The 288,358-nt window shown below is 39.2% G+C and overlaps 2 protein-coding genes and 1 non-coding gene across 14 annotated transcripts; 2 read left to right on the top strand and 1 right to left on the bottom strand.

Moving 5' to 3' along the window:
- The first annotated feature begins 33,217 nt into the window (after nucleotides 1-33,217).
- LOC123457963 lies at nucleotides 33,218-33,353 on the top strand. The gene has a single exon (XR_006635309.1). It is a non-coding gene; the product is annotated as a small nucleolar RNA U109 (small nucleolar RNA).
- Nucleotides 33,354-45,345: 11,992 nt separating this feature from the next.
- On the top strand, nucleotides 45,346-95,533 carry Asah1 (N-acylsphingosine amidohydrolase 1). 2 transcript variants are annotated; one of them, XM_045138827.1, is made up of 14 exons: nucleotides 45,346-45,470; nucleotides 74,837-74,883; nucleotides 80,496-80,586; nucleotides 81,304-81,390; nucleotides 84,512-84,590; nucleotides 85,834-85,908; nucleotides 86,935-86,980; nucleotides 88,361-88,505; nucleotides 89,376-89,430; nucleotides 89,525-89,606; nucleotides 92,448-92,579; nucleotides 92,685-92,808; nucleotides 93,214-93,270; nucleotides 94,464-95,533. In XM_045138827.1, exons 1-14 carry the CDS (start codon nucleotides 45,393-45,395, stop codon nucleotides 94,551-94,553), a joined length of 1,188 nt encoding a protein of 395 aa, XP_044994762.1. In that variant the 5' UTR covers nucleotides 45,346-45,392; the 3' UTR covers nucleotides 94,554-95,533. The 2 variants fall into 2 exon arrangements, with proteins under 2 accessions (XP_044994762.1, XP_044994767.1); XM_045138832.1 differs by lacking the exon at nucleotides 45,346-45,470 and adding an exon at nucleotides 57,753-57,769.
- A 30,005-nt stretch (nucleotides 95,534-125,538) lies between these two features.
- On the bottom strand, nucleotides 125,539-255,963 carry Pcm1 (pericentriolar material 1). 11 transcript variants are annotated; one of them, XM_045141604.1, is made up of 42 exons: nucleotides 255,765-255,963; nucleotides 254,508-254,579; nucleotides 236,571-236,683; nucleotides 232,074-232,319; nucleotides 230,769-231,038; nucleotides 224,896-225,066; nucleotides 224,592-224,708; nucleotides 222,731-222,919; nucleotides 218,029-218,206; nucleotides 207,954-208,063; nucleotides 204,047-204,263; nucleotides 200,094-200,295; nucleotides 199,247-199,420; nucleotides 198,439-198,593; nucleotides 198,090-198,325; nucleotides 194,532-194,683; nucleotides 194,276-194,405; nucleotides 193,015-193,155; nucleotides 192,287-192,477; nucleotides 188,767-188,964; nucleotides 187,157-187,376; nucleotides 186,905-187,050; nucleotides 185,930-186,120; nucleotides 183,303-183,474; nucleotides 178,108-178,466; nucleotides 172,796-172,960; nucleotides 170,285-170,341; nucleotides 167,012-167,184; nucleotides 166,160-166,291; nucleotides 161,126-161,246; nucleotides 160,069-160,227; nucleotides 159,575-159,711; nucleotides 153,326-153,460; nucleotides 149,723-149,920; nucleotides 148,300-148,362; nucleotides 147,694-147,829; nucleotides 147,092-147,252; nucleotides 133,382-133,448; nucleotides 132,443-132,690; nucleotides 128,960-129,052; nucleotides 128,768-128,882; nucleotides 125,539-127,499 (listed from the first exon to the last, which is right to left on the bottom strand). In XM_045141604.1, the coding sequence occupies exons 3-42, from the start codon at nucleotides 236,664-236,666 to the stop codon at nucleotides 127,474-127,476; spliced, it is 6,447 nt and encodes a 2,148-aa protein (XP_044997539.1). In that variant the 5' UTR covers nucleotides 236,667-236,683; nucleotides 254,508-254,579; nucleotides 255,765-255,963; the 3' UTR covers nucleotides 125,539-127,473. The 11 variants fall into 11 exon arrangements, with proteins under 11 accessions (XP_044997539.1, XP_044997541.1, XP_044997540.1 ...); XM_045141606.1 differs by having other exon boundaries at nucleotides 125,539-127,496; XM_045141605.1 differs by having other exon boundaries at nucleotides 198,090-198,322.
- Between the last annotated feature and the right edge of the window lie 32,395 nt (nucleotides 255,964-288,358).

Genomic DNA, 288,358 nt, shown 5'->3' with positions numbered 1-288,358 from the left:
ATTTTCTTCCATTCAATATGAGGTTTTGTTGTTTTGGCAATTTTGTTTTGGGCAAGGTTTCACAACCTTTCATAAAAATCCATGTCTAAGCCGGGCATGGTGGTGCACACCTTTAATCCCAGCACTCGGGAGGCAGAGGTAGGAGGATTGCCATGAGTTTGAGGCCACCCTGAGACTCCATAGTGAATTCCATGTCAGCCTGGGCTAGAGTGAGACCCTACCTTGAAGAAAAAAAATCCATGTCTACTAATCCCCAAATCAGGGGGCTCACTCAGCAGCCTGTCTTCATTGGTTGCTTTTCATTTTTTAACAAGTTTCTTCATGTGTCTGATATTGTATCCTGAATTGTAGAAACTGGATTTTTGTTATTCCTTTGATTGTTTGATCTAAACAATACAATTAGCTTGGTTGTCCTCAACCTCCAAATTCAGTGTCATTTCTGGTGGGTGAAATCTCTCTTTTTTGTTCTTGTGGTTTATCTGTGCACTCAGATTGTCCCAGATGCACTGAGCTAAGGGATTAGTGTAAGAGAGAACTGGATAGTGTGGCTCTCCTTGTCTCCTCAGCTCCTAGATTCTTCAGTCCCTCTGAATTTTGTCCTGATTCCTCAGCTAATTCAGTTTCTTGGTGAGTGTTCATGAGTTTAATGGAACTGTCTGGGGCTACCCTGAAATATTAAAGATGCCAATCTGCTTTGGAAGTGTTGACCATCAAAGTAAAGTGATGCACATTCTGGGCAAGTGCTCTACCACTGAACTATATGCCCAACCCTACAATTCCCTTCTTTTTTTAAATTTTTTTAAGTTTCTTTATTTTTATTATTATTTTTTTGTTTACTTGAGAGCGACAGAGAAAGAACGAGGCAGAGAGAGAGAGAGAGAGGAGAGTGGGCGCACCAGGGCCTCCAGCCTCTGCAAACAAACTCCAGATGCATGCGCCCCCTTGTGCATCTGGCTAACGTGGGTCCTGCGGAATCGAGCCTCAAACCTTAGGCTTCACAGGCAAGCGCTTAACCACTAAGCCATCTCTCCAGACCCTACAATTCCCTTCTTAATTAGGCTCACTCTCCTCTACTTTGAGCCTATTTTAAAATACTTTGTTCAAAGTTGAGGGTTTGTTTTTTTTTTAAGGTGATTGCTCTAAGAAAAGTTGATCCACCATGATCTTGAGCTCTTACTGATTCTTCACCTCTTCCTCTCTAAGAAAAGACACAAAAGTCTGCCATCCTAAACAAGAAAGCACATGTTTTAAAAAAAAAAAAAATCAAATACAAAGCTGGGAATAGTGGTGCATGCCTTACTCCAAGCACTAGGGAGGCAGAGGTAGGAGGATTGTTGTGAGTTCAAGGCCACCCTGAGGAGACTAAAAAATGAATTCCAGGTAAGCCTGGGCTAGACTGAGACCCTGGAAAAACCTGGGGAAAAAATAAAATCAAATATAATCATACATCTAAAAATATCCCTGAATTTATAAATGGACTAATTGAAGAGGATGACCCATCATTCTCCCAAATGCACTATTGAGTAGGTTCAGATGGGCTAAGCATGAGAATCAATTTTCAGAGTGTCCTTGGAGCAGGGGGAACTGAGGTCATGGGACTTCAGCAATCTGAAGTCAACAAGAAGCATACTTCTTGGCCACAAGACTGAATGTTTTGCCTATGCTCAGGCCTCTTGAGAATGGTTTCTGCTTAGATAAAGGTGTTTTGCATGCTTGAGGTACTTTGAAGTTTAATTGGGGACATAAACCATCACTACTTTGTGCAATATTATTAAGAAAGAAGTTACACTATCTCTCCAATTATTGTGTGCACTAGAAAACTGTTTTAAAAAACAACACCTGGTGTGTATGAAGTGACTTTCTTTTATGATTACTTTCTGTACAAAAACAAACAGTGCTAGAAATAAAGTATGCAGTTGCAGTTGCATTTGATTCAGCTTCTCTGCATCCCCTGTGTCCTGATTTCGTCGAAACCCTTACCCAGGGACCCCAACACACTAGACGTTGACACACTGGATTTCCTGTGTTAGCTCTCAAGTGGACTTGCAGCAGTCTGGAGGTAAGTGCCTTAACTGCTAAGCCATCCTTCCAGCCTCAATTTTTATACTTCTTTGTTTTAGCAAGAATACTGCTAAGTTGCTAAGTCAAGTTTGGAGAAAACAACTCTACACCTGATACCTGACCACCTCAGTACTTAATCAGGCTCATCATCCTGGTGATAGCTAAACACCCTGTCCTGATTTCCATCAAGAATCCTACTATATCATCAAATGCTCCACACCACTTTTTTTTTTTTTGTTTTTTTTTTTGGTTTTTCGAGGTAGGATCTCGCTCTGGTCCAGGCTGACCTGGAGTTAACTCTGTAGTCTCAGGGTGGCCTTGAACTCATGGTGATCCTCCTACCTCTGTCTCCCAAGTGCTGGGATTAAAGGTGTGCACCACCATGCCCAGCTTCCACACCACTCTTATTTCCTCTTAATAAGCTTCCTATTTGCTGATCTCCACCATTTCCCCATTGTAATTCTACTTGCCCAAGCCTGGCTCAGCTGTAAATCCAATTCTATCTTCCCCACTGCAAAACACTATTGCCATGGTCCTTGAATCTATCAGGATGGTCTTAAATAAAATATTCCACATTGGGGGGTGGGGATGGATTTTCCTTGTTAACATTTTCTGTGTGTGTAAGAGAAGGAAATCTCTGGCACTGTTGGCTATGTTTCTGTTTAATTTCATGCCACTGGGATATCAAAATGTACTGAGATTTATTTTCTGCGATGGTGAAAATAATGCATTCCAAAACTACTACACATTTCATTAAACTTTTTTTTTTCAATGAAAAAAATTTTCAGTCAGGTGTGGTGCCACATGTCCTTAATCCCAGCATTCGGGAGGCTGAGGTAGGAGAATCACCTTGAGTTCAAGGCCACCCTGAGACTACATAGTAAATTCCAGGTTAGCCTGAGCTAGAGTGATACCCTACCTAAAAAAGAAATAGTTTTGATGAGTTGATGCAATTTTACAAGTTAAAATTTGCCTGTAGTTCTATACCTGACAGTGTTTTGCAAGGCTAGTGAGGTTTTGCAATCTTCTGCTCAAGCTGCTGCCAGACATGAGGGATGTAGCAGTTCCTGTCTGTGATTTTTCTTCCATTGTGCAACATCCAAAATATCCTTGGAAGTAAGTAGAATTGCAAGGATAAGAACCAAGCAAACAAAGCACACCTCTTATTTATTTAAAAGGAAAAAAACTTTTTTTTTTTCGAGGTAGGGTCTCACTGTAGCCCAGGCTGACCTGGAATTCACTATGGAGTCTCAGGGTGGCCTCGAACTCACGGCAATCCTCCCACTTCTGCCTCCCGAGTGCTGGGATTAAAGGCGTGAGACACCACACCCAGCTAAAAGGAAAAAAAGTTAAATGTAAGTACTTTCAAGTAAATAGTCAGTTCTTTACTTTCTACTTTGATTCCCTAATTGCCACCTAATAGTTATCTGTTTTGACTGCAGAACTGGCTGTGACCATAGCTGCTGTAGAGATTTGGGAATTAATGCCTCCTGGAGACTGAGTATTGTTGGGTGTGGGCTTATGGATATTATAGCCAGTGTCCCCTTGCCAGTGTCTGACACACTCTCCTGTTGCTATTGTCCACCTTACGTTGGGCAGGGGGTGATGTCCAACCTCTCCTATGCCATCATTTTCTCCTGCCATCATGGAGCTTCCCCTCACATCTGTAAGTCAAAATAAACCACTTTTCCCACAAGCTGCTCTTGGTTGGGTGATTTCTGCCAGCAATATGAACCTGACTGCAACAGTAAAGTTAGTACTGAGTTAGTCAGGTGCTAGACACCTGACTGTGGCTTTGTCCTTTTGGAGCTGATTGTCAAAAGGAATGTGGGAGGATTTGAAACCTTGGCATAAAAGACACCCTCCAGTGCTGCAAGTACAGCTTGATGGACTAGTATGGTCAGAGTTAAAAGACCTGAATGCAGAAGAACTATGGTCTGTGAGGTTTGGTTTATGAGGGTGAGAAAGAGCTTTTCCTGGACTGGGTAGAAGCAGTTTGTGTGATAGCCTTGCTGTTATGTCCATGTCTTGAGAACTTGTGCAGAGTTGCATTACATAGAAATGGACTGGTGTAGGAATAGATGGTAAGAACCTATTGCTGAAGACTCCACATACTTGGGCTGCAAGGCCACTGAGAAAGCCTGCTGGAACTGAGCTGATAATCTCCTCCATGTAGACAAGTGTGCAGAAAGCTGAAAGAAGCCATTCTACATGTAGTTCAATGGGAGAAGGAGATACCACCAGTGAAGATATTCAACAGTGGACATTGAAAGCCTTATAATTGCTCAGATAGGCCAAATGAGCCAACAGGTACAATAGTGGCACACCTGTCATGGTGGAAACCAACTGCCCTCCAATTGGACTGGAGGCCTGCTCCATGGGAGGGAATACATCCCTGACACTGAAAACTTAAAACAGTGGCAGTCATGAGCCCTAAGGGTGTAACATCTGCTGATGTCTGGATAAATGTATATACTATGCTTATCAAACTGCCCAGTAAGCACTTCTCTTAATATTTATACCCTTATATTAACACTACTCTCACTTTGGGTACAGAATCCTCTCTTTTCAGATGGCAGTGACCTTGAGATGACTCAGAAAGTATCATAGTCCAGGAAAGAAGTGACTGAAGTACTGAATAACATCTCGATCACAACTTCCAAGGCTCAGGGTCTAATGCAGAAGAGGTAGCAGAAAGAATGTAAGAGCCAAAGGAAGGGTTGGACTCCTTACAACGTGCTCCCTTCAGACAGAAAATGGCCTGGATATCCATGACCTCATAGTGCCTGACACTACGTACACAAGACCATCATAAGAGGAGGAAAAGATCATGACATCAAAATAAAAGAGAGACTGACTGAGATAGGGAGGGGATATGAAGGAGAATGGAATTTTGAAGGGGAAAGTGGGGGGAGGGAGGATATTACTATGGGATATTTTTTATAATCATGGAAAATGTTAATAAAAATTGAAGAGAAAAAAAAAAAGAAATGGACTGGTGTGGCAAAGAGAAAAAAAATGAAATCTTTAGGTGAAACTTCTGCCCGTTCAGCTGCAATTAAGAGATTACAACCATTGAGATTCAGCCAGCTGACCTGCATTGGAACAACAGAAAGAATGTAGACTATTTTGAAGGAGCCTGAATGCTCAAGGAGTGTCCAAAGTCTGCTTTATTGCCCTCAGAGTAACAAATTGATACTCTATGTGGTATTATGAAATATAAGAAATACAGAAAAGAGAGGGTCATTGAATTTGAAACACGGCTTTGTGTTTGAAAATGGCCATGTGCGGTATGAAGCAGGTTTGCTGGATGCCTGCATGGAGACCTGAGGGAGCCAGAAGGATGGGCCATGGGTTGCAATGGAGACCCAGTGGTGATGCTGGGGCCACAAGATGGCTGCTTAAGGAGAGTTGTGGGCCCTGGATGAAGTTTTCCAGGACTATGAACAGCCTAGCTGGAGGGGCAGAACTGGAACTCCAGAGACTTGTTGCTACTTAGGATTATCAGACTTAGAAAATTTTAATTGACTAAAATTGTTGGACTTAGTACTTCTGGTTAAGATGGCAGTGTAGGTACCACAGCAAAGCAGCCTAGCGGGGAGAAAGACCAAAAAACTCAGCAAAATACACACTTTTATTAAAAAATGAGGTGTATAGGAAATTGAAGCGACAGCGGAGAAGTAGAAAAGATCCAGAGCATCCAGAGCCCGCACAGGCCAGCAAAAGCGGCCCCGGCAGCTCCGCCAACTGCGGCGCTGGCAGCGCAACAGAAAGCAGCCAGGCTCAGCTTGAGCCACAGGAAAAGCCAGGTGTGGGAGCTTCCACTCACATCAGAGCTCTCTGCATCTCAGGAAACATGAAGGGAGAGCGGCAGTGAGCAACACAGGAGCAGACCACGAGGTAGAAGAACACGTGGAACAGCAAGAGAACCAGAGCGGCTGAGGCTCCCTCCACTCCCCCACCGCGTGAGCCCAGCTCCAGCGAACAGAGCAGCGGTCCCGGGACCTGGCCACGCCAACTTGAGCCAACAGCGGGACCCAGGCAGGAGCAGAGTCTGGTAGCAACATCAGTGGCTCTGGCACCAGTAACAGCGGCCCCAGCAGCAGCAGATCCAGTAGCAGCAGCAGCGCAGACCCAGCAGCAGCAGACCCAGGAGTGGCAGCAGCGGCAGATCCCGCAACAGCAGCTTAAGTGGTAGCAGCGGCAGTGGAACCAGCAGCAACAGCTTCCATAGCAGTGGTGACTCCAGCAGTGGCAGCTACAGAGCAGCAGCAGAGTCAGCAGCAGCAGTGGACCCAGCAGCAGCTTCAGCAGCTACAGACCCAGCAACGGCAGCTTTAGCAGCAGCAGTTCCAGCAGCAGGGGTGCTGATCTGCAGGGCCACACTTGCCAGGCTAGGTTTGCCCCGCAGGAAAAGCCAGTGCCCAGCTCCAGAAATCAGAACAGCAGCCCGACAACCCACGCAGCAACTTGACTGAGACCAAAATCATCCAAGCCTGCTGGAATACTCCCATAGCAGGGAAACTCAACCCCTAGGAACACCTTTGTAGATACTCTGAGAGTCTTAAGAGCCACACCTAACACCTTAAGCTCCTACCCTGAAAATACATAAAATCAAATCAATTGATACAGCTAAGAATACCCAGCAAGCTAGAAAATCCAAGCTTTAACTTAATCCAAGATGAAAAAAAATACATACATTATAACACAAGAATCACTAAAAAGCAAGACTATATAAATCCACCTAAAAGTATTAATGCATCAGAACTGTCCTCCAGTGAGAACGAGTTAGAGGAAAAGCCTGAGAAAGAGTTCAAAAGAATGATTATAAATATGTTCAAAGAGATCAAAGAACAAATCAAAGGAGTCAAAGAGAAACTCAAAGGGGAAATCAAAGGAATCAAAGAAGACACAGGACACCAATTTCATGAAATAAAGAAGGCAATACAAGACATAAATAAGGAAATAGAAATAATAAAGAAAAACCAGTCAGAATTACTAGCAATGAAGAACACAGTTAATGAAATAAAAAACTCGGTAGAAAATCTCACCAGTAGGATGGATGAGGGAGAGGACAGAATATCTAAGCTAGAAGACCAGCTGGCAGATCTAATACAGTCCAACAAAGAGAAAGACAAACTTACAGAAAAGTATGAGTGGGAATTTCAAGATATTCAAAACACTATGAAAAGATTTTTTAAAAAAAAGATAAAATAAAATAATATAAATAAAATAAAATAAAAGATAAAAAAAAAAAAGATATATAAGAATTCAGGGCGTAGTAGAAGGAGAAGAATTCCACTCCAAAGGAATAGTAGGCATCTTCAACAAAATCATAGAAGAAAATTTCCCCCAAAATGGGAAGCGGTGCCAATGCAGATACAGGAAGCCTTTAGAACCCCAGCCAGACAAAACCTGGAAAGAACCTCTCCTCGCCATATTATAACCAAACTTCCAAACACACACACCAAAGAAAAAATATTGAGAGCAGTTAAGAGAGAAAAATCAAGTTACCTACAAAGGCAAGCCCATCAGGATTACAGTAGATTATTCAACACAAACTTTAAAAGCCAGAAGGGCTTGGAGTGATATATTCCAAGTTCTGAAAGATAACAACTGTCAACAAAGGTTGCTTTATCCTGCAAAGCTATCCATTCAAATAGATGGAGAAATAAAGACATTCCATGACAAAAGCAGGTTAAAGGAGTATTTGAAGACAAAACCAGCTCTACAGAAAATATCTGATAGAATCCTCCATGCTGAAGAAAAGGAAAAGCACACATATAAAGAACCTAGAAAAAACAAGCAATACTCAAATACTAGTTAACACAAGAGAGCACAGGTAGAACCGGAACCACAAAAAAAAAAAAAAAAAAAGGCAAACATAAATACACACCTTTCAATAATATCTCTTAAACAACGGCCTCAATGCCCCAAAGAAAAGACATAGGTTTGCAGACTGGGTTAAAAAGCAGGATCCTACAATTTGTTGTCTCCAAGAAACTCACGTTTCTACAAAGGATAGACATTATCTTAGGGTAAAAAATGGAAAATGGTGTTTCAAGCAAATGGGCCTAGAAAACAAGCAGGTGTTGCTATCTGACAAGGTAGACTTCAGTCCATTAGTCAAGAAAGATAAGGAAGGTCACTTTATATTGATTAAGGGCACACTCCAACAGGAGGACATTACAAACCTAAACATATATGCACCTAACATGGGGGCTCCCAAATTCATCAAACAAACGCTATTAGAACTAAGGTCACAGATAACACCAAACACAGTGGTAGTGGGTGACTTTAACACCCCACTCTCATGAATTGACAGGTCATCCTGGGAAAAAATAAACAGAGAGGCATCTGGACTAAATGAGGTCATAGAAGGAATGGACTTAACAGATATATACAGGACATTTCATCCAAAGGCTGCAGAATATACATTCTTTTCAGCAGCACATGGAACATTCTCTAAAATAAACCATATATGAGGACACAAAGCAAGTCTTAACAAATTCAGGAAAATTGAAATAATTCCTTGCATTCTATCTGACCACAATGGAATTCAACTACAAATCAGTAGCAAGAAAGGCTATAGAGCATACACAAAATCATGGAAACTAAACAATACACTAGTAAGTGATGAATGGGTCAATGAAGAAATCAAGAAGGACATCAAAACATTGATAGAGTCAAATGATAATAAGAACACAACATATCAAAATCTCTGGGACACAATGAAGGCAGTTCTAAGAGGTAAATTTATAGCCTTAAGTGCCTATATTAAGAAATTAGAAAAGCGTAAGTAAATGACCTAATGCTTCACCTTAAAGCCTTGGAAAAAGAAGAACAAGGCAAACCAAAAATCAGTAGACAGGAAGAAATAATAAAGATTAGGGCAGAAATTAGTGAAATAGAAACAAAAAAAAAAATCCAAACAATCAATGAAACAAAGAGTTGGTTCTTTGAAAGGATAAACAAGATTGATAAACCCTTAGCAAATCTGACCAAAAGAAAGAGAGAAGAGACACAAATTAATAAAATCAGAGATGAAAAAGGTAACATCACAACAGATTCCAGAGAAATTCAAAAAATCATAGGGACATACTATAAAAGCATGTAGTCCACAAAGTATGAAAATCTGAAAGAAATGGATGATTTCCTTGATGTATATGACCTACCTAAATTAAATCAAAATGAGATTAATCACTTAAATAGACCTATAACAAATATGGAGATCTAAACAGTTATCAATAATCTCCCAACTAAAAAAAAGCCCAGGCCCAGATGGATTCACTGCTGAATTTTACCAGACTTTTAAGGAAGAGCTAACACCATTGCTTCTTAAGCTTTTCCAGGATATAGAAACAGAAGGAAGTTTACCAAACTCCTTCTATGAGGCCAGCATCATCCTGATACCAAAACCAGGCAAAGATAGAACAAAAAAAGAAAATTACAGACCAATCTCCCTCATGAACATAGATACAAAAATTCTCAACAAAATATTGGCAAACAGAATACAAGAGCATATCAAAAAGATCATTCACCCTGACCAAGTAGACTTTATCCCAGAGATGCAGGGATGATTCAAAATCTATAAATGTAATACATTATATAAATGGATTGAAGGACAAAAACCACATGATCATCTCATTGGATGCAGAGAAAGCATTTGACAAAATCCAACATCCCTTCATGATAAAAGTCCTACAGAGATTGGGAATACAAGGAACATATCTGAATATAATAAAGGCTATTTATGACAAGCCTACAGCCAACATATTACTAAATTGGGAAAACCTGGAAGCTTTTCCACTAAAATCAGGAACAAGACAAGGGTGTCCACTGTCTCCACTTTTATATATTATAGTTTTGGAAGTCTTAGCCATAGCAATAAGGCAAGAGACACACAGAAAAGGAATACAAATTGGAAAGGAAGAGATCAAGTTATCCTTATTTGCAGATGACATGATTCTATACATAAAGGACCCTAAAGACTCTACTAGCAAACTGTTAGAGATGATCAAAACGTATAGCCATGTAGTAGGATACAAAGTAAATACACAGAAGTCAGTAGCCTTCATATATGCTAACAACAAACACACAGAAGATGAAATCAGTGAATCACTCCCATTCACAATTGCGTCAAAAAAAAATTAAGTACCTTGGAATGAACCTAACCAAGGAAGTAAAGAATCTCTACAATGAGAACTTTAAAACACTCAAGCGAGAAATTGCAGAAGACACTAGAAAGTGGAGAAACATCCCATGTTCCTGGATTGGAATAATCAATATTGTGAAAATGGCATTCTTACCTAAAGCAATCTACACATTTAATGCAATCCCTATCAAAATTCCAAAGGCATTCTTCATGGAAATAGAAAAACAATCCAAAAATTCATTTGGCATCACAAAAAAACCTCAAATATCTAAAATAATACTGATCAACAAAAATAAGGCTGGTGGTATCACCATACCTGATTTTAACCTATACTACAAAGCCATAGTAACAAAAACAGTGTGGTACTGACACAAAAACAGACATGTAGATCAGTGGAACAGAATAGAGGACCCAAATGTAAGCCCAAGTAGCTATAGTCAGCTAATATTTGATAAAAATGCCAAAAATACTCATTGGAGAAAAGACAGCCTCTTCAAATGGTGTTGGGAAAACTGGATATATATCTGCAGAAGGATGAAAATAGATTCTTCTCTCTCGCCATGCACAAGAATTAAGTCCAAATGGATTAGAGACTTTAACATCAGACCTGAAACTCTGAAACTGCTAGAGGAAAAAGTAGGGGAAACCCTTCAACATATTGGTCTTGGCAAAGACTTTCTGAATACAACCCCAATTGCTCACTGGGACCTCATGAAATTACAAAGGACACAGTGAAAAAAGCAAAGAGGCAACCTACAGAACGGGAAAAAATCTTCACCAGCTATATATCTGATAGAGGAGTAATATCTAGGATATACAAAGAACTCAAAAAGTTAAATAATAAGGAATCAAACAAGCCAATCAAAAAATGGGCTATGGAGCTAAATAGAGCATTCTCAAAGGAAGAAATACGAATGGCATATAAGCATCTTAAAAAATGTTCCACGTCACTAGTCATCAGGGAAATGCAGATTAAAACTACATTGAGATTCCATCTCACTCCTGTCAGATTGGCCACCATCATGAAAACAAATGATCATAAATGTTGACAGGGATGTGGAAAAAGAGGAACCCTTCTACACTGCTGGTGGGAATGCAATCTGGTACAGCCATTGTGGAAATCAGTGTGGAGGTTCCTAAAATAGCTAAAGATTGATCTACCATATGACCCAGCTATAGCACTCCTAGGCGTATATCCAAAGGACTCATCTCATTTCCTTAGAAGTATGTGCTCAACCATGTTTATTGCTGCTCAATTTATAATAGCTGGGAAATGGAACCAGCCTAGATGTCCCTCAACTGATGAATGGATAAAGAAGATGTGGCACATTTATACAATGGAGTTCTACTCAGCGGTAAAAAAAAAAAAATGAAGTTATGAAATTTGCAGATGAATGGATGGACCTGGAAAGGATTATACTAAGTGAGGTAACCCAGGCCCAGAAAGCCAAGCGCCACATGTTCTCTCTCATATGTGGATCCCAGCTACAGATGATTGGGCTTCTGCATGAGAAGGAAAATACTTAGTAGCGGAAGCCAGTAAGTTAAAAAAGAGACATAATGGGAAGAGAAAGGAAGGGAGGAAGGTACTTAATAGGTTGATATTGTATATATGTAAGTACAATGATTGAGATGGGGAGGTAATATGATGGAGAATGGAATTTCAAAGGGGAAAGTGTTAGGGGGGGAATTACCATGGGATTTTTTTTATAATTATGTAAAATGTTAATAAATATTTAAAAATTAAAAAAAAATTGTTGGACTTAGAACTATAGAGTTTGATGTCTTCCCTGATTAAATCTTGTATTGGTTGCATATTTCTTTGCTATGCCCAGTGCCATCCTTTGCAATATGAGTGTTTATTCTGTGCCATTATGGATTTGGGGGGCACTTTTTGGTATTATGGCTCAATTAAAAGACCTTGGATTATGGGGATGTTTGAACATCATTAGGATTGATAAACATATGCGTACTTTTAAAGTTGGACTGAATGAATTGCATTTTACATCATGGATGATTGTCAGTTTATGAGGGCTAGGGCCAGAATGTGGCAGTTTGATTCAAGTGTCCCCCACACACTTAGGAGTTCTGAATGGTAGGTTTCCAGCTTATAGAGATTTGGGAATTAATGTCTCCTGGAGGCAGAGTATTGTTGGGAGTGGGCTTATGGGTATTATAGCCAGCTCCCCCTTTCCAGTGTTTGGTACACTCTCCTGTTGCTAATGTCCACCTTATGTTGGCCAGGGGTGATGTCCACCCTCTTCTAATGCCATAGTTTTCCCCTGCCATCACGGAATTTCCCCTCAAATCTATAAGCCAAAATAAACCTTTTCCCCACAAGCTGTTCCTAGTTGGATGATTTCTACCAGCAATGCAAACCTGACTGCAACAGCTACAAATCACATGGCAAAGGACTCAATGGTTTGAACTGTGGTCTATTTTTTTTTTTTTATGGGTTTTCTGAGGGTCCCTGGAGACATTCAGGCAACTTGCAGAGCAGGGTCTTGAGCAGCCATGAGTGCAATGGGAAGAGGCACTTGGGAGACAGCTTCAGAGAACAGCTCATTTATTTGTCAGGGGACTGAGTTTTTATATACAGTAGACAGAAAGAGAGAGCAGGAAGAAAGTCCAAAGGGAATTTATGGGTTCAAAGGTTGCTTGCCAATGCCAAGTATTGCAGTCCAGTTTGCATTGCTGGTAGAAATCACCCCAAAAGAGGTTTATTTTGGCTTATAGCCTCTAGGGGAATGCTCCATGATGGCAGGGAAAATCACAGCATGAGCAGAGGGTGGACATCATCCCCTGGCCAACATAAGGTAGACAACAGCAACAGGAGAGTGTGCCAAACACTGGCATGGGAAAACTGACTATAACACCCATAAGCCCACCCCCAACAATAAACTCCCTCCAGGAGGCATTAATTCCCAAATCTCCATCAGCTGGGAACCTCGCATTCAGAACACTTAAGTTTATAGGGGCACCTGAATCAAACAACCACATTCTGCCCATGGTCCCCATAAACTGATAACCATACATGATGTAAAATGCAATGCATTCATCTAACTTTAAATACCCATAGTTTTTATCAATTCCAATGATGTTCATATTGAAGGACTCAGGAACCAGATGGACGCCATGACAGGCTTCAGAGTCCTCAGTAGGCCTAAGTTTCTGTTTCCTGGAAAGACCTAAGTTTTTATCTTCTGGTAAGGGTGGGTTTAACAGTTACTGGACACTGATTATGCCATACATTCCTGAAGTCATAAAGTTCAATTCCCCTAGCTCCAGCCTGCCGACCTTGCCGTAAGAGTAGGCTTAACAGTTGAGCCGATCATGCCATACATTATGCCATACATTCCTGAAGTCATGAGACATTCCCATAGTCATAGATGAGCTCAATTCCCTTAGCTCCAGCCCGCCAACTTTGCCCGCCAATATCCTAAGCCAACCAGAAGAGTATACTGTTTAAATCAACCAGTCATGTACCCATCCCCTTCTTCTATGTTCAAATCCCTATAAAAACCCTACCCTCCCACTACTCGGGCTCTTGTACGGACCCACTGCATTGGTGAAGTCAAGAGACTGAGCTTCAATAAAATATGTGATAGAGGAGGACACCTGACATTCTCCCCTAGTCTCTGCATACGTGCATGGGACACGTAAATCTGAATATACATGTGATGATGTCACACACTCATCACACATCATACCACATATACCCTACACCCCCCCACACACACGTGTGTGTGCACGCATGTGCCAAATAAAAATAACTACAAAAGAGAAATACCAACCGAAAAAAAAAAAAAGAGAGAGAGAGAGAGACCGAGCTTAAGCCCCAAAATAAAGCTCCTTGCCCTTGTATACGTGTTTGATTCTCCTTGGTGGTCACTGGGGGTGCCAAGAACTGGGCATAACACATATATCCCCATAGTCCAAGATCTTTTAACTGAGCCATAATACCAAAAAATAACCTCAAAAAACCCATAATGGCATAGAATAAACATTCACACTGCAAAAGATGGCATTGGGCATAGCAAAGAAACATTCAGCCAATACAAGATTTAAAACAACCAGGGCAATCATCAAACTGTAACTCCAAGTCCAACAGCTCTAGCCAGTGACAAACCTCCCATTCTGATAATTCTAACCAGCAACAAGTCTCTAGCATTCCAATTCCTCCCAGCCAGCTAGGCTACTCACTATCCTGGAAAACTTCATCGAGGCCAGCAGCTTTCCTTAGCAGCCATCTCATCATCCTGGCGTCTCCACTGTAATCCATGGTTCATCCCCATGGCTACATTGGGTCTCCATGCAGGCAATCCTGCTTCACACTGCCCATGGTCATTTCCAAAACACAAGAGCATGTTGCAAACTCAGTGACCCCCTCTTTCCTGCATTTCTTATACTCCACACTACCAGGTAGGGTACCAATTTGTTAATACAGGGGGGAATAAAACAGACTTTGAAGAACATGACACTCCTTGAGCATTCAGGCCCCTTTAAAAGAGTCTACATTCTTCTTGTTGCCCCAGTGCATGTCAGCTGGCCCAATCTCAAAGGCTGTAATCTCTCAATTGCAGCTGAACGGGCATCAGGTCACCCAAAGATTTCATTTTTTCTGTGCCATATCCCTCTGCACACACTAGTTCATTTCTACACAAAGCAACCCTGCACAACTTCTCAGGACATGGGCATAACAGCAGGCTTCCCACACAAACTGCTAGCTCAGTCCAAGCAAAGCTCTTTCTCACCCTCATAAGCTAAACCTCACAGTCCATAGTTCTTACTGCATTCAGGTTTTCCAACTCTGACCAGAACAGTCCATCAAGCTGTACTTACATCACTGCAATGCATCTCTTTAGGCCAAGGCTTCAAATCCTTCCACATTCCTCTTGAAAATCATCTCCAAAAGGCCAAAGCCACACAGTCAGGTGTCTAGCAGCAATCCCACTCCTCAGTACCACTTTACTGTTGCAGTCAGGTTCACATTGCTGGTAGAAATCACCCAACCAAGAGCAGCTTGTGGGAAAAAGAGGTTTATTTTGGCTCAAGGGAGAAGCTCCACAATGGCAGGGGAAAACGATGGCATGAACAGAGGGTGGACATCACCCCATGGCTGACATAAGGTGGACAATAGCAACAGGAGAGTGTGCCAAACACTGGCATGAGGAAACTGACTATAACACCCATAAGCCTGCTCCAAGAATACACTCCCTCCTGGAGGCATTAATTCCCAAATCTCCATCATCTGGGATCCTAGCATTCACAACACCTAAGTTTATAGGGGACACCTGACTCAAACCACCACACCTAGGAATGTTCATTGCAGCATATAGGGTGAGAGTCAGGTGATCTACATAGTGGTGGGAAGATGATCACAGGGGGATAAGCTGTGTGAAGGCTGCTGCCTGATACAAGGATATAAGGAGCTTCCTAGGCAACTGGCCAAAGGTCACAGGACTATGAGCAAAGCCTAAGTTTCAGGACATCCAGGTGTTCTGGACTGGAGAGGAAGTGTCCTCATGTAGCTCAGGGCCCTTACCTGTGTCTGGCAGCTCAGGCCTGTTTTTTTTTTTTTTTAATATTTTATTTCTTATTTGTTTATGAGAGGGGAAGGGGCAATGTGAGTGTGAGAGAGAGACAGAGAGAGAGAATAGGCATGCCAGGGCTTCCAGCCACTGCAAACAAACTCCAGATGCATGTGCCACCTTGTGCATCTGGCTTACGTGGGTCCTGGGGAATCAAACCAAGGTCCTTTGGTTTTGCAGGCAAGCACCTTAACTGCTAAGCCATTTCTCCAGCCCACTTGGGCTTGTTTTAATCCTCAGTGGCCCATGGCCCTAACCTGTGCCCCACAGTTTTGGTTCTCCCTAAGTCTCTGTATATTCTTGGATTTTTCTTGGTATTAGTGAAACACAAAAATCTAAAAATAGACCTATTAAACATATTTTCAGGTAATCTGTCCTCATTTAATGGCAAATTGGTTTAAGTCAAACAACCAAAAACTAATGATATAGCAGACCACCAGCACTCATTCAGTTTGAGGATATCAGTTTTTACTGCTACCAAAAGTGTGGTGACTTGCTTCGGAACAGCTAGTTGGCCTTAAACTGACTGAGACTGCTCTGTAACTCTGCAGCCATGAGTCCTATTATCAGCCTTAGTGTAAAGCCACAAGAAATTTTTGAATACATTCCTGATACTGTTCTGTAGGAAAGCTAGTACCTGAGTCTTCAGTTTCTTTGTTCTTTCTTTTTGGCCCCAGGATCCTCTAAAGGGATTACCATATATTCCACTGCTGCCTCAACCTCTTCCACCTCTCCCTCTCTCTTCCTCCACTGTCATTCTACTGGAACAGGTGGATTCCATTCCAGCAAAAATGGGCATCTAGCAGAAGGGTAAACAAAACTTTGTGATAAAGTCAGGTATAGTGTGGAAGACTGAGGCAGGAGGATCCCTTTAAAGCCCTAGTGTAGGGAACAATAGGAAACTGGCTTTTGACCAATAAGCACAAAGTCCTAAGACAGAAGAGGAGTATTTTCCATGAGCTGAGAGAAAATAATTGTCAATCTAAAATACTGTACTCTGTGAAAATGTCATCCCATAAAAAGACAGAAAGAGCTAAGGCAAAATAAAGACACTTCATGCAAATAAAAATTGAATTCTTCACCAATATGTCATCGGTTAAGATAAATTATGGGCCAGACAAGGTAGTTTATCCTGAAATCTCAACACTGGGGGTGAAGAGGAACATGGTGAGTTGAAGCCCAGTCTGAGCACATAGTGAGTTTTAGGCCATCCTGGGCTACATAGCAAAACCCTGTCCTGAAACACCAAACACAGAGAGAAAAAAAAAAGAATGAAAAATAAGTAAATAAACAAACAAATGTATGTTTTGGCAGAAGGAAAATTGTTCCAGAAAAAAGGTCAGAGCAAAAGGAAATGACAAGGTATCTGAACTAATCAAAGATGTTTTCAAACACAGGTGCTGAGACTTTATACTGTCTTACTTGTCCTTTTCTGACAATTTCTAGGTTAAATTACTTAGTTTGTAAATTAATTGTTATTATTTTCAAGATTGATAACAGGTTCTGCTTGTATTTAGCTATTAGATATTTAAAGTGTAAAATGTGCCTACTTTCTATGCCTCTATACATGGCTTATGTTGCCACAGGACAACAAAATTTTAAAAGGCTGGACAAAATGATTTGTAAAGCTCTTGTGCCATTCTTTAACCATATTTATTTCAGTAATCAAATGTGCTCTATATGTACATACATCCAGGCTGGTATAGCTTCCTTTCTAAGTGGGTTAATCACCTATGTAGAAGCCAAGGCCAATTGAAATTATCAGAGCAAAAAGCACCAATATTTTGGCCTGTGCTCCCAGGTCATGAGGCCACTGGAGATGATGGGACACTTCTACACTGGCCCCCTGGTAAGTCACCTGTCTTCCTAAGCAAAGAGGATACAGAGACCGAAACAAAACTGGTGTATAGTTACAGGTGAGTCACAACTGAGGAGCAATCAGTCCTCCTGGCTTCCCAAAGAAGGGAAAACTACTTGGCTAGCATAGCCCTGACTCATCCTAACAGACTGAAAATACCAGTAAACTATAGGGCTACTCCTGGGTCCCAAAATCTCTTTGGAGAGCCATTAGTGACCTCCAAAATTAATCCTTAATTAAATTTTGGCTATCTGCATGGCCTTAAACACTCAGAGAAAAAAAATTATAACCAACGATAAAAGTACCTCAAATATATAAATGGCCTATTAAGTAATACAAGAAGAGCTTTCCAAGAGGGGAAACAAACAAGACCTTAAGACATTTTTTCCCATAGTTCTAATCCTATAAGTTAAAAAAAAACAAAACAACTATAGATGTCAGATGGGTTGTTTTCAAATCTAAGAGTATATAAGTAAGTTCTGAGACCAAAATATATATTTCCATAACTAGAACTACTTGTGTCAAGACACACACTTTCCTATGGTGTGAAGGGCTAACCACCCCATGTATACATATTTCCTCTCCCCCTTATTGTTCCCCAGTCTTGATTGTTTCTCTATGAGAAAAAAAGCAGCCTAGAAACTCAGCCTGTGCCAACTGAAAAGGATTTTCATCCCTCTGCTGGTAGGCCTCAGCATGACGCTATCTCTGGGTGCCTCTGGTGACCAACAGCCTCAAATCTCTCCAGAGACAATTAAACTCTCTCACAGGTGTGGTACTTCAAAATCGTCTAGCCTTAGACTTCATTACTGCTGAACTTGGGGGAATATATGTGGTCTTGGGACAAGAATGTTGTTTTCATTGTTAATGAATCAAATGTTATTGAACAAGATGTTGAAACTCTCAAAATAATTCCACAAGGAGCTGCTTGACTGCTACAAGCCTGAGGACCCCATTACCTGGTTTTCTAACCCTTTAGTCACTTGGCTTCTCCCCCTCTTTAGCCCCCTCCTTGCTGTAGGAAGCCTATTACTTGTAGCCCCCTGCCTCATCAAACTTCTCAGGCAACAAATATTGCTAAGGTTGCTACTAATCAGGTTCTCATGCACCATCTAGCCCTATCTGAGCCTGTGATAGACGATAAGGATTTCACTCAATATGATGATACCTCCCCATTATAAAAACAAAGGGGGAGCTGTCAGACATAGGCAGGGCCCTGGGTTAAAGCAAATGTAAGTGCAAACCTAAGCTGTTTGACATGAAGGCCCCAGGCTATGGAGATGTCACAGCAGCCTGACCTGCTGGTCATATCTCAGGGACCAGACTGGCATGTGAGCTCCTCCCCCCATTCTCCAGGGTTGCAGTGAGCCAGGACCCCCCAACAAAATCTCAGACCCCAAGATCGGCAGGAAGCAAGGCCACTCCCTCTTCAAGCATGGGATACCTGAACATTCAGATAAGGCTTTGCCCATAACCCTGTGGCCTTTGGCCTGTTGCCTAGGAAACTCCTTATATGGTATCAGCCAGCACCTTCGCACAGCCCCCTCCCCCTGCCATTGTCTATATGCTGGAATCAATGTCCCCATATGCTAATTAGGCATCAGCAAGCAACCTTGTACATCCAATCCCGTTAGGACCCTCAATTGCTTATAAACCCATTTCCCTGACAATAAACTGAGAGTTGTTCACTGAAACTGTCTCCTGAGAAAGATTCTCATGAGCTCACCACCATGTTTGCCTGTGATGCCTTGGGGGACAGTGGCTGGTCCAAGGATCCAGGAACCCACAAACAGGTACAATAGTGGCATGTCTGCTCTGGGGGAAACCAACTGATCTCTAACTGGACTGGAGGCCCACTCTATGGGAGGGAATACATGCCTAGTACTGAAAACCTAATCAAAAGCCTATGTGAGGGCCGGGTGTGGTGGCGCATGCCTTTAATCCCAGCACTCGGGAGGCAGAGGTAGGAGGATCGCCGTGAGTTCAAGGCCACCCTGAGACTCCATAGTGAATTCCAGGTCAACCTGGGCTAGAGTGAGACCCTACTTCAAAAAACCAAAAAAAGAAAAAGAAAAAGCCTATGTGAAGGGGAGGTCATGAGCCTTGGTATAAAGCCTGTTCTTGTCTGGATAAATGCATATATTATTCTCACCAAACTACTCTGAAAGCACTACACTTAATGTTCATATTCATATATTATTGCTACTCTCACTTTTGGTTAGAGAAGCTTCTCTTTTCAGATGGCGATGACCACTGGGATGACCTAAAAGACAACATAGTGCTGAAAAGTGACAGAGGGATGTCCAGCACTGGAACATCTCTATCGCACCCTCCAAGGCTCAGGTTCCATTGCCGAAGAGGTGGCAGAAAGAATGTGAAAGTCAAGGGAAGGTTACCACTCCTTACAATGCAACTGTCCAGACAGAAATTGGCCCTGATATCTATGACCTTGCAATGCCTAGCAATACTTTCACAAGGCCCTCATAATAGGAGAGAAAGACAATGACATCAAAATAAAAAAGAAACTAATGAAGAGAGTGAGGGGTTATGATGAAGCATGAAGTTGTAAAGGGGAAAGTGGGGGAGGGGAGGGAATTATCATGGTTTATTGTCTGTTAGTATAGAAGTTGTCAATAAAAAAAAGAAAAAATAGTAATTATAAGTAAAACTGAGCATGTTTAAAAGAATGCTTAATTTGTAGGGGATTAGTGAATACTAAAATGTAAAAAAACATAACCCTGGGGGCAATAATACAGATTATTAAGAGTAAACTTTCACAAGGTCTTTTGTTTATTTGTTTGTTTGTTTTTTCCAAGGTAGGGTTTCACTCTAGCCCAAGCTGACCTGGAACTTACTCTCTAGTCCCAGCCTGGCATCAGCTTTGATCCTAGTATCTCTGCCTCCTGAGTGCTGGGATTAAAAGTATTTGTCACCATGCCAGACTTCACAAAGTGTTAAGAATGCATACTATAAATAAATTAATAAATATTGGGTTTTTTTTTAAGTTTTTTATTTATTTATTTGAGAGCGACAGACACAGAGAGAAAGACAGATAGAGGGAGAGAGAGAGAATGGGCGCGCCAGGGCTTCCAGCCTCTGCAAACGAACTCCAGATGCGTGCGCCCCCTTGTGCATCTGGCTAACGTGGGACCTGGGGAACCGAGCCTCGAACCGGGGTCCTTAGGCTTCACAGGCAAGCGCTTAACCGCTAAGGCATCTCTCCAGCCCAATAAATATTGGTTTTTGAGGTAGCACCTCACTGTAGCTTAGGCAGACCTGGAATTCACTCTGTAGTCTCAGGGTGGCCTTGTACTCATGGCGATCCTCCTACCTCTGCCTCCTGAGTGCTGGGACTAAAGGCATGCACCACCATGCCCCGCTAACAAATAATTTTTTAAAGCAGGGCTAAAGACATGGCTTAGTGGTTAAGGAACTTTCCTGAAAAGCTGAAGAACCCAGGTTAAATTCTCCAGGACCCACATAAGCCAGATGCACAAGATGGTACATGTGTGTGGAGTTTGTTTGCAGTGGCTGAAAGCCCTGGAACACCTTATCTCTCTCTCTCTCTGTACCTCTTTCTCTCTCGCTCGCTCTCTCAAGTAAATAAGTCAATAAGAATGCATACTAGTCCTTAAACTCTTACAAAGAAGCACTACCAAATTATTTTTAATTAAGCAGCACCTCTCTGATACCAAAGCCAAAGAGTCAAAAAAATTTCAAACTAATATCCCTAATGGGTGCAAAAATCAACCAAATATCATCAAGTCAACAGCAAGTTAAAAGGATTACACATCATGGCCTAAGGAGGGTTTTCACTTGAGATGCAATAGTGCTTCAATACGCAAATCAAGTAATGTGATACCTCCAAACTAAAAAGAATAAAAATCATTGTATTATCTAATATGTAGAAAAGGCATTTGATAAAAACTTCTTTTATTTTATTTTATTTTATTTATTTATTTATTTGAGAGCAACAGACACAGAGAGAAAGACAGATAGAGGAAGAGAGAGAGAATGGGCATGCCAGGGCCTCCAGCCACTGCAAACGAACTCCAGACTCGTGCGCCCCCTTGTGCATCTGGCTAACGTGGGACCTGGGGAACCGAGCCTCAAACCGGGGTCCTTAGGCTTCACAGGCAAGTGCTTAACCGCTAAGCCATCTCTCCAGCCCTAAAAACTTCTTCATAGTGAAAATGTTCAACAAATTAAGATCAGAAAGAACTTTACTCAATGAATGACCATATACAAAAGTCCCATAGCTAACATTATGCTCAATGGAAAACTAAAGGTGAGCTGGGGAAATGGCTCAACAGGTAAGGCACTTGCCTGCAATGCCTAATAACTTGAGTTCTATTCCCCAGGACCCATGTAAAGCTAGATGCACAAAGTGGTTTATGCTCTGGTGTCCATTGGCAGTGACTAGAGGCCCTGGCATGGCCTACACTCCAGAGGCTGAGGTAGGAGGATCACTGTGAGTTTGAGGCCACCCTGAGACTATATAGTGAATTCCAGGAGAGCCTGGGACCCTACCTCAGAAAAAATAAAGGGCTGGAAAGATTGCTTAGTGGTTAAAGCATTTACGTGTGAAGCCTAAGGACACAGATTCAATTCCCTAATACTCATGTAAGCCAGATGTACAAGGGGCACATGCATCTGGAGTTTGTAGTGGTTAGTGGCTCTAGCATGCCTATTCTCTCCATCTGCCTCTTTCTCACCCCCCTGACTCAAAATAAATAAATAATTTTTTAAAGAACAATATGTTAAAAAGAAAATTTAAAGGTTTTTCTTTAAGATCCAGAAGAAAGCTGGGTGTGGTGGTGCACATTTCTAATCTCAGGATGCTGAGGTAGGGGATCACTGTGAGTTCAAGACCATCCTGGGGTTAGAGTGAGACTCTGCCTTGAAAAAACAAAATCAAAAGATCCAGAAAAAGATGCTCACTCTCACCACATTTATTCTACACAGTATTCGAAGAACTAGCCAGAGCAATTAGGCAAGAAAATGAACTAAAAGCCACCCAGATCAGAAAGAAGTAAGCAGAGCAGGGGAGGTGCCACTGCCATGGCTGGTCAAGCTCACATTGCTACAGCTGAGGGTGCTCATCATCTTCCCTTTCCCCTCATTGAAGAGGAGGGTCCCAACCACCAGAGAGAGACCCTTGAGGAGAAAGAGCTGAGGCCTTAACTTTGGAGTTGAGGCTAAGTAGTCCTTGATGAGCCCACACCAAGACTGTTACAGCCACCAGAGTTTATAGTTGAGAGAGTGGCTGAGTCTCACAAGAGACTCTGCGCTTATAGTTTTGAATAGTGTTGGGGACATTAAAGATTATGAGTACTCTAGACGTTATACAGAACCCATTTTAGTGACCACAAGCTAGTGGAGAGAAGGGATGGAAGGTAATTGCTTAAAAGTGTTATGTTTGGGTTGGAGAGATGGCTTAGCAATTAAGGTACTTGCCTACAAAGCCTAAAGACCCAGGTTCAATTACCCAGTACCCACTTAAGCTAGATGCACAAGGTGGCACATGCTTCTGGAGTTCGTTTGCAGTGACTAGAGGCCTTGGTGTGCTAGTGTTTCTCTCTATATATATATACCTCTTTCTCTCTCTCTCTTTCTCTCGAATAAATAAATATTTTTAAAGTGTTATGTTTGAGGGTGACATTGACAATGGGTAGATTTGTAATGGTAAATCTCTGGTTGTCAATTTGACAGGATTTAGAATCACCATGGAAACAAATCTCTGGGAAGGTCTATTCTAGATTGGGTTAGTTAAAGTGTGAAGACCCACCCCAACATCATTCCAAGAGATGGGGCTCTGCTTCCTCACTTCTCTGTCATAATGGACCTTGAACTGTAAACTGAAATAAACCCTTCCTCCTTGAAATTATTTCTCAGGTGTTTTTTTTCCCAGCAACAAGAAAGGTAACTAATATACTAAGCATTCATCTGCTTCCAGTAGACACCTGTGACCAGGCGCTTCACACTCTCATCATGGTGGTCTGTGGCCTCAAACCATGACCCAAGACATTAAATTGCTTCTTGTCGGGATGGAGAGATGGCTTAGTGGTTAAGCGCTTGCCTGTGAAGCCTAAGGACCCCGGTTCGAGGCTCGGTTCCCCAGGTCCCACGTTAGCCAGATGCACAAGGGGGCTCACACGTCTGGAGTTCGTTTGCAGAGGCTGGAAGCCCTGGCGCACCCGTTCTCTCTCTCTCCCTCTGTCTTTCTCTCTGTGTCTGTCGCTCTCAAATAAAATATAATAAAAATAAAAAATTGCTTCTTGTCAGGTGCATGACTTTACTCATTGCTGTAACTAAATACCTGAGAAGAGCTTTAAAAAGGGAAGGGTTTGTTCTGTCTTACAGTTTGAAAGGAATACATTGCATCATTGTAAAGAAGGCATTGCAGTAGGAGCAGGAGACCAGGTAGTTATATTGAAATCACAGTTGGAAGCAGAAAGCAATGAATGCTGGTATTTAACTAGCTTTCTTCTTATAAAGCCCGGGAAGCCAGCCTATGGAAAGGTACCACCCATAGTTTTGGTGGATCCTCTTACCTCAATTAACCTAATCTACAAAATCCTTACAGACATTTCTGGAGATTTACTTTCAGGATTTCTAAATCTTGTCAAGTTAACAACCATCATATCAGGTATGTGGTGACAGCAATGAGCCTTGAACTGGGGTCCTTCGGTTTCCCAAACAAGTGTGTAACCACTAAGCAATCTCTCCAGCCCTGCTCTCACTTTTGGCTAGAGAAGCTTCTCTTTTCAGATGGCAGTGACCACTGGGATGACCCAACATGCACCATAGTGCTGAGAAGACGTGACAGAGGACTTAAATATCTCTATCATATCTTCCATGGTTCAGGGTCCATCGTGGAAGAGGTGACAGAGTGAAAGTGCCAAAGGAAGGGTGGGACTGCTTCCAATGCAATCATTTAGATAGAAATTGGCCTTGATATCCATGACCTCACAGTGCTTAGCACTACATTCACAAAACCCTTATAATAGGAGGAAAAGATGATGACATAAAAATAAAAGAGAGACTAATGGAGAGAGGGAGGGGTTATGCTGGAGAGTGGATTTGTGAAGGTAAAGTGGGGGAGAGGAGGGAATTATCATGGTTTATTGTCTGTAATTATGGAAGTTGTCAATAAAAAATGTTATAGAAAAAGAGAGAGGTCTGAGAGAAGCAGGTCTGCGTCTCTTCACCCCCTGGCAGTAAGTGCAACTACCCTGTTGCTATAGTCTTTTGTTGACATCAGAACCCAGCTTCTTTAGCCTTCCAACGTGGAGTGAATGCCAGAGGCTTTCCAGGAGTCCTCCAGACCTTCAACATCAGATTGAAACAACTGAGTCATCCAACCTTGTAGACTGAGCAGCTACGAGGTTCTCAGCCTTTCCAGGATGCAGCCAGCCAGTGCTGGACTACTCACCCAAAACCATGTAAATTAACTTAAGAAATTTCAATATATATTCATTCTTTGGTTCATTTCCCCCAGAGAAACTGACTAATATACCTATGTATATTCAACTGGTGTTTGACTACACAACTGTGGGGGAAGGTTAGTTTATTTGTACTGTTAGGAAAATAGGACATCCACAGACAGAAGAATGTTATTGGACCTATATCTCAGACATACACAAAAGCCAATACAAAGACTGAACATCAGACCTGAAAATATAAAAATCCTAGAAGAAAATATTGACTTCGACAATAATTTTCTTAGAAATGACAGCACAGGCACAGTCAGCACAAGAAAAGGACTGATGAGAGTGGCATCACATCCAACTAAAAATGCTTCTTCACAGCAAAGAGAACAATCAAGATAGTGGAGATGGATGGAGAGGTAGATTGGTGGTTAAAAGGTACGTGTTTGCAAAGCCTGATGACCCATGTTTGATTCCCCAGTAACCACATAAAACCAGATGCATAATGAGGCTCATTGCATCTGGAGTTCAATTACAGTAGCAGGACAACCTGGAGTGCACATTTTCTCTCTCTTGTTCTTTCTCTGTCTCTCTCTCTCTGAGTGGACAACCTATAAATTAGATAAAATGAGTCAACTCATATGACTCTATCTAAAATACACAAAACTTCTGTGATTTAATGGAAAAAAAGCCCAATAAGTCCATCAAAAGGAACAAAAGAATGAGCAAGGGAACTAGTAGACATTTCCCAAAGACTTGACAAAGTGCTCAACTCATAAGGTAAATGACAGCTAAATTATGAGATGGCACTTCACACTATTACACTGGCTTTTACCTTAACTGTTTCCTGGCCAAAAAGTAAGAAATGTTTGGAATGAGGAGCTTCTGGGTTAGATGACAGCATACTAGCCACACAAAGCAGCCTAGGGAGGAAAATAAGCAGAATCACAGCAAAATACACTCTTCTACCAAAGAGTGAAGATATATAAGTTATTATCAACCACAACAAAGAAGCAGGAGAGACCAAGATCTTCCAGAAGGAGGAAACTAGCCAGAATCCCACTGAGGCACCTGCAGCCCTGATCTGCACACCACCTAGCTGGTGTAGAGCTGTAGGAGCAGAAACAAGATGAAGGGATTTTCCACTCACATCAGCCTCCCTGCAAAGTCAAGAAACCTGAAGGAGAAGACAGCAAGGGCCAGCTGAGCATCTGCTGAAAGAGAATCCATATGGGACCAGCTGAGCAGCTCTGGTACAACTCCAGGCACCCTGCATAGCTTCCCATCCCCCAACCATCAGAGCTGTGAACCTCCAGAGAATTCATTCATCCTGGCTTCCCAGTAGTGAGAGAGATCAAGGTGGGCACTCATCATTGGTTACACTGGAAGCATCCCAAAAGGTAAAAGGGCCTACTTACACAAAGCCAGATACACAGGCCTGCATTGGAAGTGCTAACCTCTCTTTCCATGTCAGGAAAGGTTATGTATTACATTTGAATGATATATTATTGGTTTACCATTCTCAAATAAGCTATATTTTGGTGTTGACTATTTTTACCTTTAATATTTCTTTATTTTAAGGACCTTTGTCTTTTTCTTCTGTCAATATTGGGGGCAGGGTCTGACTGGCCCTAGGTTGACCTGTAACCCACTTCAGACCAGAAATCTCAACCTCCTACTTGACAGGATTAAGGGTGTGGGGCAACACATGCCCTTAGGGACTTTGGCTTTATGAGATTATCTGTTTATTTTAATCCCCACACTTGTATAAATACTCTGTACTGGTTTTGATTGAATATATATATATTGCTCAGTTGAATTTTAGAATTTGCCAGTAATTTTCTCTACCCAGTCTACTGCAATACTTGAATAGCAGGCAAACTCAACACCTAGGGTCACTTCTGCTATTTCTCTTGGAGTATCAGAGCTACAGGTGACACCTTAAACTCCTACACTGAAGAAATGTTGGGAATGAAATTGAAGAAAGGAAGCCCAAGTGTTCTGTCGGTGGGAACATAAATTGATATAGTCACTGTGAAAACAATATGGAGAGTTCTCAAAATATAAAAGTAGAATTAAATACAATTCATTAACCTCATTTGTGGAGGTATACATTTAATAGAATTGACATGAGAATCTCACCTGTATCTTTCTGCTTTCTCATGTATTTGTAGCATTGTTCCTAGTAGTCACCACATGGAAGCAAGTGAAATGTCCACTGATATATAGAGAAAATGTGGTATAAATATATTAATTAGTCATAATACCAGCCTGAATATATTTATCAGCCTTAAAAAAATGAAATCCTAGATGAGCATGGTGAAACTAGCCTATAATCCCAACTACCTGAGAGGTGGAGGTGGGAGGATCATGAGTTCAAGGCCAGCTTGGGCAAAATAGCAAAACTATATCCTCAAAATAATTACAGAAATAATAATAGTGATATTCTGCATATTTGTTATAACATGGCTGAGCTGGTAGGACATTATGTTAAGTAATACATGGGAAAATGATACACACCAGTCACAGGATAAATGTGTGTCAAACTCACAGAAGCACCATTCAGTAGTGGTTGCCAAAGGCTGGGAGAAAAAAAATTTATTAAAGGTTGGGTGAGAGTGTTCATTGAAGAGAACAAAGTTTCATTTATTTAAAATAAGTAAGTTATCTCTATCATAAAATATGATGTCCATAATTAATAATACTGTATCATATACTTTTGCTAGAAAGGTAAAAATTGTGTTAATCATTGTTACAATGAAAAATAAATGTCAGGAAGAAACTTGGAGGTGAGGAATAGGTTAATGACAGAGGATAGCGATTTTTTTTAAGTATGTATTTATCTTTGAACTCGAGTTATATGCATCAATTACATATACAGATTATGGTATGTATATTCAAAAAAAGGATTTTTTCTTAAAGAAAAGCAAAATGAGGAAGTGAAAATACAATGTGCATTCTGAGAAAACATATTTGTAGTGCATTTGTAGTAGCCACTTTTCTGCAACACCTGATGTTGGGTACTTTGCATGGTGTAGATTTTGCTTCCTGCTCTGGAAGGTCTAACAGTGCTTAGCACAGATGAAGTCCTCCTGACATCACTATGGTGATGATGTATGAAAGAGGGAGAGAGTTGCATGGTGAAACAGGAAGCCAGAGAGAGGCTAGAAGTCCGATGACAACTAGGTTCTGAGAGCATGCTCTCAATGACCTAACAACCTCCCACCAGGCCCCCATCTCTTTAATGTCCCATCATCTCTAAACATCTTCTCACACACACTGTCAACACTAACTCCAAGGGGCACACTCAGACCATAACTAAACCATAGCAACATTTAAGTGGGTAAGGAATAATATTCACCTATTACATACACAGAGCAACTAAGAATGCATTTTTTTCCAAGGTAGGATTTTACTCTAATCTAGGCTGACCTGGGCTTCACTGTTTAATCTCAGGGTGGCCTAGAAATCACAGCAATCCTCCTCCCTCTGCCTCCCGAGTGCTGGGACTAAAGGCGTTTGCCACCAACCCCAGCAATGAATGAATTTTTTTAAAGGTCAAATTTTAGTAAACAAGCAAAAGACAAAAACAGGTATTGTAAAGTAAGAAAAAATAGGGCTGGAGAAATGGCTTAGCAGTTAAGGTGCTTGCCTGCCAAGCCAAAGGACCCAGATTTGATTCCCCAGGACCCCTATAAGCCAGAAGCACAAGGTGGCACATGTGTCTGGAGTTTGTTTGCAGCAGCTGAAGGCCCTGGTGTGCATATTCTCTATCTGTCTCTTTCTCTCTAATAAAATAATATTTAAAAGACACAGAGAGAAAATGTTAAAGCCCATAAACATGAGAAACATCCTGTCTTAGCAACAGTGGTGGAATGGTTATGTTTAACAAATGACTCTCCATGGTTGAAAAGCACTGACTTGCAGTGTTTGCTGACATCTCTAGGGTAAATATCATGGACTCTTCAAGCTACCAGTGCAATACCACTGAACTCAACTAGCCCTTAGGAACCCATGAGAGCAGATCTTAACCTTTAATTATGGAACTGCAAAATAAAACAATTAGATACTATTTTTAGCCATCATAATAGCAAAAATTGAAAACCTAGTTAACATCAGAGTTGGTAAAATGTGATATATTAGGATCTCTTCTCCATGCTCTAAGGATGGGACATATTTCACAATTCAATGATTCCTCTTTCAGATCTTTGTGTTTAAGATATGTATTCAGTATTCATGTCTGAGTGAATTTCATCTTTTCTGACATGATTTTGATAAAATGACATGCTTCTGGATGGTTTGGTCATGATTTATATGGCTTTACTAGAAACACAAAATCTACAATTTTACTTTGAAATGTACAGGATATAAAGAAAACTTAGATATGTTCATAAACAAAAGCTAGATCCTCAAGTTGTTCACCCCTTAGTCCTTACCTAGTCCTTCCATAACCACACTTCTCCCATTGTCCAACACAAATTAAAGATTTTCTACATATAGAATGACTAATGTCATTATCATTTCTATGTATATAGAGATCAAGAAAAACTTATGGTTGAAGAATGAAAGGGCATGCTTACAGAATCCAAATTAAACTTCAATGCATTTTTACACAAAGCATTGTTATTTAGAGTTTGTTTTCCTCAGCTTTGAAAGCAGTCATCAATTAATTGGGTATGATACATTCATAATGCATTCACACTATGTCAGGCATTATGATAGATGGTACAGGTGTGGTGACAAACATGACCCCTATCTTGATACATCAAAGTTTGCAGACAGGCAGCATCAAATAAATAATTTGGAAATGATTTGTCAAATAATTATAAGTGTGCAAAGTACTAGTGAGGAAAAACACAGAATATCTGAGAACTGATTAATAGGGTTAACAAACTTGATGTAGGTCAGCGAAGGCTTCCATAAGGAGGACATATGTCAAACTGCACTCCAAAGGATGAGTAAGAGTTACATGTGGAAAGACTGGCATGAGAGAAAATATTCCATGCATAGGAAACTCATGAGTGAGAACACTGGGATGGAAGGAGAAGAGTATTTTAGATGAATTGTTTTTTGGCTGGAAGAGAATGAGTGAGGGATAGCAGCAAGAGGAAGCCACAGGCAATGGTGCTTCTGAGCTGAGCTTTCAAAGTTGTGCTAAGAATTCTGGACTATACTAAATAAAACATGGTCAGTTAATTGACTACTACTAGGAAATCATTGAAAGTGAGGAAACAATGTCAGATTTGTATTTCTATTTTTTAATTTTTGGGGTGTGTGTAGTATGTGTGCTTTGAGTGTACGCTCTGGTGTTTAAATGTGTGCACCCTGTATTTACATATGTGGAAGCCACAGAAAGATGTCAGGTGTCCTCCTCTATCACTCTTCTACCTCATTTCACTGAGACACTGCACCTGAAGCTCCCTATTTTTAAGCTATACTGGCTGGCCAATGAGCTCTGTGATCCTCCTGTCTCTCACTCTCTCAGCAATGAAGTTAGAGGTATGTGTGGCCATGCCCAGCTTTTCTTTTCTCTTCATTTCTTTTCTTTTTCTTTCTTTCTATTTTTTTTTTCTTGAGGTAGGGTCTCATTCTAGCTCAGGCTGACCTTGATCTCACTCTGTAGTCTGAAGTTAGCCTTGAACTCACTACAATCCTCCTCCCTCTGCCTCCTGAATGCTGGGATTAAAGACATGTTCACTAGGCATAGCCCATGTCCAGCTTTTTATGTGGGTACTTAAGATTGAATTCAGCTGCTCATGCTTCTGCAGCAAATGCTGTTACCCAGTTAGTCATCTAAAACAGATGCACAAAGTGGCAAATGTGTCTGGAGTTCATTTGAAGTGGCTAGAGGCCCTGGCATGCCCATTCTCTCTCTCTCTTAAATAAATAAGTAAAATAAAAAAGATAATTCTGAATTTACTATAAGATGGTATTCTGCAAAAAAGAAAAAAATAAATAAAAAAGAAAAATAACAAATGAAAAAAATAGAAAAAAAAAACAAAAAAATTTTAAAAAAAGATAATTTAAAAAAAGATTTAAAAAAGAGGGTATTCTGGGGAAGAGAGAGAAAATTACAAGTTCAGGAAGGAATTCATTACTATGGTAGAGACCTGGACTAAAGTGTCATCAGTGAGACTGGAGAGGTAACAAAATTGTTTGAGAAATAATTATCTTAATCATTAAGATGAAATGTAGAAGACACAGGAGTCAGGGTCAATCCTAAATCCCCAGCAATCTCTAGCATAAGCATTTGAGTAAGTGGGGCTGCCACTTACTAAGATAGAAGAGAAAAATTGGAGGAAGAAAAACTGATATACTTAGTTTCTGACTTTTCATGAGGTATTTATGAAATACCATTCAGAGAGAACAGTTATAGAATCTAGACATAGAAGGATTGGGAGGAACATAAGATCATAGTGGGAAATAACATACAGTAAGACAATTAGATAACTTATACAGGATACAACTTTATGTGGGATATGGTACAAAGCTGGAAAAAGACTAAAAATTAAGTCAAGGAAACCATTAGAATGTTGTATAACAGGAGCTCTGTTAGACTAGGAGAGCTTCTTAAGAAAGATGGAATGGTTGATCTCACCTAATGTATTGGAAGACCTCCTAAAATGAGTTGCCTTTTGTATTACAGAGCCCATGGAGTATCTCAGTAAAAGTATTTTTGCAAGAGTAGTTGGTTTGTGATCTAGATGAAGTGTTGATGGGTGGGTAAGAGATGGGGGAGGAAATATAACAGTTAGTTCCACAGTTTTGAAATTACAGGGAAAACAAATACAAAAGGTTTTTGTATTATCTTGAAGGGGCTAACAACTTTTTATTTTGCCAAGTGGAAATATTTTTAATTCTACTGACTAATATTACCATTAAGAACATTAAGAAAAACCAATAAGGACATAGCAGAATAAAGGACAATCCTTGGGAGAAGGCAGATGATAGTCATCTGACATATTATTCTGTAGCACACTAGATGGTACACAAGGACAACATTAGCTTATTTCTCTTTTATAATGAACACATATCCTGATGATGGTCTGGTACTAGCCCATGGATCAGTGTTTGGTAACTTCTAGCATAGATATGTTGATACATTGGCTATACAGGTGTGAAGTGAGTAACAGGAAGTAGTAGAGTTTTTTTTTTTTTTCTTTCTTAACATAGGAGATGTGGTAGCCTGTGTGTATTATAGCCAGCTTCTGCTTGCAGTTTGGCATGTTCTGTTCCTGTTGTCTACTTGATGTTGGCCAGAAAGTGATGTTCAGCCTCTGCTCATGCCATGTTTTCCCCTGCCATCATGGAGCTTCCACTTGAGTCTATAAGCCAAAATGAAATTTTTCCTTCTATATGTTGCTTTTGATCCAGTGCTTTCTGGCAGCATTGTGATACTAACCACAACAGTAGAGAATTGTGTATGTTTAAATACTAAGGTTGTGAAGACTGAAAAGAGACAACATAATTTATAGCATGGAATTCCTGAAAAGACAGTACAGGAAGGAACCTAGAAGACAAATGGAGAGACTAGATAGATGCATATACATATAGTTGGTGGCTAAGAATTGAGATAATTCCTCTCTGAAATTTGTATTTCCCACATGAAGAAGACAAGGTATTCTAAGAGCAATGAAAGAAATAGATGACCAAAGTTTTTTTAAAAAAATATTTTTTATTTAGTTGAGAGAGAGAGAGAGAGAGAGAGAGAGAGGCAGAGGAAGAAGGAGAGAGAGAGGAAAGAGAGTAGGCATTGCAAATGAACACCAGATGCATGTACCACCTGGTGCCTCCAGACTTACATAGGTACTGGGGAATCAAACCTGGGTCCTTTGGCTTTGCTGGCAAGTACCTTAACCATTAAGCAATCTCTCCAGACCTTGAAAAATTTTGAAAGGGATATTAAAGATAATTGCAGGAGATTCACAATTTTGCCACCTATTAGCAAAAGCACAAAATGTCATTTGTTGTGAATTTTTACATACATATTTTATTATGAAATTTTGATAGTATTGAATCTACTAAATAGAGCTCAGCTTCCTGGATGCAAGTATGTAGAAGACATAGCTGTGTTTATATAGGATCAGGGCTGTACAGCATGGGCAATAAAAAGACAAGAAACTTGCATGTGGAAAGATCTGCCTCTCATTTCTTTGAGGGCAGGAGTGTATCCATAGCATGCTACATTAATCAAAGGAGTTCTCAGGGCTGCCAACCTTACAGTAGAGGTTGAGTAGTAGTATATTTCTCCTACATTAAAAAAAAAGACAAGAAACAAGAATGTTTAATAAATTGGCAAGTAAGGAAGTGGTGGATCCTGGAGTCTAAGCTGGAATAGAGAGGAAACAAAGAAAGGAAATAGTTGGTGAGAGCAGAAAGACTCTTCAAAGAGCAGGTGTAGTTAGCTAAACAATCAAGAAAACTATGAAGTCCATCTAATCTATAGATACAGCTGCTTGTGTATAAGCTGGATGTCTTCCATGTTGTTCTTCCTTTTCATAGATGACTTTATTTGAGAATTGTAACTTATATAAGGTTTCATGATATGGCCTGGAAATTCAATGCAATGATTATCCCTCAGCATTAGGAAAACTAGGCATAATTGTTCAGCACATGTCTGAGATTTCTCACCAAAAGATAGGGAGTACAGCACTCCATATTTGTATGGAGTGTGTGTGTATCAATAATTTCCAAACAGCCAACTTAAAACCTTTGGAATACAATTCAGTTGTAATTTTGTGATTCTTTATATAATTGTAGATGGCATTTGTCATATAATGCTAATGCAGTCATTTTATTTTTTTGTTTTTATTGACAACTTCTATATTTACAGACAATAAACCATGATATTTCCCTCCCCTCCTCCATTTCCCCCTTCATAACTCTGCTTTCCATCATATCCCCTCCCTCTCTCTGTTAGTCTTTTATTTTGATGTCATCATCTTTTTCTCCTATTATGAGGGTCTTGAGAAGGTATTGATAGACACTAATGCAGTTATTTTAGTTAATTGACTAACTGTTCATAAGCTATATCAAATATTGAGCTAAAATATGAAAATATGTCAATCAACAACAAAATCTCTGACCTCATGAAGCTTACATTCTAGCTAGGAGGTGGGAGCTTCTGAGAAAATAAAAAGGAAAACACATATTATATCAGACATGATAATATTCATAGTCAGGTCCAGTTGGTAATGTATTTTTCTTAAAAATTTGTCCTTCCATTTCTGGAGGCTGGGAAATCCAAGGTCAGGGCTCCAGCCTCTGATGAGGGCCTCACTACAGCATCCTCACATGGAAGAAGGCAAAAGGGCATAAGCTAGGAGAAAAAGCCTCTTTTACAAAGGCATCAGTTCTGTGTGTGAGGTGGCAGAGCCCATGAAGTTATTACCATGATTGCACTTAAAGACCCTACCTCTCTTTGGGAACACCTGAATTTTGAAGAGGTCACATTTAAAACATAACAGTCATCAACATTTTTCCATAATACTGGCTGAGGTCACATAAAAGTTGATGAACAAAGAAAAAAAATCTGAAGACCAAGCCCTGGCTCTTTCCACATATAAAGTTTCACTTAGGAGAAATCAACAGATACTCAATTGTAGGCAATAAGTCGGAGAAAAACCAAAGAATGAAACAAATGCTCCCATGTCTAAGATACCACCATGGGCCACTCAGAGGTGGAGTGGCATATCCATGGCCCTGGAATCAGACTGCAGCGCCACAAAAGGAAGAGAAGAAGAAGGAGACGACTACAGAACTGGGTATTTGGTGTCAAAAGGAAGCCAAGAATATTCTCAGAATTGGGGTTAAAAAAAACAACAACCAGGAGTAGGAGCCAGGCATGGTGGTGCATGCTCTTAATCCCAGCACTTGGGAGGCAGAGGTAGGAGGATCACCATGAGTTGGAGGCCACCCTGAGACTACAGAGTGAATTCCAGGTCAGCCTGAGCTAGAGTGAAACCCTACCTCGAAAAAAAAAAAAAAAATACAGGAGCAGGGCATGATGTGACATGTTTGTAATCCCAACAATGGGAGGTAGGGGCAGGAAGATTAGGAGTTCAAGGTCATCCTTGACTACACAGTTAAAGGCTAGTGTGAGCTATGTGAAAGCATGTCTTAAGAAAGAAAAGAAGAAAAGGGAATGGGAGAAAGAGGAGGAGGAGAGAGAAATGAGCACACTGGAATATGGGAAGGACTATCTTTATGGATACATTAGAGTAACAGTGAGCCAGACTGAAAACCTTCAATGAGAGGAAAAGGCAGACACCACTCTAACCACAGTCTACAGATGCTAACTACAGTGCAATGCCACAAGCTTCCAGGTCTAATCAAGGGCAGGCCCTGACTTAGGATGTTCCACTTGTTTTAACTTTTTCACTTTACAATGTTACAAAAGTGGTAAGTGTTCTTTAGAAACATACTTTGAATTTGGAATTTTAGACTTTTCCTGGACAAGCATCTTCCATGACAGGCTGGACAGTGGAAGTAAGCCATAGCTCCCAGCTAGTCACATGATCCTACAGTAAACAACTAACAGAGAAAACTATGCTACAAAGGGATGAGATAGTCTATGCATTTTCAAATTCTATTTTCTTTTTAAAGATTCCTTCCTACATATTTTATTTATTTGTAAGCACAGAGAAAGAGAGAGGGGTGGAGAGAGAGAGAACAGGTGTGCCAGGCCTCTTGCCACTGCAAATGAACTCAAGATGTATGAGCCACCTGGTGTGTTTGGTACTGGAAAATCAAACACAGATGAGGAGGCATTGCGAGCATGTCTTTTAACCGCTGAGCCATCTCCCTAGCCCTTCAATTTATGTTTTCTATTTAGAATGGGTTCATCATGATATAACTCTATTACAAGTCAAGGAGCATCTATACTCAACAATGTTTTGAATCATGGTAACATTGGTTAGCCATAATAAAATGATGCTCATATCCTTTTTACCTCTAAAATTTTAATTTCATGTTTAATCTAATGTAACTGAATAGGTATAAAATATTTGAATTGGAGCTATGTGTTATTTTCTTTTTTGTCGTGTGTGTGTGTGTGTGTGTGTGTGTGTGTGTGTGTGTGTATGTTTGTATAGGAGGGTGGGTCCACATTTGACATCAAGTGTCCTCAGTCATTCTCCATCTTATTTTTTTAATGTTGTATTGTTTTTATTTATTAGAAAGAGAGAGAGAGAGAGAGAAAGAGAGAATGGGCACTCCAGGGTCTCTAGCAAACAAACTCCAGATGCATGTGCCACCATGTTCATGGCTTTCTGGGGATTTAAACCTAGGTCCTTAGGCTTCACAGGGAAGTGCCTTAACAGTTAAGCCATCTCTCCAGCCTACCACCTTACTTTTTTTGGGACAGGCTTCTCTTTAAACCTAGAGTTCAGTACTTTGGCCAGATTAGCTAGTCAGTGAGCCATAGAGATATGCCTATCTCTACCTCTCCAGTTCTGGAATTAAAAGCACATGCCACAACACCTGGCATTTTACATGGGTGCTGGGGATTCAAATTTAGATCCTCAGGCTGAAAAGATAGCTCAGCAGTTAATGGCACTTGTTTTCAAAGCCTGATAATCCAGATTCAATTCCCTACTATCGATGAAAAGCCAGATGCACAAAATAGTGAATGTATCTGGAGTTCATTTAGAGTGGCAGGGAGTCTGGACATACTCACTCTATCTATCCATCATCTATCTATCTATTTATCTATCTATCATTATCTATCTATCTATCTATCTATCTATCTATCTATCTATCTATCTATCTACCTACCTACCTACCTGCCCGTTTGTCTATCATCTATCTATCTTTCTATCTTTCAAATTAATAAAATATTTTTTAAAGAAATCAAATTCAGGTCCTCATGCTTGGAAGGCAATTGCTTTTCCAACAGAGTAATCTCAACTTCTTATTTCCTTTCAGCTGCAAAGTCCCTGAGACCATGTTCTACTGCATGTGTACCTTTTTAAATTTTATTTATTTATTTACTTACTTAAGAGAGAGAGAGGGAGAGAGAATGAGAATGGGCGCACCAGGGCCTCTAGCCACTGCAAACTTCAGATGCATGTGCCACCATGAGCATCTGTCTTACATGGGTTCTGGGGAATTCAACCTGGGTCCTTAGACTTCACAGACAAGCACCTTATCTTCATATGTATAGCACCTAGTGATTTGCTTTGTACAGAATGGTCATTTAGTACTTATAGAAATGTGAAGTCTATATAGTTGCTATTGCTGGCTTCTGTAGTCATTTCAGAGTGACCTTTTTTTTTTAATTAACTCTGTAGTCTCAGGGTGGCCTCGAACTCATGGCGATCCTCCTACCTCTGCCTCCCCAGTGCTGGGATTAAAGGCATGCGCCACCATGCCCGGCTTCAGAGTGACCATATTTCTGTTCCTCTGATATTTCTGAGAAATACCAGTGTTGTGGCTGATTATTCTGAAGCAGATAGAACAGCTTAGACCTGATACCACCCTCTCTTCCTCAGAGTAAATCTGTGTATCAGCCACTTGACAGACACAAACTGCTCCCCCAGGAACACAGCCAAGCTCCTAAAAAAGAGGGTGTGAAGAGGACATATGGGTGAGGCTGGAGGGCAAGATAGGACCTGCACCTGGTGGCCTGAGGTGGCTCTAGTACTTGACTATCATCCCTACATGTTCCCTAAAACTCCCCTTTCAGGGTTCACAGCCTTCATGCTTGCCCTGTGTTTTTATAATCTCTTGTAGATCTGCCAATTTGGAAAGATAAGGTCAAAGGCAGCAATTATTTTGGCTTCCATTCTTGTCATCCAGGGATGTATGCAGTGACCTTATTAATGTGGAATCCAGGTTTGAATAAGAGAGCCAGAGAGAGACCAGGTCACACATATGCTGTGACCCTTTCAGCTATTTTCCAATTAGATAAGCCGTTCCTCCCTTGGAGAGACATGAATGAAAGAAATCAGAGAGAAAGGTAGTTTCTCCCCCAAAAATCTGACATTAGGTCCAACCAAGTTTTGTGTGGACAAAAGCTTACCCAATTTGGACGGATCTCTTTAAGGAATTTCTAGTGGGCAGGGTGGTTCAAATACTGTAAAGAAGCATCATTTACGACTTGGATAACCTAATTAGAAATTAGAATCATAAAGTTTGGTAGAAAGTCAGGCATAGTGGCTCACACCTTTAATCCCAGCACTCAAGCAGCTAAGGTAAGAGGATTGTCATGAGTTCCAAGCCAACCTGGGCTACATACAGAGTGAATTTCAGGTCAGCCTGGGCTATCATAAGACCCTCCCTCAGAATAAATTTGTAGATTTCCAAGCCTTCTAAGCAAATAAAGGTACTGAGACTTAAACCTCATAGCTTTATAGTACATCCTCTTCTGCTGCTGAGAAAGAAGAAATACCTATCCTTCCTATCAGTTAAGATACTTTCTAGTATATCCACTGGACTTGCAAGCAAAGCAGCCTGAGCTGCCTTCAACAACAGAGTAGTGGCTCTTGGAAATGAAGAGTCCAGTTATTGGCAAGGCTCTGGGGTTGGTTGATCTAATATCTCAACTATGTCATGACCCAGTTTCTTTTAATCTTTCCACTGTGCTGTCCATGGTATCTATTTCATCTTAGGCGGCTCCCTTCAAGTTTGTGGCACGAATGACAGCAGCACTGGCTACTACCAACTTCCTCTTTCCTATCAGAAGACAGAAGGTAATTGCTTCAAACCACAGTGTGTTTTGTTCAAGTATTTGAGTGACCAAGACCTAAGCTAAGCGCTGTGGCAACAAGGGTAGCATAACTTTACTCAGTGCCCAACCCCAGAGATAAGGCTAAGGCTATGTTTCATTCTGATAATGAATGGGAAACATTCACAAGGAAGCCAGAGAGTAGAGGTGGCCTAGTGGACTAAATGTACTGTATGTTTCAAAATACTCATTTGATTTACAAGTACCACGAGCTAACCAATTGCACTACTGGAGCTCCATCATTTGATTTCTATTTTGCCTTCCATTGTCACTTTTCTGTTATGAGACTTAAAGCCTCCAGAGGGCAAGAATCGTTTGTTCACTATTTTATCAGCACCTTCATTAATTATTCAATCTTATGAACTTACCACAAACCTGCTAGAAACAATTTGTTGAAGCATTAGATGATTACGATCATTTGTGTAATAGGACACAAATAGGATTCTGTATAAAATTAGAACAGTTTAGAGATTGTAGGACTTCAGTTAAATTTATAATAATATCCTAGGCTTGGGGATATATATCAATGATAAATAAGGGCTGGGCATGGTGGCGCACGCCTTTAATCCCAGCACTCGGGAGGCAGAGGTAGGAGGATCACCGTGAGTTCAAGGCCACCCTGAGACTACAGAGTTAATTCCAGGTCAGCCTGGACCAGAGTGAGACCCTACCTCGAAAAACCAAAAAAAAAAAAAAAAAAAAGTTTCCTCCTCAATGATAAATAAGGCCTATGGTTAGCATGCACAAAACCTTAGCACTTCCAAAAAATAACTGAAAATATTCTGGTCAGAAGTATATCTCATCAAAGACCGTAAGTAAGACAAAAGGCCAGCTTGGAAATGTAGAATGAGTTCTAGGTCAGCCTGGGCTATAGTGAGACCCTACCTCAAAACACACACACACACACACACACACACACACACACACAACCTGCTTAGATTATCACTATTCATTAAGACTTCAAAATAAAAATAAGTATAAACTAAAGGATAACAGTAACTTTTTACAAAAATATTTATTTGCAAAGAGAGAGAGAATGAATAAATGGGTGCACTAGGGCCTCTTGCTACTGCAAACAAACTCCAGATGCATGCACCACTTTATGAACCTGGCTTTATGTGGGAAGTGGGGAATTGAACTCAGGCTGCCAGGATTTGCAAGCAAGCGCTTTTGATCACTGAGCCTTCTCTTCAACTCATGATATCGTAACTTTTACTTTGACATTAATAGGGGGACAATTAGAGTAAAATATGAACACTAAATTTTTATGTTTTTTATTTAAGAGAAAAAGGCAGAGAGAGAGAGAGAGAGAAGAGGGAAGGGGACTGTGCAGGCCAGGGCCTCTAGTACTGTAAATTAACTCTAGATGCATGCACTACCTTGTGCATCTAGCTTATGTGGGTACTGAAGAATCGAACCTGGGTTCTTAGGCTTTGCAGGCAGGTGCCTTAACCTCTAAGCCATCTCTCCAGCCCATGAACACTAAATCTTTAGTTTTTAAATTATTTTTATTTTTTTTGCAAGGAGGGAGAGAGAAAATGAGAAAGAGGGAGAATGGGCACACCAAAGCTTCTTGCCATGGAAAACAAACTCCAGATGCTTGCGCCACTTTATGTATCTAGCTTTACTTTATACTAGGGAACTGAACTCAGATTGTCAAGACTTTACAAGCAAGCACCTTTAACCGTTGATCCATCTTTCCAGCCCAATTTTTAATTTTTTTTTAACAGAATACAGTATCATCATGTCTCAAACAGATATAATGATATATTTTCTATCTGAAATTATGGTAAAAAAGCAATCTTTGTGTTGTAAAAATACTAGACAAAAAAAGGCTAATAATTTTATATGACCTCAGATTTTCCCTTTTTGTGTCTTTTATCTAGATCTCTTTCTAAAGAGATGGGCAAAAATTTCTTGAAACACATAAGACATTTTAAATATACTAAGCCTTCCAAAATTAAATTTAATCAGTTTATTTGGTTTTATGACATGGGGGTCTCACTATATACCCAAGGTTTGCCACAAACTCACAATTCTGACTCAGACTCCCAAATTCTAGGATTACAGGTGTGTACCACATGCTCAGTCTATGCTTGTTATAAAAAATTATTTTAATTTAGTAAATACTTCTGTTAAAATGCTTAGTTTTCAAACTTAAACATTATCTCCAAATTTCTTTTTTTTTTTTTTTAATGAGAGAGAGAATGAGAATTGGCACACCAGGGCCTGCAGCCACTGTAAACAAACTACAGACATGTGTACCATGTTGTGTGACTGTGAGACCTTGCTTGCTTGCATCACCTTGTGAATCTGGCTTACATGGGATCTGAAGAGTCAAACAAGGGTCCTTAGGCTTTCCAGGCAAGTGCTTTAAACACTAAGCCATCTTTCCAGCCCTGTATCCATATTTCTTGCCCTACTAGTACAGTTTGTTGTATATTCAATACTTAACTTGTACTTTTCAAGGTAATGTGGCATTACATGTTGTATATTTCATTTAGGGTGGGGTGAATAGGATACAATGATTTTTAATCAAAGCTCCACATCAGGAACCCAGGCATGTTAGTAGGAGATTAGGAAGTCTATGGCTTGTCAAGAACTTCAGCTATTTCCATAACAATTTGATTACTTATGCTGACTCTTGCACACTAAACAGGTTTTCCAAGTCTCCAACTTGATGCTTCTTTGCAGTATTTGAACCACCCTTCCCCCAAACATAATCATGTACATTTAAATACAATTTTCTATGAATAAGTCAGTATACTTAGATCACTGTGTTTCCTTGTAGCTACACACCTGACTTTGACTTTCTGTACATTTCCAGGATTGAGGAATCAAATAGATTTTCTCTAAAAAGAAGAAGGAGGAGGAGAAGGAGAAGAACAACAACAACAACAGCTGGGTATGGTAGGACCTTTAGTCCTAGCACTATGAAGCCATGAGTTCAAGGCCACTCTAAGACTACATAGTGAATCCCGGTCAGCCTGAGCTAGAGTGAGACCCTACCTCAAAAAAAAAAAAAAAAAAAAAAAGAAAGAAAGAAAGAGAAAAAGAGAAAAAGAAAAAGAAGAAGAAAGAAAAAGCCAGGCTCAGTGGCCCAGTGATTCAAAAGGGTAAAACAGGGAGATAATCAAGTTCAAGGTGAACCCAGGCAATTTAGTGAGAACTTGCCTCAAAATGAAATATGTAAATAAGAGGGCTCAATGATATAAGCCATTGCCTAGCATGCATGGATTCCTAGGTTCAGTCCCCTCAACCCCTCAAAGGATATGTATGTTAGAGAAAGGAAAAGACATGCATGGAATGGTATAGTTTTAGTGAAATAGATTTTTAAATTTTTCTATGAAACAGACTCGAGCCCAGACTGACTTAGAATTCACTTTGTAGCCCAGACTGGCCTCAAACTCATGGCAATCCCCCTACCTCCATCTCCTGAGTACTCAGTATAAAGACATGTACCACTATACCTGACTTTAGGTTCAAATTTCAAATTGTCTGAAAAGAAAATACAAACACATTTTCACTTATAAAAGTTAAATTTTTTTTAAAATAAAATTTAGGCTGGAGAGATTGCTCAGTGTTTTAAGGTGCTTGCTTGTAAAGCCTGACAGCCTGGATTTGATTCCCCAGTACCCACACAGAGCCAAATGCACAAAGTGGCACATGTGTCTCCCTGAGTTCATGGCAGTTGCAAGAGACCCTGGCATGCTCATTCTTACTCTCACTCTCCTTTCTCCTCTTTTCAAATAAATAAATAAAAATTTAAAATTAACTAAGTCCGTAACTTTAGATTTCTTTCTTTTTTCCTAATGTCCTTTTGGTACTATAAAATGCTTTTATTTTCAAAGCACATTTACATGAATATACATTATTTCCTTGGTTTTGGTTAAGATAAAGAGACAAGCTTGAAAAAAAATGAGTTTGATGTTGGCCGTTTAGAGACCAATGAGGTCCCTAAAACAATGTAGGCCAATTCTAAAACAATTACTGACTACAGCTAAAAGACACCACAGGCTGTGTTTACAGGACATCAGGATACCATGCTGGATCTGAAAGGAAAACCAGCTCCCTCCTCATAGTTCTGGAAAACACTATTGGAACTGCTGGTGGCGTGGGTGGGCAATCAATGGTTACTAACAGTGTGAACCTTGAAGTCAGTCAGACAGGCAAGAATGGGGCCAAGGAGACAAAAGAGTATTTAAAAATGAGCTTAAAAGTCCTAAACTTGCTGAACTTCCTAATACAATTTTCAAAAACAACTTGTGTGTTTTATGTATATAATTTATTCAAAACTTTAAAGTTGGCTGTAAAGTTGCCTACAAAGCCTAAGAACTCATGTTTAAATCTCCAGGACCTACATAAGCACATGTTGCACATGTGCACAAGGGGGGCAGTGCATGCGTCTGGAGTTCATTTGCAGTGGCTAAAGGCCCTGGCACACCCATAATTGTATGTAATTCCCTCTCTTCCAGTCTCCACATTCTGAACGTACCTTGCACTGACCTGCACCCCAGTACTTATTGCCTCCTACAATAAGGGAATTTTCTTATGGATGTTTATTGTTCATTTCTTATCTAATAAGCTTTGGGGGTGACTTTTTTTCTTTCCAAATATTTTTCTTTCTTTTCAAATTTTTATTAACATCTTCCATGATTATAAAAAAATATCTCATGGACTGGAGGCCCGCTCCAAGGGAGGGAATACATCCCTGATACTAAAAACTTAAAACAGGAGTAGTCATGATCTCTAGGGGTGTAATATCTTCTGATATCTGGGTAAGCATATATACTATGCTTATCAAACTGCCCAGTAAGCACTTCTCTTAATATTCATACACTTATATTAATGCTACTCTCACTTTGGGTAGAGAATCTTCTCTTTTCAGATGGCAGTGACCTTGGGATGACTCAGAAGGTATCATGGTGCTGGAAAGAAGTGACTAGAGTACCGAGTCACATCTTCCAAGGCTCAGAGTCTAATGTGGAAGAGGTGGCAGGAAGAATGTAAGAGCCAAAGGAAGGGTTGGACTCCTTACAATGTGCTCCCTCCCGAGATAAAATGGCTTCAATATCCATGACCTCATAATGCCTGACACTACCTACACAAGACCATCATTACAAGGAATAAAGAGGAAAGACCAAGACATCAAAATAAAAGAGAGACCTATTGAGATGGGGAGGGGATATGATGGAGAATGGAATTTCAAAGGGGAAAGTGGGGGGGGGGAATATTACCGTGGGATTTTTTTTCTCAACTTTTAAAAACATTTTCCATGATTATAAAAAATATCCCATGGTAATACCCTCCCATTCCATCCTCCACCATATTCCCTCCCCAGGGGGGTGTCTTTTTGTTTCTTCTTCTTCTTCTTCTTTTTTTTTGGCTTTTTGAGGTAGGGTCTCACTTTAGCCAAGGCCCACCTGGAACTCACTATGTAGTCTCAGAGTGGCTTCGAACTCATGGCAATCCGCCTACCTCTACCTCCCGAGTGCTGGGACTAAGGTGTGCGCCACCGTGCCCAGCAATTCCAGCTTTAAAAAAAATATTGCATTATTTGCAAGCATATAGATATAGAGAAAGAGGGAGAGAGAGAGAGAGGGAGGGAGGGAGGAAGGAGAGAGAGAATGGGTGCACCAGGGCCTTCAGCCACTGAAAACGAACTCCAGATGCGTGCGCCCCCTTGTGCACCTGGCTTACTTGGGTCCTGGGGAATCAAACCTAGGTCCTTTGACTTGGCAGGCAAGAGTCTTAACCGCTAAGCCATATCTCCATCACAGTGTTCTGGGTTTTACCGGCGCTTTACAAAAACATTTCTTCCATCATTAGCCCAACCAGAAAAAGTAACTCAGAAAGCAAGAATTCCTGCTGGATTTTAAATACAGACACCTAAAAGGGATACACCCCACCAAGACGACCCTGGTCCGTCTACAGGTGGCCTGAAAGCTCAGCAGATACATGTCCTAGGTGTAGCCCAAGGAAGACGAAAACACAGCTGCAAGACAGCTGAACAAATACATCAATAAAAAGAGGGTTCGCCGGTTCCACCTGGTCATTCCACCTAGGTCTAGGGCTGCGTGCGGTAACAGCCCGAGGGGAAACCCCAGTGGATTCAGTGACCAGCCCTACCCGCCCTGACACCTGCGTCGGTCAGTCTCAGTGGCCCCACGGGCGGGAGGACTCGCTTTCCTCCAAGTGGGGTCCGACGTAGTTACGGTGCGTTTGCAACCTCGGTGACCGTTCCCTAGGCCCGAGGGGCTGGGTCCGACCTCGCCTGGTTCCCCGGGGCCGGGCGGACGGCTTCAAGGAGACCGGCCGCGGCGCCGCACCGCGCCGCGCTCAGGCTCCAGCCGGGGAACCCTGGAGTTCCGAGGCCCCGCCCCCGGGGGCGTGGCCGAGCGCGGGCCCAACCACTGTGGGCACGGCCCGGGTGCGCCCGCTCGGCCCCCGCCGGCGTGGTTCGGTCCGGAGTCGCGGGTCACGTGGCGGCGGGGGCGCGGCCTGCTCGCGGCCGAGGTGGTGTTGCCGCGGCGGCGGGAGTCCCTCGGAGCGGCGTGGGCTCGCTGCAAAGATGCTGGGCCCGAGTCCCCTCGCCGTCGTCCTCCTGGCCGGGGTTGCGACCTGCGCCGGAGCGCAGCACGTGCCGCCGGTAGGTGGGCTGCGGAGGGCGCGCGCGCAGGTGCAGGTCGGGGGTGGGGACACCGGGACACCCGGTGGCATCTTGAGTGCAGGCGCCGTGAACTCTCTGCCGCCTGAAACCCGCGCTCCTTCCGGGCAAGTCCTTGTCGCCTCGAAGTCTGGGTGTGACGCGCCGTCTATCTCGGGCTCACGTCTCTGAACCTCCATTCACACTCCGCATCCAGAGCTCGGTAGAGGAAAAGCGCAGGCTGATGACACCCTCTGCCTGGGGACGCGAGGAGAAGGTCCCCACTGGAAGCTGGCCGCCGCAGGCCCTCGGCCCGAGCCCGCCCCCGCCCCCGCCCCGCGCGCCGCGCCCTCCCGCCTGGTCATGGGACCCTGACCACGAGCAAGTCACAGGGCCACCGAGCTCAAACCGCGAGGGACCGTGAGGGATGCGCGGACGCACAAGAGGAAGCAGTCTTAGTGAACGTCTAGCCAGAGGTCACACTACTGTTCAGAGAAGCATTCCTAAACTCTCCTCTCTCGGCGTTCAGTCTGGCGCGTGTTTCATAATTCGTCTCTTTAAAAGCAGAGAAACTGTCGGTGGTTGGGTTTTGGCCAGCCGATTAGATAACTACCTGAGTGCATCTTATCTGACCTGAGACTGGATGATGACGATATTGACTTCCTTAGGAAGGATTGAAAGTGACAGAAAATTGTACAAACTTTTTTTAAAAAGTGAAGAAATAGTTTAAGAATCAAAAAGGGATAAATATTAGCCATTAAAAGTAAATTTAGGAGGTCAAAGTAGAACACAAGAGTGTATACAACGATTTCAGGATTCCAAAAATATACACGAAGTTATAGGCAAGGAATGAAAGATAAATCCAAGTTAGTTTGCTGTGCTTAAGGGACTACTTTGCTGAGAGGGGATTGTGGCGTCTTTTAAAGGATTTAATATTTTGATTCTGTTGATGTCGTTTATCAAAATACCATGAGGAACACACAAGAAGTTGGACAAATTCAGTTTATTATTTGAAGTGAGACGAAATGCATGCCTGGGCCTCCATGGGTTAGAAATCACCTGTTACAGAATTTGGACCTTGGTTGTGTATTTGAGGTTAAGTCTAAGGGATCTAGGTTTTGTTCTAGATTGAATATCTCTAGAAAACGGGGCAATTCTTGGGTAAAACAATAGCATTTATTCATTTAGCAAAAGTATTTTGTTTAGTATCTTGGGAGTTGTACAGTATTCTCCTTATTTCATTATGTCTCAGAATTGATTTATCTGAAGTTGTGTCCAAGAGCAGAACAGAACAACATGGCTGTGTCATGCCAACTTGTAATAATGTCTAGCTATTTATTTCAAGGTACTTTAAGATATTAGTGTTGGTTTATTTGTTGTTTGTTCCTTTCTTAATACTTTTTAGGCAGAAATTTTATTATTTATTTACTTATTTATTTTTACACTGCTAGAGCTCAAGCCCAAGGCCTTGAACAAGCTAGGCAAGTACTTAACACACTGAACTACCGCCCTCCCCCCCCCCCAGCCAAAGCAAAAGTATTTTGTAAGCTGTTTGCAATACAAGAAGAATGAATAGCCTGTCAATTAATTTACTAGTTCGTACTTTGAGTTGCCAAAATCTACTCAAACCATTGGTGTTAATTTGGAATGCTGTTTTCACAGGTCTTCAGTGAAATGACAAAAACATAAGGATTGAAACTGAAATTCTTGATCTAGAATTTTAGCTTTTATTTTGACTTTATGACCTCTTGTTAAAATGTTCTTTCTTGTCACAGAGATAGGAGAGACACTTGTTATGTACAGAAGGTTTTTTTTTGTTTTAAAAATTTCACTTAACACAATAAAAATTGAGGCCCTTTTTTTACTGATGTAGAAAATCCTGGAACCTATTTGTCAAAAATATCCTTAGAACTGCATAGAAGTGTAGTAACTTCATTCTCTGACCAAAAAAAAATTTTTTTTTTAACCTGAACCATCATGTGATAAACTCTCCATCACTTTGTGGTGACAAAACATACTTCAAAATGGCTTGATAAATATGAGGGCCAGCTTTAAGTGACAAGCAAGTGATTTGGAACGTCTGTTGCATTTTTGAGGCTTTTTACAATATACATGCTTTAAGTCTTTTGAGTTATCCTTCATTATTAAATTTGTGCAGAGTCAGTTGAGAGATGGTGGTGATGGAAGGAAGCAAACAACACATCATCTAGGGCTCTACAGAGCCGCTTAAGAAGTTTTTAATGTATCCTAACAACAATAGAAAGCCAGTGGGCAAGTTTAAACAAGATAAAACTTTAGTGGCAAAATGACATTTTAAAAAGATCAGTTTGGATTGGAGGAGAATGTGATTGGTATGGTTGAATATGAAGATACCAGACCAGAGGAGAAAAATGGGCATTAAAGAAGAGTAACAGGGCTGGAGAGATGGCTTAGTTGTTATGGCTGTTGCCAGCGAGCCCTAAGGACTCATGTTCAACTCTGCAGGTCCAACATAAGGCAGATGCACAGTGACAAGTGCACAAGGCTGCACGTGCGCACAAAGGGGTGCACACATCTGGAGTTCAGTTGTAATGGTGGGAGGCCCTGGCGCAGCAATTCATTCTCTCTCTGTCATTAAAAAAAAAAAAAAAAAAAAAAAAAGGCCATTCAGGGGCTGGAGAGATGGCTTAGCGGTTAAGCACTTGCCTGTGAAGCCTAAGGACCCCGGTACAAGGCTCAATTCCCCAGGCCCCACATAAGTCAGATACACAAGGTGGCACATGCATCTGGAGTTTGTTTGCAGTGGCTGCAGGCCCTGGCGTGCCTTTTCTCTCTCTCTGTCTCTCCCTCTCCCTCTCCCTATCCCTCTCTCTCTCTCTTTCTCTGTCTCTCACTCTCAAATAAATAAAAATAAAAAAAATTTAAAGGCCAGTCTGTTGGGCTTGCCTCAAAAGTTAAAAAAGAAATAAGTAAAAGAAGGGTAACAGCTATTGCAAGGGAAAGAGATGTAGGTGTTTCCAGTCAAGAGGCAGAATGAGCAGAAGGATGGATTGCACGAGGGTGAGGAAGTGGGGTGTCAGATGACCTAAACAGTTTTACAGTGCTCAGCTGGATGAGCCATAACATCATTGCCAGGAAACACAGAGTGGAAAAGGTTGGGGGGCTAAAAATATGAGAATGATTTTGTTTTGGTTCTGTTGACTTTCAGATGGCAGAGAGGGTTATACAGTAGGCTATTGGGGATGGAGATAGAATTCTGGATAATGGGAGTCTAGGCATACTGAATTTGGTTGAAGTCATTGGAATAGTCAAAGTCTTCTAAGGGATATAAAAAAAAGAAGATGAAAATCAGGCAAAAACTAAGTGACTTGCATGTGTATGTGTCAAGTAAAGAAATAGACAAAGTTAATATTAACAGCTCAAATGGGAGAGTTAAATGGGCAACAGAGGAAGGCAAGTCACTTCTAAATATGATTAAGAAGTGAAATATCAGTTTAATCCCAGCACTTGGGAGGCAGAGGTAGGAGGATCACCATGACTTCGAGGCCACCCTGAGACTACATAGTTAATTCCAGGTCAGCCTGAGCAAGAGTGAGACCCTACCTCAGAAAAAACAAAAAAAGGAAGAGAAATATCAGGCAGAAGAGATGGCTTAGCTGCTAAAAGGACCCAGGTTCATTTCCCCAGGACCCACATTAGACAGATGTGCACGTCTGGAGTATGTTTGCAGTGGCTGGAGGCCCTGGTGCACCCATTCATTCTCTCTCTCTCTGTCAAATAAATAAATTTTTTTAAAAAAGTGAAAGAAGGGCTTGAAAGATGGCTTGGCATTTGCCTACAGAGCCCAGGTGTCCCCCATAAACTTAGGTGTTCTGAATGCTAGGTTCCCAGCTGATGGATATTTGGGAATTAATGCCTCCTGGAGGGAGTGTATTGTTGGGGGCAGGCTTATGGGCCTTATAGCCAGTTTCCCCATGCCAGTGTTTGGCACACCCTTCTGTTGCTGTGGTCCACGTTCTGTTGGCCAGGGGGTGATGTCCACCTCTGCTCATGTCATCGTTTTCCCCTGCCATCGTGAAGGTTCCCCCTGAGCCTATAAGCCAAAATAAATCTCTTTTTCCCAGAAGCTGCTCTTGGTTGGGTGATTTCTAACAGCAATGCGAACCGGACTGCAACAGTAAAGTGGTACCGAGGAGTGGGATTGCTACTAGACCCCTGACTATGTGGCTTCAGCCTTTTGGAGCTGATTTTCAAGAGGAATGTGGAAGGATTTGAAACCTTGGCCTAAGAGATGCTTTGCAGTGCTGTAAGTACAGCTTGATGGTCTATCCTGGTCAGAGCTGAAAGACCTGAAGGCAGTAAGAACTATGGACTGTGAGGTTTGGCTTATGAGGGTGAGAAAGAGCTTTGCCTGGACTGGGCTAGCAGTTTGTGTGAGAAGCTTGCTCCTATGCCCATGCCCTGAGAAGTTGTGCAGGGTTGCTTTGCATAGAAATGAATTGGTGTGTGCAGAGGGATATGGCACAGAAAGAAAAATCTTTGGGTGAACTGTTGCCTTTCAGCTGCAACTGAGAGATTACAACCTTTGAGACTGGGCTAGCTGACCTGTGCTGGGGTAACAAGAAGAATGTAGACTTTAGAAGGAGCCTGAGTGCTCAAAGAGTGTCCTGTTCTTCAAAGTCTGCTTTATTCCCCCCTGGATTAACAAATTGGCACCCTACCTGTTATTGTGGAGTATAAGAAATGCTGGAAAGAGGGTCATTGAGTTTGCAACACGGTCTTGTGTTTTGGAAATGGCCATGGGCAGTGTGAAGCGGGTTTGCTGGTTGCCTGCATAGAGAACCCATGGGGCCATGAGGATGAACCGTGGATTGCAGTGGAGACCCAGTGGAGATGCTGGGACCATGAGATGGCTGCCGAGGAGCTGCCGGCCCCGATGAAGTTTCCCAGGACTGTGAGTAGCCTAGCTGGAGGGGCGGAATTGGAATGCCAGAGACTCGTTGCTGATTAGAATTATTGTACTTGAATTTGTCACTGGCTAGAGTTGTTGGACTTGAAGCTACAGAGTTTGATGTTTGCCCTGGTTGTTTAAATCTTGTATTGGTTGAATGTTTCTTTGCTATGCCCAATGCCATGTTTTGCAGTGTGAATATTTATTCTGTGCCGTTATGGGTTTTTTGAGTTATGTTTTGGTATTATGGCTCAGTTAAAAGATCTTGGACTATAGGGATGTATGAACATCATTGGAATTGATGAAAACTATGGGGATTTTTAAGGTCAGACTGAAAGCATTGTGTTTTACATCATGTATGGATATCAGTTTATGGGGGCCAGGGGCGGAATGTGGTGGTTTGATTCAGGTGTCCCCCATAAACTTAGTTGTTCTGAATGCTAGGTTCCCAGCTGATGGATATTTGGGAATTAATGCCTCCGGGAGGGAGTGTATTGTTGGGGGCGGGCTTATGGGCCTTATAGCCAGTTTCCCCATGCCAGTGTTTGGCAAACCCTCCTGTTGCTGTGGTCCACCTTCTGTTTGGCCAGGGGGTGATGTCCACCTCTGCTCATGCCATCGTTTTCCCCTGCCATCATGAAGCTTCCCCTCGAGCTTGTAAGCCAAAATAAATCTCTTTTTTCCAGAAGCTGCTCTTGGTTGGGTGATTTCTAACAGCAATGTGAACCGGACTGCAACACCATGTAAGCCAGATGCCCATAGTGGCACATGTATCTGGGGTTAATTTGCTGTGGCTCGAGGCCCTGGCCTGGCCATATTCATTCATATTTTCTCTCTCTCAAATGAATAAATAATTTTTTTTAAAAGAAGTAAATATCAATACTGTTTGGCAACTACATGTCATTCATTGATCTCTTGGTCTTCTTGGTCTGAGCAATGATGAGGGCAGAAAATAGATTATAGTCAAATGAGGCTATGGAATTCATGCCAGTTCTCAGTAATATGTTTGAGAAGATCCACATGATGTGTGACAGTGAAACATAATGATTCAGAAGTAAATTGCTGAAGTGAACTGATTTTCATACATCACCTTCACATATGAACAGTCACACTAGGCATTAGGTATGGAATCAGTGGCTTTCACTGTTTCCCATAATCCAAACCCCATGTGGTTTTGCCAATGTTACCATACTTCAGAAAGGAAAAACACAGGGAAAGTCTGTTTACTTAATCACTGAGTACTTTGCCATTCTAAATAAGACGTCCATTGAATTAGTCAAAAAGATAAACTAATTAATGTCTTCTTAAAATTCACATTCTTTTTGCCTAAATACCAGCAGTTTGATAGGGTGCCTTCCTATTAAAACCTAGAAGACATGAAAACACTTCTTTATTTTAATTATGTATGCAAGAAGCATGCCCTTTTACTCAGTGAAATGTAAAATTATTGCTAGTATAATTCTGCTTCTTTTCTGATAGGTATGAAAACTGGCATGAGCTGTATAATTTTAAATAATTTTTTTAGTATATGAATGAAACAGGACATACGAGCTTTAAAAAGTTTAAGAAGCCTCTTTATGCAACCCAGGCTGGCCTCCAACCTGAGGTCCTTCTACCTTCACCTCCCTTGTGGCAGATTTATAGATTTGTATCATCATATCTGGGTCAAAAAGAATTTTTTTTTTTTTTTCCAAAGTCGGGTCACACACTAGCCCAGGCTGACCTGAAACTCACTTTGTAGTCCCAGACTAGCCTCAGACTCACAGCTATCCTCATACCTCTCTGCCTCCTGAGTTATGGCATTAAATGTATGTGCTATCATGCCCAGGTGAAATTTTTAAATACTTTGTTAGAATTGTAGATTTCATTGCAGTTCTCACTAGTTCTGCAGGACATACACATTTTAAGGACATTGTGTTTTTTTTCTAAGAGGCGGAATATTCGTTGGATCCTTAATGAAATACTTTTCACTTTTTATGCGATTTTCCTAAGTGTGTTATGGTTAGTACTCTATAATTAGTTTTTCATAATGAGAAGGGAGGACATAAAGACTAATTTCAAGGGCTGGAGAGATGGCTTAGCAGTTAAGTGCTTGCCTGTGCAGCATAAGGACCCCCGTTCAAGGCTCAATTCCCTAGGACCCATGTTAGCCAGATGCACAAGGGGCCATCTGGAGTTATTTGCAGTGGCTAGAAGCCCTGGCGTGCCCACTGTCCATTCCCTCCCGCCCCCCTCTCTCTTTCTCTGCCTCTTTCTTTTTCTGTCACTCTCAAATAAATAAATAGAAATAAACAAAAAAAAATTTAAAAAGACTTAATTTCAAGTGGATTTAAGATCAAATATGCAGAAATCTTTAAAATATTTTCCACGCTGAGTATGACAGCCCTTAGTTGTACTTCCAGCATCCAGGAGGCTGAGGTTAACGTGGACCTGTATTGAGTTCCTGCCTCAAAAATGTATTTTGCCCCCAGAATTTCCAGTAGATTGAAACATTATTTTTCTTTGTCCTGAGAAAACAACATAAAAGTGAGGGAGATGCTGGAGAAGGCAGTCATTATTGGGATTCTAAATTTGATTTTCTTTCTTTCTTTTTTTTTTTTTTTTTGTTTTTCAAGGTAGGGTCTCTAGCGCAGGCTGACCTGGAAGTCATTATGTAATCTCAGGGTGGTCTTAAAACTCATGATGATCCACATCCACCTACCTCTGCCTCCCAAATGCTGGGATTAAAGGCATGCACCACCACACCCAGCTGATTTTCTTTTCTTGTAGTAAAATACTATGATATACCAAACAGACTACATACTATCTCCACCTGTCACCTATTCACAATACTTAACTATCAATCTACTTACATTTTTACCTACCTCAATAAGGTTATCTATTATTAAAACCATGTGTAGTTAAATTTAGGGGTAGTCAGTGACTTTAAGTAGCCAACAGCATCATTATAATTCTGAGGACTGTTCCTACATCTTGAAGCTGTGAAGCAGTTCTTTCTTGAATGTAAGAATTTAGCTGTCTTTCCACTCTGCACTCAAAACTAGCCTTTTCTGTAAAAGACCTCAGTATTGGTGCTTTTTGAGCACTTGTAGTACCAAGGTTTCATGGCTATTGCCTTCCCCATTTTTACCCATATGTACTTTTTAGTTTTGCAACCATACTTAGGTTTCTCTTCAGTTCATGTATTTCCTTTTATGCATACAGTGATCCTAAGCCAATTTCATGTCTGATTACTGCCACCAGGATTATCATAATTACCGACCTGGACTCCCACATGTAGCTCTTACCTCTGGACATGTTGACTTCTTTCCTAAAACTTGGCAGACAACTTTCAACTTCCTTCACAGTTGTCCAGTGAGAAATGCACCTGTCTGAATTTTATATTGGCTATGGCACCTATGGCATGCAAATATAATTATTAGGAAGGAAAAGCAGTCATTATATTGTACTTGTTTGCTCTGATTGAGTCTAGTTATCATCCAAAGCACTGAACCAAGTGCAGATTTCTTCTGTTGGGAATCTAAATGAAGTGGTGATTTTATCGTTATGCTGTGTAAAGTAGAATAGAGCAGATGAAACCCTGGGCTCTGATTCTGTTACCAGCCTTGTGACCTTATACATAACACTGATGGTGCTGAGCTTGGTGTTCATAGCACGGCCGTAAAATTTTCTATAGCTTTAAATAGAGGAAAAGGAAATAAATTGGGGCTGGAGAGATGGCTTAGTGGTTAAGGCACTTACCTGCAAAGCCTAAGAACTCATGTTCAGATCTCCAGGTCCCATGTAGCCAGATGCACAGTGACTCGAGTATGCAATGCCACACATGCGCACAAGGGGCACATGCGTCTGGAGTTTATTTGCAGTGGCTGGAGGCTCAGGCTGTCCAATCTCCCCCCCACCCCACCTCTTTCTTTCTCTCTCCCAAATAAATTAATAAAAATCAAAGAAATTCTTTTGGTTTTCTGAGGTAGGGTCTCACTCTAGTCCAGGCTCATCTAGAACTCACCCTGTAGTCCCAGTCAGGGCTTAAACTAACAATGGTTCTCCTACCTCTGCCTCCTGAGTGCTGGGATTAAAGGTGTATGCCACCATGCCTAGCTTTAAAATTATACACACACACACTCACACACACACACGATTTAAAAGATGTGGGTGAGGAGAGAGAATGGATATGCCAAGACTTCTGCTGCTACAAATGAACTCCAGACATATGTACCACTGTGAGTGTCTGGCTTTATATGGATACTGGGAATTGAACCTAGACCATTAGGCTTTGCAAGCAAGTGCCTCTAGAACTCCTAAGCCATCCCTCCAGCCCTCAAATCATATTTTATTTTTACTTTTAAAAATAATTTTATTGATTTATTTGAGAGAAAGAGGCATAGAGAGGAAAAGAGAATGGGTGCATGCCAGGGCCTCCAGCCACTGCAAACGAACTCCAGATGCATGTGCCACCTTGTGCATCTGGCTTTACATGGGTTCTAGGTTATTGAACCAAGGTCCTTTGGGTTTGCAGGCAATCACCTTAACTGCAAAGCCATCCAGCCCTATTTTAACTTTTTTTTTTTCAAGGTAGGGTCTTACTCTAGTCCAGGCTGACCTGGAATTCACTATGTAGTCTCATAGTGGCCTTGAACTCATTCATGGTGATCCAACTACCTCTGCCTCCCTAGTGCTGGGATTAAAGATGTGTACTACCATGCCTGGCTTGTTGTTTTTTTGAGGTAGGGTTTCACTCTAGTCCAGGCTGAGCTGGAATTCACTATGTACTGTCAGGGTGGCCTCAAACTCACAGTAATCCTCCTACCTCTGCCTCCTGAGTGCTGAGATTAAAGGTATGCACCACTACGCCTGGCCCTATTTTTACTTTTTAAGGTTTAGAGAGACCTTATTAGATTAAGAGAAGGCAAGAGAAGAATGTACAAAGAGCTCCTGTCCATGAGAAGGAGAGCCCACCTAGACACCCAAAAGAGTCATTTACAGGTTCTTAGTGGGGGCTGAGCTAACCAGTCCTGATGTCAAGTTTTGGGGCTGAGCTAACCAGTCCTGATGTCAAGTTTTAGGGCTGAGCTAACCAACCACAGTGCCAGGTTCCAATTTAATTCTTCAAGGAATTTTAATTCTGGAAAGGGGAACTCTTTCCTGGGGAGGGGCTCAGGTTATTTATAGAAAAACAGATCTAGGGAACTCTTTGAGGAAAGAGAAAGGGAGAAGCCAGATGCTTTTCTGACCTCAGGCAAGGTCAGGCTCAAGGACATGCCCTGTTTTTACTTTTTTACTATAAACTGCTTCATTTTCCCCTCTGCAGTAAAACCCCTAATGGCTGTTAGGGAACTGAGTGATGATCAATATGCTTCTTCGACCTGAGTGGGATCATTGGGTGTGGCAGTTGAGGAAACTTCTGTGAGTCTAAGGGTCCTCGAAAGTGCATTGGTAGAGTGTGGGTAGACAGTCCTGGAAGAAAATGCTAGGGAGAAAGAACAAAAGCAAGGCATTGGAAGTGGCCATAGATTAAATTGGAGTTCTGCAGGGTGTCTGTTCTTGTAATCCATTTCTAAAGCTGTTCATTAGATGGCATGGTGGTGTCTGACATGGTTTCTACCTCCTATTGTAGATCTTGTAAAGCAGAAGAGACATTATCAGAATTGTCAATAATGCATAATAACCTTGATAATAGCACCATGTCACTCGGAATAAGTGTTGGCTTCCTGGCTGTACCTTTTGTTGTGAGTGCTGAAGACTAAATAGGTAGCCAAATTTTAACACACTCTCTCTCTCTCTCTGTAGTAGATATTTTTAAGGTCAACTGTAGCACTTTAGGAGAAACTTTTAGGGATCAAGGAGAAGTTCTGTGTCTCAGTATCTTTGTCATCTGGCTAGGATGAGTCAGGGTCATGGTGACCATGTGGCTTCCGTTGGAAGCATTCCTCTGTTGTGACATTTCCTCTTACAGCTTGTATACTGCTCAAATCATGTTTAAAAAAAAAAAAAACACTTTGGATATTTAGAAAAATGCTATGTTGAGCCAGATGTGGTGGTGCACACCTTTAATCCCAGCACTTGGAAGGCAGAGGCAGGAGGATTGCCATGAGTTCGAGACCACCCTGAGACTGCAGAGTGATTTCCAGGTTGGCCTGAGCTAAGGTGAGACCCTACCTCGATAAAGAAAAAAAAAAACAAAAACTATGTTGTATAAGTTAATATAAAGTAAAAATTGCATTTCTGAGCAAATCTCTCTGGCTTTTGGTTTGAAGGTTTTGGGGTACATGCCCAGTAATGGTATAACTGGGTCTGTTGGTATTTCTATAGTCAGCTTTTTCAGGAGTCTCCATATTGCTTTCCAAAGTGGTTGTACCATCCTGCATTCCCACCAACAGTGAATGAGTGTCCCTGCTTCTCCACATCCTCGCCAGCATTTATTTTCATTTGACCTTTTGATGTTGGCTATCCTTATTGGGGTAAGGTGGAATCTCATAGTTGTTTTAATTTGCATTTCTCTGATGATTAGGGATGATGAACATTTTCTTAGGTGTGTGTTTGCCATTTGTATCTCTTCCTCTGTGAATTGCCTGTTTAACTCTGTGCCCCATTTTGTGAGTGGGGTATTTGTCTTCTTATTGTTTAGACTTTTGAGTTCTTTGTAAATTCTAGAGATAAGGCCTCTATCAGTTGGATAACCTGCAAATATTTTCTCCCACTCTGTGGGTATTCTATTGGCTTTGTTTATTATATGCTTATCTGTAAAGAAACTCTTCAGCTTTATATGATCCCAATGGTTGAGTGACTGTTTAAGAACTTGAGCCACTGGGGTTTTATTCAGGAAGTCTTTTTCCATTCCTATATCATGGAAAGTACTTCCTAAATTTTCTTCCAGTAGTTTTCGAGTTTCTGGCCTAATTACCTTTCTTGCTAAATGATGTTTGGAAAATTTTTTTAATTTTTATTAGCATTTTCCATGATTATAAAAACATATCCCATGGTCGTTCCCTCCCTCCCCGCCCCACTTTCCCCTTTGAAATTCCATTGTCCATCATATTACCTTCCCATCTCAATCATTGTACTTACATATATACAATATCAACCTGGAAAATTCTTATTTGAAATTAAAGATCTCCTTCTTTTTTTTGTAATCATTCAGATTCTCAAATTTACTAGATGATGACTGGTAGTGAATTCAGAGTAGTTTACCTTTTCTTTTCTTTTCCTTTTGGTTATTGTTTGCGAGAGCCCAGGCTGATTTTGCACTCACTGTGTACTTGATGACCTACTTGAATTACTGAAATTGCTGCCTTAACCTCTCCCAGGTGCTGAAACTACAGGAGTATATCACCATGACTGGACTGCAGCAACTCTTATTTGCAAATAATTTCAGGTAGTAATAACGTCAAATGTTTAAAAAAAATCACAAAATAAATCTCTGAAAATCCTCCATATAATATAAATAAAATCCAACAATTTTTAAAATCAGTATTTGAAAATATTTATTAAGTATACATGGTTAAAAAAGAGCAAGTACAGACAGTTTTATGAAAGGAAATAGTCTCCTCCCCCATTTCTTCCCCAAAGCAACCAATTTTTATTGTTTCTGGACTTAGTTGGCTGGATTTTCCACTCAAATTCATCTGCTCACCCAGAGTCCAATGTTTTTTGCCATAGTAGTTGTTTACAGCCCACATTCTTTGATTGGTGCCCTCTCATAGTTGGTACTAAAAATCACTGATGATCTTTATCCATACTGATATTGATAATACATTTGAGCTGTATTTTTCAGCTACTTAGCTTTAGGTATTATCTATCTCATATGCAATGATGCATAAGCAACTAATTTTAAATATCCTTCTCGCTATATTTTTATGAATAGCTTTATTGAGAAAATTCACATACTAAGCATTTTGTTATTCAAGTAAGCCTAGTACTGGTGGCACACACCTTTAATCCCAGCACTCGGGGGCAAAGGTAGGAGGATTGCTGAGAGTTCGAGGCCACCTTGAGACTGCGTAGTGAATTCCAGGTCGGCCTGGCTTAGAGCAAGACCTCATCTTGTGGAAAACAACAACAACAACAACAACAAGTAGATTCAGTATAGTAAGATTTATGTAACCATCACTGCAGTCAATTTTATGATATTTTAGGCACCTCGCAAAAGGGGCCTTTCCTCACCCTCACTTCTACTTTCCACACTTTAAGCAGCTACTACCATTTCTCTCTGTATTATACATATTTTCTTTCCTGTATATCTTAAAGGGGATTGCATAGTCCTTTGTGACTGGCATTTTTTACATAGTATGGGTGTTTTATGGTTTATCTTTCTTACAGTACATTCAGTACTTCATTTCTAATTGCCAGATTATATTCCATTATATGAATCTATCATGTCAGTTCATGGGAATTTGGGTCATCTCCACTTTTGGTTATCATGAGTAATGAAGCTGTAAATATTTGCATATGAGTTCTTTGTGAGGGTATTTTTTTTTTCTTGGGGCTATATAGGATCAATATTGCTAGGTCATACAATAACTCTGTGTACCTGATTGAAGAACTGCCAGATGGTTTTGTCAAGCACCTGTGCCTCTCTGCATATCTGCAGCACATGAGTGATCCAGTTTGTTTTCATATTCTCACTAGCACTCACTGTTACTTAGTTACTTCCATGGTACATGGACAAAGCACCTGACCAAAAGTGGTTCATTGGAGGAAAGGATCACTTTTGGCTTACAGTCTCGAGGAAGCTTCAAATCCTTTCACATTCCTCCCACAAATTAATTCCAAAAGATCAAAAGCCACACAGGTTTTGAGCAGTAATGACCCTACTCTGGGTACCAATTTTCTGTTGTAGTTATCTTTGCATTGCTGAGAAAAACACCTGACTAAAGCAGCTGATGGGAGGAATGTTTTTATATTGGCTTACAGTCTCAAAGGGAAGCTCCATGATGGCAGGAGAAAGCATGGCATGAACAAAGGCTGGGCATTATTTCTGCCACGATAGGTGGAGGACAGTAGCAAGGGATTGAGCCAAGTTCCAGAAAGGGGAAGCTGGTTATAACCTATCCAAGCCCACCCCCAGAAGCACACCTCTTCCAAAAAGGCTCCATTTTTTGAACTTTTCATGAGCTGAGGGCCAAGCATTGAGAATACATGACAACACATTCCACCTCACACCTTGCACTAAGACACCAGACCCTTTGTTCTGCTGTAAGTAGAGCTTGATGAACCATCCTGTTGAGAGTTGTGAGGCTTGGCTTATAAGGAGAAGAAAGAGCTTGATCCTAACCTGGCTAGAGGTAGTTTATCTGAGAGGCTCGCTGCATTCTGCCGGTGTCCATAGAACATAAGGGTTTACTTAGAAGAAATGGGCTGATGTGAGCAGATAGATATGGCACAGAAAGAAATGAAGGTTTGGGGCAGGAGAAAGCAGCCTGCTTCAGCTGCAGTTGTTTGAGAGATTGCCACCATTGCAGTTGGGCCAGCTATTCTTCATTGGAACAGCTGGAGGAATACTCACTCTTTGGACAGTATAGTGGCTTGAAGGAAGAATGCTCAAGGACTTTTTTTCCGGCTTTTTAGGTTTTTTTTTTGTTTGTTTGTTTTGATATTGACAGCTTCCATAATTATAGACAATAAACCATGATAATTCCCCCCCAACTCACTTTCCCCTTGAAACTCCACTCTCCATCCTATGTCCTCCTTCTCTCAATTAGTCTCTCTCTTATTTTGATGTCATCATCTTCTCCTCCTATTATGAGGGTCTTGCGTAAGTAGTGCCAGTGCTGCGAGTTCCTGGGTATCTAGGCCATTTGGTATCTGGAAGAGTGCATTGTAAGGAGTCCTACTCTTCCTTTCCCTTTTACTTTCTTTCTGCCATCTCTTCACAATGGACCCTGAGCCTTGAAAGCTGTGATAGAGAGGTTTCAGTGATGAGCATTCCTCTTATCACTTCTTCTCAGCATTATGGTGCATGTTGAGTCATCCCAGAAATCACTGCCATCTCAAGAGAAGCTTTTCTAACCAAAAGTCAGAGTAGCATTCATATATGGGTATGAACATGAAGAAAAGGGCTTACCAAGCAGTTTGGTGAGCATAATATATGCATTTAGCCAGACATTGGCAGGCATTACACCCCTAGGTCTCATGAATTCCCCCTTCATAAGTTTCAGTGTCAGGCATGCATTTCTGCCCGTGGAGTAGGCCTGCAGACCAAATTAGAGACCAGTTGGTTTCCCCATAACAGACATGCCAATATTGCACCCATTGTCTCATTTGGCCTGGCTGGCTAGGCTTAAGGCTTAAGTGTCCACTGTTGTTTATCTCCACTGATAGCTTCTATCTCTCATATAGAGATACATGTAGCATAGCTTTTTCAAGCTGTCTGTCAGCTAGTCTACAGGGAGGAGGTTTTCAGCTCAGCTCCACCTTAATTTCTCAGTAACCTTGAAGCCCAAGCCCAAGGCTTCTTCAGGAAGAGCCTTGGCAATGGCCTGCAAGGTTTTCTAGGCATGAGGGACCTCCCTGGCCAACAACTTATTGAAAGGTTTCCCATCCCTGGCACTGAAATTTTTCTAGTAACAATCTATGATTTCTGCATGCACTATTGTCTAAAACAGTAGGTTACCATATGGCTTATTCATATACTCTTAGATTTTGTTTAACCCTCCCCCACCCTTCCTTTGCTCAATCTCTTCCCCTGACTTCATTTAGCCCACTCTACCCCCAGTAATCTATTTACATATATACAATACCATCCCCTTAAGTCCTCCCCTCTCCTCCCTCCCTCATAGCCCCTTTCTAGCTTCTGGCCTCTGCTACTGAGTTTTATTGCAACTCACGTACAAGTCCAAAAATTTGTAGCTAGATCCACATGAGAGAGAACATGCAGCACTTGACATTCTGGGCTTGGGTTACCTTACTAAGTATAAAACTTTCCAGATTCATCCATTTCGCTGCAAATTTCATAACCTCATTTCTCATTACCATTGAATACAACTCTTTTGCATAAATGTACCACATCTTCATTATCCACTCGTCAGTTGAGGGACATCTAGGCTGGTTCCATTTCCTTGCTATTGTGAATAGAGTGGCAGTAAACATGGATGTGTAAGTATCTCTGAGATAGTGAGAGTCCTTAGGATATATGCCTAGGAGTGGTATAGCTGTGTCCTACGGTAAATCTATTTTTAGCTGTCTCAGGAATCTCCACACTGATTTCCATTTTTAGTTTTTCAAGGTAGAGTTTCACTCTAGCCCAGGTTGACCTGAAATTGACTATGTAATCTCAGGGTGGCCTCAAACTCACAGCAATCCTCCTACCTCTGCCTCCAGAATGCTAGGATTAAAGGTGTTTATCACCACGCTTGACTGTCATTTGTTTTCTTGATAATAGCCATCCTGACAGGAATGATATGGAATCTTAAAGTAGTTTTAATTTACATTTCCTTGATGGTTAAGGACGTAAAACATTTTTAAAAGATGTTTATAGGCCATCTGTATTTCTTCTTTTGAGAACTATTTAGTTCCATAGCCTTTTCTTTTTTTTTTTTTTTTTTTTTTGAGGTAGGGTCTCACCTTAGCCCAGGCTGACCTGGAATTCACTATGCAGTCTCAGGGTGGCCTCTAAGTCACAGTAATCCTCCTACCTTTGCCTCCCGAGTACTGGGACTAAAGGTGTGCGCTACCACACCCGGCTCATAGCCCATTTTTTTTAACCTTTGTTTTTTTTTTTAATTAACTTGTTTTTTTATTAACAACTTCTATGATTGTAAACAATATCCCATGGTAATGTACCCCCCCACTTTCCCCTTTGAAACTCCAGCCTCCATTATATCCCCAGCTCCATCTCAATCAGTCTCTTTTATTTTGATGTCATGATCTTTTTCCTCCTATTATGATGGTCTTGTGTAGGTAGTGTCAGACACTGTGAGGTCATGGATATCCAGGCCATTTTGTGCCTGGAGGAAAACATTGTAAGGAGTCCTACCCTTCCTTTGGCTCTTACATTCTTTCTGCCACCTTTTCCACAATGGACCCTGAGCCATTGGAGGGTGTGATAGAGATATTGCAGTTCAAAGCCCATTTTTAAATTGGGTTGTTTGATTTGTTATTTAGCTTTTTGTATTCTTTGTATATACTGTATATTAATCCTCTGTCAGATATATAGCTGGAAAAAATTTTCTCCCATTCTGTAGGTTGCCTCTTTGCTCTATTCACGGTGTCCTTTGTTATACAAAACCGATGTAATTTCATGAGGTCCAGTGGTTGATTAGTGGTTTTATTCCTGAGCAACTGGGATTATATTCAGAAAGCCATTACCTATACCAATATGTTAAAAGGGTTTCCCCTACTTTTTCCTCTAGTAGTTTCAGAGTTTCAGGTCTCGTATTAAGATCTCTTTTTTAAAATATTTTTATTTATTTATTTAACAGAGAAAGGGTGGGGGGTGGAGAATGGGCACGCCAGGGCCTCCAGCCACTGCAAACAAACTGCAGACATGTGTGCCCCCTTGTGCATCTGGCTAATGTGGGTCTTGGGGAATTGAACCTGGGTCCTTTGGCTTTGCAGGCAAATGCCTTAGCCTCTAAGCCATTTCTCTTGTCCTCATATTAAGATCCTTGATCCATTTGGACTTAACTCTTGTGCATGGAGACACATAAGGATGTATTTTCATCCTTCTATGTATAGATGTCCAGTTTTCTTGACACCATTTGTTGAAGAGACTGTCTTTTCCCCAGTGGATATTTTTAACATTTTTGTCAAAGGTCAGGTGGCTGTAGCTGCCTGGACTTACATTTGGATCCTCTATTCTGTTCCATTGATCTACTTGGCTGTTTTTATGCCAGTACCTTCTGTTTCTACTACTCTGGCTCTGTAATATAGCTTAAAATCAGGCATAGTGATTGTAGCAGACAGCTTTCAGTTTCACTGAGGTGAACTTCCAGACCAGGCACAGTTATGGAGGAAGGGATATTTATTGAAGCCTACAGATCCAGGGGAAGTTCCACAAATGGCAGAAGAAGCTGGCCTGCCTTCACAGGCCCAAGCCAAAAGCCACACAGCACAGCACACTGCAGGAACTCCAGCTAGGCACATTTTGCATATCTTTAGATTGAAATCTGAAACCCACCACTACACCTTAAGATCCACCCAGTGACATTGCTTCCAGCCAGGTGGCTACAGATGCAAACTACAAACAATAACTGAATATTTGGGGACCATCTATTCAAACCACCACAGTGATACTGCCAACCTTAGTTTTATTGCTCAAAATTGTTTTTGGTATTCAAGGGTTTCTGTGTCCCAAATGAATTTTAGGATTGTTTTTTCTATTTCCATGAAGAATGTCATTTGAATTTTCATGGTGATTACATTAAATGTGTAGATTGTTTTTAGTAAGATGGGCATTTTCACAGTATTGTTTCTTCCAATCCAAGAACATGGGATGTCTATATTATTTAGTGTTTTCTGCAGTTTCACTCTTGAGTGTTTTAAAGTTTTCATTGTAGAAATCTTTCACTTCTCTAGTTAGATTTATCCTAGCTTACTTTTTTTCTGGAGGCAAAGAGAGTATTTCTCTAATTTCATCCTCTGTTTGTTGTTAGTATATAGGAAGGCCATTTATTTCTGTGTGTTGGTTTTGTAAATTGCTACATTGCTGAAAGTGTTTATCAGCTCTGAATGTTTCCTGGTAGAGTCTTTAGGGTCCTTTATGTATAGAACCATAACATATGCAAATAAATGATAATTTGATCTCTTCCTTTCCAATTTGTATCCCTTTTATATGTATCTCTTGCATTATAGCTGTAGCTAAGACTTCCAGTACTATATTAAATAAAAGCGGGGACAGTGGACACTCTTATCTTGTTCCTGACTTTAATGGAAAAGCTTCACATTTTACCCATTTAATATTATGTTGGCTATAGGTTTGACATAAGTAGCCTAGATTATGTTGAGATATGTTTCTTCCATTTCTAGTTTCTGGACTTATCCCATGAAGGGATGTTGGATTTTTCACTGCCTTTTCTTCATCTATTGAGATGATCATGTGATTTTTGTCCTCCAGTCCATTTATATAGTCCATTTATCAATTTGTGTATGTTGAACCATCCCTGCATCTCTGGGATAGAGCGTACTGGGACACTGTGAATGATCTTTTAGATATATTCTTGTATTTTTTGCAGTAATTTGTTGAGAATTTTTGCATCTACGTTCATGAGGGAGATTGGTCTGTAATTTTCTTTCTTTTTTTTTCTTTTTTTTTTTTTTTTCTTTTTGTTCTGTCTTTGTGTCAGAGTAATGCTGGCTTCATAGAAGGAGTTTGGTAGGATTTCTTCCGTTTCCAGATTATGGAAAAGTTTGAGAAGCATTGATGTTAGTTCTTCTGTGAAGGTCTGGTAAAATTCACCAGTGAATCCATCTGAGCCTGGACATTTTTTAGTTGGGAGATCTTTTTAAATTTAAGTGCTTGGATCTCTGTACTTGTTATAGGTCTATTTAAATGGTTTATTTCACCTTGGATTTAATTTTGGTAGATCATGTAAATTTGGAAATTATCCATTTCTTTCAGATTTTCAAACTTAGTGGAGTATATATTCTAAAGTATATCTTTATGATTTTCTGAATTTATTTGGTATCTGTTGTAATAGTACCTTTTTCAGCTGTAATTTTAATGATTTTTGTCTCTTCTCTGTTTTAGTTAGATTTGCTAAAGGTTTATCAATCTTGTTTATCCCTTCAAAAAACCAAGTCTTTGTTTCATTAATTCTTTGTGTATTATTTGTTTCTATTTCATTAACTTGTGCCCTACTCTTTATTATTTCTTCCCACCTACGGATTTTTGGTTTGCCTTGATATTCTTTTTCCAAAGCTTTAAGGTGAAACATTAAGTTGTTTACTTGTGAACTTTCTAATTTCTTCATATAGGCACTTAAGGTTGTAAGTTTTCCTCTTAGGACTGCCTCCATTGTGTATCAAAGATTTTGATATGCCCTATAAGCACTTTTCTTAATATCATACCCATACATTAATGCTACTTTTGGTTAGAAAAGCTTCTCTTTTCAGCTGGCAGTGACACATTGGAATAACTCAGAAGGCACCATAGTGCTAAGAAGTGGCAGAGGAGTGTCTGGCACTGAAACATCTCTATCATACCCTCAGGGTCCATTGTGGAAGAGGTGATGGAAAGAATGTAAGAGCCAAAGGAAGGTACTACTCCTTATAATGAAACTGTCCAGACAGAAATTGGCCTCAATGTCTATGACCTTGCAGTGCCTTGCAATATCTACACAAGACCCTCATAATAGGAGAAAAAGATGGTGACATCAAATTAAGAGAGACTAATGGAGAGAGGGTGGGTGTCTGATGGAGAGCAGAGTTGTAAAGGGGAAAGTGGGGAAGGGAAGGGAAATATCATGGTTTATTGTCTGTTAAGTACAGAAGTTGCCAATAAAAAATAAAAATTATTTTAAAAATAAATTTAAAAAGAGTTATTATTGAAAGGTGTTCATTTTTTCTTGCCATTCTTGTTTTATAATTCTTCTGTTTTTTTCCTTTACTCTCTGGTATTAACTGTTATTTGAGTACTTTTTACTTTTTCCTGTTTCCTTATTGTGTGTGCTTTTCTTTCTCTTCAGTATGGAGGATCCTTTTAAGCATTTTCTGTAGAGCTGCTTTAGTGTTCATGTATCCCTTTATCCTGTTTTTGTTCTAGAATGTCCTTATTTCTCCATCAGTTTGTATAAAGTAACTTTGGTTGACAGTTGTTATCTTTCAGAACTTGGAATACATCCTCCCAAGCCCTTCTGGCTTGTAAAGTTTGTGTTCAGTAACCTGTTGTTATCCTGATGGGCTCACCTTATAAGTGACTTGATGTTTCTCTCTAAGTGCTTTCAATATATTTTCTCTCATTTATGTGTTTTATAGTTTAATTATAATATGGTGGGAAGAGGTTCTTTCCTGATTTTGCCTGTTTTGCAATTTAAAGTCTTCCTGTATATGTCTTGGCATCACTTGCCCTATTTGAGTGAAATTTTCTCCAATGATTTTGTTGAAAATACTTACTATGCCTTTGGAGTAGAATTCTTTTACTATGCTTATGTTTGTCTTCTTCATAGTGCCCCAAATGTCATGAAGTTCCCATTCATACCTTCCTATTAGTTTGCTCTTTTCTTTGTTGGACTGTGTAAGATCTGCCAGCTGGTCTTCAGAAATTCTGTCCTCTCCTTGAGCCATTCATTCTCAGGAGAGATTTTCTACAGAGTTTTCTATTTGACATACTCTGCTTTTCATTTCTAGTATTTCTGATTGGTATTTTTTCATTATTTCTATTTCCTTACTTATGTCTTTTATTGGCCTCCTTATTTCAGTAAGTAGGTTTCCTGTGTTCTCTTGGGATGCCTTCAGGAGTTTGTTTTGTTCTTTTAAATATTATTTATTAGAGAGAGAGAAAAAAAAAACATAGCAAAGAGAGTAAAAATGATTCTCCAGGGCCTTCAGCCACTGTAAACAACCTCCAGATGTGTGCACCCTCTTGTGCACATGTGTAACAGTGCATGCTTACATCACTGCATCTGGCTGACATGGGAGCTGGAGATTCGAACTTGAGTTCTTAGGCTTTGCTGGCAAGCTCCTTAACAGCTGAGCCATCTCTCCAGCCCTGTTTTCTTCTTTGATTTCTTTAAGTATAGATATAATTTTAAAAAAAATCTTTGTTAGGTATTTCATTTAAAACAGTCTCACTGTTGGCCATTTCTTATGGAGTTATTGTTTTTGTTGGAATTGTATTATCTTGATTTTTGTGTTTCTTGTATTGTAATGTTGAGATTTTTGCATCTTGAGTTAATTTGATGCTTGGGTTTTCTAATTATCTGCTGTGTAAATCCAAGTTTATATATCTTTAGGATAGGAGTTTAAGGTGCCAGGTGTAGCTCTCATACTCAAGAGTAACAGCAATCCGGGCGTGGTGGCTCACACCTTTAATCCCAGCACTCGAGAGGCAGAGGTAGGAGGATCTCTTTGAGTTCAAGGCCACCCTGAGACTCCATAGTGAATTCCAGGTCAGCCTGGGCTAGAGTGAGACCCTGGCTCGAAAAAATAAAAAGAGTAATAGCAGAAGTGACTGTAGGTGTTCTGTCTGCCTGCTATTCAAATATTCTAGTAGGCTGGGTAGAGCAAATTACTGGCAAATTCTAAAATTCAACTGAGCAGCATACACATTCAGTCAAAACCAGCACAGAGTATTATGCAAGAGTGGGGATTAAAGTAAACAAATAATCTAATAACACCAAAGTACCTAAGGGTATGTGTTGCCCTACTCCCTTAATCCTGTCAACTGGGAGGCTTAGATTTCTGTTCTGAAATGGGTTCCAGGTCAGCCTGAGGGCAAGTCAGACTGCCTCAAAAAATGGCAGAAAGCAAAAGACAAAGGCCATATAAATCAGGGAACATCAAAGGAAATAATATTCACCACCAAAATACAGTTGATTTGAGAATGGTGAAGCTGACCAAGATTATATCATTCAATTCTAACATATAACCTGCTGTGATATGGAAGGTGAGGTTAGCACTATATTGCAGGCCTGTGTACCTGGCTTTGTGTAAGTAGGCCCTGTTATCTTTTGGGATGGCTTCCAATTTCACCAATGCTGAGTGCTCACCTCAATCCCATTCTCTTGTGCTGTGGACTTGTGGACTCGGTTAGGCTGCTTGAATCACTGGATCTGGTGTTCTGATCACCTGTGTTGGATGCTGTGCAGCTGGGGGATGGATGAGTTCTCCAGTGGTTCCTGCCATTGGTGTTTGGGGTATGGGAGGCTGTGCAGGATACTTGGAATTGTTCCAGAGCTGCTCAGCTGGTCCCATTTGTGATCTCCTTGAGCAACTACTCAGCTCATCCCTGCTTTCTTCTCCTTCAGGTTTCTTGGCTTTTGAGGAATCTGGTGTGAGAGGAAAATCTTACCTGGTTTCTGTTCCTTCAGCTTTGTGCTGGCCTGGTGAGGGTACATCTTGGGGCCACTGATGTTTCACTGGGATTCTGGCCAGTAGCCTGCTTGCTGGAAAGTCTGAGTCTCTTGCTTCTCTGCTGTGGTATTTAATTCCTTATACACCTTAACTTTTAGAAGAGTGTATTTTGCTGTTTTCTGCTTATTTCCCTCCCTAGGTTGCTTTGGCATGACTACTCTGCTATCATCTTACCCAGAAGTCTTCAAAGTTTCTTTTGGGAGTATTGCCCATTAGCATATGATCTGATTGCAAAGTCAGCTTTCTTCCTCACTGGATTACAAATTTGGTAGCCCACCTAATACTGGTTTTCGAAGTATAACCAGTACAGGAAAGAGATGGTCATTTTGATTTGCAATCCAATTCTTTTGGAGATGGCCACCAGGCAGTGTGAGGCAGGGTTGTTGGAGCCCCTGTGTGGAAACCTGATGGAGATGTCAGGGTTTTGGAGATATCAGGACTGTGGTATAGCTGCCAGGGGGACTGTCTGGTTTAGGATGAAGTTTTCCTAGGGCTGTGGGCAGGCCATATGGAGAGGTTTAATTGGAACTCCAGAGATTTTTTTCACTGGTCACAGTTGCCAAAGAACTGCAGGACTTGATTATTTGCCCTGCTTATTTTAGATATTGTACTGGTTTTCTTTGTAGCTGGAATGTTAGTCTGTGGCATTAAGTGTATGGGAGCCCTAAATGCAGAGAGACCTTTAGTCTGTGGTGGCTCAGTTTATGAGAGCAAAATAAACCTTGTTGGGGTGGGCCAAAAGTGGTTTGTGTGGAAGCCTGGCAGTGTGGCTAATTGCCATGTCTATCAATGTAAACTTAACTTTAATATTTTTTTTTTCAAGGTAAGGTTTCACTCTAGCCCAGGCTGACCTGGAGTTTACTATGTAGTCTCAGGGTGGCATCAAACTCTTGGTGATCCACCTACCTCTGCTTTCCAAGTGCTGGGATTAAAGGCATGCGCCAGCATACCCAACTCTAAATTTTTTTTTCACCATTTATTTATTTTATTTATTTATTTATGAGAGAGAAATAGAGAAAGGCAGAGAGAGAGAGAGAGAGAGAGAGAGAGAGAGAAAGAGCATGCTCATGCATACACCACAGCCTCCAGCCACTGCAAATGAACTCCAGATACATGCGCCACCTTGGGCGTCTAGCTTTATGTAGCTACTAAGGAATCAAACTTGGGTCTTTTGGCTTTGCTGGCAGGTGCCTTAAAAACTAAGTCATTTCTCCAACCCTGAAACAACTTTTATTTACAATCTCCATATATATATATATATATACACACACACACATATACCATGATCATAATCCCCTCCCAGTACCCTCCTTTGTTCCTTTTCCTCTGTCACCCCCTGCACTAAATTCCTCCTCCTTTAAAAAAAATTTTTTTTTGTTTATTTTTATTTATTTGAGAGCAACAGACAGAGAGAAAGAGGCAGATATATATAGAGAGAATGGGTGCGCCAGGGCCTCCAGCCACTGCAAATGAACTCCAGACGCTTGCGCCACTTTGTGCATCTGGCTAACATGAGTCCTGGGAAATTGAGCCTCGAACCGGGGTCCTTAGGCTTTACCGGCAAGCACTTAACCACTAAGCCATCTCTCCAGCCCAAATTCCTCCTCCTTTCCAACTAGTCTCTTCTATCTTGGTATCATTTTTTTCTTCCTTCTATTATGCAGGTCTTCTGTTGGTAGCATCAGCCATGGTGAGGTCATGAATGTCATGCCACTTTGTGTCTGGAAGATAGTTTTGCAAAGCATTCCTTCCCTCTCTTTGGTTCTTAGATTTTTAAAGGTCTGTGAACTTTGGAGGGTGTGATAGAGAAAAAAGAAGCTTCTCCAAGTAAAAATGAGAGTAGTTATGACCTCCCTAGCCAGGCTTTCCTGTACCAGGCATAAATTCCCTTCTATGGAGTGCATCTCAAATCCAATCAGACAGCAGTTGGTTGCCCCATAGTAGTATACTGTTGCACCAGTTGGTACATTTGGCCTGGCTAGCTAGCCATAAAGTTTGCAGAGTCTAAAGTTGGTTAAAACTGTTGATGACTTTTCTTTCCTAACAGGCCAAGCAGCTCATTTCTTAAGGAAAGCATGGAAATGAAAAATTAATTAAATTGTATTTGGTCATAGCAGCATAATAAATGAATCCACAGAAGATTGTTTCACGAGTCTTTTTTTTCTTTCATTTTTTTCTTTGAGAGATAATTGGCGTGCCAGGGCCTCAGCCACTGTAATAGAACTCCAGACACTTGCGCCACCTAGTGGGCGTGTGCGACCTTGCACTTGGCTCACATGGTATCTGGAGAGTTGAACATGGGTCCTCAGGCTTCACAGGCATGCACCTTAGCCGCTAAGCCATCGCTCCAGCCCTGTTTCACAAGTCTGTAACTAATAGTTATCTAGAACTTTGGGAACAACATAAATTACCTGAAACCATATCACTTGAAAGAGTGAGACAGGTGAATTGCAAGCTCTAGGTTGCATGAGCAGTCTAGTAAGACCTCTATCTCTTAAGATATAGTAAAAAGTAAAATTAATAATAAAGAACTGGGGATGTTTTCTCAGTGGTAGAATGCTAGCCTAGCTTATAGGAGAACCTGGATTCAATTCCCAGCACTTCCCCCAACCCCCAAAAATCAACCAGGCAAACAAATTTCAGAGCTTTTCTTGACTCTTAATGTTACATTTAAACTGACCAGTTGCTGATATTTATTAAAATTTCAGTGCCAGTGGTTTGAGATGGCTGAAGAATTAGCTTAAGTCATATTTTTTGAAAAGTAAGTTTTCAAAGAAGTTGAAAAAATGATTCAAGACAACTTAAAGTTATAATCTGCATATATATATATATATAACAGCCAACAGTGGTAAAAATTATTTGTAAACAGAAAAGGTTGAGCTGAACAAACTTGCAAAGCAAAAAATGTAACATGCTTAAAGGTTATGGTTATTTACTTTTATTTTCCACTGTTAGAATAAAGCTTTGTGAAAAACATTTGATTCTAACATCTAGTTGAATCAATAGTGTGAACTCTGAATTTCATTTGTTCTTTTAGACTTAACCAGCATTGTTTCTGCAAAATCTTGTTAGGAACAGAAGCAAAATTTCTGACTTTTCAGTGTGGCAGAGGACTTAGATGTCTTGGTAATAGAATTTTGTACAATATTTGAGCTTAAGGCTGAAACTGAAGTACTCAATAAAAAGAACCTCCCTTGACCATTATTGAGCATGCATGGGTGGCTTTTCCCCTCTTTATAAGTTGATTATTTCTTTTTTTTTTTTAATTTTTCTAGAACTTACTCTGGAATTTACTCTGTAATCCTAGGCTGGCCTGGAACTCAAAGCATTCCTCCTACCTCAGCCTCCCAAGTGCTGGGATTAAAGGTGTGCTCTGTTCCACCCAGTTTTGTTTTGTTTTTTAACTTTTTGTTGACAGTTTCCATACATATAGACTATATACCATGATCATAGCCCCCTACCACCACTCTCTCTTTTTCTCTTCCCCAATATTCCCTCTGCTGAATCCCTTCTTTCCAACTAGTCTCTCTTATAATATGGTATCATCATCATTTTTCCTCATTATGTGGGTTTTGTGTAGATAGCATGAGTCACTGTGAGGTCATGAATGTCAAGTCCACTTTGTGTCTTGAAGACAGTGTGGTAAGCAGGTCCTCTCCTCCCTTTGCCTCTTACATTCTTTCTGCTCTGTCTTCCAAAATGAACCCTGAGCCATGGAGGGCATGATAGAGATGTCTTAGTGCTAAATATTCCACTGTCACTTCTCCCCAGTACTATAATGAGTTTTGAGTTATACATATATATATATTTCTAACCAAAAGTGAATGTAGCAATAATATATGGGCATAAACATAAGTGTTTAGAGGATAGTTTTGTGGGCATGATATATGCAATTACCCAGATAACAGTAGGGCTTATAACCTCCCTAGCCATAGGCTTTTGACCAGGATTTTCAGAACCAAGCATGAATTCCCTCCAGTGGAACGGGCCTCAAATCCAATCAGAGCAGTTGGTTTTGTTTTCCCCTATAATAGACGTACCACTATTGCAACAGTTAGTACATTTGGGCTGGCTGGCCAGCTGTAAAGCTTACATGATCCACTGCCTGTTAAGACCATTGTGGTGATGTCATTTTGCCCTCCTATTTTGTAAGCCTTGAGTAGGTAGTGTCAGCCACTCTGAGGCCACGAATACCATGGTCAGTCTGTGTCTAGAATATGGTTTGTTTGGTTGGTTGGTTTTTCAAGATGGGGTCTCATTCTAGCCCAGGCTGACCTGGAATTCACTGTGTAGTCTCAGGATGGCCTCAAACTCACAAAGATCCTCTCAAGCTCTGGGATTAAAGGCATGTGCCACCATTGCCTGGCTTGGAATACAGTATTGTAAGCACTCCTCCTCTTCTTTTGGTTCTTAAATTCTTTCCACCACCTCTTCTGCAATGGTCCAGAGCCTTGGAGGATGTGATAGAGATGTCATAAATGACTTTTGCTACAAACTTAGAGTTCAAACCCAAATTACAAGTCAAATCTATACTGTAGTAAGGTTGTTTTGACAATAGTTGATGTTTTAGTCACAGGTAATATGAAATTACTTTATATATAACTATGCTATCAAAAGGTAAAAGATTTACATTCCTTTCTGATACATTTCCTGAACTCAATCTACAATTCTGATAGTTTCCTTCCCTATTCTTCCTCCTCTTCGTGTACATTTATATTTTCAAAACAACTGGGTCTTTAGAGAAGATATAAATGTAACTTCCATCTGGAAAAAATAATAAAAGAATCAGAAGGCCAGGCATGATGGCACACGCCTTTAATCCCAGCACTCAGGAGGCAGAGAGGTAGGAGGATCGCCATGAGTTCTAGGCCACCCTGAGACTACACAGTGAATTCCAGGTCAGCCTGAGCTAGAGTGAAACCCTACCTTGAAACCCGACACCCCCCCCTCCAAAAAAATGATTCAGGGCTGGAGAGATAGCTTATCAAGTAAGGCACTTGTCTACAAAGCCTAAAGACCCAAGTTTGATTCCCCAGTACCCACATAAAGCCAGATGCACAAGGTAGTATATGTGTCTGGACTTTGTTTGCAGTGGTTAGAGGCCCTGGCACGCCCATTCTGTCCCTCTCCCACTCCCTTTCTCTCTTTGCCCCCCCTTTCTCATTTTCTCAAATTAAATAAATAAAATATTTGACAAAAAGAATCATAACGGATAATTTTATGTTAGATAAAATTCTATTTTGCTACTAGATGTGACCAGATATCCCAGAAGCAGTCTCTGGCAATCTCTTCATTGTCTCTAGCAGTGACCTCAATATTGGAGCTGCCCTCACTTCAGGGAGCACGGACTGGCATTGAGGAGATGCAAGCTATTATAATGCAATGGCATATTATGGTAATGGAGATATGTACAAAAGCTGTGGAGACACCAAGGAGGGGATGACCATGTTCATATAGGAGATAGACAAGGACTTCATAAGGTATCTGAACTGGAGTTTAGAAGGTAGAACCAAGTTCTGCAGAAGACGGAGGAGGCATCCCCCAAAGAGGACACAGCAAGCACATGGGTGGGCATGGAAGGGTGAGAGGTTTAGGAAGTGCTTGCACATGACCATACTATTAGGAATGTCAGGACTGAGACGATGATGGAAGGTTATGGGCAGATTGTGGAGGGCCTTGTACAGTATTGGCTCAGAAATTCAGGTGATGTCATCCTATCATAAAGAAATATTTTGGGGCAGGAGAAATGGCTTAGCAGTTGAGGCACTGCCTGCAAAGCCTAAGGACCTAGATTCTACTCCCCACAACCCATGTAAGCCAGATGCACATGGTGGTATATGCATCTGGAGTTCATTTGCAGTGGCTTGAGGCCTTGGCATGCCCATTCTCTGTCTTTCTCTCTCTCAAATAAATAAATAAATTTAACTAATTAATTAAAAACATTTTAAACCATGTCCTTTTCTATATTTCTTTCTGTGATATATTGGTTTTAGAACTGCCACATTATAATACCTAGCTGTTAGGTAAACTGAGTGGAGACCTTAGTGAGTTGGGAATTTTAGAACTCTTCTGGGGAAGAAACACTATTATCTTGAAAAAGGTATTGAACTCAGGAACACGTGTGATCCTAGCATTCAGAAGGATCAGGCAGAAAGATTGAGTTCAAGGCCAATCTGGTCTAGCTATGTAATAATAAGTTTGAAGCCAACTATACTACATAATATCCTATCTCAAGCACAGAAAAGGGGGAGTTATCATGGTTTATTGTCTATAAACATGGAAATTATCAATAAAAATAAAAACAAAAAAGGATAATCAAATGGTCTAAAAGGAGGTTTCATTTTCACAGATTAATTATATTTTAAGGATTGTATATTCAGTTAGCAAACATTTGTACCTTTCTGAACTGCTTGATTTTCTTTGTTTTCTTTAGTGGACTGAAGATTGCAGAAAATCAACTTACCCTCCTTCTGGACCAACGTGAGTAAACATCATATGATAAAAACTCACTTTATCTGCACAGAGACTTTCTCTATGTAATAGTCATGTAAAAATAGTACTAGTGAATAAAAACAGAAGCCGTGTCTTCTACCTTGAAAGATTGGTTTCCTTGTGGTCTTAGACAAGTATGAATATATGATTAAAATACGCATTTCTGGCCTATCAAAGTCAGAGGAGAGAAAAGGATTTCTCCCATCCATGTACTAACCAAGCCTGACCCCACTTAGTTTCTAAGTCCAGACAAGATCAGGTGCATTCTGGGTGGTATGGCCATAGACAAGAAAAGGATTTTTGTTTACACTAAATACCATTAAGCAAGTTTTTTCTCGATGTAAAGTCTCACTCTAGCCCAGGGTAACCTGGCACTCACTGCTCACTGTAGTCCCAGGCTGGCCTCAAATTCACAGGGGTTCTCCTGCTTTTGCCTCCCAAGTGCTGGGATTAAAGGCATGCACACCAAGCCTGGCACCATTAAGCAGTTTAATCATCTATGACAAATGCTAAGTAAGGCCTGTGTATACACTGAACTGTGATTCTATGTAGTGCTGGATACAAGTACTCAAATTATATTGGAACACAAAAGCACAGGATCCCATATGTGAAGTGTTTGTAAAGAAATAAACCTTGGCTTGATAAAGCTATGGGAAAGCTATAGTGAAAAGCATAAGAGAAGGACCAAATAATCTTGCTTAAATCTGTCTAACATTATTTTAGCTGAATTTTTGGTTTTTCAAAGTCTTTAGTGATGAAATAAGCCTATAAGAAATACATTTCGGGGGCAGGAGAAATGGCTTAACAGTTAAGGCACTTGTCTGCAAAGTTTAAGGACCCAGGTTCGATTCCCCAGGACCCATGTAAGCCAGATGCACAAGGAGGCACATGCATCTGGAGTTTGTTTGTGGTGGTTAGAGGCCCTGGTGCTCTCTAATAAATAAATAAAAATAAAATATTTTTTAAAAAAGAGGTCTGGAGAGATGGCTTAGCAGGTAAGGCACTTGCCTGCAAAGCCAAAGGACTCAGGTCCAATTTCCCAGGACCCACATAAGCCAGATGCAAACAGCTCACAGGCCCAGAAGAAACAGAATGTAGAAAGGAAGGAAAGGTATAGGGAATGACCATCTTTTTCTTTATTTTTCTCTCCTGCTAAATGTAGACTGGTAGAGTAGGGGAAAGCAAAATACAACTTTAACCAGATATATTCAGATTTTAAGTTTTTGTAATATTACACACACAAATATACATATGCATATGTGTATATGTGTGTGTTATATGTGCAATATTGCTGTTTTCTTAATTATGCATTCTAAATAGCTTCTGTTCTGATACCCTTGAAGTACTGGAGTATCCCTTAGTATCCACCTAAATCCCATTAAGCATTTCTTTTGTGCACTTAATCCTCCACTTGTTGGTACATGTGTGTTGTGTGACCTGGATTAGTCTGCAAGCCTCCCGCAGATCAATATGGGTTCAGGCAATATGACTGATAGGATGGTGTAAGCATAGCAAATGGTAAGTCTCAAAATGATGCAGTGATGTTTAGTGTTTGTAATTAAGTAGGAAATTTTACTATTATACAATAATTACTATTGGTTACTAATTACTATTGATTGATTGGAACTGTGTAATTTAATTTGCTTCATTTTACTCCCTTTTTATGTGAACATTTGAGGTAACCAGTGTTAGTGTTACTCTCAAGCCAGTACCTGTACTTAGTGACCTGCTTTCAGAAAGCCTTCCTTTCTGTCATCACTGGTACTCTCCTAGATGTAATTTCTTTATTGATTGGTGTCTCTTGGCTAGTCTCACTTCTCCAGGTAACATTTAATGCATTCTTTTTATATTGAAGGCCTTTTGTTTTGTACTTCCTTCTATGTGTACTTTTCATGTGAAGTTGTCACCATGCAACTGTAAGCCTTCCCTAGTTGGGCACTTAACAGTTGCCCTGTACACTTCTCTTTCTCTTTCTCTCTCTCTCTGTCTGTGTGTATGTGTACTCATATGTAAACCTAATACTTGTACATCTACACATAAACACCATGTGTATGTATGCTTCTCTGCTTGCTTGCCAAATTCTACATCCAAATTCTCAGCTATACACTTACCTTTCTCTTCTCTGAACTGCATGGAAATGGATCTTGAGATCGGGGTGATAAAGGGGGCATTCCTTTAAGTGACAACAGTTTCTAGTCTTGAAAGGTCATCCTTGTGGTTGGATGCCTAGATTTTGATGGTATATACAGGCAACTGAGAGGGAGGAAAGAGACACTTACTCATCTAGCCTGATGACACATCAGTGCAGAGATCTAGGAACAGATAACTACATCACCTGGTGTCTATCTGAATCTCATTAAGCATTTCTTTTTTGCTGCTTACTGGTACTTAGCATCTGCTGTCTTGTTTGCACTTGTATGTATTGTGTCACCTGGACTAGTTTGCAAGTAACCTGGACAGCCAAGTCTGTTCAGGCAGTATGATTGATGTTAAGTATATGTAGAAACACTAAGTCTCAAAAATGACAAAATGAAGTCAGAGGTAGGAGGATCACCATGAGTTCAAGGCCACCCTGAGACTACATAGTGAATTCCAGGTCAGCCTGAGCTAGAGTGAGACCTTACCTCAAAAAACAAAAAACAAAACAAAACAAAAAGACAAAACAATATTTATTATCTGTAGTAAAATAGGAAAATATACTATGGTGGTTACCACTCATTGATCATCAATGTATATATCATGTAATCCTCTCTGCTCTTATAAGATAGATATTCTTCTTGTCTACAGGAAATAGGGGTGAATATGTTAAATACTGAGATCTTAGGAAAACTACTTCAATTAATAAACCATGAGATTATGTTAAGCTTTATTAAAGTAATTTGTTAATCAAATTAGTTCTCAGAAAAATTTGATTAGACGACATTCTGTTATAAAGGTTTCTGAGGTCTCACTATTCCTACAGATATTTAATATTGTCCTTCAGTGAGCTCCTTTTCTCTCTGGAGTTCTTGAATTTATCCAAGACTGTGGAATGAAGAACAATCAGGACTTAATGGCAGATGTAAGGACATGATGGTGTTATGAAGGGAGGAGCAGTTGATTGGAGTTCATAGGAAAAACAATACCAGCCACCAACATGTACAGCTCCAGGAGGCATTGCACACCTTGAAGGAAGTGGCATCTGCCCTTAATAGTGGTAGCAGATTTCCTTTCTTTCTTTCGTTGGTTGGTTGGTTGGTTGGTTTGTTTTTTGAGGTAGGGTCTCACTCTGGTCCAGGCTGACCTGGAATTAACTATGTAGTCTCAGGGTGGCCTCGAACTCATGGCAATCCTCCTACCTCTGCCTCCCTAGTGCTGGGTTTTATTTATTTTTATTTAATATATAGAGAGAATATGAATGGCTATGCCAGGGCTTCTAGCCATTGCAAACAAAGTCCAGATGCATGTGCCACATATGCATATGGCTTACATGGGATCTGGGGAATCAAACCTGGGGTCCTTAGATTTTTTTAGGCAAGCACCTTAACTGCTAACCCTTCTCTCCAGCCCAGACTTCTGTTTTTCAGATGTTTTTATTTATTTGAGAGAGAGAGAAACAGAGAGAGAGAGGGAGAGAGAGGGAGAGAATATGAGAATGGTCATACCAGGGCCTCTTGCTGATGCACAAGAACTGTAGATGCATCCACCCCTTTGTATATCTGGCTTTACATGGGTACTGAGAAATTAAACCTGGGCCTTCACGCTTTGCAAGCAAGGGCATTGTTATAATTGTTTTTGTCTAAGATTTAAGTTATATAATACTCACATAGATATCAACTTCTAAGTAACTGAGGAACTTGAAAATTACTTGAGAAGTACAAATTTACTCATTATGATTTTGTTTAAATATTGTCTGAAATTGAATTTTTTTTTTTCTATCTAACTCTTGACATGAATGGATGCTGGGTAACAGTATAATAGAGCCTTATGGGTACACCAAGTTCCCAAGCTCAGCAACCTAGTTTAGAGAACCATATATTCATGGTAGAAGTTTGCATAGATACCCAGTAAGTGACTTTTAGGGAATAACCTGTCTCTTACTAAATAGCTGTGTCTAGGTAACATTCATTTAAGCCTGGTACCACTGCAGCACACACCAGTGTGCACTCTTCTCTTTAACAGAACAATGAATAGATTAGGTGAGCTGATAAGTCACTTAATGACACACCCTTGAAAGTTCTTTTGATTTGGTAAAAAGTGCCAGAAAACAGCTGGGTGTGGAGGTGCAAGCCTGTAATCCCTGGACTTCAGAGGAGGCAGCTGATAGTTCAAGACCAGCCTGAGCTACATGAGATCCTGTATCAAAAAGACATTATTAAAAAAAAAAGTACCAGAAAATGATATTTCTGTGGCAGCAGAAGTAATCATTGTTTTCCATCAGAAATATGGTACCATAGTGGAAATTCTATGTATGTTAAAAGGTAGGAAGTTGGAGGTTGTGATAAAATAGTGCTTAGGTCTGAACTTACTACAGGTCAATGAGAAGAGCGGAAGCATATACTGGAAAGATAAGTTTGCCTTGGAGAAGACTGAGGTTCTTTGAAGAGCCAACCTGACTCTATTTTAACAGCCAGAGCCATTTTGATATAACGACTAAGTTAAGCTTCTGTTTGTGTAAGTTTCTATGTCTGAGCTGGGACCATAAATTGTTCTCTGGTTACTGTTCCCAGGATTGTGTATTCATAATGTTCCAGGAAGTATTAACTGTAATGGCGGGTCTGCTTCTGTCACCATGCTTGCTTGCCTCAGAAAATCCCCTACCCGGTGATTTCTGTGCTTTCATCCTATAAACAGAGCCTGAGAAGCTGACTTGAGACTGCTTTCTGTACCCCTGCCTTAGCTAGGCAGCCACTGGACTGGCTCTATTGTACACAATTAAAAACTTGCTTCAGCTGGGCATGGTGATGCACCCCTTTAACCCTAGCACTTGGGAGGCAGAGGTAGGAGGATCGCCATTAGTTCGAGGCCAGGTCAACCTGGACTAGAGTGACACCCTACCTTGGAAAAATTGGTCGTAATTTATAGTTGATGGTCTTTATTCTCATGAATTCTGAGTTAACATTTGAAGCCTGTATTTGTTGCCACTGTGGGGCTCACTGAAACTATCACAAGAGACACTGGGTCTGGCACTGTTGTTTGATTAACAGAGAATTCTGAGACTGGAAAACCAAGTTGGAGATATTTGGGAAGAAGGCAAAGTATATTCTATCAATAGTATTTAGGAGATAGCTCTTAGCTATAGTTGATTTTTTTTTTCTGATATCAGCAAGTCATTAACCTTTCAGATCCAGAATGTATATGTTTTTATTTATATGTTTGTTTTTGAGCCAGGGTCTTGACATGTAACCATACTCCTATGTACTGGAATGAAGTGCACATGCCACTATGTCAGGCTCAGAAGCACCGGTGCAACCTCTACTTTCTTAACAAACTTGGATTTGAGTAACCAACTTTTATACAGTTATTAAGTATATATGTCTAACATATGCTTTTAGTTGTAGCTATCTACCCCTTCAGGAAATCACTTTCAACATTTCAAGATGGTATGCCTCTCATTACAGCTACAGAGGACCAATTCCATGGTATACCATAAACCTTGATTTACCACCCTACAAAAGATGGCATGAATTAATGACTCACAAAGCACCAATGGTAGGTTTTAAATATTTTCCTTTTTTTAACTTTATGGAATATAATTATGTTTTTAAAAGAACATAAGCCAGGTATGGTGGCTTATCCCTATAATCCCAGAATTCAGAAGGCTGAGATCAGAGGAATACCGTAAGTTTGAAGATAGTGTGAGTCTACATAGTAGCCACAGAGTGAGACCCTGCTGAAAAAAGTTACCACCTAAAGTGCTATTGGTATTTTTCTGCCATGGACAGTAATGAACAGTGAAGAAAGTGTCATCTTCTGTAGCTTTTTTGAGGTTTTGGTTTTTTTTCCCTGTGTGTCATCCCCCTTCATCTGAGTAACTAAAATGCAAATATCCATTTAAACATAAACTTGTGTTTACATGTTAATTTAAAATGCTTTCTACCTCACAGTGCCTGACCACACAAGTTCATCATAATAGGAGGAAAAAATGATATCATCAATAATAAAAGAGAGACTGGTTGAGAGGAGGATGGAGAGTGGAGTTACAAAGGGAAATGTGGGGTGGGAAGATAATTACCATGATGTACTGCCTATAATTATAGAAGTTGTCAATAAAAATATAAAATTAAAAAAATATATATATTCCAGTGCCTCTCTATTTGACTTACCTATTTTCAGTAAGTCAAAATTTCTACATTAGTTTTTATTACACTAGTATTAACCTTAAATCTCAGTACTTCTTTAGGTCTTTGAACTGTTTTATTTTTTCAGCTAAAGATCATAGTTAATTCCATGAAGAATTTAGTAAACGCATTTGTGCCAAGTGGAAAAGTTATGCAGATGGTGGATCAAAAGTTGGTAAGCAGTACATAAATATGTGCATACAGAGTGTTAAAATATGCTTGAGATGTTTTTGAAGGAATCGGCCCTTTTTTAAAAATGTTGAGAATATTTGCATTTCTTCTAGATTGCTGTCAAAACTTCAGAAGACCTTAAATTCTGGGGATTGTGGTAATATTAGAGTAACAGAACAAAGATGGCAGATTTTGGTGGATAAGTGAATTTTGATATGTGGACTGTTTTATAGAGTCATGGATAAATATGTACCTATTTCATCCAGGTATATGGAACTTCTTGCCTAATTAGGTTTGTAGGTACAATATTGAAAAATATTTTTTTGCTGTTAGTGGAGTTCAGTTGGTAGGCCACCATGGTTAGCTCATGGAGGGCCTTAGGTTTGATCCCTAGCTTCAGGGGGAAAAAAAATGTGTGTGTGTGTGTGTGTGTGTGTGCGTATCCATCTATCCATCCATATATCTTAAAAATATTTTTGCCTGAGTAACTTGGGAAACTCAAAGATTTCTGTAGATATGACACAATGACCTGTTGGCATAGTAACCATGATCCTTGAAATACAATTGGATTGAATGTTTTTTTTATAGCTGTGCCATAACCAAACCATTTCATTGTGCATGCAGAAAGACTGTATTTCTGAGTTTCTATTTAATGTAGGTGGGACTGGTTCCTAGGACTTCTTTCATTCTTCATTGTTGGGTGCAGAGATCATGGGGAGACTTCTGTAGCCATTACCTTCTCGTTGCTGGGACAAAATACCTGAACAGAAGCAGCATATGGAAGGAAATGGTTTAATTTCTGCTGACAGTTTTAAGGGGAGGTTTCATCATTGTAGGAAAAACATGGCAGGAGCAGACACCTGAGTGTTGCATGGTGGAAGCAGCAACAGTGAACTAGCTATGAGTACCCAACGGGGCTAGACTAGTAAACTTAAAGGTCCACTAAGAATACACCTCCTCCAATAAGGCTCCACTTCCCAGAGATTCCACCAGCTGGGAATTACGTATGAAGTTTTATAAACACATGGGGATATGGGGAACACCTTACATTCAAATCACCATAGTTACCAAGGCTCTGGGACAAATTTGGGGTACTTCAAAATTTAGAGTAAAATATTATTTTATTGTGGGGCTGTTCTTAGTGTTTTAGGATGTTTAGCTGTACTCCTGGCTTATACCCACCCACTGAATGCTGGTAATATTCCCCTTGGTTTGTTTGCTTACTTATTTATATATTTATGTATTTATTTATTTGAGAGAGAGACAATGGGTATGCCAGCTCCTCCAGCCATTGCAAACAAATTCCAGATGCGTGTACCCCTTTGTGCATCCGGCTTGTGTGGGTCCTGGAGAGGTGAACCAGGATCCTTTGGCTTTGCAAGCAAATGCCTTAACCACTAAGCCATCTCTCCAGCCCCCCACCCTCATTTTTTTTTTTTTTTTTTGAGAGCGACAGACACAGAGAGAAAGACAGATAGAGGGAGAGGGAGAGAATGGGCGCGCCAGGGCTTCCAGCCTCTGCAAATGAACTCCAGACGCGTGCCCCCCCTTGTGCATCCGGCTAACGTGGGACCTGGGGAACCGAGCCTTGAACCGGGGTCCTTAGGCTTCACAGGCAAGCGCTTAACTGCTAAGCCATCTCTCCAGCCCCCACCCTCAGTATTTTTTAAAGTATTTTTCTTTTATAAAAGATAGAGAGAGACAGAAATGGCACAGCAGGGCTTCGCTACAGTCAAACTCCAGACGTGCACCACTTTGTGTGCATGTGTAACCTTGTGCATATTCATGATCTTGTGCGTCTGGCTTACATGGGTTTTGGGGAGTCAGACCTGGGTCCTTAGGCTTCACAGGCAAGCGCCTTAATCTCTAAGCCATCTCTCCAGCTCTTCTCAGTTTTGACAACCAAAAACATCACAAGACATTGCCAGAAATCTACAAAACAGAAATGCCTATGAGGATGTAGCTCAGTGGTAGGGTACTTGTCATACATAAACAAGGCCATAAGTTTAATTTCCAGTAGTGTCAATAACTAACCAACTAAAACAAACAAACAAATGCCCTAGTAATTGTCCTAGAGATTAAATGGTCCAGGCATTTCCTCCCTCAGACACTTGCACCTTCCAGCCAGCAAACCTATTGGATAATGCTTCTCTGCTCAGCTTTTTACTAAAGTTCTCTTGTATGCCTGACTTACCAGAGTTCCCAAAATAAAAGTTGCAGGAGTGAAAGAGGGCTAGGCCTGCACATACTCCTTGTGCTGTAATGACCCCTCTAGACTGAACATCAGTAGAGAGGTCAGCATTACAGGTTTTGGTCCTATTATTTTAAATCTAACATCATTGGGTTTTAAGGTCATATCAGTCATGTACCTACAGAACTTCAGTTTTCTCATTGGGGCGAACAATAATAATAGATATTTCATATGTTAGTTGTTAGGTTTAAATGGCATATTATCTGTAAAGGATCATGTTTGGTATAATGTGTTTAACAATGTTAAGTCATATTTTTTAAATTGACTGGAACATTTCATGTGTGTAAAAACAAATATGCTTAGTTAAGATCACCATATCCAGAACTTTAAGCATATTATCACAGCAAGAGAATGTGAAATAAAATTATGATCTCATTATTAGTGAGTAGGTATAGTTAAGAACAAAATTTATGTCCATCATTGAATTTGGCTCATCAAATTGTTGTTTGCTGACAGAATACAATCAGTGCATCTTAGGTCAAGATCCAGTAGAATAGTAGGATTTGGGTTTGGTTTGGTTTTTGGCTGTTCTTGTGACATATACCAGTAACAAAAGGTAAATTTGACCAGAGATTGGTTCATGATGACCTGGGCTGTGGGTCATAATTAGTTCATCCTGATGAATGACTCTAGCCCCTGCTCTCTGTGGAAACTGGATAAAAGACCTGACCAAAAAAAAAAAAAAATCTAAGAATTATAAGACTTTGTGGCACCCTATATACTCCGCTATATAGAAGCTTTTAGAAATGCATGATTTCTTTTTTTAAAAAAAGTATTACTTATTATAATAATAGTATCTGGAAGAAGTCACTTAAAGAACTAGATTTTGAAGCATGCTTCTAGGTTAAATGGTCATCAATGTATTTGTTTTCAGCCTGGTCTACTTGGCAACATTCCTGGCCCGTATGAAGAGGAAATGAAGGGAATTGCAGATGTCACTGGGGTACCTTTAGGTAACGGTTACTTTACAGTGTTTAAAACAGTCAGTAAAGTACTTGAACACACAGGTGTTGAAGCATGATGAACTGCATACATCAGAGTACACAGCTCTTAGGTGTTCTGCTCTGAAGTTAAGGTATATCTTTGTTGGCTCTCATAGGACTCATTAAGATGAAGAAAATTTCAACACTCCAGACTATTTCATCTTGTCCCGTCACAGATAATACTGCCTCCTCAGAGAAACACTGTTCTGCCCTCACTGTAGACTAGTCCACCTCTTTCTGAACTTATTTAAAATAGAACTGCACATCTGAATTGCTGAATGTGGTTTCTTAAATATTTGGGTTGTTTTCAGATTTTGAATTTTAAGAATGAGGCTAATAGCTGATGTTCTTATACATGTCTATCAGGGGAATACACACTCATTTCTATTGGATATTTACCTGGGATGTGGACTGTTGATACTTAGGGTAGCTGTATACTTATTCTTTGTAATTCTGAAAAATTAAATGTATTGATTGACAATCAGCATAGAATGAGAATTTCAGTTTTCTCTACTTGATACTGAATTTCCCTTACCACTAGAGATTATTGACCTTTTCCAACTTGACTACTTTTTCTGTTTCTTTACTTTGGAAAAGGGCAAAGTGCTTATTGAGGTCTTTTGCCCCTTTGTTTGTTTGAATAAATGGATTTTCTGTATACTCTAGATATAAGTCCTTTTTCAGATACACGATTTCAAATATTTGCTTCTAGTCTATAGCTTTCATTTCCATTCTCTTATTGATACCCTTTGATGAGCAGAAATTCATAATTTTAAAATAGAATCTATCACTTGTAGCGCTTTTATGTGTATGAAATCTTTGCCTACTCTAAGGCCATTATAATATTCGTGTATGCTTTCTTCTGGTTACTTTACATTTACATTTAAGCATGTATCTTGTGATTGTGTGTGTGTGTGTGTCTCCCTGTGTAGCCTAGGCTGCCTTCAAATTATCTATCCTTCCTCCTCAGCCTCCTGAGTGCTGCACTTACACACACAAATTGACCTGTGACACTGACATCTAGCGTGTGTGCCAATGCTCACGCATGCACAGTAAAGATAGTCAGATTTTCTTAGATGGCTGTTTTAGATCTGGAGCATAAGTAATTCATGAGGCCTTGAGTTCAGTCCCTAGAATCAACAAAAACAAAACAATTTTCCTATACTGTCATGATTCTGTATATTAACAAAAAATGTGCCTGTTTTTCTCATAGGAGAAATTATTTCATTCAACATATTTTATGAATTGTTTACTATGTGTACCTCAATAATAACTGAAGACACACAAGGTAACCTTTGCCCAGAGGAACGGGTGGGCAATACAGAGTACAACAAAATGAAAGTCTTTTTAAAAAAATAAAAAAGTAGAATTAGAACCTTTAAAACCAAGGCTTGCTATTTAAATTTTGTGTACATTACATATAGTTTAATATGTCTTGTTAAATTTTTATAAGTGCATTGAAGATCTTTTTCTTTTGCCAAGGTAGGGTCTTGCTGTAGCTCAGGCCAACCTGGAATTCACTACGTAGTCTTAGGGTGGTCTTGAATTAACAGTGATCCTCCTACCTCTGCCTCCCAAGTGCTGGCATTAAAGGCATGCACCACCATGCCCAGCTTACAGACCTTATTTTAAGCCATATTTTAAGACCACCATAATGGTTACTAAACTTTAATTCAAGCATGCAGAAAACTTTCAAGTGTTTGAGGACTGGAAACATTCTTTCCTATTAGTCTGCCTGTACATATAACTTGGTAGAAGTCCTCACAGGGGCACATCATTATCTTCACACAATGATGTGTTTTTCTGGAGGCGTAGAACAATTGTCCTCCTATTTCCCAGCGTGGAGCCCTATGTGGAATAGTATCACTTTCCCATACTTTCCTGGCTGGTTCACAAGATACAGTCCACATAGCCATTTGCCCTTGATTAACTGTTACTTTTGACCCATTTTCTGGGTGGGAAGCCAGCCTACACCTCACTCCTGAGATGTCTGTCTGTAGGTGGCAATTCCTGAAGGGAAGCATTGGGTAAGTCACGTTAGTGGAGGCTAAGATATCTAATGTTCTAATAGAACTGTCATAGTTACCATTGGTCCTGCCCCCATTTTCTGATCTCTCCTGGAGCCATGTGCTCTCTGAGGTTATGGAGCCAGTATGACAGTAATGCCACTTTGATCTTGTTAAGGCTTGTGCTATCACATTTCTTCCTATTTATCATTGCTAGATGAAACAGTTGTGAGTATGAACAAATACTTAAGTGTCCATATATGTACTTTAACTGAGGCCACTTGTCTTTGATGTTTACTTCCAAACAGGTCATCTACTACATGGAAGAAACATGGATTTTGGAATATTTCTTGGGTAAGGAACCTAAAATGTTGTTATTCATAAAGTATAGATTGTATTCCCTTGGTGAAAGCAAGTCCTACCCTGTCCCCTAATATGTAAGATGACTAGTGTTGAGAAAAATAGGTATACTTGGCATACTTTCTCAGTTATTTGGGACTTTGTATGTCAGAAGTTGGACCTAGTGAACAGAAATTTGGATCATACTTGAAGGACACAAATCCTTCTTTCATTTTAGTCTGGCATCTTGATCTTTATGAAAATGATAATGGCTTTGTAACTAGAGGCCTATATTGGAATCTGGGCTCACTATATAATCTGGAGTGTAGACTTCCTCAGCTTCTGTGAGTCTCAGTTTCATCCTCTGGAACATGGGATAAAAATGCCCTATTTGGATGGACAAAAAGGCTTATTTTGGCTCACAGTTCAGAGTTTTCATTCCATGATCAGCTGACTTTAGTCCTTTTAGGAGTAGTAAGGAAGGGCTGGAGGAATGGCTTAGTGATTAAGGCATTTTCCTACAAAGCCAAAGGATCCAGGTTCAATTCTCCAGGACCCATATTATCCAGACGCATAAGAGGCCGCACGTGACTGGAGTTCATTTTTTCTCTCTCTCTCTCTCTCTTTCTCCCTCTTTCTCTGTCAAATAAATAAAATAAAATAAAAAGAGTAGTAAGGAAGAGCCAGGTGTGGTGGCACACACCTTTAATCCCAGCATTCCGGAGCAGAGGTAAGAGGATTTCTGTGAGTTCGAGGCCTCCCTGAAACTACATAGTGAATTCCAGGTCAGCCTGAGCTATGGTGGCAGGAGTAGGCATTGGAGAAGACTGCTCATTTCAAGGCAGCCAGGAATCAAACAAAACAAGGAAGATGCTGATGACAGAATACAACCCTAAGAGCACACCTTTGTGGTCCTGCTTCCTATGTGTAGGTCCCACTTGCTAATTCTGCATCCTTTCCCAACAACCCATCAGATTATGAACCCATCAATAGATTAATCCACTAATGAAATTAGAGCTCACACAATCCAACCATTTCCCAAAAACCTCACTTCTAAACATTGGTGCACTGGGGACAAGGGCCTTAGCGCACGTGCCTTTGGAGGACATTTCAGATCCGAATCGTAACTTGCTCATGTTGTAAAGGATTTGTTAGAGTTGCTCATGAGTTTGGGTAAAAGTGCATATGTCAGATACAGTGGTGAACAGGCCTGTAATCACTGCATTCAGGAGGCTGAGGAAGTAGAAACACAAATTTAATGCCTGCCCAGATTAAATATCAAGAACCTGTCACAAGTTTGTTTTTTTTTTAAAGCACCCAGGGAATAGCTGGTTGTCATCTTCATCATTAATATTGTCATCATTCCTAAATGTCACCAAAATTTTTCTTTTGTAGGTGGAACATAAATAATAATACCTGGGTCATAACTGAGGAACTAAAGACTCTTACAGTAAATTTGGACTTCCAAAGAAATAATAACACTGTTTTCAAGGCTACAAGCTTTGCTGGATATGTAGGAATGTTAACAGGATTCAAACCAGTAAGAAGTCTATTTTATTTAACTTTACAAGTAGTTTTGTTCAAGGTTTTAACTAACTATGAAGGTTAGAATATAAGAAAAAACCTAAAATGAATATGAAGGCTGAGGAGATGGCTCAGCAGTTAAAGGCACTTGCTTACAATGCCTCGAGCCTTGGTTCAATTCCCCAATACCCACATAAAGCCAGATACAGAAAGTGGCATATGCATTCGGAGTTTGCTTACAGGGGCAGGAGGCTGTGGCTTGTTCATATACATGCACACATGCAAATAAATAACATGTTTTAAAATGAGACTATGAAGCCTCATTTTAGCTCCTTGCACTTGTGTTACTTTCATCTATATGAGATCCTGTGGCACAAGAGTAGAAGGGAAATGGACTCTGAGCCTGTGTTAATATAAAGAGCATGTGTCTGGTTGCCACAGTTTAAAAGTAAAAATTTGGGATCTGGTCTTGATCTTGTTACTCACTTAGGCAAGGCATGATGGGTTCAGTAATAATTTATCTCACATAGTACATGTGCAAAAGCTTTGAAATTCAAAAATGTTTTGTTGGGGCTGAGAAGCAGGCTCAATGGTTAACATGAAAAGCCTTACAACTTGGGTTTGATTCCCCAGTACTCACATAAAGCTAGATGCACAAAGCTATGCATGCATCTGAAGTTTGCTTGTGGTGGCAAGAGACCCTGGTACTGTCTCTCAAATATTTTTTTTAAATGTTTTGTAAATACATGATAGCATCATGGTTTTGATGTCTCTTTTTACTTCCCACTACCCAATCCAGGCCTTTCTATATCATGGTAAGATCCAGAGATGGACCTTTAAGAAGTTGGTTGACATTTCTGACCACATTATTTTGTCTTTTTCTCAGGGACTGTTTAGCCTTTCACTAAATGAACGTTTCAGTATGAATGGTGGTTATCTGGGTGAGTAGTGTTTGAAAGTGAAAGATGAGAAATGACTAGTAGTTGTCTAAGCTTCTCTAGGCCCTATAACTCTGTGTATACTCTTCTCTTCCAGGTGTCTTAGAATGGATTCTGGGAAAGAAAGATGCCACATGGGTAGGATTTATTACTAGATCAGTTCTGGAAAACAGCACAAGGTGAAGTTATCAGATATTTAATTTAATTAACTCATACTGTATTACTGAAATATTTTCCAGTTGCTAGCTTCACATCTCTAGAGGAACTGGTGAAGAATTCCTTAGGGGAACCTGTGACACTCACATAGAATTATTCACGTTCTCTTTGTGCATGTTCTGTTTGTGCTCTCATAGCAAGGGAATGAATTATTTAAAATATTAAGCATATTGACACTATAAAAACCTAGTGTATTTTTATACTAAAAATATTCATACTCACATGCAAAAGAAATACTGTACAATAAAAATCCTCATTTAAATTGTAATACATTTGGGTTCTTGTCACAGGGGAAAACAGTAATAGATATTAACCTAAAAATTACCATCAGCTATGGTGCTGAAATAGTAGCAAAGCTGCCTTTCCCTTAGCATACACTACATCTGAAGGACAGACTACATGGATATCAGTCCTATTTAATGTTTTCCAAGAAGTAAGAATAGTCTTTTTTCATAACTCCAATTTTTAATTCTCATAACTTTTAAAAAATATTTTATTCATTTATTAGAGAGAGAGTGTGTGTGTGTGTGTGTGCATGTTTATGGACAGGTCAGGGCCTCTTGCCACTGTAAACATACTCTACATGCATGCATTATTTTGTGTATCTGGTCTTAAGTGGGTAGTGGGGAATCAAAACCAGGCCATCAGGCTTTGTACACAAAGGCTTTTAATCACGGCCATTGTCCCAGCCCAGTAGTCCTAACTTTTAAGTTACTTTCTGTTCCCCATGCCTTGATATACTATAATTATATTTTCATTATTTTGTATGTGTGTATTGTGTTTGTATGTATGTGGGTACATGTGTGTGGAAACTAAAGGTTGACATCAGGTGTCTTCCTCTATCATTCTCCATTTTTTAAAAGATGTATTTATTTGCAAGGGGGAGAGAGAGAAGGAACATACCATGACCTCTTGCTGCTATAAACAAACTCCAGGTGCATGCTCCATTTCATGCGTCTGGCTTTACATGGGTACTGTGGATTGGAACCTGGGTCATAAGGCTTTGCAAGCAATTTAATTGCCTTAATTTCTGAGCCATCTTCCAGCCCTCTCTATTTTATTTTTTGAGACAGTCTTTTTCAGAACCTAGAGTTCACCAGTTTGCATAGAAAAGCTAGCTAGCAAGTCCCAAGGACCCTCCTGTCTCTGCTTCCCAGCACTGGTATTATAGGTATGCATCACCACACCTGGGGATCTGAATTCAAATCCTCATGTTGGCTCAGTGAGAACTTTCTATCTTTTTGGGTTTTTTAATTGAATTTATATTTATATTTATTTATTAAAGAGAGAGCAAATAGGCACACAAGGGCCTCTAGTCAATGCAAATGAACTCTAGATGCATGTGCCATCATGTGCATCTGGCTTATGTGGGTTCTGGGGAATTGAACCTGGGTCTTTAGACTTCGTAGGCAAGTGCCTTAACCACTAAGCAATCTCTCCTGCCCTTTTTTTGTTGTTTGTTTGTTTTGTTTTGTTTTTGAGGTAAGGTCTGTCTCTAGCCCAGGCTGACAGAATTCACTATGTAGTCTTAGGGTGGCCTTGAACTCACAATGATCCTCCTACCTTGGCCTCCCAAATGCTGGGATTAAAGGCATGAGCCACCATGCCTGGTTGCTCTTGTCTATTTTAATGTGAAGAATTCTTATCTAAATTGTTATTGCAGTTGGTAGAGTATCTTCAGTATTTTTCAGAATTTATTGATATTTTAATTTTGTAATTAATACTGAGAACAAAACTTTGCATAAGTAGGAAATGAAAAATGGCAAAAGTATATTTACAGATATTACAGAAATTGTTAGAAATTCTGTCCTGAACCCATGCCACAATTCATCTCAAAATTTTCTACATAATATTTTTTATTATTTATTTGCAAGGAGAGAGAAAGAAAGGAATGAAAGCATGCACCAAGGCCTCTTGCTTGTTGCAAGCAAACTCCAGATCCATGTCCTATTTAGAGTATCTGGCTTTACGTGGATACTGGGGAATTCAACCTGGGCCATCGGGGTTTGCAAGCAAGCACCTTTAACCACCGAGCCATCTCCCCAGTCCTCATTTCACAATTTTCTAGGAAACTCAAGTCAGCAGCTCAAACAAAATTTTTAAAAATCAAACATTTTAACATAATTACATTCAAAGATATACTAATCTGATACTTGCAAGTTGTGGAATGACAATAAGAAAACCCACAAGGTTTTTCTATCATTAAACCATTATTCTATTAAAGCAGATAGCTTACATTAAAAACACTGCAATTCATAACATATATAGTCTTGACTGAGACTAGATGTGTTTCAGGCAGCATTCATTTTTCATGGCATGGCAGCAAGCACCATGTACAGGTTGTGTGTTCAGAACTAAGGATGCAGTGAAGGGGCACAGAGAGCTTCCATAAACATAGCAGATTCATTGCATATATGCTTTTGAACTAGTCTTGGGCATTGTACATTCAGAAACTTTCTACTGTCACCAAATTTTCGGTGACCACCACCTTCAGTTAAATGACTCCATTTAGGGTTACAACCCAGTTTAAAAGGCTAGGCCTTGAACATCTATTTTCCCAAAGTTTCCATAGAACTAAAACATTTTGGCCAGGTGTGGAAGCGCATGCCTTTAATCCCAGCACTCAGGAGGCAGAAATAGGAGGATTGCTGTGATTTTGAGGCCACTCTGAGACTACATAGTAAATTTCAGGTCTGCCTGAGTGACAATCCACCTCGAAAAACAAAACAAAACAAAACAAAAAAAAAACACTTTAAATCCAAATCAATTAAAACAATATTTTTTAAACAAATATTTCTATGTAGCTATGCAGAAGCCAAGAATATATTGACTAAGACCAAGATACTGGCCCCAGCATACTTTATCCTGGGGGGCAACCAGTCTGGGGAAGGTTGTGTGATCACTCGGGAAAGAAAAGCGTCTTTGGATGTGTATGAGTAAGTATATTTGTTAAAGCGAAATAAATAGAATTGAAATTCCAGATTACCTATGTATGGGTTGAAGGCTTGAAACCTAATAGGGAATCTGTTTTTTTTCTCTAGACTTGATGCTAAGCATGGTAGGTGGTACGCAGTACAGACAAATTATGACCGATGGAAAAACACCTTGTTCCTTGATGATCGCAGAACACCTGCAAAGATGTGCCTAAACCGCACAACCCAAGAGGTACATCTGCTTTGTTAAATATAGAAAACTTATCTCCATTAAGAATTGGTTTTGGCATTTTCCTGTGGCCTTAAAGAAATTAAGCTCCCTATTGCTCTAGGAACTTTAGACACATCCCACTGAGCTTTGGTTTTGTTACTTGTTAAAGAGCAATGTTTTGCTGCGCTTTCTTGCATAAAAACTGGATACCATTCTGTGAAGTTAAATAACAAGTAAGAACTTTTTTAAAAAGAAGCAAGAGACGCCCCCTAAAAAAGATACATTAGAACTGTCACCTCTGTTTCTTATAATGACCCCCAAGGGAAAATCCTTTAGGGAGATTGATTGAAGAATGTTTTGGTTTCTAATAAATGCTGCTGAAGGGCTGTGTTTAACTTACTGAACAAAGCTGTTTTTATGTTTTAGAAGCTCTCATTTGCAACCTTATATGATGTCCTATCAACAAAACCTGTCCTCAACAAGGTATTTAAAACATATATATGTAAATAAATGTATGTGTTTGCATTTAGAGAAAGAATTTGGTTCTGTGTTTATTTTGGTTTTAAGTCACTTTGAAATTTTCCAAGTTATGCTAGATTTAAGATTTGTTTGTTTGTTTGTTTGGACAGGGTCTCTCTGTCCCAGTCCAGTTAGGCCTGGAGCTTGATTGGTCATCTATGCTGGCCTAAGACTCACAATAATCTTTTTGTCTCAGCCTTTGGGGTATTGTAATTTTAAGCCATCATACCTGGCTTTAAAGACTAAATTTTTTAAAGTATTTTAGTGTGACTAGCACAACTTTAGAAATAAGATAAAGAAGTGGTGGCCAAACCTGTTGTTGTTTCTGGTTTGATTTACATGACATATGGATTAAGCCTAGTCTTGGTGGGCTAACTTTTTTCATCCTTTTATCTTTTCCCACACTATAGCTGAGAAATGTACAAATGATTGGTTTCCTAATTACCTCACTTGTAATGTCATTCCTTGTGTGTTTTGGATATATTGCCCCCAGCTATCCCATTTGTTCCTTTTTCTTATCCCCTTGCTTGACTGTCCTTAAAATGCTCCCTTACCTCTGCCAGAACAAAAGCTTCCTTGAGCATTTGGATCAATACCTGAGTCCTGCCCGAGGAAGCCTGCCTTCCTTCCTTCAGGTCACTCACGTGCCACACTAATACCATGTGAGTGCTCACAATGGGTGAATTACATCATCTGCATGACTCCATGTGTTTGGGTGTATGCTTTGCACAGTGTGAGCCTGCGGTTTTCCCACTTTAATTGGAACACTTTGAGGATAAGGGAAGCCAAAACTAAACTGTTTATGTTCCCTAGTGTACCACTAGGCTTTGCTAACTGCTAGCTGTCTATTGAGGAGGGTTCAGTGATCTTAGTGTTAGTGGTGAAGCATTAAGCATGACTTCTTGTCATGACTCTTATAAAGAACTGGATTTCCTATGCTGTTAGGATTCTTGACTTAAAATGGTGGTTCTCTTAATATTAATTGGTTTAAATATTCAGTATTAATATGCTGTTATTATATGTTAGTATATACACTTATATGTTGTTTAATGTTAATAAACTTTATAAAGCAAATTCTTTGGGGACAGAAATGCTACTATGTGCCAGAATATCTTAGACTCGAAAATACATTAAAGTGAAAACAACTTTTCTTTCAGCTGACTGTATTCACAACCTTGATTGACGTTGCTAAAGGTTACTATGAAAGTTACCTACGGGATTGCCCAGACCCTTGCATAGGCTGGTGAGCACGTACCCGGCCTACTGAACTGAGATGTGAAGACAGGTTCTACAGTATGACTGACCAGCGCATCTGTCTGATCTTACAAAGACCAAGACTCAAGGCTTGTTCTTTCCAAGAATCATGAGAATGCCCTTCTAGTATGTTTACAGACTGTTTTTGCTAAAATAATCAGTTATTTAAAGATAAATTCTTTTAAGTGAACTGATGTAGAGTTTGCTGAATTTCATTTCACTTTGCTATTGGGAACCCTAATCTGGATGGAATAAAACAAGATTCCCTACTGGTGTTAATCCAGTGCCTCTATGTGAGTATTGAAAGAGTAAATACTCCACATGATTCAGTTGTCCATTTTTATCTATGTATTTATGTTTTTCTGGTTTGAACTATTAAAATCAGCATACCATTCATTACCTTTGCTGCTATTGACAGAAGTTTAATTTCATTATGTTTGATGGAGGGATGAGATGGACATTTGATATTTCTTTTAAATAAATATACCTTTGACTATGTAAATAGTGCTTTTTGGGGTTCACAAAGTAGTTAGGATGCAAGGCAGTCTTTTGTGCAGAGTTGAAGTTGTTTCTTTTTTATAATTACTCTACCTCTCAGTAACCCCAAGAAGTTGCTAACTTTAAGTAACTTGAGTCCTAGATTCTACGAATCAGTAAATAAACATATCAAGGACTTGAATATAGTAAAAGCTCATTATTTTAAATTCTTTCATGTTTCATTGATTTAATAAATAATATTTTCATTTTTCTTCTAACCAACATATTTTTAACTTTTTAGTACACTATAGCTATTAAAATTTTTTCAGAAATCTATTTATGAAAAGTGGCAATTGAAATTGTTAATCCTTCTAACTTTTACAATTGACTGTGAAATGTATGCCAGTTGTACAAGACTGTTTCCACTGTCTTTTGTACGATCTCAGTTGTATCATGATACTCAATAAACAGTCATTGGCAGGCATGTTAGCACTCATGCATGCTGACTGGGTGTGTCCATGTGTTGATCTGAGGGTGGGGGGTTATTATCAAGAGATCTAAACTGAACATAATGTATAACTTCAATAACAAAGGTTGTGTAAGTGGGTTACTAAACCTGTGACTAAATGGTCATCATCTTACATGACTAATACCACCTCTCTTAATCTAGTTTGCAGACATGCAAAGGCAGCTATGCACCCAGAGGAATAGTAGGTACTTCCACAAAACACCCAAATTTACAAGAGGATTTGTGTTAAAATAAGACTCAGCTGGGTATGGTGTCACAAACCTATAATCCTAATACTTGAGAAATGGAGGCAGAAGAATCAGGAGTTCAAAGTGGACATAGTGAGTTCAGGGTGAGCTGAGCTATGTGAGACAATTTCCAAAAACAACAAAATATTCAGTTAGTGGATAAAACCTTAAGATTTTGACCTTCACACAAGAATGATATACATGATAATAGGTGACATCCTGATTGTTAAATCACTTGGATAAGTCAGAGACTGTGAAGGAGTAATTATTTAAAATTTTAGGAAGCACTATTTAATGCCATAGCAGTTTGTAAGGTCTTACATGCAGTACAACCTTATTTACCATTTGATACAACTCTTAAGTATAACTAACTATATAGCTAGAATGTAAAAATGATAATTCAGAGGATGTTCGCCAAAATGCTGACTTTCCCCACTCCTCCTCAGGTTAGTAGTTGTAAGGACTATGTTAATTTTCAGAGGACAAAACTTAGTAGCCATGGATATTATTGAGATGTATTTCTAGAAACATTGGATACAATAAGGTTCCGATTGGCTTCAAATCATGGGCTAGTTTGAGGACTGTGGATGTTTCTTTGTTGTTTGTAGCAGGGTCTCATATGTAGCTGCCTGGCCTTGATCTTGCAATGCTCCTTTGCCTTTGATGCTTTTGTCTCCTCAGTGCTAGCCTTACAGGCATGTGCAACCAACCCAGGCTTAGGAATAGGATTTGAAACAGTCCATACTTGTCTAGTATATATGAAACCCTGGGTACATTGTCTAGTAAAGCCAGAATCCAGGAAGACTCACCATGGTAATAGGTACCACTCACCCAGAACTCATTGTGTACCAGGATTTGTAATAGATACCGCTTTACATGCAGTAGCTTATTTTCTCAACAAACCCATTATGCATGAAATCCTGCTTATTACTATGATAAAAGTAAGTCTGTGTAGGTTAGTCACATTTCCTCTAGCAGGAGGGGGTGACAGCCATGTTTTGAGCCATAGAGGTCCATTTCTTATGCTGTGGTCATGGAGGTGTCCTTTGTAACTTCACCAATGGAGCAACAGGCCATTCTACAGTGGGAAGTCTCCACATGAGCAGGAATACCCCACGCTATCACTTTGGCTCTGCTGTTTGCCAGTTCTCTAAAGTTTTTCTGCTTTTATAGGGAACAGAAATGTTTTGAGATTCAGAACTGTTGGTAATGTGTTCATCTAAGAGGTATCAAGTTTTTGTACTGTTATCCAAATTGTGCTGAGCTTTGGAGAGTGAGAATTAAAAAGAATCTCAAGGCCCTGTGCCTATGACCAAGAACAACATTAAAAGTACAGACATTTTTGAAAGTTTTTTAATCATTGAATGGAAAAGCTGAGGCACTTATTATCTGTAGCCTCATAGAGTTTAAAGGCTAGTTTTTGTTAGTTGATGAAAATTTACAAATATTCAACAGCTTAGTATTGTAGACTTCCTTTCTCAGTTACTGTTCCCATCACCAAATTGCAGAGACATGGCTGGTCCTGAGCCATCCACAACTTGTGAAAAGCTGTCAGCTCACATGAGATCTGTTTTTCCCCCTAGGGGACTCCTGTGCTTCTAGATTGGGAAAGCAGGGTCCCCTAGCTGGATACCACAGGGAAGACTGGTTTGCTTGCATACTTTTCCATGGCATTTCTACATACTTTGTACAGACTTGGCCTTAGATTCTTTCTAAGAATGCCTATCTAGGTAGAAGGCAGATTTGTTTCTTGGCTAGAATAAATATTATTGTCTCCCTGCAGAGCAAAGATTGGTCAGGCTGACTAGTAGAGCAGCTCCTTTTGTATTTCTGGGAGATTTCTGAGCTTGAGATTCCTGAGTTATGATAGATCCTTGGTACTCACTAACCCTTGGCCTGTCCCACATGACCTCTTTGGAGGATCTGGGAGGGCACATGGGACAGATGTTTATGCTTCTTCCCTAGAAAGGCTGAGTGAGATTGCACAGGTGTCCTAGCACCAGACTTTGTGTTCTCTCCACTGTCCATGTGAACAAGTCGTGTGGTACAGCTAGCAGAACTGTCTTTCTAAAGTGTGGAGCTCTGGACAGCACTTTGCAGAGGTAGTTGGGAGGCACTGAGGCATGGTGGGGCTGCTAGAGGTTCAGCTCCTGGTCACAGCTAGAACCTTTGTAGCTAACATGGAGGCAATCCAAGCTGGTAGGCTGACATCCAAAAATACATGTGCTTTCTGTGAAGTGAGGCATCATTATTTTGCAGTACTTGTGAAAGATTTTTTTATGAGAATTTTAACATTTCATTTATCAATGAAAAAAAAACTATTCGTTTTTACACAGAATTTTAGCTTCCATAAGTTCTTGAGTGGTTGTCAATTACTGCCTTAAACTTATCACTCAGGCTTGTGGGCATTACTCATTGGTAAAGCATGACCCTAGTATATGTAAGTCCCTGGATTCAATCCCCAGCACTACCAAATAAAGAGGATACTGGGCTGGAGAGATGGCTTAGCGGTTAAGCTTGCCTGTGAAGCCTAAGGACCCCGGTTTGAGGCTCGCTTCCCCAGGTCCCACGATAGCCAGATGCACAAGGGGGCACACGCGTCTGGAGTTCGTTTGCAGAGGCTGGAAGCCCTGGCGCGCCCATTCTCTTTCTCCCCCTCTATCTGTCTCTCTATGTCTGTCGCTCTCAAATAAAAAAATAAATCAATAAAAATTAAAAAAAAAAAATAAAGAGGATACTACAAATATTAAACCACCCAATTATACTTGTAAATTTATTTTCAATAGCTTAAAAATTTGAGGCTAGGTATGGTGTTGCACATCTATTATTCTAGCACTTGAGAAGAAGAGGCAGGATGGTTAGGAGTTCATCATCTTCAATAATACGTGATATCTTCCCTGATACTCATCCCTTTTTTTTCAAGGTAGGGTATCACTCTAGCACAGGCTACTCTTATCTTTTGTGTATATTGTAGATATAATTTCAATAAAAATGCAGTGTACTTTTCAGCAAGCCCCCACCTCCCCTCGAACTTACCTCAGGACATCTTACAAACATTCTTTTGGCCATGTGCCATGGCATGCAAACATGTTTGAAAACTTCAGTGCTAATTGTATGAGGTGATAAGAGATAAGTCACTCCATATGGCTTCTTATTTGTCTTGTAAAATAACCCCAATTTTCTGAGTTCTTCTAGCTCTAGACATCTAGATTTAAATTGTGCCTCAAGTTTATGGGCATTCATTAGCAGCCAACACTCCAGTGTAGTTAGACACCTGGATCTGTAGTGTTTGGTATTCATGTAGATGGATGAGTTAACCCAATTAACATTTCACATTGAGTATGTAAAAATGATACCTGTCTACTTGGCAGGAAGCATGTGCAGAGCCAAAGTGCCAAAGTGGGCAAGCAGCTAGTTGGCATGACTTTTTTTTTTTTTTTTTTATGGCCATAGGTGAGTCCTGGCTCGAAAGGGTAGGGGCGCAGGGCGGGTTAAAGGTCTCGGGCCGGCATCATAATGCCCCAGTCGCGCTGCCCGCCCAGCAGAAAGCAGCCCGGGTCGCTACGCTGCTGCAGCGAATCCACCAGCTCCAGACTGAGCGCGTGCAGGCCTTCCTCTTGGACAAGTGCGTGCGGGTGCGGGCCGGGACTTGGACCCCAGTTCCTCCTCCGTTCGCCGAAACCTCACTCTAGTCTAAGCTCATAGGGCCCTGCAGCAGGAAGCATCCTTTCGTTTTTTCTTTTTTTTTTAATATATATATTTTTAAATTATTTATTTGTTAGAGAGGGAATGAGGGAGAGAGAATGGGCGCGCCAGAGCCTCTTGCCACTGCGAACGAACTCCAGATGTGTGCACCACCATGTGCATCTGGCTAAAGTGGGACCTGTAGAACCAGGGTCTTTAGACTTCGCATGTGCCTTAACCTCTAAGCCATCTCTTCAGCCCATCCTTTAGTATTTTTGAGACCGGATCTCATGTAGGCTAAGTTGGTCTTGAACTCGTGATCTCCCGCCTCCAACCTTCACAGTGCTGGTGTGGCAGCACGCCCCGCATCCTGAGGGGTATGCTGCAGTTTCTGGGGTCTGAGGCCACATCCCGAGGGTGGATGGGAGGGAGGGAGTTGTGACCTCAGGACTCCCTCGCCGGCCTCAGAGCACCCCGACAGTACCTGCGTAGTGGTCAGCACTACGACTTTCCCTGCTACGGGACAGCCTTGCATGACGTGACCCCGGCCTTCGCCGCCTCGCCGGAGGTGCTGGCGGTTGAAGCGTTGCTGAGAGCTGGAGCAGACGCGCCTGGCCATGGTGAGGCCACCCTCGCGGAGGAGTCTGGGCCCTATGCCCATTGCTGATCACCCCCAGCCCCGTCCCTTTCCGCCTGTCTCTTAATTTCTTCCCAGGTTTGGCTTATTTCAGGATCTGCCTAAACTTTATGCCACTCCCACCCAAATACCGCGCCGGGAAGCCTAGCCAAGCCTCCTGTCTTGTGCCCCACCTTCCTCCTCCCGCCAGCCAATCAGAGCGGACTCAGGCCACACCCTCCCCCAACTCGAATGATTCTATATGGATGTAATAGGTGTGCAAATTTTGTACGCATTTACATTTATATGTACACATTAATTACAAACGTATAAATTGTCGTGTCATGCCTGAGCTGAGTGCAAACTTTACTGCAGTACCAGAAAAATATAAATTCAAGTTATGCTCTGCAGCATTCCAACAGGCTAAATAATTTCAGCTCTTCCCACATTATAGATAAGAAATAATGAGGAGCAACTAAAAGGTCATGTATGTTCTGGTGTGTGAAATCTCATGCCCTAGAGGGCTAGTAAAGGAAGATGACTTCATTCCAGTGTCAGACTCTGTTTTCATGCATTCAGATCAAAGGGCCATATTAAATAAGGCATTTCATATTAGTTGCTGAGAAAAAGTGTTTCCTTGAAAACCAACACACACTGGCTTAATTATCAGGAGAGAATTAAATTTATTGTCATTAAAAACAGAAAATTGGGCTGGAGAGATGGCTTAGCGGTTAAGCGCTTGCCTGTGAAGCCTAAGGACCCCGGTTCGAGGCTCGGTTCCCCAGGTCCCACGTTAGCCAGATGCACAAGGGGGTGCACGCGTCTGGAGTTCGTTTGCAGAGGCTGGAAGCCCTGGCGCACCCATTCTCTCTCTCTCCCTTTATCTGTCTTTCTCTCTGTGTCTGTCGCTCTCAAATAAATTAAAAAAATAAATAAAAACAGAAAATTGAGTTTTAGCATTTAACTACATTTCTGTTAATTTGTAGTTACTAATTAGGAAGAATGTGTAAAAATTCCAGGGTTGAAGATATGTTTTAGCGGTTAAGGTGCTTGCCTGCAAAGCCAAAGGACCTTGGTTCAATTCTCTAGGACCCATATAAGCCAGATACACAAGGTGGTGCATGCATCTGGAGTTCATTTGCAGTGGCTGGAAGCCCTACCATGCCCATTCTTCACCCCACCCCCCGCATGTTTCTCTCTCTTAATAAATAAATAAATTTTTAAAAATCCACTCTTGTTAGTTTTTGAGGCACTGAGTTCATATCTTCAGATATGTGCTAAGTTACAGCATGCTTTGTGTTGTAGTCAGCTTCACCTCATTGGCAGAAAACACCTAAGAGTAGTTTGTGGGAAGAAAGGGTTTATTTTGCTTCACACACTTGAAGGTAAGTTCAATGATGACTGAAGAACATGACGGCATGAGCAGACGGTGGACATCACCTCCTGGCCAATATCAGGTGGACAACAGCAGCAGGAAATTGTGCCAAACAGTGTCAAGAGGAAACTGGTTATAATACCCATAAGCCCACCCCAAACAATACAGGACTTCAGGAAGGTCCATTTCACAAATTGCCACCAGCTGGGGACTTAGCATTCATAAAACCTAAGTTTATGGGGGACACATGAATCAAACCACCACATTCTGCCCCTGGCCCCCATAAACGAATAACCATCCATGATGTAAAATGCAATGCATTCAGTCCAACTTTAAAAGTCCCCATAGACCTGGATGATGGTTTAGTGGTTAATGTGTTTTCCTGCAAAGCCAAAGGATCGCAGTTCGATTCCTAGGAACCATGTAAACCACATGCATGAGGTGGTGCATATGTTTGGAGTTTGTTTGCAGTGGCTGGAGGCCCCGGTGTGCCCATTCTATCTCTCTCTCTGTCCTCCCCTCTGTGTGTGTCTGCCTCTTTCCCTCTCTCAAATAAATAGCTACATAAAAATTTTTAAAAAGGAAAGACAAAACAAAAGTAGAAGTGAAGGAGAATAGGAGAAAGGTAGCTTCTTTAAAAAAAAAGTCCTCATAGTTTTTATCAATCCCAATGATGTTCAAACATCCCCATAGTCTAAGGTTTTTTAACTGAGCCTAATACCAAAAGAAAGAAAAAGGCATTACACAATGGCACAGAATAAACACACTTCAAAAGATGGCATTGGGTATAACAAAGAAAGACTGAAGCAATACAAGATTTAAACAAGCAAGGCAAACATCAAACTCTAGCTCCAAGTCTGACAGCTATAAATAGTGACAAGTCTCTAAGTCTGATAATTCTTTTTTTTTTAATATTTTGGTTTTACTTATTTATTTATTTGACAGAAAGAGGAGGGGAGAGAATACATGGGCATGGCAGGGCCTCCAGCTACTGCAAATAAACTCCAGAAGCATGCACCCCCTTGTGCATCTGGCTAACGTGGGTCCTGGGGAACCGAACCTGGGTCCTTTAGCTTTTCAAGCAAATGCCTTACCCGCTAAGCCATCTCTCCAGTCCTAAGTCTGATAATTTTAACTAGTGATGAATCTGGAGTTCCAATTCTGCCCCTCTAGCCCAGCTGCTCATAGCCCCAAGTATTCTATATCCAGTGCTGTCAGCTCTCCTTGGCACCATCTCATAGTCCTGGCATTTCCACTGGGTCTCCACTGCAACCCACAGTTCATCCTCATGGCTCCATCAGGCCTCCACACAAATAATCCAACAAGCCTGCTTCATAATGCCCATGTCTACTTCAAAAAAGCAAAACTTTGTCACAAGTTCAATGACCCTCTCTTTCTTGCATCTGTTATACTCCACAGTACCAGGTGGGCTACCAACTTGTTAATTCAGAGGGGAATGAAGCTGACTGTGAAGAGAAGAAAAGCTTCAACATCAGCCTCTTACTTCAAAAGAGTACATTCTTCCTACTGTTCCAATGCAGATCAACTGGCCCAATCTCAGTAGTTGTAATCTCTCAAACAATTGCAGGGCAGCATTTTTGGCCCCAAAATTCCATTTCTTTCAGTGCTACGTATTTCTGCTCACACCAGTCCATTTTTACACAATACATCCCTGCAATAGGTTCCAGGTCACTGGCATGACAGAAAGCCTCTCACACAAATTACTTCTAGCAAAGCTTTTTCTTCCCCGTATAAGCCAAACCTCACAGTCCATCATTCTAAATGCATTCACATCCTTCAACTCTGATCAGAATAGTCCATCAAGCTGTGTTTAAAGTACTGCAAGGTGTCTCTTAGGCCAAGGTTTCAAAAATGTCCACATTCCTCCAGCAAGTTAGTTCTAAAAGGCCAAAGCCACAGAATCAGGTTTCTAGCATCAGTCACCACATTTCTGGTAACAATTTTACTGTTGGAATCACCTTTGCATTATTGGCAGAAAACACTTGACTAAGAGTAGCTTGTGGAGCAAAAGGTTGATTTTTGCTTACAGATTTGAGGGGAAACTCCATGATGGCAGGGGAAAATAATGGCATAAGCAAAGAGTGGACATCACCTCCTGGCCAACATCAGGTGGATAACAGCGACAGAACAATATGCCAAACACTGGCAAGGGGAAGCTGGCTAAAACACCCTCAAGCCTGCCCCAAACAATACACCTCCAGGATCCTCCAATTCCCAAGTTTCTACCAGCTGGGGAACTAGAATTCAGAGCACACAAGATTATGGAGGACACCTGAATCAAAGTGTCACACATTGCCAGTGAGCAATGGGGAAGGTCAGTTTAAAAAATTTGTCCTGAAGCCAGGTGTGGTGGCGCATGCCTTTAATCCCAGCACTTGGGAGGCAGAGGTAGGAGGATCGCCATGAGTTCGAGGCCACCCTGAGACTACATAGTGAGTTCCAGGTCAGCCTGGGCTAGAGTGAGACCCTACCTCGAAAAATTAAAAAAAAGGAAAAAAAGAAAGAAATTTTGTCCTGGATGGGCATGGTGGCACATACCTTTCATCACAGCACTCGGGAGGAAGAGGTTAGAGGATTGCTGTGAGTTCGATGCCACCCTAAGACTACATAGTGAATTCCAGGTCAGCCTGGACTAGAGAAAAACCCTTCAAAATCCAGGGACTGAGACAGAGACAGAGAGAGAGAAAGAGAGAGAGAGAGAGAGAGAGAGAGAGAAAGAGAGAGACTTGTCCTGGTATTGGCTGTGCCATTTTATTTTATTTCCATGTGAATGTTGGTAGTGGAGGGGGAGGTCTCTTGTCACTACAAATAAATGCGTGTTCATTTACATGGGTGGCTGGGGAATTAAACCTTGTCTGGTAGGCTTTGCAAGCAAGTGCCTTTAACCACTGAATTATCTCCCCAGCTTCTACCATTAGTTTTCATACATTCAAAGTAAAAAAAAAAAAAAGATACAGTGAAAAATCATAGATGTCTGAAAATTTTACAGGGTTGCTAAAGACAAATGAATGTAGAAGTTGATGGCTCTTCAAAGTTAGGCTGTTTGTTTTTAACCAAAAAGGAAACTGGGCTCAATAAATGTATTAATGGTGCTGAGAAATACTGTTGTCCTATAGACAAGATATAATGTATATTTTTCAATTTATTCCCTATGTTGAAATTCTTCCATGCCTCAAATAATCTATTATTTCCCCAAGCTCTGAATATGTAAGAGCTAATATAACAGGATTTTTAAAGCTTTTTTACTTAACAGTTTTTATATATGCACATAATGTCTTAATTCCACTCCCACTGACCACCTCCATTATTCCCTACCATTGAACATCTTCTTTCCAGCTAGTCAGATTGGTTTTTTCCTTTTGCCCTTCATCATCATCCATAATGATATACATGTGGCCCCCAAAATAAGCAGGTCTTGTGTGGTAACAACAGTGGCTGTGAAGTCCTGAGTGTAATGGCCACTCATGTTCAGAAGACAGTATTCCAAAGCAGCAGCCCTTCCCATCCTATGATTCTTATGTTCCTTCCACCACCTCTTCCCTAGGCTCCCCTGAGCCTTGGAGAGTATGATAGATGTGCCTCTCATTTAGTGCTGAACAATCATCACTTCTCAGCAGTTAGACAAGTGGTTTTGTTTGTTTGTTTTTTGAGGTAGTCTATTGCTCTAGCCCAGGCTGACCTGGAATTCACTATGCAATCTCAGACTACCCTCGAAGTCACAGTGATTCTCCTACTTCTGCCTACTGAGTGCTGGGATTAAAGCCATGTGCCACCACGCCGGCTTAAATTGTTCCATTTTAAATGAGTTTGACTTACCTATCAGTACTGTTGAAAAGAATTGTTCAGCATATGTTTAGATTTTTCTCTGCTAACACCTTTCTGTTTGAAACATATTACAAAAGAATTCCATTTTCCTTGTCAAAACTGATGTGGATGTTGCTAGAAAATTTTCAGTGCCAGGGATGGGATACCTTCCACTGAGTTGTTGGCCAGGGAGGTCCCTGATGCCCCCAAAACATTATAGGCCATTGCCAAGGCCCTTGGCTTCCCACCAGGAATAGATGGTAAGACCCTATTGCTGAAGATTTCACATACTTGGCCTGCAAGGCCACTGAGAAATCCTGCTGGAACTGAGCTGATAACCTCCTCCATGTAGACCAGCTGACAGAAAGCTGGAAGAAGCCATTCTGCATGCAGTTCAATGGGAGAAAGAGAAATCACCAATGAAGATACTCAACAGTGGACACTGCAAGCCTTATAATTGGCCAGCCAGGCCAAATGAGCCAACGGGTGCAATAGTGGCATGTCTGTTATGGGGGAAACCAACTGCCCTATAATTGGATGGGAGGCCTGCTCCATGGGAGGGAATACATCCCTGATACTGAAAACTTAAAACAGGGGTAGTCATGAGCCCTAGGGGTGTAACGTCTGCTGTTTTCTGGCTAAATGTATATACTATGCTTATCAAACTGCGCAGTAAGCACTTCTGTTAATGTTCACACCCTTATATTAATGCTACTCTCACTTTTGGTAGAAAATCTTCTCTTTTCAGATGGCAGTGACCTTGGGACGACTCAGAAGGTATCACAGTGATAGAAAGAAATGACCGCAGTGCTCAATATCTCTATCACAACTTCCAAGTTTCAGGGTCTAATGCGCAAGAGGTGGAGGAAAGAATGCAAGAGCCAAAGGAAGGGTAGGACTCCATACAACATGCTCCCTCCAGACAAAAAATGGCCAGGATATCTATGGCCTCACAATGCCTGACACTACCTGCACAAGACCATTATAAGAGGAGGAAAAGCTCATGACATCAAAATTAAAAGAAAGACTGATTGAGATAGGGAGGGGGTATGATGGAGAATGGAGTTTCAAAGGGGAAAGTGGGGGGAGGGAGAGTATTACCATGGAGTACTTTTTATAATTATGGAAGTGGTTAATAAAAATTTGGAAGAAGTCCAACGTTAGTCAAGAAAGATAAGGAAGGTCACTTTATATTGATTAAGGGCACACTCCAACAGGAGGACATTACAATCCTAAACATATATGCACCTAACATGGGGGCTCCCAAATTCATCAAACAAACACTATTAGAACTAAGGTCATAGATAACACCAAACACAGTGGTGGTGGGTGACTTTAACACCCCACTCTCATCAAATGACAAGTCATCACGGGAAAAAATAAACAGAGAGGCATCTGGCCTAAATGAGGTCATAGAAGGAATGGACCTAACAGATGTATACAGGACATTTCATCCAAAGGCTGCAGAATATACATTCTTTTCAGCAGCACATGGAACATTCTCTAAAATAAACCATATATGAGGACACAAAGCAAGTCTTAACAAATTCAGGAAAACTGAAATAATTCCTTGCATTCTATCTGACCACAATGGAATTCAACTACAAATCAGTAGCAAGAAAGGCTATAGAGCATACACAAAATCATGGAAACTAAACAATACACAACTAAATGATGAATGGGTCAATGAAGAAATCAAGAAGGAAATCAAAAAATTGATAGAGTCAAACGATAATGAGAACACTACATATCAAAATCTCTGGGACACAATGAAGGCAGTTCTAAGAGGTAAATTTATATATAGCCTTCAGTGCCTATATTAAGAAATTAGAAAGGTCGCAAGTAAACGACCTAATGCTTCACCTTAAAGCCTTGGAAAAAGAAGAACAAGGCAAACCAAAAATCAGTAGATGGGAAGAAATAATAAAGATTACGGCAGAAATTAATGAAATAGAAACAAACAAAAAAAAATCCAAAGAATTAATGAAACAAAGAGTTGGTTCTTTGAAAGGATAAACAAGATTGATAAACCCTTAGCAAATCTGACCAAAAGAAAGAGAGAAGAGACACAAATTAATAAAATCAGAGATGAAAAAGGTAACATCACAACAGATTCCAGAGAAATTCAAAAAATCATAGGGACATGCTATAAAAGCATATACTCCACAAAGTATGAAAATCTGAAAGAAATGGATGATTTCCTTGATTTATATGACCTACCAAATTAAATCAAAATGAGATTAATCACTTAAATAGACCTATAACAAACATGGAGATCTGAACAGTTATCAATAATCTCCCAACTAAAAAAAGCCCAGGCCCAGATGGATTCACTGCTGAATTTTACCAGACCTTTAAAGAAGAGCTAACACCATTGCTTCTTAAGCTTTTCCAGGATATAGAAACAGAAGGAAGTTTACCAAACTCTTTCTATGAGGCCAGCATCACCCTGATACCAAAACCAGGCAAAGATAGAACAAAAAAAGAAAATTACAGACCAATCTCCCTCATGAAGATAGATGCAAAAATTCTCAACAAAATATTGGCAAACAGAATACAAGAGTATATAAAAAAAATCATTCACCCTGACCAAGTAGGCTTTATCCCAGAGATGCAGTGATGGTTCAATATATGCAAATCTATAAATGTAATACATTATATAAATGGGTTGAAAGACAAAAACCACATGATCATCTCATTGGATGCACAGAAAGCATTTGACAAAATCCAACATCCCTTCATGATAAAAGTCCTACAGAGACTGGGAATAGAAGGAACATATCTCAATATAATAAAAGCTATTTATGACAAGCCTACAGCCAACATATTACTAAATGGGGAAAAACTGGAAGCTTTTCCTCTAAAATCAGGAACAAGACAAGGGTGTCCACTGTCCCCACTTTTATATATTATAGTTTTGGAAGTCTTAGCCATAGCAATAAGGCAAGAGACACACAGAAAAGGAATACAAATTGGTAAGGAAGTGATCAAGTTATCCTTATTTGCAGATGGCATGATTCTATACATAAAGGACCCTAAAGACTCTACTAGCAAACTGTTAGAGCTGATCAAAACCTACAGCCATAAAGCAGGATACAAAATAAATACACAGAAATCAGTAGCCTTCATATATGCTAACAACAAACACACAGAGGATGAAATCAGAGAATCACTCCCATTCACATTTGCATCAAAAAAATAAAATAAAATAAAGTACCTTGGAAAAAACCTAACCAAGGAAGTAAAGAATCTCTACGATGAGAACTTTAAAACACTCAAGCGAGAAATTGCAGAAGACACTAGAAAGTGGAGAAACTTCCCTTGCTCCTGGATTGGAAGAATCAATATTGTGAAAATGGCAATCTTACCTAAGGCAATCTACACATTTAATGCAATCCCTATCAAAATTCCAAAGGCATTCTTTATGGAAATAGAAAAAACAATCCAAAAATTCATTTGGAATCACAAAAAACCTAGAATATCTAAAATAATACTGAGCAACAAAAATAAGGCTGGTGGTATCACCATACCTGATTTCAACCTATACTACAGAGCCATAGTAACAAAAACAGCGTGGTACTGGCACAAAAACAGACATGTAGATCAGTGAAACAGAATAGAGGACCCAGATGTAAGTCCAGGTAGCTATAGCCACCTGATATTCAATAAAAATGCCAAAAATACTAATTGGAGAAAAGACAGCCTCTTAAGCAAATGATGTTGGGAAAACTGGATATATATCTGCAGAAGGATGAAAATAGATTCTTCTCTCTAGCCATGCACAAGAATTAAGACCAAATGGATTAAAGACCTTAATATCAGAGCTGAAACTCTAAAACTGCTAGAGGAAAAAGTAGGGGAAACCCTTCAACATATTGGTCTTGGCAAAGACTTTCTGAATACAACCCCAATTGCTCAGGCAATAAAACCACAGATTAATCACTGGGACCTCATGCAATTACAAAGATTTTGCACTGCAAAGGACACAGTGAAAACAGCAAAGAGGCAACCTACAGAATGGGAAAAAATCTTCACCAGCTATATATCTGATATAGGATTAATATGTAGGATATACAAAGAACTAAAAAAGTTAAATAATAAGGAATCAAACAAGCCAATCAAAAAATGGGCTATGAAGCTAAATAGAGAGTTCTCAAAGGAAGAAATACGAATGGCATATAAGCATCTAAAAAATGTTCTACATCACTAGTCATCAGGGAAATGCAGATTAAAACTACATTGAGATTCCATCTCAGTCCAGTCAGATTGGCCACTATCATGAAAACAAATGATCATAAATGTTGGCAGGGATGTGGACAAAGAGGAACCCTTCTACACTGCTGGTGGGAATGCAATCTGGTCCAGTCATTGTGGAAATCAGTGTGGAGCTTCCTAAAACAGCTAAAGATTGATCTACCATATGACCCAGCTATAGCACTCCTAGGCATATATCTGAAGGAATCATCTCATTTCCTTAGAAGTACATGCTCAACCATGTTTATTGCTTCTCAATTTATAATAGCTGGGAAATGGAACCAGCCTAGATGTCCCTCAACTGATGAATGGATAATGAAGATGTGGCACATTTATACAATGGAGTTCTACTCAGCAGTAAAGAAAAATGAAGTTATGAAATATGCAGAAAAGTGGATGGACCTGGAAAGGATTATACTAAGTGAGGTAACCCAGGCCCAGAAAGCCAAGCGCCACATGTTCTCTCTCATATGTGGATCCTAGCTACAGATGCTTCTGTACAGAGGCTTCTGTGTGAGACAGAAAATACTTAGTAGCAATGGCCAGTAAGTTAAAAAGGAGATATAAAGGGAAGAGAAAGGAAGGGAGGAGGGTACTTAATAGGTTGATATTGTATATATGTAAGTACAATGACTGAGTTGGGGAGGTAATATGATGGAGAATTGAATTTCAAAGGGGAAAGTGTGTGGGGGGGAGGAAGGGAATAACCATGGGATTTTTTTTATAATCATGGAAAATGTTAATAAAAATTTTTAAAAAATGAATAAATCAAAAAATTGGGAAAAAAATAAATTAATGAAAAATTTTTTAAAAAAACTGATGTGGAGAAACTTCATCTGCTAAGTGAATGACCAATGAAAAACAAGAACTCCTGTAAACCTCCCTCTAAAATGCTCTAAACTATTACTCAAATTCTAAACAGATAAGAAAACCTTCTACATGCCAGGAACCACTTTAAAGAGTAGAAATATTACAATGAACAAAGGAAAGAGAAAACTTCTGACCATAAGAGTTTATATTCTGAGGTGGTAGAAGGGAGATTGACAATAAAACTAGTCAAATATACTACTGATGAGTAATAAAAAGAAAACAAAAACAAGCAAAATGGATAAAATAAATTGTAGGTAGTTGTAATTTTAGTTAGGCTATAGAGGTCTTCTGTTTGGCATAAAAATATGGTGGGATTCCAAGTTAAGCGTGTTTTTTTTTTTTTGTTTGTTTTGTTTTGTTTTTGGAGGTAGGGTTTCACTCTAGTCCAGGCTGACCTGGAATTCACTATGTAGTCTCAGGCTGACTTCAAACTCATGGTGATCCTCCTACCTTTGCCTCCTGAATGGTGGAATTAAATGCATGTGCCACCATGCCTTACTTCCAAGTTAAATTTTTATCCCATACCTCACCTACCTTACTGGCACAGAGTTAATTTCCCAACAGTAGATATATTTCATTAATCTTATATGCTCTGCTGTTTTGCTTTCTTCTCAAGTTGCCATGTCAGCTGTCTTATCAGGAAATCATCACTTTGACACCTATACACACAGGATTGGCAACTCTAGTTTCTCCATCATCTCTTTAGATAAGCTCAATACTGTCAAGTGGAAACTCCTTTGATGATTTAGTTTTTATAAACAATCCTAAGATTTGTTTCTTAGTTACCTACTACTGAACTTTGAACTTTTTACTTATAACTTTGACAGTAAATGCTCCCAAATAAAGGCAAAAGCAAGCTCAGTAGTTACAAACTCTGTCTGAGATTTTTTGTTTGTTTGTTTATTTGATTGGTTTTCGAGGTAGGGTCATACTCTAGCCCAGCCTGACATGGAATTCACTATGTAGTCTCAGGGTGGCCTTGAACTCATGGTGATCCTCCTACCTCTGCCTCCTGAATGCTGGGCTTAAAGGCATGTGCCACCACACCCAGCAAGATTGTGGGGTTTTTTAAATTTGTTTTTGTGTGTGTCACCATCCCATAAATCATTCCCATGTAAACACTGGAACTCTCTCTTCCCCCAAAAAATATATGAGGAAAGAACATTCTAGGTAGAGAAAATAAAATTATAATGGGAAGGTGCCTGCCATGTTTGAGGAACAAAGTGTGACTACAGCTCAGTAAACAAAGAGGAAATGTGAAGGTAGAAATGATCCTGCAGAACCCTAAGAACATATTATTACTTTGGACAGTATCTTGCTATGTAGTCTAGCCTGGCCTCAAACTTTCTATCTTCCTGCCTCTGCCTCTTGTACCACTGTATCACATTGGCTGTCATTCTTGTAATTTAATCATAATTGTGTTATAAAATAGTGACACTAATCTTTCAACACTTTCCTGTTAGTGAGATTTTAATAAATATTGACAATTATTTGCACAGTTGCTTATTTAATATTTTCCCAAATTTTGCTTTGAAAAATATTCTGGGTTACCACTTGATCCAATGTAAAACACTAGCAAGTGAAGACAGGGGGCTCAAACATTATCAGCATGCTGTTTTACAGTTTCCAAATGTTATAATAATCTTTATTGTCTTATATAGTATAGTAATAGTCTAAAAAATAATTTTAGGTTAAAATTAAAGGGATCTAATGTATATATGACTGCTAATATTAGACAAAAAAAAAAGCAGATATGTTTATTTAGACACAGGGTCTCATGCATTTCAGGTTGCCCTGAAACATCCCTTGATGATGACCTTGAAGTAAATGCTCTGCTTCTACTTCCTGGGTACTGATATTACAGAATGTGCAACCACACCTGATTTTATGAGGTGTTGGGGATTGAATTTGGATTTTACATGTATGCTAGGCAAGAAGTCTGATCTATATTCCTAGACCCCTGGCCAATTTTTAATATAAACTGAATTTTTAAAGTTTTTAAAAAATATTTATAGTTTTACTTATGAGCGAGAGAGAGAATGGGTGTGCCAGGGCCTCCAGCCACTGCAAACAAATTCCAGATGCATGCACCACCTTATGTATCTAGCTTATGTGGGTACTGGGAATCTGAACCTGAGTCTTTGGGCTTCACAGGCAAGTGCCTTAACTGCTAAGCCATCCCTCCAGCCCTAAGCTGAATTTTTTTTTTTTTAGTTTTTTTTTCGAGGTAGGGTTTCACTCTGGTCCAGGCTGACCTGGAATTCACTATGGAGTCTCAGGGTGGCCTTAATTGCTAAGTCATCTCTCCAGCCTGATTTCTGTGCTTTTCTAAGATATAAACAAAATGTTATACATATATAGATTCCAGGTAATTATAAAGTCTCCTTTGTTTTCCGATTCAAACCATGTCAAACACCATTCCATTCTTTTTAGTGAACAACTTTAAAAATTAGGTGTTGTAGATCTTTCCAGCAAGTATAGGTTATACTTATTATAATCTCAATAATGAACCTATTATCTTTAGATCTTGTGTAATTTTATTTCCTCTCATTTAGTCAATCCACCTTGAGATGATCCTATAACAGTCTACTTGGGTCCTCTTTGACTGTTCTCCAACCTGCCTGGACGTCCACCAGAGTTGAGACCTTAAAAAACCCTCTTTGTCCTGCTTCAACCTGAAGTAGCTAGACTGAGTTACCACCCACCAACTAAATAATTTTAGGGTCTTCATTCTTGAGGAGGGAATTTTGTAGGCAGGCAAACATTAGGCTTTGAGGTCACTAAAAGATGGACTCCACCCTGTTTTCCTGGTAATATTAGAAAGGGAAGAGCTACTTTCTTCTGACCATAGAACAAAATGCTTTGGTCCTGAGTGGAGCCTATCAATCTCTCACTTGGTCAAGAGACCAACCCTCACCCACAGACATGTTAAAAGAGATAGGAGGAACAGTTATCTCCTGGAGATGAGGTACTATGCCTCTAAGAAGTCCTTCCCTCAGGGCAGTTCTCACTCCTGGCAAAGCCTACCTGATTTTCTAAGTTTCAACTCAAATAATGGGACTTCTCTTTTTTTTCCTCTTTGGATGCTGCAAAATCATGTTTGCCCTGATGCTTTTGTGCTTTTCCACCTTCATAGTCCCTGCCTCAAGCTCCTGATTCAGCAACTCCCTTTCTTTTGGGAACTCTCACTTTCTCAGGAATCCTTATCTGCCTTAATAAAATCTCTTTATTCCCTTAGAAAAAAAGAGCAGATATTTCTGAAGATGATACTAAGGTTGTTTTGTTTCCCTCCCATGTATATCCACAAGCATATGAATATGCATACATACTTGTACACTTCATATACAAAAGTAATTAAATGCTGAAATGCCTTATTTTTCTATTAATGGAAATTACACTTAAAATTATTAGTTATTTATCTGTTGGGCACTTATAAATTTAAAGGTTGTGGTTGGAGTAGAGACAGAGAACATAACACTCATTGTGATAGAACAAAGTAAATTTGAAAATTTCAATCTAAAAAGCTAAGCTACTTGAATGCTAATTTTGTAATGTGAAACCTGTTATTCTACCAGTTTCAAATGTTTCTGGAAGGCATAAGAATAGTGAGAGGGAATGAAAAAGATGAGAGAATTGAAACTGGGAAAAACCACATCTACAATGTTATCGAGGCTCTTTAGACTGAGGAGTCAAAATTGCATCCACAAATGGTCTGTTGCTACTGCATAAAGAGGACAGACAACTCCACAAGAAAAAGTTTTTTAAAAAATCTTTTATTTATTTGAAAGAGAAGAGGGAGAGAGAGAAAATGGGCACACAAATGAACTCCAGATGAATGCACTGCCACCAAGTGCATCTGTCTTATGTGGGCCCTGGGGAATCGAATCTGGGTCCTTAGGCTTTGCAGGCAAGCTCCTTAACTAAGCCATCTCTCTAGCCCCAAGAAAATTCTTGATGCAAGAAATACATATAACATTTAAGTGAACTAATGGGACTCTGCTGGATGGACATTTATGCTAATTTTTTCATGTATGTTTTCTTGAGTAGAGGCTAGTGCCATAGTGTGTGTGCAATCAATGGATGACCTTGTGTGGCAGTTCTCATCTTTCACCTTGAGACAAGTTCTCTTTCTTATTCTCCACTGCATATACCAGTGTGGCTGACCTGTAAGCTTCTGGGGATTCTCTTGTCTCTGCTTCCCATCTTGAAGTAGTAGTGCTGGGATTAGACACTCACTACTAAATCTAGCCTTATGTGAGTTCTTGTAATCTGAACTCAGGTCTTCATGCTTGGGTAGCAAGAACACTACCCACAGCTGCGTGTGGTGGTGCACACCTTTAATCCCAGTACTCGGGAGGCAGAGGTAGGAGGATTGCCGTGAGTTTGAGATCACCCTGAAACTACATAGTAAATTCCAGGTCAGCCTGAGCTAGAGTGAGACCCTACTTCAAAAAAAAAAAAAAAGTACACTACCTACTGAACCATCTCCCCAGCCCAGATTAGGTTTTTTCTTTCTTTCTTTCTTCTTCTTCTTCTTTTTTTTTTTTTTTTGGTTTTTTGAGGAGGGTGGTCTGGAGTGAGTAGGCTGGACCCATTTCTACCCCCTCCATAGCCCAGGTCTGAGTTTCTTGTGCTGTGTGAGGGTGGGCTTGGTGCTCTGGAGTAAGCCAGACCCATTTCTGGTTGCTTCCCACAGCCTGGGCCTGAGTTCCCTGCCTAGTCAGTGTGTGGGCTCCACCTACCTCCTTAGTCTAGGTTGTCTGCACTGGTGCATGTCTTGGAGGGCTCAGCAGGAAGTAGGCCAGATCCAAGTTCCTAGTCCCCTGGTCCTGGTAGGTCCAAATGTGCCTTGCTCCGGGAAGTCTAATTCCTGTGTGAGCTGTGGAATCAGGCCTTTTGCTCTGGTATCTTGACTGGACACTAAGTACCAACATCCCTGTTCACCTGAGTCAGAGGATGAACAGGCCAAAGGACACAAATCTGCTTCCTCCTCAACAAAACAGTCTTCCTAAAATGGGTAGACAACAATGCAAAAAAGGCAAAAAATTAAGAAAACTGAGAGATTTTCACCAAGGATGCCTAGTCCTACTATGGAAGCCTCCCAATGATCATAGAGAAATCAACAGAATTTCATCACCAAAATGAAAACACAACCATCAATGAGACCCTGATTAAAAAAAAAAAATCGCTGATCTTGAAGCAAAGAACCAACAATTGTATCAATGGAACTGAACAGAATTGTCTCCTGGAGTGTTTAGCACTTTTCTTTTTGTTTGTTTGTTTTTTGAGTAGGGTCTTGCTCTAGCTTAAGCTGACCTGGAATTTACTATGCAGTCCCATGGTGGCCCTGAACTCACAGTGATCCTTCTACCTCTGCCTCCCAAGTGCTGAGATTAAAGGTGTGTGCCACCACGCCCGGCTGCGTTCAGATTTTGACAGTAGGCTTAACTTAATGGAAGAAAATGCTAGAACTATCCAAAGAGATATGACTAAGTTGAAGGTAAGTCAAGAAATGGATGACCTCAACAACCGGTTGATTAAGCTTAATGAACAGTTGATCAAATGCAAGAATGAACTACAAGAAGCATCAAGAAAATCAGAATTTGATTTGAAATCATACCTCAAAAAAGAGAGGAACACTATATAAAACATCACAACAGAAAACAAAAACAAAAACCAAATAGAATTTATGAAAATTATTCTAGAACCACACACCAACAGAGTTACTTATGTGGAAGACAGACCTCTGACCTGGAAGATAGGACAGAAGAAATTGATCAGGAGGCCAAAAACTTTGCTAAATTCAAATAATCAAGTGAACAGAATATGAGGGAACTGTTGGACACTCTAAAATGACATAACATCTAGGTCAGAGGTATACCAGAAGGAGAAGAAATCCAGACCAGAGGCATAGGAAACATACTCAACAAAATTGTTGAAGAAAAATTTCTGAATCTTGAAAAACAGAGGCCCATCCAGATTCAAAAAGCCCACAGAACACCAAACAGGCAGGATTACAGAAGAAACTCTATAAGACACATCACAATTAAAACTGCCTGTGAAGCCTAAGGACCCCGGTTCAAGGCTCGGTTCCCCAGGTCTCACGTTAGCCAGATGCACAAGGGGGCGCACGCGTCTGGAGTTCGTTTGCAGTGGCTGGAAGCCCTGGTGCGCCCATTCTCTCTCTCTCCCTCTATCTGTCTTTCTCTCTATGTCTGTCGCTCTCAAATAAATAAATAAAAAAAGAACAACAACAACAAAAAACCCTTCACAATGAAAACAAGAGAGAGTGTTAAAAGCAGCAAGAGAGAAGCAATTTACAACATACATAGGGAATCCCATTAGAATAACATCATATTTCTCAATGGAAACTCTGAAAGCCAGAATGGCCTGTCATGGAATACTTCAAAGTCTGAAAAACTATGGCTTCCAGCCCAAGCTACTTTACCCAGCAAAAGTATCCCTCATAATAGATGGTGAAAGAAAAACTTTCCATGAAAAACATCAACTCTATAATGAACACAAAGCCAAACCTACAGAGAATACTTAAGGGAATCCTCCACACAGAACAGTCAAACCACCAATCTCAGGAGCCAACAAGATCACAATAACCGTAATAGACCAGGGTCAAAACATTACATAATACAAGTAAGCACCCAACCCCATAAAACACCTTATCATGGCAGGGTTTAATTCAAACCTCACAGTAATAACCTTAAATATTAATGGTCTTAACTCATCCATCAAAAGACATAGGCTATTAGAATGGATCAAAAGACTGGACCCTTCTTCTATCTGCTGTCTTCCAGAAACCCATCTCACCACTAAAGACAGACACCTCCTCAGGGTGAAAGATTGGAAAATGATATACCAAGCAAATGGAAATAAAAAACAAGTGGGTGTTGCTATAGTAATATCTAATAAAACGGACTTCAAACCAAATGTAATCAAAAAGGACAAAAAAGGCCACGTCTTAGTCATCAAGGGAATAGTCCAACATGAGCACATCACAATCATAAATATATGTGCCCCAAACCCGGGAGCACCACAGTTCATAAAACAAAATCTACCCAACAATAAAACAGAAATAAACACCAACACCATCATAGTTGGAGACTTTAATGCTCCACTATCATCAATAGACAGATCATCCAAGCAAAAAATCAACAGGGAAATAATAGAGCTCAACAACATCATAGATCAGCTAGACCTAAAGGATATCTACAGAACTTTCCATCCCAACTCTACAGAATACACATTCTTCTCAGCAGCCCATGGAACCTTCTCCAAAATTGGCCATAAATTATGCCTTCATAAAGTCAGGAAAATTGAAGTAACTTTCTGCACCACGTAGGATCACAATGCTTTAAAGCTAGAAATTAACAAGAGATACATCAAAAATGCCATCAAGCCAGGCGTAGTGGCGCACGCCTTTAATCCCAGCACTTGGGAGGCAGAGGTAGGAGGATCATCATGAGTTCAAGGCCACCCTTAGACTACATAGTGAATTCCAAGTCAGCCTTCACTACCTTGAAAAACAAACAACGCCCCCCCCCCCAAAAAAAAAGCCATCAACTCCCAAAGACTAAACAACACACTTTTAAACAATGACTGGGCTGTGGAAGAAATCTTTTTAAAAATTATAATATTCCTAGATTTGAATAACAATGAAAACACACCCTGCCAAAACTTATGGGACTCAAAGCAGTCATAAGGGGAAAATTCATAGCCCTAAATGCCTTCACTACAAAGACAGAGATCACAAATCAATAACCTGAGTGTCCACCTAAAGGCGCTGGAAAAACAAGAACTATCCAACCCAAAGAGTTCCATATTAGAGCAGAAACTAATGAAATGAAGAGCTGTTTCTTTGAAAAAAATAAACAAGATTGACAAGCCCTTGGTCAAAGTGATCAAGCACAAAAAAGAGAAGTCTCAAATTAACAAAATCAGAAATGAAAAAGAAGAGATCAATACAGACATCAATGAAATTGGAGGAATCATCAGGACATGCTTCCAAAACCCTACTCCATAAAATTAAATAATCTTGAAGAAATAGGATGAATTCCTAGACACATAACACCTACCCAAACTAAACTCAGAGCAGATTAATCTTCTAAACAAACCTATCACACCCATGGAGATGAAAAGGTAATCAAAAACCTCCCCCAAAATAAAAGTTCAGGACTGGATGGCTTCTCAGCTGAATTCTATCAAACCTTCATAGAGGAACTGAAACCAATTTTTCTCAAAGTATTCCACATAATCGGAGACTGGGGAATCCTCCCTGACTCCTTTTAGGAAGCTAACATCACCCTAATACCAAAACCAGACAGAGATGCAACAAGGAAAGAAAATTATAGGCCTATATCCCTAATGAACTTAGATGCAAAGATCCTGAACAAAATCCTTACAAACCGAATTCAACAACACATCAAAAGCATTATCTATCTTGATCAAGTAGGCTTCATCCCAGGGATGCAGGGATGGTTTAACATATGGAAAATGGTCAATGTAATACACCACATAAATAAACTGAACCATAAGAACCACATGATCATCTCAGTTGATGTAGAGAAGGCCTTTGACAAAATATAACACCACTTCATGATCAAAACACTAGAAGGAATAGGCATGGAGGGTTTATATCTCAACACAATAAAGGATATATATATAGCTCTGAAAGCCCAAATAATTCTTAATGGGGAAAAACTCAAGGAGTTCCCACTGAGATCAGGAACAAGACAGGGTCACCCACTCTCACCACTGCTCTTCAACATAGTACTAGAAGTCCTAGCCCAAGCAATAAAACAGGAGAAGGAAAAAAAAAAAAAAAAAAAAAGGAAAGGAAGAAGTCAAGTTAGCCCTATTTGCAGATGACACAATCCTATATAAGTGACCCAAATGTTTCCATCCCAAAAACTTCTAAAGGTGATAAATTCCTTCAGCAAAGTGTCAGGATGCAAAATCAATGCACAAAATCAGTAGCTTTTCTATATGCAAAGGGCAAATATACAGAGAAAGAAATCAGTGAGACTGTCCCATTTTCAAAACAACAAAAAATTAAATACTTTGGAATAACACTAGGAAAGGATGTGAAGGAACTATATAATGAAAACCTAAAATCACTCAAGAAAGAAATAAAGGAGAACTTAAGAAGATGGAAGGACTTTCCATGTTCCTGGATAGGTAGAATTAATATTGTGAAAATGGAAATTCTTCCAAAAACAATATACAGATTTAACACAATACCACTAAAATACCAGCATCATTCTTCACTGAGATTGGAAAAGTGATCTCAAAATTCATTTGGGATGGCAGAAGGCCCTGGATATCCAAACATATCCTCAGCAAAAGAAACACCTCTGGTGGTATCACCATTCCTGATCTAAGCTATATTACAAAGCCATAGTCACAAAAACAGCATGGCACTGGAATAAAAACAGAAACATAGACCAATGGAAGAGAACTGAAGACCCAGACTTTAGGGCAAGCTACTACAGCTACTTGATCTTTGAAAAAGGGGTCAATAGTGTAGGCTGGAGAAAAAAACAGCATCTTTAGCAAATGGTGTTGGAAAAATTGGATGACCATATGTAGAAAAATGAAATTAGATCCACTCATTTCACTATATACAAAAGTCAAGTCCAAATGGATTAACCTCAATATAAGACCCAAAACACTTCAACTACTAGATGAAAAAATAGGAAGCATGCTCCATGATACAGGACTGGGAAAAGATTTCCTGAACAAAACTCCAGTAGCCAAGGAAATTAAATAAGCACTCAACCAATGGGATGTCATGAAGCTGAAAAGCTTTTTCACAGACAAACATACCATAAGCAAAGCCAATAAATTACCCACTGACTGAAAATCGTTGGCAGCTATAACATTGACAGACGCCTAATATCTAGTCTACAAAGAACTCAAAAAACTAAATAAAAACATCAAACAACCCACTCCCATTAGTGGGGCAGAGAACTAAATAGGGAGTTCTCAGAGGAAGAATTGCAGATGGCTAACACACACGTAGGAAGATGTTCTACATCTGTAACCATTAAGGAAATGCAAATTAAAACAACTATGATATTCCACCTTACCCCAGTAAGGATAGCAAACATTAAAAAATCAAATGAAAACAGATGTTGGCGAGGCTATGAAGAAACAGTAACCCTCATTCACTGTTGGTGAGAATGTAAGCTGGTATAACCACTGTGAAAATCAATTTGGTGACTCCTGAAAAGGATGAATATAGAGTTACTAGCAGTCCTGTTATTCCCTTACTAGGCATTTATCATAAAAGCTCCACATCTCAGTTCAGAGATATTTGCTCAACCATGTTTATAGCCGCTCAATTCATAATAGCTAAAAACTGGAATTAACCCAGGTGCCCATCATTGGCTAAATGGATAATCAAAAGATGTGATATATCTACTTAGCAGTAAGAAAAAATGACACATTCAATTTGTAGAAACATGGTTGAACATGGAACAGATCATTGTAAGTGAAGTCACACCATCAAAGAAACACAATCATCACATGATCTCACTCATCTGCAGTTCCTAACCTGGACCAGCCCAAATTGCTGACATAACTGACATAAGCATCTTGAGGTTTAGATAATAGGGAGGGCAGGGTTTGGGGGAAGGGAAAAGGCTAGGAGGGCCACAAAAATCTGAACCCAAACTGAACTGGTAGCATAGAATTCTATATCCTGGAAATCAGACTAAAACATGGAACCCTCAAGCAAACCTTAGAGGGAGCACCTGAATGAAAGGCATCTGGAGAGAATGAGATGAAACCTAACCTCAAATGAATCCTGTTTCTCTTTCTTCTCTGGATTTTGATTGTCTCCCTTAGCATTGGCATGTAATTCCCTGTACCAGGATGTGGTCTACACCCACAACGAGCTGTTGATCAGAAAGACCTACTAGATCTCCCAAAACAAACAAGACAGACTTCTGCCAGAGCCCTTGATTACCCACCAGAAGTTAATGGTAAGACCCTACTGCTGAAGACACCAATCACTGTCAGCATGGACCATGGAGAGACCTGACTGGAATCTGGAGAAGAGCCAGTTCTCACATAATTAGCCTATCTAGTGCTGGAAAGTGCTACATGAGCTACCAGGGGGGAAAGTGGCCAACATCTGTCTAAAGCAACTCAAAAACAACCAACCAGGCATGATGCTTACACAAGTGTAATAATGGCACACAACCATGAGGGGTAACCAACTGCTCTTGGATTGGCTAACAGATCTGCTCAGTGAAAAGAAAACCAAATCTGGAACTGGGAAACAAGTCAGAATCATATCCAGATAATGATTCTGCTTTCCATTGTTAAGCTCCCACTAACCTTACACTATAACACTGTCTAAACCCTTATAAATCTCTCTAAATTAATAATGGTTACCCCATTTAACTGGTGATGACTTCACTCTCCATTGGAGAATCTGCTTCTCTCTTTTAGATGGGAACTGGACTTAAGGAGATAAAGGACCCAGTGCCCTCCACCACCCCGGCCCCAGCTGAAACCACAGAAGAATTGGGGAAATGAGCAAGAATGCTGTGCTCAGTTAAGCTGGTATCAGCATAAGGGTGATGGAGAAAGATACTGAGGACACTCAACAGGACATCTAGATGCTCCTAAGTGCCCATCACTGAAGTAGATTTTAAAAGTTCCCAACATGGCTCAAGAAATCTTGTGGAAGAGGGGGTGGAAAGATTGTTAGAACCACAACTTGGGACATTTTGCATGGAGACATTGCCTCTTCCCCATAACTGACTGCTGCCCTATAATGCATGGCCCACAATACCAATGGGTTGACCTGCATCCCCAATGAGAAAGGCCTCTTCAGAAAAGGGTAGAGAGGAGGGAAAGGGTGATACCAACATGTGATGTTTATATACAAAATATGTCCATATCTAATAAAAAAGTAAAATATAAAGAATTTGAGATTTGATTTGAGAGGAAGGGAGGAAGGGAAAGAAGCAGGGAGGGAAGAGGCAGATAGAATGGGCACACCAGGGCCTCCAGCCACTGCAAACAAATGCACATGTGTCACTTTGTGCATCTGGCTTATGTGGGTACTGAGGAAATGAACCTGGATTCTTAGGCTTTGCAGGCAAATGCCTTAACCATTAAGCCATTTCTCCAGTCCCACATTAGTGGTTTTTTTTTGTTTTTTCGAGGTAGGATTTCACTCTAGTCCAGGCTGAGCTGGAATTCACTATGTAGTCCTAGGGTGGGTGGTCTTGAACTCACAGTGATCCTCTTACCTCTGCCTCCAGAGTGCTGGAATTAAAGGTGTGCACCACCACTCCCAGCTCCCAGATTATTTTTATTTTTTACATTTTTTGTTAATTTTTTTTTTTTTTTATTTGAGAGTGACAGACACAGGGAGAAAGACAAATAGAGGGAGAGAGAGAATGGGCGCGCCAGGGCCTCCAGCCACTGCAAACGAACTCCAGACGCATGTGCCCCCTTGTGCATCTGGCTAACATGGGACCTGGGGAACTAAGCCTCGAACTGGGGTCCTTAGGCTTCACAGGCAAGCGCTTAACCGCTAAGCCATCTCTCCAGCCCGAGATTAGTTTATTTTTATTTATTTAGATTTTTTTCAAGGTAGGGTCTCACTCTAGCTCAGGCTGACCTGGAATTTATTTTGTAGTAATCAGGGTGGCCTTCAACTCTCGGTGAGCCTCCTACCTCTGCCTCCCAAGTGTTGGGATTAAAGGCCTGAGCCACCACGCCCTGGTAGATTAGTTTTAAAACTAAATCAAGAACTGTATATATTGCTGGTCCAAAGTTTTTGTGTGTGTGTGTGTTTGTGGTGTGTGTGTGTGTGTGTGTGAGAGAGAGAGAGAGAGAGAAAGAGAGAGTTTTTTTTTGTTTTGTTTTTTGAGGTAGGATCTCCTCTAGCTCAGGCTGACCTGGAATTCACCATGGAGTCTCAAAGTGGCCTCGAACTCATGGCGATCCTCCTACGTCTGCCTCTCGATAAAGGCATGTGCCATCAAGCCCAGCTTGAGAGAAGTATTTTTAAATCTAGGAAGATATAGAATTGTTTCTCTTTTTTATGTGTACACTGAAAGCATTTGTAGGCATAGAACTTTCCTCTGTTCCATATGTTTCAGAAAATGACCTGTCAGTGACACTGGTGAATCTGAGGAAGAAAACAGACATGTAAAGACAAAGAATGTTTGTGCTGTACAGACACAACAGGAAATACTGGCTTTTCAGGTAAGGTGACAAGGTACCCTTATTTGTGTAATGAAATCCATAACCAGTATCTTTTTTTTTTTTTTTTTGACAGATGAGCTATTTATATACTAAGGTTTTCTGTATTTCTTTTTAATATTTACTTGAGAGACAGAGATAAAGCAAATAGCGACAGTGAGAGATAATGGGTATGCAAGGGCCTCCAGCCACTGTAAACCAACTCCAGTTGCATGCACCACCTTGTACATCTGGCTTATATGGGTCCTGGGCAATTGAACCTTGGTCCTTTGGCTTTGCAGACAAGTGTCTTAACTGCTAAGCCATCTCTCCAGTCCAGTATACAGTTGTTTGAATCACTTTAGTTTCTGTATTCTATGATCCTTTGATCTCCCCCCCCCTTTTTTGCAGTAGTGGAGATTGAACCCAGGGCCATACATGCTAACCTTTTAAACTTTCTGACATGTGTGTGTACAGTATATGTGGTGTGTGACACATACATGTGTATAGACGAAAGAACTTCAGGTGACCTCATCTGTGTATTTTCCTTGAGACAGTTTCTCACCCAACATGCAGTTGCTATATATAGTCAGATTAGTTGACCAACCAGCTCCTGCAGATTCAGTTTACAGATATGCATGGCCATACCCAGCTGCATACACTGGTGTTAGGGAATTGAATATGGGATGTCTCAGGCCCTCATACTTCAGTGCAAGTGCTGTATTGGCTGAGCAAGCCCTCTTTTTTAAATTTTTAAAAAATTTATCTGTATGTTTATGTTTGTGTGGGGGCACACCAGGGTTTCTTGCCACTACAAAGAAACACCAAATGCTTACAACCACCTTTTGCTTGCTTTTGGCTTTAGAATTGAACTTGGGCTGGCAGGCTTTGTAACCAAGTGCCTTTAATGCCCAAGTCATCTCCCAGAACCCCATTTTACTTAAAAAAAACCAAACAAACATAAAACAAAAAAACATTTTATTTGAGAGAGAGAAATGGGCATGCCAGGGTCTCTAGCCACTGCAAACAAACTCCAGATGCATGCGCCACCTTGCGTATCTGGCTTAAGTAGGCACTGGAGAATCAAAGCTGGCTCCTTAGGCTTTGCAGTCAAGTGCCTTAGCCACTAAGCCATCTCTCCAGCAGCCCCCCCCCTTTTTTTTTGGAGACAAGGTCTTGTTCTGTATTGCAGGCTAGCCTTGAACTCATAATTTTCCTCTAGCAACCTCCCATAGCTGGAATTACAGGCATGCATCACCAGACACAGCTATATTTTGGCATTAAAAAAAAAAAAAAAAAGCCTTGTTGGTCAGAAAAAGCCTATCCCTCACCTGCCTGTAAGCTCTTTCTTAGAGAAACCAAAGGACCAGGTCAGGAGCAGGTTTTTTACAAGCACATCAACCCCCATCCATAACACTAACCACCTCTTTAAATCCAGTATTAGTATTTTCTCAGGGTGACATTATCCCAGGGTAGAGAACATTAAAGGTCTCATAGCTTAAGCTGCATTAGAATTATGAGCTGTGTACTGACATATCCTTTGTGAGATCTGTGTGCATAATAAATTTCTCCTTCTAAGTCTCATCCTCATTTCCTCTTCTATCCTTACTTTTATATCAAATTTAACATTTATATTCTCTTGGATATTTCAAAGTCTGGGAAGATACAGAATCAATCTTAGTATTTTGCTTTCTCTGTGTACATCAAAGGCATTTATATAAAATCAACATAACCAAGAAACAAAGCAAATAGTGTAAGAAAAGTGAAGTCTCTCACTCGTCAGTATGTCATTACTTTGCATGTCCTGCTTTTCTTTACAGTCAAAACTGTCAAGCCCCAAATTGTGGAATGCATTCTACAGCCTAAGTGAGTATGCTAACTTAAATAAAGAATGCAAGCAGGATTGTCTGTAGGATATACCTTTATTAAGAGTGAAAAAGCATTTACCCAAAGTCAAAGTTATAAAATACAGAGAACTTTCAGAGTCTGGACAGTTCAATGTTTTAGGCTTTATCTGAACATACACTTATTATGACCTTTTCCCTTTAAACAAATCAATCTCTAACCAAAGTTTTAACTTAAAAATGAAGACAAACAGGAATATTTAAAGCCTAACCTTTGAGCAACAGTCACTAGGGACAACATATTAAACATATTATTGGTTCTCAATCCTTAGATATTTTATAACTAAATTACCACTGAAATAGGAAACCAATCAAAGGACTGGGTAGCAGTTGTAACACAAGTCAAAAAAGCTGGTTTGATAAAATTTATAGTATCATGGTAATAGCATAATAAGTCTTCCAGTGCATCTATCTTTAATATGCATGCAGAGAGCTGCAATATGTAAGGCTTGACTTGAGGACCAAAATGAACTTCTTGCTTAAAGTCTAGAAAATACAGAATTTACAGACTATATAATGCAATTTATTGTTCCAATGTCTCCAAAGCCATCCAACTAAGAATTACCAATTCCAAATTGGTAGTTTTTCTAATAGGTTTTAATAAAGTTGGGGATATAGGTCTTAATTTAAATTAAGTAATACTATAATAAATGATCTCAGAGGGAAATCTTCATTTGATATTCTGATTGGACACTGTAGTTTATAGTAAGGTATTGGTAAGTGAGAACTTTAAAACCAAACAAGTTATTTTCATATGGGGTATTTTAGACAATTGATATCAAATTTAAAAGGATAACTGGAACTAACTACTAATTCTTCACACAGCTACTGTTGAAAGGTAAAATTCAGTAAGACTGACTTATGTCACTGTTAACTGGTTTTGAAATGCCTAACTGGGTCTGTGGTTAAGTATGGGAGAGAAAAAGCAGATCACTTTTTAAAGTTGATTTACTTAGTAATAAAGAAGTCAAGTTTTCTTTACATAATACTTTACTATTTCCCTGTGAATTTGCTTCTTTCTTAGAATCCCCCCTCCCCAATCAAGTTATGCTTTGGTTTTAAATTATCACCTCAAAAGGTAAGTTTGTCCAAAGGCATATAAAACCTTAATGTCCTGTTGTTAGTTTTACTTTTCCCTACACGACTTTAGTTTTTCACTTAAAAAATTCAATCAAGATGTTACTTGCCTCCATTGAAATACTCTAATCATATAAAACTTGTCCCTTAATTTTCAGACTGAGGCAACAGAGACAATTATTAGCCATTCTGTAAAATATTCATTTAATAGACAATTCTATAAGTTTTAGGTACTGAGAACATCTATTTTAAGCTCACACACTCTGGGTTATGAACATATATTCTATGATTGCTGGTTCCCTTATCTCTGCCTTATTCTTACTCAGGACCAGAAGATAGCTGGAAAGAACACTAATCCCAATAGCAGCAACACTGACATTGGTTTGGAAGGCTGAGCTTTATAATAAATACTATTTCTCTAATTCTTGCCCACTACTCTCTTTGAATAGCCTCAAGTTTCACAGAATAGCAATTTGTCACATACAATTCAACAAAATTTCCAAAAAGGATACTTACAGGTAAGTTCAAACTTTATTTAAAACTACAATTTAAATGTAATGTTACCAAACATCACAATGAGAAATAAACAAAACAACAACCAAAACCAAAACCAAAAGCACACAAACAAAAAAAGGCCAAGAAGAGAAAGAAAAAGCAACAACAAAAAAACCATACTATGTCAAGATTTGAATCTGTCCAGGATTCTGATGTTTTAAACTGCCATGGGCAGAAATTAGCACACACATCATAATGCAGTATCAAACTAATTTACATTTTATACAGATCAAAACAGATGTTTATTTAGTGTCATTATTATATATGCACTGACTGTATAGTTAGAAGAGTTTGAAGACATCTCATACACTCTGGGCTCCAACTGCTTCTGAAAAACAGAATAATAATTAATGCTGTATAAATTATTAGTTAATTAAAACTTACTAAAATTTATTTTAAATATATTTTCTTAAATTAAAACTTTTATAACTTTAAAATTTATTTGCAATCAGAGGAAAAAAAAAGAATGAATATTTCAGACCCTCTCTTGTCACTATAAACCAACTCTAGACACGTGGGCTGTTTTGTGCATTATGGTATTATGTGGGTACTGAAGAGTCAAACCCAGGCAGTCATGTTTTGCAAGTAAATGCCTTCAACCATTAAACCATCTCTCCAGCCCCTACACCTATGGTATGATGCAATAAGTGACACACATATCTAGTAGCAAGAGGCCCTGGTGCACCCCACCCCCACACACATGCAAATAATCAAACAAAATCTGTGTTTACTTTATTAATATTAATAATGTAAGAAGAAAGGTTAACTCAGAAAACAAGGTTAAGGGACATTTAAAATAAAGACAAACCCAGAAAAACCAAAACAATATGAATATTGACAGGAGGAAAGCTGTATCTTAATTGACACTACAGAGGAAATAACATATTTAAGCTTCTCTCCCCCTCCCTCTTCAGGTATGGTCTCACTATAGTCCAGGCTGACCTGAATTTTGCTCTGTAGGTCCAGGCTGGCCTCCAACTCACAGAGATCCTCCTACCTCTAACCCCCAAGAGCTGGGATTAAAGGCATGCACCACCATGCCCAGATGACAGATTTTATTTTAATTTCAACCATTAACAAATCAGAGTTTTAAGAATCTATAAAGAACTAAAAACCAGAAGTCAAACGTACTAAGTCTTGATATTTATTAACTTTTGTACCTTTTTTCCTTAAACAACATTCATGCATCTGGTACTCTGCTAAAAGTAAAGGTTTTAAAATTAGAATATAGGGGCTGGGGAGATGGCTTAGTGATTAAGGCATTTGCTTGCAAAGCCAAAGGATCCCAGTTCACTTCCCCAGGACCCACATAAGCCAGATACACAAGGGGGCACATGCATCTGGAGTTCATTTGCAGTGCTGGAGGCCCTGGTGTGCCCATTCTGTCTCTCTCTGCCTCTTTCTCAAATAAATACATTTAAAATTAGAATATAGTATTTTGCTATCATTTTAAAAATGAAGTAGCTGAACTAAGATTTTTACAGAATGACCTCTAAATTTCCAAGTACCTAACAGTATATTTAAAAAGCAAACCAAAAGTGGTAGTTCATAATTGAAGAATTTTTCAAATATAAAATAAAAATTAATAACTTTTACCAGGTTCTCTTAGTGTCTGAGAATTTCCAGCTAATTCTTCAGTTTGCATTTCACATATTTCACCAGATAAATGGTTTCTTTGTTGTTCTTCTACCATTTTTTTCCTTAGATCTGCCTTTGGAAGAAAATTAGAATATAACTTTTCATCTCAATAATATTTATTATAAAGTTTAATTAGAGAGAGCCAAATACCTCTGAATATATTGTTAGTTTGAGTGGCAAATCCTCAACTTTCACAAAGTCTTCTTCATCAGACTTTTGACTAATGTTGCCAGATTCTGCTTCCTATAGGATAAATTATGTTTAATGAAAAATGCATTTTACCTCTGCATCACAATGTAATTCATACATGCCTAGATAATAAAGTTGAGTCCCTTTCCCCCAAATTTATTAAGTTACTTACTTACTTACAGTTACTTATGTGTGTGCATATATATATGTGCACCAGGGGCTCTTGCTATTGCTTTATATGGGTGCTAGAGAACCAAACTTGAGCCAGCAGGCTTTGTAAGCAAATGCCTTTAATCTCTGAACTATCCACCCAGCCAGCCCCAAAGTGAATCCTGTAAGTATATATTAGTGACTATATCATGTTTCATTCTCTTCTACATTCATACTTATGAATAATTTAAAAATGACAAGGCTGGGGAGATTGCTTAGTGCTTAAAGGAACTGATTCCAATGGTTCAGATACAGTACCCAAGTAAAGCTGCATGCACAGTTCACATGCACTTATATTTCCAATGAACCTACAACAATGATAGGCAGTCAGGAGAATCCTGAAGTTCAGCTAGTCTGGCCTTCCCAGCATTAAAAAGAGAGAGAGAGAGAGAGAGAGAGAGAGAGAGGGAGAGAGAAAACAAAAGGGGGTGGGGGGAGGATAGAGAGAGAGAGAGAGACCCACCTTGTCTCAAACAAGGTGGAAAGACAGGACTGACACCTGGAGGTTATCCTCTGACTACCTGGACTGTGACATGTGCTTGCCTGCGTGCACGTACACATCACAGAAAGGACTACCCAGCCCAAACTGTGAGATTGCTATTGAGCTTTTTGGTTCCCATTTGAAAGACAAAACAAAACAAAAAAGTTTACAAATGCTGAACAATAATTAGTTAAAAATAAGAAAACATTTAAAACTTTTTCTATGTTTTTCTTGTCTTTTCCCCTCTCCCCACCCTCACTGTTTTGTGGTTCTGAATGTCAAACTCACCCCATTCCACTGCACATACTACACAAGAGCTCTACTTCTGACGTACATTCCCAGCCCTTATTTCCCATGTTCACAGAATGCATTGGAATTATATCCAGCAGATTATAACATTTACAAACTTTTCAATGTTGACTCTGTTGAAGCTCAACTAGAAGTACAACACATGCCTTTAGTAATTCATTTTCTTTTTCTTTCTTTCTTTCTTTCTTTCTTTCTTTCTTTCTTTCTTTTTCTTTCTTTCTCTCTCTCTCTCTCTCTCTCTCTCTCTCTCTTTCCCTCCCTCCCTCCCTCCCTTCCTTCTTTCTTTCTTTTCTTTTTTTTTTGAGGTAGAGTCTCACTCTAGCCCAGGCTGACCTGGAATTCACTACATAGTTTCAGGGTGGCCTCAAACTCAGTGATCCTCCTACCTCTGCCTCCCGAGTGCTGGGATTAAAGGTGTGCACCACCATGTCTGGCCCCCTAATAATTCATTTTCTTACGTATTTTTCTTAAATTTTTCCTTCCTCTAGTTCTCTCCAAGATTTTTGTATAATACCATCTTTGTATCATTATGTATTATTACCCAGGTAGAAAACTTAGGGTATCCTTTTTTTTGGTAACATTCTCACCTACCAAAATCTTATTCCATTTGTATTTTGTATTTATATGATAGTGGAGCCTCCTAGCACAGCTTCTTTTGACAAAGTATCTTCTTTTTTTAAAAAATTTTTTTTTGTTTATTTATTTGAGAGCAACAGACAGAGAAAGAGGCAGATATATAGAGAGAAAGTGGGTGTGCCAGGGTCTCTATCCATTGCAAACAAACTCCAGACGTGTATGTGTCCCCTTGTGCATCTGGCTCATGTGGGTCCTGGGGAGCTAAGCCTTGAACTGGGGTTCTTAGGCTTCACAGGCAAGCACTTAACTGCTAAGCCATCTCTCCAGCCCATATCTTCTTTTTTTAAAATTTACTTACATATTTATGTACATGTGTATGTGCCACTTCATAGGAATGCCAACTGCATGTGCCATTTTTTAAGTCCAGCTTACATGGGTGCTGGTGACTTGAACCCAGGCCAGCAGACTATGTAAGCCTTTAGCCACTGGGCTATGTTCCCAACCCCTGACAAAATATTTTATAGGATCATCACATTAATCTTCACAGACCACAACACTGACCACTGTGCTTTCTCTAACACAAACTTTCAGCAGGGAACTCTAGCTAAAACTTCAAATTGAAGATCCCCTGTAATCTAATTTTGAGGTAATTTCAGTCAAATATCTTCTATGGAAACTCTGGACTCATCAAATGATAGTAAGAATAAATCTAGTAGTTTTCAGAGCTGTCAAAAGAACTTACCAGAGTTACTTTCTACTAATTTTTGTTTTTGTTTTCTGAGGTAGGGTCTCACTCTAGCCCAGTCTGACCTGGAATTCACTCTGTATTCTCAGGGTGGCCTTGAACTCACGGCAATCCTCCTACCTCTGCCTCCCAAGTGCTGGGATAGAAGGCATGCACCACCACGCCCGGCCCTCTACTAATTTTTTTTTAAAAACATTACAAGCTCCCTTGTAATGAAATCATTAAGTCATGAACAAAATCAATTTAAATTCTAAAACAAGTGAGGCACTGGCCTGGCAACATAGCATACATCTGTGATTGTAGTACTCAGGAGGCAGAAGCAGGATAAAGCATCTCAAATTCTAGGTCAGTTTAGTTTACTTAAGCAAGTGTGAGATCAGCCAGGGCTACTCAGTGAAATTCTGTCTCAAAGAAACAAAACATAATGAAACAAACAAACTAACAAAAAAATGAAGCACATCCCTTATATCTACAGGTACAAACTTGCTGAGGTTCAATATTATGTTACAAATCTTTGTTTTTTTCGAGGTAGGGTCTCACTCTAGTCCAGGCTGACCTGGAACTCACTACTAGTACTCAGGATGGCCTCCAACTCATGGTGATCCTCCTACCTCTGCCTCCCAAGTGCTGGGATTACAGGTGTGTGCCACCACACCGGCATCTTCACTTTTGTTAATATGCAGCCCAAAGATCCCCCAAACTAACCTGCTATAATATACGTAATGGTTCAGGATAAAACTAAATCTACCTACTTCTTATTGCAAGTGAAGGTTTAATGTATATTCCTATGTCATTCATTCTACAGAGTTTTATCAAGGAATTAACGATAATTCATGTGGAATGAACACATCTTTAGATCTGAACTTAAAATGAACTCTCAAAGCTTTCCACCTGTAACTCTTTGTTCTCAAAACTATAAAAAAAAACTTCTAGGTTTTCAAATGATCATCCTAATTCACGATCACTCTTCTGCTGAGGTAAGTATAAGAAATAAAAATGCCCTGACCACTTCTAAATCTAAATGCGAAGTGGAGTTTGATTTATGTGCTCCAAGTGTTACTCTAAAAATGAAATATGACAGAAATAAAAAGCAAATATATTTGAAAATGTAAATGATACATACATAGTCATTCACTAACACAGGAGATTCAGTATCAGGACTTCCAGCCAGAGAGCTCTCAGGAGTTTCCTGAACAGACTTAACTTCTTTAACTCTAGGCACTAAGGTTTCAATTTCAGGTAAAGGATTATTAGGCTGCTTAGAAGAATCAGTAGCAGTGAGTGAGTCCTTATGGGTAGTACTATTTAAAGATTGTTCATTTTCCAAGATATTGAGATAGCAGGGTTTCATAGGAGAATTATCTTGATCATCTGTCATCAAAACAAAATCTTAGTATCAGAGAAATGAAACAATTTTACTTCATTATACTAAACTAAAGACAATATACATAAAATGATAGTAATCAAGACACTTAAGACACAAAAGAAAAGATACCTTCATTTTTCCTTAGTCACAGCTCCCAAATTTAGTTGAATAGATTTATTTAGGCACATCTGAAAAGTCAGATTCCTGAAGGCTACCACGTTTCCAATAAATTAAGATTTTTAGGAATAAGGTATGAATATTGTTCAAAACAAACAAAACTTTTCAGTTGTATACAAATAAACTCCTTGGAAAATTTTTCTATAAGTAAATGCTTGCCAATTAAAAGAAAAAAACTGCTACTCATGCAATATGGAGGAATAATTGTAATCCCAGCACTTGGGAGGAGGAGACAGGAGGACAATGAGTTCAAGATTAAGCTACATAGTGAATTTGAGACAAGCATGGATTACATGAAATGTCTCAAAAAACCCCAACATAAATAAATATACAAATCAAATTGCAGTTTAAACAACAAAACCTAATTTTATAAATTATTTACCAGAACTCAGATAAACGTCACATCCAAAGTGTCTTCAAACTAACATTACCTAAGAATTTGTTCTGTGTTTCTAATTGCAAGCACATGAAAAGCACTTTAGATAACCTTAAAATTGAACATTTAGATTTCATACTTACTGGTGTGGTCGTGGTCTGCTGCAACATTTATGCTTTCTGCTGTTCTTTCAAGACCATGTTGCAGAACCTTGATGGAAAAAGGTATTTTAACAGCAATGTCTTAAAACATATGTCCACTGTAAAGGAAATAATTACATGTTTTTTTTTTTTTGTCCAATCTTAGAGCTTCAAAAGATGGATTTTAAAAGTACTTATGGCCAGGTGTAGTGGCTTATGCCTTTAATCCCAGCACTTGGGAGGTAGAGGTGGGAGGATCGTTGTGAGTTTGAGGCCACTCTGAGACTACAGAGTGAATTCCAGGTCAGCCTGGGTTAGAGCAAGACCCTACCTCGAAATACCAAACCAAACCAAACCAAATCAAACCAAACCAAAACAAAAAACAACCAACCAATCAACCAAACAAAAAACCAAGTGCTTATGTGGTCAGTGGTTAAAAATGCTTGCTTGCTAAGCCTACTGGCCCAGATTCAATTCCTCAGCACTCACATAAAGCCGGCACATGCATCTGTACTTAGTTTGCAGGAGCAGCAGACCTTGGCACACATATATACATAGCAAGCAAATAAATAAAATTTAAAAAGTATTTTGAGGAGGCTTTAATTGTAATTACAAGATGAATAAAAATGTCTTCTCTTTCGTAAGTGACTACAAATAATTCAGAATAAAATAGACGACCCCACTATTTTTTTTTATTTGTCACATAATAGTTTTCTTTTACAAATTTTATTATTTTTTTTTAATTTTTATTTATTTATTTATTTGAGAGTGACAGACACAGAGAGAAGGACAGATAGAGGGAGAGAGAGAGAATGGGCGCGCCAGGGCTTCCAGCCTCTGCAAACGAACTCCAGACGCGTGCGCCCCCTTGTGCATCTGGCTAACGTGGGACCTGGGGAACTGAGCCTCGAACTGGGGTCCTTAGGCTTCACAGGCAAGCGTTTAACCGCTAAGCCATCTCTCCAGCCCTACAAATTTTATTTTATGTATGTGTGTGGCTGTGTCCTGCATGTGCTCATGTATGTATGCATACGTGTAGGGATCAGAGGTTGACATTAAATGTCTTCCTTTTTTGTCCCTTGAGACAGGCACAAATTTGGCTAAACACACTAGCCAGCAGGCCCCAGGATCCTTCTGCCTCATACTGGGATTACAGATGCACCCTACCACTCCAGGCTTCTATGTAGATGCAAACTTAGGGACCCATGCTTCTGTGAGAAGCACTCCCCTACCCCAAACTGTTTATCTTAAAATGAAAGATACTTATATTTGAAAATATGAAGGGAAGGAGGAGAGAACATTTTTTCTTTAAGCAGGGAGAAGAAACAAAACTGAAATTTACTCCACAAATGAAAGCCCAGATGGATGGATGGAAATGAAGGAAGGAATATACTAATAGGGAAAGGATTGGGAATTAAAAAAAAAAAAAAGGAGTGGTATTGATGGTAGTTGTTTAAACTTTTAAAGGAAAATATTTGCTTCTAGTTTCTCATACCCATCCTCACAGAAAATGGGAGATTACATTTTAGGGAAATTGAACAAGCCTCACACATCAAGGGTGGAGGCATAAATGGGCATAATAAGTCACATTAAAAATAAAAGGATTTTGGGCTGGGGAAATGGCTTAGTGGTTAAGGCATTTGCCTGTGAAGCCTAAGGACCCCAGTTCGATTCCACAGGTTCCACATAAGCCAGATGCACACGCATCTGGAGTTCGTTTGCAATGGCTTGAGGCCCTGGCGTGCCCATTCTCTCTTTCTATCTACCTCTTTCTTTCTGTCTCTCTCAAATAAATAAAATAAAATAAATAGAAGGATTTGGGCGTGGGAAGATTCTAAGTATTTAAAGGTACTTACTTGCTACAGCCTGCCAGCTCAAGTTCCATTCCCCAGTACCCATGTAAAGCCAGATGCACAAAGTGGCAAATGCATCTGGAGTTCATATGCTCTGGCAAGAGGCCCTGGTGCACCCATTCTTTCTCTACTTCCAAATAAATAAACGCAAGGAGTTTAAAAAAAAAAAAAAAGGATAAGAAAGAAAAAACCAGAATGATTTAGTGTAAATCTGTATGATGGAAGGATGCTCCGTCTCATTCTCATTTAATTTTTTTTAAATTTTTAAATTTTTTTTAGGCAGGGTTTCACTCTAGTTCAGGTTGAGTTGGAATTCACTATGTAGCCTCTCACCTCAAACTCACTGTGATACTCCTACCTCCGCCTCCAGAGTGCTGCGATTAAAGGCGTGCACCACCAAGCCCAGCCCATTCCTATTTAATTCTTGAATGTCAAGATTATGTCTCAGGTAGAACTGAGAACATTTTTTTTGAAGAAACTATACCACACTGAAGACCAATAGGCACTGATATATGAGTTTCTATCAGAAGTCTCCATAAATGTCTTACAGAGAAACCCAAAAGAACTCAAATCATCTTTTTGGTATATGTTTATTTCTATGATATAAATACCCAAGACTTAACATATTTGAACACACCTTCCTGGCATATAAAGGATATACTGCCTCCATGAAATAACAACGCACTATGAAAAATAATCAGGAAAAAATTCTAAAAGGTATTTGGAAATTTAAAGATATGATAGTTGCAATAAACTTAATTAGTACAAGTCCTGAGGTATAGGAAAGCTTTCAGAAAGTAAAACCAAAAGACGAAGCAGGGCTGGAAAAATGGATTAGCAGTTAAGGCACTTGCCTGCAAGGCCAAAGGACCCAGGTTTGATTCCTCAGTTACCCACATAAAGCCAGATGCACAAGGTGACTCATATATCTTGTGTTTGTTTACAGTGGCTAGATGCCCTGGTACACACATTCTTTCTCTCTCTCTCTCAAATGATTAAAATGAATGAATGAATAAAATATTTTTTAAAAAGACAAAGAAATGGACAAGGAAAGGAAAAAGAGTAGAAAGTGAGTCGATCAAACCATGAGGGCTAGCAGTAGGTGATAATATACATTCATTCTAGCAGAAAAAAAGACAAAATAGTAAGGACTAAGAAAACTTAACAAATTTAAGGAAAAGATATAAACTGAGAAAGCCAACTTAGTACCCACATAACAAAAAGGAAACATACAATAAAGTGTATTCTACCTTATCGAAACTTGGGAAGATACACACAAACAATGAGAATGAAGAAACCCATGGTAGCTATCTAAAGTAATGCTGGAACCTAGACAATGTAGCATTAGGTCAAAGATCTAAAGGGGAATAGCTTCAATAGGGAAGAATGAAGATTTTGTTTAGATAATGTTCAAAAAATTGACTTTAAAAAATATATTCATTCATTCATTCATTTGAGATAGAGAGAATGGGCATGCCAGGGCCTCCAGCCACTGCAAATGAACTCCAGAGGCATGCACTCCTTTGTGTATCTGGCTTACATGGGTCCTTGGGGAATAGAACTAGGGTCCTTAGGCTTTACAGGCAAATGCCTTAACTGCCAAGCCATTTCCCCAGCCCCAAATTGACTTTTTATGTATTCTTTTTCAGAGTGTTACTGGAAAACATGTCCCCACCCACCAACATTAAGGCTGTAAACCAAGAAAAGGGGCAGACAAAATTAGTAGACTCCAAAAACAGAGATCTTATTAGAGAGAGAGAGAGAGAGAAGGAGGGAGGGAGGGGAATACAGGCCGGGCTTGGCACACACCTTTAATCCCAGCACTCAGGAGGCAGAGGTAGGAGGATTGCTGTGAGTTCGAGGCCACCCTGAGACTACAGATGAATTCCAGGTCAGCCTGAGCTAAGAGTGAGACCCTACCTTGAAAAACCAAAAAGAAAAATGGACGCATGAGCTTTCTTAGGCTGGTAGCTATTCAGCAGGTCTCAAGACTAGTCACTGCTGGACTTTGCTACACCAAAGCAGCCTAGGGGAGAAAAAACAAAAACAACGCAAAATACACTCTTCTACTAAAAATTGATGCATATAAGAAATTATAAACAGCAGAGAAGTAGGAGACATCCAGAGCACCTAAACCCACAGAAGCAGGCATAAGTGGCTCTAGCAGCTGCGGAACCAGGTCCACACGGCCACAGCCTTAAGGCTTGGCCTGAGCCCCAAGAAAAGCCAGGTGAGGGAATTCTCCACTCACACCAGCCTGCTCGCAAAATCAAGAAACGTGAAGGGAGGAAACGTGAAGGGAGGGCAGCAGGGAAGAACAGAGGAGCAGCTCATGAGGATCACGAGAACCAGTGGAAGAACTTCAGCCACCATCCACAGCCTCCCCCCCCCCCCACCAGCCCAAGCCCTAGCAACCTGGGGAAGGGAGCTCACCTACACAGCACCCGGCACAGGTGATCAGGGCAGTGATCCAGTGACCCAGCTAGCCCACCTGAGCCCACAGTGCAACAAAGAAGGACCCAAGCAAGAGCACAGCATAATTGAGACCAAAACCATCACAAAAAGTAACTGGGATTATACCAGGTCAGTACTGCCAAATAAGCCTGGTATACAGGCTTGAATGGGAAGTGCTAATTACACCTTCCATGTCAAGGTAAATTACATGTTAAATCTGATGGATGGTTGGATTTACCATTCTTTTTTTTTTCCTAGTTGGGTCTCCACGGATTTGCCATTCTTAAATAAGCTATATTTTGGGCTTGTCATTTGTTGCCTCCTGATTTATGGTGCCTTTGTTTCATCTTCTGTCATTCGTTAGGGTAGGATCCCACTTGGTCACAAGCTGACTTAGAACCATCAACAGACCAAAAATATTAGCCTTCTACTTTACAAGATTAAGGGTGTAGGGCAACACACATCCTAAGGGACTGTGACTTTGTTAGACGATCTGTTTGTCATATCTACTCTTGCATAAATACTATGTTCTGTTTTTCATTGAATATATACATTATTTAGTTAAATTTTAGAATCTTCCTGCATTTTGTTCCACCCAGCCTACTTAAATACTCTCATAGCAGGCAAACCCAACATCTAGGGTCACTTTTGAAGTTACTCTCAGAGTCTTAAGAGCCATACCTAGCACATTAAGCTCCTACTGTGAAGATATATAACATGACATTGATTGATACATCTAATAATACTGCAGACAATTAGATGATCCAAGCATTAAATTAATCCAAGATGCAAAAATTTATGTACATTATAACACAAGAAACACAAAAAAATAAGACAATATAAACCCACCAAAAAGTATTAATGCATCAGAAATGATCTCCAGTGAGACTGATTTAGAGGAAAATCCTGAGAAAGATTTCAAAAGAATGATTACAAGTATGTTCAAAGAAATCAAAGACAACACAGGAAGCCAATTAAATGAAATAAGGAGGTCAATACAAGACATAAATAAGGAAATAAAAATAATAAAGAAAAACCAGTCAGCATTACTAGCAATGAAGAACACAGCGAATAAAATAAAAAACTCTGTAGAAAAATCTCAGCAGCAGAATGGATGAAGGAGAGGACAGAAGATCTAAACTAGAAGAATAGGTGGCAGATTTAATATAGTCCAACAAAGAGAAAGACAAACTAATAGGAAAGTATGAATGGGAATTTCAAAATATTTAGGACACTATGAAAAGATCAAACATAAGAACTAAGGGTATAGTAGAAGGAGAAAAATTTCACTCCAAAGGCATAGTAGGTGTTTTTAACAAAATCACAGAAGAAAACTTCCCGAAATTGGCAAAGAGATACCAGTGCAGATACAGGAAGCCTTTAGAACACCAAATAGACGAAACCTGGAAAGAAGCTCTCCTCGCCATATTATAATTAAACTACCAAACATACAAACCAAAGAAAATATATTGAAAGCAGTTAGAGAGAAAAATCAAGAAATAAGGACATTCCACAACAAAAGCAGGCTAAAGGAATATTTGAAGATAAAACCAGCTCTACAGAAAATACTTGAAAGAATCCTCCATGCTGAAGAATTCTATAAGGAATCTGGAAAAAAAAAACCATACTCAAATACTAGTTAATACAACAGGGCAAAGGTAAAACTGGAAGAACTACCAAACAAAACAAAAAAGGCAAAAATACACACTTTTCAATAATAACTCAATATCAATGGCCTCAATGCCCCAACCAAAAGACAGGTTTGTAGACTGGGTTAAAAAGCAGGATCTTTCAATTTGTTGCCTCCAAGAAACTCACCTTCCTACAAAGTATGGACATTATCTTAAGGTGGATGGTTGGAAAATGGTGTTTCAAGCAAATGGGCCTAGAAAACAAGCAGGGGTTGCTACCCTAATGTCTGACAAGGTAGACTTCAGTCCAACATTAGTTAGGAGAGATAAGGAAGGTCACTTTATATTGATTAAAGGCACACACCAACAGGAAGACATTACAATCCTAAACATATATGCACCTAAAATGGGGGCTCTCAACTTCATCAAACAAAAGCTATTAGAACTAAGGTCACTGGTAACACCAAACAAAGTTTTAGTGGGCAACTTCAACACCCTATTCTCATCAACTGACAGGTCATCCCAGCAAAAAATAAACAGAGATGCATCTGGATTAAATGAGGACATAGAGCAAATGGAACTAAGAGATACAGACAGGGCATTTTATCCAAATGCTGTAGAATACACATTCTTTTCAGCAGTACATGGAACATTTTCTAAAATAGACCATATACTAGGACACAAAACAAATCTTAACAAATACAGGAAAACTGAAATAATTCCTTGCACTCTATCTGATCACAATGGGATTAAATTACAAATCAACAGCAAAAAAAGCTATAGAGCATACATAAAATCATGGAAACTAAACAATACACTTACTAAATGATGAATGGGTGAATGAAGAAATCAAGAAGGAAATAAAAAATTCATAGAGTCAAATGATAATAAGAACACAGTACAATGATTGAGTTGGGGAGGTAATATGATGGAGAATGGAATTTCAAAGGAGAAGGTGTGGGGGGGGGGAGGGAATTACCATGGGATTTTTTTTTTTTATAATCATGGAAAATGTTAATAAAAACTTAAAAATAAAAATAAAATCTACTGATTCACCTGGAAAAAAAAAAAAAAAAAGAACACAACATATCAATGCCTTTGGGACACAATGAAGGCAGTCCTAAGTGGGAAATTTATAGCTTTGTGTCTATATTAAGAAATTAGAAAGGTCACAAGTAAACAACTTAATGCTTTACCTTAAAGCCTAGGAAAAAGAACAACAAGGCAAACTGAAAATCAATAGATAGGAAGAAATAATAGACTAGGGCAGAAATGAATGAACTTGAAACAAACAAACAAAAAAAAATAAATAAATAAAAATCCAAAGAATCAATGAAGCAAAGAGCTGGTTCTTTGAAAGGACAAGCAAGATTGATAAACCTTTAGCAAATCTGACCAAAAGGAAGAGAGGCCTGGAAGGATAGCTTATCAGTTAAGGAGTTTGCCTGCAAAGCCAAAGGACGTAAGTTTGATTCCTCAGGACCCATGTTAGCCAGATGCACAAGGGGGTGCACGAATCTAGAGTTTGTTTATAGTTGCTGAAGGCCTTGGTGCACCCATTCTCTCTTTTGTCAATTAAATAAGTAAAAATAAAACATTAGCTGGACATGGTGGTGCATGCCTTTAATCCCAGCACTCAGGAGGCAGAGGTAGGAGGATCACCATGAATGAGGCCACCCTGAGACAACATAGTGAATACTAGGTCAGCCTGACCTAGAGTGAAACTCTTCTTGAAAAATGAAAAAAAGGGGCTGGAGAGATGGCTTAGTGGTGATGCGCTTGCCTGTGAATCCTAAGGACCCTGGTTTGAGGCTCGATTTCCCAGGACCCATGTTAGCCAGATGCACAAGGGGGCACACATGTCTGGAATTTGTTTGCAGGGGCTGGAGGCCCTGGCACATCCATTCTCATTCTCTCTCTCTCTCTGTCTTTCCCTCTCTGTTGCTCTCAAATAAATAAAAATAAACAAAAATATTAAAAAAGGAAAGGACACAAATTAATATAATTAGAGATGAAAAAGGCACCATCACAACAGATAACAAGGAAATTAAAAAAAATCATAGGGACAGAATAAGAACATATACTCCACTAAGTTTGAAAATCTGAAAGAAATGGATGATTTCCTTGATCCATATGAACTACCTAAACTAAATCAAGATGAGATTAAGCACTTAAATAGACCTATAACAAATATGGAGCTCCAAGCAGTTATCAAAAAATCTCCCAACTAAAAAACGTCCAGGCCCAGATGGATTCACTAGTGAATTTTACCAGACCTTCAGGGAAGAACTAACACCAATGCTTCTTAAACTTTTCCATAAAATAGAAAAAGAAGGAATCCTACTAAACTCCTATGAAGCCAGCATCACCCTGTTACCAAAACCAGGCAAAGATAGAACAAAAAAAGAAAATTATAGACCAATCTCCCTCATGAACATAGCTGCAAAATTCTCAACAAAATATTGGCAAGCAATACAAGAGTATATCAGAAAGATCATTCACCCTGACCAAGTAGGCTTTATCCCAGAGATGCAGGGATGGTTCAACATACGCAAATCGGTAAGTGTAATGCATTATATAAATGGTCTGAAGAGCAAAAATCACATGATCATCTCATTAAATGCAGAAAAAGCATTCGACAAAATCTATCATCACTTCATGATAAAAGACCTACAGAGACCGGGACTAGAAGGAACATATCTCAACATAGCAAACACTATTTATGACAAGCCTCCAGCCAACATAATACTAAGTGGAGAAAAACTTGAAGCTTCTTCCACTAAAATCAGGAACAAAACAAGAAGGAACATATCTCAACATAGCAAACGCTATTTATGACAAGCCTCCAGCCAACATAATACTAAGTGGAGAAAAACTTGAAGCTTCTTCCACTAAAATCAGGAACAAAACAAGGGTGTCCACTGTCCCCACTTTTATTTAATAGAGTACTGAAGTCTTAGCCATAGCAATAAGACAAGAGACACACATAAAGGGATACAAATTGGAAAGGAAGAGATCAAGTTATCACTATTTGCAGATGACATGATTCTATACATAAAGGTACCTAAAGACTCTACCAGCAAACTGTTAGAGCTGATAAACACAGAGAAATCAGTAGCTTTCCTATATGTTAACAACAAACACACAGAAGATGAAACCATGGAATTTTTCCCATTCACTATTGCCTCAAAATAAATAAATAAATAAAGTACCTTGGAATAAACCTAACCAAGGAGGTAAAGGATTTCTACAATGAAAACTTTAAAACATTCAAGGAAGAAATTGCAGAAGACACTAGGAAATGGAAAGACATCCTTTGTTCTTGGGTCAGAACAATCAATATTGTAAAAATGGCAATCTTCTCACACAAACTGCTAGCTCAGTCCAAGCAAAGCTCTTTCTCACCCTCATAAGCCAAACCTCACAGTCAATAGTTCTTTCTGCCTTCAGGTCTTTCAGCTCTGACCAGAATAGTCCATCAAGCTGTACTTACAGCACTGCAAGACATCTCTTAGGCAAAGGTTTCAACTCCTCCCACATTCCTCTTGAAAATTAGCTCCAAAAGGCCAAAGCCACACAGTCAGGTGTCTAGCAGCAATCCCACTCCTCGGTACCACTTTACTGTTGCAGTCAGGTTTGCATTGCTAATAACTGGGGGCTAACTCCACAATGCACGACCCATTTTCATTAACATGGAGGGTCTAATGGGAGGGGGTAGATCACAGATGAGCCTAAATAATGGTACCAAACTGCCTGTATTCACTGAAAAGAAAACTAATAAATTAAATTAAAAAAAAATGGCAATCTTACCAAAAGCAATCTACACATTTAATGCAAACCTCATCAAAATTCCAAAGGCCTTCTTTACGGAAATAGAAAAAAAAAAATCCAAAAATTCATTTCGAAGCACAAAACCCCTCTAATATCTAAAACAATTTTGAGCAAGAAAAGTAAGGCTAGTGGTATCATCATACCGGATTTTAACCTACACTACAGAGCCACAGTAACAAAAACAGCATGCTACTGGCACAAAAGCAGACATGCAGATCAATGGAACAGAATAGAGGACCCAGATGTAAGTCCAGGTAGCTCTAGCCACCCGATATTTGACAAAAATGCCCAAAATACTCATTGGAGAAAAGACAGCCTCTTCAGCAAATGGTGCTGGGAAAACCTGAAGTATCTATAGAAGGATGAAAATAGATTCTTCTCTCTCTCCTTGTACAAGAATTAAGTCCAAATGGATTAAAGACCTTAATATCAGACCTGAAACTCTGAAACTACTAGAGGAAAAAGTAGGGGAAACTCTTCAACATATTGGTATTGGCAAAGACATTCTGAATATAAACCCATTTGCTCAGGAAATACAACCACAGATTAATCACTAGGACTTCATGAAATTATAAAGCTTTTGTACAGTAAGACACTGGACAGAGCAAAGAGGCAACCTATAGAATGGGAGAAAATCTTTGCCAGCTATACATCTGATAGAGGATTAATGTATAGGATATTCAAAGAACTCAAAAAATTAAATAAGAAATCAGAGGGAATTACCATGGGACTTTTTTTTTATAATCATGGAAAATGCTAATAAAAATAAAAAAAATTAAAAAAAAAAGAAATCAAACAACCAATTAAAAATGGCTATGGAACTAAATAGAGTGTTCTCAAAAGAAGAAATACAGATGGCATATAAACATCTAAAAAAGTTCCACATCCTTAGTCATCAGGAAAATGCAGATTAAAGATACACTGAGATTCCACCTCACTCCTCTCAGATTGGCTACCATCATGAAAACAAATGACCATAAGTGCTGGCAAAGATGTGCAAAAAGAAGAACGCTTCTACAGTGTTCATAGAATGCAATCTGGTCTAGCCATTGTGGAAATCAGTGTGTAGGTTTCTGAGACAGCTAAAAATAGATCTGTCATATGACCCAGCTATACTACTCCTAGGCATATATCCTAGAGATACTTGCTCAACCATGTTTATTGCCACTCTGTTCACAATAGGTAGGAAGTGGAACCAGCCCAGATGTCCCTCAACTGATGAGTGGATAATGAAGATGTGGCACATTTATACAATGGAGTTCTACTCGGCGGTAAAGAAAAATGAAATTATGAAGTTTGCAGGAAAATGGATGGATCTGGAAAGGATTATACTAAGTGAGGTAACCCAGGCCCAGAAAGCCAAACGTCACAAGTTCTCTCTCATATGTGGATCCTAGCTACAAATGATTGTACTTCTGTGTGAGTAGAAAGAAAACTCAGTAGGACAGGCCAGTAAGTGAAAAGGGGATATCAAGGGAACAGAAAGGAATGGAGGAGGAGGGACTTAATAGGATGGTATTGTATACATGTAAGAAGAAGAACAGATTAATGGTGGCAAAAAGGCCTAAGTGAGGTCAGTGGAAGAGACTGAGTAAAGGAAATGTGGAGGGAAGGCTAATCAAAATCTAAGAGGACATAAATAAGTCATATGGAAACCTACTTTTTTGGACAATGTAACACCCAGGAGCCATAGATTGTTAGTAGAAAACTTTCAAAATGCCAAGGTTGGGATACCTTCCAGTGAGTTGTTGGCCAGCGAGGTCTCTGATGCCCTCCAAAACATTACAGGCCACTGCACAGGCCCTTGGTTTCCCACCAGGAATAGATGGTAAGACCCTATTGCTGAAGACTCCACATTCTTGGGCTGCAAGGTCACCGAGAAATCCTGCTGGAGCTAAGCAAAAACCTCCTTCCTGTAGACCAGCTGACAGAAAGCTGGAAGAACCATTCTGCAGGCAGCTCAATGGGAGAGACAGAAATCACCAGTGAAGATACTCAACAGTGGACACTGCAAGCCTTGTATTTGGCTAGAGAGGCCAAATGAGCCAATGGGTACAAGAGTGGCACATCTGTTATGGGGGAAACCAACTGCCTTTTAATTTGATTGGAGACCCACTCTATGGCAGAGAATACATCCTGATAATGAAAACCTACAATATGGGTAGTCATGAGCTCTAGGGGTGTAACGTCTGTTGCTGTCTGGCTAAATGTATATACTCTGCTCACCAAACTGCCCAGTAAGCATTTCTCTTATGTTCATCGCCAGATATTAATGCTACTCTCACTTTTGATTAGAGAAGTTTCTTTTTTCAGATGGCAGTGACCGTGGGATGACTCAGAAGGCATCACGGTGCTGAGAAGAAGTGACAGAGGAGTGCTCAACACTGAAATATCTCTATCACAACTTCCAAGGCTCAAGTTCCATTGTGGAAGAGGTGGCAGAAAGAATGTAAGAGCCAAAGGAAGGGGTAGGACTCCTTACAACGGGCTCCTCCAGACACAAAATGGCCTGGATATCCATGACCTTGCAGTGCCTGACACTACCTACACAAGACCATCATAATAGAAGGAAAAGATTATGACATCAAAATAAAAAAGTCTGATTGAGAGGGGGAGGGGATATGATGGAGAATGGATTTGTGAAGGGCAAAGTGGGGAAGGAGAGGGAATTATCATGAGATATTCTTTATAATCATGGAAGTTGTCAATTAAAATAAAAAGGAACAGTCACATCTGGAATGTAGTCAAATCTAGAATGCAGTAGGTCAGGGTAATACTTGAGGAAAGTAAAGAATGTCTTTTAGTTCATGTATAAATCTCTGTACAACTTTACAAAGCTAATGGACAACAGTGTATAATTCTTGGGTATATACTCAAAGAATATTAAATGAGGCTGGAGAGAGGACTCAGTTGTTAAAAAGTGCTTGTTTGTACAGCCTGATGGTCCAGGTTCAGTTTCCCAGTACCTACATAAAGACAGACTCTCACTGTGGTGTATCTGAAGTTCATGAGCAGTACTCAACCCTCCACCCTGCCCAAATATTAAAAAAATAAAAAGACTAAACTAAAAGCAGGAGAAAGATGTACAAGGGTAAGCAATAAATTGTATTTGATTCAAGAGTAGTATTTATATAGTTTGGTTATACCTATATATTTGATCAAATATAGACTTAACCAAAAGATACATGATTTAAGAAATATGGAGATGAGCTAGGCATGGTGGTGCACACCTTTAATCCCAGCACTTGGGAGGCAGAGGTAGGAGAGTTACTGTGAGTTCAAGGCCACCCTGAGAATACATAGTGAATTCCAGGTCATCCTGGGCTAGAGCAAGACCCTACCTCGAAAAACCATAAAAAAAAAAAAAAAAAAAAAAAAAAAAAAAGGAAATGAAGTCAGGCATGGTGGTGCACACCTTTAATCCCAGCATTCAGCAGGATTGAAGGATCATGAGTTCGAGGAAACATAGTGAATTCCAGGCCAGCATAGACTGAGTGAAACCTTATCCTGAAAAGCCAAAAAACAAATAAATAAAATAAAAACACCAAAACCCAGAAATATGGAGATGAGGAACACCAGAAGAAATTATATTAAATGTTGTGTCTTGGGGTAGGATGAAGTAAAGGCAGGAAAACAATCACTTTATCTTTTACAAGCTATTTTTATTTATGACTATACAAAAAATATAAAAATTTAAGACCCAGATCTTGCAAAGTATCTCACAGTTTTTATAACTTGTTACCAAATAATAAAAAAGATTAAAATGTTTTAAACATTGCTAAATGTGCAAGTAAACTAGTGTTTCAGATTTTAATTATTAAAAAGGCTTATATTTATGATCCATGGTAATGGGAAAAGGTTTTAAATGTTGACATTTTCAGAAGGCTTCTTGTTTTTAGTAGCTCAAACAAGACTGACAGTTGTGTTGCTTTCTACTGGAATACCTGTTTATCATGTTCATTTTCTTCTGTCATTGCAGTGTTAGCCTGAAGTGAAGTCTGGACATCCACAGGGCTCTCTTCAAATTCTTCCATTTCTTCATCTTCATTCTCATCTTCTCCACTTCCATAATTAGTTAAAGCCTGAGTTTCAGCTTTAGACAAATCTAAGTGGATTAACAGACAATTTTTAGTCAGCTTTACAAATTGATCCTTTTTTTTCTTTTAAACAGCAGGAAGAGATAGATAGGAGTCTCACTATGTTGCCCAGGCTGGTACCAAACTTCTAGACTCAAACTAACCTTCCACAATGTTCTCCAGGTCCTGTGTGCAACTGTATCCACCTAATTAATCTTAGTAATGGCTGCCATTTATTGTGTTCCTGAAAGGCAGAGGTACTTTACCTGCTATATCTAAATTCTTTGAGTCAGTAAGTAATGGAAATGGTGGTCCAGAATGGCCAGGCAATTTAATCATAATCACACAAGTTATTTAGTTAAAATTATACTGGAATTCAAGTTCAGTGACCCAATCCTCCACTTAACTATTTTGGTGAGTGACCTGTAGAGAACACATGGATCAACAGGACCCAGAGCCTATGAACTTACTAATAGACACTGGACATCTTTCACTGTCTTCATCTTCCTCTTGATCAGAAACATCAGATCTTACATTTTTGGGACCTTCTACACCATATGTCTCAGAAGTCTGTGTCTGCTTAATAATTTCAGTCTCATCCTTGTCCTGAAAACAAATAATTTAAGTGATTAACTTTTTTTTTAAAATTTATTTATTTGAGAGAGACAGACACAGAGAGAAAGACAGATAGAGGGAGAGAGAGAGAATGGGCGCGACAGGGCTTCCAGCCTCTGCAAACAAACTCCAGACGCCTGCGCCCCCTTGTGCATCTGGCTAATGTGGGACCTGGGGAACCGAGCCTCGAACCGGAGTCTTTAGGCTTCACAGGCAAGCGCTTAACCACTAAGCCATCTCTCCAGCCTGTGATTAACTATTTAAAGTACTTTAAAAGGGACATCATAGATATATGTATCATAAGAGCAATGGTCATTATGTAATACAACAGAATTATTTTTGACAGTCTAGCTTTTCAAAAGCAAGGACATTTGAAGCTATATTTTGCTCTTGAATATTAAAGCTAAATATGTTACAATTATTTCCTGTCATTTATAGGCACAAGATTAAGTAGCACATACTTTGTCTTCATCATCAATCTCTCCTGCAGGTGAGCCGTGATCTCCTTCAAGAATTCTTTTGGCCTATTAGCAAATCAATCAAATAGAATTCAGCAAAAACACTTATTCAATTCCAGTTTTCTAATTTCAGTAAATGATACCCATTCACCCTAATGCATAAACCAATAATCCACATCTAAACCACTGGAACACATTACTAATTCCATTATAAAAATTAGTTGTTGCACACTAACCTAAGATATGACCTTATCATTTCTTGTATGGACAACTGCAACAGTCTTTCCATTGGTCTTCTTGCTTATACTTCCACACTACCTGCTTAACAAGGCACCCAGACAAGTGTCATGAACTGTACATGAGATTGTCATTCTTCTATTTCAGACTTCCCCATAGGTTTTTCATGTTTAAAATGTCCCTACAAAGGTTTCTGAACTTGGTCTTTACTAACACTGTGCCCTTACTTTGTACATTCTACTTTAAAGGCAGAACAAAAACAAAAAACAAACCAAAAAATTCTGTGGCTTGAACCAAGGTCCTTGTGCATACTGTGCAGGTACTATTTCCCTGAACTATATCCACAGCCCACCACTACTGTACTTAATGTGCTTCTGCCTTCATGGCCTGTTCTCTGTTCTTCAGTTGTTCAATCCTGCCTTAAAGTCATTAAACTTAGTTTTTTTCATGAAAAGCTTTTCCCTTTCATTACGAACTTTTTGTCTTTCATGCCAAGCTCATATTTACCCTCAATGAAAATGCTTCTCTTAAAGAGACTGAAAGGAGATTACTTTCCCATAATTTATTATGATATTATGATATTTTGTTTTCCTTCAGCTCATTGCAATGGCTTAAATAAATTTATGTCTACAATAAAAATATCACCAAAAACACAAAGATAGGACGAAGGGCTATGTCTTTTGTCTGTGTCTTGGTTTCTTTTCCTCTCATGATCACAGGGTCAAGAGATATGTAGGGAAAGTCTACTCACTAGTAAGCCTCATATTGTGAGGGGAACCAACTCATGCAATCTGACATGGAATCAACAATTTAACAAGGCAAAAGGAGCATGATGAAAACTAAAATACAACCATATTTGGTGTCTGGGGGTGACCTCTGGGTGATATAAATTCTTGGGAAACTACGAAGATCGGCAATGGCCATGGGAGGGAACTGACTAAGGTCTGGATCCCAGTCCTGCTCTCCTTTTTGCATATTTGAGTCAGTCTCCATGAATCAAGTGAACTAGACCTCTAATAATGCTCATCTAGCAACAATTTCCTTGATCTCAAGCTACGGATTTGAAATATGATGAACTTGCATTACTAAAAATTTCTGCTATGTTCAAATATGATTTTATTTACTAATAACACCAAAAACTTCAGCTACAAACTAATTCTAGTTATTACAAAAGCAAAGTGAATATTACCTCTTTGGCATAAGTCTGTATCACTCCAGCTGCTTCCATTTTCCTTTTGCACCTCTGTTTAGCAGTTATACTATTATTATCCAAATCTTGCATAAGCTTAAAGAAAGCCAATTCATTAAACAATACTTCAGATATCTCCACAAGAAGATCTTCTCCACAGTCTTTCAACTTTCTGCCTGCAAATTTTGCCAGTGAATCCTATATAAAAAAATAAAACAATTTCAACATGCAGTCATTCTTAAATTTAGTACTTCATGTAACTCCTGGGTACAGATGAATTAAACAGATTCCTATCCAAAATGCTCCCAGACAGTGCATACAGGGAATGTACAAGCATTAAAGTAATAAGTACTAAATGTTCTGCCAAAAAACAACAACAAAGTCTTCTGTATCTTTAGTGGCACTATTATTTTTATTACTTAAAAAAGTCTTTTGCCGGGCATGGTAGTGCACGCCTTTAATCCTAGCACTTGGGAGGCAGAGGTAGGAGGATTACCGTGAGTTTGAGGCCAGCCTGAGACTACAGAGTGAATCCCAGGTCAGCCTAATCCAGAGTGAGACACTACCTCAAAAAACCCAGAAACTGGGCTGGAGAGATGGCTTAGCGGTTAAGTGCTTGCCTGTGAAGCCTAAGGACCCCGGTTCGAGGCTCGGTTCCCCAGGTCCCACGTTAGCCAGATGCACAAGGGGGCGCACGCGTCTGGAGTTCGTTTGCAGAGGCTGGAAGCCCTGGCGCGCCCATTCTCTCTCTCCCTCTTATCTGTCTTTCTCTCTGTGTCTGTCACTCTCAAATAAATAAATAAAATTATTAAAAAAAACAAAAAAACAAAACAACAACAACAACAAAAAAAACCCAGAAACAAAACAAAACAAAAACCTTTCTAATTTATTTGCAAGCAAGGGAGGGGGAAGACATACCAGGGCCTCCTGCCACTGCAAACAAACTCCAGATGGAAGTGCCAATTTGTACATCTGGCTTTCTGTGGGTACTGGGGAATTAATCCAGGACTGGTAGGATTTGTAAACAAGTGCTTTAACAGCTGAACAACTCACCCCAGCCCTAACAGCTAAGGAATGCCCCAGCCCTATGCTATTATTTTTAGCCACACCATTTACATTGGTCATTCTAATTTAAATTTTTCTTCAAAGAAAGTTTTTAAGTATTATCTAGTTCAATCACCGAATGAAATACTTATGTGAGATTTGCAGAACAGCAACAACAAAAAAACCCTAACAAGTTTCTGAAGGAAAAGAGTTAAAACTTAAGCGATAGCACATGGGGTGGAGAGGGAGACTCTGGACATTATTTAATATGAATTAACTTTTATCCTTTAACTGTATATAGCCCTGTGGAAAAAAAATAAGGAATGGAATGGGAAAAAAAGCAGTCAATTTTTAAAATTAAAAACTGTATTTCCAAAGCTGTGTGCGGTGGTGCATGCCTTTAATGCCAGCACTTGGTAGACAAGAGGACAGAAGGATTGCTCTGAGTTCAAGGCCACCCTGAGACTACACAGTGAATTCCTGGTCAGCCTGAGCTAGAGTGAGACCCTGCCTCAAAAACAAAAACAAAAGTATTTACAAATTAATTCTTTGGAATCTCTCCACAATTGTGACAAATAGTAGGATAAACCAAATGGCTGAATGGATCTTTTTTTATTTAAAATTTTATTTATTTATTTGAGACAGAGAGAAGGGGGGAGAGAAAGAGAGAGAATGGTACACCAGGGCCTCTAGCCACTGCAAGCAAATTCCAGATGCATGCACCACCATGTGCATCTGTCTTACTTGGGACCTGGAGAATTGAACCGGGGTCCTTAGGCTTCACAGGCATGTGCCTTAACTGCTAAGCCATCTCTCCAGCCTGGCTGAATGGATCTTAATAAAGCTATGACTCAGCAGTTAAAGGAGTTTGCTTGCAAAGCCTACAGCCCTATGTTCAATTCCAGAGTACCCATGTAAAGCCAGATGCACAATATAGCACACGTGTTTGGAGTTTGTTTGCAGTGGCAAGAGGCCCTGGCTGTGTCTATTCTCTGTTTGTAAATAAAATATCATTATAACTAATTTCTCTTAAAACCAGATTCTTGTTTTTTTTTGTGTGTGTGTGTGTGTGTGTTTTGAGAGAGAGTCTCACTCTAGTCCAGGCTGACCTGGATGGAATTCACTATGTAGTCTCAAGATGGCCTCAAACTCATGGTGATCCTCTCCCAAGTGCTGGGATTAAAGGTGTGAGCTACCATGCCTAGCTTAAATACAGATTCTTCAGTGATTTCTATAGGAATAATCTAGCTAGTTTAATTTACAAAAATATATTATCTAAGGTTAGCAAACTTTGCAAATGAATCCTATTTAAAGTATTCCTGTAATGTGTGGCACCACTGACATATGACATTCCTTGTAAATTATATACTGGCACTATGCACAAGGTCAGGATAATTTTGAAACTATTACTGAATTTATACTTCAGCCAAAGATACTAATAAAATGAAAAATTTTACTAAGGAAATTTGCATCTAGCCCAGGGGTTTAAAAGTAGTAAACGGACAAAGTGACAATACTGTATCCTGAAACTAGTATGAACTCAGGGAAAAGTTCACAGGAAAATTTTGCAATAAAATGAAATTAATGTGTACTGTATACTCTGAAATAACAATATACACCAACAATCTCAATGAGAAAATATTTAGATGAATACAATGTCACAGATGTTCATTATATGAAGTAAATAAGGAGTCTTAACATAAGATTTCTCAATCTGAGCATTACTGGAATTAGGGTTGGATAATTGTTTGGAAGAACATTGTAGGCGCTTATGTAGCAGCATGCCTGATCTATACCTAGTACCTCCCTTTTCTCTTTCTATTTCCCTTCCACCTTACGTGCTGTGACAAATAAAATGTTTGCTGATATTGTTAAATGTCTTTTGGGACACAACAATCTTCCCTTGTTGAGAACCACAGTGTCAATATAAAGTTGCTGTTTCATCTGGATATTTAAAACAATGATTACTACAGGCTGGTCAGTGTGGGACGGAAGGTAATAAGGGAGGTCAAATAACAGGTAGGAAGCACAATTAGACAGAAGGATTACTATAAGTTCTGTTCTGCAGCACAGAGGCATGTTTATAGCTCACACTAATGTACTACTCATTTTATGATGAACTAGAAGTGAGAAGCTTAAAGGCTCCAAATTAAATATTAATTATCCTGATTTCAACATTGCATGTTCTTTGCATGTTTACCACATTATATCCCATGAATATGTGTAATAGTTTAACAGTAAAATCAATGAACAAAAGAATGAAAACCTTACTTACACCCTAAAAAGCATATAGAATTGTAGCTTGCTTCTGAAATTTCCCATATTAGTTTAAAATGATTTTTTTTTAAACTCACAGAATACTTTCAACAAAGTTTTATTAGAGTTGGGATAAGTCTTAGAGAGATGATCAAGTTAAATAAGGTTCCCCCAAAAGTATTAAAAAGACATCCCAAGTGGATGTTAGAACAGATGTCTGAATAAGCTTTTATTAGCAGAAGATGGCAATAAAGTCCTAACCTAATGGTACACATTGGGAAGGCAGAGAAACTGAGATCTTACTTGTAAGATGCTTCCTAGTTGTTTATGAAAGAACTTTACAAACTCTTTGCTCTCATCATTTTGCTGGGTAAGTGTCAAAACCATGCGTCTTACTGAGATGAGAAGTTGTGAAGAACATATTTCATCCATGTGCTCCTAAAAAAAATTATAGTAGGTGAGGATATAAACTTATCTATATTTTCAAAACAATCTACACAATCTGAAATTAATTTCTTTTACATAGTTTTTTGATTTTCAGACATTTGAAAGATTCATAAAAGCAGTGAAGTCCTAAAAAAAGGTTTGGCAAGTTTGACCCCCCAAACCAGTAAATGCAATTGACTAACCCAACACTTTTCATTACTTCCTATCTGTATTAAAGAGAACTATCCATGCTGTATTTTCCATGTCTGTTTGTTGTTCAACTAATTTCAACTACTCTTCACAATCATATTGACTTTCTACCAGCTTCCTTTTATCTTTTAATTTAGGATTTCTTAATTTTCATAATATTGACATCTTCTGGATTTTTAGGAGTACCCTGGTATATGTCTGGGTGACTACACCCAAGTACCATAGCCATTAACACCTGCACTCATTTTAGCAACTAGGAATATCTCTAGGTTTTACAAAATTGTCTTCCTTTCATTAAAAGCCACCTAAGACAAGTCTCCTTTTTAAGAAATATTTTTATTTATTTGACAGAGAAAGAGGGAGAGGGAGAGAGATTGGGGGGGAGGGATGAATGGGCGTGCCAGGGCCTCCAGCCACTGCAAACAATGCATGTGTATGTGCAGATGTGCTCACCGATGCACATTCAATGCTTTTAAATTCATGACTCTTAAAACAGTTTATAAATTCTTAGGGTAATTGCTTCTTTCTTCAAGTATCTTATTTTATTTTTAATATTTTTGGTTTATTTTTATTTATTTATTTGAGAGCGACAGACAGAGAACGAGGCACAGAGAGAGAAAGAGAGGGAGAGAATGGGCGTGCCAGGGCTTCCAGCCACTGCAGACGAATTGCAGATGTGTGCGCCCTCTTGTGCATCTGGCCAATGAGGGTCCTGGGGAATCAAGCCTTAAATTGGGGTCCTTAGGTTTCACAAGCAAGCGCCTAATCACTGAGCCATCTCTCCAGCCCATTTTCAAGTATTTTAATAGCTAAATGATTCTCAGTTGGGAATATATATTAGCTCATTAAAATAGAAATCCTAACTACAGGCTATAGTCCCTAAATATAAAGCTAAATCATTGAGATTTTTTGATCCCTAGAAAACTGTACACAGAAAACAAATATTACAGATATGCCTAATTAGAGAAGTTTCCATAGTGTAGTAGTTATTGTGCTACTATTGTACATACTGTACAAATGTGCCTAATGTAATGAAAAGCTATGTCACCCTAAGGATATAGCTCAGAGGTGGTAAAACATTCATCTAGCAAGTTTGTAGCTAGTTCAGATCCTAGCACGTCACTCCCATTTAACCTTCAAAAATATTCTTCAAAATATTTTATTACTTACTTGCAAGGACAGAGAGGAAGAGAGAGAAAAATGAATGAGAAAGGGCAAGCCAGGGCCTCCTGCCACTGCAAATCAACTCCAGATATATGTGCCACTTTGTGCATATGGCTTTACATGGGTACTGGGGAATCTAATCTGGGCTTTCATGGCTGACCTGCTACTGGCTCTATAGACCAGGCTGAAACTTGTAAAACTGGTGACATGAATAAGTTTGTGCTCTATATGACCTAATCCCCTTTGCCCAGTCTAATTCTTCTTTGGTATAAGTAGACATATTACTGTAATGGATAGATACATGTAATGTAATAACACAGATTACCTCCTACAGGATATGATTTATTAACAGAAGACGGAGAATAGCATGCTTGAAATGTACCTTTTTGAACTGTAGGTAGATAGATGTTATGCAGGAAGAGATAGACACTATGGGACCATGCTGTAAAAGGTTTTACAAATGATGTTGAATTTGATCTCTATTTTTGGTGTGTATGAATATGGCATATGCATGTGTCCCACTGCTAAATGACATAATGAGTGAGTGGACTCATCAACTTTCAATTGTAGTTTTCAAATTAGTCAAGCTCTTTAGACTCTACATAATTTGAAAATAGCTGGCTAGGATAAAGATCTAATTAAGGGAGATGAGGGAGATGGCTCAGTTGGTAAGAGTATTTACTGTGTAGGCATGAGGACCTGAGTTCAATCCCTACCACCCACATGAAAAGATAGGGAAGGCTATGTCCATGTGTAAGGCCAGTGCTGAGGGGGTCAGAGACAAGATCACTGTGGCTCACTGGTCACCCTATCACAAGGAAATAGGGTACAGGAATGATGGGGACAGACAGCTTTAGCTTTTCTGGCCTTCCAGCAACCAAAATATATGAACCTTCCCAATTTTCATTTTAGCAGAAGGAGAAACAAAAAGTGAATAAAGTAAATCCTAACTAGAAAGCAACAAGCACTATGCAGACAAAAAGAGGAAAAGGGAGAAAGCCACTTACCCAAAAGTCAAAATACTACTCTAGCATACAAGCTATGCAGAGCATTCTAAGAGGTATGGAGGTCTTAAAAGTGCTAACTATTTTGATTGGAGAGTTCAAAACTTAGAAGTTGGCACAGACAAAGTAAGACCATGTGATAGAAAATGTTGCAAATTGCCCAGGAAAAGGTGACATTTTCTTTTTCTTTTTAAAAAACCTTTTCTTTTCTTTTCTTTCTTTTTTTTTTTTTTTTTGTTTCCAGGAAAGAAGTTTGGGCATGCCAAAGCCTCTAGAGCTACAGGTGCATGCACCACTTTGTACATCTAGCTTTGGCTTTACATGGTGTTACAGTTACCTTTGCATTGCTGGAAAAACATCTAACCAGAAGTAATTTACGGAAGGAAAGGGTTTATACCAGGTTTACAGAATCCAGGGGAAATACCATCAATGGTGGAATAAACTGGCTCACTTCCACAAATCCATAGCAGGAACACAACTGCAGCAAGCAGCAAACACTGAATAGCCAGTGCTCCAATTGTTCTGAATACACCTTAGGGCTGGGCTACTAGATCCACCCCCAATGACACCTCTCTTCCCCAACAGGATAGAGACTCAAGTTTCAAGTTTAATCAAAAATACCTCTGGCAATGGGAGATATACATTCACATTCAAGCCATCACATGTGGGTGCTGAGGACTCAAACTCTGGCTGGTAGGCTTTGAGAGTGAGCACCTTTATATCACTGAATGATCTCCCTGCCCTTGTTCTATTTTTGACACAAAGTTTTCTAAAGTCCAGGCTAGCCTTGAATTTGCTATATAGCCAAGAATGACCTTGAACTTCTGATCTTTGGGCCTCTACCTCTGGTGTATTGGGATTATAAGAGTGAACACCACACCTGTTTCATGCAGCTTTGGAAACTGAACCCACAACTTCATGAATGCTAAGCAAACAATCTACCAACTGAGTTACATCTCCAGCCCTAAGATTTTGGTTTTACAGGGAATAACTAGACTAGTCAGATGACTCTACTTCTCCTTTTACTTATAAAATCTGATATGCTGCCTCTTCAGAGAAAGCATTTTCTATAATCACTTTCTCAAAGACTTTTCTTTCTCAAAATATTCCCAAGACAGGAATTGTTCTGAGGAAAGAACTATATGAGTATAGAAGTGATTCTGCATTGCCAATGAATTACAAAGAAATCAAAGTACAAGTTAGTTATTAGAAACGAGTCCACTGACAATAAATTTTGTAGTTTCCCATATCTACATGAATTAAAAAAAAAATTCAGTGAGAATAGAGTCCAATTTCAGAAAAAAAGTCCTGTCTTTATATTACATTTCTTGCACATATTTTCTGTTTTTTACATTTTTTTGTTTATTTTTATTTATTTATTTGAAAGCAACAGAGAAAGAGGCAGAGAGAAAAAGAGAGAGAGAGAGAGAGAGAGAGAGAGAGAGAGAGAGAGAGAGAGAATGGGCGCGCCAGGGCTTCCAGCCACTGCAAACAAACTCCAGATGTGTGTGTGTGCCCCTTTGTGCATCTGGCTAACGTGAGTCCTAGGGAATCGAGCCTTGAACCAGGGTCCTTAGGCTTCTTAGGCTTCACAGGCAAGTGCTTAACGGCTAAGCCATCTCTCCAGCCCTCTTGCACATATTTTCCTCAGCCCTGTCAAAGTATTTTGCATAATCAGAGAGCAAAGAGTGCTCCCCAATTCCTTTTATGAAGCTAGTATCACCCTGATGCCAAAACCAGACAGAGATACAACAAGAAAACTATAGGTTTATACTCCTAATGAATTTAGATGCAAAGATCCTGAACAAAATCATCACCAACCAAATTCAAAAAAATATCAAAAGCATTATCCACCTTGTAAAGTAAAGCAGGCTTTGTCCCAGGGATACAGGGATGGTTCATTATACAGAAATCGGTCAGTGTAACACACCTCATGAAGAAACTTAACAATAAGAACTATATGATCAGACTTCCAGCCAAGATGGCAACTGCCTAGCTCTGCTGCAAATCCCTGGGAAAGAAAGATGCAGATCCTAAGGAGAGAGCCACCCCATCATATCTCAAAATGGCCCCAGCTGAAACTAAGGTAAAGTGGCGAAACAAGCAAGGGTGCTGTTTTCCTGATGAACCAGATACCAGCACAAGGGGGAAGGAGACCAACACAGAGAAAAATCAACTCCTACCAAATCAGAGAGCCAGAGCCTTAGAGGCCTCCAACACCTCATCACTGAATCAGACCAAAAATGAACGCAACATGGCTCAGGGAAATTTTGTGGAAGAGGGGGCGGAAAGAATGTCAGAGCCACATGTTGGGTCATGATATGCAGACATTTATTGTACCAATAACTGTGGGCTAACCCCACAATGCACGACCCATATACCTCAACAAGGAGGGGCCAATGGGGAGGTGGTAGGCCACGGATGAGCCTAATAAAGGTACCAAACTGCCTGTATTTGCTGAATACAAAACTAATAAAAAAATGTAAAAAAAAAAACAAACCCCTACTATATGATCATCTCAATTGATGCAGAGAAGGCCTTTGTCAAAATACAACACCACTTCATGATCAAAACACTGGAAGGAATAGGCATGGAAGGTTTAATCTCAACACTGTAAAGGCTCTAAATATAAAGCACTTAAAGCCCAAATAATTCTTAATGGGGAAAGACTCAGTAACAAGACAGGGGTGCCCACTCTCACCAGTGCTCTTCAACAAAGTACTAGAACTACAAGCCCAAGCAATAAGACAGGAGAGAGATTAAAGGGGTACAAATTGGAAAGGAAGAAGTCAAGTTAGCCCTATTTGCAGATGACATGATCCTATCCATAAGTGACCTGAAATTCTCCATCTCAAAACTTCTAAAGGTGATTAATTCCTTCAGTAAAGTGGTAGGATACAAAATCAACACACACACAAATCAATAGTCATTCTACATGAAAAGGATGAATATATAGAGAAAGAAATCAGCAAGGCTGTTTCATTTTCAATAGCAACAACAACAAAAAAATTAAACACCTTGGAATAACACTAACCAAGAATGTGAATGACCTATATAACATAAAAAAAAAAATTCAAGAAAGAAATTGAGGAGGACTTGAGAGGATGGAAAGACCTCCCATGCACTCCTGGGTAAGTAGAATAAATACTGTGAAAATAGCAACTTTATCAAAAGCATTATTCCATGCTGAACCTGATAATCAGCTATAGGGTGAAGGGGACAGACCCTGAGGATACTCAACACTTACAAAAGCAGAAATTCAGAGGCTCCTAAGCACTTACCACTAAAGTAAAACTTAAAACTCAACCACCATGGCTCAGGGAATTTTGTGGATGAGGGGGTGGAAAGATTGTAACAGCCAGAGTGAGACATCATGTCCAGAGGCAATCCCTCCCCCTCAAATTAACTGACTGCTGCTCCCATAACTTCATAAACCACAACCCCATGGAGAATACATGCAACCCCAATGAGGAGAATCCCCAGAGGAATGGGGGGAGGGGCGAGGGAAAACAGTGTTCCAACACATGTTGTATCTACACAAAATGTTAATAATAGCATTAATAAAAAAGAAAAAAAAAACAATAGAAAATTCAATAATGTACACAATGTTGGTAGAGGTATCTCTGGCTAACAACTGTGGGTGATTTTTGTTTTAGTTTTTTGGTTTATCTGTATTTTCTTATTTACTACAATAAAAATCTTTCACATGACTTACAACTTGAGAAATTTACTTTTTTGAATTCTTTACCTTCAAAAAAGGAATGACTTCTTTCATAATTGCTTTAATTTGCCGGTCCAGTTGCTGAGTATCAATTCTAGGACATGGAACAGTAGACACTTCACTTAAAGGTTGTTGTGAACTATGATTTTCAATAATGGAAGTATCTATTTATTTAAGAAAAACAGTGTATTAGTAAACTTTAGTAACATTATATATATCATTTATTAAACATTTAAAGTATGCTATAGTAATTTTATGCAAAAAGGAAAGTATATGTACTCTTAGCAGTCCTAATAATCAAATGAAAGAAGAAATACAACTACTAAGATGTAGCTTGTGGGAAATTTACTATTTATATAGGGTCTCATATTGTTCAGGAAGGCATGAACTTGCTATGTATTCCAGGCTGGCCTTGAATTCATGATTCTTCTGCTTCAACCTAAATCTATAGCCATGCCCAGATGGCTTTCAATTTTTATATGCAACTATGATTATTATTTCTAATCAATCTAAAAACTTACCTTCTAAATTATTAACTGTATTAGTGGCAGCAGGACCATCTTCATCCTCAATAACCCTGCAGGTACATCTCACATTTGATTTACTATCAGCTTCAGTCTTCATACGCTCATATTCTCTCATTCTGGCCAATGCCTGATCTAAGTGAATCACAGTGTTACCTGCATTTGAAACATAAATATTTGCAGAATACAGAAAAACAAATGTTTTTATGTATTTCTCAAAATGAAATCCAAACAAAATAAAGGAAAAATTGGTATTTTAAATACTTATTTGGAGGAGTGAGAGAACGGGCACATCAGGGCCCCCTGTTGCTATGAACAAAAACTCCAGACACATGTCTCACTTTATGCATCTGGCTTTTATGTGGATACTGGGGAAATGAATCCGGATGTTATGTATTGCAAGCAAGTGCTTTAAACTACAGAGCTAGCTCTCCAGCCAGGAATATCAATTCTGTATTTGCACTAAGAGGCACTTTACTGATATCACATTTATTTGTTTATTTAACTCTTCAATAACCCTACAGATGATACTACTTTCATCTCCACAGAACATAAGGAACTTGAAGTCTCACAGCCAATTAAATGTGCTCCTTAGTTATTCCAGGTTTTTACTACAAGTTGTTTATGATCAGAAATTTGAGTCCTTATACCAAACTGTAAATTTCATTTTCATTGTAAACATGTTTGGATAAGCCTTAAATTTTTCTAAGTAATTAACTAGATGAACTTAAAGAATGGTCTTTTCCCATAAGGAAAATAAAGGTTCCACTTCTGCATTCTTATTACTCATGCTTAAAGTTCTATATGTTTTTCCCAAGAACACAGAAATGTCAATATGATTCCCTCATCATTAGAATCTGCATAGTCACAAAGTTTAGATGATTTGCTCCAACTGAGAATTCACCATATCTTGAGTTTAGAATGGATAATTTTATATATGCCTTTAAACCACACATTGCTTTTTTACATGTTGTTTTCTTATTTATGCAATTCAAAGATGATAAGACATCATATTAAAGTCATATGCTAAGATTACAAAAAAGGCTCTGCTTACCTAGGTCATCTGTTGCAAAAGGCTCAAAATTTGAAGATACAGACATGACACTAGCATTATCAGCATCATTTTGATCACTTATCTTGTGTGTTTCTCTTTCTAAGTCCTTCTCAAAAGTTTCCTAAGTTATGGTAAAATAAACAAAATTATTAATATTTAAGCTTTTTTAAAGATTTGCTTTATTTAATTATTAAGAGAGACAGAGAGAGAATGGATGGGCCAGGGCCTCTACCTACTGCAAAGGAATTCCAGAAGCATGTGCCATCGTGTGCATCTGGCTAACATGGATCTGGAGAATCAAACCTGGATCCTTAGGCTTTGCAAGCAAGCTCTTTAGCCACTAACCAAATATCTCCAGCCCATACTTCAGATATTTTATAAAGATTAAAGATCTAACACTGAAACTGCTATTTACATAAAACCATATTAAAATGATATTGCAAGTTACACAAGTATTCTGCCCCAAACAAGACTAGAATATAAGCAGTTATTAAGTCACAGAAAACATTAAGCAGAAACCTTGCAGAATTATGTCATTATGTAGACAAATTCACAAAGCCAGTACTCAAATTTGTGAACTGAAAAAAATTTCTGAAGTGGGCTGGGGAGAGATGGCTTAGCTGTTAAGCGCTTGCCTGTGAAGCCTAAGGACCCTGGTTCGAGGCTCGGTTCCCCAGGTCCCACGTTAGCCAGATGCACAAGGGGGCGCACGCGTCTGGAGTTCGTTTGCAGTGGCTGGAAGCCCTGGCGCACCCATTCTCTCTCTCTCCCTCTATCTGTCTTTCTCTCTATGTCTGTCGCTCTCAAATAAATAAATAAAAAATGAACAAAAAATATTTAAAAAAAATTTCTGAAGTGACAGTTAACATGTTAAATTAATTTTACATCCTCATAGACATTTTATCTGGAAACCCTTACTAAATTAAAAATTTACATTTTACTGTCATCATTAACATAGTAAGACATCATTGTAACTACAGTTTATTCAGTTTTGACAATGGACAGATACATTTCTGTAGACAGCTTCTTTCATCAGCTCAAGAAAGTTCCTTTGAACTCCACTATAGTTAATTTCTATCACACTTTGCTCATATGATTTCTTTTCTTTCTTTTTCTTTTTTTTTTGGTTTTTCGAGGTAGGGTCCTCCCACCTCGGCCTCCTGAGTACTGGGATTAAAGGCATGCGCCATCACGCAGGCCCAGCTTAAGTTTTACCAACTTTTTTTTTGGGGGGGGGGGTTTCGAGGTAGGGTCTCACTCGAGCCCAGGCTGACCTGGAATTCACTATGGAATCTCAGGGTGGCCTCAAACTCACAGTGATCTTCCTTCCTTTGCCTCTCAGTGCTGGGATTAAAGGCATGCACCACCATACCCTGCTTCAATTTCTTATTTTTTTAGGCAAGTAGGTAGGTGAGAATGAGAATGAGAGGCAGAAAGTAGATTGAGTAAGGGCTTTCTGCCACTGCACATGAACTCCAGAAACATGTACCACTTGGTGCATCTGGCCTTTTGTGGGTAATCAAACAAGGGTGTTAGGCATTGCAAGCAAACACTTTTAGCTGCTGAGCAATCTCTCCAGCCTCACTCATATGATTTCTATCACTATAGATCATTCTTGCTAGTTCTAGAACTTAATACAAGTGAAATCTTAAAGATATACTCTTTAGCATCTTGTTTCTTTCACTCAGTATGTTTCTGAAATTAATCCATGTTGCTGTGTGTTTCAAAATTAAATTTTAAACTGCTATGTATTATTCCTCTGTGTGGATGTACCAGTGTATTTATCAAAGTATCTGTTGATGCTTCGGTTTGAGGTTATCATAATTAAAGGTGATCTGAACAATAAGGTACAAGGATTTTTGTGGGTATGTTTTCATTTCTCTTGGATGAATACCCAGAAGATAAAGAAGTGCTGGGCCTCATGCTAAGTTTAATTTAACTTTATCTAATAAACTATCAATCCCTTTCCAAAGTGGTTGCACAATTTTACATTTCCACAAGCAGCATAAAATCCCAACAGTTCTGTGTCCACAACAAGCCCTTCTTGAAAGTGGTTTCAGTTTTAACATTTCTAATGGGCCATTCACAGATTTTCTTTCAAGAAACATCTGTTTAAATCTCTTGCACATTTTTTTTTTAACAAAGCTGACTTAAATATAATCAAGTCCTAAGAGTTCTTTATGTAGTCCAGCTGCAAATCATTTTTTGTATATAACAAAGATTATTTTCAGAGAAAAATCTTTTGTAAACTATGAAAGTTGTTATTCTTTTTTATTGTTTTTTTTTCAAGGTAGGGTCTCACTCTAGCCCAGGCTGACCTGGAATTCACTTATGTAGTCTCACGGTGGCCTCAAAATCATGGCGATTCTCTCACCTCTGCATCTCGAGTGCTGGGATTAAAGACGCACACCACACCTGGCTCAGATTTTATTGTTTAAAAAAATATTTTTATATGCTAGAGAGAAAGAGAGAGACAGAAAAAGAGAAGCAGAGGCAAAATGAGAGGAAGGGGGGGAGAGAAAGAACTGGCCCTGGTCTGACAGGCTTTGCAAGCAAGCACCTTTAATTGTTGAGCCATCTCTCCAGCCCAGTCCCCCCCCCCCCCTTTCAATTTCCTTGGAAGTAATAGGTTTGTTCAGAAAGTCATCTGTCCTGGATTTAGTTTCAGAAGGTGATGAGTCAAGGAATTTATCCATTTCTTCCTACTTTCCCAATTCTGTGGAATACAGGTTCGTTTTCTTTTAAAGTTTTATAAAAATATTTTATTTGTTTATTTAAGGGAGGGTGGAGAAAGAGGCAGACAGAATGGGCATACAAGGGCCTTCAGCTAGTGCAGATGAATTCTAGATGTGTGTGCCACCTTGTACATGTGGCTTATGTGGGTCCTGGGAATCAAACCTGGATCCTTAGTCTTTGCAGGCAAGTGCCTTATATGCTAAGCCATCGCTTCAGCCCTTTACCTTTAAAGTTCTCTTTAAAAAAAAAAAAAAATCTGTTTATTTGTTTGCAAGCAGAGAGAGAGAGAGAGAGAGAGAGAGACAGAGAGAGAGAGACAGAGACAGAGAATGGGCACAACCAGGACCTCTTGCCACTGCAAACAAACTCCAGATATACGCACAACTTTGTGCATCTGGCTTTAAACGGGTACTGGGGAGTTGAATTTGAGTCATTAGGCTTTGCAGGCAAGCACTTAAACAGCCATCTCTCCAGCCCAGTTTTTAATTCTTATGAAATCTACTTTATTAGTTGTTTTCTTTCTTTCTTTCTTTCTTCTTTCGTTTTTCGAGGTAGGGTCTCACTGTAGCCCAGGCTGACCTGGAATTCACTATGGAGTCTCAGGGTGGCCTCAAACTCAAGGCGATCCTCCTACCTCTGCCTCCCGAGTGATGGGATTAAAGGCGTGCGCCACCACAGCAGGCAGTTGTTCTCTTATATACAGACTTTTGTGTCAAAAGTCACCACTCCCATTTTCTTTTAGAGTTTTTCTGTTTATAATTTAATTAATTTATTTAAGAGAGAGAGAATGGGTGTGCCAGGGCCTCCAGCCACTGCAAATAAACTCCATGAATATGCACCACCTTGTGTATCTGGCTTATATTAGTAGGGAATTGAACCTGGGTTCTTAGGCTTCATAGGCAAATGTTTTAGACACTAAGCCTTCTCGCCAGCCCTTCTTGTAGTTTTCCTAAGGCTAGCTTTTACAGGACTTATGGTCATCTCAAATTAATCTCAGGGTCTAGTATGATGAAGGGATAGTTTCTCATTTATATTTTGGCTAAAAAAATTCTCCTAACTGTTGTGTGCTTTCAGTTGTAAATATCATTATAGAAAGTCTTGCTGGGAAGTACTAACAAGTACTCTATTGTTAAATTTTATTTAAAACATTACCAAAAGTTCTTTTATTCTATATTTATTGTTCAATTTCTAAAAATTTATAGTTGGTGCAGAACATGCTCAATTAAAATTTTTTAAAAATTTATTTATGGGGGGGCGTGGAGAATGGGCAAGCCAGGGCCTCCAGCCACTACAATCAAACTCCAGGTGCATGTGCCACCTTGTACATCTGGCATATCTGCGGATAGTAGGGAATCAAGCCTGGGTCTGTAGGCTTCACAGGCAAGCGCCTTAACTGCTAAGCTCTCTCTAGCTCCATGCTCAAATTTTTAAAGATCAATGGTTCATTTGAAATTTGGATTAAAAAGGAGGCTTGAGAGTTAAGGAAATAAAATTACTGAAAAAGATGCATAAAGTAAAAAAAAAAAAGTTTTCATTCTCTGTCATTATCTTAATATCCAACAATCCTTAGAATAACCTAATAACTCCTTTTTCTTCTTTAAAAAAGCAACAGCTGAACCATTTTTCATAAAAAGGAGCATACCCCTTTTCAGTTAATTGTAATAGCAATGCATTAAAACTAGCAAGCATTTATTTCTTAATTTGTTTATGATATCACAGAGCCAAATAAAACTGTAGACTTTATATACAGGTTTGGCTCACAGTGCTACAGGACTTGGAGCTCAGTGGAGAAACATTCTGAGCAGAAAAGATGAGACGAAGTATCATTTTCAACACAAGCTTAAGAGCATAAGAAAACTTCCAATAGTTCTATGAAATTTTTTTTTTTTTTTTTAAATCTGAAGATTTGGTTTAAGAGAAGCACTACCTTCAGCTAACACTGTGTTAGTATTTCAACAATGGGCAAAATCACTGTATTATTAGTCCAAGTGAGGGGGAGAAAGAAGGGTGACAAGACAAGCAGGGAGATTTGAGCCATAGGGATTATAATGACCAGGTTATCCTATCTTGGTCCCAGAAGCCCCCAGAGAGAACATGCTTTCCCTCCCTCCGTCAGAGCCCTCAGCCAAGGTCACTAGTTGAGGGAGTATTTCTGTGCTCAGGGCCGGAGGTGAGGAAAGAGGATCCAACCAAAAGCTTACTTCCAGGCTCCTGAACACTATTCACATTAACTTCTTGAACGTTTGTGTATGATAAATTGAAATTAAGTCCACATTTAACAAATCATTATTAGCTTACATCGTCAGTTGTGCCAAGGCTTTCACTGGGAGTAAGTTCTGAATTTGATGCTACCCAAGTGCCAGAGTTCACTAACTTGACATTTTCTCCTTCTTTTTCATCACTCTCAGAAATATGTCTGGAAACCATATCCTAAATAGGGAAATAAAGACATTAATGTACAATACATATGCTTCATTCCAAAGTTATGTTACAAATTTAAAAGTACAAGCAGATGGAAAGTCACAGATCTAAGTGTGAGGGAAAAAAAAACCACACAGAAAAATTGCTCCCAAACCACAAAAAGGTACTTAAGACATAAGAGTTGTTTTATTTTTAAAAATAATTTTTGGGCTGGAGAGATGGCTTAGTGGTGGCGTGCCTACAAAGCCCAGGACCCAGGTTCAATTCTCCAGTACCTGCGTAAAGCAAAATGCACGAGGTGGCGCACACATTTGGAGTTTGTTTGCATAGGCTAGAGGCCCTAGTGGGCCCATTCTTTCTCTCCCTTTAAAATAAATAAATAAAATATTTTAAAAACACTTTTGAAATAGTTATTTATAGGGGGGTTAGAAAATATGAGCATGCCAGGGCCTCTTACCATTGCAAATGAACTTCAGGTGCGAGAACCACTATAACCATTTGGCTTATGTGGGTATCGGGGAACTGAACTTGGGTCAGCGGGTTTTGCAAACATGCACCTTTTAACCATAAATCATCTCCCCAGCCCCATACAAGGAGTTTTAAATAAAATGATGAGAAAAGCTGGAAGTCAATCAAATTACATACAGAACAAGGACATGTTTCAATCTATAATGATAGCCAGATAGAACCAAGAACAAAGTGGACAAAAGAATACTATGTACCAGATACCTGCAATGCATACAAAGCCCTTTGTCTCAAGTAGTCTGTATTAAGTAGTTGAAGCTCATGGAAGAGTTCAATAAGAAAATGTGGACGAGATTCATTTTGAGAAATTAATGTCGCTACTTCAGAATAAATAGTATCCCGTAGAGTTTCAAACATTGAAAAATCACTCCCAGTTTCTGGAAGATAAAAAAAGATCAGGAAAATAATAATGACAAAATATCTTTATGATAATTCATACTAATCTGTATGATTACTCTAAACCCTTAACAGAACCCAACTCTATTTCAGGGCTTTTAAGGTTGGGGAGAAAAGAAGCTTGGTAGTACATGTTTGTTAGAAATAATCCTAAAATATCAAGATAAACACTATCTATTAAAGAATAGGTAAGTTTGTTACTTAGTCATATTTATTTCTCAAGAACAAACTTAGCTGGGTGTGGTGGCGTATGCCTTTAACTTCAGCACTTGGGAGGCAGAGGTAGGAGGATTACCATGAGTTCCAGGCCATCCTGAGACTATATAGTGAATTCCAGGTCAGCCTGAGTTAAGAGTGAGTCCCTACCTCAAAAACAAAACAAAAAACCATAAATTTAGCCAAATGTGAGAGCATGCCTATAACCCCAGCAATGTGGAAGCTCAGGCAAGAGGATGACGAATTTAAGGTTTAAAAAAGGAAATCTGGCAGGTGTGGGGCACACACCTTTAATCCCAGCACTCTGGAGGCAGAGGTAGGAGGATTGCTGTGGGTTCAATGCCACCTTGAGACTCCATAGTGAATTCCAGGTCAGCCTGGACTACAGTGAAACCCTACCTCACAAAACAAAAACAAAAACAAAAATTAAAAAAATGAAATCTATTTGTTACATTAATGTTGAGAACAAACTGAAGTCCACTGATTAAAAAATTCTATTTTAAGATCTCATCTAGAATGGGGCACTCATTCTCAAATCTCACCCAATTCAGTAAAGTGTTGTGCTGACAAAGAAAAATACATAATTATAATCATAACAGGACAATTTCACTAATGTGTTATTTATATACTTAGTATAAACTGGACCAAGAAAAGCAGTGCCCAACTGTAGCCTTCAACTTCACAGAATCTCCACATCACTATTATTTAGCTACAATTCTGCTACATGTATTTGCTAATAACCCAAGTTTATTACTCTCTAAAAGTCATATTCTTTTTTGCGGGAGGGGGGTGGCGGCTGAGGATCAAATCGAGGGCCACACAAATACGACCCCTTTAAAGAATACGCTCAGCCCCTAAACTCTTAATTTTAAGGGTACAATTTAGGAACTGTTTCCATTATTTTGTTATCTCTGGCAGTGGGGAAAGGTACTTTCAAATGCTTCTTCTAGCTATCAAATTCCATAAACTTTCTAGAATAGACTCTACAAGTATATACTCAGTTTTTGCAATAACAAGTGATAAGATTTTTAAGAAAGTAAAAATTTTAACGTATGTATGTTGCTTTTTAAAAGCATGCCAACACCAGGCGTGGTAGAACATGCCTTTAATTCCAGCACTTGGAGGCAGAGATAGGAGGACTGCTATGAGTTTGAGGCTAGCCTGGGACTACAGAGTGCGTTCTATCTAGGTTAGCTGGGGCTAGGATGAGACCCTGCCTTGAAAAAAACTAATTAAAAAAAGGTGTGCCAAGAACATAAAGTTCTAATTTATTTCTGCAGGATAAAGAAAAGAAAATGCAGAAGAAATGTACTCTCATGGAAAAAGTGCACTAATTAGCCTAGTAACACAATATGCTCAGGTCTCCATTTCCACAGGTACAAAACACAAGTAACATCAACAGCAGCAACAAACCATGAAACTTTCCTATCTTTCCTTAAGATAGTTATGCATAAAAAAATGAAGCGAAGCCGGGCGTGGTGGCGCATGCCTTTAATCCCAGCACTCGGAGGCAGACGTAGGAGGATTGCCATGAGTTCGAGGCCACCCTGAGACTACATAGTGAGTTCCAGGTCAGCCTGGGCTAGAGTGAGACCCTACCTTGAAAAAAAAAAATGAAGTGATACATTATATTGAAGTTTTCTTGATAGTTTGAAAATGTTTCAATGTGATATATTATTACAAAAGTAAAATTTACTAAAACCAAGAACCAAAACTAAGATATCTCTACTTATAGGAAAAATGCAGATCAGGAGGTATTATGTGATATGCAAGCTTTCAACTTACATAACATACTGCAACTTCATCATAGCTGTCTACTTAAAAAGAAAAATTTCAAATCTATAAAAAAGTACATTTAATGGCATTTAAGAGTACTGAATATGATAAAATTATCACTAAGTAATCATAACCTTTGTCTTTTCCTTATGGAGTTAAGAGATGGAAAGTTTATGCCAGTTTCTCCTCCTGGATTAAAATTAGCATTTGTTAGAAAACAATAACAACCACCACCCAAATTGCAGTTAGCTTTATCAGATCCAGTCTTTTACTAGTGTAAGTCAGTCTTGTCAGCTCCGGGTTCTAGTTTTACTTTCTTTACAGTCCCCCCTAAGGGGTCAAATAGGCTTTAATTTTCTTCATGTATATTTGTAGAAAGAGCTAAATTGTCTCAATTCTATATCAAATAAAAATGTATTTAATGAGAACATATACTTTGAAACCAAAACAGTATTTTGGAATTTACATTTCTATTAATTATTATAGTCTGCATATTATAGTTGATAGTTTTTTTTTACAGATGTTGATTAATAATAAAAAAAATCATAATACCCATGTTTCCAAAAAAGTTAATGCTTTTATGTATTTACGAAATACAAAATAAGGGGCTGGAGAGAGAGATGGCTTAGTGGTTAAGCCATTTGCCTGCAAAGCCAAAGGACCTTAGTTTGATCCCCCAGGACCCATGTAAGCCAAATGCACAGGGTGGCACATGGAGTTCATTTGTGGTGGCTGGAGGCCCTGGTGTGCCTGTTTACTTCCCCTCTCTCAAATAATCTATAAAAAAATTTAAAAGAAATATAAAATAAATTAACTTTCTAACACTAAGTCATAAAAATTTTCCTTTATCCTTACAAATGTGTTTGTTAGGTTTCATAAAGTAACAGCAAAACAAGGAAGACAGTTTACTAACTATATAACAAAGAACAGAGTTATAAATGAAAGGCTTCAGAATTTTATGAACATGAACATTTTTAAGTCACAAAACATATACACTAAGCGAAATCTAAATAAACAAAAAGAGGATTTTTAGGAAAAATGAAAAAGAATTAACAGAAGTGGATACCAAAACTAAGCAGATAATGTTACCTGGTGCTTCAGTGCATGCATTTCTGTTAGACTGCTGTAGTATTCTCCTAGCATGTGCTGTAGGAAAGGGCAGACATAGGATGAACATAAAATGTGTATGAGCAGTTAAAGACAGGGTTTATAATATGAGTAAGTGAATAAAAAGAAGAAGCAAGCCAATTTTTAAGAAGTTGTTTGCCTACAGTGAAATGTTATTGCAAGTCATAGCTTATGGCCTATTTAAAAAGCAATCTCATTAAGGAGAATCTTAAAAGGTTTGCTATAAATAAATTACTGTGAGCACTGAAGACTATCATAATAAACTATCATTTCTTTTTATGAAGCATAAAAAACATTGTAACTTCTGTAATCCCCATGGGAGAAAAGGTCTGAATAATTCAGTAATAGTAATATAGACTACTCTCTATTAACCGTATGTTATACACAGTCACAAGAAGCCTTAGTACATAAACTTGAGGTAATGGTTAAATGAAAAACATAACTCTTAAAAATGTGAATGAGGGCTGGAGAGATGAGGGCTTAACGGTTAAGGTGCTTGCTTGTGAAGCCAAAGGACCCAGGTTCGATTCCCCAGTACCCATGTAAGCCACATGCACGTCCATTATCTCTGTCTTCTATCTCTCTCTCTCTCTCTCTCTGCTTGCAAATAAATAAATTAAACATTATTTTAAAAAATGTGAATGAGTAATACTTAGGCATTTTTTAATACATTAAAATTCAACAATTATATATTTTTTCGGGTGACAATAAGGTCAGAAATACTATTGCTATCAATTTATCAGTTATTTAAGAAATAATAATTTATGCCGGGCGTGGGGGTGCACGCCTTTAATCCCAGCACTTGGGAGGCAAGGTAGGAGGATCGATGTGAGTTTGAGGCCACCCTGAGACTCCATAGTGAATTCCAGGTTACCCTGGGCCAGAGTGAGAACCCGCCTCAAAAAAAAAAAAAAAAAAAAGAAATAATAGTTTATTAAACTTTTTATATTTGTGCCCTTCTCCAATCTTACCCAACTACTTATTCTTTGACAATATCATGGTTGGGCAACTATAATGAAAGGTGATGAAATTTTTAAAATTTTGCTAAAATTATGGGTTCAGGACAAGAGAATTGCTATTTTTGCCAAAAGACCCTGGACTCAACAGTTGAAACTTCAGTGCTACCATTTCCCAGCAATATGAACATTCAAAAGTCATTCTGGAACACAAACAAATGTGATATTCTGTTCTGATCATAAACCTAACAAATTTCACTACAGAAATTTTAGAAAACAGATGAATTTAAAAGATCATAAAATCACTTGGTAACATTTTGATTCATTTTTTTCTTGTCTTTTTATTTACAGCTACATGGATAGAATCATACTGTTAAGACAACAATAAACTCTAAGCTGCCCTTCATCTTTCTGTTTCCTTAGAATAGATTCCAAAATGAAACTAAGGGCATGACTTTGGAAAGATTTTCAGAAAGGTTGTATTACCACCCCTTTTAAAGTACTTGGTGGTGGTGTTGGGGGGAAACGACGACAGGTACTTCTCTATGAGTCAATGAAAACTGGATATAAAACCAATGTAGTATTTTGAGGAGGCTCAAATGAGATGTATAAAAATATCTCAAATTAACTGTGAAATGTAACAATAAAGCATGACATAAATGGTAGCTAATAGTATTACTCTGTCATTTTCACCAGTGATATGAGAATAATGCATCTATATTTACTCTCAGTATTTAAGAAGTACATATCCTATAAAAATCAATAAAGTACCAGTGGTTAAAACTAAAATGGTAACAAATACTCAATAATCACTGAGAGCCTACCATATATCAAGTACATTAATATTTAATAAAAACATATAAAAAAGCAGTTTCTATTGCCAAGGGACTCAAAAGGGTGGCATAGACATTTAATGCTTTAATACTATATAATGTGATTCAGATAATTAAGCTTCATATGGTTCCAATGGAAACAAAACACTATCCCAGTTTGGATTCAGATGCAACTTTGGGGCTCTAGGACTAAAATTCTATTTAAGAGTCTAGTAGTGAAAATGATTTACAGAGGAAGAAAAAAAGGACTTGAGAAAAGACAACTGGCAGGGCAAGAAATAATATGAGAGCTATAGGAACATGCCAGCTCAGTGTTATGAATAAAGGTTAAAGCAGAAGATGGTGAGGAATGAATCTGCAAAGTCAAAGGAAAGATTATACTAAGTCCTCCACACCTTATCTGACAGGCAAGGATAAGCCAAAGCTTTTAAGAAGGGAAGTGATATGATTTTCTATCAAATGCTAATTTCCAACTAGGAGTTCCATACTGTTACCTATTCTTAAATATGTCAAAAATTAATATTACAAAAATATTTCCAGTTTATAGTTCTTCACATGAATTAATATGTTCTGTAATGTCTACTATTAAAACAGTTCAGTATTAAAACTTGCTTTAATCCAGATTTTCAAACCTAACACAAAGAATTCTTTGAGTTAAAGCCAACAAAGAAAGAGGAACATACCTGAAGATATTTCTGAAGATCGATTATATTTTAGTATTTTTTCCAGATGCTCATGATTCTTTCTGCTGAATACTTTTGCTTGAACAGGCTCTTCAGTCTGTGATGAATGTCTATTCCTACTTTTGCAAGGTTCACATGTGCTAGACACACTGGCACTTTCATACCCTTGGATAAAAACGTGTCATCTGTTATCAAATAAACTATACCAAAAGGTAAATAGATTTCCACAGTAAAACACTATAAGCAACTCAAAGCCTGGTATAGATAGAATACAAAGTAGTGTCTTTGAATACCTGTGTAATAACCTTTGGAAGGACAGAGTAACTGTAATAAATTCTAACAGTTTCATATGAGTCTCTTGATATCCCAATTCAAAGTAAAGTAGAACACAGATCTCATAGGAAACAAAAAGTCCAAGCTTACAAGTTTACAATATTAGGAAATATCAGAAACAAAACAGATACAATACATACAGATACGAATACTAGGCATTAAATGTGTTTTCATATTAAACCTTTTGTTTAAAGACCTATGTTTTAAAAGGCTTTACTCATCTTTAGGGTATATTCATCATATATATGCATATGTACATGTATGTATATATATGTGCATGTGTGTATACATACATACATTATAAAATCGCCCATCATGTATATATATTCTGAGTTTTCCTTCTAACTTTTCTTTGTGTGTATGCAATTGCATGTAGAAGTCAGAAGTTACTAGGTATATTTTTCATTCTCTCCACCTTATTTACTGAGGTAGGCTTTTTCACTTGAAACGAGACCTAGCCAATTTGTCTATTCTATCTAGTCAGCTTCTCCAGAGGATCCTGACTCTGCTTCTCATACACTGAGATTACAAAAAGAACACCATACCTGCCCAACATCTACATAGATGTTGGGGATCAAAACTTCATTCTTCATGTTTATCCATTTTTTTTTTTTTTTTTAAATTTTCAAGGTAGGGTCTCACTCTAGCCCAGGCTGACCTGGAATTCACTATGTAATCTCAGGCTGGCTTCATACTTACAGTGATCCTCCTAACTCTGCCTTCTGAGTGCTGGGATTAAAGGCATGTACCACCACAGCTGGCATCAACTTCTGTTTTAGTAAATTTTATTTGCACGTGTAAATTAGTGTGTTGGGGGGGGGTGTAAGGTGCATGTATCACTTTGGGGTCAGTTTTATGTGGGTGCTGAAGAATCAAACCTGGGCCAACAGGCTTTACAAGCAACCACTGAGCCATCTCCCCAGACCCTCAACTTCTTTTGTTCTATATGGATATATGGTTATACCTATTCTCTCCATACTGAATCAAAATGAACACTGGTCAATATATTAATCTTCCACTTTAGACAATTTGTTTTAGTTAACTATTCCAATGTCAGTTTCAGTCTTTGTCATAGAAGTTAGTATGCTCCATTATCTGGTAAAGCAAAGGTGTCACTTAGCTTCTTTTTCTTTTTAAAATGTATTTTTCATTTATCAATCAGAGAGGGGGAGAGAGAGAGACGGGTGCAAAGAGAATGGGCATACCAGGGCTTCTAGCCAATGCAGGCTTTTACATGGGAACCTGGGTCCTTAGGCTTCACAGGCAAGCACCTTGACCACTAAGCCATCTCTCCAGCCCCAACTGTCTAATATCCTCTTGATACATTAGCTGATTCAATTTGCTAGTATTTTTCTCATTCTAGCCCAGGACAACCTGGAACTCACTTTGTAGCCCCAGGCTTCCTATCTCAGCCTCCTAAATGTTGGGATTAAAGGTGTGTGCCACCACACCCAGCTCTGATTTTCTTCTCTTTTCTTTTCTGGTTTTTCAAGGTAGGGTCTCACTTTGGCCTAGGCTTACCTGGAATTCACTATGTAGTCTCAGTCTGACCTTGAACTCACAGCTGTCCTCCTACCTCTGCCTCCAGAGTGCTAGGATTAAAGGTGTGCACCACCATAACCAGCCGTGATTTTATTTTTTGAGACAGTGTGTTGCTCTATAATGTAGCACAAACTAACTTGAAATTCAGGGCAATCCTGCTAAAAGCCTACTTACTTTTGAAACTTTTTTTTTTTTACTAATAATGCACTATATAACAATGTATTACATGTAATGTATTTTGACAAAAACTCCCTTCTATAACTTTCATTTGTCCCCCTCTTCTTCACTCCAACTAGTCCCTCTCCTGTTTTGATGTCTTTTTTTTGGGGGGGGGCTTCTTTCATTATCTGAGATGGAATGTTGGTGGGTCCATTACTGTGCAGATAAAGAATGTAAAGTAAAAAAGATAAAGTAAAAAATTGTGAGGTCATGAATGCAACAGACATCACTGTTCTGAAGAAGTCCTTCCATCTTCTTAGCCTCCTTACCTTTTAATTTAGAGATTGTCATTTTCTTTCTTAAAATTTTATTTATTTATTTTTGTTTTTTTTGGTAGAGTGTCACTTTTGCTCAGGCTGACCTTGAACTCAAGGTGATCCTCCTACCTCTGCCTCCCGAGTGCTAGGATTAAAGGCTTGCGCCACCACACCTAGCTTTCTTTTCTGTTCCTTCTCTACATCCTTCTCTCTTCCCTCTTCCTGTTCTACATCCTCCCCCACCCCTTCCAACCTTCTTCTTTCCCTTTTTTTTTCTTGGGGAGGGAGGGAGGAGGCAGGGTCTTGCTACTACTTAGCTCAGACTGGCCTCAAACTCAATCCTCCTGCCTCAGTCTACTACTGAGTGGTGGCATGCAAGTGTACAACCATTAGGTCCAGCTTGTCTACTGTTTTCTTTTTTTAAATTTTTATTTATTTATTTATTTGAGAGCGACAGACACAGAGAGAAAGACAGAGAGAGAGAGAGAGAGAATGGGCGCGCCAGGGCTTCCAGCCTCTGCAAACGAACTCCAGACGCGTGCGCCCCCTTGTGCATCTGGCTAACGTGGGACCTGGGGAACCGAGCCTTGAACCGGGGTCCTTAGGCTTCACAGGCAAGCGCTTAACCACTAAGCCATCTCTCCAGCCCTATTGTTTTCTTTATTGAAGTGTTGCCTGATTTTATTTGTCCTTATAAAATAGATAAAATATAAAATAAAATATAAAATAGATAAAAGGTGGGTTGAAGACATGGCCCCATGGTGATAGGTAACCTGCTTGCAAGACCTGATGGCCTGGGTTTGATGCCCCAGTACCTACGCAAAACCAGATGCACAAAGTGGCACATGCATCAGAAATTTGCTTACAATGACAAGAGGCCCTGGCATGCCCTTATACTCTTTCACTCCCTTTCCCTCTCTTGCAAATAAATAATAACAATTTTAAAACAAGGTACAGACTCTATTCTAAGTCATATATTATTTTTATGGCTTTCCTCAGATAGGATATAGGATATAGCTTCTTTTCATTCTGACACATAAACAGTATCTTGGCAAAATACAGAATTACTGAGTTGTAGTCCCAATCCACCTTACATCTCCTACCTACATTTTTGGCTTTGCTTTTGAGATCACCTCTCTATGTAACTTACTCAGGAAGGCCTTATTGGATTCAAACATCTCTATTTCTAAGGCCATTAATTTAAGTTTCTGGTTTCTTCACCTACTGATCTTCACATAAAACAGGTCCAGGGGCTGGAGAGATGGCTTAGCGGTTAAGCGCTTGCCTGTGAAGCCTAAGGACCCCGGTTCGAGGCTCAGTTCCCCAGGTCCCACGTTAGCCAGATGCACAAGGGGGCGCACACATCTGGAGTTTGTTTGCAGAGGCTGGAAGCCCTGGCACGCCCATTCTCTCTCTCTCTCCCTCTATCTGTCTTTCTCTCTGTGTCTGTTGCTCTCAAATAAATAAATAAAAAAAAAACAGGTCCAGAAATACAGGTGATGACTACTAAAATACTGTGTAAAATGACACGACTAGGAATAATACAGGTAGTGTCATCTGAATAATAACACAAAACGTTCTGTAAAAAATCAAGTATATTTTTCTATGAAGAACATTATCACAAATGAAATTAAACTTTTGGCCAGGGCTGGAGAAATGGCTCAGCAGTTAAGGTGCTTGTCTGCAAAGCATAATGACTTGATTTTGATTCCTCAGTACCCTCGTAAAGCCAGATGCACAAAGTGCTGCATGTGTCTGGAGCTTATTTGCAGTGGCTGGAGGACCTGGCATACCCATTCTCTATCTTTCCTGCTTGCAAATTTTATATATATATATATATAGATTGTATATTTTATATATATATATATATATATATATATATATATATATATATATATATATATATATATATGAAGGCTACTGATTTGGTGCTGGAGACATGGCTCAGTGGTTAAGGCACTTGCCTGTAAAGCCTGACTGCCTGGGTTCGATTCCTTAGCACCAATGTAAAGCCAGATGCACAAAGTGGCACAATGAGTTCTTTGCAGTAGCAAGAGGCCCTGATATGCCATTCTCATTCTTTCTCTCTCACAAATAATTAAATAAATAATTAAAAAAACAAGAACAGGGCTGGAAAGATGGCTTAGCGGTTAAGCGCTTGCCTGTGAAGTCTAAGGACCCCGGTTCGAGGCTCGGTTCCCCAGGTCCCACGTTAGCCAGATGCACAAGGGGGCGCACGCGTCTGGAGTTCGTTTGCAGAGGCTGGAGGCCCTGGTGCGCCCATTCTCTCTCTCTCCCTCTATCTGTCTTTCTCTCTGTGTCTGACGCTCTCAAATAAATAAATAAATAAAAATTAAAAAAAAAACAAGAACAAAAAAGCCCCCTTCGACTGCTAGTAAAACATAGGCTATGTGACACATACAAAATTCTCTGAGGCCCCAAAAGCATACTTCAAAAAGTATACACACAGTCAACCCTTCAAAACATGTGAAATGGAGAAGGAGCACACTACAATAGGCTGAAAAGGGTGAAAAACAAAAATTCCCCCCCCCAACTCCAGCCCATTTTTTAAAAGGAGATACACACAGTAATACTATAAAAAAGAACTTCAATATGAAACTCAATAGTAAGATTGAATAAGACATGAGTTTAGAGTTTGATGCAGGACCCAACATAACAGTGAAAAACAAAAAAATTGTAAAATTTGAGCACATGGACAATTTTTAAGTAATATAAAATTGAGAGAACATCTATCTGTCAAGCTCATACATGTAAAATAAGAACCTAAAAAAGCACAAAAGAGAATACTGTTTTAAAATATTTACATTAAATCCTATTTGAAAAATTAAAAAAGTACAAAGATAACTAATATGATTGTTAAAATAGGTATGAACAGAAGCACAAGACTAGCCATACTGAAGTTATATTGATGAACATCCAACAACAGAGTTCAATACCTACCAATATTTTTAACTCTGCTTTTCAGCTGAGTAGAATTCCTCTTCTTACTCTTTGACTTGGGAGTTTTGTCTTTAGAAGCCAGACTGGCCTGTGCAGATGCTTTTCTTGTCTTAAATGTTTTTGTTACTGTTGTTGGATCTATTGGATCAGGCATACTGCTAAAGCTTTCTAAGGATTCTTCATCAAACTGGCGTCTTTGCCTGCTCGTATCTACTTGACTTTTGTGATTGCTATTTGTAGTTTTCTCTGCAGACATTGCAAATCCAGACTTGAAAAATGGTTTTGCTACTTCTCCTTCTTGGTCATATAACCATGGTGTCTTACTGTTTTCTATCTCCTCTTCAGGCTGTTTTTGGTTCCTTAAAAATGAAAACAAACTTTTAGAAACCACAATTATTATTTATGTTAACTGAAAATTCCAGATACAATTTCCTGGGAGGTTTAGGATTAAGTTTAAGTGAATAAATAGGCTATAAAAATGTTCTCACAAAAACATGCATTCAAGACTGTGGAGATGGTTTAGCAGTTACGGTGCTTGCCTACAAAGCCAAGGGACCCAGGTTTAATTCCCCAGTAGTCACATAAAGTCAGATGCACAAGGTTGACCATGCCTCTGGAGTTGGTCTGCAGTGGCTAGAGACCCCAGTGCACTCATTCTCTCTCTCTGCCTCCTTCTCTTTCTCAAATAAACAAAATAAATATTAAAAAATATGCATTCAATGTATAAATACTACATGTTAACACAAATTACTTTAAACTTCAATCCTGGATTTAAAAATAAAAATTTTTATTTATTTATTTAAGAGCAACAGAAAGAGGCAGAGAGAGAGAGAGAGAGAGAGAGAGAGAGAGAGAGAGAGAGAGAGAGAGACTGGGTGCACCAGGGCTTCCAGCCATTGCAAACGAACTCCAGATGTGTGAGCCCCTTAGTGCATCTGACTAACTAGGGTCCTAGGGACTCGAGCCTCAAATGGCGGTCCTTAGGCTTCACAGGCAAGTGCTTAACTGCCAAGACATCTCTCCAGCCCAATCTTGGATTTTTTTATTTTTTGGGGGGGAGGTTTGAGGTAGGGTCTCACTCTGGCTCATGCTGACCTGGAATTCACTATGTAGTCTCAGGGTGGCCTCAAACTTACTGTCATCCTTCTACCTCTGCCTCCTGAGTGCTGGGATTAAAGGCGTGTGCCACCATGTCTGGTTCAATCTTGGATTTTTTATTGGCATAAATTACAAATAAATAAAAGATCTGGTATATTTATGATGAAAAGAATGGAAGTGGAAATGAAAATTTATAGGAAGATGAACATATAGGGAACAAAATTTGGAGGTAAGGCTGTGAAAAAGCTCAGTTAAGAGGTTTAGGAGCATCCAGACGTATGTGTTATCTAAAGCAGTTCAAAAGCACTAGAATTTGTAAAAATAGCTGAGCATTCAACTATTAAAAGCACTTTTTCTATTCACTAAGCATAATTTACCTCCATTTGTCTAATGCCATTGCTTAAATTTTATGTGCTCAATGCTGGCTTCTCTTATCTACATATGAAAAAAATGTAGGTAAAATATGGTTTATAGTACTTTTCAAAAAAATATGCCAATGTATTTTTTAAATTTTCTTTTCTTTTTAAAAATATTTTTAATTTTTAATATTTATTTATCTGACAGAGAAAGAGAGAGAATGGGTGTGCCAGGGCCTCTAGCCACTGCAAATGAACTCCAGATGTGTGCGACTCCTTGTGCATCTGGCTAATGCGGGTGGGTCCTGGGGAATCGAACCAGGGTCCTTTGGCTTTGCAGGCAAATGCCTTAACTGCCACGCAATCCCCTCCAGCTGCCAAAGTGTTTTTTTGTTAACTATTTTTCTATGGCTTATGAGCTAGAATTTTTATTTTTCATTTCCAATTTTCAATCTCTTATTCATTTATATTTGTATGTATTTATTTTTGAGGAGAGAGAGAAAATGAATGATGAGAGAATGCCAGGGCTTCGTGCTGCTACAAAGAAATTCTTGGAAAAGAACAACAACAACAACAACAAAAAGGAAATTCTAGGTACATGTATGCTACTTTAGGCACCTGGCTTTATATGGGTACTGGGGAATTGAGCCTGGGGCAGCTTTGCAAACAAATGCCTTTAACCATATAGCCATCTACCCTGCCTTAATAGTATATATATTTTTAATATTCTATTTTTATTTAGGAGAGAGAACAAGGCAGAGGAAGAAAAAGGGAGAAAGCATGGGCGCCCCAGGGCCTTCAGCCACTACAAATAAACTGCAGATGCATGCCCCACTTTGTGCCTCTGGCTTACGTGGGTCCTAGGGAATCAAACCGAGGTCCTTTGGTTTTGCAGGCAAGCGCCTGCATCTGGCGTTCATTGCAGTGGCTGGAAGCCCTGGTGTACCAATTCTCTGTCTCAAATAGATAAATAAAAATAAAATATTTCGCTGGGCATGGTGGCACACATCTTTAATCCCAGCATTTGGGAGGCAGAGGTAGGAGGATCATGGAGAGTTCAAGGCCACCCTGAGACTACATAGTAAATTCCAGGTCAGCCTGAGCTAGAGTGAGACCCTACCTTGAAAAACACAAAACAGGGCTGGAGAGATGGCTTAGCGGTTAAGCGCTTGCCTGTGAAGCCTAAGGACCCCGGTTCGAGGCTCGGTTCCCCAGGTCCCACGTTAGCCAGATGCACAAGGGGGCGCACGTGTCTGGAGTTTGTTTGCAGAGGCTGGAAGTCCTGGCGCGCCCATTTTCTCTCTCTCCCTCTATCTGTCTTTCTCTCTGTGTCTGTCACTCTCAAATAAATAAATAAAAAACGAGCAAAAAAAAAAATATTAAAAAAAAAAGAAAAACACAAAACAAACAACAACAACAACTGCCTTTTTACTTAAGTCACTTAAATCAGGGAACCCATGGTAGTTTAAATTTTGGGAGATAAGGACTAACCCAAAATATTTGAAAGGGCTAAAGTAAGATATTACATTCTAACAATGACATATTAATGCAAATCTAGATTAATTTTTTTTTTTTTGGGTTTTTCGAGGTAGAGTCCCACTCTGGTCTAGGCTGACCTGGAATTAACTGTGTAGTCTCAGGATGGCCTCGAACTCACAGAGATCCTCCTACCTCTGCCTCCTCAGTGCTGGGACAGCGCCCGGCTTGGTTTTTTTTTTTTTTTTAACTATCAAACTTATATGAAACATTAATAATGGAGAACTTACAATAGGAAGCCCTAGTCACTAAAGCTTTGAATACAATCTTTTGCTTGTGGAGATTCATTCAACCTCCTCTTTTTTTTGTTTTTTTTTTTCAAGGTAGGGTTTCACTCTAGTCCAGGCTGACCTGGAATTCACTATGTAGTCTCAGGGTGGCCTCGACCTGACAGCGATTCTCCTTCTTCCTTCTCCGTGCTGGGATTAAAGGCATGTGCCATCACACCCAGCACAACCTCCTTTCTAAATGACAATGTGCATTAAATACCATTTTAAGCTCTGGTGAAAGAATACTCTAATTATGAAACATGAAACTCAACAGGAAAAAAAAAAAGTCAAGTTGGGCGTGGTGGCAGAAGTAGGAAGTAGGAAGATATAAGTTCCAGGCCAGCCTGGGTTAGAACAAGACCCCACCTGGAAAAACCAAAAACTTAGGATAGCTAACAATAGGAGTAAACAATGTCAAGGAAATTAATTAGAGAATTCCTAGAGGTGATTACAAAGCTGGAATTCTAAGATTTATCAGTTAATACGTTTTTAAAAAAAAAGTCTCCCACAGTTAGTGATTTCATAATTAAACAGTGTCAAATGCTAATTTAAAAGTCCTAGAAATTCCCAATCATATAGCTAAAAGGAGATATAGTGTGAATTATATATTCTAAAGGATTTGGGCAAAAATTAATTAAGATTATTCTAACAGAATACTAAAATCAACTGATATCTAGTTTTTTCCAATCATTAAAACTTTTTCCTAAGTAACAGTAAGGTTCTTGTTACTGTCCAGCCTGCTGCTATCCCCTGCAATGTAGTCAATAAACCTGTTTTCTTTCTTAAAAACAATGAAAAAAAAAAAAAAGCCCACATTATTTATAAAAATATCTTTATAGGTAAAATGAAAATGTCTAGAGAATGACTTGCCTTTGCCAGTATATCTGTTCTTTCATTATTGCTTGTGCTAAAACTGCAGGCAGGGAGATCATCACATCAAAAAGTAATAAATATAAGAAGAGAGAAAACTATGCTCAATCCTAACTATGATATCATCAGAAATTCCAAGAAAAATTGCTTCTCTCATCTTTTTTTGTAGGTAGGGTCTCACTCTAGCCCAGGCTGGCCTGGAATTAACTATGTAGTCCTCAGGCTAGTCTCAAACTCACAGTAATCCTACCTCTGCCACCTGAATGCTGGAATTAAAGGAATGTACCACCACGCTCAGCTGAAAAGTTGTCTTTTTAAATATTTATTTATTTGAGTGAGAGTAAGAGAAAAGGGCAGATAGAGAGAATGGGCATACCAGGGCTTCTAGCTACTGCAAAGGAACTCCAGATACATGTGCCACCTTGCGCATCATTTGGCTTTATGTGGGTTCTGGGTAATCAAACCCAGGTCCTGAGGCTTTGCAGGGAAGTGCCTTTAAGCACTAAGCCATTTCTCAAGCTCTAAAAGTTGTTTTTATAGCCAAACATGTGAATGGACTTTAAGAGCTAAGTATAGAGCTGGGCGTGGTGGCATACACCTTTAATCCCAGCCCTACTGACATGAATTTAAGGCTACCCTGAGACGACAGAACAAATTCCAGGTCAGCCTGGGCTAGAGTGAGACCCTACCTTGAAAAAAAAAAGCAAGCAAACAAACAGAGTATAATCAGAGGCTATGAACCAAATACTTATCCCCTAACAGTTAATAGTCAGTTTCTAGTATAGTCAATAAACAATCTCTTTTAACTTAAGGACAAAATCAAGGACAAAAATACCTTCTGAGTCAAGTTATAATCTTCAAACTGAATGTCATAGTACACCCTGGATCAATAGTTGGAACTTCTTTTGGACAAGGATTACCAACAAGTCTTATGCCTGATAGCTAGCTAGTAAGATGAAGTTTTATATAATCAATACTATGTATCAAGCCATACAATCACAAACATCCCCCATATGTCAAAAAATGAATGTGAAAATCAAGTAGCCAAGATTACAAAATCAAATACCTTTGTTTTTCTGCTCCAAGAGAAGAATTGCTTTCAAAAGGCTTGGGAAAAGCCATATATTCTGTTTTCCCTGAAGGATTCTGGGTTAATGGCTGCTGCTGTTCATTAGGTGTAGAAATATTCTGAGAGAAATCTCCAAAATTAGAAGGAAATAAAGGGCTGAAATTCATACCTTATACAAACACAGGAAAGAAAACCAAAGAAACACTTTAGCCTTAAAATGAAATTAAGAGTTTTAGCTTTTAAAAATTTTAGTATTAGTTAACTGTGTTGTTCAAATGCACTAAAGCCAAAAATGGTCATGTTAAGAAACTAATATCCATTTATTCATTCACTATTTATAGCTTAGCTCACTATATTTAGGCCTTCTGATACTAAGGGAACTAATGATTCCCAGCCTTAAGAACTACAAATTGTACAGCCAGGTGTGGGGGCACAAGCCTTTAATCCCAACACTCAGGAGGCAGAGGTAGAAGGACTGCTGTGAGTTCAAGGCCACCCTGAGATCACATAGTAAATTCCAGGTCAGCCTGGGCTATAGAGAGATTCTACCTCGAAATACCAAAAAAGAGGAACTACAAGTTGTAAATGACAGTACTTGACATTTGTCAATTACTATAGGTTATCAGACTTATAGTCACATTACATTCACTTAATATTCAAAATAATTCTATACAACTGACACTCATTTTACCATTGAGAAAAGAGGTTCAGAGATCAAATGTGTATTAAAAGAAGAGCTGGTTGGATCAAAGCTGCATGATGCCAATGCTTATTTTCATTACACTTTAACACTTTAAGTACTTACCAACCAAGTGCTGTGTATCAGAGAACTGTACAGGGCTGCTAACTAGTATAGGAGGGGTTCACACAACTGAACAGATTCATAAAGAATGAACAAACTTTCTACAATGTAGTAATGTGAAAGAAAAGGAAAAAAAAAAAAAATCAGAGCTGGGTGTGGTGGCACACGCCTTTAATCCCAGTACTTGGGAGGCAGAGGGGTAGAAGGATCACCATGAATTCAAGGCCACCCTGAGACTATTGAGTGAATTCCCCAGTCAGCCTGGGCTAAAGTGAGACCCTACCGCAAAAAACCAAAAACCAAAACAAAACCTATCAATCTTTTCATTCATTAAAAATCTACTCAAATAATTTGTTACCAATATTGACAAGAACTTTGAGAGCTTGTTAAAATTTTTTAAATGTCACTGCTTTGAATTCTTGTTAAAAAGTACATCGTGGGTTGGAGAGATGGCTTAGCGGTTAAGCGCTTGCCTGTGAAGCCTAAGGACCCCGGTTCGAGGCTCGGTTCCCCAGGTCCCACGTTAGCCAGATGCACAAGGGGGCGCACGCGTCTGGAGTTCGTTTGCAGAGGCTGGAAGCCCTGGCGTGCCCATTCTCTCTCTCCCCCTCTATCTGTCTTTCTCTCTGTGTCTGTCGCTCTCAAATAAATTAAAAAAAAAAAAAAAAAAAAAAAGTACATCGTAGAGCCAGGTGTGGTGGCACACGTCTTTAATCCCAGCACTCAGGAGTCAGAGGTAGGAGGATCACTATCAGTTCGAGGCCACCCTGAGACTACATGGTGAAATCCAGGTCAGCCTGAGCTAGAGTGAGACCCTTCCTCAGAAAACAAACAAACAAACAAACAAACAAACGTACACTGTAGAATATCAATTAACAAATGCCTTCTAACCTTTATCTCCTCCTAAATTCCCTGGCAAACACCTTTATCTCTTCTTCCTCCATGATGCACTTCATATAACTTGCCATTTATCCTATTCACTCACTTCTATACCTTTTAAATTATTCCATTTTCTTTACAACTGCAAATGCTTGAGGGCAGGCTACCATCTTTTCCCTAATAATACTATGACAATCTTCTACTCCCCACTCATACTGTTAGTTCCTCTATTTCAATTTCTCAGTATTACCATAGTATTATCCTTCTTAAAGATAAATCATATTTAAAAAATTATTTAATAATTGTAAGCAGAGAGAGAGACTGAGAGAATGGGAGCACCAGGGCCTCTATCCACTGCAAATGAACTCCAAATGCTTGCACCACTTTGTGCATCTGGCTTTATGTAAGTACTGGAGAACTGAACACAGGCCATTAGGCCTTGCAAACAGGTGTTTTAACAGCTGAGCCATCTCTGTAGCCCTAAAAGCAAATCTTATGTTATTTCCATACCCAAAGTCCTTTTAGTGCCCTTCTTGACTTCCAATATGAAGTCTAAGGTTCTTTTGCACATCACCAAAAGCCCTTCTTACTCTCTAGCTACATCAACTATCCTTCTCCTACCCTTGGCTCTGGACACCAGTAGCCCTAACTACCAAACTCCGGTTTTGTTGTGCATCTGGCTTATGTGGGTCCTGGAGAGTTGAACCGGGATCCTTTTGCTTTGCAGGCAAATGCCTTAACAGCTAATCCATCTCTCCAGCACTCCCCCCAACCCATCCTTTCTTTAGAGACAAGGTGTCATGTAGTTTAGGCTGGCCTTTCACTTGAACTCCCAATCTTCCTGCCTCCATCTCCTCAGGGCTGGAATTATAAAAGTGTGCAACATAATGTTCAACTCAAAATTTTCACATTTATTTTCCTTTTAGATCTTTCTGTTACCTACCTGGTGCAAATGATGGAAAGTTAGTAAATCCAGGAAAATTAAACAGATTTACAGGCTGTGTTGGAAAGCTGAAAGGACAAAATAAATTGGGAGAAGAGGGGTGTGATGCATTACTGCCTCTTGCTTTGCTTCTAGTTTTTTCTGGATGCTGATTTTGTTGGTGCACAAGTTCATTTAGCATTTGTTTTAACCTGCAAAAATTTAAGAAGTCAGTAATTGTAAAAATCAGTTATATAGCCATCTATATAAGCTACATTTAGAAATACATGTAAGAAATGATTTAGTAGCACTCAAGAAATACAGTTCTGATACTACAACAAATCTGTTGGCTTAATTAAGTAACTTATCTTATGAAGTAAGAACTGAACTTGGGGCTGGAGAGATGGCTCAGTGTTAAAGGTGCTTGTTTGCAGAGCCTGGAAGCCTGGGTTCAATTCCCCAGTATGCACATAAAGCCAGATGCACAAAGTGGTGTATGTATCTAGTTCATGTGCAGTGGCAAGAAGCTCTGATAAGATCCATTTTCTCTCTACTTGCAAATAAATAAATATAAATATTAAAAAAATCCTGAACTTGGTTATCAGACAGTAGGTGCAACTGTAAGAAACTAAATTGTTTATTTTATACACTATACAGTTCACACCCAGTGTTAAACATACAGTTTACTAATCTAATTTTTTTCCCCCCAAGGTAGGGTCTCACTCTAGCCCCAGGCTGACCTAGAATTTACTATGTAGTCTCAAACTCATGGCGATCCTCCTACTTCTGCCCCCCAAGTGCTGGGATTAAAGGTGTGTGTCACCATGTCTGTGCTAATCTAAAATTTTATGAGTAAAAATTATGTTCACAACAGCACAGCTTATAATATTTTCAGCCAATAGAGTTAATATGCAGTTTGGCTTATGCTCCTTTCTCCTTGAAGATATAACTCTCCATTTTAGTACCACTACAGTCATACTTTTGGAAAACAATTACCTCTGAACATTATTCTGCTGCCATGTTAGCTGTGTGTAGCACTGATTCAGCTGGTGCATTATAAGATGTACTTGAGGAGATGCAACATTGCTTGGCATAACACTATAAGGACCTGTTAGAAGAGTTTGCAGCAAACAAGACAGAGTCTGTTGAAAGAAAATTTGGTAACAGTTACTGGTAAATTGAGAAAATATTGTAGTGCTTCCAAACTATACAAACTAATGGAATATTTATTTTTTAAAATAAATTAACCTGCTGGTCTTGCATCAAAGTCTGACAAATATTGACACTAAAATCAAGTTGTTTCTTTAGCTGATTAATTTGTTCTTGCCATTGTTCTTTCTCTTCTATGTAAGAGAGCTCTGAAACCCATCGAAGGTTTTCTTGTCGTTGCATGCTGATATTCTGTTGCCTTGTCTTGGCTAAAGGACGATAATTTCCATCTTCTGAAATAGGGCGATTGTTCTTCCACCTAACACCAAGATTTAGAACTTTATAAGATCATGTGACAAGAAATGGCTTTTTGAGAAACATTTTCATTTATTTGCAAACAGAAGTGGGGGGGAGAGAGAATGGGCATGCCAGGGCTTTGTGCCATTAGAAACAGACTTCTGACACATGTGCCACTCTAGGCATCTAGCTTTGCATGGAACACAGGCGAGCAGGCTTTGTAAGCAAGCGCCTTTAAATGCTAAGCCATCTCCCCAGCCCTGATAACCTGGCTTTTAAAATATAGTAATAAACTGGAATAGTGAGTCACTATTCTTTCAGGTCAAATGAATTAGAGTATAAATATCAGTCCAGTTGGGATCTACTATAGCAACACAGTTGTGATATAACAAATATATTAAGTCTTTGATTCCACTTCCTGGAACAGAGATCTTTAAACACCTGGAATTGGGTCCTTGAGCGTTATTTATTTATTTATGAATGAGGGAGGAAGGGAGAAGGGAAGGGAGAGGGAGGGAGAAGGAGAGGAAGACGGAGGGGGGAGAGAGAATGAATGGATGTATCAGGGTTTCTACCCACTGCGAAAGAATTCCAACTGCATGTGCCACCTTGTGCATCTGAGTTTACAAGGGGTACTGGGGATCAAACTTGGGTCCTCAGGCTTTGACTTTTCAGGGAAGAACCTTAACCATCTATTCAGCCCACAGTATCTTTTACTATTCAATCCCAGCCCTTTCTCAATCGTATCTGAGTTTATACTATAGACGTGAGTCTTATAAAGTGCTCAGGATGAAAGGAGTGGTCAACAGAAAAACCAATCAGGTCATTCTTAGAGGGTTCTAACTTTCACAGTCACCCTGACATCCAGAAAGGGAAAAGGATCAGAAATTGGGTCCAATTACCCATGATTTAATCAGTCATGTCTATATATATAATGAAACTTTCATTAAAAAGCCTTTAAATAATGACTTTGGAGCACTTCCAAGTTGGTTACCAAACACAGTACAGGAACAGGGGCACACAACAATCCCTCACTCTATACACTGAGTATTGTACCTTTCACTTTAAACACCTTAGTTGAATAAAACAAATTAGTAAATAGAAGTTAAGATTGTTTTCTAGGTGGAGTTATAGCCAATTATTAAACCTAAAGAGGTACTGTGGGAAAGCTCATACTTATAGCCAAGTTATAAAAAGTGTAGTTACAGTGGGTACCTGGATTAAAAGACAAGGCATTCTCTTGTGGCAGTGAGCCCCTTCATTTGTGAAGTCTGCACTAACTTTGAGTAGCTAATGCCATACATCAATTTGATTTCAGGACACTTGGTTAGTCGATATGAATTATAGGCCTCCTTGGTGTCAAAATTACCTGAGAAACTTAAAATCAAGCAAAATATTAAAATAAGACTAACCTATTTTTAGTTTCCTTTACCCTATAGGCATTATGATTCATACTGTTAGGAGGATACATTGGAAAGTTATCATTGGAACTGGCATCTTGCTCTTCTTCCTCTTCTTCATCTGTCCGAACTCCTTCAGAAAGATAACCATCTTCATTTCCTTCTTCATCAAGTGCACACTGAGTAGAACCGCCCCAAGTTGCCATTGTTCTAATGATTAAGAGACATTAAAAAGTATCATTATGAAAATAAGCTAAATATTTTCAAATCCAGCAATGTGTGAGAGTCTGGAGCAAACAAACACACAGACACATCCACATGAGTATATGAAGCTTCACCCAATTACAGTGACTTTATGAATGTTAATTTCCTATTGCTGTTATAAAGAATATTTAAAGCTGGGCACAGTGGCACATGCCTTTAATCCCAGCATTTGGGAGGCAGAGGTAGGTGGACTGCCATGAGTTTGAGGCCACCTTGAGATTACATAGTGAATCCCAGGACAGCGTAGGCTAGAGTGAGACCTTGCCTTGAAAAACAAAACAAACACGAAGAATATTTAGTTTGCCTTACACAAAATAACTCTTCAAATAAATTAAAATAACAATCACATCTTCTAGAACTTTTTTCTTAAACTAAACTTTTTTTTTTGAGGCAAATCCAACATACTGGCCTTTGTATTTTTTCTTCAAGTGAAAGACAAGAAAGAATTGGAAGAATTGGTGTTCCAGGGCCTCCAGCCACTGCAAATTGAAATCCAGATGTGTGTATCCCCCCTTGTGAGCACGTGCAACCTTGCAGGCTTCTGTCACTGTGTGGCTGGAGAGTTGGACATAAGTCCTTAGGCTTCACAGGCAAGCACATTAACCACTAAGCCATCACTCCGGCCCAACTAAACCTTTTTTAAACTTTTCCTTAAGTGGGATCTCTACATCAGTGTTGAGCTATGTAATAAGATGCTTAATACACAGGGCTACTAAGTACTTAAAATGTTGTTGCTATAACTGAAAGCACTTCAAAACTTAAAATTTATCTTAACTAGCTATCGTATCTATTGGCTGATACTATTAGAAGATGCAACTCAAGAAAAGGGCTGTTTCCACTTGTGACCTCTTCCTTTTCATCCAAGAAAATAAGGGACTGGTTAAATAAAGGTATAAAACAGGTATACAACTACAGCATTTACTGACAATTCATAAAAAATTTATTTTACAACAATTCTTTGTTGTAAATATAGTTTTACCATTTATTAAAGGTGAAAGCAAATTTACGCATTAATGAGCTAATGTGTTTGTTCATTTTAAAATGAAGAATTAACTGGGTGTGGTGGCACACACCTTTAATCCCAGCACTTGGGAGGCAGAGGTAGGAGGTCACCTTGAGTTCAAGGCTACCCTGAAACTACATAGTGAATTCCAGGTCAGCCCAGGCTAGAATGAGACCCTACCCTGAAAAGCAAAGAATAAAAAGGTAAATGAAGAATTAAATCTTAGCTATATATTTGCTACTGTAAAAGTATCCTCAGTATTTTTTTTAGAGTTGATCAACATATATTCTGATTTTATCATTGCCGATGTTTGGAATGCTGTTTTGTATAAATACATAGTACAAACTGGTATAAGTATGCTTAAGACCATTTCAGAAACTATTTGAGTCTTTCCTAATCCCAACCCAAAATTCATTTCAAAAATTTTTTTTATGAAACTCAAGACTGCAACTCAAAATGTAATCTTTAAAATCAAAGACTGCCTCATTTAAGTACTAACCAGGCTCAACCCAGCTAGGCATCTGAGATCAGATGAGATTAAGCACATTCAGGGTAGTATGTCTGAATGTATATACAAAAATCAAACATTCTAACAATACAATTCCAAAGATATATTTGATACTCAAATGATGATGGATGACAGTGATAAAGTATTAGAAGTTTATCATAATTAAACCGTTACATTTCTATTAGGAGCATATAACTTTTTATGTTCAGCAAAAACATACAACAGTCTTGAGTCTGAATCAGACAGTGTTTATTAGCACTGTGAGGCGGCATTGTGATGCAGTGTGCATGTTGTGTGTTTACAAGGAAGCAGTGAAGTCATGCAATGTAACAAAGGTAGGCACTGCTAGAAACACTTCAGATAATGCATTTGATGTTGAATTAAGTTTTGGATACTGTGTATTCAGAAGCCTTTAACTTGTTAAAAATTTTCACAACTTCCACTGTTGTGTGGACATACAAGGGGTTGAAACCCACAGGTAAGAAACTAGATTCTAGAGACCAATGATTCTGAAACCAGATGAACATCAAAACTATCTGAAGTCTGTAATAGAATAGGTGCACAGTAATCAGAACAAAAGTAAGATACATATTAAGACTCCAACACTAGAAAAGTTCTTCTAAAGAGGAAGAGAGTGGGTACAATAGCCTAGAAATTATATGAAAAGGTTAACAGTGCAACAAATCTGGATTTCAAAGTAAATATTATAATATACCTAACTATCTTACAAATTACCAATTCTTTTAGAAATCCTAAGTGTGAAAATTTCAGATTTAAATCCTAATATCAAAATGTTTTATAGAATAACTTTAAAATGATCCTCAGGAACCTTACAAAGAGTAAGAGTCTACATCCATTAAAATCTCTCTAAATAATGATTATCCCATTTAACCAGTGCTGACTTCACTCTCTGCTGGAGAATCTGCTTCTCTTTTTCAAATGGGAGTGGAATTTGAGGAGATAAACAACCCATTGTGCTTCAACCCTGCCCCAGCTGAAACTACTACAGAGGAACTGGAGAAATGAACAAGAGTGCTGCTTTCTCAGTGAACCTGATATCAGCACAAGGGTGAAATAGATAAAACACTGAGGACACTCAACACCTACCAAAGTAGAGATCCAGAGGCTCCTAAGAGCCCATCATTGAAGCTGACTTAAAATGCACCCAACATGGTTCAGGGAATTTTGCGGAAGAGAGGGCAGAAAGATTGTTAGAGCCACAAGTTGGGACATTATGCACAGAGGTACTGCCTTTCTCCCACAACTGACTGCTGCCCCAACAATACATGACTCACAATTCCCATGGGGATGACCTGCATCCCCAATGAGGAAGGCCCCTTTGGATAAGGGGCAGTAATGAGGGAAAGGATGGTACCAACATACGTTATTCACGTACTAAGTATGTCCAGAACTCAAAAAATAATTTTTTAAAAAAGTGTTTGTTTATGGTCTGACAGAAAAGCACTACAAAATACATTTTTCATTTTATGAGCTTAGAACCCAAGAAAAACAAGGATTATAGATACTAGAAAATCTGTATCACCATTTGATCAAAGAACAGTAACTGAAAAGAATAGGAAAGAAAGCTGACATTATAATAACTTGTAGCTGGTTGGATTCAGTTAAACTTAGTAACACATTGAAAACATGTGTGAAATAGCTGATTTGTGCTGTGGTGTACAGAAAAATCAGGCTGCCTTGCCTGCAAGTTTGAAATAAATGGTGTCTTTAAAAAATGATTTAAAAAACTCTCTTACTTTTCTGTTCTACTTTGTTGAGGAGTACACAGATTCTCAGACCCATCACTTCTCAAAGATACAGCCACTGGAGATGTGGTCTCAGCTAGACCTTGTCTCCTCTGATGTTCAGCCATTAGAGCTTCCAGCTGCTTTCTTCTCTGTCGCAGCTCTTCCCTTAACATTTCATGTCTTCGCATGTCTGACCACAACTATTATTTTAAAAGTGAAGCAAGTAAATATATGGATTTGCTGTAGCCTTAAAGAATAACAGCTTATAAAATACTGTCAGTGCAACAATATCCTATTTTTATTCTAATATATTCATAAAGATTAAAAGTACCATTTTAGTGTTAAGAAAAAGTTATGATGTTATTTATAATGAAAATGAGAAGCACTCAAATACACTTCATGAACAATTTGGGCAAATCTCCGATATATTCCACAAAATGAAAAAGAATAGGTCCAACTAAAATGATTGGCATTTGTTGCTAATAAAGAGCATAACTATTCTGAAATAATCCCAGTATAATTCTATTTTGGAAACAATTCTTTATTTAACCCAACTAAAAGAAACAAAGTACACTGGAAATGAATTACACACAGAGGACTTGTCAAGTAGGTGCAAGGCCTGAGTTTCAATCCCCAGTATTCCCCAACCTCTCAAAAGCTTTACAGATTTTTTAATTTCCCTTCTAAAAATGTGAATTAAGATCAATTCAGAAACAACAGAATATACTGTATCATACCTCATTATCTACTACCGAAGAATCTTCAGGCTCAAAAGCAGATTTGCTTGTACTGGGCTCATTTTCATTAGCAGTTGGGGTTGATGTAACAACAGGTAGATATTTTTTTGTTGGACAACTACCCACACTAGTGGCTGATAGCTGAAAATAAGAATAAGCAAAAATTACTACAAGGGTAAGCAGCTGATTTCATAAAAGCAATTATTTTATTTCTCTAGAGCACTGGGGCTATTTAATCTACTATTACCAGAACTCAATTACTATCATTACCTAAAGAGAGCAGGCTACAGGTGATAAAAAGTTACTACTCAGGAGCAATCTATTACCGCTAGGTAATAAGAATCAAGTTTTTTTAATTTTCTTTTTTATTTTTTGAGGTAACATCTCACTCTAGCTCAGGCTGACCTAGATTTCACCACATAGCCTCAGGGTGGCCTCGAACTGATGGTGATCCTCCTACCTCAGCCTCCCGAGTGCTGAGATTAAAGGCAAAGAATCAAGCGTTTTATACACAACACACTCTTGCCACAGATTCCTCTGGACATTAATTAGATTGAGGACAAATGATAAAAGAATTTTTTAAAAAGGGAAAAAAGCTATGGGATTAGAAAGTGGTTTATTAGAAGTGTATCATTTGATGTATTTCTCTTTACAAGGGAAATGAAATCAAAGAATAAAGCTAATCAATGAATTTTGGGAAACTCTCAGAAAAGAATCATTATTCCATTTCCTTATTAGCTTGACATGGCCAAAATTATCTGTCTCCTGTTTTATCTCAAAGACTATGTTACAGAATATTAATCAGCAGAAGCATATACATTTAGTATTGAAAATATACATAATTATTTTCTATAGATAACTTTTGGCTTAAAAAGGCCTTACTGGCCAGGTGTGGTGGCAGACACCTTTAATACCAGCACTAGGGAGGCAGGCATATTTTCCAGGTCAGCTTGGGCTAAAGTAGGGCTCTACCTCAAAAAATCAAATAAATAAAGATAAATAATAAATATTTTAAGTACTCAAATTCTGAACCAATGGTTACCTAGAGCTATACAAGAAATAGAAATAATCTTTCAATTCTTTCTGTTATCCTGTGAATAGTATAGATGCATATTCCCAGTCCAGTTCATTGGTTCAACTATTTCATCAATCAAAAAGTTAGTCTGTTACCTCTGTGTTGGTAAGAGAAAGACTACTTTAAGCTGATCTTAGGTTTTAAATATTTTTCAGAAAAATTCAAAGAAATAAATTTCATGATTACCTGTAAGTCAGGACATGCCTTTTGCAATGCCTGAATTTTGTCTTGAATTTCAATCAGCTTCTTTCTTTCTTCCTGCAATTGTTTTAGTTCTCTCTGTTGCTGCTGTAGTTTAGCCTCGTAAAATTTCTCTCTATAATTCAATTGATAGTATATTTATTTATAGGCTCCAATAAAGTATGATAGTAGTAGTAAGCAAAATATAACACACTATGTAGCTAGCCAAGTACTACATGTTCATTATGAAAGCTTACTGTACCTTGCCTTTTCATTTACTCCAGTATCTTTCTGTGTTTTATTGGGAGTTTCTCTTGTGTTATTTGAATTTTGTTTGGCATCATCTTCTGCTGGGTAGAAATCATCTGGATTTGATGTACTGGCAGAGATAACAGCTTGAGCTGCATCATCATCCTACAACAGCACAATTATATGAAAATGATCTATCAAGGGGCATTACCCAAGTCTTACCTTAGTATACTAGGCTATAAAATTTACATAACACAAAACAGATAATAAAGAATTTTTATAGAAAACAGAAGTCCATTCTCTAGTAATGATAAGAAAAGGAAACAAAAAAATCCCATAGTCAATTAACACCTCTTCAGTCTGTTTAGTAACTACCTCTTTAGATATTATGGTATCTACATGACATAAGGCCAATGTTATCAGCAAAACAACAATCTAGGGGCTGGGACATGGCTCAGTGGTTCAAAGTTCTTGCTTGCAAAGCCTGGAAGCCCAGGTTCAATTCCCCAATGTCCACGTAAAGCCAGACACAGAATGGTACATACACCAAGTTTGCAGCAGCAGGATGCCCTAGCACACCTGTTCTTTCTCTCAAATAAATGGTAAATGAATATTTTTTAAAATCTGGTTTTATACATAAATCTATACTGGTATACAATCATGTTCAGGTTTTCACTGTATTTACCACTGCTTTAGCACTACTAAGTTGTAAAAGAAACATGACTCATAAAGACAAAATACCTACTTCACTTTCATTTATTTTTATTTTTTTAAGACACTCATGTAGCCCAGGGTGACATGAAACTCACCACACAGCTAAGGATGACTATGTGTTGGGAGCTGTAGCTGCTCTTTGACCATGAGAACTGAAGCTGTTTTTGGATCTGCGGGCACAGAGACCTCATCATATGGCCTTGGCAAACAGTTTTCAGAAACAGAGGCTTTGTGGAGCAGACTTTAGGCATGTAGGCACTGTCTGGAAAGTTTTGTTTTCTGTATATAAGCTTGTGCTTGCCTGAATAAATCTGAGACCTTGATCAGAATATAGACTTGGTCTCCTTCTTTGTGTCTCTTGTCTCCCATCCAGGTTACTTTCCCCTCATGCCCTTGTTTAACACCCCGCTGGCCAGGGCAAGTGGTGCCCAACGTGGAGCAGAAGAAGGGGGTACTATATTATAGGGTGGTGACCATGTACCCAAGAGTGTCTGGGGGGGGGGGCAATCAGGGTTATGATATTTAGTAGCTTCATCCTGCAATTCAGCCTCTCTCTCAGCTTTATTTGCCTCTTTCTCAGGGGAAAGGGAGTCATCATTAGGATTGGTGGTTTTTAAGTTAGACAACTGGATAGATAGATTGCGGGAGAGGGCTACTGGGGGTGGGTTATTAGCTTCTATTACTACTGCTGCTGTTGCTCTTACACAAGAAGTTCATACTGCACACTTTGTTAATAATCTAGCTAAGAATGTTTCTGTTGCTTTGGGAACTCAAGTTACCATAGACAAGAAGTAAGAAGAAAAAATAGGGGCTGGAGAGATGGCTTAGCGGTTAAGCGCTTGCCTGTGAAGCCTAAGGACCCCGGTTCGAGGCTTGGTTCCCCAGGTCCCACGTGAGCCAGATGCACAAGGGGGCGCACGCATCTGGAGTTCGTTTGCAGAGGCTGGAAGCCCTGGCGCGCCCATTCTCTCTCTCTCCCTCTATCTGTCTTTCTCTCTGTGTCTGTCGCTCTCAAAATAAATAAATAAAAAAAAATAAAATAAATAGATTTTTATTTGATGTAATGACCTATTTAGGAGAGCAAATTCAAGGAATGAAGATTAGAGCTCGATTAGAATGCCATGCAGATTATCAATGGATCTGCATCACCTCTAAGACTTACAATGCTAGTTATAAAGATTGGGTAAAGGTCAAAATGGACTTGGAAGGAATTTGGCACCATGACAACATTTCGTTAGATTTGGTTAATTTACATTCAGAAATTTTAGCTATACAAAACAGTCATCTTGATTTTGATGCCACTAAGGCTGCTAATGACTTACTGCAATTAAGTCTGTGTTGCCTGGTTGGGACTCTCAAGTTCCTGGATAGGCAGCTTTGCAGCTGTGGGAGTTTGTCTTCTGCTTCTCTTATGCCTACTGCCTATTTTCTTCAAGTGTCTAATGAAGTCTACTGTGAATGTTCGTGCAGAGGTCCAAGCCATGCACTATAGAATACGTCCTTGACTCCTCTCCTTTAGGAGCTGCATAGGATTCAGACCTATGCATATCAGCTCACAATAAAGTATGATATGGGCATCAACATGGGTGCGAGGCAAAGCACCACAAGGGAAGGTCCCTTTCTGAATTTCCTGAGAGAAAAACCTGACTTGCATGGAGGTTGGTACCACACTTATTATGATCATATAGGCCCTGCCTCCCCTCCCCAAAAGGTACCAACAAGGGCCAAGACTGTGGGTCGAAAAAAATGACAGCCCACGGGAGGTGTCAGGTCAATACTCCCCCAGTTGGTTAAAGCCCACCACTGAATAGCAGGTCTCCCTGTCTTTTTTTTTTTTTTTTTTGGTTTTTCGAGTTAGGGTCTCACTCTGGCTCAGGCTGACCTGGAATTCACTATGTAGTCTCAGGGTGGCCTCGAACTCTCAGCGATCCTCCTACCTCTGCCTCCCGAGTGCTGGGATTAAAGGCGTGCGCCACCACGCCCGGCCTCCCTGTCTTTTGTATAAAAAGAAGGGAGGAGATGTTGGGAGCTGTAGCTGCTCTTTGACCATGAGACCTGAAGCTGTTTTTGGATCTCCGGGCACAGAGACCTTATCATATGGCCTTGGCAAACAGTTTTCAGAAACAGAGGCTTTGTGGAGCAGACTTCAGGCACGTAGGCACTGTCTGGAAAGTTTTATTTTCTGTATATAAGCTTGTGCTTGCCTGAATAAATCTGAGACCTTGATCAGAATATAGACTTGGTCTCCTTCTTTGTGTCTCTTGTCTCCCATCCAGGTTACTTTCCCCTCATGTCCTTGTTTAACCTCCCGCTGGCCAGGGCAACTATGAACTCCTGGATCCTCCTGTCCTTACCTCTCAAGTCCTAGGACTATGGGGCATGCACTTTTACTCTCAGCACTATTCTCACCCTTATTTAACAGGAAAAGTTTGCCAATGTCCATCTATAGCATGTGAAGTACTAAGCCTTTGAAATGGACACATAAGAAATAAGGGGGACTAGTTGGTAAGAGGAAGGGCATCCATGAGAAGGGCAAGAAGGGGAAACAAGATGGTGAGCGTGATCAAAATATATCATACACTTGATAAAAATGTAAAGAAACCCCTTCTGTATAACTGATATGATATATTGATATGTCATTTTAAAAAAGGAAAGTAGGACTGGGGATATAGCTCACTTGTAGTATGCTTGTCTAGCATATGCATGGTGTTTGGTTCAATGACTATTATAGGAAAAAAGAAAAGTGAAAAGTAAAGAAGAAAAAGGAATGTATATTAGTATAATTATACTAACATAATTATCAAACACATGCACAAATATAAGTTTGTAAGTCTGTAGTATTTAACAAGTACTTTACCTGCACCATAGCAACAAGATCTTGCAGCTGTCGAAGTTTCTGTTTTGCAGCCATAAGTCTACCAATCTTCTGTTCAAATTCTGCATCTTCTGGTGCCTCATCAACCAGACTGCTCCTATGACTAGATACTGAAGCTCCACTCACTCCCTCTTCTTCTATTTCCTCTTCCTCTTCATCATCTTCACCTTGCACTATACGCATTTCTTGTTCTCCTTCTCTATTGTATCGACAGTCTGCTAAAAAAACGTACCATTCAAATCAACAAATTTAAAATAAACTTGATTATTAAAGAAAATGCACTTTAAAAGGATAACATAGTAAAATTATCTGTAATTACAGTCAATCATACCAAGGGAAGGCATGTTCACAGCCCTGACATTGGCAGCAGATCTGTTGTTAATTTGGCAATTAGAATTAACTGCCCTTCCATCTCTATTATTAGAAGCACACTGTGCGTTACTGGTACTGTTTACTTCATTCCAGGTAGCTGCTACTTGTGGATTTCTGAAGGAAAGAAAAACTTGAGTTATTTGAAATAAAAACACTTAAGAGCAAAAATAAAGTAGCTTCAGACCCAAAAAACATTATTAACTAAATTCCAATTCTGAATAACAAATTCATGCTTTTCCTTATCTATTCCATGCTGTCCTTAGAAATTTATGAAAAAAAATTAAAAACTCAAAACACACTTAAAAAATAGAGGTATGGGCTGGAGAGATGGCTTAGCAGTTAAAGCATTTGCGTGCAAAGCCTAAGAACTCAGATTCAATTCACCAGTATCCATACAAGCCAGATGCACAAGGTGGCACATGCACCTGGAGTTTGTTTACAGTGTCTACAGGCCCTGGTATGCCCACTGTCTCTCAAATAAATAAAAATAATAAAAATGAAAAAAATATAGAGGTATGAAAATGCTGAATTAGGTACTTTTATAACTTATCTGCATTCAACATAACAGCTAATTTACTAAACTAAACCCAATACTTCCCTGTTTTTCTTTATAGGCATTAATGACTTTTACATTGAACAAATTAGCAGATTTTCAAGGAAAAAAGTTTAAAATAAAAGCAAATACTGAATGCTTAATTGAAGTAACCCTCATCCACTCTGAAAGTACTAGGTTCAGATGAAGGCACTGGAAAAACCAGGTTTCCTACCGGATATTAGTAACTGGTTCACAATTTTCATGCTCAGAATCATATTCTGACTCTTCAGTTTCTTCATCTTTTGTATTTTCATTGACAGCATCTGTCATCATATCTGATGTTTGTTCATAATAATGAACTAATTCTCTTAGTTCATTCAATCTCTTTCGAACTTCATTTAATTTCCTAATAAAAATACAAAAATTAATACCCACTTTAAGCAAAACAAGCAGCATATTTTCACATAATAGCAGCTGGTACACATACACATATTACACACTGATGCACAAAATATAAATTAAGCCAAATATCCAGGGGATGTATCCAAAAAGCATTGAGTTTAATTGCAAGTAAATCTTGCTCAGTTTCCTTGTAGGGACAAACATATGATAAATAATTCTAGTTTAACTATTCACTTTAAAAAATACTTCATTTATGAGAGAGAGAGAGAGAGAGAGAGAGAGAGAGAGAGAAGGAGGGAGGGAGGGAGGAAATATGGATGTTCTAGTCACTGCTAACCAACTCCAGACACAGCACTATCTTGATAGTCTTGTGCAATATAATTTCAGGGCTATATGACTCTTGAGCCTGGGCTCTATCATATAGGTATTGAAAATCATTGCAGTCATAGTTTTGATCCTTTATCTGAGAAGCAAGCTTACAGCAGCTACCTGTGTTATGATATAATTTTCTTTGACAACTCAAAAAGTACACATATCAAACACAGTGCTTCCAACAGCTAACTTAATGCTTATCTCACAACTTGTCAACTAAATTTTCAACACACGGTGAAAAAACTCTGATTTGTCACCATTACTTAATTCTAATTTATGTGAACAACGATTGTAAAAAACATTACTGTAGTTTTTCTGTTGGATTTAGATGGCCTTCATTTTCAGTCTCATTCTGAGAAACTAGAGTAGTAGTAGGACAAGGAAGAGATGAAGTAAGGCTGTTGGACTCTCCATTGACAACTGGTGGCACGCCTACAGGAGCAGAGGGAGCTGAAGTTGTACTTCTCTGATCCCCACTCCTTTGGGGAGAAGTTGAAGAAGGTACAACTATGAAAGAAAAGATAAATACCATAAACAAACATGACATGAAGCAACACTGATTCATAGCTTGGTTATATACAATTAGAAAGTAAAATTAATTCACACCTTAGTTTTTGAAGACTTATAATTTAGAAACTTAAGGAAATACACAGGCCACTTATTAATAAACTCTACAACTAAACACATCAAAATAAACATAGAAATAATATTTTTACTTTCAGAGTCTAGTACTTTTAACATTATAGTCACAGAAAGTGGGAAGGAGACAAGATAGAAATTGACAATAATGTTATATATTAGAAAAATTAAAATAGCAGGAAAGAATAAATTCAGTCCCAGATTTAGTTAAGCAGGACCACTACACATGACATATAAAACAAAATAAGCAATTCTTAGAAGGTAGCCTCATTAGATTTTGCAAGGTTTTCAAATCCAAAGCCTTATGAATTACATCTGGCTACTAAGATGGAACTGTTCTTATTCTAGGAGACAAACATGTAATCTGATTTTAGTACATGAAATACTACTCAGCAATACAATGTTCTAATTAGATAATGGTTAATCCTCAATAGTCAGACTAACTTGTAATTATTTCTCTGTCCACATATATCAAATATCTGTGTTCAAGGGCAATTAATGATTAAGAATCTCCTACTACCTTCGAATCTATTGTCATTTAACTTTCTCATAGGGATCATCGTTTGACTCTTATTTTAATGCTACAATTACTACAGATGGTTTCCAGTGGTCTATTAACCATTCTCTCTTTTGCTACTGCTCTCACACTGGTTCCTAGGGGGTGAAATGTTCTGTTGTAGGCTAAGTGATATTTACTTTGTATATACAATGTTCCACAATGCTATACACAAACACCTTTTAAATGTTAAGGTTTGCTTTTTTGTTCATTTTTTTGAGGTAGGGTCTCAATCTAGCCTGTAGTCTCAGGGTGGCCTTGAACTCACAGTGATCCTTCTCCTACCTCTGCCTCCCAAGTGTTGGGATTAAAGGTGTGCACCACCATGCCCGGCTCCACATTTTAAGTTTTTCTTAGTTGTTTTCCTCTATTTGTAATGCATAACATTTGAGGTTATTCTTTACATAAGGAGGAAAGTAGGAGAGTTCAAAGGGGGAAAAATAGAGCATTCTTCAGAGTAGAAACAGTAAGGTTCTTTTGGGTGGCAGAGAAATGAAAGATAGGTGGAGAATAAAGGCCCTCAGTTGGATATGGTACTGAACTCATGAAATCCCAATACTGGGGTGAATAAGGCAAGATCACAAATTTGAGGCCAGCTTGGACAGTAATGTGAATCCTTGCCTGAAGACAAAAAACATAATAAAAAAGGAGACAAGGAATCCATAGGTGTTTTTTTTTCCATATCTTCCTTTATTATGACAATAACTGGACTGGTTTTTAAATGTTTTTTAATTCATTTGAGAGCAAGAGGCAGAGACAGAGAGAGAGAGAGATAGAGAGAGAGAGGGAGGGAGGGAGGGAGGGAGGGAGGGAGGGAGGGAGGGAGGGAGGGAGAGAGGGAGGGAGGGAGGGAGGGAGGGAGGGAGGGAGGGGAGAATGGGTGCGCTAAGGCTTCCAGCCACTGCAAACAAACTCCAGACGCGTGCACCCCGTTGTGCATCTGGCTAATGTGGGTCCTGGGGATTTGAGCCTTGAACCAGGGTCCTTAGGCTTCACAGGCAAGTGCTTAACCGCTAAGCCCTCTCTCCAGCCCTGCACTGTTAATGAATAATGACTAATGTGGCTGCTCCAAGTAACTTCAAATTCTAGCACTGAGCCCCATTACAGGGAAGTAGGAACTATACTTAGAAGGTATTAGGATAGCAATGAAGATGAGATGTGAAATAGATAAGACACTGGGTTAGGGATATGGCTCAGTGGTAGATCACATGATTAGCATCGTCAAGGCTTCAGCACCAAAATAAATACTACATACATACATACATAAATATAACAACTCTTAGATAAAACATCTGTGGAGCAGAAAAGACAGTGGTAGTCCTATGACAGAGCCCTATAATAATTTTGGCTGGCTGAGATGACTTTTCATATATTTTTAAAAACACTTTTATTGGAAGCCGGGCATGGTGTTGCACACTTTTAATCCCTGCACTAAGGAGGGAGATGTAGGTCGACTGCTTTGAGTTCGAGGCCACCCTGAGGCAACATAGTAAATTCTAGTTCAGCCAGGGCTACAGTGAAACCTTACCCTGAAAAACCTTTATACATACATATATAATTTTTTAAAAATTGGGCTGGAGAGATGGCTTAGAGATTGAGGCACTTGCTTGTGAAGCATAAGGACCCAGGTTCAATTCCCCAGTACCTACGTACGCAAGATGCACAAGGTGGCGCATGTGTCCCAAGTTTTGTTTGCAGTGGCTAGAGGCTCTAGAGTGCCCATTCTTTTATCTCCCTCTTCCTCCTTCTCTTTCAAATAACTAAATATTAAAAAGATATTTTAAAATATTTTTAGTTATTTGAGAGAGAGAGACACAGAGAGAGAATGGGCATATTAAGACCACTGGCCACAGCAAATAGAACTCCAAACACATGGACCACTTTATGTGTTTGCCTTTATGTGAGAGCTGGGGAATCTAACCCAGGCCAGCAAGCTTTGCAATCAAGCACCTTTAACTGCTGAACCACCTCTGTAGCCCTCATTTATTTATTTATTTATTGTTGGTTATTTCAAGGTAGGGTTTCATTCTTGCTGGCTGACCAGGAATGCACTATGTAGTCTCAGGGTGGCTTTGAACTCACCATGATTCTCCTACCTCTGCCTCCTGAGTGCTGGGATTAAAGGCATGCACCAACACACGCTTGGCCTTATTTTTAATGACCAGAAGTTCAGTGGTAATTTATAGACATTAAACAATATTTACATTATGGCTATTTATAGGCATTAATATGTGTATCTTTTTTTTTCCCAGGTAGGGTCTCACTCTAGCCCAGGCTAACCTGGAATTCTCTATGTAGTCTCAGGGTGGCCTCGGACTCACGGTGATCCTCCTACCTCTGCCTCCCAAGTGCTGGGATTAAAAGGTGTGCGCCACCACATCCAGCTGAGATAAAGTTTTAAAAAATTATTTTCTTGTGAGCAGAGAGAAAGAAAGACAGAGGATGAGTACAGGCATGCCAGATGTATGCACCCCTCTGTGCATCTGGTTTTACTTGAGTAATGGGGAATCAAACACAGGTTGGCAGACTTTGCATGCAAGTGCTTTTAACTGCTGAGCTCTCTCTTCAGCCCAAGATAAATTTTTATTTTACTTTTTGTTTGTTATAATACTCTGGAGTTTGTATCATAGGTTCCTTTGCTTATGTTTTGGTGGTTCTGAGAATCAAATCTAATGCCTTAAGTATGCTAGAAAAGCATTCTACCATTGAGCTACCAGTCTCTTAGGCAAATTTCTGAATACACCAAAACAAATATGCAGTATTATGACTAAGTATCAAAAGTAGTTAACCTCTTTTTTACCTTGTCCTAATTAAAAACCTACTATTTTTTTCAAGTCCAACTTTATCATTTCTCTTTTCAAATAAATTTGCTGTTTGTTTGGCTATTATCATATATTGGGTTAGTACTTAAAATTTTTTCACATTCAAGCCTTTTCTCCTCACATAAGTTACAATTTTTTCAAGGAACTGTATTTATTAACTAATCAAACATTTACTAAAAACTCTATCTGCAAGCATATGCACATGTCATTTACATAATACTGCTGAGTCAGATTTACTTACATGAGGAATTGTTCAAATGTTGATCTCGAAGGCTATGAAGTTCTCCAAGTAATTTGTCCATTTTCTGTTTCTTTTCCTGTAGGACTCTCATTTTGCTAAAGAGCTGGACTTTCTCATCAGGTAAGTGCTCTGAAACTGATGGATTTCTGTTCTGAGAAACCTCTCTAGTTAATGAAAGACTTTCTGCCTGTCTTCTATTATCTGGAACAGCTGAAGCCTTATTTAAAAACACGAAATAAGAAAGGAAAAGATAATTTAAGATCAAGGTAATTGAAAGTTTTACTGTCACTGTAATTAGTTGCCATTTCTACTCCTAAATGAGATACTCTTTACCTGCCACTGTAATTCATATGGTTTATTTAGAAATGCAAACCTACAATGGTAGTAGATTCACTGGAAGTTACTGTCTAGATCTAAAGTGCTCACAATTCCATGCTATATAAAATATATATTTAAGAACTCTCATTCTCTCTTTTGCTATCTTTTCAGAACAATTACCATGAGCCTTAATTTCCTAATCTAACACATATTTCTACTACTTCTATCCTAATGTGGTAGATTAAATGTGATTGTCTGTCTGAATGTATGGCCCCACAGACTCAGGTGGTATTTTTATTTTTTGATTTTTTCAGGAAGGGTCTCTCTCTAGCCCAGGCTGACCTGAAATTCACTATGTAGTCACAGGGTGGCCTTGAACTACCTCTGCTTCCCAAGTGCTGGGGTTAAAGACATGCACCACCACGCCTGGCTTCAGGTGTTTTATTAAAATTTAGCTTGCGAGCCTGGCAACCAGTGCCATGGTCATGGAGATAGACATAGAGGATACTCAAAACGCACAAAAGCAGAAATTCAGAACCTGCGGAGAGCACAAAACTAAAGTAGAGTTAAAACACACCCACCACAATTTAGGAAATTTTGCATAAGAAGGGGCGGAAAGAATGTTAAGAGCTGTAGAGTGGAAGGATATGGAGGTACTGCCCCCCCCCCCCCCCCCCCCCCCCCCCCCCCCCCCCCGCCTTACAATGAGACTGATGCTCTCACATCTCCTAACCCACAAACCTAGGGGGAATAACAGCAATCCCACTGAGGAGGGCCCTCAACAGAATAGGGGTAGGGAGGAGGGAAATGATGGTACTACCATAAGATGTATCATGCAACTTTCTATTTAATTGAAAAAAAAAGTGTGGGGGGGGGAGGGTATTACCATGGGATATTTTTTATAATCATGGAAAATGTTAATAAAAATTGTGAAAAGAAAAAAAAATCAGCTTGTAACTTGAGCCTCTAGCAGACAGTTCCCTGCTACAGACTGTGTGTCACTGGGGCAGATGTGAGTCTAGCTCTAAGAAGTATGGAGAGCAGTTACGGCTCTGTTGGTTCATGTTTGGTGTTTACTAGCTACTGGTGGTATCTCTCTGCTTGGATCTGTGGATGTGAGCCAGCTTCTCTGCCATTGATGTTCCCCTGGAATTTGTAAGCCTGAAATAAATCCTTTCCTCCTACAAGCTGCTTTTGGTCAGGTGTTTGAGCAATACAAAGCTACTACAACATCTAATGTTGCAAAATAAAAAAAAATAAGGATCATTTCAAGAATACACAAGCTCAGGGAGGGAATTAACATAGGATATTTTTTTATAATCATGGAAAATGCTAATTAAAAAAAAAGAATACACAAGCCTACAAATGCATGTCAGGACCACATGAAGCCAAGGATAGTTATGAATGCAGCCTGACACAAAATCAAAAACTTACTTTTATTTATTTATTTTTTTGGTTTTTCGAGGTAGGGTCTTGCTCTAGCCCAGGCTGACCTGGAATTCACTATGGAGTCTCAGGGTGGCCTCAAACTCACGGCGATCCTACTTCTGCCTCCCTAGTGCTGGGATTAAAGGTGTGCATTACCATGCCCAGCTAAAAAACTTACTTTTAACATGAGATTTTTTTTTTTCCCTCACAACTTTTCACATGGGCACTGGGGATTACATTTTCTCACAATTTTTAAGAACTCAATGAACCAACTGTGCTGTTTTCAAGTGTGAACTTAGTAGAAGACAATGTTTAAGTGCAATGTCAAAAGATTGTAGATGCTTGCCAGGGAATGATGTACTAAATACCTATCATTGACCTTAATAGTTTTTAAAAATTTTTTTGTTTATTTTAATTTATTTATTTGAAAGTGACAGACAGAGAGTGAAAGTGGGGGAGGGAGGGAGAGAGAGAGAAAGAGAGAGATAGAGAATGGGTGTGCCAGGACCTCTACCCACTGCAAATGAACTCCAGATGCATGCGCCCCCTTGTGCATCTGGCTAATATGGGTCCTGGAGAATCGAGCCTCAAACCAGGGTCTTTAGGCTTTCCAGCACAAGCTTAATAGTTTTTTAAAAATACTTTCTCACATTCATTCTTTTTACATTTTATGAGAGGAATATGACATTGAACTTATACCTAAAGTTCTTCAGTTTCTCTACCCTAATCTCATTACCGTTCTCCAGAGAAAACCACAATCTAGAATTGGGGTTATCTACTTATTTTTTACTCCATGTATATATCATAACTTCTTAATTTATTTCACTGTACATAGACATTTGTTTCCTGTGGTTTGCTATTGAAACATAAATATGCCACAAATATTTTTATGCTCACCTCCTGTGAGCACCTGAGATTCCTCAGGGTAGGCTGAGAGATAGATCTCCGTACAAAAACTTACTACATTTTGCTAAGTAATTGTCCAAGGAGTTTGGGCCGTATTCATTTACTTTCACATAGTCAGAAAGAACATGAGAGTCACTACATTGTCAATCATATTTCTTTTCCCAGTAGAGTGGTAATGATTTACTCTTTATACTCAAATCCCACACACTGAAAATTTTCATTATATCACCATTTACATAGCTCCTAAAATTGTAACACTTACTAACTTTCACATTAAACTTAAAATTGTTCTGTCTCAGCATGGTGGTGCATGCAATGCTTAGGAAACAAGAGGTTGAGATAGGAAGATGCAGAAAGGTCAGCTTGGACTATAATCCTAAAACCCTGTTTCAAGGTAATATGATGGAGAATGGAATTTCAAAGGGGAAAGTGGGGGGGGGGGAGGGAGAGAATTACCATGGGATTATTTTTTATACTCATGGAAAATGATAATAAAAATTTAAAAAAATACAAAATAAAAAATAACTTATTTGCAAGGACAAAGAGGAAGAGAGAGAGAGAGAGACAGACAGAATGGGCATACCAGGGCCTCTTGCTGTTGCAAACTAACTCCAGACACATGCGGTACTTTGTGTACTTGGCTTTACATGGGTACTGGGGAATCAAATGCAGGCTGCCAGGCTCTGCAAGCAAGTGCCTTAACCACTGAGCCATTTCTCCAGCGCCAAAACCAAAAATTTAAAAACTTTTAGTAAGTAAAGTATTATAAGAAAACAGACTTAAAGACAGGCGTGGTGGCGCACACCTTTAATCCCACCACTTGGGAGGCAGTGAGGTCGAGGCTACCCTGAGACTACATAGTGAATTCCAGGTCAGCTTGAGCTAGACTGAGACTCCACAAAGACTTAAAATTAACTTAAGTCTTAGGATTTTAATAACCTTTAAAATTATAGCCATCTAGTCTTTTAGAGGAAAAAAGCACGCATTATCTAATAGCATGCAACAAAATTTGACTACTCAATACATTCAAAGTAGATTTTCCTTCAATTTATCGTTTCTCAAAGGACAATCCCTAGAATAGCAGTAATGGAAGCATGTGAAAACAACCCAAATTCTATGAATCATAATTTCAGAGGTTGAGTTACTCTCCAGGTGTCAATTTTTTACCAATCAAGCCAGGGGATATTTGCTGTCTGAGAACCACTGTTCTAACCAATGCAACTGTAAATTCAATCATATAAACTAATTAAGTTACCTGAGAATCATGAAGCTGATTATGAAAATGCTGAATTAAGTCATTCAATTCTTCATTTAGTTCAGATGTGATACTGACTCCAGATAAGCTTCCTGTGGTTTCTGTAACAACTGGAAAGAAAATTCATGACTATAAACAAATTTCTAAGAAATTAAACATAAGTTCTCAGGAACAAAAAGCTTAGCCTAACATAACTTGAAACATCAACTCCTCTTACATATCTGCCAACCAATCATTTTATTAGAAGCTTCTAGCTGATGTAAAAATAAAGAGACAACTGCTAAACTCCAGAAAAATGGCTCCTTAAAAATTTTTTTTTTCTCTCAATAGACAATAAAAGTGTCTCAATGGCTCAAGGGTAGAGAAGGTCTATCAGTATATCTGTGTATATTGAATGAAAGGTAAAGTGGTACACTGAGAAAGCACAGCTAATTCTGAAAGATCTCAATTAATACTATATTGCAGGGGAAGGTAAAGGTGGCAAATTACCTAGGATTTCTAAGAAACATAACTTTTCCGGTGATTACTCAGCTCTGCCAGGGAAAAAACAACTATCAGAACTCAGTGTGGTGGCACACACCTTTAATCCCAGCACTACATAGTGAACTCCTGGTCAGCTGGACTAGAGTGAAACCCTACATCAAAAGACCAAAAAAAAAAAAAAAAAAAAAAAAAGCCCACAACTATCAGCTAACGTAGGCCAAATCAATTGGCCAGAGCTTACTACTTTTGTATTGAACACATAATTGACTGTAACAGTTGCTTATTAAAAGACCATGGATTTTATTTCTTCAATTAAAAACAGGCCCACCTTCACATTTATAAAGAAGTTTTCTGATGACAAACTTATTGCTGTTTTACAACCCAACCACCCCAACTTTATCCTCACCTTAACTCTTTAATTTTCTAGCTCAAAGAAGTGACTAGCTACAAATTGATCCTAGTTTTCAAAGGGAAATACCACCAGTTTCTCCTAAAATAATTAGATTTGAAGACTGACAGAAACTTATGTATCTAGTCTAAGCTCTATGCAGAAAAGAAGATTAGAAACTGTAATTTTGGCTTGTCATCATTATTCCTCTGCAAAATTTCATTAATATATGAGCAAAACTGTTTTAAAAGCACTAAGCTCATATTCTTTTTTTTTTCTGTTTGTTTTTTATTTTTTGTTTTTTGAGGTAAGGTCTCACTCTAGCTCATGCTGTCCTGGAATTCACTCTGTAGTCTCAGAACTCACGGCGATTCTCCTACCTCTGTCTCCCGAGTGCTGAGATTTAAGGTGTGCACCACCATGCCCGGCTTCTTTTTTTTTTGTTTTTGTTTTTGTTTTTTTGAGGTAGGGTCTCGAACTTTAGCTCAGGCTGACCTGGAATTCTCTATGTAGTCTCAGGGTGGCCTTGAACTCACGGTGACCCTCCAACCTGTCTCCAGAGTGCTGGAATTAAAGGCTACATTCTTATTTTGAGCAAGTTATAAAAGAAGTTCAAATTCAAACTTTTGTGTATCCTACTGCCATGCCCTGACACATGACAATCTATCTTACCAAGAGAGATTGTTTGTATACCTTAAATTTTTTTTTTTTTTAGAAAGGCAAAAACTACTAGTAAGTTGAAATTCAAGAGATTAAATTCTGCTACAAGTCTTTATAAGCCTAGGCAAGTCAGGCAAACTATGCTTAAGTTCCTTCACTATAACACAGAAGAAAGAAAAAAAGCATTGGGTACGAACCCACAAATCTGTTTTGATCAAATGAGATGATACAAATGTAAATATTCAAGAATAATATACCATTTTATGGGAAGGTCTTTATGACAGCTCAAACTGGCATATTACTTAAAATATTTTTATTTATTATTTATTTATTTGACAGAGAAAGAAGGAGAGAGAATGGGTGTGCCAGGTCCTCCAGCCACTGGAAACAAAACTCCAGACACGTGCACCCCTTGTGCATCTGGCTAACATGGATCCTGGGGAATCGAACCTTGGTCCTTTAGCTTTGCAGGCAAATACCTTAATTGCTAAGCCATCCCTCCAGCCCTTAAGATATTTTTAAGTAAATTTTATTTATTTATTTGAGAGAGAGAGAGAGAAAATGAATGAATATGAATGGGTGCGCCAGGGCCTCCAGCTAGTACAAATGAACTCCAGACACACACGGCACATTGTGCATTTGGCTTACGTGGGTTCTGGGGAATTGAACTGAGGTTCTTTGCATTTGCAGGCAAACACCTTAACTGCTAAGCTCTCTCTCCAGCCCAAATATTACAAAAAAAATTATTTGTGAGTATGTGTGTGCGTGCACGTGCACCAGAGTCTCTTATTGTTGCAACTGGAATGCCAGCCAGGTGCTTGGGTCGCTCTTCTCTTTGGTTTATGAGTATGGCTGGGGAACTTAACCTGGGCCAGCAGGCCTTGTAAGTAAATTTGCCTTTTAATTGCTGAGCTATCTCCCTAGCCCTGTGGAAAAATACCTAAAAGGCTAGTACTTAACCAAACTAGTATTAAGTCTTTGTTAAAACAGGCTAAAGGAATTTATATGACAACTAAATCAGCTCTACAGAAAATACTTGAAGGAATTATTAATGCTAAAGAGAAAGCAAAACACACACAGGAGGAAAAAGGAAAAAATTAAACCACACCCAAATGACAGTTTTAAAAAAACGAGTAAAAGCAAATCAGAAAACAATGCAAAATAAGAAGAATGGCGAGAATAAATGCATACCTTTCAATAATAACTCTTAGTATCAATGGCCTCAATGTACCATCCAAAAGACACAAGCTTGCAAAGTGGATTAAAAGGCAGGATTCTGCCATTTGTTGCCTCCAGGAAACTCATCTCTCAATAAAAGATAGACACCGCCTTAGGGTGAAAGGATGGAAAATGGTATTTCAAGCAAATGGGACTAGGAAACAAGCAGGGGTTGCTATCCTAATATCTGACAGGATAGACTTCAAACCAACATTACTGAGGAAAGATAAAGAAAGTCATTTTATACTGATTAAAGGAACACTCCAGCAGGAGGACATTACAATCCTAAACATATATGCACCTAATATGGGGGCTCCCAGTTTCATCAAACACATACTGTTAGACTTAAGGTCACAGATAAGATCAAACACAATTGTAGTGGGAGTCTTCGATACCCCACTCTCATCAAAATTGACAGGTCATCCCAGCAAAAACCAAACCAAAACAAAAACAACAACAACAACAACAAAAAAAACCAGAAAGACATCTGAATTAAATGATGTCATGGAATAAATGAACCTAACAGATACCTACAGAACATTCCATCCAAATATTGCAGAATATACATTTTTCTCAGCAGCACACGGAACATTCTCTAACATAGGCCATCTATTAGGACACAAAGCAAATCTCCACAAACATGGAAAACCTGAAATAATCCCTTGTATTCTATCTGACCACAATGGGATTAAACTACACATCAGTAACAAGAAAAGCTACAGAGCATACAGAAATTCATGGAGACTAAACAGTATACTATTGAAGCATCAATGGGTCAATGAAGAAATCAAAAAGGAAATCAATAAATTTATAGGATCAAATGATTATGATAATACAACATACCAAAACCTTTGGGACACAATGAAGGCATTCCTAAGAGGGAAATTTAGAGCTCTAAGTGCCTACATTAAGAAATTAAGAGAGTTCACAAATAAACAATTTAATGCTTCACCTTCAGGCCCTGGAAAAAGAAGAACAAGGCAAGCCAAAAATAACTAGATGAGAAGAAATCATAAAAATTAGGGCCGAAACTAATGAAGCAGAAACAAACAAAAAAAATCTAAAGATTCAATGAAACAAAGAGCTGGTTCTTTGAAAGGATAAACGAGATTGATAAACCCTTAGCAAATTTGACAAGAGAAGAGACCAAAATTAATAAAATTAAAGATGAAACAGGCACCATTAAAACACATACCAAAGAAATTTAGACAATTATTAGGACATACTTTAAGAATATATATGCGGGCTGGAGAGATGGCTTAGCGGTTAAGCGCTTGCCTATGAAGCCTATGGACCCCGGTTCGAGGCTCGGTTCCCCAGGTCCCACGTTAGCCAGATGCACAAGGGGGCGCACGCATCTGGAGTTCGTTTGCAGTGGCTGGAAGCCCTGGCGCGCCCATTCTCTCTCTTTCCCTCTATCTGTCTTTCTCTCTGTGTCTGTTGCTCTCAAATAAATAAATAAAAAATGAACAAAAAATATTAAAAAAAAGAATATATATGCCTCTAAGTTTGAAAATCTGAAAGAAATGATTTCCTTGATTCATATAACCTACCAAAATTAAATCAAGATAAGATAAACCATTTAAATAGACCTATGACAAATACAGAGATCCAAGCAGTTATAAAAAGTCTCCCAATGGAATTTCAAACGGGAAAGTGTGGGGGTGGGGAGGGAGGGAATTACCATGGGATATATTTTATAATCATGAAAAATGTTAATAAAAATTAAAAAAAAAAAAAAAGTCTCCCAACTAAAAAAGTCCAGGCCCCAGATGTATTCACTGGTAAATTTTACCAGACCTTCATGGAAGAACTAACACCAATGCTTCTCAAACTGTTTCATAAAATAGAAAAGGAAGAAATTCTACTGATCTCCTTCTATGAAGCCAGCATCACCCTGATACCCAAAACAGACAAAGACAACAAAAAAAGCAAATTACAGACCAATCTCCCTCATGAGCATAGCTGCAAAAATTCTGAACAAAATATTGGCAAAGAGAATACAAGAATATATTAAAACAATTATTCACCCCGACCAAGGTGGCTTTATCCCAGGGATGGTTTAAAATATAGAAATCAATAAACATAATACATCATATAAATGGTCTGAAGGACAAAAATCACATGAACATCTCAATAGACGCAGAAAAGGCATTCGACAAAATCCAACATCCTTTCATGGTAAAAGTATTACAGAAACTGGGAATAGAAGGAACATATCTCAACATAATAAAAGCTATTTATGACAAACTTATAGCCAACATAAAACTAAATGGTGAAAACCTCGAAGCTTTTCCACTAAATTCAGGAACAAAACAAGGATGTCCACTGTCTCCACTTTTATTTAATATAGTATGGGAAGTCTTAGCTATAGCAATTAGGCAAGAGACACACATAAAAGTGATACAAGTTGGAAAGGAAGAGATCAAATTATCACTATTTGCAGATGTTATGATCCTATACATAAAAGACCCTAAAAACTCTACCAGCAAACTGTTAAGAGCTGATAAACACTTTTAGCAATGTAGCAGGATACAAAACAAACACACAGAAATCAGTAGCTTTCCTATGTACTAACAAACATGCGGAGAATGAAATCGGGAAATCGCTCCCATTCACAATTGTCTCAAAAAAATAAAGTAACTTGGAATAAACTTAACTAAGGAAGTGAAGGATCTCTACAATGAGAACTTTAAAACAATCAAGCGAGAAATTGCAGAAGACACAAGGAAATGGAAAGACAATCCATGTTCCTGTATTGGAAGAATCAATATTGTGAAAATGTCAATCTTACCAAAATCAATCCATACATTCAATGCAATTGCCATTAAAATTCCAATGGCATTCTTCACAGGAATAGAAAAAAATCCTAAAATTCATTTGGAAGCACAAACAACCTCTAATAGCCAAAACAATTTTCAGCAACAAAAATAAGGCTAGTGGTATGACCAGACCCAACTTTAAGCTATATTACAAAGCCATGGCAACAAAAACAACATGGCACTGGCCCAAAGACAGACATATAGATCAATGGAACAAAATAGAGGACCCAGATGTTAATCCAGGCAGTTTACCAAAATCAAACTGCACATTTAATGCAATCCTCATTAAAATTCCAACGGCATTCTTTACAGAAACAGAAAAAAAAAATCCTAAAATTTATTTGGAAGCACAAAAAACCTCAATAGCCAAAATGATTTTGAGCAACAAAAATAAGGCTGGTGGTATCATCATACCCAATTTTAAGCTATATTACAAAACCATAGTAACAAAAACAGCACGGTGGGCTAGAGAGATGGCTTAGCGGTTAAGTGCTTGCCTGTGAAGCCTAAGGACCCCGGTTCGAGGCTCAATTCCCCAGGACCAACATTAGCCAGATGGACAAGGGGCACACACATCTGGAGTTCATTTGCAGGGGCCGAAGGCTCTGGTGTGCCCATTCTCTCTCTCTATCTGCCTCTTTCTGTCTGTTGCTCTCAAATAAAAAAATAAAAACAAACAAAAAACAGCATGGTACCGGCACAAAGACAGACGTGTAGATCAATGGAATAGACCCAGACATTAATGCTGGCAGCTACAGCCACCTGATTTTTGACAAAAATGCCAAACATATTCATTGGAGAAAAGATAGCCTCTTCAACAAGTGGTGCTGGGAAAACTGGATATCTATATGTAGAAGGATGAAATAAATCCTTGTCTTTCTCCATGCATAAGAATCAAATCCAAGTGGATCAAGGACCTTAACATCAGACTTGAAATTTTGAAACTGCTAGAGGAAAAGGTAGGGGAAAACCTTCAACATATTGGCATATTGACATTCTGAATATAACCCCAATTGCTCAGAAAATAAAACCACTAATCAACTACTGGGATCTCATGAAATTACAAACCTTTTGTATATCAAAGGACACTGTGAATAGAGCAAAGAGAAAACCTACAGAATGGGAGAAAATCTTTGTCAGCTACACATCTGACAGAGGATTAATATCCAGAATAAATTAAAAACTCAAAAAAACACAACAATAAGAAATCAAACAAACCAATAAAAAAAAAATAGGCTATGGAACTAAATACAGTGTTCTCATCAGAAGAAATACAGATGGTATATAAATATCTAAAAAAGTGTTCTACATCCTTAGCCATCAGGGAAATGCAAATTAAAACTACCTTGAGATTCCATCTCTCTCCCTTTAGAATGGCTACCATCAAGAAAACAAATGACAATAACTGTTGGCGGGGATGCAATCTGGTACAGTCATTGTGGAGGTTCTTGAGACAGCTAAAAATAAATTTGCCATATGAGTAAGCTATAGCATTCCTAGGCATATATCCAATTGATTCTTCTCACTACCTTAGAGATACTTGCACAACCATGTTTATTATTGCTCTATTCACAATAGCTAGGAATTGGAACCAGCCTAGATGACCCTCCACAGATGAATTGATATAAAGATATGGTACATCTACACAATTGAATTCTATTCAGTGGTAAAGAAAAATGAAATTATGAAACTTGCAGGGAAATGGATGGATCTGGAAAGGATTATATTAAGTGAGGTAACCCAGGCCCAGAAAGCCAAATGTCACATGTTCTCTCTCATATATGGATCCTAGCTACAAATATATAGACTTGTGTGTGAGATCTGGAATAGCAGAGGCCTATAACCTAGAAAAGGCTATAAGGAAAGGAGGCAAGGGAAGGTCTTAAGGGGATGGTATTGCATATATGTAAGCAGAAGAACAGATTACAGGATGGGAAAGGGCTAAGCAAGGTCAGGGAAGACACTGTATAAAAGAAAGGTGTGGGGGGAGGGCCAATCAAAATTCAAGATATTCTGAATAAGACATATGAAAATCTACTTGATTGAATAATGGCACATCCAGAGACCATAGACTGTTACTAGAAAATTTGCAGTGCCAGGATGGGGTACCTTCCAGTGAGTTGTTGGCCAGGGAGGTCCCTGCTGGCTCCAAAACATTATAGGCTATTGCTAAGGCCCTTGGGTTTCCCATGAGAAAGAGATGGTAAGACCCTATTGCTGAAGACCTCACATGCCTGAGTGGAAGTCACTGAGAAATCAAGGTGGTGCTGAGCAGAAAACCTTTACCCTGTAGCCCAGCCAACTGGAAGCTGGAAAAAGCTGCACTGCATACAGTCTTATGGGAGACAGAAGTTATTAGCGGTGAAAACACTAGATACTGGAAACCTCAAGTTTGGCAAGACCAGGCCAAATGTCTGCTCGAATGCAATAGTGGCATGTCTGCTCTGGGGGAAACTGCTCTCTAATTGGACTGAAGGCCCACTCTATGGGAGGGAATCCATGTGCCTGGTTACTGAAAACCTACTCAAAAGCCTATGGCAGGGGAGGTCATGAGCCTTAGAGGTATAAAGCCTGCTCTTGTCTGGATAAATGCATATATTACTCTCACCAAATTGCCCTGAAAGTACTACACTTAATGTTCACACTCACATATTAATGCTACTCTAACTTCTGGTTAGAGAAGCTTCTCTTTTCAGATGTAAATGACCACTGGGATGACCCAAAAGGCAACACAGTGCTGAGAAGAAGGGACGGAGGAGTTTCCAGCACTGAAACATCTCACACCCTCCAAGGCTCAGGGTCTATTGTGGAAGAGGTGCGGGAAAGAATCTAAGAGCTAAAGGAAGGGTACCACTCCTTACATACAGCTATCCGGACAGAATTTGGCCTTGATATCCAAGACCTTGCAGTGCCTAGCAATACCCACACAAGACCCTCATAATAGGAGAAACAGATGATGACATGAAATTAAAAGGAGAGACTAATGGAGAGAGTAAGGGGATATGACAGAGAGCAGAGTTATGAAGGGGAAAGTGAGGGAGGGAGGGGAAGGAAATACCATGGTTTGTTGTCTGTTAAGTATAGAAGTTGTCAATAAAAAAATATATATTAAAAAAAAAGAAAGAAAAAAATGTTTAGTTCTTTTTTCTTAAACTATCTATTTCCTAAATATAAAAGTAAAAGCAGGGCTGGAGAGGTAGCTTAGCAGTTAAGGTACATGCCTATGAAGCCTAAGGACCCAGGTTTGATTCTCCAGGTCCCACAGATGTACAAAGTGGCATATGCATCTGGAAGTTCATTTGCAGTGGCTAGAGGTCCTAGTGTGGCCATTGTTCCCCCCCCCCAAGTCTCTAATAAGTAAATAAATGAAAATAAAATCTTTTAAAAAAGCAAATACCATCTTTTATTTTATAAGAGAAAAAGACAAAGAGAAAAGTGTACCTATTACTATATACATTTATTGAGAGACAGTCTCACTATGAACTCTTGGTCCTCTTGTCTCAGGCTTCTGAGTGCTAAAATTACAGGTGTATGACACTATGCCTGGCTTATATTTATTTTTATTTATTTATTTGAGAGTGACAGAGAAAGAAAAAGACACAGAGAGAGAATGGGTGTGCCAGGGCCTCCAGCCACTGCAAACGAACTCCAGAGATGTGCACCCCCTTGTGCACCTGGCTAATGTGGGTCCTGGAGAATCAAGCCTCGAACCAGGGTCCTTAGGCTTCATAGGCAAGCGCTTAACCGCTAAGCCATCTCTCCAGCCCACGGCTTATATTTATTTATTAGAGAAGTGGGGAGGGACAGAGAGAATGGGTGCACCAGGGCCTTTAGCCACTGCAAACGAACTCCAGATGCATGTGCCACCATGTGCATACAGCTTACATGGGTTATGGGGAATTGAACCTAGGTCCCTAGGCTTCACAGGCCAAGTGCCTTAACCCATAAGTCATCTCTCCAGCCCTTATTTAAGATTTTTTTTGAGATAAGATCTCACGGTAGTCCAGGCTGACCTGGAATTCAGTATGTAGTCTTAGAGTGGCCTTAAACTCACAGCAATCCTCCTGCCTCCTGAGTGCTGGAATTAAAAGCCACTGTGCCAGCTTCATTTAAGATTTTTAACCCTTCCTTGGAAGGCAAGCAAAGAATGACTATCCTAGCTGAATGTAAAACAAAACAAAATGGATATAGAAGCATCATGAGCCCTATTACTCTGAGGTACAAAAACAGAACTATAGTCTGTCCCTTTTACCTCCTAAGGGTACTCTCTGAGGAAAAGGAGAGTGAGTTGTGTGTCTGCATGGTACAGTATGATGGCCAGGAGTTGCCCCTGCAACCTTTTCTGCATAACCACAGAAAAGCACAGGACAGAGTAAGCCTCATATGCAAGTTTATAAACTAGTCAACAGTCATGATTTGATCAGACAATGACAGCGTCCACTTTGCAATACAACTAATTACTAAACCTGGCTTATGAAAAGAGTATTCGTAAACTGTAGCATACCAGAATCATCCATCACAGCTATAGCTTGCTCTGCTTTATGTTGCAAAGCTAGAAGAGCAGCCTGCCGTCCCTGGAGAGCTCGCAGCTGCTCTTGCTGTTGTAACATTCTTTTTAATAAATCATGTTGTTTCTTCAAATTTTCTATCTCTTCCATAGGCTCCTGTTGAGGATCTCTAGCCTGGAAAACAAAACCAACAATACTTATATCTGAATATTGAAACCCATGTTACTATTTCAACTTTCTAAGGTAAAGTATAACACAGATAATAAATTAGCATTACATATACAATGCTAGATACAGCTTTAGTTGGTTCAAAGAAAGAATATGTTCCATGTGAAGAGTTAGCTAATTTCACAGTAAAAAATGAAAAGCTTACAGCCTATGAAGAGGAATTAAAAAAAAATTCAAACAGAAGACAGTAAGTCCAAGAAGGCAAAAGCTGCACATATTACCCACAAAAGGAGGAAGAAGCAGATTATACTGTGTTAATACTTGGGAAGTCTCTAAAAGATCAGACTAGAAAGCCTTCTGCCCTACATTCTAGCTATGATGTTGAAAACATGTCACAAAACCAAAAATAGAAAAAAAAAATCTAGATAACAAACCTGTTGACTTCTAACCAAGGATAGGACTTTCAAAAATACATTCTTTTGATTGATAACTTTATTTAAGATTACACTAGTAAGCAAACAACAAAGCAGAAAAATTTCATATTGTATCACAAATGTCACTATTATTTTTTATTCTTAAATTATGTCCATTCACCTGAGTGAGGGCATAAATTAGAAGTGCATGTTTCTATACTTCCCCAACATGCTAAGAAATATTCATCCTCTGTAAATGTAAGGTAGTAATAGATTTAAATAGGGACCATTTAGAAGAAGTAGCCAAGTAGGCTGGGGTATGGCTCAGTAGTAAGGCATTTGATTAGCAGGCATGAGGCCCTGAGTTCAAGATAGAAGGAAGAGAAAAAGAGAGGGAAGAAAGAAAAGGTCAAATTTTGAATGTTAGTTTTAAAGGTTGAGTCAAAAAGTTCAAAAATTTTTTTGAAAATGAAAATGCACTCGTCTACTTTCCTTGTGCACATCTGATTTTGGGAAGAAATTACAGAGAACACAGATGGCTCAAGAGAAGTTTTCATCCCTTAGAGGTGCACAAGGCTTCTATTTATTTCCCCTCAAATAGAACTCATCAGTACTGTGAATAAGGGTAACCATGACAACACTTTACACTGTGACTTAGAAATCAAAAAAATAAATTAACAAAAAAAGTACATGGCACAGAATTAAGTACTTCAAGAAAGTAAAAATGAAACTGGAAGTTGAGAGCGGAGGTTCATTACTGCTAATAACTTCTGTGTCCATATAAATAACATTTAAGGTTAGTGTTGGGAAAATTTGAGCTAAAGGAAAGGGTGCAGATTATGATCAAATATAATGATGGGAAGTGAAAATATCTAGAAATAAGAACATGCCCAAATGATGGTGTTTGAAATAAAAATCCCAAAACTTAGCTGGGCATGGTGGCGCATGCCTTTAATCCCAGCACTCAGGAGGTAGAGATGGGAGGATCACTGTGAGTTCGAGGCCACCCTAGTCTACATAGTGAATTCCAGGACAGCCTGAGCTACAGTGAGACTCTACCTTGAAAAACAAAAACAAAAACAAACAAACAAACAAAAACAACAACAAAAAAGAAATTCCCCAAAGTATGCCAGGACTAAAAGACACTGTTAAACCCTTTAAACACATACTTTTAAACATTTTTTTTTTTTTTTTTTGGTTTTTTGAGGTAGGGTCTCACTCTGGCTCAGGCTGACCTGGAATTCACTATGGAGTCTCAGGGTGTCCTCGAACTCTTGGCGATCCTCCTACCTCTGCCTCCTGAGTGCTGGGATTAAAGGCGTGCGCCACCACACCCAGCTCTAAACTTTTAAAAAAATATTATTTATTTATTTGAGAGCGACAGACACAGAGAGAAAGACAGATAGAGGGAGAGAGAGAGAATGGGCGAGCCAGGGCTTCCAGCCTCTGCAAACGAACTCCAGACGCGTGCGCCCCCTTGTGCATCTGGCTAACGTGGGACCTGGGGAAACAAGCCTCGAACCAGGGTCCTTAGGCTTCACAGGCAAGCGCTTAACCGCTAAGCCATCTCTCCAGGCCTCTAAACTTTTTTGAATCATCTTTACCAACTACTTTTTTTACTTTACAAAATAAACAAAAACCTCAGGCATAAAATCCCAAGTTATAGTGATAATAAGAAATTCAAACATATTTTATAGTTTTAGGTGACATGTAGTCCAATTCCGTCATGTGAAAGACAAAGAACTGTAAATCCAGAGAAAACAGAGCTGTCGCTTGTGCAATATCCTAGGTAGACAAAGCTATATTCCTGGTTTCTTGTTTAGTGTTCTTTACATTATATTGTCTGTCCCAAAATTATAAGCTTGGATTCTAAACACAGATGTGTAAACTGGTTTGAGACAAGTCTACCTCACATGAAATAACTAGAAATAATGTAAATAATAGAAAACAAAGGCATAGCTACATGGGCAAGGCTTCTTTTGTAAAATGATGCAACATGTTATGTCTATAAAATATGAGCAACTTTTGGAGATATGAACAGCTAGGATATCAATCATTTCATATCAAGTTGTAATTCACAAGTTATTTTGCGTTCTAAAGCTCAGCTAACACCACCATTTTCCTTTCTATTTTTTTAATGATTTTTTTGTTTATATTTATTTATTTACTTGAAAGTGACAGAGAAAGAGAAAGAGAGAGAGAGCGAGAGAGAATGGGCACACCAGGACTTCCAGCTACTGCAAAAGAACTCCAGATGCATGTGCCCCCTTGTGCATCTGGCTAACATGGGTCCTGGGGAAATGAGCCTTGAACCAGGGTCCTTAGGCTTCACAGGCAAGTGCTTAACTGCTAAGCCATCTCTCTAGCCCCCCCCCCCCTTTTTTGTTTTGTTTTTTGAGGTAGGGTTTCACTCTAGTCCAGGCTGACCTGGAATTCACTATGTAGTCTCAGGGTGACCTCAAATTCACAGTGATCCTCCTGCCTCTGCCTCCCGAGTGCTAGGACTAAAGGCATGTGCCACCACGCCTGGCTAGTTTTCCAAACAGCACATTTTGAAAGGGTTCTAAGGAGGGAATAGGAAGTGGAAGATGAGAATGACAGATTATGTAAGTAGAGGGAAAAAGGGTGGTAGGAGTCAAGGTTTTCTTTTTCTTCCTAAGAAATTAAAATCATTTATGAATTATGAACCAATAAAGCTATACTAGAATGGCCTTCAGACTCAAGACTGAAGAGTCAATTAGTAAATTCCAAGCACATTTAAGAAAGAATTATACTCAGCTGTAAGGATACTTTTCAAAGAAACAGAAATAAAAGTTTTCTCAAAGTAAATAGTAAATATAACACCCTAAGAACTAGAATAAGATATAGTACCTGACAATTCCATAAACAAAGAGGATTAATGATTTAAAGAAAGTAGTTTACATTCACTTTCTTCTCTCAAATGCTAGTAGTCTTAAATGTAAACAGCTACTTTTCTGCTGAATTGAGGGAACCTTTAACTTAATGGTTTATATAATCAAAGATCCCCACAACTGATCTCACACTGTGTTCTCAAATTCTTGTTGGAGCCAGGAAAACAAAAAACAGTATATATATCACAAAATGCCAAAATACCTGAAGTTAGGTTTTGTTATTTTTAAACTGTCATAAAAAGAAAATGAGCACAAACAGAAAACAAAGATTTACCCTAGGTAGCAGGCTGATAATAAAAATCTATGAAATTACTCTCATCTGCACTCACAGCACTCTGTTCTTACCAAAAGGACATAAACATGTTTTACAAATGCAATTTTAGTCCAAATATTTTAAGTGGAACTACACAAATAATTTTCTTTAAACTTATCTTGAATGCTTTTATGCAAACAATGGGAAATTGAAAGACATAACATTTTAAATCAAACACTGAAGAGAATCCAACATAACATTAATGAGCAATTAACTAGAAAACTAAATAGTTTTTAAACAAAAAAGAAAAGGGTTTCAAATATAAACATAAACAAAACAAAAACATAAAAGTATTTATTCTTAAAAAGATAGAAAAACGAACAGTTTCGACTACTTTCCTTTTTCTTTTTTTTGGTTTTTTGAGGTAAGGTCTCACTCTAGCCCAGGCTGACCTGGAATTCACTATGGAGTCTCAGGGTGGCCTCGAACTCACAACGATCCTCCTACCTCTGCCTCCCGAGTGCTGGGATTAAAGGCGTGCGCCACCACGCCCGGCTCTTTCCTTTTTCTTTAATGAATTGATCAAGGTTAATAAAACAAAAAGTTAAAGTATCTTAATGCATATGCATGAATGCTAATATCATAAACAAAAAGCAACTGACTTGTTAGTTGAGCCCTCAATAGCAAAAATAAAATCAAATTGTTTCAAATCCCTTATAAACATCAACTAAAATCAGCTGCCACAAATAAAATCCATGCATAAGTAATAAAGCAGAAATAAATAAAAACACCAAGGGACAGCATCTTATGAGAGCAAGTAATGGTATAATTAACCATGTTAATAACATTTACTTAAGAAAAAAGCAGTAGCAGACAAGCAAATAAGGAAGAGGAAATACGAATAAGAGATGCTCATTTATAGACTTCCCAAAGTTAATATTGTGAAGTATACCTTTGAGGGAAATCCACGTTTTCGGCTATATTTCCTATTAGGTCTCTGTTCCCTGCCATTCTGAGGAGGTCTGTCACCTTTCCCTTTTGGACTTGTAGTAACGTCAATGTCTGAAACCTGTTCTCGTGAAGCTGAATTCCCTAGTTTGTCCTCAATGCACGGCCGAATTCTCAGACTAAAAGATGCCTCCTTTATTAAATAGTGTAACATATTAATTTCTTAACACAAACTCCTGTTTAACATATAAGCCAGCCTTGTAAATAAATACAAAAAATTCTCAGTCCATCTTTAAAAAAAATAAGCCCTCAACCCCAAGAGGCAGCAAATTAATCACACTTTTAAGTTTCTGTAGACTAAACTTGATAATTTTTCAAATTATACAAAATTTCTAAAGCATACTTTAATATTTAGTTTGCTATATACCAACTTACATAATGACATAAATTCACGTTATTATGAAATTCTCATTATAGTGAATACTTTAGATTCTAGTATATAATTTGTAATGAGCTATATCAATTATCAACCTCCCAAACAAATTATTTTAACCACACTGCCCTAAACCTTCCATTTCTGCTGGTTATATGGGAGATTATTCCCAGCATCACTGTACACAGAACATTTTCTATAGCAGAATCCATTTATCAATTGTTTGGTTCATACCCTCTGAGTATTTCCATATAAAAGGTAAAAAACAAAAAAATCCCTTCTACTTCCTATTAAATTTTGGAAGGTGGAATTTCAAACGGGAAAGTGTGGGAGGGGGGAGGGAGGATATTACCATGGGATATTTTTTTATAACCATGGAAAATGTTAATAAAAATTAAATAAATAAATTTAAAAAAATTTTGGAAGGGCAGGGAAGGGAACAAATAAAATTTGTAGGCCACTACTAAAGGAAACCCTCACATTCCTAATCCAGAATGGTATTTTGGAACATACCTCAAAATGAAAAGACACACACATGGCTATCCTTTCAAAAGAAAAGCCTTATTAGTAACATGCTAAAAATTACAAAAGCATGCTTACAGTAACATTTATTAAAATGAATAGTTTTGTTACACAGTAAATTCTACAAATCATTTCTTTCTCAAGTTTTATAAATTACAACTTTTCTAAGGCAGTGATTTTATAAATTTCAACCTGCATTTAGAAATCATATTATTTTTCTCACAGTAAATAATATAAATAAATGCTACCTTGTCCTATTAACTACTCTTTATTTCAAATATTCAGTAATTTGGTTTTGCTGTAGAACTAGCCCATAGCCTGAGAGGTGGAAAATTCTAATACATTTACAGTAAGTCTTCAGCAGCAAATAAATATGTAAACTTTCCCAGCAGACTGACTATATGCTTAGTAATCATTAGTAATTTATATCTACAATGATTTTTACTTTACTAATGCTTAAAATTAGGAAAAGCTGTGATGAAAAAAACCCACTACAAAAAGTTTCTGGGGCTGGAGATAATTCAATGGTTAAAGGCACTTGCTTTTTGCAAAGCCTGATGCACCAGGTTCAATTCCCCAGTACCCATGTAAGGCCAGTGGCACATATACCTGGAGTTCATTTGCTCGCTCGCTTGCTCTCTCTCTCAAATAAAAATATTTAAAATAATAATTTTTTAAAACTTTCTGAAGTTCAGAAATGACTAGATTTCCAATTCATCCAGTAAAGCTATTTCTGTCAATAAATACCTTTAAACTTTCAAATTTAGAAATTATATACATCATTAACAATTTGAGGGTTTCTTCCCTGAAATATACTTTTCATTAAAGTACCAAAAACTATCATCTTGAAAAATGGAGGAAAAGTTTAATTCTTGATTTCCAGCACTTTTAAGTAGCAAGAAGCGCTTACCGTGGCATCTGAAGCCTCAGACTGCACATCTACGTTTAGCGATGTGCTCTCAGCTACAGAACCAGATCCCACAGCTGAGTCTATAGTCCGAACATCCTCCTCCTCATTTTCTCTAGCCTGAAATATTTTAGTGGTATAAATCATACAACTATTAAAAAGGTCAATAAAAATGTAATTATGGGTGGCACGAGTTTTCAAAAATCTGTTAACTCCTCTGAAGTGGAACCAAAATGTCATCAATGTTTGTACACTGTTATATTATAAAAATAACTCAATACATAATTTTAAAAGATCCAAAACTTACAAGGATTTTCTGGAGAAATTTCATGTATGACTTTTCCTGTTCTTTAAGGTGATCTATTAGATGAGTAAGGCGCTCAACATTAGCAGATCTTTCATTTTTCTCCATAAGATCTTCTCTCATGGAGCTAGCTTTAGTAATATAGTCACGAATTTGAACAAGCCTGCTTACAATCTGCAAGGAAAATATTAAAAATGATAAAATTACAGTATATAACATATAAAACTGAGCATAAATAACTCCAATTATATTTCAAACAGAATATAAACAAAGATACATGTTTAGTCATTAATTACACTTAAAAAAATTCTGAACCAAGCTAAGATTTAAATCAAAAACTAATTGTCAATTCTGAAAAGTTCGATTACCATCGATTTAGAGACAATTTCCAAATTAATTTTGCTTATGTTATTTGAAAAATTTATAAAACGAATTGTAGGAGCTAGGGAGATGACTCAGCCAGTAAAGTACTTGTTTTGAAAAGCATGAGGACCTGAGTACCATCCTCAGAAACCACATAAAAAACTTGGGTAGAGCTGTGCACTTAATAATCCCAGTGCTGGGTAAGTGGACACAGGCTGATCCCTGGGTTCAATGGACAGCCACTCTAGCCTATGTGTTGAGCTCCAGGCCAATAAGTGATCCTATCTAAAAACAAAAAGATGATGGATGGTGCCTTAAATGACACCTGAGGTTGCTCTCTGGTGTATGTGTGCACACACACACACATACACATACCCACCCTATATACCATGCAAAAATCTGTACACCAGTTATTTATATAAATATCCCTTCTAATGTTTTCTTTATAAATAATTGAAAATATTGTATTATAAAAATATTTAGCTGGGTGTGGTGGTGCACGCCTTTAATCCTAGCACCTGGGAGGCAAAAGTAGGAGAATCGCAGTGGGTTCAAGGCCTATCTGGGTTAGTGTGAGACCCTACCTTGGGAAAAAACCAGAAAAACAACAAAAAATATTTTCTGGCAAAGATGTGGGGAAGCTATGAAAAGGCTTCTCTAATCCCAGTAGGCTGACTCTGATACTCAGATGGGAGGCAGACAGGAGAATTTCAAAGAAGCTTGTGGTAAGCAAAGAGCATCAGAATGACAGAGCTCCAGTAGCACAATCTGTTAGTGTGTGGTATTTATGCAGAACATCAAAGTGAGAATCTAGAGCAAAAACTCTGCGTCAAATAAGGTGGACAGGTAAGGACCAAACCAAAATTTATCCTCAAATCTTCACAAGTGCACCATGGAAAGTGTGCATCTGCACTCACAAAAATATTTTTTAAATATTTTATTTTTATATTTATTTGAGAGAGAGAGGAAGAGAGAGAGATACAGCAACAGGCAAGTCAACACAGAGCAAGAGAATGGGTGCACCAGGGCCTCAAACTGCTGCAACCAAACTACAGATGTGTGCACCCCCTTCTGCATTTTGGCTTATGTGGTTCCTGGGGAGTTGAACCTGGGTCCTTTGGCTTTGTAGGCAAGTGCCTTAACTGCTAAGCCATCTCTCCAGCCCAATAATTTTTTTTAAGCTAAAAATAGGGCTAGAGAGATGGCTCAGCAGTTAAAGATGCTGGCTTGCAAAAGCCTGATGGCCCAGGTTCAGTTCCCTAGTACCCAGGTGAAGCCAGGGGCACAAAGTGGCACATGTGCCTGGAGTTTGTTTACCGTGGCAGAAGGCACTAATGTGCCCATTCTCTATCTCCTCTTTCTTTCAATAAATAAATAAAGTAACATTTTTATTTTAAAGTTAGGTGCTAGAGAGATGGTTCAGTAGTTAAAGGCATTTGCTTGCTTACAAAGCCAAATGTCCTGGGTTCAATTCTCTAGAACCCGTGTAAATCCAAATGCACAAAGTGGCACCGAGTAGCTAGAATTCAACTGCAGTGGCAGGAGGCCTTGGTATGCCTATTTTCTCTCTAACTCTTTGTCCCTCAAATGAATAAAATATTTTTTAAAGTAAAAAAAAAAACAACCCTACCAAATATCCTAGATATGCCATTCCTGAAAACTTACAAATCCATGTTCACTTTAGTCATTTAGGAAATAGAATCACCCTAGATGTCCATGAGTTGATTACTGGACAATGAAATATGGTATAAATACACAATAAGATTTATTTAGCTGTAAAGAAAACCCAAGCTATGAAACTTGTGAAAAACTTGATAGAACTGGAAAATATTTAGTAAGGTAACCCAGGCCCAGAAAAACAAAAATCGCATGTTCTCTCTCATACACATGCCTTAACTTGTAATGTTTCTATGAATGTGAACAGGGGATGTGAGAGTGGGTATAGGCTATGAAATTTAATTTGAGGCCATTTCCCTATGGAAATAAGAGGTACTGAGAAGGGATACTTATGACATAAAAGCAGAAAGGGGCCCGTGGATAGGGAGGGCACAAGAGAGGGAAGAGGATGAAGTAAAGGGGGCGGGGGAACCATGATTTTTGATTGAAAAAAAGTGAGATTTTTTTTAAAAAAATTAAAAAAAATTTTTGTTTATTTATATTTATTTATTTGAGAGTCACAGATGGAGAGGAGAGAGAGAGAGAGGAGAGAGAGGGTGGGGGAGAGGGAGGGGACGGGCGCCAGGGCTTACAGCCACTGCAAATGAACTCCAGACGCGTGCACCCCCTTGTGCATCTGGCTAACGTGGGTCCCGGGAAATCAAGCCTCAAACCGGGGTCCTCAGGCTTCACAGACAAGTGCTTAACCACTAAAAGCCCTCTCTCCAGCCCATGAATCTTTTATACTAATAACAAAAAGTACTACACTTCAGACCAGCAATGGTAGTATTTGACTTTAATCACAGCACTCAGGTGGCTGAGGTAGGAGGATTTCCACGAGTTCATGGCCAACCTAAGCCACAGAGTTCCAGGTCAGCTTGGACTACAGAGAGACCTTGCTTCAAAAACAAACGACAGGGCTAGAAAGAGATGGCTTAGCAAGGAAGGCACTTGCCTGGAAAGCCCAAGGACCCAGGTTTGACTCCCCAGAATCCACATAAATCCAATGCACAAAGTGATGCAGGCACACTGGCTAAGGCTCTGGAATTCCAATTCTCTCATTAAAAAAAAAAGCTAACAAAAAAGTACCATACTTTTTAAATTTTATTTTTTTAATGAAAATAGGATTGCATAATTTATATTTTATGTTCTAATTATATATTATAACTATATGGAAAATCCATTATATTTTATTTATATATTTTACATTATACTTTATATTTTAATTTTTTTCTCTTCTTTACCATAGCCAAGTCTTTTCTTTACATAGAAACTTTGTACGGACACATCATACGTTGGTATCATCATTTCCTCCCCCCCCCCCCGCCCCATTCCGCTGAGGGCCCTCCTCAGTGGGGTACCCAGTATTCAGGCTGTTTGGCTCACCATGGAAGCAGCACCCTTACTCATCTTGCCAATCCTCTGTGGTTTCTGATATGCTGGGGGCGGGGGTCATCTCCTGCCAGGGAGTCATATCTTTTGTCAAAATTAAAAAAATATATATTTGCAAGAATGGGGGAGAGGATGTGACGGGGGACATGGCACTGCAAAAAAAAATCCAGATGCATGCACCACATTATGCATACAGCTTTATTTATGTGGGTACTGGATTTGAACCCGGGTCATTAGGTTCTGCAAGCAAGCAAGTTCATTTAACTGCCGACTCACCTCTCCAGCCTCTAGATATATATTTTTTTAATTACTTGAAAGAAAGAGGAGACAAAGGATTGGGCACACAAGTGCCTCCTGATGCTATAAATGAATTCCCAGATGCATGGGCCACTTTGTGCATGTGGCTTCATGTAAGTACTGGGGCAAAAAAAAAAAAAAAAAAAAAGAAAGAAAGAAAGAAAAAAATCATACTTTTGAAAAACAGTAACATTTGGGGAGGGTGTGTCTGTGTGGTGTGTGTGTTCACATGTGTGGAAGTGCATGTGTGTATATGAAGGCCAAAGGTCAATGTTGGGTGTCTTCTTCAGTTGCTATTTTTAAATTGAGACACAGTCTCTCACTGAACCTGAAGCTCACTTACACAGCTAGACTAGCCAGATGGCAAGCCCCAGATATCCTCCTGTTTCTAGACTAGCAAATCCAAGGTGTCTTCCTGTTCCTAACTCAATAATCAGATTACCTATGTGTATCACCACATGCACTTTTCCATGGGTGCTGGGGATTAGATCTCAGATCTTCATGCTTGCACAGCAAGTAGTTTACTGATTCATCTCTCCAGCCTAGCACTTAAAAAAAATCTTTTTTTTTTTTTTTTTTAAATTTGAGAAAAAAAAAGAGGAAAATATAGGATGAGTGTGTCAGGGCCTCCAGCCACTACAAACAAACTCCAGAAGCCTACGCCACCTTGTGCATCTGGCTTATGTGGATACTGGGCTATCAAAGCTGAGCCCGTATGCTTCACATGGCAAGCACCTTAACAGCTAAGCCATCTCTCCAGCTCTTAAAAAAACTAAATAAATAAATCTAGGGCCAAACCCCATGTAAGCCAGATGCACATGGTAGCACTTGCATCTGGAGTTCATTTGCAGTGGTTAGAGGCCCTGCCATGCCTATTCTCTCTTTCTCATTCTCATAAATAAATAAATGCTTCCTATCCTCTTGCATTAAAAATTAGCAACATCCCAGGCATCGTGGCATGTGCCTCTAGTCCTAACACTTGGGAGGCAGAGGCAGGAGGATTGCCATGAGTTAGAAGCCACCCTGTGATTACACAGTGAATTCCAGGTCAGCCTGGGCTAGAGTGAAACCCTACCTTGAAAAGAAGAATATATATTAGCAACTTATTTTTAGCAAGTAAGTCTTAATGAACCTGCATATGTCATTTCACCAATCTTTTTTTTTTCCTTCTTCTTCTTCTTCTTCTTCTTTGAGGCAGGTTCTCACTCTAGCTCAGACTGACCTGGAACTCAATATGTAGCCAGGCTGGCCTTGAACCCATGGTGGTTCTCCTACTTCAGCCTCCTGAATGCTGGGACTAAAGCTGTGTGCCACTCTGCTCAGCTCATAAATCAATTGGGGAAAAAAACATTCTATTTTAAATCTGGTATATTGGGGGCTGGGAACACGGCTCAGCTGTTTAAGGTGCTGGCTTACAAAACTTGTCAGCCTAGGTTCAACTCCCAAGTATTTACCTAAAGCCAGATGCACAAAGTGGCACATACATTGGCGTTCATTTACAATAGCAAGATATCCTGTTGTGCCCACAGATAGTAGTTAGTCTAAGTCTCTCTTCTCCCATGAATAAATACATAAAAATAAGTCTGGTAGATAAATACAAACAGTTTGGGAAAAATTTCAATTTTAATTAACTAAAGTCCTGTACTGGTTACAGTTAACTTGTCAAAAAAAGCTGCTGATGGAAACAAAGTTTTATTTTGGCTTAATCTCAAGGGGAAGCCTTATGATGACACAGGAAAGTATGGCGTGAGCAGAGGCTGCACATCATCTCTGCCACAGCAGGTGGACAACAGCAGCAGGAGAGTGAGTTGATCTAACACTGACAAGCTAGGTGCTTATAAGCTTCAAGATGGCCAAACTGCTACTAGCTGAAACCCAAGCATTCAAAACACACGTTTATACAGGGACACCTAATTCAAGCTACCATAATAATCTAACATTTGTTTTTGGAGGTAGGGTCTCACTCTAGCCAGGCTGACTGGGAACTCACTCTATAGCCCCAGGATAGTCTTAAACTTACAGAAACCCTTCCACCTTAAGCCTCCCTAGTGCTAGGATCAAAGATGCACACCACCATGACTGGCTAATCTAAACATCTTAAAAAAAAATCTTAATGTTTATAGTTTGGAACTTGTAATATTATCACCATAACAAACCCACTGTATTACCTGGCTGCTCTCCATTGCAGGCTCTCCTCGCCCATCTTCTTCAGAAACTTGACAGTTTTGCAAAAGGTCATTACTCAAAGCAGAAGCAAACAGCTCTTTACATTGTGCTGATCCAACCGTTTCTCTTTTTTGAAGACTTGTAGCAGCATCTTTGCTTTTGTGAGTATTAATCTGCATAGGCAAAAAGTTGAAGGGCTTTCTAGTTTCACTAAGCTGACGTTTGTTGTTAGCAGCTGTTGCTCTACCTTGAGAATCACTTCCAATGCTTCTCTAGATATGAAAAAGAAATCAAACCACACAAATTAACCTTTTAATAATTTTTTAAATTTCATTTTTTGTTAGCTTAAGAGAATTGGGCTTTCATTATGCTGTTTTTCAAAGCTTTTTTTTTGTTTCCCTTAAAATTCCAATATTTTTAGTTTCAACATCAGATACTGAGGTACACCTTTGTAATAAGATTTGAAAAAAGCTATAGATATACAACTCTTTACTAAAAGTATCAAAATTTGATTAACACTCCCTTATCTTCATTTTATTGAGGCAATTTAATTGATAAATATGACTAAGACTATAGTCAGGTACCATACTAAGACTATGAACACATTTATAATGCATACTGCTGTTTGGAACATGGAAAATTCTTATAGGCTTTGAGCCCAATGAATCAGTACTAATTACTATGAGTTATCAGTACAAAGATTTATCTATATGAAGCATCATTTGGAAAAGTATTCAGTTGAGGGGTGTCAATATAGTTCAGAGAGAGTTTGCTTAGCATGTATTGGGTCTTGGATTCAATTCCCAACATATACACACGGTTCAGTTTAGTACCTAGAATACATGTACATGATACATGCATTTACATAATACACGATCCTGTTACACCATCACTGTCATATCCAACTTGAATGTACTTTTCTGCATACTTGGAAACCTCTTAATGTCTGCAGAGTATAGATATGATCAAGAGTTCACTATTATTTCTATTTCATTTTAGATCTAAGCTTTATTCCAATGATTATAAGTCAGTTTTACTCTAAATATACCAAGTTTTACAACAGTTTTGTTACTAAAATCTACTCCCACTATAAAAATAATTTAAGTAATAAAATCTAGCAAAAAAGTACTTCTGACAAATCCAGAAATAAGACTTTGCCTTTCTCCAAAGAACAAAGTACTACTATTACCATTTAAGATTTTTTTAACCACATACACGATACTTTTATTCTTCTCAATCTTTTCTCAAGACAGGTTAATTAATATAAGTATTCCCCACAGTTAATATTCTAAAAACAGTTCACAAACCTGATCCAAATCACTGAAGTTTATTCGTTGTTTAAGTTTTTCTAATTCTGCCTGCTCTGGGACAGACATCTGAGTCATGTATCTACTGTGTGGAAATGTATGTGGAATCTTTGTTCTTCGTCTTCCAACTCCTGGTGATGACTCCGGAGAAATATCATTTGTTACCCTTTTATCACTTTCTACACCAAACTTTTTTTTATTCTTTTCTGATGATCTATTTGCCTTCTTCTGTTGGCCACCCCAATCCTTTAAAACAGCAAAAGCAAAAGTTAATCTGGCCTGTAATCAACCCAGGAAAATAATTTGGCATGCTTACAAAAATGGTGATCAGTATTAAAATAACATTTTCCACGTTACCCTGTAAGAGATTTTTTGTTTTTTTTTTTGTTTGTTGTTTTCTGAGGTAGGGTCTTACTCTAGCTCAGGCTGACCTGGAATTCACTATGAAGTCTCAGGGTGGCCCTGAACTCATGCAATCCTCCTACCTCTGCCTCCCAAGTTCTATGATTAAATGCATGAGCCACCACGCCTGGCTTCTGTAAGAGATTTTTATTAACTCATCCTTCCTACATTGCGTCTATCCTAATATCACAGCTTAGCTTTCTAAAATTACCTTACCTTCCTACTAAATTCTCAAATCCCAACCTTCAAATCAATTTAAATAGTTTATTTTCAATAGCTTTCCTCCTCCTCTTCCTGTTCTTTTTTTTTTTGGGTAGGGGGAAGACAAGGACTCTCAGTGTAGCCCAGATTAACTTTGAATTCATGATCTTCAGTTTCCAAGTGCTGAGATTACAGGGGTGTACCATCAAGTTACAAAGGTATCTTTAAAAATCGTTCTTTGCAGACTGGGGAGATGGCTTAGTGGTTAAGGCGTTTGCTTGCAAAGCCAAGGAACCCAAGTTCGATTCCCCAGGACACATGTATGTCAGGTGCACATGTGCCTGGAGTTTGTTTGCAGCAGCTGAGGGTGCTAACATGCCAGTACTTATTCTTTCTCTCTTAAATAAATAAAAACAGAACAAGATTCTTTTTAAAAAAATTGTTCTTTGCAGTTGCTCATTTCAGCAGCACATAATCTAAAAATTGTTCTTTTGTGATAGTGTACCCCATAATTCTAGTATTCAGGAAGCTGATACAGGTGAACAGAGTTCAGCCTGGGCTTCACAATGAGACTGTCTCAAAATGAATAAAATAAAAAGGTAATTCTCCATAAATCAAATACTAAAATAAACTTATCTTTTCTTGCCTCCCTGAGATTAAAGTCAGTAAGTGTGGCCAAAAATAAAAAATAAGAAAATAAAACAGACCTGGAATCCACTTATGCTCTAAAAGACTATTTTCTAGAGAAAATACTGCATTGTGTAATCCTGAGTAAATTATGTGATTTCATATAGTTTCAGTTTCCTAATCTCTAAAAGTGTCCCTTTAAAGTAAGATTAAAAATAATATAAAAGCACTAATAGAGCCATTATTATTACTACCTTCATTAATATTTTTCCCTTTTTTTGAAAGGGAGGGAGAGACAGAAGAGGAAGGGAGGGAAGGAAGGAATGGGCATGCAAGGGTGTTGGGAGCTATGAACCAAACCTTGGCCATGTTAACAGAAACCACCATATAGCAAGTTAAGTTTCTACTTCCTCGTCTAATATTCAACTACCAGAAACAAAGAAATCGTATGCTTGGGTGAATACTCCCCCATGCTGCCGGTAACTGATGAAGAAACAAAGGCATTGCAGCTTAACCAGTAACTCTGTGATCTTTGGCCTCATTACATCCCCTTCCCACTACAACCTTATATAAACCTACATGTAAAAATAAAATCTCGAGGCCTTGACAAACACCTAGTATAGTCTCCTTCTTGTGTCTGTTTGCCTCCTCTCATTCAGGTTAACTTCCCCTCTGGTCCTTGTTTAACTCCCTGCTGGCCGGGGCACAAGGGCTTTCAGCTGCTGCAAACAAACTCCAAATGCCTGTGTTACCTTGTGCATCTGACTTACATGGGTCCTGGAGAATTGAACCTGGGTCCTTTGGCTTTGTAGGCAAGCACCTTAACCACTAAGCCACCTCTCCAGCCCTTCATTAGTATTTTTAAAAACATTTATTTATGGGGGGGGGGAAGCATGCCACGGCTTCCTGCCATTCCAAATAAACTCCACATGTATGTGCCACTCTGCACAGCTGGCTTTATGTGGATATTGGGGAATGGAAACCAGGGCCTTTAAGCTTTGCAAGAGCCATCTCTCAAGCTCCTTAATAATTTTTTATAGGCAACTTATACTATATTCAGCAAGGAATAAAATGGCATTTTAAATATCTTTATTTGCAAGCAGAGAAAGAGACAGAGAAAGAACGAGTGAATGAATGAGAAAGGGCACCCGAGGGCCTCTTGCCACTATAAACGAACTACAGATGCATGTACCATTTTGTGCATTAGGCATTATGTGGATACTGGGGAATCAAACCTGGGCCGTTGAGCTGGCAGGCTTTGTAAGCAAGCACCTTTAACTAAGCCATCTCCTCAGCCCTAAGAAAACATTTTAATCATATCTATGTAACCTAATTCATTCATCAAAAATATAAATTTCCACATCAGCCACATTGGAAGACATCATCAAGCTACTGCTATAATAAAACTTTGGTATAATGTCCTTACTGATAACAAAACTTGCCTCTCGTGCCAGGCGTGCTGGTGCATGTCTTTAATCCCAGTACTCAGGAGGCAGAGGTGAAGGACTGCCATGAGTTTGAGTCCAGCCTGGGACCTTCAGAGTGAGTTCCAGGTTAGCCTGGGATAGAATGAAGATCCAGCCTCAGAGAAAACCTCTGCCTCTCTAGAAACTATTCCTCCACCCCAATCTCTGTATGTTCCTGTCAACATTTTATATTATTTGACCCACTCTTTCTGGGTCATAGATAAATGGCGAATGAATTCATATCTAATTCAAATTGAAATAATACTATTTAAATATTTCAATTTGTAATGAAGAGACTAACTAGTTAATAAATAACTTCAGCCATAGCTGAAAATTTCAGAATGAAAGGACTATCACAGTATATAAAATGGGATCAAAGAAGAAAGCTTGTCTAGGAAGAGAATGTTAAACAGAAGTTCTTACAAGCAGTTCTTACAAATAGTGAAAAAGTAATTTCTGACATCTTTCAGTTTCTTTTTTACAAGCCCATTTTAAAAACTCAGTTATAAGCCTTTTAACATAGTTTCCTTACAACACTTTTATCTCATTTGTAATTTCCTTTTTGGTTTAAGCTAATTGAAACTTTTTTTTCTTAACAGCAATCACAGTGTCATTTCCCTAGGACCCACGTTACCCAGATGCACAAGGGGGCACATGCATCGGGAGTTCGTTTGAGTGGCTGGTAGCACTGGTGTGCCCATTCTCTCTCTCTCTCTCTGCCTCTTTATGTCTGTCATTCTCCTTTTTTTTTTGTTTATTTTATTTTATTTATTTATTTATTTATTTGAGAGCAACAGAGAGAAAAAGGCAGAGAGAGAGAGGGCGGGGGGGGGGAATGGGCGTGCCAGGGCCTCTAGCCACTGCAAACGAACTCCAGATGCTTGCGCCCCCTTGTGCATCTGGCTAATGTGGGTCCTGGGGAATTGAGCCTCGAACCGGGGTCCTTAGGCTTCACAGGCAAGCGCTTAACCGCTAAGCCATCTCTCCAGCCCTATGTCTGTCATTCTCAAATAAATAAATAAATAAATAAATAAATAAATAAATAGAAATAAACAAAAAAATTTAAAAAAAAAAAGAAATTGCAGAAGACACCAGGAAATGGAAAGACACTTGCAGTGACCCACTGAAATGACCCAAAAGGCACCATAGTGCTGAGAAGTGACAGAAGAGTGCTCAGCACTCAAACACCCTCCAAGGCTCAGGGTCCAATGCCAAAGGAAGGGTATGACTCCTTACAATGCAATCATCCAGACAGAAATTGGCCTTGATATCCCTGACCTCACAGTATCTAGTAAGACTAATGGAGAGAGGGAGGGGATATGATGGAGAGTGGAGCTGTGAAGGGGAAAATGGGGGAGGGAATTATTATAGTTTATTGTCTATAAGTATAGAAGTTGTCAATGAAAAAATTTAAAATAAGTAAAATTAATCAGCTGGTTATGACGGTGCACACCTTTAATCCCAGCACTCAGGAGGCTGAGGCAGGAGGACCACTGTGAGTTTGAGGCCAGCCTAAGACTAATTCCAGGTTTGCCTGAGCTAGAGCAAGACCCTACCTCAAAAAAAACAAACAAAAAATTAGTAGTCATGTTTGCAGCGGTAGTGTATACCTAGTCCTAGGACTAGGGAGGCTGTAGTAGGAGCACTGCCATTAGTTTTAGGGCAGCTTAATGCTACAGAATGAGTTCCAGGACAGCCTAGGTTAGAGTGACACCCTGCCTTGAAAAAAAAAAACCCAGTAGATAAATATAAAAATAAAATAAAATGCTAATAACACATCTTCTATAGTGAGGTATCGTACCATATTGTTGAGTCGGTCATCCACACTATCATGGTTCCAGCTTGGTAAATCTTGATCATTCATGCCTTCTTCAAAAGGACCACCACCTGTGGCCATGTTGGCTTAACAATTTTCTGCAAAACAAGTAAAAATTAAGCCTTTTAATATATAAAAAAAACTTTTAATTTTTAAATCATTCCATGAAATGAAGCAATATAAAGGAATCCCTGAAACACCAAGTTTAAGAAATATAAAGTCATGTCAACCAAATGTCACAAATAAACTAATGTAGCTTAATATTATATTAACATGATTTAAGTAACTAAAATGATGGAGATGGTGGTACAAGCCTGTAATGCCAGTACTAGGAAGGCAGGAAAAAAAAAATTGAATTCCAACCATGTCTGGCCTTGAGCTATATGAGAACTTTTCTTAAACACACCAACAACAAAAATTAGTAGGCTTACTGCCCTGTTTTGCTATTGCCTCATAGCACTCCCTAAAATTTGCCAAATTCACAAATCTTCCTTATGGACTACAGAGTCTGGTTTTATTTCTTTTACTGCTGTCTTGTTTCTTCTTCTTTTGGGACAGGTTCTTATTATGTAGCTCAGATTATATGGCCTGACCTTTGGAACCTCTTGCATTAGCCTCCAGAGTACTAGAATTACAAGCATTTATCACTAAATCCATAAGGTAACTCATAGTTTTTGCATGTGCACATGAAAATAAAGGGGCTGAATGTCAAAAGATGATTAAAAAAAAAAAAAGAAGCAGTAATGGTAGAAGCAGAGGTTCAGAAGTAGCAATGACAGTAAGATCAATATGATCTTGTGGAGATACTTACTAGCTGTAGAATTGTACAAGTTGAAAAGGAGAGGGAGGAAGATGGAAAGACTAATATAATTTTCCCTAAAGTAGAGGAGGAAGGGAAAATAAGTATTTCTTTTGACAAAAAGATACTTTTGCCAAAGTCATCCAGCTAAAAGGGCCAAAAAAAAAAAAAAAAAATCCATATAGCTTTGACTAAGATCCTGACTCACTCCATTTACTTAGCATATCAAACAGATTATTATCCCTAAAAAAAGAGGATTTCTCTTATGGATATTTTAATGTTAGGATATCTGTTAGAATGATCATTAAATTTACACAAAAAATTAATCTAAAATAAAAGGCATCATATAAAATTCAACAAAATATTTGCAAAATCTTAAAAAACAAAAATGACCTTTTCTTTACAGCTATGTATATTTTTATAAAAGTGAGGCATTTCCACTTTTCTTTTTGTTTTTGGGACTCAAGGTGCTTGCTAGGCAAGTGCTCTACCACTTTTACATTCCCACACCAGTTGGGTTCTATTTAGTGAAAATGTTTTTTAAATAGAGGACTATATTGTACTCAAAGGACGAGCTAGTAAAATAGCTGTAATGTACAAGGAATTTTAATAATTCTATTTTTCCACCCCTGAGGTAGGGTCTCTCACTCTAGTTTAGGCTGACCTGGAATTCACTATGTAGTGTCAGGATGGTCTTGAACTCATGGCAATCCTCCTGCCTATGCTTCCTGAGTGCTGGGATTAAAGGCATGTGCCACCACACTCGTTTTAAAGAACTGAAAAGGAGTGTTTTTTAAAAGTTTTAAAAACTTATAATTATTTATTTATTTAAGAGCGACAGAAAAAGAGAGAAAGAGAGGGAGAGAATGGGTGTGACAGGGTCTCCAGCCACTGCAAATGAACTCCAGATGCATGTGTCACCTTGTACATTGGGCTTACGTGGGTGCTGGGGAATTGAGCCTCAAGCCAGGATCCTTAGAATTCACAGGCAAGCACTTAACTGCTAAGCCATCTCACCAGCCCTGAGTATATCATTTTTATTATTATTTTCACTTATTTGCAAGCAGAGAGAGAGAGAGAGAGAGAGAGAGAGAGCGCGCGCGCGCGCGCGCGTGAATGAGCACACAAGACCGCTTGCCATGGCAAATGAATTCCAGATGAATGTGCCACTTTGTGCATCTGCCTTTATGTAGTACTGGGGAAATCAAACCCAGGGCCATCAGCCTTTGCAAGCAAGCACCTTTAATTGCTAAGCCACCTTCTCCAGCCCCAAGAAATGCATCTTAAACTAACAGTCAAAATCAATCTTTTAAGACATGAAGGGCAATCTTGTGGAAATAAAGACCAAGGGCTGGAGTGATAGCTTAACAGTTAAGGTGTTTGCCTGCGAAATTTAAGGACTCATGAATGAAACATTCACATAAGCCAGATGCACAAGGTAGCACATATTTCTCTCTGCCTCTCTCTCTTAAATAAGATATATAAACATTTTTTTTAGAAAAAAAGAAATAAAGACCCAAATCAAAATGTCATCAGTTTCAAAATTCTGACAAGCAGAAAAATATGAAACAGAAATATTAATATTAATATAATAAGAAAGCATTCTTAAAGAACAAATATTTTAAAAGTTTGAAGAACTTTAAAATATCCCCAGTAATCACATAAAAATATGAGGAAAAATGAAGCCACTTACTATAGTAACAAAAATATAGCATACCTAATAATATAATTCTGTTCCATGTAAAGAATCATGTGATGTTTAGCTTTCTGGGCCTGGGTTACCTCACTTAGTATAATCCTTTCCATATTCATCCATTTCCCTGCAAATTTCATTTTTCTTTACCATTTAATAGAACTCCATTGTGTAAATGTACCACATCTTTAATATGCATTCACCTGTTGAGAGACATTTAGGCTGGTTCCATTTCCTAGCTATTGTGAACAGAGCAGCAATAAACATGGTAGTGAGAGGAGTCATTAGGATATATACCTAGGAGTGCTACAGCTGGATCATATGGTAAATCTATTTTTAGCTGTCTCAAGAACCTCCACTCAACACTGTAAGACAACATATGAGAAGATCTGAGTAAGACTCAGTCTTGCAAACATACCATCTAACCTCAGTGAGATTGTTCTTGGAGCATGACACAATGACTAAAATTCATTTGGATGAATAACAAAGTCAGAAAAAGATTAATACCTAGAATATCCACTTTATCTAGTCCAAAAAATAAAATCCTTATATATGCCCAATTATCAAACAATAGGGAAATTAATTATAGCTAACATTGCTTACTATATGACAAACACCACACTAAATATTTTATGCCCATTGCATCACTTTAGTTTGATAATTTTGTTGATACATAACTATTCAAGTGATGGTACAATTTGCTAACAACTTTTTGACACAGCTATTGCCTTCTTGAAATCAGAGCATCTTCAACTATCTACCTGCATAAGACCCTCACAAGACTGGGCCCACTAATATTTCCTCAGTGAATATGGGGCTGGTGCAGAGCATCTTCACTTGAAATTCCAAACATTCAATCACTCATGTGTCCTCTATACACATACACAGACCCAACTGTACAGAATCCTACCCCCAGCTGCATGTGGTCTCAAGTGCTAAAGTATACAAGAAGATGGATTTTAAAAAATATTTATTTGAGAGAGAAAGGAAGAGGCAGAGAGAAAGAGAGAATAGGCATGCCAGGGCCTCCAACCACTGCAAATGAACTCCAGACGAATGCATCCCCTTGTGCATCTGGCTTACGGGGGTTCTGTGAAATCAAACCAGGGTCCTTACACTTCGCAGGTAAGTGCCTTAACCGCTAATCCATTTCCCCAGCCTGAAGATCGATTTTTTTTTTTAAAGCAAAGACAAGCCTCCATCTATTTTTCACTCATGTTGGGGTGATACAGCTGTCTGGGAGTCATCACCCACGTGCCTTACCAAGCTGCACCTAGATAGAATTTTCTGTGGCCTGCTACCACTGCCATTCCAGGCTAAACAGACATTTGTTCATATCTTTCCAGGAAAAGTAATGTGATGCTCGGTGACTGAGCAGAGAGCAGACAGAACCAAAGATGAGTTTGGAAGGAACAGTTGTACTATCTCTGCCATGGGTGTTAAGACATGCAACTGATGTTAAACCATCTAAGGGTGCAGTATCGGAGGAAATAATCACAATGAAGCAGCCATTCTTGATGTAGTATGGAATGGTGTGCCTCCTTGATATACTAGAAACTTGCCCATCCCTGCTGGGGGGTTGATAAGACAATTAAGTAAAAGTAAACTGCACACAGGGAAAGTGAGAAAAGAAAGTTAATGGGGAAATACTGGGTGTGCTGGTCTTCCTCTATGTCTTATGTAGTATACCTTGCTGATGAATAATACACCAAGAATTACTGATGCACCAGAGGATACATGAAATGCCTCAAAGTAAAACATATAAAATGTGATTGTAAGGAAACTGCAAAAGCATCTGCATTGTCCTGCTGATAAGACAATACAACTGAGGTCAGTCTATCTATCTGTTCCATCTGCTAATTTACCTATGTAAGAGAATTACAAAAACAGACATATAGCATACTACATATCCATCTCTGATCTGGCAAGAAAAACTGGACAAAGAAAGAGAATGAGATGGATGTACTGGCTTGCAGTTTCTTATAGCTGGGGTGGGGACATAAATTAAAGAGTCAAAATTAGACCTATGCTTCTTCTTGCATCAAAAATCTCAGAACCCATGGCAATTAAATAGTACGAGACAGAATATAAGACAGAAAAGATACTAAGGGAAATGGGTATGAGAGGCCCTGTGATATGCCCAAACCTCTGCGCATTAGAGTTAAGGGAGCTAATTCAGTAGAGACAAGGGGCTTTTGTGGCTTTGTTGAGCACCTTGACCAGTCTTCAACTTGAGGAGATAGGAGGGGGTCTAGTGGTCTGAATGACTTGTGGCATGTAAATTGAGTTGACAAAATGCTGAAGCAATCAAGAAGGGTCAGACAAAAGCAGATAAAAGGTACTATCCCAGATCACCAAGAAACAAATGTGGCAAGATTAGTGTCCATAGTTACTAAGGAAAATATTGACAGCCAAATCAAGTGCTAGCAAAGCTTTCGGAAGGCTTTAAAAATGCCTGCACAAAAAAGAATACAAGAGGTGCAGGAGATTTCCATTGAGCTCTTAACTGTGGAGGAAGGAGATTTCCTGGCATGGAAACCACCCATAATCACTACAATGACTAAAGTTGCCTTAAGTGAGTACCATGCCAGGCTACTGGAAACTCCATGTTAAATTGAAGATTTATTGGCCCTCCTGCTAATGTGAAGAATATTTCCGGTTGGATGGATAGGGCCAATTGTGCCTTGATTATTGGTAGCCCCCAGGAGCATCAGGGGCAATGGCATCAATGGATGTAGATGGAGACTGAGTACTGCATGTGAAAAACATTCAGCTTGCCTAGGGTGGGCAATTGTCCCCCTTACATAATATGCTAGTGAGATAGTTTGTCCTGTCCAAGTTCCTTTTAGAAGCCAGGTGTGGCTAATGAATTCCCAAGTGTTACATTGTGTTGGACCTGGGGAGACACAGTAGGCTGACAGCATAGTTCCACTCCCCTTAAGCACAGGCCTAGCAGGGGTGGGCAGTTACACAGTGGCCCCAGGAAATGTCCCAAGAAGGTGAGCAGCTCATGTACAAAAATTGTGGAACATAGAGAGGTAAGCAACAAAGTGCCTTGAGCTGGAAAGATGGCTCAGTAGGTAAGGTGCTTGTGCATAAAGCTTAATGACCAGAGTTCGATTCCCCAGTATCTATGTAAAGGAAGATGTGGCACATGTGTCTGTAGTTAGTTTGCAGTGGCTGGGCATGATGGCTCACACCTTTAATAACAAGCACTCAGGAGGAGATATAGGATTACTGTGAGTTCAAGGCCAGCCTGAGACTACATAGTGAATTCCGGGTCATCCCCAGCTAGAGCAAGACCCTACCTGGAAAAAAAAAAAAAGTGCCTCCCAGCCATATAACTGTAACCAATATTGATTTTCTTGAGGAACAATCAGTAGTATCAATAGGATCTTTTCATATTGTATATCTTGCTAAATTTTTTTAGTATCCCCTTAGCTAATGAATACTAAAACCAGTTGACATGCATTTGAAATGGACAAGTTTTCATTATATAATGCTAACCTCTGACTGGAAGATGTGCAAGCACACCTAAGGGAGCAAGGATGAGAACAGTCTGCACAAGGTGAAAGAGCCAAACAGTTTTCATGGTCTTGGTTAGATAAGGAAAGGCATACATGACAGCAGACAAAATAACTGAAAAGCCCTACACTGTGCCTATACGAGAAAAACCATCAATGATGGATGTTAATGTAAAAGGCCCTCCCAGAAGCAAGGTCATTGCTTAAATTCCAGTACAATGTGTGATTTACCTCCTCCCTTTGACTTGCTGGCCAAGGAGCCAATGAGTCCACCTCAAAATAAAACTAGCGATGCCACCGATGTTGCACACCAAAAGTGGGTAAGATCCTGCTGCTGAAGACACAACATGCTCTGGCTGAGGACATGGAAGAAAATCAAGATGGGACCAAGCTCCCTCCTTGCTTGCTAGTATTTCTAGTTCCACAAGGCACTATGCAGGATTAGGGGAAGAGTCAGTCAAGGCACTACTCAGCTACAAATACAAGTGTTAATTCCACAGGCAAGATGTGCCCACTTAGTACCATTGTGGCAAGACCGTTAGGGGTATAAGCAACTGCATTCTGATACAATTCAAGGTCTGCTCCAAAAGTGAGGCTTTATGTTTGATACTGTGTAAAACAAAAATTGTGTTTAGGGAAGTAGAAATAGGTCCTTATGATGATACCACTGTTGTTTTGCTAAATGGATATAACATGCTTCTCACGTTGCCTTCTAAACATGTATGTTTGTGCTCATAGATAACTGCTGCTGTCAGCCTTGGTTAGGGAAGCATCTGTCTGCAGTAGGCACTAGTTACTGTGGAGACTCATAACCAGTCAAAATATTGATATGAGTGACCGTTGGTGTGGTATAAGGGCCCAATGCTCAAGGATAAATGAACAAAAATAACTGTACACCTATATGAGGGATTAAAAGTCACAGAAGGAGGTGTAATCTTGTGTAACTGTTCTCTGGGCATGTTGTGGCCATTGCTATCAATTAGAACATGAAATCCTCAAAAAACTAGGTCCACTGATATTCCCTTGTAGAAAGAGACATACCAGACCATTTCATGTTCCTGAGGATATTTAAGCAATTAATTGCTGGGAGAGAAGAAAGTGTTCTTTTGGACTGTACATGCTCCTGTAAATAACCTAATTAAACGAACGGGTTCAATTGGGTAGAATCTGTGGTTGCCCTTTCTGGGATGAATTAAACTTGCAAGAAAGTCATGCCAACAATACAATATTTAATAATATTGAATGTGTTTAAATGATACACTACTATAGAAGTAAAATTTTTGGTACATAACTAGAGCTGGGCATGGTGGCACATACTTGTTTTCTCAAGCATTCACTCACTTGCTCCAGGCCTTGAACTTGAAGTTCCTCTCTTGGCTTCTATTATATTACTCCCTCACTTCTGCTGAACCTGCTTGTGTCTTTCCTAAATATTTCTGGTCCCTTGATAATTTCCTTTCCATGAATTTGTAATATTTTGCTTTCTTATTCAAACCCAAACCTAACTTAGTTATCACAAAAATGCCTTGTTAGCATCCTTGATTTTCTCATCTATTTGCCCATTCCATTAACTCTAATATGTTCAACCTGCAACCCAACATTTATAGATGACATCATGTCACAATGACAAAGGTTGGACAATCTTGCTATATAAACTAACCACCTGCATTCTTTACTTCTACTTCTTACCTAGTCAAACAGTGGGGAAATAGTCATGAAATGATTGAGGTACCCACTGTTATGTATTTTATACATATTTATTTATTCTACACACACTGGTAGTTTGAATAGATGACTCCAATATATTCAGTGTTTTATCAGTTTGTAATTTGCATCTGCAACCACCTGGCTGGAGGCAATGTCACTGGGCAGATCTTAAGGTGTGGTAGTAGGTTTGAGATTTCAATCTAAAGATACACAAAGTATGTCTAGCTGGAGTTCCTGAAGTGTGCTGTGCTGTACTGTGTGGCTTATGGCTTGTGCTTTTCTCTCTGTGTGTTTGGTCTGTGAAAGCAGGCCAGCTTCTTATGCCATTATGGAACTTCCCCTGGATCTGTAAGTTTCAATAAATATCCATTCCTCCATAACTGTGCCTTGTCTGGAAGTTCATCTCAGTCAACCTGAAGCTGTCTGCTATACAGTCAGTCTCTTTCTCTCTCTCTCTCACACACACACTGTGAAGTAATGCATCATGTCTACTTTGCTCAATGACATATTTCATTTTATAAAGTCACTACACAGTACATTGGAGGTACTCAAAAAGTTTTAAATAAAGATATTCCTATGCATCTCTTGTTACCTTCATACTGAATTCCCTAATGTGATCCAAAGTGTCTGTTTTCCACCTCACTTCATATCATCTACCCCTTCACAAGACACCAAATCCCCTGCTGAGAAAACCAAGTGTTCCAATGTGATTTAAGTCAATTACCCTATGCATGTTTTTTAAAAAAGTTTTATTTATTCATTTGAGAGGCAGAGACTGACAGAGAGCAAATATGGGAGTACCAGGCCCTCTGCCACTGCAAACAAAATCCAGGCACTGTTATGCCCAGTTCTCAGCGCCCCCAGTGACCACCAAGGAGAACCAGACATGTATGCAAAGGCAAAGAGCTTTATTTCGGGCTTAAGCTCAGACTCTTGATACCACCAACACAGTGGATACATACAAGAGTCCTGAGTAGCAGGAGGGCAGTTTTTTTTTTGTTTTGTTTTTTTGTTTTTTTTTTTTGTAACAGGAATTTTTACAAAGGGGGTTTCCAGCTTGGCAGTTATATGATTGGTTGGTTTGAACCATAACTATACTTGTATTCTTTTGATTGGCCTTAAGATGTTGGTGGGAAAAGTTGTCAGTTCTGGTCTCGAGGCATTGAGAACTTGTTAAGTATGGGATAGGATATCAATAAGTGTTGTCTGTGGCTCTAATTCCTGTCCGGATGGTGGCTCTGGCTCCAGTGTAGGGTATGGGGGATGACCTGAGTTCATCTGGGGAAGGTTTGGGTGGAAGTCTAATATCTGGAGAGGGAGTTTGAGACAATCTTGTTAATTTCTTGTTGGGGCCTAGGGATTGAGATAGTTTGATGGTTCTACTAAATCGTCTAACAGTAAATAGGCTGCTTGAGCCACTGGGATAGGTCTGTAGGCCCCAAGTTTTTCCTGCCTCCCAAGTACAGTCTTTTTTACCCTTGCTCTGTAAAGCGAATCATGATAGGGTTGCAGCTGTTTATAGTTGCCCCAAAGCATATAAGGGCCTTTTGGCCTTTAAACATGCTATCTGGAGGATTATTATGTTTAACTTGAATAAAATCTGTCTTGACAGGGGCAACCCAATAGATGTCCCCAGTGCCTACACAAGACCAGGACCAGCAAAAGAGCTCATCTGCCCCTCCATATTGTTTCCTCCAAGCCTTATCTGTCTGCCCTGTCTGTCTTCTGCCTGGGGACACATAGAAATAGGTATGTCAAAGTGACCAGGGACTCTTCTTGGGGAGCAGGTCTGACAAATCAAATTCTAAGTCTGGAAACCAGGTTTTAACAGGTGCTATTCAAGATTTCTGAACCAATATGTCACCTTTGACATTCATCATTACTACCCAGGTAACGTTGAATGGTTGATAGGGGTTAAGGGGAAGAAAGGAGCTGCAACAGGTACAAGTAGTACAAGCACTAAGAATGAATAAGCTTGAGTTGGAGAGAGATCTTCGATCCCATTTGACCTTCCATTGCAGCTGGTAGTCCTCCGGTTCAGCAAGTGGGTCTGCCGGTTGGACGTGATAAATCAAAGTGGCAATTCCGTCCACCTTCTTGGCAGCGGGGTTCAAGTGTCTCATGATGGTGGCAGGAACAAACACCCAGTCTCCCAGATTGTAACCATGAGTTGGTGGGGGAGGCCCAGTCCCATATATGGCCTTCACTCATGGCCATACCTCTTCATGGGTTCTATGTTAATTCTTTCTACCTGCCCTCAACTTTGAGGTCTATAAGCACGATGTAATTTCCAATTTGCCCTCAAAATCTTAACAACTTCCTGTGTTACCTGAGATAAAGGCTGTTCTACTGTCTGAGCTCAAAAGAGCAGGCATCCCATACCTGGAAGGATATCCTCTAGGATTTTATTAATTACCACCTGAGCTGTTTCATGCTTGGTGGGGAAAACCTCAGTCCATCCTGAAAAAGTATCTACAAAAACTAAAAGGTATCTGTAACCCTATTTACCATGTTTTACCTCAGTAAAGTCCAATTCCCAATGTGCTCCAGGCTTGGAAGCTTGCAAGTGTGTTCTACCTTCTTTAGGATGATTGTCTGCATTAGTTTTACAGCTTAAGACATTTATTGGCAATTTCTTCAATTTGAGACCTTAAATCGAGTATTTTAAAGTGACTGTGTCGTTTTCTTCAGTCCACTTTGTGCCCAGATGTGTAGACTGGTGCAAACGTTGGAGAAGTTGAGCCAGGTGTAATGGACTGATCAACATATTGTCCCCACTTTTGATCCAATCCCCATTGCCCTCTTGTGTAAAGGCAATTATTAATCAGTTTGATGTCCTCCTTTGAATATCTTGTAGTGTCAAGTAAAGTTGGAGGTCCGGGATCCAGGAGTAACGTCAATACCAGCTCAGTATCTAGAGCAGCCCTTTTAGTGACCTCATCTGCCCTCATAGTTCCCCTGGCCACCAGAGTATCAATTCATTGGTGGCCAGGGCAATGCATAATGGCCAGCTTACAGGGCAACCATAAGACAGCCAACAAATCCAGAATTTGCTCTTTGTTTTTGATTGTCTTTCCTTCTGCTGTTAGGAGACCTCTCTCTTAACAAATAGCCCCATGTACATGGGCAGTTACAAAGGCATAGCAGCTGTCTGCATACACATTCAATCTTCTGCCTTTTCCTAATCTTAAGGCCTCTGTCAGTGATCAATTCTACTTGCTGAGCAGAAGTTCTTCTAGGTAATGCAGCTGCCCAGATGATTTGTTTCAGTCATCACAGCAGCCCCCACATACCTTTGTCCATTTTTCATGAAGCTGCTGCCATCAGTATACCAAGTAACTTCAGTGTCTGGCAGAGGCTGGACAGTCAGGTTTTCTCTGATGCTGTAAACTCAACTCAGGATCTTGGTGCAATCATGGAGGGGTACCTCCAAATCTGGGTCTGGCAACAAGGTGGCGGGGTTCAAGGCTGTGCTGGGAGAGAACTTTATCTGCGGCAGGTTTAAAAGCAAGCTTTGATAACGGGCTATGTGGGTATTTACTCATCCATCGGTCAGGGGTTGAGAACTCCCTCTATGGCGTGGGGACTGACCAACTGAAGTTCCTGCCCTAATGTTAATTTATTGGTATCCTTTACCAGCTAGGCTGTTGCTGCTATTCATAGACATGATGGCCATCCTGCAGCTATAGAATCCAATTTTTTTGACAAGTAAGCAGCAAGGTCCCAAGTAACCAAGTTCCCACTGTCTGAATCAAAACTCCTTTAGCAATTCCATTTCTTTCATCCACATAAAGGTTGGAAGGCCTTGTTAATGTTAGGCAGCGATAATGAAGGGGCAGACAATAAGGCTTTGTTAAAAATCACTCTAAATGCCTGGTCTTGAGTCTGGGACAACTGGAAGTGATCTCCCTCTTTAGTCAACTCATATAGGGGTCTGGCTTTTTCAGCAAATCCAGGGATCCACAAGTGGCAAAACCCGGCAGATCCCAAGAACTTGCATACTGCTTTGTGAGTAGTAGGGATTGGTATGCTCAGCACAGTCTCTTTTCTGGCTGGAGACAACCATCTCTCTGTGCTTTTAAAAATATATCCTAGGTAGGTTACTTTCCTTAAACAAATTTGGGCCTTTTTGGCAGAGGTATGGTACCCTAGTTCTCTCAAGGTTATTAATAAATTTTCTGTGCCTGCCTGACAGGCCTGCTTGTGTCTGCTGCTATCAGAATGTCATCAACATATTGTAACAGGTGCAGTTGATGATACACACTCAGATATTCATGGAAGGCTTCATCAAAAAGGGTGGGTAAGTTTTTGAATCCTTGAGGTAGCCATGTATAAGTCAGCTGTCCATTAAATCCTTGTTCTGAGTCATGCCATTCAAAGGCAAATAGCGGCTGGCTTTGCACAGCCAGTGGCAGGCTAAAGAAGGCACCTTTTAAGTCTAGAACAGTATACCATACTTTGGAGGGAGACAAGGAGCTCAAGAGTGTGTAGGGGTTTGGTACTGGTGGATATCCATCACCCATTTGTTTACTTCCCTTAGGTCCTGGACTGGCCTATAATCCCTGGTATGAGTGTTTTGTTTTTTTTTTTTAAACCAGCAAAAGCGGAGTATTCCATGTAGAATGGCAGGGGACAAGCACCCTGAGGTCTTGGGAGTCGCCTCATATGGGGGGGTTATCCCATATGGGCTTCTCTCAAATGGGGTATTGTCTCACCCTGATGGGAGTTGCTCTGGGCTTCAATTCCACCCACATGGGTGGACAATGGGAGGCTAGTCCCATCCCTCCTATTTCTGCCCAGGCCTTCAAGAACTTTTTAACCATTCAGCAATGTCCGTCACGGGACTTGGTCGCTGATGGGGTCTATATTCATCTTCTAGTTGCATAGGTAATATTTGCACTGGGTGCCCATCTTTATCAGGAAGACGAGGCCTGTCTGTATCAAAAGAAAGTTGAGCTCCTATTTTGGTTAATAAATCTCTCCCCAATAAAGGGTAGGGGCACTCAGGTACGACCATGAAAGAGTGGGATACCCAACTTGTGCTGAGGTCCACTGTTCTTCAGGTAGTCCATGAATACTGGTTCATACTGGTGGCTCCTTATACCCAGGACTTTTTGTCTGAAAGTTCCCTTGGGGCTTTTTAGTACTGAATGTTGTGCCCCAGTAGCTACTAAAAAGTGAATAGGCATTTCTTCCATCTTAAACACACCCTAGGTTCGGGGAAAGGATCCAAACCCCATCTCCTTCAGTCATCAAGTCCTTCTAATTCCAGAATGCACACTCACTCTAAGTGGCTGGTTTTCTGAGGAGGCTTTTTAAGGCATTCTTTTATCCAATGTCCCATCTCTTTGCAATAATCACATTGGTTGCATTGGAGCTTGGGCCTATCCTGTTCGGGGGGGGGGGGTGGTCCCCTCTTACCTTGTTCTCCTGCAAGTTTCTTGTATTGTTAGTGTTGTATGTCAGGGGACTCCACAGTGGCTGCCAGGAGAATCTTGGCCAAATTGTGAGTATTCTTCTTGTTCACTGAAGCAATGGCTCGGGCTTGGTGTTCCTCAGGACTCTCCCTATTATCATATACTCGTTCTGCCCGTGCCACTAACTCCCTCCTGAAAACTCTTGTCTCCTAATATGTCCAATTTTTGAATTTTCCTCCTAATGTCTGGAGCTGCCTGGTTAACAAAACTGAGGATAATTGCCATCTCGTTTTCTGGAAGCTCTGGGTCCATAGGAGTATATGCGTGGTATGTCTCCATGAGACTTTCCAGAAATGCAGCAGAAGTTTCGTCCTTACCTTGCTGTACATCACTAACTAACCTTAGCCAAATTAGTGGGTTGTCTAGCAGCAGCCCTGAGACCCCCAACTCCCATTAGAGTCTGGCAGTACACTTGGAGTCTCTCCTTACCTGCTCCCGTGTTGAAACCCCAGTCTGGTCTAGTCAAAGGGAAGGAGGCCTCAATGATAGCCTGATTAGTGGTGGGATTCCCATCGGCCCAGAACCAACTTTCAGACTTCAGTCTGGATTCTCTCTCTTTCCTCTGTAGTCAAGAGACTCTGTAGCAATTGTTGACAATCATCCCAAGTTGGCAGGTGGGTGAAAATAATAGAATCCAAAAGGTCAATAAGTCCCTGCAGCTTTTCAGAAAATTTAGGAGTTTGCATTTTCCAATTATAAAGATCACTAGTGGCAAATGGCCATTAGTGATGTGGCTCATTACCATCTTGGTCTGATGACCCCATAACCTGGAGGGGGAATACTGTGGCCTCTGGGTCTGGGGCCTGACTCCAAGAGGCCCTACTACAAGTATGGGGAGGGCTTTGTATGGGTGGAGGTTGGGTTGCTGGTGGGGGGCCTTGAGGATGTGGCCCTGTGTGTAGAGACAGGTTTACAGGAAGAAGAGGGTAGGAAGGAAGGAAGGAAGATCAATCCTTCCTCCTATGAATTTGGAAGTACAGGATATAGAGGAGCGGAGGGGGAAGAAGAGGAGGAATCTTCTGGTTTATCTTTCTTCCTAATTGCCATGATAGTGGCAGTCTCCTGTGGAGGGGGAAGAAAAGGTTTAACCCAAGGGGGAGGGGGGTCTTCCACCAGGTCCTGACAGACTAGTAGATTTGGTCTGGGTGGTCAGGAGGTCCTTAAAAGATGTTTTCCTTGACTTGCCATCTAATTGGCAAGTGGAAGGTGCCCTCTAGCAGCCAGCCCACATTGAAGGTGGCCCATTCGATCCTGCAAAGAGTAATAAGTTTTGTTTGCTTTATTTCTACACCAAGGTTATGAACTAGGCCTAAGTGTAACATTCTGAAAGTGGTCCATTAGTAAGGAAAGAGGGGTAGTCTGCATCTGTCCCATCTGTCCAATCACACAAATAGTAATTCCAAAAAAGAAAAGGAGAGACAGCAAAAATGTTCAGCTGGCCAGCAACTACAAAACTGAAACTGAGACAACAGCTTCTCACCATTCCATGGTAGCATCCCATATTGCCTCTGCAAATCTATTAGGGGATTATAATCAGCCCTCAGGCAGGCCTGTGGCACCCAGGACTGGCCGTCCAGGCAGAGTGGCCTCCAAGGGCATGTCCGCCTGACCACAATTTTCTGATGAAAGGAAGAATGAAGAACAGGTTTTCAGGAAGAATAAAACACAGAAGCAAACTTACCAGCTGGCCAACTGAGCTCCACGTGTTGGTGGTCCTCAGGGGTCTCTGAGGGGATCCCGGACAAGCCCCCAAATGTTAAACCCAGTTCTCGGCGTCCCCAGTGACCACCAAGGAGAACCAGACATGTATGCAAAAGCAAAGAGCTTCATTTTGGGCTTAAGCTCAGACTCTCGACTTCACCAATGCTGTGGATCTGTGCAAGATTCCCGAGTAGCAGGAGGGCAGGGTTTTTATAGGAATTTGAACAAAGAAGGAGGTTTCTAGCATGGCAGTTACATGTTTAGTTGGTTTGAACAATAACTGTACTTCTATTCTTTTGATTGGCCTTAAGATGTTGGTGGTTCCCAGCAGGGGCTAAGGAAATTCCAGGCAGATTAGGTAACCTTTATTGTGATTGGCTAAGCAAGCAGTAGTAACATTGTATGTTTTTGATTGGCTGGAGCAGAGAGGCAGAAGGGACAAGTCTTCAGCAAGCCTCAGGCATGTCCTGGACATGTCTAGGGGCTGACTCATGCCCTTGGGCAGAATCCTTCCTAACCATATGTCAGGGCAGTTGCCCCCATCTTAAGCTGGAACTTGAAACCTAGGCCTAGCCAGGGCAGCACCCTACTGAAGTCTGTTATGGCGTCACTCTGGTTATTGGGTCCTTCAACACATGCACCACTTTGTGCATCTGGCTTTACATGGATACTTGGGAATTGAACCTAGGCCATCAGATTTTGCAAGCAACTTAACTACTGAGCCATCTTATTTCCTCAGTTATCCTACATTTAAAAATTTATTTATTTGAGAGTGACAGACAAAGAGGCAGATAAATAAGAGAATGGGCATGCGAGGGCCTGCAGCCACTGCAAATGAACTCCAGATGCATGCACCATCTTATGCATCTGGCTTATGTGGATACTAGGGAATCAAGCCTAGAACTGGGGTCCTTAGGCTTCACAGGCAAACGCTTAACCACTAAGCCATCTCTCCAGACCCCTATCCTACATTTTTTATTCTTCTTATCCATTTTCCCTGAAGTATTAAAGTAAAATTATTTTACAACTGAATTTATAAATCTTATTTCACTAAATACCAACTACAAAGCAATCATCTAGCGTAAAACACTCTGCTACACTCTCAACAAGTTCCTTTTTTCCTAGTCTATTTTGTTATAGTCTTCCAGGAAAGTAAAAACATTGGCAATTAGAATTAAAATATAAATCAACTACCAATTTGTATAAGACAGTCTCATTTCAGATCCTTATAAGGGACCTTAAATATGTGATTGCTTTTAAGATTTCTTAAAAAATTTATTTATCTATTTGAGAGCGACAGACACAGAGAGAAAGACAGATAAGAGGGAGAGAGAGAGAATGGGCGCACCAGGGCTTCCAGCCTCTGCAAACGAACTCCAGATGTGTGCGCCCCCTTGTGCATCTGGCTAACGTGGGATCTGGGGAACCGAGCCTCGAACCGGGGTCCTTAGGCTTCACAGGCAAGCGCTTAACCGCTAAGCCATCTCTCCAGCCCTGTAATTGCTTTTAGAGAAAGCAAGACTTTGTTAAACCAATCTTGAAAATAGCTTTCTTAGCTGGGTATGGGGGTGCATGCTTGTAATACTAGCACTTGGGAGGTGGAGGCAGTAGACTAAAGGTCATCCTCAGCTACATATGGAACTTGAGGCCAGTCTGGGCTACATGAGAGAGACTCTGTGTCAAACAAAAGGGAGGGGGTGTATATGATTTGGTTAAATAGAATCTGCCTGTTTAGTCCAGACTGGCCTTGAACTTCCAATCCTTCTGGTTTAGCTGACTAAGTCCTAGAACTACAAGTGTGTTATGTCTGCTCAGCTTTTTTAAAAATTGTAATGATCAAGCTGGGGAGATGGCTTAATAGTTAAGGAGCTTGCCTGGAAGCCGAAGGACCCAGGTTCAATTCTCCAGGTCCCACGTAAGCACTCACTTTCCCTCTGTCTCTAATAAATAAAAAAATAAAATCTTAAAAAAAATTTTAAATTGTAATGATATAATTCAGACTCAGAATTTTTTTAAACATCAGTTACTGCTGAAATACTTTTAACAAAATGTATTCTGATCCTCATCTTTTAGCCATTTAATTTCTTTGTAGCTGTTGAGACATGACCTCATGGATCCCAGGCTGGCCTCCAAGCCAAGGATGACCTTGAACTTTTGATTATCTTGCTTATATCTCCCCAGTGGTGGGATTACAGGCATGTACCACCATGCCCAATTTATCTAGTACCAGGACTTTGTGCATGCTAGGCAAGCATTCTGCCAACTAGTTTATAAATAGATTACAAATAATGACTTAAATTTCACTGAATTTACATTCTTCCAGCACCATTTCTATCATGTGGCAAGGTACTATGCGCAAAACTAATGTTCAAAATAATTCCAGGCAACTAAATGAATACTTGTCAATTGTAGGGGTAACAAACTAAAAACCAGACAAGCTCACGAATAAAAGATAAAGCCAACTAAGAAACATGAAAAGCAATAACTTGAGATTAAATGGATTTGGAAAGAGGCCAAACAGTTGTAGCTGCCATACAACAAAGTCAAACTCAAATGAGTTCAAGAAATCCTGTGAAGACAAAGAAATTTCAAAATGTAGTGTTTATAGATAGGGAGATGATTTAGAGGTTAAAGGAACTTGTTTGTAAAGCCTGTAGCCTGAGATCAAGGCCCAGTACACACATAAAGCCAGATGTACAAAGTGGTACATGTACCTGGAGTCTGTTTACAGTGGCAGGAGGCCTTAGTACATACATACTCTCTCATAAATAGATATTATTTTTTAAAGTAGTGCTTAATTAATAGGAATGGCATGGCTTTTTTTTTTCCCTAATAAAGTGAAAGTGGATGAAAATGACATGGCAAAAAGCAAAGGACCAGAGTAAAGGCACCAGAAAACCCAGAATGTCTGTTTACTAAGCAGAGGGGACCTTCAATCATACACTGGTTTTTGGACAGTAGGCTCTATAAAAATTGTTCTCATCCACAATACGAAGAAAAGTAATACATATGTCAAATTACCTATTTAGAAGCAAAGGGTGTTTTGCAGTTCAGCAACACTTCATTCCCTCTTCTACACTTCAAAGGTGTTGTCTGCGTATTAAAAAAAAACCAAAAAACACTAAAGTTAATTTTTATAATACAAAGTACAGAATAATAAACACTATATAGTATTAAACAACCCACTTCGGTTACTTTTTAATACTATAAAGTACAGATAGTAAACACTAAATCTAACATGTTTAAGATAACAGAGTTTTTTAATTTATAAATATGTTAAGTTTAAATGCCCTGACAATGTGTTCTATAGCTGTACTTAGCTCACCAAAAATTCGAAGACCCTACCAAACAGCAAACCTTCTTTGGAATATAATGAAAATAGCTCCAGCTATTATTTACAGATCCATGCAAAAGTTTAATCTGTTAACTTTTTGTCACTCAAACTAGTTAAGAACTTTGGCTAACAGAAAGAAAACATGTTTTTATTTAAAAGCTCGGTACTTCGTAATGAAGTAAATTTTACTACACTCACACCTGTGCCTTTGGCGTCAAAATTCGGTAGAAGGGCGCCCTGTGGGCCTCTGCAGGAGGTGATGAGAGAGGACAGCGGCAGGTGCACCTGCGTCTCTCCACTCCGCAAGGCGGTTAGGGGCGGGCGCGGTAGGGGAACTTAGAAATCCCTCTTCTTCCAGCGCCAAAACCCGACCCGTTACCGCAAGTCAACACGCCACGGCCTCCATACCCAACAAAATCGCAGACAAGACAGACGAGCTGACGAGGGCGCGGGACGAGACGTTCCCAAGACTAAATGCCCAACCCGACGCCGTTCGCTTCTGCAGCCCACCCTTTCCCGGCCCCGAGGCAAAGGGCAGGCTCGGTGTGAGCGCCCCAGCCCGCCCGGCGCGCGTACCCAGGCGTCCCCGGCCAGCTAACCCCGCCAGGAGTCCAGGCGCCCCGACCAGCCTCCCGCCGTGGAATGTGGCGGCCGCGCTGGGCTGGGGCGCGCGCTCACGGGCCCGCGGGCCTCTCGGGCCAGTTTGCCGGAGAATTCGACTCCATGACCCCAACGACAGCCTCGCTGCTCGGCTAGGGCCGCCGCCGCGAGGGGTGCGCCGGTCCTCGGGGGCCACGGAGAGGCGGGGGTCCGCGTCGGCGAGCCGCGCCGCCACAGGCCGAGGAGGCGTGGGCCCGACGCCAGGCGCGGCGGCCGCGGCCCTGCCCCACGGCAACCCGGGCGGCCTCCCGCCGTTGCCAAGGCCGCGGACGCGCAGGCTTTACCTGTGAGCGAAAGCCGCCCCTCCAGCCTAGGGCAAGGTGGCCGTCGGGCCCAGGACCCGGCACCGGCAGCGGTTCTCCCTCGAAGACCGCAGCACGGCAGCTGGCAAATTCCCCGACTGCCTAGATACCCAATGGCCGCCGTCTCCACAGGAGCTACTAGGCGCCAACCGCCGCAGCCACCGCCATCTTAGGATCTCATTGTGGTGGGAGAGGAGGCGGGGCGGGGCGGGGCGGGGCCGGGCGGTGAGAGGTCTGGCGGAGGGGCAACGCTCGGACAGACGTGCGCTGTCTCCTCAGCAACGGCGGCGCGGGGGCGAGAACTCGCGGGGGGCGGGAGGGAGTGAGCTGGAGGGTGATCTCGGCTCCCAGGACAAGTCACGTGATCGACAGGCGTCGCGGTGTCTCGGCGCTTTAGTCAGGAACGGATGTACGCAAACGAACCGCCAGAGACTACATGTCCCAGAATGCCAACAACCCTAGCTATAAACGCCCTTCACCGCCCAAAGGCGGGGAACTACAAATCCCAGTATGCCATGCGCTTTGCGGCGCTCGTTTTGGTAGTAGGGCTGGGGCCTGTGCCTTTCCGCTGCTGAAAGAAGAGCAGGGGCTGCTGCTTTTTCTTGCGGGCACCAGTTCCAATCCTGCCTGAAGGGCTAGGAGAGCCTGAGTTCTCTCTGCAACTTCCTTCCCACCCACACCCCTGTCAAGAAAAGGTGCTTTATAACCTTGTCCAACCCTCCTAATTTTAACGTGGAGATAAATACACGGATTTAGCAGTCTATCACATGTCATGTATAACTAGTGGATGGACGAATTATAAATATTGTAAATAATTAGTGCTACTTGCAATGCTAATTTACCTTTTCCTTAGAAGAAACGATTTTAATCTCAGGAAGTTTTCTCTGAACCTGTAGTATTTGAGTTATCTTCTTAACGTACACTCTTAACAGCTGTTAGTAAATAGGCAGGTTAGTAATTTGACAGATTATTTCTTTAAAGCAACAAAAATTAGATGTAATTATAAGGATTTCAACATGCCAGGCTCAGTTTTCGTTGTACGTAAGGGCATTCTATTTTGAGACAGTTTATAATTATGGGGTAAGTTTTTTTTTTTTTTTTTGGTATATTCGCGGTAATTCTAAGGAAGAGTTAAAAATTGGGTTCTGGGTTTCCTTAACAAATTGTTCCTCTCAATTGCCAATGAATTTTTTACAAAACAAATTAGCAGAACTGTATCTCAGAGCACAATAAACCTTTCCATAACCCTGCAATTTGCTACAAAATCCAGGTGCAGTCATAAGTGTAATATGATACATTGTTGGCTATTTTTTAATAGCCAAGGACTGGAAAAATAAAGCAATTCCTGAAGAGTTCATATGTTACTGAAGGCTAGGGATATGGGATATAATTAAATATATTATGTATTTTAAGGAAAAATACTATAGGAGCTCATGTAGCAGAACAATTAACCAGTTATGTTTGTTTCAGAGGAAAATATCACGTCCTACATCCACTATGAAGTCTAAGCCAGGGTTTACCGCCCCCCCCACATGCCTATGAAATGAAAGGACAGAAATAATAGTGCTTACATTTTCTTTTCTGGTATCAGGGATTGAACAGAGTCTCACATATGCTGTGCAAGCACTCTTATTTCTGAGCTATGTTCCTAACCCTTTATAAAATGCTTTTTATTTTGAGGGGCTAGAGAGATGGCTCAGGGGTTAAGGCACTTAAGGTCTACAAAACCTAACAACTGGGGATTGATTCCACAGTACCCACATAAAACCAGATACACACTGGCACATAGAGTTTGTTTGCAGTGGCTGTAGGCCATGGTGTGCCCTCCTCATCCTTTTCTTATTCCCTCCTTTCTTCTCTTTTTCTCCTCTTGCAAATAAACATATTAAATTTTTTAAAACAGATTTTTATTTTCATACAGGGTTTTATTAAGTTTCCCAAGCTGGGCTTGAACTCACTTTGTAGCACAAGGTGGCTTTGACTTAGAGATCTTAAACTTCAAGTAACTGGAATTGTAAGCCAGAGTCACCAGGCCTGGCTATATAATATTGGCTACTTTGGAGGACTTTACTTTTGTAGAGCTTACTATTTTTTAAAAAAATTATTTGAGAGAGAGAGAGGGGGCATGGGCACAACAGGGCCTCCTGCCATTGCAAATGAACTCCTGATGCATGTGCCACCCTGTGCATCTAGCTCTACATGGGTATTGGGGGATCAAACCTGGGCTGTCAGGGTTTGCAAGCAGGAGCCTTTAACTGCTGAGCTCCAGCCTCCTTAGAGCTTACTTTATACTAGGCAAATATTAATCAAGTCACCTAGTGTGCTTAATTCTCACAAGCCTGAATGTGTTGGTTTTGCACATGACCCATTCTACAAGTGAGAAGTAAATAAGTCAAGGTTCTAGCAGCTGCACGTGGTAGAACTTTAAGTTGACATCTATTTGATTCCTTGGAGGATTTTATTGTTATTGAGTAGTAAGATGGTTCGAAAATAGCACCAGTATATGGTAAAGCCCCACATTATTACTATCATCATCATTTTGTTTCATATACCTGTATTATTTAAAAATACATGTAGGGACTAGAAAGATGGCTCAGTGGTTGCAGATGCTTGCTTGCAAAGCCTCATAGTCCAGGTTAAATTCCCCAGTACCCATGTAAAGCCAGATGCACAAAGTGTCACATGCATCTGGAATTCATTTACAGGGGCAAGAGGTTCTGGTGTGCCCATTTTGTGTGTGTCTCAAATAAGCACATAAAAATATTAAAATAAAAATACATGCAAAAGCTATTGTCAAAATGTTTCTTAAATTTGTAGACCTGTGTGTGGTGGCACAAACCTGTAACCTCAGCACCTGGGAGGCTGAGGTAGGCGGATAGCTATAAGTTTGAGGCTACCCTGGGGATACAGAGTGAGTATCAGCCTGGGCTAGAGTGAAATGCTACCTTAAAAAATAAAATTAAAAAAAATACAGTGTATGGGGGCTGGGGAAGTGGTTTAGTAGTTAAATACATTTGTTTGTAAATTTTTGGCCCCCCAAAGTATCAGTACTACATTACAGTATCTATTAGATGTTGGGAGGAATTTGAAAAATTCTTATAGCAAAATGGGGCTGTCAAACTCAAATGCCAGTATTCCTGATTTTCATTAAAAAAGAAAAAACTGAGAAGCTGTAAGATTATACTTGACTTTCAAAAATTTAACAACTATATAAAGATAGACTTTATGGAAATAAATTAGTATCAATAATATATGACTGTCAAAGGGAAAAGTGCTTTAGTAATTAAGGAAAAAATAGGGATATATTGTCTAAGAAATTATAGTTGCTCTAGGATCTGTATATAGGATGAAATTAGGTGCAAAAAACCTGTAGAACTATGAGTAGGAAATGGAAGAGAGGCCACAGAGGCCACATTTAAGATAAAAGTTTAATATGTGTCAAAACATCCGGGAATCTGAAGCGTTGAAGGAAATAGAACACAGCAGGAGTACAGACAGTACATGCAGAATAAGCAATGGACCACACAGACCCAGACTGGCAGAACAGGTATGTGGAGTGACACTGGGAGAAGTTTGGGGAAAGCAAGAGTGAGCAACAAGTTAGAGCCAAAGTATACAAAGCCATCTGAAACATTTGGTTTTTGTTCAGCAGGTAGCGTGAAACCACTCGAGACTTTTGAAGACTTTTTATTTTTTTGTTTGAGAACGACAGACACAGAGAGAAAGACAGATAGAGGGAGAGAGAGAGAATAGGCGCACCAGGGCCTCCAGCCTCTGCTAATGAACTCCAGACGTGTGCGCCCCCTTGTGCATCTGGCTAACGTGGGACCTGGGGAACCGAGCCTCGAACCGGGGTCCTTAGGCTTCACAGGCAAGCACTTAACTGCTAAGCCATCTCTGCAGCCCCAAGACTTTTTTTTTTTTTTTTAATCCTCAGTGCTCAGGATTGAAGACAGAGCCTTACAGGTGTTCTACTATGAGCTTTGTGATTAAGTCTCCCCATTCTTTGAGACAGAGTCTCATTTTGTAGATCAGATTCACCTTCAACTTGCCATCCTTATTTCTCCACTTTTCCTGAGTGCTTGGGATTTGGGGAATTCATCACTCTACCCCCAGCACAGCATATAATGGATATAAGATTTCTTCTTGGTGGCAGCTAACTAGAAAAAGAAAAGGGGGCAACAAAAGAATGATGGTGTCTGGCTGGGTGTTAGGTAGTAGTAACCGAACGAATTAAAATAAAGTACGTGCATTTTAATTACCAACTTAAATTGCCATGGTGGATAAATATCTTTTATATATTTAAGAGTGTCTAGAGGCCATGGAGATGGCTCAGTGGTTCAAGGTGCTTTCTTGCAAAGCCTGTATGCCCAGGTTCAATTCTCAAAGCCACCCACCCCTCTAAGCCAGATGCAAAAAATGAGCAAGTGTCTGGTGTTTATTTTCAGGGGCAGAACACACACACACACACACACACCTAAAAATAAAAATTTTTAAAGAATGTCTAGTAGAAACCCTGCCAGTCCCTTGCAGAGTTCATTGGCTGGGATAGGGATGGGGTTGGGGGACAAATTTTCTGCAATATCTAGTTTGGACCTGCAGGTGGTGATAGAACTCAAAGGAAAAATCTGCAGTGCTCTCTAGACTATTAAACTGAGTTTTGTTTCCCAACTTTGGAAACCAGAAGTAGTTGAGGAGAAAAAAATTTCTCCCAGCTAGTCTTTGCATTGATTGAAAAAGTTATATTAATTAGGATTTTCTTATGTATCTCTTTGGTTCAGAAAACCAAGTTAATACAGTCAAGTCAATTATAGGATTATATCACCTAATTATATCCACATGTATAGTTAATGACATTTCTCATTGCATAATCAAAATTCATCACTAAATTAAAAAATACCTAGTTTTATCTCCATATAGAATATTAATGCTCATAACATTCTGCATTTTTTTATCATAACCAACTGACATCCTTTTCTTTCAAAAAATCACTCATCTGATTATTTCTGATAATTCTGCCCATGTTTGCATTTCACTGGTCTTTACATGGCTTTACTTCTATAGAGTTGTGATTGCCACACACATATATTTTCCCTGCTTGTATTCTTGAGGGTTTATATTCCTTTACCTCATCCTATGTTGTTGAAGTTTCCTTCTCCTTGGGATAAAACATGTGACCAAAAGCAGCTGATGGGCAGAAAGGTTTTATTTTGGCTTACAGTCTTAAGGAGAAACTTCATGATTGCAGGGGACAAGCATGGCATAAACAGAGGCTGGACATCACTTCTGTCACGGCAAGTGGAAAACAGCGGCAGGAGAGTGAGCTGAACTTTGGCAAGGGAGCCCTGGCTATAATACTCCCTAAGCCTGTCACCAGGAATATGCCTCCTCCAGCAAGACTGTGCCTCCTACGTTACCATTAGCTGGGGACCAAACATTCATAACCTGAGTTTATAGGGGACATCTGACTCAACCCACTATATATGTGTCCATTTCAAAGCTGGTTAGGTCTGCAATAATGTAATCATATGTGGAATGCTCACTTTCTAGGATCAAATTGGAGGTGTTAAAGGAATATGAATAACAGTAAACATAAATATACAAAAAAAGGATATTCTTTCCTAGCCTCTCACTATACCTACAGTGTAAAGCATCAAATATAACTAGATCTAGATTCTTTAATTAAATAGAGAAATCAGCAACTTGAGAGGGCTCAAAAATTTGGAAATAGAGCTTATATAGATTTTGTCTCCTAAAAAATATAAAGGCATAAAAATCAAATACCAGCTTTCATTTGCAAAGCCCTATTACAGAAAAAAAATTACATAAGGACTCAAAATTGCCATGGTTATAAGACAATAATCTGGATTGCAATATTAAATCTGGTTTAGAAAAGTGTCTTTCTTTCAAAAACATAAGATATTCATATTTGAGGTATGTCTGCAAATAAGCGCAAACTATGGAGGAGTATAGAACGTAATTGGGGTTATATGGAGCCACACCAGATTCATCACATTGTACAGGGAAGTTGCAGCTTCATATGCTATCATTTTTTACTCTGTTTCCATAAAAATGCTTCTCACACTGCATTTCTCATCATGAAAAAGATTGTAAAGTTGGGACAGAACTGGTAACACATGTGCAAACTCAGGTTAACAAGGATGGATCATCGCAGATGCTAAACCTGACCTAGAGAAGGAAACAAGTAAAACTCTGACAACAAGTGAACCAGAATATACACCAGGTGTTGCCAAGCTTTCTGTGAAAGGACAGATATTAAACATTTGGCATTATGTATCATTCCCAACTCCGTGTTTGTTGAAAAAAGCCAGATACAGATGGTATGTAGGTGTGTATGAGGACTATGTCCTAATAAAACTTGATGGACATTGCAATCCAGATTTTATATACTTTTCACAAGTCACCAATTAGTAATCTTTGTTTAGTTTGTCCAATCATTTATTTATTTATTTGAGAGCGACAGACACAGAGAGAAAGACAGATAGAGGGAGAGAGAGAGAATGGGCGCGGCAGGGCTTCCAGCCTCTGCAAACGAACTCCAGACGCGTGCGCCCCCTTGTGCATCTGGCTAACGTGGGACCTGGGGAACCGAGCCTCGAACCGGGGTCCTTAGGCTTCACAGGCAAGCGCTTAACTGCTAAGCCATCTCTCCAGCCCTGTCCAATCATTTAAAAATATATAAATAGCCTTTAATCCTAACACTCAGGAGGCAGAAGTAGGAGGATTGCTGTGAGTTCAAGGCCATCCTGAGGCTACAGTGTGAATTCCAGGTTAGCTGGAGCTAGAGTGACCCTCCCTCGAAAAGCCAAGAAATTAAAAAATATATATATGGGGGGGGGAGGGAGTAGCAGGCTTAAATTGGCCTGTAGGTGATATTTTTCTGGATACTGACCTAGAATACTGAGTACTTTTAGCACTTAGATAATTAATTAACACTAGGTTAATATGAAATGAGCAATGAAATGAAATTACTTTACAGAGTATTTTATGAAGACTTTTGAACTAACAAAGGACATTAAGTTAAAAAAAAAACCCAAAACATACAAAATAGCAACAGTATAGATGTTAGCTTGTACCATACATTTTCTTATATATTTTGCTTTCCCTACTCAGATTAGATGTAGCAGTGTGTTTTCTTCGTGAAGAATTGCCACACCCAGAAATCATAGAAACAAGATAAAATTTCAGGATCTGGCGAGATGGCTCAATGGTTAAGAGCACTTGCCATTTAAGCATGAAGGCTTCTAGCCACTGCAAATAAACTCCAGATGCATGTGCCATGATGTGTATCTGTCTAACATGGGATCTGGAGAATCGAACATGGGTCCTTAGGTTTTGCAGGCAAGCACTTAACCACTAAGCTATCTTTCCAGCCCGATCTTTCTTTGTGTACACACACACACACACACACACACACACACACACACATATACATATTAAATATTTATTTATTTACTTGACAGAGAAAGAGGGAGGGAGGGAGGGAGAGAGAGAGAATGGGTACGCCAGGGCCTCCAGCTACTGCAAACAAACTTCAGATGCGTGTGCCCCCTTGTGCATCTGGTTAATGTGAGTCCTGGGGAATTGAACATAGATCCTTTGGCTTTGTAGGCAAATGCCTTAACCGCTAAGCCATTCCTCCAGCCCTTCATATACTTTTTTTTTTTTCTGGTGGGAGGTTTCAAGGTAGGGTCTCACTCTAGCCTAGGCTGACCTGGAATTCACTATGTAGTCTCACTATGTGGTCTTGAACTCATGGTGATCCTCCAACCTCTGCCTCTCAAGTGCTGGGATTAAAGGCTTGCACCACCATGCCTGGCTTCCTTTATATTTTTAAATCTTGTAAGCATAGTCTAAAAATTCTCCAATGCCTGAAATATTTATATTTTTTCTTCATAATTTATCGATGACTTAATTGTATATAACGTCCTAATTAAGAAATTAGACTTTTAAATACATTCTTCCTGTGGCAAAGGGTACTGCTGTTTTTAGTTCCAGTTCTTTTTGCCTGATTTTTCTCCTCCTAAAAGCTTTTTGCTATTTTTTTTTTTTTTTTTTACTATCACTGTGCAAATTTTCATCATGATGTGCCCAAAGGGTGGGTTTAAAATTTTTACTATGTGTGGTGGTTTGATTCAGGTATCCCCCACAAACTTAAGTGTTCTGAATGCTAGGTTCCCAATTGATGAAGATTTGGGAATTAAAGTTTCCTGGAGGCAGTGTATTGTTGGAGACAGGCTTATGGGTATTATCCAGTTTCCTTTTGCCAGTGTTTGGCACATTATCCTGCTGATGCTGTTCATCTGATGTTGGTCAGGATTTGCTCATGCTGTGGTTTTTCCCTGCCATCATGGAGTTTCCCTTCGAGTATGTAAGCCAGAATAAACTCCCCCCCCCCACAAGCTGGTCTTGGTTGGATGGTTTCTGTCGGTAGTGTAATAACTGCAACACTATGCTAGACACTAAATAGATTCTTTCAACTTCTTCACTTTGGGGAATTATTTTTCAAATTTTTAAAAATATATTTAGTTATTTATTTGAAAAAGAGAGAGAGAGAGAACGGGCATGCCAGGGCCTCCAGCCACTGCAAACGAACTCCAGACACATGCTCTCCCTTGTGCATCTGGCTTACCTGGGTCCTGGAATGTTGAACCGGGGTCCTTTGGCTTTGCAGGCAAATGCCTTAACCACTAAGCCATCTCTCCAGCCCTTATTTTTCAAATTTATACTCACTTCATCAATGTCCTCATTCCATTTTTGTCGTTGTTGTTTTTGAGGTAGGGTTTCATGGCAGCCCAGACTGACCTGGAACCTACTCTGTAGTTCCAGGTTGGTCTCAAACTCACATTGATCTCCTACCCCTGCCTCCTGAATGCTGAGATTAAAGGCATGGGCCACCACACTGGCTCACTCCATTCAAAAAAAAAAATGTTTAGATATGGAGAGATGGCTTAGTGGCTAAGCCCTTGTCTATGAAGCCTAAGGATCCTAGTTGGAGACTTGATTCCCCAGGACCCACGTAAGCCAGATGCACAAGATGGTGCATGCATCTAGAGTTTGTTTGCAGTGGCTGGAGGCCCTGGCACACCCATTCTCTCTCTATCTGCCTCTTTTTGTCTATTGCTCTCAAATAAATAAATAAAAATAAACAACAAAAAAGGGAAAATTATTTATTTATTTGTGAGGAGAGAGAAAGATCACACATAGTCATTCCAGGGCCCCTGTCACTGCAAATTAACTCCAAATGAATGTGTCACTTTGCACATCTATGTTTACATGAGTAGCTGGGGAATTGAACCTGGGCCAGTAGGCTTTGCAAGGAAGCACCTCTAACTGCTGAACCATCTCTGGGTTCCCATTGCATTCTTTAGGCATTAACTTTAAAATATTTATTTCTTCTGAACTATGGACTACTAAAATTAATTGACTTATCATTTTTTCTTGTGTAGTTTATCATTATATGTTTACAATGTTCAAGATGGAGTTATAAAATCACTTTCACTGCTCAATTAAAAAATATTTATTTATTTGTTTTAGAAAGAAGGAGAGATACAAAGAGAATTGGTACACCAGGACCTCTAGTCACTGCAAACAAACTCCAGACGCATATGCCACCTTGTGCATCTTGCTTATGTGGGTACCGGGGAATTGAACCTGATTCCTTAGGATTCACAAGCAAGTGCCTTAACCACTCTCTGAAACCGTCTCTCCAACCCTGGTGCATTTTTTAATTCATCCATTTTCCTCCATCTCAGATTAATGATATGTTTATTATTCTCTCACACAACTCACATTCAATCCATACAAAAATTAATTCTTTCTTTCTTTCTTGAAGGCAGGTTCTCACTCTAGCTCAAGCTGACCTGGAACTCATAGTGATCTTCCTTCCTCAACCTCCTGAGTGCTGGGATTAAAGGCGTATGTGGCCATGCCTGGCTCAGAAATTCTTCTTTCAAATCTATCCAGAATCTATCATTTCTCCTCACCTTAATAGTTACTCTCTGTTATGGTTTAAGTGTGAAACACTCCACCCCCATGCTTCAGAGATGAAGCCACTCCAGCCACTATGATTCCCAGACAAGGATTGTATCCCCTAAACTGTGAGACAAAAATGTCCTTCCTCTCTTAGGTTGCTTCTGTTAGGTACTTAATCAAAGCAATGAAAAACCGAATTAATATGCCATCCTATTCTGAGTTGTTCATCATTTCCTGTGTAGAATATTCCTTTACTTTCCTAATCAGTCTCTGTACTTCACCTTCATGCCTCCAAATTATGTCTTTTCTTTCATAAGAGATGGGGTCTTGCTATGTTATCCAGCTTGGCCCTGAACTCCCGGACTCATGCTATCCTTTTGCCTCAGATTCCTGGGTACCTGTGAGTACAGTTTTGTGCCACTGCACATAGAGCAGTCCTTAACTTTTTTTAAAAAATATTTTATTGGGCTGGAGAAATGGCTTAGTGGTTAAGGCATTTGCCTGCAAAGCCAAAGAACCCCAGTTCGATTCCCTGGTACCCACTTAAGCCGGATGCACAAGACGGCACATGCGTCTGGAGTTTGTTTACAGTGGCTGGATGCCCTGATGTGTCCATTCTCCCTATATATCTGCCTCTCTTTCTGCTTCTTTCTGTCTCTCTCAAATAAATAAATAAAAATGCTTTAAAATATTTTATTTATTTATGAGAGAGAGAGAGAGAGGGAGAGGGAGGGAGGGAGGGAGAGAATGGGCACATCAGGGCCTCTAGCCACTTCAAACAAACTCCAGACACATGTGCCATCTTGTGCATCTGGCTTATGTGGGTCCTGGAGAATTGAACCTGTGTCCTTTGGCTTTGCAGGCAAGTGCCTTAGTCACTAAGCCATCTCTCCAGCCTGATGCTCAGTTTTTCTCTGTTCCTTGGTCTCTACCTTTTTTCTTTCCCTCCTTATAGCTCTGGTTTTAAGCTTTGGTTTTCACGAATAAAATAAGGGCAAAAGGAAGGAAGTGCATGAATGAAAAGTGTAGGAACTGCGTCTTTGTGGGGAAGGAATCCTAGACTTGAAATCCAGATAGTATCTCACTAATCACATTATTGGCCTTCATACTCACCCTTGAGTTTTGGGACTCTTTCAAAACCTTTTCCAAAAGTACTTGTAATCACCTGTCTTGTGTATTAGTTATGTTTTCTTTGGCATTGTGGGTTTATGCCTTTTTATTTCTTTATTTTTATTTTTGAAGGATTTGAGGAGGATACAGATAAATAAATGTAATTAACCACTCATATTTATTTGGAGGGTTTTGATGATAATTTTTGTTTCAGCATGGGGCAGAGCCAGTTATTTTGAGATTTTTTTTCTTGGTAGGTGACCCTCTAATGAGCTTTAATTTTTTTTTTTTTTTTTTGGTTTTTTTGAGGTAGGGCCTCACTTTAATCCAGGCTGACCTGGAATTTACTATGTAGTCTCAGGTTGGCCTCGAACTCATGGTGATCTACCTATATCTGCCTCCTAAGTGCTGGGATTAAAGGCGTGTGCTACCACGCCTGGCAATTTATTTTTTTATTTGCACTTGTGGGACAACACATGTGTATGTCAGGATCTCTTGCTGCTGCAAACAAATGCCCATCTGGATTTGTGAGTATCTGGAGAATTGGACCTGGGTGGGCAGGCTTTGCAAGCAAGCATCTTTAACTACTGGGCCATCTCCCTGGTCCATTAATGATCTCTCACATATTTTTATTTTATTTTTAATTTTTACTGATTTATATTTTTGAGAGAGACAGAGAGAGGGAGAGGCAAGGAGGGAGGGAGGAAGGGAGAGAGAGAGAGAGAGAAAGAGAGAGAGAGAGAGAGAGAGAGAGAGAATGGGCTCGTAAGGTCCTTTCACCTGCTGTGAATGAACTCCAGACTCATGTGTCCCTTTGTGGGCATGCATAGCATTGCATGCTTGCATCTGGCTATATGTGGGATCTGAAGGATTCAAACAGGAGTTCTAAGACTTTGCAGGCAAGCACCTTAACTGCTAAGCCATCTCTCCAGCTCCCTTAATGATCTTTGATTCCACAAATATTAAAGCCTAGGGCTAGGTACAGTGGCTTATGCCTTTAATTCCAGCATTAGTGAGGCTGAAGTAGGAGGATCTGTGAGTTAGAGGCCAGCCTGGGCTACAGAGTGAATTTCAGGTCAACATAGACTAGAGTGAAACTCTGCTTCAAAAAAAAAAAAAGAAAAGAAAAAAGGTTAAATCCCAGATTATATTCTAAAATGGAAACTTTATGGAAATGATGAAATTCTTCTGCATAAGTCTATAAGCTTTTTAAGTGTGTGTGTGTGTGTACATGCCAGGGTTTCTTGTCTTTGCAAATGAGTGGCGGGTGCACATGCCACTTTTTCCATCAGGCTTTACATGAATACTAGGGAATTGAACCTGAGATTGCAAGCTTTTCAAGCTAGTACAGTTACCCAGTAAGCCATTTTTCAACTCCCTAAATCATTATCTTTATAGCGCTAATAATTACATTATCAGTTTTTAGTTATCTTACCTGAGGAGACAGAATTTTTTCCCTCTTTTCAGGAGGCAAGAAAAAAGTTAAGGGTAAGACGTGCACAGAAATTCCTCTGCTCATGGGCCCTTTCAGTAGGATAAAAGTCTAGGACCATGAATAAGGAAAGAGAATAGTTTATACCTAACACCCAGTTTACATTTCCTCTTCTGCCTTGTAATTTTTCTTTCGTTAATTCTAATATTTCAAAACAACTTTCCAAAAAGCATAGCCTACTAGAAGTTTGTTTTGGGATTTCAGAAAGGGGCTTGTATTCAAGTCAGAGGAGAAGAAAGTGGCCCATTTCCACAATTAACACCTCCATTCAAGAACTACCAGATGTGGTTGTAGATATAGCACATTAGTACAATGCTTGCCTAGCATGCATAAAGCCTTAGGTTTGAACCCCAGTAAGAAATAATCCCAGGCATGGCAGCACACACCTGCAATCCCACCAGTCAGAAAGTGGAGGCAGGAGGACCAGAAGTTCAAGGCCAGGGCTGGAGAGATGGCTCAGTGGTTAAGGCACTTTCTGCAAAACCTAAGGACCCAAGTTTGATTCCCCAGTACCCATGTAAAGCCAGATGCTCAAGGTGGTATATGCATCTGGAGTTTATTTGCAGTGGATAGAGGCCCTGGTATACCCATTCTGTTTATCCTTGCCTCTCTCTCTCTCTGTTATAAATAAATAAATTTTAAAAGCTATAATAAACAAAAGAAGTTCAAAGCTAGCCTCAGCAATACAGCCAATTTAAGGCTAGGCTGGACTACATAAGATCCCATCTCAATTAATTAATAAATATGAATGAATAAATCAGACAAACAAGAAACCACCTGATGGTGACAAGGGTGACAGCAGCATTTCAGAAGTTAGTGGTGATCCTAGAATTTCCAAAGTTGACCAGGAATAGACAAAACAGTAGGTTTTTAGACAATACTGTCAGGTTATAGTTCCAAGAAGTTGTGATAAGGATCACACATAGGACTGTGTATTCAATCTCAGCCTTAACTTAGACCACCTACCAACAGGTAATATGTATGTAATGTAGCAAATGCATATATATATATATATGTGTGTGTGTGTGTGTGTGTGTGTATGTGTGTGTGTGTAATAACATGTAATAACATGTATTTGTCATTGTTTAATTATCCATGAATTTCCTTAGTTCTTGTATAAAAATTATACATTCTTTCATGTTACATGATATTTTTAAATTAAAAATGACAAGCAATAAATACATGATAAATAAATAAGTTGGGTAAAAGTGGATCTTGGGATTCATTGATTCAATTACTTAATTTTAATTTTTTTGATGTAGGGTCTCACTCTAGCCCAGGCTGACCTAGAATTCACTATATAGTCTCAGTCTGACCCTCTTACCCCAGCTTCCTGAATGCTGTGATTGAAGGCATATACCACCATGCAGGGCTCAATTACTTAATTTTATAGATGAGAAAATTGAGATTCAAATAGATGAAGTGCAAAATGAGCAAGACAGAACCTCAAAAACAGTGCAGTTCTCAGGCTTGACTAAAATGAAGTGATTATTCCTTAACCATACAACTCATACTGCTGCAGAATTCAAAATAGACAAAATATAGAACCAGCTTAAATGTCCATTAACAGATGAATGGGTAGAGAAAAGTGTAGTATGTATAGACATTAGAGTTTTATTCAGCTGTAAAGAACAAAATTATGGTATTTTCAGGAACTTGGGTGAAACGGGAGACTATCTTGTTAAGTAAAATAAGCAGACTCAGAAAAACAAATACTACAAGATTTCATTAATATATGGAATCTAGTTTTAAAATGTATACAGAAGATAGGAAAGTAGAAAGAGGACTCTGTAAGTGAGGAGAGAAAAGGGCCTAAAAGGAAGGAATGGGGGGAACAACAGCGGGTAATGTGGGAGAAATAGAAAGGCAAGCATTGCGTGTTTGCACTTATGTGAAAATCTAGATTTATACACACACATATATATCATGACAGCAGAGAGGGGGAATGTTGGAGGAGGTGAGGAAAACAACCAGTGAGAAGAAGGGGGAAGGGAAGGTAATAGAGCGTAAATATGGACAAAGTACAAGGAACTATATGTAGGAAAATGTTATAATGAAATCCATTATTATATATGTTAAAGAAAAATAGTAATTTTTAATAACAATAGATATATATTGGAGGAATAAACTAAAAGAAGATAAGTTATCTGAGTCTACTTGATATGGGGCTGAGAGTAGACCTATCACTGTTGTAGATTTGAGTGGTCTGGAGAGGGAGAGACCTCAAATAAAACCTTCACGTTGGGATTGGACCAAGCAGCAAATAAAGGGCAAGTATCCAATCCAGTAGGAAAGCAGGGTTCAAAAGGTTTGGATGACAGATGTGCTGGGTCTGATGTTTGAAATGAAGAGTTCTCTGAATGACTTATTCCAAAAAGAGAAGACTATCCCTTTGCTCATCTTATCTATCCTGGAGGAATCCTGTTCTTAAAGGGATTGTATCTGCTGTTCAGTAGAAATATTCTAGGACCAGAGAAAACCCCCAACATTATCCCTTGTCCTTTACTCACAGCCTTTGTTTTGGGAAACTCTTTTTGTTTTATTTGCAAGCCAGAGTGACTTTGCCCATCAGGACAAGGTCCTCTGGGTAAAATATTCACACAAGTTATTTTATACATTCTTTTGCTTTTTCCATTTTAGATACATTTTTCCCACTTTTACTGTATTCCCAGTCCTCAATTTTTTGAATGAAGAGAAAGCAACACAGATATAAGGAGCCAAATTGGTTTGTATATAAAAATATTTTATTTTAGAGACTGCAGAGATAACTCAGTTGGGAGGGAACTTGATTTGTAAACATGAAGCCAATTTCAATGCCCAAAACCCACATAAAAATGTGGGTAGAGGGGGTGTGCTTATAATCCCAGTGCTGGGGAGGTGGAGACAGGGGATTTCTGGGGCTTGCTAGCCAGCCAGTCTAGCTTTATTGGTCAGCTTCAGGCCAGTGAGCAGCTCTGTCTCAAAAAGTTGGACAGCATTTCTGAGGATGACATAGAGGTTGTCCTCTGGCCTCCACATACAAGCCTATGTACATACCCCTGTACACACACCACATTCACAACCCTCGGACACACATACACAAGCATGAAAAATACTTCATTTTACCACAGAGGTAATTATACATTAGCTAAAAACATCCTACATTTTGTAATTTATTGTCAGCAGCTTAAATTTTCTACCATTACAAATACATAATTTTCATTTCTCCTATGTTTGTAAATTATGCCAGACTAACTAACCTCTTTCCCTGTAAGGCATTAGGACTATTTTTTTTCCTTAAAAATCTTCACAATTTCCAAGTAGATTATAGGAAAATGATTAACAGAAGGCCAAATACAGGTAATACTTGAGCCCAGTAATCAATAACAAACCAAGGGAAACACAACTTACATTTTACTGGAATCTGAGTTAGTAAAGAAGGACCACACAATAAATATCAAACAATGACTTAAGTTGCATCAGAGTGACAAGAGATGACCTGGACTTCCAGTCTGAAACTATTGCACAACATGATCAATAGAGCCAAAAAGTTACTTATTACACATTAGAAATGCTCTAGATTACTTGAAGACAAAAGGAACAACTTGCTCAGATATAATTGATGCTTATAGATAAATGACAGTTTTGCAATAGTATGGGATACTAACCATTTCATCTTAGCGATTGTTAGTTTGGCACATTTTTGTGACTTCGGAACATTTGGTCTCTTTCCATGGTTTTTTTTTTTTTTTTTTGAGGTAGAGTTTCGCCCTAGCCCAGCCCGACCTGGCATTCACTATGTAGTCTCAGGCTGGCCTTGAACTCACAGCAGTCCTCCATCTTCTGCCTCCCATGTGCTGGGATTAAAGGCGTGCACCACCACAACTGACCTTTTTCCATGTTTTAGTTGCTATTATACTTTAAGGGACTGAGGAGATGGCTCAGAGGTTAAAGGAATTTGCTTGCAAAGCCTGGCAGCCTGGGTTTGACTCCCCAGTACCCACGTAAAGCCAGAAGCAAAGTGGCACATATGTCTGGAATTAATTTGCAGTTGTATGAGGCTCCACCACTCCCACAACTCTCTCTTTCTTAAATAAATAAATATATAAAAAGAAATTATACTTTAATTCCTTTTTTCATAGGTAACAATTTAACACTTAAAGAGGAAACCTTCAGGTGAACTTGGATTTTACTTCTTCTTCAATTGGGCATTACTGGGAAAGTAGAAAAGTTCTCTGAAGAAACACAATAATAAGAAGCTGAAATAAAAATATGTTATTGAATATCTTATAAAATGAAAATAAATGGAGGGGGCAATATAAGAATATTAGATTTGCTCTTGAATTTTTTTTATGTTTAGTTTTCCTTCCAGTTAAACTGATGTTTTCATGTTGTTTATGAATGAAAGCCAGAATAAATATTGCCCCTGTTTCTAATCAAATAACAGAGAAAAAACAATTACAAATTCTGATTTCAGTTAGAGGATCCTGGGAGGCAGAGTGTCTGGACGAAGCCTGAGCTGAGTGTCTGATTCATTTTTTACTTTAGGCAAGTTATTTAATGTCTTTGTACTTTTAACCTGACTATAATTATGCTGATTTATATTGTAGAAATGATAGGAACCATAACTCAAGAAAGAATTCCTGGCTTTTGAGAGATCTGGTTGATCGGCAAGGAGGCAGCTTCCTTAATTTGGAAAAGAGAGTCAGAATTATATCAGCTTTCCATTCTCCTTATGTTATGAATGAGTTGGATGGGAATTTAATATCAATAGTAGGATTTTCAGTTTCAACCTACAAAATAAAAAATAAAATAGACCATATTGTGATTTTTGGTCCACAAATGTCTTTATTTTATTTGGAGATCAAATATGTTTTGCTTTTAAAGTTTTCATTGAATATATATTCTTAATCTAAGCAACATTTTCAAAGAAAAGGGAAAAGTTGAAAGGAAATAGCATGGCAAGAGTCTTTAAGGCTGCGTTTATGGGCAAAATTTTAACTATCTCAAATTAAGATTATAGCTCATTTGTGAATGCTAACTTGCTAAATATGTTACCACTTTTCTTTCTATCCTTTCAAAATGGCCCACTGAAAGCTTATCATTTTGAAATTTTACATGCTATTAATGTATTTTTATGTTTTTAAAAGTCATGTATTAGCTATAGCACTTCTCATTTCAAAAGTTAACATTTTGTCTTTAAATTTAATTCTGTATAATTTCTTAATTTAAAAATATTATTGGAGGAAAGACTTAAATTTTATAACCTTAAGTATTTATTTATTTATTTATTTATTCATTTATGTGTCAGGGGTTGAACTCAGAGCCTTATTCATTCTAAGCATGTGCTTTACCACTGAGATATGTCTTCAGTCCATTTAAAATAATTGTATTGAACCAGGTGTAGTGGCACATGCCTTTAATCCCAGCATTCGGGAGGCAGAGGTAGTTAGGGTTGCCATAAATTTGAGGCCACTCTGAGACTACACAGTGAAATCCAGGTCAGCCTGAGATAGAGTGAAACCTTATGTTGAAAAACAACAACAACAACAACAACAAATTGTGTTGAAAATGGAAAATGAATATGGTGGTGTTTTCGTGTAACGCCAGCAGTTGTGGTGGAAATGAAAGGATTAGGAAGTCAAGGCCAGCCTTGGCTACCTGGATAGCAAGTTGAAGGCCAGCCTGGGCAATATGTGATCTTGTCTCAAAAAAAATGAAACAAAGCAAAACATTTATTTATTTTATTATTAAGAACATACTTTGTATGGATACATCATGTGTTGGTAACATCTTTTCTTTCCTCCTACCCCCATTCTGCTGAAGGCCCTCCTCAGTAGGGTTGCTGGTATTCTCCATGGGATTGTGGGTTATGCATTTTGGGAGTAGCAGTCAGTTATTGGGGGGAGGCAATGCTTCTGGGTATGATGTCCCAATCTTTCTGCCCCCTCTTCTGCAAAATTCCTTGAGTCTTGGTAAGTGTGTTTTAAGTCTACTTCAGTGAAGAGCTCTTAGGAGCCTCTGGATCTCTGCTTTGGTAGGGGTTGAGTAACTTCAGGGTATCACCATGGAAGTAGCACCCTTGCTTATCTCCCCAGTTCCTCTGTGGTTTCAGCAGGGCCTTGGTTGAAGTGCGGGGGCATGAGTGGGGGTTATTTCCCCTGATATTCCTAACCTTCTGAAAAAGTAAAACAGATTCTCCAATGGAGAGTGAGGTCAGCATAGATTAAATAGGATAAGCACTATTAATATAGGGAGATTTTAATGGATGTAGCCTCTCTTTTGGCCAAAGACTAGTGGGAGTTTGACATTGGAGAGCATAATCTTGGTCTCCATAGGATTCTGACCTGGTTCCCAGTTCCAGCAATGGGTTCTTTTCCACTGAGTAGATCTCTTGGCCAATCAGAAAGCCACTGGTTACCCACAAAGACTGTGTGCCACCATTGCACCTGTGTGTACTTATTTTTTTAAAAAATATTTTATTTATTTATTTGAGAGAGAGATCGAGAATGGGCATGCCAGGGCCTCCAGCCACTGCAAATGAACTCCAGATGCATGTGCCCCCTTGTGTATCTGGCTTACACGGGTCCTGGAGAATTGAACGGGGATCCTTGGGCTTTGCAGGCAAGCACCTTAATGGCTAAGCCATCTCTCCAGACCTTTTTTTTTTTGTTAGATTTCTCCATTTTTTATTGACAACTTCCATGATTGTAAACAATATCCTATGGTAATTCCCTCCCTCCCCGCACCCCCACCTACCCTTTGAAACTCCACTCTCCATTATATCTACTCCCCGCTCAGTCACTCTTTTATTTTTATGTTAATCATCTTTTCCTCCCATTATGACGGTCTTGGGTAGGTAGTGTCAGGCACTGTGAGGTCATGAATATCCAGGCCTTTTTGTGTCTGGAGGAGCACATTGTAAGGAGTCCTACTCTTCCTTTGGCTCTTACATTCTTTCCTCCACCTCTTTCACAATGGACCCTGATCCTTAGAAGGTGTGATAGAGACATTGTAGTGCTGAGCACTCCTGTCACTTCTCAGCACCATGATGCCTTCTGAGTCAACCCAAGGTCACTGCCATCTGAAAAGAGAAGGTTCTTTAATCAAAAATGAGAGAAGCATTAATATATGGGTATGGACATTAAGAGAAATGCTAACTGGGCAGTTTGATGAGCATAGTATATACATTTAGCCAGACAGCAGCAGATGTTACACCTCTAGGGCTCATGACTACCCCTGTTGTAGGTTTTCAGTATCAGGGATATATACCCTCCCATGGAGTGGGCCTCCAGTCCAATTAGAGGGCAGTTGGCTTTCCACATAACAGAATGCCACTATTGCACCCATTCATTCATTTGGCCTGGCTGGCCAAATATAAGGCTTGCAGTGTCCATTGTTGAGTATCTTCACTGGTGATTTCTCTCTCTCTCTCTTTGAACTGCATGTAGCATGGCTTTTCCCAGCTATCTGTCAGCTGGTCTACATGGAGGAGGTTATCAGCTCAGTTCCAGCAGGATTTCTCAGTGACCTTGTAGCCCAAGTATGTGGAGTCTTCAGCAATATGGTCTTACCATCTCTTCCTGGTAGGAACACAAGGGTCTTGCAATGGCCTGTAATGTTTTGGGGGCATCAGGGACCTCCCTGGCCAACAACTCACTGGAAGGTATCCCATCCCTGGCACTGAAAATTTTCTAGTAATAATCTATGGCTCCTAAGTGTTCCATTGTCCAAAAAAAGTAGGCTTCCATATGATTTATTTATATCCTCTTGGATTTTGATTAGCCCTCCCTCTACCTTTACTCAATCTCTTCCCCTGACCCCACTTAGGCCTTTTCACCCCCATTAATCTGTTCATATATATATATATATATATATATTATATATATATATATAATATATATATATATATTACCATCCTATCAAGTCCCCTTCTGCCTTCCTTTCTATTCCCTTTATATCTCCTTTCTAGCTTACTGGAATCTGCTACCGAGTTTTCTTCCTACTCATACTGAAGTCCAATCATGTATAGCTAGGATCCACATGTGAAAGAGAACATGCAATGTTTGGCATTCTGGGCCTGAGCTACCTCATTTAGTATAATCCTTTTCAGATCCATCCATTTTCCTGTAAATTTCTTGTCAGGCTGGTTGCTTTTGAGTAGCTTAGACCCTTGCTTGCTTACACCTGTTGTTGGCCACTTTCATCCAGGAGTGTTTTCCATCACTAGATGGGCTCACTGTCTAGGAAATGGCTCTCTTCCAGATTTCAGCCAGTCTCTCAGTGTTTTGTGTCAGAAGCATATAGTGTCTCCCGCAATAGGATCATTCTTACCTTTTACCTCAGGCAGTTAATCCAGTGCGTTGACTTTTTTTTTTTTTTTTTTTTTTTGCTTCTTTTGCCTCTGTTGTTTTCAGGATCTTGTAGGTCTCATCATTAGCTCAATGTGGGTAGCAACCAATTTCTGGTATTGGGAGTTATAGGTCAGAGCCTAATTTTTTAAGGTTAGGCCAAATCCCACCCTGTCTAGGGCTCTTCTTTCCAGACCATACCCCCGTACTCCTGTTGAGGATTAAATCTTTTAATCGACCTTCAAGGATGAAGCTTTCTATGATATCAGTTCATTTTGGGTTTAGTTTTGTGTTTGTTTTCCCCCAGCCTCCCCACCCCCTCCTTCAAAATCCTATGGTCTGGGCCTCGAGTTGCCTATCAGGTATGCTGGTAACACAAGCTGACCCAGGTTAAAAACTGCAGATGAGTGAGAACATTTGGCATTTGTCTTTCTGTGATTGTGTGTGTTCACTGACTATGATTTGTTCCAAGTCTTCCCATTTTCCTGACAATTTCCTTGTATCACTTTTTCTTACTGCTGAGTAGAATTCCATTATGTAAATGTACCACAACTTTGTTATCCATTTATCCAATGATGGGCACCTGGGTCAATTCCAGTTCTTAGCAATTATGAATTGAGCAGCTATAAACATGTTGAGCAAATAGCTCTGCAGTGAAGCATGGAGCATTCAGGGTAGATGCTAGTTTACTGGGTCTGTTGGCAGTTCTATTCTCATCTTTTTCAGGAGTCTCCATATTGATTTCTATAGTGATTGTACAAGTTTGCACACCCACCAACAGTGAATTAGAGTTCCCCTTTCCCCGCATCCTCGCCAACATTTATTGTTGTTTGATTTTTTTAATGATTGTCATCCTGACTGGAGTAAGGGGGAATCTCATACTTGTCTTAATTTTCATTTGCCTGATGATTAAGGTTGTTGAACATTTCCTTAAGTGTGTGTTTGCCATTTGCATTTCTTTCTCTGAGAACTCCCTATTCAGTTCTCTGCCACATTTTTGGAGGGGGTTGTTTGAGTTTTTATTGTTCAGTTTTTTGGGTTCTTCGTAGATTCTAGATATTAGGTCTCTGTCAGTGGTATAACTGGAGAAGATTTTGTCCCATTCTGGGAGTAATCTATCGGTTCTGATTATGGTATGTTTGTGCACAAGCTTTTTAGCTTCATGAGATCCAATTGGTTAAGAGATTGTTTAATTTCCTGGACTACTGGGGTTTTGTTCAGGAAGTTATTTGATTTATTTTGTAGCAGTTGAAAATGGGACAGCCTCACTGATTTCTTTCTGAGTATATTTGTCTTTTGCATAAAGAAAGGCTACTGATTGCAAAATATTTTTATGGGGCTGGAGAGATGGCTAGTGGTTAAGACACTTGCCTGCAAAGCCTAAGGACCCAGGTTTGACTCTTCAGATCCCACATAAGCCATATACACAAAGGTGATACAAGCACAAGGTCACACATGCATAACAGGTGGCACAAGCTTCTGGAATTCAATTGCAGTCACTAAGTCTCAGGCATGCCAATTGTCTCTCTCTTTTAAAATATTTCTATTTATTTATTGAAGAGTGAGAGATACAGAGAAAGAGGCAGAGAGTGTGAGTATGGGTATGTCAGGGCCTCCTACTACTGCAAATGAACTTCATATGCATGTGCTACTTTGTGCATCTGGCTTTACATGGGTAGTAGGGAATTGAACCTGAGCCATCAGGCTTTGCAACCAAGTACCTTTAGATTATTATTCTTAAAATAGCCAAATTAATATAAATCTTATGAAAAACATATAATGAAATTTGGAAATGGCTTGTTGCTTAAGTATCTGACATACTAGGGGTTACCTCCTTTGTCTGGGAATGACTTTGATAATAGTAATAATAATAATAATAATAATAATAATAATAATAATGGGAAAACTCAGGACACCAAGACACTTAGTTTGTTTTTTGAGGTAGTGTTTTACCCTAGTCCAGGATGACATGGAATTCACTTGGTAGTCTCAGTGTGGCCTTGAACTCATGGCAATCCTTCCACCTGTGCCTCCCAAGTACTGGGATTAAAGGTATGTGCCACCACACCCAGAAGAAACTTTTAAAAATGTTTTAATTGGCTTTTAAAAATGTTTCTATCAATAAGCATGATGGTATATGCCTTTAATCTCATCACTTAGGAGACAGAGGTAGGAGGATTGCTGTGAGTTCAAGGCCAGTTTGAGCTCTAAAGTAAGTTTAAGGTTAGCATGGACTAGAGTGAGACTCTCCAAAAAACAAGATAAAAATTTCTACCAAATACATTACTATGTAATATTTATGTTATGTGGTATATAAGATAATGCTATGTAATTATTTATACATGTGCATAAAATCATGTATGCTATATACAAATATATTTCTCAGAGCATTTTTCTTTTATTTGTTTGTTTTGTTTCTGAGATAAGGGTTTTGCTATTTAACTCAGGCTTTCATGAAATTTGCCATATAGCCACAAACTCTCCATCCTCCTGCCTCAGTTTTTCAAGTAAAGAATTACAGGCTTGTGTCACTATGACTGACCCTCCTCAAGGATCTTTACAAAGTAAAATTTCTCTCAGAGAAGAGCTAGAGTCAGATATTGGAATATATAATTTTGTAAGATCTTTAAGTTTTTATGTAAAGTATAAAACTACATAAAATGCATAAAATTGATGAGGCAGGGCCTGGTGATGTAGCTAAGTTAAAGGAGTGCTTGCTTAGCATACATGAAGCTAAGGTTTTTATCCCTAGCACTGCATAAACTGTGTATGGTGGTGCCCACACTTGTAATCCCAGCACTTTGGAAGTGGAAAGAGGAAGATTAGAATTTCAAGGCTATCCTTGGGCTACATAGTGAATTCAAGGTCAGCCTAAGCTATATGAGACCTGTCTCAAAAAATAAACCTAAAAGAAAGTCATTGTTTATTAGTTAAAGTGACAGTACACAAAAAATATAAAATTATGGACCCATGCATCTAAACAATAGAATATCAAAATATGAAGCAGACATTGATAGGATGCAAATGGAATGCATTAGATGTTACTTCAAAACTATTGGATGGTTATAAAAATAGAAAACATAAAACCAGAAAGCAAATATTTAAAAACCATGATAAAACAAAACAACAATTTTGATTATAATAATTTTAAAAGATAGCATTAAAACAAAAATCTGGAAGCCTCCTAAATTTCATGTCTTACTCTTTAATGTTTCAGTATTTTACTTTTATTTATTTTTATTTTTATTTTATGAGAGAGAGAGAGAGAGAGAGAGAGAAAGAGAAAGAGAGAGAAGGGGGGGGAGAATATGGGTGCACAAGCCACCTTGTGCATCTGGCTTACATGGGTCCTGGAGAATTGAACCTGGATTCTTTGGCTTTGTAGCAAGTGCCTTAATCACTAAAATATCTCTCCAGCTTAAGTCTTCAGTTATTTTATGTGATTACTGGAAGCACATTTAAATAAGGAAAACTTCTGCATAATTATATAAGAAAGGGAGATGTTATATTTACTATTGGTTGTTAACAGTTTTCTTTTATCAAAGAAGCTCAGCTAACAACCCATTAAATATTTTAGTTTTTTTCAGTTGGAATTCTGAGTTGGAGTCACAAACAGGTTTTACATCATACTTTTATGCAGGTCTTTCAGATCAATGTAACTATATTTAGTAAAATTCTATGCTATTCTTTTTTTGCTATTATTTTTTTAAAAATATTTTTATTGACAACTTCCATAATTATAGACAATAAACCATGGTAATTCCCTCCCTCCCACTTTCCCCTTTGCAACTCCACTCTCCATCATACACTTTCCCCCTCTCAGTCAGTCTCCCTTTTCTTTTGATGTCATCATGATTTCCTCTGTTTTGATGGTTTTGTGTAGGTAGACACTGTGAGGTAATGGATATCAAGGCCATTTTGTGTCTGAAGGAGTGCGTTTTAAGGAGTCCTACCCTTGGTTTGGCTCTTACATTCTTTCCACACTTCTTCTGCAATGGACCTTGAGCCTTGGAAGGTGTGATAGAGATGTTTCCGTGCTGAGCACTCTTCTGTCACTTCTCAGCACCATGGTGCCTTCCGAATCATCTCAAGGCAACCACCACTTGAAAAGAGAAGCTTCTTTAACCAAAAATAACATTAATATATGGGTATGAACATTAAGAGAAGTGCTTACCAGGCAGTTTGGTGAGCATAGTACATATATTTAGCCAGACACCAGCAGACACTATACCCTAGGGCTCATGACTACCCTTGTTGTAGGTTTTCAGTATCAGGGATGTATTCCCTCCCATGGAGTGGGCTCCAGTCCAATTAGAGAGCCGTTTGTTTTCGCCATAACAGACATGCAACTATTGCACCCAGTGGCTCATTTGACTTGGCTGGCCAAATTTAAGCCTTGCAGTGGCTACTGTGTTTATCTCTACTGGTGATTTCTCTCTTTCCCAAGGAACTGCATGCAGCATAGCTTTTTCTAGCTTTCTACCAGCTGGTCTACAGGGAAGAGGTTTTCAGGTCAGCTCTAGCAGGATTTCTCAGTAACCTAGCAGTCTAAGTATGTGGAGTCCTCAGCAATAAGGTCTTACCATCTATTCCTGGTGGGAAACCAAGAGCATTGTCAATGGCCTATAATGTTTTGGGGGTATCAATGACCTCCCTGGCCAACAACTCACTGGGAGGTATCCCATTCCTAGCACTGAAAATTTTTCTAGTAACAATCTATGGCTTCTGGGTGTTCCATTGTCCAAAAAAGTAGGTTTCCATATGCTTTGTTCATACCCTCTTAGATTTTGATTAGCCCTCACCCCACATTTCCTTTACTCAATCTCTTCCCATGACCTCACTTAGGCCTTTCCACTTCCAGTAATATGTTCTTCTACTTACCTATATACAATACCATCCTCTTAAGCCCCCTCCCCCCTTTCTGTTTCCTTTATATACCCTTTCTAGCTTATTGGCCTCTGCTACTGAGTTTTATTCCAATTCACACAGAACTGCAAACATTTGTAGCTAGGATCCATATATGAGAGAGAACATGTGACGCTTGGCTTTCTGGGCCTGGGCTACCTCACTTAGTATAATCCTTTCCAGATCCATTCATTTCCATGCAAATTTCATAATTTTATTTTCCTTTACTGATGAGTAGACTCCATTGTATAAATGTACCTCATCTTCATTATCCACTCATCAGTTGAGGGACATCTAAGCTAGTTCCATTTCCTAGCTATTGTGTGGTTGAGCAAGTGTATCTAAGGTAGTAAGAAGAGTCCTTAAGATATATGCCTAGAAGTGGTATAGCTGGATCATATGATAAATCTATTTTTAGGTGTGTCAGGAACCTCCACACTGATTTCCACAATGGCTGTACCAGATAGTATTCTCACCAACAGTGTAGAAGGGTTCATCCTCACCAGCATTTACTGTCATTTCTTTCTTTCTTTTTCTTTTTTTTTTTTTTTTGATGTAAAGTTTCACTTTAGTCCAGGTTGACTTGGAATTCACTATGTAGTTTCAGGGTGGCCTCAAACTCATGGTGATCCTTGTACCTCTGCCTCCCAAGTGCTGGGATTAAAGGTGTGCATCACTGTGCCTGGTGCAATTTGTTTTCTTAACGGCAGCCATTCTGACAGGAGTGAGAAGGAACCTCAAAGTAGTTTTAATTTACATTTCCTTGATGGGTAATGATGTAGAACATTTCTTAAGATGTTTATATACCATCTGTATTTCCTCTTTTGAGAACTCTCTATTTAGTTCCATAGCCTTTTTGTTGTTGTTGTTGGTGTTTTGAGGGAGGGTCTCACTCTGGCTCAGGCTGACCTGGAATTCACTATGTAGTCTTAGTGTGGCCTCGAACTCATGGTGATCCACCTACCTCTGCCTCTTGAGTGCTGGGAGTAAAGGCATGTGCCACCATGCCCAGCCCAAAGCCCATTTTTTAACTGGGTTGTTTGATTTCTTATTATTTAGGATTCTGAGTTCTTTGTATATCCTGGATATTAATCTTTTGTCAGATATATAGCTTGCAAATATTTTCTCCCATTCTGTAGGTTGCCTCTTTGCTCTATTGACAGAGTTCTTTGCTATACAAAAGCTTTGTAATTTCATGAGGTCCCAGCAGTTGATTAGTGATTTTGTTTTCTTAGCAACTGGTGTTACATTCAGAAAGCCATTGCCTGTGCCAATATGTTGAAGGTGTCCCGTACTATTTCCTCTGGCAGTTTCAGAGTTTTGGGTCTGATGTTGTTTTTCATCCATTTGGACTTTTTTGTTTGTTTGTTTGTTTGTTTTACTGAAGTAGGGTATCACTCTAGCTCAGGCTGACCTGAGTAGTGTCACGGTGGCCTTGAAGTCACAGCCATTTGGACTTAGTTCCTGTGCATGAAGAGAGGTTAGGATCTATTTTCATCCTTCTATAGATACACATCCAGTTTTCCCAGCACTGTTTGTTGAAGAGGCTGTCTTTTCTCCCATGAGTATGTTTTGGCATTTTTGTTGAAGATCAAGTTGCTATAGCTGCCTGGACTTACACCTGGGTCTTCTATTCTGTTTCATTGATCTACATGTTTGTTTTTGTGCCTGTACCATGATGTTTTTGTTACTATGGTTTTGTAATATAGGTTAAAGTCAGGCATGGTAATACCATGACTTTTTCATCTCTAATTTTAGTGATATTTGCCTCTTCTCTTTTTTTAGTTAGATCTGCTAAGGGTTTATCAATTGTGTTATACTTTCAAAGAACCAACTCTTTGTTTCATTGATTCTTTGGATTTTTTTTTTTTTTTGGTTTCTATTTCATTATTTTCTGCCCTAATTTTTATTATCTCTTCTCATCTACTGATTTATGGTTTGCCTTGCTCTTGATTTTTTCCAAGGCCTTTAGGTGAAGCATTAAGTTGTTTACTTGTGACCTTTCTAATTTCTTAATATAGGAACTTAAAGCTATAAGTTTACCTCTTAGGACTGCCTTCATTGTGTCTCAAAGGTTTTGGCATGTTGTGTTCTCATTATCATATGATTCTATAAATTTTTAAATTTTCTTCTTGATTTCTTCATTAACCCATTCATCATTTAGTAGTGTATTGTTTAGTTTCCATGATTTTGTGTATGCTCTATAGCTTTCTTGCTGTTGATTTGTAGTTTAATCCCATTGTGATCAGATAGAGTGCAAGGAATTATTTCAATTTTCCTATATTTGTTAAGATTTGCTTTGTGTCATAATGTATGGTGAATTTAGGAGAATGTTCCATGTGCTGCTCAGAAGAATGTATATTCTGCAATATTTGGATGAAATGTTCTGTAGATATCTGTTAGGTCCATTTGTTCTATGACATTATTTAATCCAAATGCTTCTCTGTTAATTTTTTTGCCTTTATGATCTGTCAATTGATGAGAGTGGGGTGTTGAAGTCACTCACTACCTGTGTTTGGTGTTATCTGTGACCTTAATTTTAATAATGTTTGTTTGAAAAAGTTGGGAGCCCCTGTGTTGGATGCATATATGTTTAGGATTTTCATGTCTTCTTGTTGGAGTGTTCCTTTAATAAATACAAAAGGAGGGCTGGAGAGATGGCTTAGCGGTTAAGTGCTTGCCTGTGAAGCCTAAGGACCCCGGTTCGAGGCTTGGTTCCCCAGGTCCCACGTTAGCCAGATGCACAAGGGGGCGCACGCGTCTGGAGTTCGTTTGCAGAGGCTGGAAGCCCTGGCGCGCCCATTCTCTCTCTCTGCCTCTATCTGTCTTTCTCTCTGTGTCTGTTGCTCTCAAATAAATAAATAAAAAAATAAAATAAAAAAATTAAAAACAAATAAATACAAAAGGACCTTTCTTATATTACCTAATGTTGGTCTGAAGTCTACCCTGTCAGATATTAGGATAGTGGTATCTGCTTGTTTCCTAGACCCATTTGCTTGAAACACCGTTTTCCAACCATTCACCCTAAGATAGTGACAGGTGAGTTTCTTGGAGGCAACAAATTGAGGGTTCCTGCTTTTTATCCCAGTGTGCAAACCTATGTCTTTTGATTGGGGCATTGCGGCCATTGATATTTTTGGCATTTTTTGTTTGTTTGTTTTATAGTTCTTCCAGTTTTACCTTTGATCTCTTGTATTTGAGTATGGTTTATATTTTCTAGGTTCCTTATGTGTGTGCTTTTCTTTCTCTTCAGCATGGAGGATCCTTTCAAGTATTTTCTGTAGAGCTGATTTAGTCATCATATATTCCTTTAGCCTGCTTTTGTTGTGGAATGTCCTTATTTCTCTATCTATTTGGATGGATAGTTTTGTAGGATAAAGTATTCTTGGTTGACAGTTGTTATCTTTCAGAACTTGGAATACATCATTCCAAGCCCTTCTGGCTTTTAAAGCTTGTGTTGAGTAATCTGCTATTATCCTGTTGGGCTTGCCTTTGTATATGATTTGATTTTCCTCTCTAATTACTTTAAATGTATTTTCTTGTGTTTGTGTGTTTTGTAGTTTAATTATAATGTGATAGTGAGAAGTTCTTTCCTGATTTTTTTCTGTTTGACATTCTATAGGCTTCCTGAATCTGTATTGGCATCACTTTCCCTACTTGGGGAAGTTTTCGTCTATGATTTTGTTGAAAATACCCATTATGCCTTTGGAGTGAATTTCATCTCTCCTTCAACTATGCCCTAAAAATTCTTAGGTTTGATCCCTTCATAGTTTCCTGAATGTCTTGAAATTCCCATTCATACCTTCCTATTAGTTTGTCTTTCTCTTTGTTGGATTATATCAGGTCTGCCACTTGGTCTTCTAGTTTAGATGTTCTGTCCTTTCCTTGATCCATTCTACTGGTGATAGTTTCTACAGAGTTTCCTATTTGACTAACTCTGTTTTTCATTTCTAGTATTTCTCATTGGTAATTTTTCATTATTTCCATTTTATTACCCATATCTTGCATTGACATCCTTATTTCATTAAGTTGGTTACCTATGTTTTCTTGAGATTCCTTCAGGAGTTTGGTTTCTTCTTGGATTCCTTTGAAGATATATATAATCATTTTTTAAAAAATCTTTGTTGGGTGTTTCATTTAAAGGGGTCTCACTGGAGGTCATTTCTGATGGATTTATAACTTTTGGTGGGATTTTATTGTCTTGAGTTTTTGTGTTTCTTGTATTAAAATGTAGAGATTTTTTTAAAAAAGTTTGTTCATTTTTATTTATTTATTTGAGAGTGACAGACACAGAGAGGAAGTCGGGGGAGAGAGAGAGAGAATGGGCATGCCAGGGCCTCCAGCCACTACAAATGAACTCCAGATATGTGCACCCCCTTGTGCATCTGGCTAATGTGGGTCCTAGGGAATCAAGCCTTGAACTGGGGTCCTTTGGCTTCACAGGCAAGTGCTTAACTGCTAAGCTATCTCTCCAGCCCAATGTACAGATTTTTGCAGCTTGAGTTAATTTGATGCTTGGGTTTTCTAATTATCTGCAGTGTTCTTAGCTGTGTAAACCTGACTTCATATATCTTTAGTGTAGGAGTTTAGGGTGCCAGGTATAGCTCTTATACTGCAAGAGAAACAGCAAACGTGACCCTATGTGTTGAGTTTGTCTGCTATTCAAGTACTGTAGTAGACTTGAGTAGAGCGAGTTACTGGCAAATTCTAAAATTCAACTGAGCAATACACACATACAATCAAAACCAGCACAGAGTATTTATACAAGCATGGGAATTATAATAAACAGATAACCTAGTAAAGTCAAAGGCCCTAAGGGTGTGTATTGCCCCACACCCTTAATCCTGTCAACTAGGAGGTGGAGATTTCTGGTCTGAAATGGGGTCTGAGTCAGTCTGGGGCAGACAGACACTGCCCCCAATAATGGCAGAAACAAAAAGACAAAGGCCGTAAAAATCAGGAAACTTCAAAGGGAACAATAGTCAACACCAAAATACATCTTATTTGAAAATGGTAAAGCTGACCAAAAATATATCATTCAAATGTAATATATAACCTTCCTTGACATAGAAAGAGAGATTAGTACTTCTAGTACAGAACCTGCGTATCCTGGCTTGGTGTAAGTAAGTCCTATAACCTTTTGGGGTGGCTTTCAATCTCAACAGTGCTGAATACCCACCTTTATCTCTCTTGGTACTGGGTGGACAGGGTTGAATGAGTTCTCTGGAGGTTTACAGCCCTGATGGTTGGGCAGTGGGAGGCAATGCAGGGTGCCTGGAGACCTACCAGAGCTTCCCAATTGGTACCGACTGTATTCTCCTTCAACAGCTTCTCAGCAAGTCTTTGCTATCTTCTCCTTTACGTTTCTTGACTTTGTGAGGAGGCTGGTGTGAGTAGAAAATCACCTCACCTTGTTTCTGCTCCTGCTGTTCTGTGCCAGCAGCTGGCCATGTGGATCATGCCACAGGTGCCTTGGTGGGATTCTGGCTGGTTTCCTCCTTTCTGGAAGATCTTGGTATCTCCTGCTTCTCTGCCATGGTTGATAATAGCTTATACACCTTCACTTCTCAGTAGAAGAGTGTATTTTGCTGTGTTTCTGCTCATATCCCTTCCTAGGCTGCCTTGGTGTGGCTAGTATGCCACCACCTTACCCAGAAGTCTCCTATGCTGTTCTTTAAGCAAATATTTTCCCTTCTTTGAGTCTCATTTCTTCAAGTGTTGGTAATATTTGACTGGATGACCTTACTTCCTTTAGTTATGTTTTGATGGTACATACCAACATTGTTGGATAATGCTGTCAACCTCTAAAGTCTCTTTACATGTTTCGTAAATATAGTTTTTGTTTTACATATCAATTTTCTTCTAGTTGTTCATAATAAGAATTATTTCTTACTTTTTATAACATTAAAACACTTTTTGACTATGTAATTGACTAAATATTTAAGAGCTCTACAGAGGGGAGAGAATACATTATTTATTTTTACTTTTTATTACTTGAGTTTTGTTCTCTTTTATTGATTCATTTTAATATTTAAATAATTAAAGATTATGAGGGTCAAATGATATTTCTAAAAAAGGAATAAACAAATAAACATCATGGGCTGGGGAAATGGATCAGGGGTAAAGAACTTGCTTCTTAAGCCTGAGGACTTAAGTTTGGAATTCCAGCACCCATGCAAAAGCCAAGCATGGCATTGGTGTCTGTAGTGCCAGCACTGGGGAGGTAGAGGCCAAGAGGATCACTGGGCCTTGCTGGCCAGTTAGTCTAACTGAATTAATGAGCTCAACTGAATTAATGAGCTCCAGAATCAGTGAGAGAACTTGTCTTTAAAAATTAGGGGGAGGCTGGGAGAGGTGGTGCATGCCTTTAATCCCAGCACTCAGGATGCAGAGATAGAAGGATCACTCTGAGTTCAAGGCCAGTCTGGGACTACAGAGTGAATTCCAAGACAGCCTGGACTAGACTGAGACCCTACCTCTTAAAAAGCAAAGGAAAAGTAAGGTGGATGCACTGGAGAGATGGCTCAATGGTTAAAGGTGCTTCCTTATAAAGCCTGATAATCTGGGTTAGAATCCCCAGTACCCATGTAAATACAGATGCACAAAATTGTGCCTGTGGCTGGAGTTCACTTATATTGGCATGAGGGCCTAGTATGTCCATCTCTCTCTCACTCTCTCTCAAATATATAAATAAAAATATTTAAAAATGTAAGGTGGATAGTAGTTGTAGAGGACACCCAACG

Source organism: Jaculus jaculus, chromosome 1 (genome assembly GCF_020740685.1).
Source record: "Jaculus jaculus isolate mJacJac1 chromosome 1, mJacJac1.mat.Y.cur, whole genome shotgun sequence".
Classification (NCBI taxonomy): domain Eukaryota; kingdom Metazoa; phylum Chordata; class Mammalia; order Rodentia; family Dipodidae; genus Jaculus; species Jaculus jaculus.
Note: the sequence above shows the minus strand (reverse complement) of the source record. Positions and strands in the feature narration are given on the sequence as shown.

Coding starts and splice junctions, on each gene's coding strand:
- Asah1 (XM_045138827.1), top strand. CDS start 45,393: ATGCTGGGCCCGAGTCCCCTCGCCGTCGTCCTCCTGGCCGGGGTTGCG. Junction 86,981..88,360: donor GATTTTGGAATATTTCTTGG/GTAAGGAACCTA, acceptor TTTCTTTTGTAG/GTGGAACATAAATAATAATA. Junction 88,506..89,375: donor TGTTAACAGGATTCAAACCA/GTAAGAAGTCTA, acceptor TCTTTTTCTCAG/GGACTGTTTAGCCTTTCACT.
- Pcm1 (XM_045141604.1), bottom strand. CDS start 236,666: ATGGCCACAGGTGGTGGTCCTTTTGAAGAAGGCATGAATGATCAAGAT. Junction 147,830..148,299: donor AGATTGATGATGAAGACAAA/GTATGTGCTACT, acceptor ATTTGTTTTCAG/GACAAGGATGAGACTGAAAT. Junction 128,883..128,959: donor AACTAACAATATATTCAGAG/GTATTTGGCTCT, acceptor TTTCTTCCAAAG/GCAGATCTAAGGAAAAAAAT.